Source organism: Equus przewalskii, chromosome 21 (assembly GCF_037783145.1).
Source record: "Equus przewalskii isolate Varuska chromosome 21, EquPr2, whole genome shotgun sequence".
NCBI lineage: Eukaryota > Metazoa > Chordata > Mammalia > Perissodactyla > Equidae > Equus > Equus przewalskii.
Window position 1 is genome coordinate 41,574,614 of NC_091851.1, and position 288,358 is coordinate 41,862,971.

The 288,358-nt window shown below is 40.5% G+C and overlaps 1 protein-coding gene across 5 annotated transcripts; it reads left to right on the forward strand.

Moving 5' to 3' along the window:
- Positions 1-28,140: 28,140 nt before the first annotated feature.
- DOK5 (docking protein 5) lies at positions 28,141-180,394 on the forward strand. Of its 5 annotated transcripts, none has more exons than XM_070589600.1 (8): positions 28,141-28,898; positions 94,719-94,826; positions 125,051-125,165; positions 125,251-125,370; positions 128,142-128,331; positions 143,952-144,087; positions 171,366-171,486; positions 179,634-180,394. In XM_070589600.1, exons 1-8 carry the CDS (start codon positions 28,833-28,835, stop codon positions 179,696-179,698), a joined length of 921 nt encoding a protein of 306 aa, XP_070445701.1. In that variant the 5' UTR covers positions 28,141-28,832; the 3' UTR covers positions 179,699-180,394. The 5 variants fall into 5 exon arrangements, with proteins under 5 accessions (XP_070445701.1, XP_070445703.1, XP_008529054.1 ...); XM_070589602.1 differs by having other exon boundaries at positions 28,882-29,071; XM_008530832.2 differs by lacking the exon at positions 28,141-28,898 and adding an exon at positions 62,758-62,810.
- Positions 180,395-288,358: the final 107,964 nt, after the last annotated feature.

The following is a 288,358-nucleotide window of genomic DNA, read 5'->3' on the forward strand; positions in this document are numbered from 1 at the left end:
AATATCCTTCCATGCTCAATACCAATATCCATGACAGTAGTCCCCTAGCTGGCAGAAGGTTGATTTTTGGATGTTATAAACATCTGAGAATGAGCAGAAAAGGGACCGAATCTACTTATTGGTTGTTGTAAACAATAAAAGAGGCTTCTACTCTTCACCAATTTCAGTCCCAGAACAAGATTTTCCATACATTCTGTCTTTCATGGTGTGTGTGGGTTTTGATGGACACACTAACAAAGGACCTGGCTCATCTACAGGCTTCCCACTGTCCCAGCAGCAGAGATATGCCAAGGAGTAGCGGCAGGCTTTAGGTGAGGGTGAACAAGATGGATATGAAGCCAACGGTAGGAGCCCTGCATTGTAAGGAGGCTTCAGATCTTCTGAGTCCTGCTTGACCTCCCTTTCCTCATCCCTCCTGAGATATAATACGGTATAATGTGAGAATTAAGAGCCAAACTCTAGAGTTAGACTTCAAATTCTTCAAAATCAAGTGCCATTGGGCTGTTACTCTCTTCCTTCATCTATAAAATGAGGTTAAAAAATATTTAGCTGTTTTACAAGACAGATGTGAATCCACAACAAGATGAAACGTGTGAATTGTTTAGAAGAGGGCTCGGCACCTATCTGGCTCCAATTCTTATGTTAGCTACCGTCTCCACCACCACCAATCCCATCATCATCATCATCGTTATCCCTCCCACCATCAGCAGTAGCATCCTGTCGATGACGGCAAGTGATAGTGCTGGCTTTCAAAATGGACTCTTCTGAATGATTTTCATTGTGTGATGTGTTTCAAAAAATCATATTTAAGCTTATCAGATGTTTCACAATCTCTGATAATCTAGTAGCATCTGCTGTATCATAATACCTTTAGTATTCCGCATTTAGCATTCAGTGCCATCATTGATCAGTAGTTAAAATGATAATATTTTTATTTGACCTACTGTATTGTTCCATTTCCATCTTTTTAGATAAAAGTCCTGAATTTAGGTGTTTAATTTTTCAGAGAATTTGAAAATAGATCCATCAGAATATATGGATTGAAAGTCATAAATGAGTCCCTATCAAGAATTTTAACTTCCATCTCTGAACCTGTAGAATCTTCTATGTCTGTCCTCCAAAATTAAGGGAAATTGATGCTTATAATACTTTATTAAGGCAAAAGTTGCCTACCCAATAACTCTTCAACCTTTCTTCCTTACTAAGATGAGCCATGATTTTGATGGTGAAAACAATGTGGCCAGCTAAAAGTCTATATTTCCCATTATCCCTGAAGATAGGGCTTGCTATATGACAAATTCAGGCCAGTAAAGATGTAAATGGAAGTTACTTGTGGGAGTTCCTAGGAAGCACCTAAAAAGCTCAAATTATAGGTCCTCTTTTTCCCTTTCTCCTTTTTCCTGGATGGAATGTGGACTCAATGGCTGCAACAGCAGCAGCTATATGGCTATCACGAGGCCAACTTAAGAACAAAGCCACACCCTAGGAATAGCAAAACCCAAAATAGAGGGAGGCCGAGACATTGGAGTCACCACACTAGCCCTAGACTGTGATAGGTCATATTAACATTTTCTTTTCATAACAAAATTCTTTTCTGCATTCTTCTAACCAATAAATTAATGTTTGTGTTAATAAACACACTATCTGCCAAAAACTGTGATAAACATTGTGAAAAATGCAATGGTTCTTCCTGATTGCTTATGAACTGGTAAGACATTTACAATCTAGTGTGTGTTTCATTGTATTAATATGTCAGCAGCCAAAGCCTGAATATTGCAGAGAAATTATAAAGGACCTAGCCAGACTTCCCCTGGAATATTATGGCCATGTATTATCTGCACTTAATATTTGATACGAATCAAGCCTAAAATATACTTCTACAGGACATCATGATTTCTCTCACACAAAAAATTGCTATTTTCAAATGATAAGGAAAATGTACTTTGGATGGTTGTCCCCAAATGAGTCATTTCCTATGGAATACATTGCTATACATAGGAAATGTCATTTGAACCATAAATATCTAAGAAAAGCCCATATTCTTCAAAAAAGTTATTTAATCAAAAGTCAACAACATCGCTTGTTTTTCTACATATCTTCTCGGCTTTTCTGAGCCCACCATGATGCTCTTCAACCCCTGTAATGTTTTTAACTTCCACAGCGAGCTGAGTCCTTGTGGGCATACTTGTCAAGGGAATGTTTGTGATCAAAAACAACCCATCTTCAGGGAATTCTCTGTAGGATTCACAAGGGTTGCCTTTAAAGGTGAAAGAAGCCCCTCAATACTGTATTTATTTAGTTCAAACATTGCAAGAAAAGTTGATATAATGTTTTTCACAAACCACTGACTTTCCACGAATAAATGTGGGTTTGGGAAAGGACTAAGTATTGTTATTATTTATTTATTTGAATTAATTAATTAGTTCATTTATTTATTTTTGCTGAGGAAGATTCACCCTGAGCTGACATCTGTGGCCATTCTTCCTCTTTTTGTGTGTGAGCTGCTGCCACAGCATGGCCACTGACAGACAAGAGTTGTAGGTTCACACCCCAGAACTGAACCCAGGCCACCAAAGCAGTGTGCCAAACTTAACCACCAGGCCCCTGAGGCTGGACCAGGATTGTTTCTTTTTGTTGCACTGTCCTGCCTTGAGACATTCACTGGCTTTGGACTTTCACTCCTTTAATATTCTGATGATATAAGCATAACACTCATTCATTCATTCAACAGTATAGCTGGATTCCAGGCACCCTTCTTGGTGCAAAAGTTATAGCAACTAACAGGATAGAACTCACATCCTAATGGAAGGAAAAAAGTAAAAATAAAATTCCTACATAAACAAAAAAATACTAACTTCAGATAGTTCCATGAAATCAAACGGAATAAAGGAATAGAGTAATTGGTAGAGACAAATCTTGATAAAGTGATAAGAGAGAGTCTTTCCAAAGGAGTACATTTGAGTGCAGATCTGAATGATGAGCAGTGGTGAGCTATGCAAAGATCCATAGAGAGAGCATTCCTTGTAACAATAATAGCAGATTCAAATGCCCAAAGGTTGGAATAAATTGTTCAAGGAGAGCAGTGAAAAATGGAGAGATTGATGAACTGAGCTAGAAGGGTACACGGGGATCCAAAGATGTAGGGTCTTATCAGCCCTAATTACGACTTGGCATGTGAGTCTGTCCTGTTGGAGGGTTAGAGGCAAGAAGACATGATGCGATTTCTAAAATATTCTGGCTGCTGTGTGGAAAGTGAATCAAAACAGGCCAAGAGTGTAAGGAGGGAAAGTGGTTAAGGGACCATTTTCATCATCTGGGAAAGAGCTTGTTGTGGTTTGGATTGGGGGGAAGCTATTAAGATTGTTGGCTTACAATGTATTAGGCGTTGCATCTATGCTTCAAGAATGTTAAAACTAACAACAGCATTTTGGAAAGGCACTATTATTCTTATTTTTAAGGTGAGAAAGTTGGAGCTCCGAAGGCTAAAAATGTTGCACGCAGTCATAGTAAATGGCAGACAACACTGAATAGGTCAGATTTCAAAGACTATGCTCTTAAGTGCTATAGTATCATGACTTCAGGGAAAGAGTTGCTGTGGATTTTCATGGGAGGAATGATGGAAGTGACAGCCATAGTCTCAGGATGTGGGAGTATCTGACTCTCATCTATGGGGACATTTTCCTCCATGGGCCTGTTGAGAACTGTGAGAGATCTGAGATTTTGTCTTATTTGCAAGTGAACAGTTTCATCCATGCTGGCAGAAGACGCAAGGTTCTTAGGTCAGAGACAAAAGGCTTTATTATGCACAGCAAGTAACATGAGCTTCATGTTTGGCTCGGCTCCCATTGCCCTTCAAGTCATGGAGGCTTGGCTTGACTCCCATTGCCCTCCATGGGAGGTGGGAAAGGGAGAGTTGCCAGCACAGAGGGGCCTAAATGGGTTTGCATTACAAGTGAGGAACATTGAGCTTGGGGAATCCACCTCTGTTGCAGTGAGCTGTCTGGGGGAGATGTTACCTCATCCCTCAAAGTTCCCTGCTGTAACGAGAACCCTGAAAAGCGACCTGGGTAAAGAGCACTCAAGGCCTTGCGTTCCTGGCACACTCAGCAGGAATGTGCAGAAATGCTCAGTCAGGGCCCACGGCAACTGCTTTTTCCCTCCGTCAGGGCCACATTCCCCCAGTGGGAACAGAGCCATCTTTGTAAAAGCCGGTTCCTCAGGACTGATCCAGAAAGTTGTCCCAAACTTAACTCTCACACTGTTTTAGAAAGGTACAGGGAGATACATAAGAAATCAGAGTACTGGCATAAGAATTTTGAATGCCTTTGGCTGCAAGTAAGGGACTATTCACTCTTCAGGATCATAAAGGAGTGTTTCATTTTCTCACATAAAATGAAGTTCTGGCGAAAGGTGTTTTCTAGTGATGGTTCCGTGACTCAACAATATCAAGACTCCATGTTCACGTCAACATCCCTGCAAGTCTGCAAACCTTGCACTTACAGTTACAAGATGGATGGGACTCTTCTAAGAATGGTGTCCTAACCATAATTTCCAAAGCAAGGGGGAGTGATGCATAGCATTTCTTTTCCAATGCTATCCTCCTGTCAGGGATGAAAACTCACTTTCCTAGGGGCCCACAGGGGATTTCTATTTATATCTCATCTGTCACATCTGCGTCATATGACCACCTGGGTCACATGGCCAACCTAGATTGAGGTGTGCCCTCTCTTTCCTGTGGGACTTCCCCAGACATTTGAATAAAATTGAGGTTGTGTGACTGAGGAGAAAAGGAGTTGTTGGCTTTTGGGTTGGCACACTTCTCTCCCAGTCGCTTTCTGGCATTTAGACATGGGCACTGAGCAAGAGGGATGAATTGGAATTCCATAGTCACTAAAACAAGTCGTGGCTTTATAGTTGGTTTCCCAGGGGCAACAATGAGGAGGGATTGTGTAGTTCACGCCAGCCTGGTTTGGCGCTGGGTACAGAGCCTGCCAATTAATTTGGCAAAGAACTCCAATTCAGTGAACTTTAAATAAAGAGCACAAAAGAGGACAAATGGGAATTATTTTGTAATCTGACTCAAGCCTTGCGTGTTCCTGAGTCACTGAATAGAGCGAGGAGAAGGTCTTGGCATACGCTGTCAACGGGCCGAAAGCAGAAGGGAGTGGAGAGAAAGCTGTTTGTATGCCTGGAACCTGTCTCAAAAATCCCAAACAAGCAAAACGAAGGCTCCGTCTCTCAGCGGGTGACACAGCCCAGGATTCAGCACAGTCTGCTGGCAGGTTTAGTTAGCGTTATTTTCCTCTTTTAATAATATTCACCATATTGACAGTAATTTGCAGGTTTTTAAGTTCTGCATATGTTCCTACTGAAATCATCCTTCTTTTTGCTTCCCTGAGATCGTGTTCAAGAAACACCTGAGCTAAGCAAAAAAATAAATAAATAAATAAAAATTGTGCATTAATCAGGAAACGTCTTTGGAAGTTTCTCCTGGCTTTTGCAATCAAGTACTGCACCTATCAACGTGACAGCAGTGACATTAGGGGAGTTATTGTTGTGAACTGGAATCATAATCATGGAATATTTTTCCCTGAGAATTATTTTACACTATTACGTCTGAAATATGAAATATATTTTTTTAAGGTTCAAAAAAATAACTTTTGGTTTTTTTTTCACTTGACAAACACAGCACATTTATCACACACAGAGTCTATTATTGTAATTTATTAGAGGTCCTACATGTACCTGGAACTATGAATGTGTTTTTATATGGGCAGCTATGTGTGTATGAGAGTTTTTGCGTATAGGAAATCTTAAAGGGACATCAAGGATAGATCCTATAGGCAAGTGATTCCAATATTGGCCCAAATAATAACATATTTTCAACCAGATAATTATCATTGTAGATCTGGTGGAACCTTGTGGTTCAGAGTATGGCTCTGAGGTCAGACTCTGGGGTTCTGATTCTCACCATCATTTGACCTTGGGAAAATTACGTAATTTTTCTGAGCCTCAGTTTCCTCATCTATTGATTGAGTTAATAATAGCAAATATATGACTAATATTAATAGCAATAATGATAATGATAATGATCATGATGATGATGATACTAGCGAATAGTCATTGAGTGAGAGGCATTGTCCTATGCACTTCTCATGTATTCACTTATTATTAATATTAATAATATTCACATATTAATGTTATATTTACATTATATGACTATATGTTTTATAATTAATATTAATAATTATAGGAGTTTGTGAGGATAAGATGTTATGTGCCTAACACCATACTTTATACATTGTAAATATTTTAAAACAGGTATTAGCCAAAATAACATTAATTGAATGAATGGATTGGGCAAGTAAGTCAAAATGGAACAGAGCAATTATGTATCTAGACCCTGCCAAAGAGCTCCAGGCTATATTAGTTATTTAATTTTCGAGGCAATGCCAAGGTGTTTTGGGCAAAGGATTTTCAAAGTGTATCCTACCCTGCCAGAATTCACAAAAAACATTAGCAGCAAAAGATCCTCTGTCTAGATTCTTTTAAACTAGGCCCTGAAAGATATTCACATGTTTGCATGTGGATCTGGATATTTCTAGCTAGAACCTCAAGAGTTTAATTAAATATTTGCACAACAGACTTTTTCCAGAACGTTTGGGGAGGACAATTATACCACCTGCTGCCGTTCCAGATTGGCTCATCACCCAGTTGGCGTTTTCCTTTTCCGGGTCTGGCACACAGCACCACTGAGCACCGTCCAAGGACACGCAGCACTCACCACATGAAAGGTTCCGATGGGCTTTCTGTGCCTCCTGGTTTCGGCAGAGTTCTTAAGCCCTCCCCGTTGACTTTTTAATAATGAACACAGAAAACTGGCTGCCACCATTCACTCGCTCATTCATTCATTCCTTCCTTTACTCATCCATTCTCCAAAGAGCACCCAGGGAGATCTATGAAGAAAACGCATCAGATCACAAACATTCTTGACTGTTGAAAAGCTTAGCAGTTTCTCACGCATTTGGATGAAAAGCTTGTCCTCTTACCTTAGCCCAGGAGACCCCGCACCATTCCCACCTCGCCTGGCTCTGTTCTCATTTTGCATCACTCTCCCTGTCTCTCTCCTCCAGCCACACTTGTCCTACTGCTCTCTTTGAACAAGTCAAACTCACCCAGCTTCACGGCCTTTACTCTGCCCAGCACGCTCCTCTCTACCTTTACTATGACTGGCTCAGCTCAAATACCTCCACCCCACAGATGCCTTTCTTATGACCCTTCTTAAAGTAACTCTCCCTTCTCCAGTGCGTGGCACAGTGCCAAACACACAAAAGGAGCTAATTAATTTAAATCACGTGAATTATGCTTCTACTATGTCCAATTTGTTCTTTTTAAAGAAAACATTTAGGTTTATAATTAAACCCAAGGAGGACTCATGAGATTTTAGGTGATCTCTTGGAAGGAGAGTAATAGTAATGGCTAATATTTAGAATGGTGCGCTCCAGTTTAAAGGGCTTTAGGCGCCGAGCAGGTAAACAGTTTGAAGTCACACTGATTTTAAAGAAAGGAGAAAGGGTGAGAGCTGTGGCGCGACTAGAGAGTCACGGTCATGCGCCACCTAAAATAATTCAAATTCAAGTTAAAAAGAGAAAGAAAAACTGGAGCCTTTGCCACTGATTCAGCGGGCTGGTTCCTGATCCTCGATGCAATGCCTACTCTGCCGAATGCTTCCCTACGTGCTGGACGTGTGTTCTTTCATTTAACATTCACAGTCGCGCTGGGAAGGAGGTACTGTTACTGACATCGTTTATATATGCAGTACTTGAGATTTACAGAAGACTTTGCCTGTAAGGGGCCAGATAGGCTTGGTGGGCTATGTGGTCTCTGTTGCAACAACTCAGCCCTGTTACCGTAGCTCAAAAGCAGACACCAACGTTACATAAATAAATGAGTGGGGCTGTGTTCTAATAAAACTTTGTTTACAAAAACAGGCAGCAGGCTAGATTTAGCTGGCTATAGTTGTGGACCTCTCTTACAGAGGGTAGGCAATTTGCCTATGTTTAAATAGCTAAGTGGCAGCTAGGGTTTGAACCCAGGTTGTCCTGATTCCTGGATGCCAGATTTTGAAGCAGGAAGGAGAGGCATTTCTGTACTGCCTCTCTTTCCTGGTGGTCCATCCAGTAGGTCAAGTTTTTAATAAGTATAATGAACACTTACTGACTGCTTACCACACACCAGGCACTGTCTAAGGGATCTATTATATATTCAATGATTTAATCCTTATGATGTTGAAGGAAGAAGCCACTATTCAACATCAAATAAAAGCTGAATTTCTTGCTTGCCAAGAAGGGAGAACTGTTCCGGTAAAGTCTCCTTCTGAACAAGCAGAGAGAGCTGATCACATTACAGTTTGGAGATGCGTGGAAGTCAAGGATTGGGGGCTTTCAGAAGCAGAGATGGCTTCCCTTTCATTCTCAAGGTCTGGTTAGTTTCCTGAGCTGCTGGGGATACCCTGTCAGAAGGGTAGTGCTGGGTGAGTTGTCATGGATAGTTTGGGATGGATTTAAAGCCATTTCTGGTGATTCCTCGTTTCTGGCATGGATTAGGGTCAAAGTACCATCAGCATTTTTCTCTCTTGAATGTGAATCCTAAGAACTTTTTACGCTTACAACAATCCTGTAAGGGAGATACTCTTATGACCCCCCTTGATGTATGAGGAAACAGAGGCGCATAGAGGTACGTGACTTGCCCAGGATCTTAAGACTGGTAAAAGGTAGAGCCAAGGTTTTAAAACTGGAAGTCTGAATCCATATTCAGTGCTGCTCACAATGACCCTCTTCTGCCGCCAAAGTCATGTGTTTGCTTTCCGTGGGAATCGCAAGTTGGTCACTTACAGGCACTTGTATTAATTCCTAGTTTGAATCTATACATTTTTTTCATTTTAGCTCATCATTTGTTCTCATCTCCATTCCCTCTTTTAGGTAACAAATGGCCAATTAAAAAAGAATGTCCACAAGGGCGAATTCCTTGATGTGAAACGCAATGCCATTTAAGGTCATTGTTCCTAATATTTTAGCTTCTAGCTAAAAAGTCAGGCTTGCTTTTGCTGAAAGGTTAATAAGCAGAAATCTTGACTTCACAGTGCATCAGGACAGATAAATGGCTACATGAAAGATAATGCAAAATTATAGCCTAGTTTAACCCTATTGGGTTTGTTCTTGACTCTTAGACCAATCTTGTGAAAGGTTAAAAGGAAAATTAAGAGAAAGACAAGCTTACCTCTTTGCAAATTCATGTTCTACCTTTTACCACTTATAGAACTCAACAGTCATGGCCAACATTCATGGCAGAACTAGACGAATTATAACTACAGAGTTGTAATTGTCTCCTACTTGGCCACAGACTGACTCAAAAGACAGATGACTGGGACTTAGTCCTATTTTCACCAATAGTCAGATGCAAAATCCTGGGAAATGGGTTCAATCTATCCATGTGGATTAGTTTCCTAGGGCTGCTGTAACAAAGTACCATAAGCAGGGTGGCTTAAAACAATAGAAATTTATTGTCTCATAGTTCTGGAAGCCAGAAATCTGCAATCCAGGTGTTGGGAGGGCCGTGCTCTCTCTGAAGACTCTAGGGGAGAATCCCTTCATGCCTTGCCTAGCTTCTGGTGTTTGCTGGCAATCTTTAGCATTCCTTGGCTTATAGACACATCACTCCAGTCTCTGCCTCTGTAGTCACATAGCTTTATCCCCCATGTGTCTCTGTGTCTCTTCTCCTCATCTTATAAAGCCACCAGTCATATTGATTTAGAATCCACCCTACTTTACTTTGACGTTATCATAACTAATTCTAACTACAATGACCTTATTTCCAAATAAAGTCAAATTCTGAGGTTTCTGGGGGTTAAGACTTCGACATATCTTTTTGTAGAACACTATTCAACCCCTAACACCAGGATTCTATGTTCTCATTTGTTTTATGATGACAAGATTGCTTCTTCATAGGGGTGCTACAGGGAGGATAATGAGATTCAAGTCCTCAAGTTCAAGAAAAAGTACTCTGTAGTTGTTAAACATGTCACTACCAGATTAATCTGAAAGATGAGGACATATTCACGGGACAGGCTTTATGAAATCTAGAATTTTTTTTATTACAGACTCAACCAACTTCCTTTTCACAAGAGCTGAGCTTCCCAGGGTGTATTTTTGCCAGAATAATAAGTAACTTCAAAATAAGTGAGATATACACAAAAGGATGATAATTTTTGACCTAGATGTCATTCTGCAGCAAGTTTCAGAAATTGCTTCCTTTATTTATAGACTGGACGCTTCTTAAGAGAAAACTGGTTTTTCCTCAGAGATACAAAGGAGCGTTTCTTGTTTGTTCTAGAAGAAAAGGAGATTTTCATTAGCACACACCATCCATATTTGGCTTTTTGACTGAACTTGTAGAAAGAATGCCAATTCAGACAGTAAATTTATGGAGGATGCAGGAAGTGCTCTCAGGCCTCTCAAGAAGTGAAGTTTGCATGAAATGGAAAAAAGCTCCCATAAATTTTTGTTTTGTTTTGTTTTTCCTCATTTACTTATTTATTCAATAAATATAGAGCCCGCTACTTGTCATGAGAGACACTATAGGTGCAAAGATGTATCAGATGTGGTCCCTGCCCCCAGAGAACCCATAGGTGAGTGGAGAAAATATGTAAAGAAATAGCCATAATATGATCATTTCCATTGAAGAGATGTTTCCAAAATGCTGTGGATACAACTGAAGCCATTGAAAGAAATCAAGGAAGGTTTTCTTGAGGCAGAAACAACAAAAGCAGGAAATGTGATTGTGCAAAAGCCGAGGGGCATCGATTCCATCTTATTTTCTCTGTGTGGCTGGAGTGTGGACGGTGACGTGTGTGAGCAGCAAGTGGGACAATGAGAGGTGAAGGCTGAGAGGTTGGCCGGGGCTGGATCATAAATATCGTTTGCATAGGTCATGCCAAAGCATTCGAACTCTGTCATGGGAGAGTAATAATATTTTTTTCATTTCTTTGATACTATTTTTTCTTAATTTAAGTTAATCTCAGCTTGTTACATAAAGCTTAAAGAGTAGAAAAGTATAAACACGAAAATTAAAATCACCTAATTTCAACACCCAAAGGTAAAGTTTTTAGTGCTCTGTGTATAACCTTCAGTCTTTTTATAATTAAGTAAATTCAGTATAATGTATTTATTATGATTTTAGTTTATTATAATGTTAAGATGCAGATAGTTTTGTCTCTCTCTCATTCTCTTTTTTCATTTAACATTATACTGTGGACTTTGTCCTGAAAGAATTTTTTCTAGATAGTGTTGTGATATACCTACATTTTAAAAAGAAGTTTAATTCTAGTAGCAAGGAGAGGTTCTACAGTCTAGGATAACATCAAAGTAGCTTGTGCCAAAGACTTGGAACTCCTCCCATTCCTAGGTGTAGAGTTAATTCAGTCGGCGTATTTCAACTTATCATGTGATCTGTGGAAATAAAATGTATGGCTCCTTTTCTATGAAGGGGAATTTTAAGTGATAAATGAAACAGAAAATGTCTTGAAAAAGAAAACGTAGATGAGGAAAAACGGCAGGTTTTAAGCAGTGCATTCATTTTCTAAAAATAAGCATTCCTCTTTATCTAAACTTACAGTCTGAGCATGCTAAATATGTGATACTTTAAGCCTAAGACTTCCATAAACTGCATCATTGCGAGACACATAAGCTTTGTTGACAATGTTACAACAATCTCAAATTATCTGTCTGGAGAACAAATCTGAGACCAAAATAACATCATAGTACACATCAGATTTTTTAAATTTTCCTTGAAATGTAAGATAATAATAATAATACCACTGGAATGGATTAAAATAGTCTTGATGGGCATGGAATAAAATAACTGTGCTGGAAGCTGGGCGTGTACAATGTCTCTCAGGCTTTGTCTAAATATAAGATGGTTTAATGCTTGTAATGTGAAAAATCAGTAGTTTGTTGAAGTTTAAACAATACTTAATAACACCCACAAATTCCAGAAAGTTCAAAAATAGTTAAGATAATCAGAATGATTTTTTATTTTGTCTTAGAGGTTGTTGACTATATTTTGTAACTCACCATCTCACAACAAACTAATAACCTTGATCTGTGGTGACGTAGTATATCTTAAGGATAAAGAAAAATACTAAGTGTCTAGAGGGAAAATCAAGTGATCTAGACGGAAACTAAAGTCAGTCTAGGTCCAACTTTTCTTCTGGGAGAGAGGGAATTAAACAGACCTGATCATTATTGAAAGATAATTTTCAGCAAGAGGTAAAATCTTGACTTCCACAAAGATATTAAAATGAACGTGTGTTAAAGATTGTATTTTACTCATATGTGGGGTCCAAGCTGATGTTATAACTGGTTCAAAGGGAAAGTCGAAACAGCACAAATTTATCTGGAGTAAAGGAATGTTTAGATGAATTGCAAGTAAAGACAAAAACTGTTTTTTCCACAGAGTAGGAGTGAAGACAGTTTCGATCTCTACCAGATAAGACATGCTTTGCATATCTATCGGTTATCTACAGTTTACAGAGTTGTAACACAGCTCAGTGTCAAGGAACAGAGCTAGCTTCCGATAACGCAGAGGGTGTGCTGTTGACATGTACGGTCTTCCACGGAAGCACAGTTTCTTCACGCCGTGACGGCAATTCACCTCGTCATTGCCCTGTTGTCTTCTGTTTCCCCTTATGCCAGTCTTCTGTGATACTAAAACTCAGAATTAACTGAAATGAGGTGTACAGATTTAGAAAGAAAAAAAGATTTAAAAAAGCAAGAATCTAGGTCCAATCACTATTACTGTTCACGGGCAACGGACAGACACTTTCTCTCTGCAGTGTGAGTTCCATGAGACCAGGAACTTCAGCTCTTTGTTCCAGAACTACTGATAGATCTGGGTCTTTCAGGCCTGAGGCTTTTTACAATTATTAGAGCCCTCTTTAAAAAGAAAATGTATACAAATTATGAATGCAGAATTAGGTGCAGGACAAGTATTTACTTAGAATGAGAAAATAAATCATGAAATAAATAATAAACCACTAAAGTTATAAATTACAAATTATTTTAAAGGTGAAAAAAGCCACATATGCCACAAAGTCCAGAAAAGTAGCATACTATGTAGTTTTTGTTAACTGATTCACACCTCGATGCTACATTTTTCCCTACATTTTTTGTTGACATACTTTTTGATTGTTCTTTCATGTGACAACGATCTTGTAATGTTATTTTGTAGAGGGAGAATTGGAAGATGATTCAGTCTTTCTCCTACTCTGGTTGCTTATTTTTATTTTGAGATCAGTTTTGTGTGCTGTTTTGTCTGGATCCACAAGACCCAGATGTGGATCTGACAAGGTGTGTCAGATGAGCTGAGACGTGATTTAATATGCTGCTACTCAATTTTTATGTCTTGTACATTATGAATGTAAGGATTCTGAAATTCTATTTCTCATCGTTCCCATCAAAAGAGGAATGAAAATGTATGGTGCATTTATTGTTACTTATGCTATATTATCAAGTAGATTCCCAAGGATAGAGACGTTTGGTGTCAGAACTCTCCATAGACTGTCACCTGCCTCTGAACATCCCAAGCCTTGTTTCTCCTCCACGGCTCACACACTTGTGAGGTCAGGAGCAGGTCTTGATTTTGATACCACTTCTGTCCTTGCATCTTGTGTCATTATGCCGGGAGAATCAACCCAGTAGACACTGAGAATCTCCCAGGAAGCAATTCCTATACCAGAACAGTTAGCAAAAACGCCACTGAACACACCAGTGACTGGGAATCACATACACACATCCCACTAAACCCAATCAGTATATCTTAAATTCGTCTTTCTCTTAGCCAGATCCCAAAAAATCGTCCACAACTACTCTAATACCACTGATAAAAGGGCAGCGTAACACGCAGAAAGTTAGTGGGGAAGAAAGCAGCATTCTAACTTAATTGTGCTTAAATGTCTGGCTCTTACAAAATTTACAAAAATACAAAAATATGTGTTCATGTGAACATATTGCTAGTAATACCCCCTCATTTCTCACTGTATCCCAAGTGTCTTGCCCATTACATGATTAAAATAGGCATGAAATAAATCTCTGTTTAATGATTAAATAAATGCTTGATGAAGCCATACGAAAGGAAGAATATATTTATGTGAGGTTTTTTTGGTGCCCTCGAGGGAGGTTTGTACATAGAGAAAATACTATTCAGAAGGCTTTTTGAAAAAATTAGTATTCAATTTATTACAGTTACAATTATAAAAGAAAGGCTAGCTGTTTCTTGGGTTTTAAGTTTAGTTCATAAATATATTATCCTATTTTTAAATCCAACAGATATTAGCAATCACTTTTAAGTGATCTTTGACAAATATCTGGTGCCTTTTACAAGCATAAACACCTCAAACATCTTAAACAGCTTTTATAAATTTAATATATTTGCTTTTTTTAAGTACTCCAAGAGACTGAATTAATAAAAACAACCTCCCTGAATACTGAAGTCTTTTTCATTTACTAATGTCTAAACTTATAAAATTTGAAGTTTTTATTTTCTTGAATTATTTCAAATACATAAATATGAAGAGTGTACAAATTCATTATTTATAGCAAAATATTAATAACATAGCTTTATTACTCTCAAATGTTTTATACATAATTTTAAAGTTTAAAGAATGTGTTCCCATTTAAGGTAACACAGTTTTATTACTCTCAAATTTTTTGTACATAATTTTAAAGTTTAAAGAATGTGTTCCCATTTAAGGAATATCGTTATCATTCCAATTAACTGGATTCATTCATGACCAGAAGTGTTATCCAGGAAACTGCCTGGACTTTTAGGCACGTATTCTAGGCACGTACCCTGCTGGGACTCATTGAGCTCTATTTTACAGTTTCCTTGTCACATCTCCGTAAATCCAGGATGTGATCGATTAGCCTATTTCCCCAAATTCAAGTTCTACACATTTACTAATTTATATGTCTATTCACAGATTCTGTAACTCTCACCCAAGTTGGTCACTTGATTTGATTTTGCTTTTGCTGTTTCCCCCACATCTTAAGCACATTATATTAATCCTTGGTAACTTGGACTTATAAATTTGATGGAATTTTAAAGACATATAGATATACTTTCTACCCAAGGATAAAGACTTGTCAGTTTGATGAGCCTATGTATGCAGCCTGTGTACATACATACACAACTGATGGAGATGTTCCTAATGACATCCAGGTGAATTCTGTATGCCTCACATGGCCTTTGTCTGATTTGCATTTAAACTCATGAGGTCATTCTACTGGCAGGAAAATATAGGTACTTTTCCTAATAATAAAATCAGAGACACTCTCCTCCTATTCATTAAAATGTATCAAAGAATTTCAGAGGAGGACGACGACAGTGTAAAAAACTGGCAGTGATCAGGAGAGGTGCTATTTAATAGTAGGGTTTCGTTAAATGTGACAGTAACAGTGACACAAATCCACAAATACTTCTTGAATAAGAAGGAACAGAAAAAAAATGAAAAATAGATCTCAAATTACATAGATAGTATATAATAGATACCAGAAGAGGTAGGATGGACTGGTATAAAATAAAGTGTGCTAAATTTTCCATTGTAGTTATTTATATATTTATAAAACCTAATACAAATGTCAAAACTAATTATTGAAAGAGCAAATATGTTGTAAAGTCATCATCATCTTTAACATTATAATCCTATATCATATCAAGAAAAGTTAGGAAAGGGGGTAGGGTCTAGGAAAAATAAAAATTGCTTAATTTTTTATCATCTACAAAACGTTAGACTTTTAAAATTTTTGACATAAACATGAAAAATAGATTTAAATATATCCATAAAATTATAAAATTAACTGCCGGGGGAATAAAAATAGGATAGTGTTGAATCCTGACTCCCCACAGAGACCATCAAACTAACCTGCAGATCAAGCAAAGTCAAGGTGACTGTTGACTGCATTAGGGGAAGGCAGAGTCCCGGGGGCATCTTGAAGGGAAGAGCCACAAGTGGGAAATCTATGTGGGTTTTGTGGTCTAGTTCAAGGTGGGTCTTTCAAGGCAGGGAGCTGGCTGAGATTTGGCAAAGTTTGTGATATAATAGTTGAGGATTGATGGATATAGAGAGGTGAAGATTTTGATGTGAGCCTTTGAAAAATAAACAATAATTTGATGACTCCACTTGCGTAATCTTTTAATAGGAAGAAGGGACTATTGTTCCTTGTGCTGAAGAGAACAAGGTGAATAGTCTATTGTTCAGATAAATGAATTTTAAGTAAATTCCTGAAAAAAACAATAAGGTTATTTGCAACTTCATTTTTCTGGGCAGGAAGTTCCTGGCATAATCAAATTATGCTAATGTAGACAGTAAGTTGTGTTGATGTAGATGGTATCAGGTGACAACAACATTTTTTAAACAACGTTATTAAAAATTGCAAAGAAAACATAGCTTGTATAGAAAAAAAGGGAAAGATGAAACATAAAAAGAACATGAAGTCAGAAAACAAAATTTAAGAGGGCAGGAGGAAGGCCAAACACATCAATAAATGTTAAAAATGAAAAGTGATTGAACTGTCCAGTGAAAAGATGCATTCAATTTTATACTAATTGAGGATGAACATGCTTTAAAATGATACCTATAGATTAAAGATAAAAGATGGGCAGTGATGTCTAAGACCATCACAAAAACATTAAGAGGGAGTATTATAAGACATCAGAATTCAAAGCACAAATTATTCATATTGCAAAGGAAGTTCATTTTATTTTGGTGTTACACACTCAGTGAAAAAAATACAGTCATATATCTTTATGCACAAAATAAAAAAGCATCAAAATATGTAAATCGAAAACTGTTGAGGAGAGGAGGAAGAGGAATTAAGGATGAATGTGTGGTTTGGAGTTGTGGCACTAAGAGATGTTACTTATTGAGAGAGTCAGCAAGGTGGGACGTGCAGAAGGACCAGGGAGGTTTGGAGGGGAAAAATAAAGGTGTTTGGAGGAGGCTGTGAAAATGTCAGGAGAGTGGCCTCCAAGTCAAAAGTGAGCGAGCCAAGTTCAAATTCATGTCATTTTGAAGATCACTAAGAGTTGTGCGGTCCGAGGAGAGAAAGAACATGGAAGAATTCAGGATTCCTGACAAATGCATTGTTATTTAGACCTAGATGAAAAACATTTACAGATCTCAAGATTGGAATTTGCAGAGAAATGCAAATTTCAATCAGGAGTGTAAGATGACTGGGGGTGCGAATTTCTGGGAGTAGACAGAGGAATTAGGATCTTGAAAGTAATTTGAATACAGAGTTGTGGCATACTTGACATATGTGACCTGGCAGACTGCCTTTTCTTATTTTCTGTGGTCCATGACATGGCAACTCTAAAGTACGGCTCATGATGGCCAAGAGTATTGCTGAGAAGAATCAGTCCGCACCCCAGGCATTAGGAATTTTAAGCATGCAGAACAGGTAACCTCCCCAAATTAATTTTAATTTAATTTTTTTCCCCCAAGCATGCACTGGATTATCGACTAAATCTCACGTGCCAAACTCGTATGCCGGGCAGGAAACTCTCCAGGGGCGTGGCAGGTGAACACTGAGAGTTCCTGGTGGAATGAGTTACGAGCACACAGTAGGCAGGCTTACGAGGGAGGCCAGCCTTGAAGGAGTCCTACATGGGTCTTCTGGAGAAAGCAGGTAACCGCCCCCACCAAAAAAAGACCACCATAATCAAATGGCACAAACAATTAAGAGACCCGTTGAGGCCCCTTATGGCAAGAGAGCTCTGTTTCTGTTTTAGTTGCTGGTGACAGGACTCTCAGGGCACTGAGCCTCAGAACCTCCATAGTTTGAGCTGATATTCAGCTCAGCTTCATAAATTCTGTGCCTCTTGGAAGCCAGGAAGATTGACAATTGTGTATAGACAGGTCGAACAAGAGCAAAAACGTGGTATTAACATTTTGTGACATATTTAGTTTTTTAGAAAATCTACTTATAAACTTGAAAAGAATTTGGTTTATTCGAGTGAAAGTTTTCTAACTCCATCAAAAATAAAAGAGTAAATGAAAAATTGCTATGGCTTATGACTAAATTGAAATTTTACTAAGCATTGAGATAGTGAGAAAATTTTAGGCTCACAGTATTTACGCATTTAAAATTCATATAAATTATTTGTATTGGGGAGATTCTATATGCCAAGGTAGACAGTTGCAGTGCTTAAGAAGGAAATCAAATATATTAAATTTATAAATACAGTTTAAAGTATTTAAAGGTATTTAAGTTTGAAAACGAGCCAAACATCATTCATAAACTCCTTAGAAGTGAAAATCAAACTTTGCAAAACCAATAAATACAATACTAATTTTTCTTTACAGTTAAAAGGAACAACCAGATTTTTAAAACTTTTATTTTGAAATACTTAGAGATTTTCAGAAAGTTTCAAAGCTAGTACAGAGAGGTCTCTTGTACCCTTCACCCAGTTTCTCTCATTCTTTTTAGCAATTAAGTTTTTAAATTTGTAAATTTCGTAAATCGAATATTAACACAATAAATAAAAAGCAAACATGTGAATAATTTTTTCCTATAAGCATGTATGTGCATGCATGTGCATGCACACACACACACACACACACACACACACGATCCCTCTTAGAACACTGAAAAGCTCTCGTCAACAGTAGTTCAGACTGGGACACACTGAGTTGGAGACATGCTGGGGACATCTGGGCGAAGCTGTCCGGTAAGCAGTGGACTTAGCGGTGGATTGCGTGCGCCACCCTGTCGATGGTGTTCACAGCCTTCCTTCCCCGCTCACTGGCTCTGAGACCTGCAGAAGTTTCTTAACCTCTGTGCCACAGCTCTCTCACTGGTGACTGTGGATGATGACAACAGTACCTGCCACACTTGGTTGCTGAGTGGCCTTGGCGAACCAATGCACCGTGAGCTCCCGGATTGCATCTGGCACACAGTATATCCACAGCATGTGTAGGCTACTGTTATTGTACATATGGTTGTGGAACTTGGCAGAGAGGTCACAGTCCAGATACATATTTGGGAAGCACATTCTTATGGATGGCAGTGGAATCCTAAAGAATGTGTGCAGAATGGGAAGATAAGAGAGGACTCCACTGAACTCCAAAGAATACCAGCATTTAAGGCATAGCAAAAGGAGAGCAGACTGAAAACAAATACACGAGAAGGAGCAGCCGTAGATGAAAGAGGAATATTAATATAAAGCTATTTCACTAAGGGAGTGGGGCACTGGGAAGGCATAATGCTGGATATCCAGAAACGGACCCACGGAGGGAAACTGGATCTGCGACAGATGAGGCATCGTGGAGCGAGGTCGACAGAAGGCTTCCACAGGCGGTCCCACATGGAAACAGAAGAATTAGATCCCAATCTTCGGTGACACCTCTCTCTCCTCCTGGGACAGTCATTCACGAGGAATTAAAGACTTAAATGTGAAAAGCAAAATTTTCAAGTTTGTGGGAAAAAATAGCAGAATGTTCTATGACCTTAGGATACTGAAGGAATTCTTTAACAAGATACAAAACTTACTAACAGTGAAAGAAAGGATTGATGAGTTTGACTCCAATAAAAATTAAAACTTCTGTTTCTTAAAAGACACCATAAAGACAAACAAAAGGCAATTTAGGCCAGATTTTTGTAACATTTACAAGTGACAAAAAATTATCTAGAATACATTAACAAAAACTCCTATAAATAACAAAAAAAAAGAAAAATACATTTAAAAAATGGACAAAAAACATAAATAAACATCTCCAGGATATAAAACAGGAATAGAAAGTAAACATGACAATGCTCAACCCCATCGTAATCAGAGAAATGAACATTAAGATCCCACGTTGATATCCAGGGAGAAGAACATTCTAGCCAGAGGAAGTCCTAGTTCCCTGAGGCAGGATCCTGCTTGGCTTGTCAAGAAATAGCAAGAAGGTCACTGTGCTGTGTTTAATAAGCCAGAGAAAGGGAAGTAGACGATGATAACAAAGACAAGTAAAGGTCCTGTAATTCAAACTTTGACTTAAGAGGCCAGCAAGATGATTAATAAGAAAATAATAAGAAACTTGACCACATAGGGAAGAGAACTGATATGAGCAGTCACATTAATTTCGAGAGAGAGGGACAAAATGAGAGCAAAGTATAAGATATTTTAGACTATTCAACATTTAATTTAATTAATTCAGGACACATTTGTTAAGTGCCAGGCCCTCTACTAGGAACTGAAGATTCAAAGATGAAGGAGAAACCTGTGCCATAGAAGGAGCCACATGCCTTAATAAATAACTAATAAAGAGAAATAAGTAATAAACAATAAAATATGTGATGCTCGTAAGAAACATAATGCTTCCTTGTAGAGTTCTCATGCTCAAGACTCAGTTCTTGGTGCCTTAAACATAGTTTTTTACTAATCTCCACAGTAATCTGGTTGATATTATTTGTTCCCAATGTACAGATGAGAAAACTGAGTACAGGAGAGAGTAAACCTTTTGTTTGGAGCAGGGTTTCCGAACCTCGGTACTGCTGGCATTTGCAGCTGGATAACTCTTTGTTATGGGCTGTCCTGGGCGTTGTGGGGTGTTTGGTAGCATCCCTGGCCTCTACCCACCAGATGCAAGTAGCTCCCTTCCCCCTACAGCTATGACAACCAGAGTGTCTCCAGACCAATATCTCCTGGATGACAAGATCACCCTGGCAGAGCACCAGAATAAGCAGTGGGGCGGGAATTCAAACCAAATCTGTTTGACTCCAAAGGCCGTAGTTGTTGGTTGTTTTTGCTTGTGTGTTTGGACTTTTCCTAGCGTACAATACTCTTATGAACAGGTCTATCTTGAGCACTATTCACTGATGTTTAACTGCATTCCTTTAAAGAAATGCACTGAGGAGATGTGTTAATCTACAAGCAGCTCACTCCGGAAGAAGGTATACGTGAGATGGTGACGCAGACATTATTTTAGGTTTCTACTATTCGTTCAGCATCACAGGATGCACGTATTATCAAATAATAGCTTGCAGGCACTGAGTTGCTTTCATTTCATCCATTCATTCCTTCAGTAATGCCAGGCATTGTCCTAGGCACTGGGGGCTCGGAGTGGATGGGTCAGAAGCGCTCCCATTCAGGCTCAGTCTAACAAGGGTGTGGGAAACAGATAGGCGACGTGCTAACATATCATTCAACAGGATAATTTCAATTTGTGATAAGTTTTTTAAAAAAAATAAAACAGAGTTGTATGAGGGCAAGTGACTTGTTTGGAAGGAGGGTGCTAATTTGGATTTAGAGGTCAAGGAGGGCTTCTCAGAGGAGGTGACACAAGTTGAGACCTAAACGACAAGAAGGAGTCAGTCAGATGAAAAGTTGAAGGAAGAGTGTGTGACAGAGAGGAACGACCAAACGCTGAGATGCGAGGTGGGGGTGAGTTTGGTGTATTTCATGAACAGCAAGGAGGCCTTTGTGGACAGTGGGGGGTGTGCAGGGGCAAGAGGTAAATGGTGACAGAGAGGTGGGTGAGGTTCCAGGCGTGTCTGACTTTGTAGGCCAAAGGAGGGACATGGCTTATATTCTGTAGGCAAACAGAACGTGATCTTGTTGAAGTGACTTCGGAAGGAAGACCAAATGTTATCTTTCTTTGAGCTAAAATACTAAAGCAGCGTCCTACATGTCCTTGCTTCTATCAGTCACAGTTCTATGTTGGCGGTTATTTAAATAGACTGATGGGAGAGTTAAAGGTTGAAGCTTACAAGGGAAATCAAAGAAATATTTAAAATATATTAGTTTAGTTTTTATTCTGCCTGCAGAGTTCCTGTAAAACCGACTTTTTTTATTGCACTGGCTTCTTAGAAGGTCTATTGAGTATTTGATTTGATTTTAAAAAGCCCACAAGCAGCTGTATTCTTGAATTCTGATATCAAGTGGCAATGACTGTCAGTGATTTTAGGTGTTTTTTTAGAAAGATGTTACAGTGATGATCTTATTTCATATTTTAGGCCTAACAATTTAGTGTCTGTTGCTTGTAATGGGATAAAATGGAAATAATTTAAATGACCATCAATACAGAAAGGAGAAATAAAATGTGTTATTGTCATATGATGGAATATGATTCAGCAGTTTAATGAATGAGATCTACGAAAATGTACAGGTTGTACAAGTCTCCACAAAGGAGGAGGGGGGAAAGGTAAGTTGTAGTCAAATAGGCAGAGAAAAATACAATTTTTTCCCAAGATGTATCGAGATAAAATTGACACATGGCATTGTGCAAGTTTAAGGTGGACAAGTGTTGATTCGATACATCTATATATCGCAAAATGATTCCTACTACAGCACGGCAGCATGAGATAGGAGGGGCATAAGAGAACTTTGGGGCTGATGGATAGGTTCGTTATCTTGATTATGTGATGATTTCACAGGGGTAAACGTATGTCAGAACTTATGAAATTTTACACTTGGTACATGTGCGGTTTGCTGTGTGTCATGTATACCTCAACAACGCTATTAAAAATTGTTGAGGTTTATCATTGACATGGAAAGTTAAGTCGGTAGTAACTTTTCTTCCTTACTAGTGTATAAAGCGGTAGTGCATCTTAAAATTAATGGCCTCTTAGATTCATAAATGACAGCAATAAAGGCCTTTGATCTGAGATTCTGGTGGCTGAGCTTTATGCTGTTTTTAGCTAAAAGCATACTAACTGACATACTAGGAAATACTGGAAGGGGGTGATGTTGGGAAGACTGTGAATTTGCTGTTAGCCAAGTCAAGATTCGGCTGTCTTGTTAGAGACTGCTCCTTGTCGCCTAGTAGATTCCAAACTGGCCACTACATCCTCAAATGTTCTCTCTGATCCATTCCCCACACGGCAATCCGTCTGCCTTTTCCATGGACTCCCACTTAGCCAGGCTCATGGCTGCCTTGAATAAAACCTTCATTTTCCCACTTTCCCATCTTTTTGTGACGTCAAGGTCATGTGACTAAACTCTGGCCAATGAGATAAAAGTGAAATTGATGTGTGCAGCTAATTATAGTCATCAGTCTAAGACAGAAGACCCTAAAATTGCAAACGGGTCTGTCTGTTACATTATATCGAAAATGTGTTCTGCTTTTTCATGGACACCAAAACTGTTTTCAGAATAAAAAGCTTCCAGACCCAATTTATTTGTGTTTTATGAGTGAAGTTAAAACACTTCTTATTCGGATGCCAATGCGGGCGGTTGCTAATCCCCATTCTGAAGTAGGCTCCTTCTGCGTCTTTGGACAAGTCATCTAGTCTTTCTGCTTCAGGTCCCTCAGCTGTGAAATGTGGATAATTTTACAGGGCTCGGGGTGCTGTGAGGATTAATTAACATTGGCAGAGCACTTTGAACGTAAGACTTTGCCCTCTTCGCACATTTTGTCCAGGGACTTCAACAGACTGAACCAGTAAGGCTGGCCCCATTTATCTCTGTTTTCCAGATCAGGTTATGAGGCAGGAGAAATTAATGGCTTTCCCAAAGTCACTCAGCAAACTAGGGGGGGAACCTTGAGGAGCCCTCTGGAATATTGACTTCTAATCTTCTTGCAACAACCCCTGGATACATGCGTCATTTTGAAAAAGGGCTCTATAGATGCCAAATGCCTTTGTCACCTAATTACTTCTCTCTGGTCTTTTTCTCATGTGATGGCCTAGATTTTCCTGGGGTGGCTTTGCATCAACCCACAGAGAGGAGGACTCTTCTCATAAGAAAAGAAGCTCCAGTATCTGGAAGAGCCTGCTGACCAGAGGACTCTTTTTGTATCCCAGTCCGGTTCACTGGAGGTGTATGTTTGCTTGTGTGTCCTTGGTTAGAAACTTATGACATGAGGCCCACTCGGGCTGAAAGAAATAGTCATTCTATTTTTAAAGTTGCATTGGGAATTTAGTTTTTAAAAAAGCCCACAGGACAAAATCAACATTTCTAATAACCTTACCAACAAATAGCAACCACTGCTAATATTTTAGCATAGATATATTCAGCCTGGGTTTATATATATATATGGATATAAAACTCATTTTTAAAAGCCAGACCATACTGCATAGATTATTTATAACATACTGATTAATGTATAAGAAATCTTTTTATCCTTTCTGGCCTCATCACCCACCACCCTCTTTTCATTCTCCAAATTCCAATCACCTTGACCTTCTCTCTGTTCTTTCTTTTTTTTTTTTGGTGAGGAAGATTGTCCCTGAACTAACATCTGTGCCAATCTTCCTCTATTTTGTATGTGGGATGCCACAACAGTATGGCTTGACGGGCAGTGTGTAAGTCCACGCTCAGGATCCGAACCCTGGATCCCTGGGCCGCAGAGGTGGAGTGCGCGAACTTAATCACTACACCACTGGGCCAGCCCCTTCTCTCTGTTCTAAATGTACCGTGTGCTCTCCTGTCTGGGATATTTGCCAATCCTGTCCTCCTTCCCACCAGCCTCTCTCTGTCCTCACGTAGGAATTAGTACCTTCCCCTTCCTATCTCAGCTCCCTAATTTCTCCGTCCCCATTCCAAAGGAGTCAGGTCCTGTCTCCGTGTCCCCTCCTCGCACAACATCAGGTAACTTTCCTTCCTTCATAATTTTATACTTATTTGAGTATTTTATTAGGGTCTTGCACTCCCAGTGGACAGTTAACTCCAGGAGGGCAGCGTTTGGTTTCTTTCTATCTGCTCGCTGACTCCTCGGTGCCTAGTGAGCCTGGCTTAAATAATGTTTGTTGAATGAACAAAGAAGAAGTGACAGTGACATCTTTTACATCTGTTTTAATGGTTATGATATGGCTTTGTAACAGAATGGTAAGTGTGACTCTTCCTGTTGACTCGATTTCAGAAGAACTCTCAAAAGTCCGGGGGAGGAGCATTTAGAAAACATTCGAATGCAGGGTGCTGGGGCTTCTGTGCAGAAACTGGGGAAATGGGATTTCCAAACCATTCCGTCTGCGTTAGTCGATGATCATGCGCCTCCAAGCGAAATAAGACATTGTGGTTAAAGAGATGAAAGAAGGAATGTTCCCGTGCGCGGAGCAGGGAGTTGGTCTTCTCCTCCCAGGGCAGAGGGAAGGGGGAGCTCACTCCTTACCTTATAGCAGGAGAATCACTCAGAAGGCTTTCTCCTACTGGGGTGTAAGCTCCATGGGGACAGGGACTTTGTTTATCTGTTTGGAGTGTGTGTGTGTGAGAGAGAGAGAGAGAGAGAGGAAGAGAGAGAGAAAGTTACTGTGGCAGTCTCTACCCATAGCAGGTGCTCCATCAATATTTATTAAATGCAGGAGGGAAGCATGGAAGCCATGAACAACGGAAGCAGACCTGTGCCCAGATTTTCTCCCGTCTGATTTCAATGTCATCTTCCAAGTCATCCTTCTTTGGGTGGGTAATGACTGGGGAAGGGAGACCTGGCCGCAGAGCAGACAGCCTCTCTCCTTAGTGTCCGGCAAAGCATTTTCCTTAGCGCTGACTCGCTTTGGAGGAAAGGCTGCTTATGTATCTGTGACACTCCCACTGAGAGCTGCGGGCCACGGGGCCAAAGCTCAAGTTATTTTTGGTAAAGATATTGGACAACTGCCATTTCAGCCTCTGCCTTGGTACTTTGTGGTACTTAGTGAAAGTACAACCTCCTTTGGCGAAGCTTGGGAGCCCACCACCTGCTCTGGAAAAGTGCAGAAGCCTCTGGATTTCTGCACACAATTTCCTGTCCTGAAGAGATAAATAATGATGATGATGATGATGATAATGATAATAATAATAATAATTGGCTGAATGGAATGCAGAGTGAACAGCACGTTCATGTTTCAAGCTAGAGTGGATTTCTGCTTTGAATATCTTGGATTGGGCAACCTTTGGATTAATTTCTTGCTTTGCAATGCTAAGGTTATAAAGTTCTATTTCAATGCATGACGTAGTTTTGTTTCCTATCAATGAGATGTCCGAATAGAAGGGTACTACTATATGTATTCCATTTTGAACTCACGCTCATTTCATTCTAATGCAATAAACTCTTAATCTGCCACTTTAGATCATGTGCCCATGTCTGAACCAATCAGTGCGTCTGAAGGAAGGCAATGTACGAGCCTGCACACCTGCCCTGGGAGCAGGGCATAAAGTATATTCAAAGTGACAATGATGCCCACTATTGGAAGAAGGGAATTTGGATGCTGAGGAAGCAAACAGAAATGGATACAACAAACAAGAAGTTTTAAGTTTTGAAAATTGCCTTAAAATCAGGGATTGAAATAGGATTTTTTTGTGTGTCTCACCTCTCCAGTGAAACTGAATTGTGTTTGACTATATGGTTGGCAGTGTATAATTGTGTAAGTTGTGCACTGTGCAACTCTATAAGCACTGCTTACGTTGTGTATCTCTGTAAATTATCTTTTGTCTTTCTGCCATGGTTGCGTACTGCACATTTTGGACTGCCCACCCAAAGTCTAACTGGCTTCCATCTTGTGAATAGTATGACACAGTCTGTGTGTTTTGCATGTATGTCAGTTTGACCTCACCAAAAACAAACAAATAACATCATATACTGGATTCAATCTTGCAATTAAAAAGAAATCACTTGTTTCTTCACATCTAGTTTGGTATTTTCTAGTTTGATTATTTATGGATGTTGATTGCACTCAACATTAACTAACAAGGGATGGATTTCTCAGTTTTTGTCAGTGATTATTTCTGTTATCTTAAGCCATTAACTTCAAGCTCCTCATGCCTAAATTCCTGCATTCTTTGTTTCTGTGATACTGTGGGCTTGGTCTACAAACGATGTGTGGGACAAATGCCTTCCATGAACACGTCCATTTCATGGCAACCACGGACAGTATTGTTTTGTTTTTTTAAGTTGTAAGCCTTCAGAAAGAACTCTCCAAACGATTTTGTCATCTCATCCTCTTTTGGTCAGAGATTTAAACTTAGAACATCATTTACATCAAATGACAACATGATGACAGAGCTAATGATTTATTATACGGCCAAAAGAGTTCTCCTTGTCAGAATTTTTGCTTTTTGATTGTCTCACTTTAGTCTCAGTTCTCCCATGACACATTCTTGGGTGATTCTCTTCTTTGACTGACACCCATCAAATCAAGGTGACTGAAAGCTAGTGCTCCCATTGAGAAAGGAAAGATTCACATAATCTTAGAGTCGAAAGGCCTTCAAATGTCATCAGGTCAGATAGCGCACTAAACAAACGAATTCTCTTCTCAATAGCTCCTGCCTGAGGTCACCCAGCCTTAGTTTGGTCACCTCTAGTGAACAAGAATTGTCAAATTTCTGATGCTGTTTTTGCCTTTGTGGTTAGTGCAAATGACTAGAAAGATTTTCCCTGGAAACCAGCTAACCTCCCTCCTCCGTGGCATCTGCTCTTTAGAAGAGGTACAGGGCCGTGCTTACCAGCAGAGCTGATGTCACACACACCTCCCCTCAATCCTAGCCCTGTGGGATCGAGGGCAAGTCTCTTAATTCGTCTGAGCTTCAGTTTCTATAAAACGTGGATGCTAGGATCTATGTTATTATTCCCTTATCAGGATTAGCACAGTGCCTAGCAGTCTGGTGCCCAATAAGTGTTAGCGGTTATGGACTGAAGCCGCTTTGGGAAGGTAGTGCAGCCAGGGGCAGGCGAGTGTAAAATCTGGTTGCCTTTGAATCTTATTCTATAGGCAGCATCCCCTAATGGTCAGGCGGTGAGCTCTATTGCCAGGCTAGGGAGGCGTAAATAAGGGCCTGGTATTTACAATAGGTACAGGGGAGTTTAAATGAATTAATCAGCAAAGGGTTTAAAGCTGTGCTTGGCACTATGGATTTATCCAGCACCTGCTCTGGGCCAGGCTTAGGGGGTTCACGTATTAACGACGCCAAGTGTTAGTCCGTGGGAACCTTACAACCGGGTGGGAAAGACAGGCTAAAACAAGGAAAACGTGCCAAACGGTATCACCGAGGGCTGGGTCCAGGATGCCAAGGAAACCCGAAGAAGCACGTAGCTTAAGCCATGGCCATATCCCTCCCCTCATATGCCAAGGTCAAGGCAAACCATGGCAACATCGCCTCCCCAGACACGCACAGCAGAGGTAAAAACGAGCCCTTCTTAGGGAAGAGATGGGGCCGAAGGCACAGGCGGGGTAGGCGCGGCGGCCGGGAAAAGTGAAATTTCCCCTCTTCCTAAAATAAGCCACCGGAGCGAGAAGCGAGGGAGCGTTATCACGGCAGGCTGTAGCCTAGGCGCGGGGGCGGGCTGGGGCTCGCTCGTGGTCCTGGGGGGATGGGATGCGGGTCGGGCAAGGTGGGCTAGAGGGGAGGGGAGGGGTGTGCGCACGTTCAAGGGTGTCTGCCTGGGGGTGGCCTCAGCCGGGCGCGGGGACCCGCGCGGCTCCTCCTCCTCGCCCTCCCGTCCTCCTCCTCCTCCTCCTCTGCTCCTGGGCCCCGGGAAGAGGCAGGGCTGGATCCCTGAGCAGCCGCCGCTCCTCCTCCTGGCAGGCTGGCTGATGAGTCAGCTGACGCCGGCGCTCCAGCCTCGCCTCGCCGCGCCGCGCCGCGCTCTCTGCGCTCCCCCAAAGTGGCTGCAAACCGGCCGCCCACTTTCAGGGTTTGGGGGACAGAGAAAGTGATGTGCGCCTTCTAAAGCCACGCTGAGCCGCAGCCGAAGCAGCTTCATCGCTCCAACTTTCTCCCCCCTTCCCGACCCCACGTCTTCTCTTGACCCTGCCCTCAACCCTCCCCAAAGCCACTTAGGGTGCGTGCGCTTGGGTGAGGGGGGTCACCGGCTGTCCGGGATGGCTTCCAATTTTAATGACATAGTGAAGCAAGGGTACGTGAGGATCCGGAGCAGACGCCTAGGGGTAAGTATCGACCCCTTTTTTTTTCCTGTTCGCCCGTTCAATTGTCTTTATCCTTAGCCAGCATCCCTGAAGGGTGGAAGGAGATTCCCCGGCAGCGCGCTGGGGAATTGCGCTGTGGCTTTCTCAGCCGAAATCCACGTCTGCTGGGGCTGCCCCTGGAAGGCCAGGTCTAGGTATGTAATGGATCTATCTTTATCTCTCGGATGACTTGGCTTTCTGATGGTGGCCGCGTGTTCGGCTTCAGTAGCCACTGGAGCCCGTCTACTGGAAATAAATATTTCTCCGTAGCCATGGGAGTTAGAGCTGAGAAACCCGGGCGGGGGTGCTGAGCCTGCCGGATGGCCCCGGTGCCCCTCTTCCCACTCCCCGCCAACTTAACTTTTCTAGGGGATGGATCGGCTGTCTGAGAAAGAGGGCAGACGCCCTCGGTGTGAACAAGGTCAGTGACCCTCTGACTCCAGGAAGAGGTTTCCGCCAAGCAAAAGGTCTCTTCGGACTCCGGATGCTGGACAGTGACCCACCTTGTCCCAGGTGTTGGCGAAGGCCGCGTGGGCTGGCCTCTGGCCAGGCCGGCTTGGGGTAGATACCAGAGTCCTTAGTCTGGCTGGTGGAGTTCTGTTGGAATACACACTGGAAACCCGCTGGGAGATTATTTAGGGTGGAACATAATACCTGGCACACAGCGAATGCTCCCTAAATATATACTGAAAGAATGAATGAATCTGAGGGTACTTGTAGGGGACGGATGTTGGCCCAGGCGTGGCCCCTCTCTTAAAACTCCCTCTCTTCTGCCCTTTTCCCCTTGGCTCTTCATTGATGGGACGTCAGGAGAACTCATTCTGCTTCTCCTTGGGCTTGAGTGATGGTAAAGGAATTCTTGAGGGAGGAGGAAGACACTGGAATGTTTTTTTTTTTTTAATTTCAAACTGTCTCATTTCTATTTGCCTTGTGTCAAGTGTTGTTGCTGTTTTTTGTGTATTGTGTGTGTTTCGGCAAGAGCGTTGGGGGAGGAAAGCTTACTTTAGTAATATCTGAAACAATAATAATTACAGTAATGATGTGGAATGGCCCCACTGGGGGTAGTGTTACAGTAATAAGTTGAATGTCTTTCTCTACAAATATATGTGATTGACACCTTTCTTTTATTTGGTCTTTAGATTTTTTTACGTGTCAGATAATTTTACTGAAAATTGAAAGAAAATTTCACAGCTAGGGAGGAAAACCTGGTGATAGAAAGATCTGTAGTTATTAAAAACTCTTGCCTGATTTGTTTTGGTCTTTGCTTTCTTTCTTTTTTTCCCTCCTGGTTACCATGTTTTAGCAATTATGTCCCATGTTATTGTGAATCTATAAATATATAATTGGGGAGAAATATAACAGAACTAACCAATCCCTATCAGCCCTGCCTAAGTTTTCTTGATTTTTCCCTTCTGCTTTGTAAATATTCTCACCAGCAGGAGCAGTTACTATTGGGGTACTTAACTGAGTGATTCTCATGCAAAGGACCAGAAATAATAGGAACTTTGTATTTTGATAATCTCAAGAGCCAGCCAAGTGTGGCGATTTTAAAGGGAGCATTAAAAGCACCATTCTAATTTTAGATTTACTCCATCATGTCATTTGAGGAAATTGATAGGAGACATCCATTCTGTTTTAGGGAACATTCCAATAGGAAGAAGGCATGTATTATTAATGCACAAAATGTGAATTATTCATAAGGATCGGAGTTTATGCCAAATTGTGACACATGGTGATTTATTTGAAAGACTAGTTGCTGTAACTTTCTAGTTTATGGTAATTGAGATTATTTTTCTGTATTATTACCACTGATACATAGTCCTGTGTGCCAACGTTTATGGATAGATATTTGAAGCCGAAGGAAAAGAAAGATAGTTTAGTTTGCATTCATTTTATATTTTACAGTATTTTGAAGGCCAGTGAGCAGTAGACTTTCTCAGGACTTATTCATTTCGTGTGTGTTAGCACTCAGATAGATTTTAGGATATTGAATGATGGTTATTGCTCCTGAAAAGAAAAGGTCAAAAATATAATCAAAGAGGGGTCTGGCCCTGTTGCTGAGTGGCTAAAGTTCTCCATGCTCTGCTTTGGTGGTCCCGATTTGTGGGTTTGGATCCCGGGTGTGGACCTACTCCACTCATTGGCCGTGCTGTGGAGGCATCCCACATACAAAGTGGAGGAAGATTGGCACCAATGTTAGCTCAGGGCGAATCTTCCTCACAAAAAAAAAGAAAAAGAAAAATATAATCAAAGAAATCTGGTCTTATTTGTTAACATTGGTTTTATCACCAGTTAATTTTTAAAAAGTGTTATTATGATATAATTTATTTATATAAACTGAGGAGGCTGATTACATAGTTGTGAGAAACAGTGTGAACCAAAGTTTTAATGGAGGCTGCAAGTAACGGTGAAGGATGCTACCAGGAAACGACAGAGGGACCCTGTGTCCAAAGTAAGAAGTGTTAGTGGTATTAATCTAGGCTGCATATAGCCTGGAACAGGATGCAAAGTGTGTCAGTCTCCAGGAGTGCTAGGACATTACATCTGCTACAGAGTGGGCACTTAGTAAGTGCACACTGAAAAACGCATTGAACTACAGTGTGAATGTGTGACTTTGCAATTCATAAGCCTCTTTAGGAATGAATATGACATAATAGTTTTATTAATGGAATCCAGACAAATGTCTATGGATTAGAACCATGTTTGGGAGGGTTTATAATTAAACAAGAAAACAGCATTTCATGGAAAGCAGCTGTTGTGCCTAGGAACGCTCCCTGAGTTTTGGAAAGAGAGAAGAAAACAAATTCTACTTCTGTTACTCATTAGCTCCATGACCCTTGATCATTCTTGGACTCAGTTTTCTAATCTGTACAATGAACACTATTTAATGATGTTGGGAGCATTAAATATGATAACACCTGTGAAAATGCAATGAACGCATACAGTATTGATTCTGACTGTATTATTTCTTTAGTGTGATCAAATGAATTAAGATTGGTAGAAGGATAAAGGGATTATTGATTTCCTTATCTTTGTATCTAGAAGTGTCCAAAGACGGAAATGTTTATGCAGCTGTAGGTGTTTTCATTGGTTGAAGCTTTTACGAGTATTTAAGTGATTTTTCAATGGGGCAGGAAACGTTCTAAGACCATCCTGGTTCAAATGGGTGGTGGATAAGTGGTCACATTTAGTTGAGATCCTAAACAGTTTAAGTCATTAAACAATCAAATAGGTATTGACTTATTTTTTTTGAACATCAAGAAGCTTCATGAAATTCAACTCATTTAACTCAAAAATCTCAGTATCTTCACATGTTCCTTCTCCAGCTTAATCTCCATTGGTACATGGAGGTCTCAAGCTGTGCTCTGGGTACAATATTTGTTCAGGAATGTCGATGTTACCATTTGAAGCGCTGTCCGGGGGCTAGGGTGGGGGGGTGGAAAGGGGAACAGCTGTCTACAATTAACTGGCTAATCCACAAAAGGCTCTAAAAACTTATTCTTAGATGAATGGTGAATCGGGCGATTTGCACATCGTTAACCTGACTGTGTGGCTTAGATGGCATCATGTAACTATCCTCACTTGGTTTCTTCCTTTGCAATGGTGAGAATGTCCCAATCAATAATTGCTATGGCTTGGCCATGATGCAAGCCTCAGAGTTTAAACTCAGACCTTTTCTCTTTATCTACACGAAATCCCTTGATTATTCGCCTTTGAGTAACGTCTCTGTGCTCTTGTCTACCGAGGGCCTCTTCAGTCTAGCCCACATCTCCACCTGGATGTCTAACAGTCTCAAACTTAATGCATCCAAACCCTTGGTTGTTTCATCCAAACCTGCTGCTCCTGGAGTCTGCATCTCAGCCGCTGGAGGTCCCAGCATTTTAGTTACCCTGATAAAAACCAATCAAACAAGCAACACACCAGGAAACCTCAGTCTCATTTCTCTCTCCTTGTCTTTTTCTCACTCCCACCACCAGTCCACTGGGAAATCTTGTGGGCTCTATCTTTGAAATATATCTAGGAAATGACTCTCTCTCACACTCTCCACCACCACTACCCTCGTCCAAGCCCCATCATCTCCTCCCTGCAATGCTGTAATAAGCTCCTAATTTGTCTTCCTGGCTGCTTCAACCACCAAGGCCTTTCAATGCAATTCAGAGTAAAAAGCCTTACAATGAGTTGACTGGGCTAACCTTTTCTCTCGCTGTTCCGTCTGCTTGGAATGCTGTTCCCTCATGTATCTGTTCCTGGCTGGCTCTCTCATATCCTTCAGGCTTTCCTCAAATGCTACCTTCTCACTGAGGTGTTCCAATACTCCATTTTACTTCTTCCTTCCCCCCCCATATCCCTTCCCTTGTTTCTCTCTAGACTTGACACTCCTCACGGTTGATCTGTATCTTTTACTTGTCTGTTGCCCGTATCCCCACAAGGGCTGGGACTTCTCTATCTTTTCATCATAGTTGAACCCCGGTGCTCAGAACAGTACTCAGCACTAAGCAGGCACTTGATGAAGATTTATTAAATGAACGAACGAATGAATGAATCCATCGCTGTATACTGGTTTAAGAGCATGGGCTCCGAGATGAGACTGTGAAAATCCCAATTCAGCGACCGGTTATGTGACTTTTAGTGATTTATTTAACATTTATAAGCCTCACTCTTCTGTAAAAACAGGGAGACTCACAATACCTACCTACTAGATGGTCCTCGTAAAGGGTTGAACACAATGCTTGGCTCAGTGGAAACCCAATTAATGTTTATTACTGTTCTCACTTCTGGCACTAGTGCTGTTAGAGGACCATGGCGACTAGATGGTTAGTATTCTTACTGTTTCTACTGAAATAGCTCTCATCCTCAGACAACTTGCTGTTTAGCTGGAAAGTGAACTTAATGTCACCGAAATAATTAATGTACAGGCACAGATGTTGCTCAGCACTGATGCTAGGTATTTGCCTTTCTAAGAGTTTTCATGATCCTTAGACAAATGACGAAGATATCAAGGACAGAAAGATCCTCTCTTTGTAACTTTGGTTTGAATGAGCTCATCAGAGAAGGAGGTATTTCTGTTAATTTGAGGGTCTTTTTCTTTGGTGACAGAGAATGGATTTGAAAAATTGGTTCGTTCCTGGCCAGATTTTGGGCAGAAACCTTTCCTCACTTTTTTGTTTCTCTGTTTCACCTGACCCAGTATACCAAAGAGGCTTCTGTGTTTCATCTGTGGGTTTAGGATTTATAGATGACCAAGATCTGTGCATTTTTTATGGTACCATGACAAATTTATGTTCATAATGTCAAAATCATAGAAATAGAATAAATTTGTCATAAACCATCAGAACATAAGTATATGTACACATGCATGCACCCCACACACGCAGACATTCAGGAAGTCCTGAATGAAGTGCCGTTTTTCTTCTCCAAGAGAAAGAAGCTTTGGGGATAACTTTGCCTGTGGTGAAATTTACGGTCGGATAGACTGAATGCGCATGCCGAAGTCAAGACTCCGGAGTATTTTGGCCCCGTCTGAACTATCTTTACCGGTTTCCATCTCAGAAGTGCTTTCTAGCTGGTATTTTCATCGTCTTCATCTGGTGGTCTGTGCGAAGGATATGATTAATAAATGCATAAAGTCAGCCTTTAATCATCGTTCCCCAAACTAATTTAAGCATAGAATGGCCTATTTAGTGCTTTGTGTGTAGACATTAAACCAAATTACTGATGTGATGATTTTTCTCACATCTGCCAATGTATTTTTTTTTATCATATTCATTAGATGACCAGAAATACTTATTTTTCAAACAGCCCTGTCAATTTTGTGGGGAATGCTTCTCTTTGGTATTTTAAGAATTTAGTTTTCGTTTGGGATTTATTTGCTTTTATTTATTTTATTACTCATCCAATATTTATTGAGATGAGAGCCTACTAGTGTTAAGCTCCAGGTAAGCCACCTTAAATAAGACAAGTATAGTCAGCATCCTCAAGAAATTGACAGTCTATTTTGGACTTGTATTAGGATTAATACAGATTAATATATTGTACATATTACTATACAGCACTATATGTTACTCTATTTATAGTATTTTTAACATTCTGTGTATTACTATCGTTGAGGGTGAATTAGTCTAAGTAACAGGTCAAATATTGAAGTGAAAAGGGATCTGCAGGTCTCTCCCTGGTCCGTTTTTGTGAAACGAGGAAGGGCAAATTTGATTTTCTTCTTACTCTAGGAATTTGACTCCAGTCCGGTGGAAATAAAACCTTTGGAGATTGTAAACCAGGAAGAGATTAATATGCTTCCCTCCTACAACTCTCTGTTTCTGTGAAATTCAAAATAAAATTGTGAGTTTAGAAATGCTACAGATGTATGTGAATGTTGAAATTAAAATAGCTTCTTTCTTGAATGCAGATGGCTAAATTTTGGGGAAGTATTTGGAAGCTGATTTTTGCCGAACAGTTGTGGGGTTGTCTTTATTTTGTAGTGTCCTAAGCCTCTGTGTGTGCCCTAGATCGCAGAGAACATCAGTGTTAGCCGTGTGGATTATGTTCTCCAGTGGAATCATTAACTGGGCTCCAGGGATAGGATGCTGGTGATTTTTCTCAGGTGATGCTTCATAGCTTTCATCAGATTCTGGCAGAGATCTGGACCTCCCTGCCCCAGGCTCTCTCACCCTCACCCTCTGCAACTTCGAAAAGATTCAGAACCGTGGTCTCATTTTTTAAATTAATTTTTTTTATTTTTTGGTAATTGTAGGTGCACATGTAGTTGTAAGAATAATACCAAGAGCTATCCCGTGGCCTTTACCCAGTTTCTTCCAATGGTAGCATCTTTCAGATCTATCGTCCAGTATAACAACCAGGATATTGACATCGGTACAGTCGAGATACAGAACATTCCCTCACCACGAGGGTCCTTTGTGTTGACCTTTTATAGCTGCCCCTCCTGCTAAAGCCCTGACAACCACTCATCTGTTTTCCATTTCTATAATTTTATCATTTCAAGAATGTTATATAAATGGAACCATATAGTATGTAATCTTTTGGGATTGGTTTTTTTTGATTCAGCATAATTCTCTGGAAATTCATCCAGATTGTCATAGATTTCAATGGTTCATTCCGTTTTATTGCTGAGCAGTATTCCATAGTATGGATGTACCGTAGTTTGTTTAGCCATTCACTTGTTGAAGGGCATCTGAGTTGTTTCCAGTTTGGGGCTGTTGTGATAAAGCTGATATACACGTTTGTGTTCATGTTTTTGCATGGACGTAAGTGTTCATACCTCTACCTGAATGCCCAGGAGTGCAATTGCTGGGTTGTATGCTAGTTGCGTGTTTAGTGTTTTAAGAAACTGCCAAACTTTTTCACAGTGGTTGTGCCACTTTACATTCACATCAGCAACGTATGAGTGATCCAGTTTCTCCGCATCCTTGCCAGCCTTTGATGTTGTCACTAGTTTTGGTGTTGTCACTATTTTTTATGTTAGTCATTCTGAGGTGTGTGTATTGACATCTCATTCTGGTTGTTTTTTTCTAAGGTTGGCACCTGAGCTAACATCTGTTGCCAATCTTTTTGTTTGCTTGTTTTTCTTTTTTTGTTTCTTCGTCACCCCATAGTCCCACCAGTACATAGTTGTATAGTCTAATTGTGGGTCCTTCTGGCTCTGCTCTGTGGGACACCGCCTCAGTATGGCCCGAGGAGCGGTGCTAGGTCTGTGCCCAGGATCTGAACTGGCAAAACCCTGGGCCACGGAAGCAGAGAATGTGAACTTAACCACTCGGCCATGGGGCTGGCCCCTCACTGTGGTTTTAATTTCATTTCCCTAATAGGGAGAGATGTTGAACATCTTTTCTTGTGCTTATTTGCCATCCTTACATACATTTGGGTAAAATGCTTGTTTCTGTCTTTTGACCATTTTCTAAATGGATTGTTTGCTTTTTAACTGTTGAGTTTTGAGAGTTCTTTATGTATTCTAGATATTAATCCTCTTCAGACGTGGTTTGCAAATATTTTCTCTCAGTATGTAGTTTATCTTTTTCATCCTCTTAACAAGGTCTTTCACAGAGCAGAAGTTTTTAATTTTGATGAAGCCCAATTCAACAAGTTTTTCCTTTTTCTATGGTTTTGATACTAACGCTTTGCTTGGCCCAAGATCCCAAATAGTTTTTCCTTTGTTTTTTCTAAATGTTTTATAGTTTCACCTTTTGCATTTAAGTTCGTGATCCATTTTGAGTTAATTTTGTATAAGGTGTGCATTTTAGGGCTTGGTTCATTTTTTGCCTATAGATATCTAATTGCTTCAGCACCGTTTGTTGAAAAGACTGTCTTTTCTCCGTTAAGCATATTTATGTGTATCTATTCCTGGGTCCTCTATTCTGTTCTATTGTTTATATACATGTATATGTGCAGCCATGGGTTTATATATGTCTCTAGGTGTAGGTGTACAGTACGTCATGAAATAGGGTAGACTGATTCCTCCCACTTTATTCTTCTTTTTCAAAATTGTTTTAGCAATTCTAGTTCCTTTGCTTTTCGATATGAATTTTAGAATAATCCTGTCTATAACTACTGCACATCTTGCTGGGACACTTTTTCTTTGTTTCTTTCCTTCTTTCCTTGCTTCCCCTGAGCTAATATCCGTGCCCATCTTCTTCTATGTTTTATGTGGTATGCCCGCCACAGCATGGCTTGACAAGCTGTGCTTAGGTCCATGCCCAGGATTCAAACCTGCACCTGGGGCCGCGAAAGTGGAGCATGCAAACTTAGCCACTATGCCACTGGGCCTGCCCCTCTTTCTCTTTTTAATGATTGAATTGATGCATTATTTTTTCTATGGTGGAAATAGCATAAATTTGAGACTCATATCTCAACTTGGCCACTTAGTGACTCAATGGCCTTGGGAAAATTGCTTACTCTTTCTGACATGTAGCTTCCTCATATAAAAAACGAAGATAATGCACTTCTCATAAAAGATAAGTATGTCAAACCCTTAATCTTTTGCCTGACTCATAGTAGGAACTTAATGAATGGTTATGATGTTGATTTTTATTTTTTATTGTTAAGAGATTGAGACAATATTTGTTGTTCGTTGTCTGTAAGAACCGTAAACTAATAGAGATGCATTCACTCCTATCTCAGCAGAAGTGTCATGGCTTAGCAATGAAAAACAGGGAGTGTTTCACTTTCCTCTAGCTGTTAACTTCAGCGATAAAGTTTTATAACATTGGGCTTATTTAGGGGCCACTAATGAAACACTATCTTAGAAAATGTACAGTTGGCTATATTAGCCATGACGGCAGACTTTTGGTTAAAAGACTGACCATAATATTTTTGCCTATTAACGCTAGTAGTGTTGCCCAAATGTGAGAGTTGTATATCTCAAGAGACCATTTTAGGGCAGTAAACAACGTTGAATCATAAATTGAGAAAAAATGCTGCTTCTTGTTCAACTTAACTCAAGAACTGTTGGCTAAGTTGGCCTTTTAATAGAGAGAGACCTGAACGTGGTACAGTCTTCATGTGACGATATCGTATTTTATTGTGTTCGTTAACTACATGTTGTATTAAATTTTACAGTTACCTTCAGGTGATACTGGTTTTCCATTTAAGATAAGAAATGTAGCTTTCTCTTTAAATAAGTTTATTTAATTTAAAAAGTGAAGTGATTTAATAGATAATTAACTGATAGTGCAAGTATTACCGACAAGTGGCAAAAACTATAGAGGTAAGAGGTGGAACTCAGATACAGCACACATCCATGTGGCGGCCTATGCATGACTGAAGTTTGGGAACTCAGGACCATTGTACTTATCTTTTTAAGTAGGTTTTGTAAAAATTTCTTTACTTATAGCTGCCATATGGCTTAATTTTATACAAATATCTTAAAAATTGGGTCCTAAGAAAAAATATCCCATCTACTCAATACCATCCTCTTAAGAAACTTGCATCTGATATCTCTATAAATATATATTTCACTTCTTAACCAAAAAAACCCCACAAACTTAACTCGAATTTACCCAAGCCTTTATCTTGTCTTCCCTCCATTTGTATATACAATAAATACTTCAGTGGTTAATGGAAAGAGAAATTAGCCTGTTTTATGAATGGACTACCTCAAATGAAATTAAAACACTAGTTTGGTTTCAAAGCTTTTACTTAATACAAGTTTCACTGTTTAGGAAAGCAATCAAAGTCTTAAAATGTGTTTTATTATGTTAACACTACACATTTTTTTAAATTTAAAAAATCTTTAAGAAATCATACCTCTTTGAATACTCTAACAAAATTGACTCTTCATTTGAAAAATTTCTTCAGGTTTCCGTATTTCCATCTACCAATATGCAGATAGTTTGGCTAATTTGCAAAAGAACCATTTTTTGAGCCTGGGTTGGATTCCACCAATCGTGGCCCAAAATCTAGATGTTATGAAAGGCGTCTAGTTTTCAACATCGTTGATTCAGATATAAAATGTGGTGTGAAGTGAGATTTGAAAGGAACCTTTCTGGGGCAGGGGCAGTTTCCCTGGAGAGGTCTTAGTCTATTTGAATCTGTCTTCTCCACTAATGGCTGGGTGTCTCTCTGATTTTCTCCTGGCTGACTCTCTCTTGGTATCTAGATTTTGGCTTTGTATTTCCGCCTCAGAGCGACCTGCCCTGACCACTGCATCTGAAGTCTTCTCCTCAGATCCCTCTAGAACATGGCCCTAATTTAAGAGTATGCATAGGATTTTTTAAAGGTTAATTTTTTTATTTTCGTGCCGATATTTTCTTCTTAATTTTTTTTATAGGTTATGTTTTCTCCCGCTAGGATATAAATTCTATGAGACCAAAGACTTTGGCTCTCTTGTTCACTGCTGTATCCTCAGCTCTTAGCCCATAGTTAATGCTTAATATTTGCTGATTGAATGAATGAACAATTTTACTTCAGGTCAGAATAATAGGATGAGATATTCAGATGTAAGAAGACAAATAGAAAATTGTGTATCTATCCCACCTTATTTTCTTGTGTATTCTATTCTTGAGTGGTAGAATATTGTAGAATTTCTCATAATTACTGTTGGATGTAATCTGCAAATTCAGTATCAGAGAGCACAGCAATTAATGCTGGAGGATTGAATTGACCTCCTTAAAATTAAATTTTATTTTATTTTATTTGGAATAGGTAATATGATGTAAACGTACAAAATTTATCCATTGAACAGTAAGATTTCCTTTCATACTTGTTCCCCAGGAATCATCTAATTCCCTTCCCCGGAAGCAACCACTGTGAATAGTTTCTTCTAGAATAGTCTATGTATAAATAGCTTTGTGTCTCTGTGTGCACGTGTGTGTAATATATAATTAACACTCTTCTGCACTATGGTTTCTTATTTAGCAATATATCATGCTCTTCAATAATTGGATAGGATTTCAGTATATGGATATATCTTATATATTTATTTGCTTATTTTTTCATTCTTCCTTCTTTCCTTCCTTTCTTTTATTTATCATTAAATATGGGCAAAAGTAGGTGTTTTTATGTCCATTTTACAGATCACAAGACTGAGCTCCTGAGATGTTAAGTTTTTGTTCAGGTCACACAGCTGGTGCATAGCAGAGCCTGAATCTGAATCCGAGCTGCATCTCTCTTGTGGACCGTTTGAGTAATTCCTTTTTTTTTCTGTTGCGAACAGTGCCACAGGTCACTCCTCATCCCACCCAGCAGTGAGCACATTGGTGAATGAATTCCCAGAAGTGGGACTCATTGTCCAAACGTATTCACGTGGAAAATTTTGTCAACAGTGCCTACTAGGATGTTCCTAGCACTCTGAAAGCGCCCGTTTCCTCTCATCTTATTGTAGTGTGCTTTGAGAGCTTGTTCAAGGTTTTCCTAATCTAATGTGAAAAATGGGCCCATTTGTATATAGATTTTCTCAAGCCTGAGACCGAATTCTTGGCAATTTTATGGTTAGAATCTTTTCAGTTTGGTAGTCTTTTTTCTTCTGCGTGATATTTAATCAACTTAAAAAGCAATTGCTAAGGACGGACTTAGAAACACATAAAGGGTTATTTGCTTTCTTAAAAAAGCACCTTCCTGGGAAATGCTACATTAGAAGTCTTTGACCTAGAAGATGTGATAAATCATATGTTAACTGTGACTACATTTGTTACTTTTATTCTAAAAATAAAATTGAAAATTTAATCAACATATTTTAGGCAAAAAGGTATGTTTGTTGAATCAATGAATACATATGGACTAATGTAGCCCAACCAATATTTTTATTAGATTGGTCAGTCTTGTAAGATGCTTCAGGTGGGTCTAGCTGGGAGGAGAGGGATGATATAAATCTTTTTTTTGGTGAGGAAGATTGGCCCTGAGCTTACATCTGTTGCCAATCTCCCTTATTTTGCTTGAGGAAGATTGTCACGGAGCTAATGTCTGTGCCAATCTTCCTCTATTGTGTATGTGAGACACCACCACAGCATGGCTTGGTGAGCCGTGTGTAGGTCTGTGCCCAGGATCTGAACCTGTGAACCCCGGTCCGCCAAAGCGGAGCACATGAACTTAACCACTACACCACCAGGCCGGCCCTATGATATGAATCTTCTTATTGACAGCTAGATACAACTTCTGAATTTGTTCCTAGATGTTAAGAACCACAAGGCCTTGCTTAATTCAGTGTCTTGAGCCTCTCTTTTCTTGTCTAAGTTCCAGCCACTCCAGCTCCTTTCCCTTCTTCACACCACAAGCTCTTTTTTCATTCACATCCTTTGCACGCGATGCCTCCATTTATCTGTAATGCTCTTCCAAGGCTGGCTCTTCAGTTATCAGCTCAAAAGTCACCTCCCCAGAGAGCTGTTGACCATCCATTTGCAGGTGGCCTCCCTCAAGTATTCTCCATCTCATCCCCTTTTTGTTTCATTCGGAATCATTCCTGACAACTGTAGTGATTTTTAAAATGATTCATTTCTTTAATGCTCATTTTTTCTACTTGACTCTGAGCGTCACTTGGGTAAGCTCTTTTTCTGTTTTGTTAATGGCTGAATTCTCAGCAGCTAGAATAGTTTCTTGGCACATAGTAGGTACTCAAAAAACATTTAAGTAAATGAATGAAACCCTGAGAAAACATTTTTCATATTAACTTATGAAATAGACAGTAACCCTAGCATATAATGTGAACACATATTCATAAATCCCAAGACATGGAATTCTACTGTGTATTTTTGTTTATAGTCCTTTTGCAATATCCCAACTATAGACTTTGGCCAAACATGTGGAGGAGAGAAACCTGCGTGGAATTAGAAGGGCCTGATTTTTGCCCCGTCCTGCTGCTGGCCATCTGCTGTGACCAGAGCTTGTCACTGAGCTTCTCACACCTCAGCTTCCATTGTAGCAAGATGGAGACAGAAATGTCTGACCTCCCTCTCTCACCACGTGTCCACCTCTGAGCCAGAGGTGCCATTGTGGGTGTGAAGAGCATGCCCAAGCACACAGAACAGTCTATTCAGTCCCAAGTTGGTCTCCCCAGCGCCCCACCATTGGCCTCCTGAGTGGAAAATAGCAGAGAAAACTTCCACACTGTGCTGCTAGGACTTGTGTCAGACCAAAAAACAAGAACAGATAACTTTTAAAAGTTATTATTTACTTGGGCTTTCAAAAGCTGGAGTTGAATTTCTGGCAAAAAAAAAAAAAAAAGACCTGCTCTACCTATAACAAAAGATGGATTTTATATATATCTTTTTTTTTGCTGAGGAAGATTTGCCCTGAGCTAACATCTGTTGCTAATCTTCCTCTTTTTATATGTGAGCTGCCACCACAGCATGGCCACTGACAGAAAAGTGGTGTAGGTCCACGCCTAGACACTGAACCTGGGCCGCCAAAGCAGAGCACGCCAAATTTAACTACACAGTAAAGAAATAAAACAATGCAAGAAAGGATAGAATGAAGAGGAAATTTCCGTCCCACCCCAAACTTTTCTCACTTCTCAGGCATAGCCATTCTAGGCAGACTCTTGTATATTTGTGTGGAGATGTTTATGCATAGGCCTGCAGAAAAATGCATGTGTTTGTGTATGTATAATTTGTTTTGCACACATGGGTTCATATTATTTAATATTGTTATATACCCTGTACCATTTTTTTAACTTATGTTGGAATACTTTTCAAAAAATTTTATGCATGCTCAGAGTTCATTTATTTGGTTGTTCCACAATTTCTTTAATGAGTTCATGTTAAAAATGGACATTTGAAGGCAATTTCTAATTTTTGCTGTTTAAACAATGAAGCAGTGAACGTCCTTGTGCATACCCTTCACGCACACATGATATTATATTTCTAAGATAAATTCTAAAAAGGAAATTGTTCTTGCAAAGTTGTGTCCATTTACAATTTTGATAAATAGAGCCAATTTTCCTTCAAAGACACTGTACCAGGTGTCCTGCCACCGAGACTGCTCGGGAGCATTTGTTTCTGCCTGTCCTAACCTGGACTCAGGAAATTATTAGTATCAACCCATGTTTCACTCTGGGAGGAAGACGCTCCAAATAAACCAAATTTATACCCATATTACTTTATCTTTTCTTGCTTGAAAGGCCTAATTGCAGTGCTTTTTCCTGAGTCCCTGTTTACACCATCATGCAGGGGGAATTCTGGTTATGCTTGTTGTAGCCAGAGGGAAGGAAAATGCTTTTGTCTATGGATTCGATTCCACTTTAGTCCTGAACAGGGCATTTGGCCACCAAGTAGCCCACTCACTCAGAGGAGACAATTTGATTTTTTCTCATAACTGTCAATTTCGTTGGGTGATTGTGAATTTCTGGGCCACATTTGTAAAATAAATGGAATTACAGAAGATATGCTGGCTGGCAGATGTTTTAAGATTGATTAAAGATTTAGAAAGAAGTACATTTCCCCAGCCTGCTGGTCTACCTTTTAATGAGATTGACAGTTTTACACATGAGACTGGAAAAGTTCTTTATCATCCAGAAATATATTTCTAAAGTTAAATCTATTTGAGAGAGATGGATATAGGGTAAAGTGTGCATGAAGGAGATTGGACATTTTACTGGTGTTTAACGTTGAAGCTTATTTTTCAGAGATAGATGAACATTTTGAAGATGAAAAAATCCTTTAGTTAGGCTAATGGCCTTAATATTAACCCAAAGAATGGGTCAGCTTTCTGCAAGTGAAGGTCATACTTTCCAGGGAATTTGTAATCGTGATTTCAGATGGACAGTAGGCATATGGAGTTAGAAATTAGCAGCTAACAAGGAGAATACAAGGGTTATTAAAAAGTATTTCTGACTATTCTCTGACCAAGAGAGCGTGCAAATGACAATCATATTAAATTTAAGGGAAAACGCATAAAAAGAACCACATTGGTTCAAGTTTTGAAACCAGAGAAAGGAGAAAAGGACCAGAATAAACAGACATTCAGAGTGCAAAGAGATCTGATATTAACTCATCTGATCCTTGTATTTTACTGGTGGCGAAAGTGAGGCCAAGAGAGATTTCATGGCTTTTCCAAGGCCCCTCAGAAATCATATTTTTAAGCTGCGAAGTCTAGAGCCTTTTGGCTAAGAACAAAAACCTTGATAAGAGGCATCAGACAGATCTTTCTATGCCACTGACTCACTGCGATTTTGGACAGGTTATTTAACCTCTCTTCATTTGTTTCCTCAATTAAATGGTGTCAATGATTACAGTTTCTGTCTCATAAGGATATTGTGAAAATTAAATAAAACAATTTATGTAGTGCATTTCATAGCCTAGTGGTTACTTTAAAAAGCAGATTCTGAAATTGGAGACCCTGGCTGATGATTCCCTGGATTCTTAACCCAAGCACACCCCCAGGAACAGAGTGGGCCCTTAATGAATCGATGGATGGGCACCACAACCCCGAATGTGGAGAAATTGCCTCTGTACTGCTGAAGCTAACATGGTTGCCAATTTAAAAAGTCTTGCATTTGAAGAACTTATCGGTTTTCACTCTTGAATATCCATCTGCAAACTCTTGTACTGAAGGTGTAAAACTGTGTAATTAAGGTGTTGATAAAGGGCATCTTTTAAAGGGAGGAGAGGATGGTTGAACGTTGGTGTGCAATCTGTTGTAAGGTGAAAAATCGCCCATTAATAACTTTGAAACCTTTGAGTTTTGCTCTTTACTCCATTGCTATAGCTTTGGAAAATTATCTTGATATATTGTGCAGTGTGAAAAAAAGCAAGTGACGGAAAAAAAGGAATTTTGGCACAAATGTGTGCGTGTGTATTTCTGCATGGGAATAGAAAAATGAAGCTGGGAACGGTTTCTGGTAGTAACTCTGGAAAGTCACTGTGCTTTCCTCTAAGAAGTGAGACTGATGGAGCTAAGGTGAGGTGGGTGGTCACTTGCTTTTTCACTTTTATGCTTTCACATCTTTCTATTTGTCTATCTATTTATTTATTTATTTTTACAGTGCACATTCATACCTTTTGCAGTACAATAAAAACAAATATCATGACCCTAATTGACCAGACACAAAGAACAGCGCTTGGGAGATGAGACTTTTTAGTGAGCTCCTTTTATTTAATATAGATTGAAAACCCATTCTCTGTATAAGGGTGTATATTTATATATTGTGTTGTCCTGAAAGACATCATCCAACAAGGTCACTAACTTTCTCTTATGTTCCTATTGGGACTTTGGAGAACAACAGATCACGTTCATTTATGTGTAAATTCCTCCATTGTTGCTTTCACTGTATCTTTTCCTTTGCAGGAGAGGTAGCTAGGCAGTGTTACTTTCTGCACCTTGGCATAATTATTATGGCTTTGTCAAAAACATTATAAGATATCCTCACAATTAGGATGAAATATATTTTCCTTTCCTGATCATTATTAATATTGTTTAAATTGAGAACACTGATAGCTCAGGGTTTCAGCAACATCTCTCTCACTGTCATAAATCAGAGGACTAAATGGTCTTTTTTTTTTTTTTTTAAAGATTTCATTTTTTCCTTTTTCTCCCCAAAGCCCTCGGTACATAGTTGTATATTCTTCGTTGTGGGTTCTTCTAGTTGTGGTATGTGGGACGCAGCCTCAGCGTGGTTTGATGAGCAGTGCCATGTCCGTGCCCAGGATTCGAACCAACGAAACACTGGGCCGCCTGCAGCGGAGCGCGCGAACTTAACCACTCGGCCACGGGGCCAGCCCCAGACTAAATGGTCTTTTTAAAAATCATATTAAGTTTATCAAGGGACCAAGAGCAGCTCCAGTTTGTTAAGAGAGAAGGATGGGATTTAGATTCACATGCTCAAATATTTACATACGGCAGTCTCGGGAGTGAGAGACGGTGGTCAGACTGAGCACAGGGGAGAAGAAAGTTGGGTCACAGTTTTAGAACAAATCAAGCTGATTTGGATTCCAGTTTACCTTGATAATTTGTTCACTTATAATTTTCTCTGTCACATTGCAAGTGTTGGTGTTCGCTCTTATGTAGCATGCTCGTTCTGCTACTTATACCAACACTGATGAGACAGAGCCAGAAGTTTCATCAGGATGTTGTCTGGACCAGACAGTGTGTTGGACCAGGCATCACCCACAGAGACCACGTAGGGATGTTCTGCTACTGCTGCAGTTACTGTACCACTGTGGAGCCGATATTAGTGGGATGATTACTGAGGGGGGGGTAACCACTTACATCATCTCTTGGGCCTGTTTAAAAGGACCTCTATGTACATTAGTAAAATTAAGATACAGAGAGATTTACCAAGGTCACACAAACAAGACACTCACATCTGTGTCTATAGTTAACCACATTACTTGACTAAGTGACAGTATGGTAGAATGGTTAAATATGGTTTTGAATTCAGTCTCAATCTCTTACCATGTACTGTCATTGTCCTTATTTTATAGATGAAGGAGTTGGAGCTTAGAGGGGATGCATAATTTACTCAAGATTGCCCAGCTAGTAACAGGGGGAGCTAGGGGTTCAGATGCTTGCCTTTCTCTGTTTAATCTCTATGTACTCATGCAGGTCCCTACATCCAATCCCTGTAATTTTAATATTAGTAACAGGACTAGCTGAATACCTTGAATTCCTACTGTAAGATTGCCTCTTTTACGTATTTTCTTGAACTACTTTGTTTACTTGATTCTCTGAAAAGAAGCAGCAGCTTCAAAGAGTTGCTAATGAGGAAAATAACTGAAAAATGGATTTGAAGGAAACCAAAGGGAATGTCATACATCTGACTTGAAAAACAATGGAAGCAGAGTGCAGCCGGGGTGTCTGAGCATTCTTCGTGAGTTTATTTATTCTTGTAAGAAAATAGACCAATAGACTAAAGCAAGCTTCCATAAATAGAATCTTCAGAAGAATTTTGATAACCAAGGTCATCTCATTCAATATAGTAAACTAAATTTGAACACTGGACACAAAGAAAATAGGAAAGACCATATTAATGTCAATAAATGTTTTCCCTCTTTTTATTGTTATTGTTTTGCTGCGTTTTCCAATATTTTCCTGTAATAAAATTATATAAACAAACCTTTTGCCCCAATAAAACATTTTCATTTTAATATTATCTCTTTACACTTCTTTCTCTACACATGTAAAATTTCACATACTTGCAAGTTTCACGTATTTACAATGTCATATCCTGTGTATGTTTTAAGGTGCATTGCACTGTAAATATTTCCCCAAATGGTTACATAATCTTTAAAACCATAATGTTTTTTTTTCTGGGAAAGATTTGCTCTGAGCTAACATCTGTTGCTAATCTTTCTCTCTCTGTCTCTCTTTCCTCCCCAAAGCTCCAGGACATAGCTGTATATTTTAATTGTGAGTTCTTCTAGTTTTTCTGTGTGAGCTGCTGCCACAGTGTGGCTACTGACAGATGAGTGGTGTGGTTCCGTGCCTGGGAACCGAACCCCAGGTTGCCTACGCAGAATGTGCTGAACTTTAACCACTAGGCCATCAGGGCTGCCTCTAAAACCATAATTTTGAAGTCTCTGATATGCCATTGAGTAGGCCCATTGATAGTTAAAACAGTTAAATTGTTCCTAATTGCAAATAACACTCAGGCTTACAACTTTGACCGTGTTTTGAATTATTCCCTTACAGTGGATGTGATTATGATGCTAGCGAGTTTGAATATTTTATGACTCTTGATACACATCGCAAATTAACTTCCCTAAGGGCCAGAACAATTTACACCATTGTCAGCAATGTCTGAGGGGACGAAGACCAATTTTTAAAATGAGAAATCTGGCAGTGTGCCCCCCGTGAAGCTGACGTTCTATTTGTTTTGCAGTCATCCATTCACTGGTTACAGGGCTTGGCTCAGGATCTCAAACTCGGTAATAAAACAAAGTCATACCTACAGTGTATGTTTTGGCCCTTAGCATGAAGATTTATACAGTGTTTTGTGACTTCCATAATTTAGACCTTCTGTAAATTCTTTAACTCATTTAGAAATTTCATTCTAACCAGAGAAAAATTAAATATGCTCTTTGCAATGGTGAGCCATGCCGTCTTCAGCACATTAATAACTGCTGCCAAATGATTTCAGTTTGGTTTCATTTGGTTTCATTTGTTCCAAAGCTGGAAAGAGGACACATGGTATCTGTTTCTGGATTTTGAGCAAATTTTAGCTCTTCAGTTAATACTCTGAATGCAATTTACTTGTTACACTTGCTAACAGTGGAGGGCGTTGAATTTGGTTTTGTGGCTTATGCCCTTTATAAATTATACTCCATCAATAAAGCTATCTACATCTATTGTGAAGCTGGGAAAGCTAACAAAGTGAGAACGTGCTCTTTTTAGTAAGTTCTGTCCTGAGTGAATGTGCACCTCTGGCTATTAGTGGTATATGCATGGTGCTGTCAGAAACCACATGAGCAACTGAGACCTATTTAACAATCATTATACTAGCGACCTAGTCATTCTTGTAGTTTAAAATATTTAATCCACTTAGATTTGTTTGTGTGTCTATGCATTCCACACATTTATTCACTTATTCAGCACCTTTTTATTGAATACTGACTATATGCAAGGCTCAGTTCTTGGTACTAAGAGAGAACTCGTGAATCAAAATAAACAGGAAAATATATTAAGGATAAATGCAGTCATTTGATCAGTAATTTTAATATTACTATAACAGTTTTATACTATTTGATTTAAGAGTTTTATGGGTATTCACATGGCTCAAAATTCAAGAATTAAAAGTTACAAGGGGTACATAGCAAAAATTCTCTCATCCCTCTTCCCGTAGCTACCCAATACTATCCAAACAGGAATCCATGATATAATTATCTTATGTATTTTTTTCAGCTATATTTCAGGCATGTATCAACATATACATATATACATATACATATATGTTTACATATATGTTATGTGTGTGCACCCCATTTTTCCCTACATATATTCTGTGTCACTTCATAAACTTTGAAAATCTCTCCTCTTCATTATTTAAAGATCAGCCTCATTCCTTTTTTTTCTGGCTGTATGGTATTCCATTGTATTGAATATTCTATTAATTTTGAATTCTTAAGTGTATTATCTCATTTTTATTTGGAGTTATAAATAGCACCGCAAAGAACATCTTTGCACATAGGTTTCATTCCTTTTGATTTTTTCCCTAGTAAGTGGAAATGTGAACTTAGAGTGGAGCACATTTTTATGGCTATTGAAATCTGTCTTTCAGATTATAACCTGGAAGAATTATAACTGCAACATGCATGGGGTAATGTATCTGGTGTATGAAGTGGGGGGTGAAGCTTTATATTTATATTTGTATGTATGTGCTGGTGTTTGCATAAGAAATTAATAAATGTAGTTGCAAATAGGTGATAGGGACAAGTTCAGGGGATATAAAACGGGGAGGTAGGAATGAGGCTAATTAATAGATACCTCTGAAATCATTTTGAATTTTGAGCCATGTGAACGTTTTACTTTAAAAAAATTCAATTTTAAATATGAAGTTAAAAATTAAACTGTCATTCTCTATTATACTGCCATTTTCAACATATGGATGCAAATGGCTTTTTTTTTTTAAAGACTGGGATATCAGGAAAGTAGTATCAAGTGACATGTGGGAAGTCACGAAGTACACCCGGGCATGGTCCTGGTTCGTTGGTGGGATCTAGTTCAGAGGTTTGCTGCTTTTATCCGTGACTCTTAAAAAGGATGAAAAAGTAGTGGAGTATTTCCCAAATATCAGGCATTCACATGTCCCCGCCATAGTCTCTGTCATAGCTGTGGACAGCTTTTACTGTTATCACTTACTATTCTTCCTTTAAAATGTGTACTATTCTTTATGTTGAAACCCTTGGTGGAAAACCAATGTCCTTTTCCTTAAACAGAAGCTGTGTTAGTTGGGGTGCCATCAGGGAAGCAGAACCACTAGGAGATATTTAAGAAGGGATTTGTTTTCAGGATTAGTTCTTTCACAATTGTGGGAGCTGGTTTACCAGCCTAGGTGTGCCTGATGTTGGAGGCTGAATCAGAATGAAGTGGAGGAAACAAAGACAGACTGGAACCTATGAGGATGGGCTGGAAGCCTCTTACTCACAAAGCCTCCAATTCACCAACGTCAACAATGGGGGCGTCTTGCAAGGAGAAGATGGGAAGATGGTGCCCATCATTAAGGAGCTGAACAGACACTCGGCCCAGGTTTCTGAGGAGTTGAAAGGGGATCTAGTAGGAGCTAAGAAGCTGCAGCTCAGATGTTACTCCATGTACACTGGGTGAACCAGGAGATCTGGGACAAAGTGCTTGAGCGGCAGTAGAGCATCCTGCACTGACCTTCCGCGGTGTGAAAACAATATGGCCACTGCTTCACTTCCTCCTCCGGATCTCGTGTTCCACACTAACTCCGACCTATGCGGGGAAGGCAATTCTTCCAAAAGTATTTCCAGCTTACTGAGCTGACAATACAAATCCACCAAAAAAGATGACTTAAAAGTAAATACAATGAAAACTAAACAATATTATTGAATTCTAACTAGACACACTACTCAGTGAAGGCACTGACTCTGAGGCTTTCTCTGTTGAAAAGGAAGAATAACAAATATTAGAGAGATTTTAAAATCATTGCTACCAACTGACCGGAACATTCTCCTTGACTCATTCAGAAGGATTGAAATGACAAAATGAGTATCTTTCTCTCTGTGAGATTCCATGTTATTTAGTGCCTCTCCCATGCAATTTCTTCGGGTGCTCCCACAATTTAAGGAATAGGTACTGGTGAATGGAGATGATGTCATGCTCTGCATGCTCCTCTCTGCATTTCTGCTTCTTAAGTGAAGGATTTGACTCGGTCAGCTGGAAGAATGAGATTACCATTTACTGAAATGGGGGAAAATGGGACATAGGGCAGGTTTTGGAGCAAAGATTAAGAATTCAGAATCGAACATGTTAATTTTGCGATGCCTATTAGACATCCATGTGGGAATGTAAATGCTTAGAACAATGCCTGAAACATAGTAAATAGTCAATAAATGTTAACTTTTATTGACATGATTGATATTATTACTGAAGACTCATTCTCTCTCTATATATATACATTTTAATACCCACTATACGTCAGCACTAGAAAAACAGCAATGAGTGTGTTCCCATCCCTGTCTTCATGGTCCTGGTGGGGAGAGAGTCAAATTCTCGGAGATTATGTGTGAAATCACTGGCCTGGAGTGGTGCAGCTTTACAGGAATCACACAGACTCTACATGGGTCCAAATCGTGATTTCTATGAATGTAGTCATTTGCAGCTTCCTTGATCTCTGTATATTCCTGTCCTCATCTGTAAGATAGAGACATCAACTTTATTTTTATAATGCATCTAAGTGCTCAATAAACATTAACTTAGTATAAAAGGTGCTATAAAATCATTCATTTGTTTCACAAATATTTGTTGAGTAATTACCATATGCCAGGAGCTTGCATGGCGTTGATGGTATAGTCTGGAAAAGACAGATGAAAACCCCGCCTTCGAGGAGATCCTAGAGGGGCTGGGGTGGGGAACAGATGGCAAATAAATGAAAATGGTAGGTTGAGCTAAGAATTAGAAGGAAAATCAAAATAAATATGTTCCAGAGCTACACTGTCCAATAGAAATTTGTGGCTCCACATATGAGCCATGTATACAATTTTAAATTTCCTAGAAGGCACATTACGTAGGTAAGATGGAACAGGTGAAATTACCTTTAGTAGTATATTTTATTTAATCCCATAAAGTATATCCAAAAGATGATCATTTTAACATACAATAAATATAAAAATTACTTATGAGACATTTTACATTCTTTTTTCTATTATGTCTTCAAAATCTGGCATTTTATTTGTTACAGCAAATTTCATTTTGGTCTAGCCACATTTCAGAGGCTCGAAAGCTACATGTGGCTGTTGGCTGCCGTATTGGACAGGGCAGGTCTAGAGTGACTGGGTGTCTGCTTTAGGTTGAGTGTCAGGGAAAGCTGAGACTTAATGACAAGAAGGACCCAACAAAGATTTGGGGGAAGCCGTTCTGTGTAGAGGATAGAACCAAGGAAAGAGCTCAGGGCAAGAATGGGCTTCCTGTGCTAATTGAGAACAGGTCTGGGCCAGAGCCGAGAGGACAAAGCAGACAGTCAAATGAGGTTGGAGAGCTACAAGGAGCCAGATCTTGTAGGAATTTAGAGTTCATAGTGAGGAGCGTGGATGAACTCCTCACTATGTGTTGAGAATCAATGGAAGGGTTTAAGTAGGAAGTGATAAGATTAAGCTATCACTGGCTGCTGCGCAGAGTGCAAAATGTGAAGAGGCAAGACTGGAAGCAGAAAACCATTGGAGATACATCTGGTCCAAATTTGGAAGGTCAAGCATGGCTTGGAGGAAGTGTGTTATAAAGAGGACTTATCCAGGCAAAGCTGAGATGGGATTGTAAGGCACAGAAGGTGTTTTAGACCCATCTTCTTCAAACTTTGTTGATTACATAATTCATTCAATTAACAAAAGCAACTCCTAATATCTTTATATTTAATTATTCATTATACATGTGCTCTTCTATCAACGCATATATTACAGTATCATATTTTAGTAGAAGTTGTTTTCTTATTTACTCCAGATCCATACCCAAGTTAATATGTTTTAATATTTTTGCCTTCACTTCACCTCACCCTGTTTTGGAAATGACTGTAATTGCACAGGCTAAGGCCTGAGGATATAGCAAAGCATGACCCACGTGAACAGCAGTAGCGCAAAACATTGGGAGGGCAGAGAGTGAATCGGGAGGTGAGAGTGTTCAGAGCTGTTTCTGGAGATCTACGCAAGGGCTAGATCCTGAGGCTCTTATAGGCCGTGGGAAGGATTTTGATATCTTTCTCTATATGATGGGAGGCCACTGCTGGGTTTTAAGCTAGAGAAAGTATCCAGTATTTTGGTGAGCACTTTCCTTTCATTTTTCTCTTCTTGTCTTTAACACGTGCAAAGCAAGAACAAATGAAAGGGTTTAAAGTAAGAACATTTATTATTGGTTAGAGTATTCTCCTTTGCTTCCTCTCTACTTTCTCTAATTAAGTTCTGTGACTTGAAAACTCCTGCTGATAAAGACCATAGCTTTGATCACAGAGAGAAATTTCATTCCGGGAAAGACTGCACACCAGCTCACCCTGACCCCTACCTCCACTGCTCCAGAAGAAAAATGCTGCCTGGGAGCTAATCCAATAAAAAGTGCCCAGTTATACTGAGACGTAGAAATGTCCATCAGAAGCTTTCGGACAGGAGTACGGACACTTTTAAAAATACCGATTCACATTTCCTTTTATTTGTATTCTTTGTTCGTTTATATAAAATTTCCTGGAAATGATGCTGCTGTAAGAAGCAAAGCTGTTCATTTTTCTTTGCTCCAGGTTCTCCTCCATTAGGCAGGCTGGCCATGGAGGGGCTGTTTCTCTACCCAGTATTTATGGTAATTTATGGTATTTATGGTAAAAATGCTCAGTAATTAACAGTCACACTTTATGCTTAATTCGAAAATATGTGTATGTGAAATAATATTTTTAAAACAGCCAATTTTAAGCTTCGTACTTATACAATTTTTAGCTTCATATTAGAATTAAAGGGAGAATAAGCTCTTTCATGTTAAATTTCTGGTCATGGTTAAAAGAGGTGTTTTTTGCTCATCTCTTTAAACCGCAGCCAGAGATGTATGGTCAGAAAGTCACTTTCTAATAAAGACTAGTTGGAAAAATGGACAATATAGTTGGAACGTTGAGAGAAATATTATGCGGGCTTGCAAAATCCCGTGTCCTGGCCTCGTTTGAGAGGAAACATTTCTTCTTCCTGGTCTGCCAGAGCCAGTTAGCCCATCCCCTGCCTGCTCTGCTCGAGCTCGCTTACGTTGCCCAGGGCTGTGCTGGATTGGAAGGCTGCCTGGCTTTGTGCACTTGCTAGGTCAGAATTACTGTCCGTGCTCAGTCATTGGAAGCACACCCCGTCTACAGATTTATCCACTTGGTTTCTCGTCTGGGCTTCTGGAGTTGAAAGAGCAGCCTGTTCGAATGGGAATGAGACAGAGGGCTCAGCGAGGCTGGTGTGATCAACACTGTCTGCCCATTGTGCTCAACATGACAATATAGAATAGCATTTGTGTCTGAGGACAGACATAGCCACCAGACTCCAGCAACAACTGCAACTACAACAGTGATAGCTACCATTTATTGGGTATTTTCTATGTGCTCAGCGCTAAGCTAAACATTTTCAAGTACTTTTTCACAAAACCTTCCCATGCCCTTGTGAGCTAAGTAGCATCACTTCGTAAAATGAGAGTGCTTGTCCTGAAGTCGCACATTTCCTGGGTGTGAACGCTGTGTTGACCACTTCCTAGCTGTGTGACCTCGTGAGAATGGCCTGACTCCTGGAGGCCCATGTTTTCCTGTCTTTAAAATGAGGGTAACAATAGTAGTGCCTATTTAGAACTGCTGTGTTAAGTAGGGTACTGTAATGCCTGGTTCATAGTACTCTGTAAGAGTTAGTTGTCGACTTTGCTTTGCTAATGAGGATGTATAGGGACAAGGAGGTGAAGTAAACTAACTTGCTCATGCTCACACAATCAATATTTCCTCTGGCCTTACCAAAAGATGAAACCACAGAAAGTAGAGTGGAAAGGGTGGCAGGTAACAGATAACGTAACAAACTGTTTTCCAGTATGCTAGTGGGTTATCCAGAGTTCCATGGGGAACTAAACAGTGATTGTCCAACACTAGGTAAAGGTTCATAGCTGGAATTTTTATCAGTTGTGGTACAAATGGGAGAAAATCCAATTAAAAGGAAGGTATCGGCTCATGAGATTCAAAGACAGAGGAGTACATCTGGCTGGAGGGATGGCTTGTTGCAGGAGGCCAGATGACATTGACAGGAACTGATTCTCTCTTCTCAGGCGGGCTCTCCTGCTTCTTGAGGTTGCAAGATGACTGAAGCTGTTCCAAAACTCATATCCTTTCAGATTCTTATCTGGTGGGAGAAAGCCAGTGTCCTCCTCTTACCTAACAGTTGGAGAAACACTCTGAGTCTGGCTCTCACTGGCCAGAATTAGGTCATATGTCCATCATTGAACCAATCATGTGGCTCAGGAGATGGGGTAGGCTAGTTGGCTTAGGCTATTCAGGTTGCTTTCTTGAAGCTGAGGATGGGTCTACCTCACACGTACCAACAGAGCAGAGACAGTTGCACAGAGGGAATTTGGAATGCTGTTTAGCAGTGGAAGTGAACGGATGCCAAGTGGCACAAAAAGTAGAAATCCACTAGACTACTGAATACGTAATGAGTAGACTCACCTATGAACCCTCAGAGAAATCTACTTCCTTACTTTTCTTCTCTGTTAAACTTTTCTTTCTGCAAAATATACTTATTCAGAGAATCAAGGAAAAAAAAGATTTATCACCCTCAAGGGGAAACAGCCAACTGTAACGCAACATTTTCTATTTTCTGCTGGTCCTCTAAATATTGTAATACATCAGTTACACTCAGACCATCATCACATTTAATGGTGATTAGCAGAAACTCAAAAGGAACCAACTGACCTGGACAATTATAGTTTGTTAAAAATATGAATTGTGAATTTCCTCATTTTGAGAATCAATTTGAGAAGCTGATTCTGCCATTTATCCACTATTTATTTAACAATGGTAACAGCAGCCAATGCGTTAAATATAGGCCCACTAAGTCTTCACCTTTGGGACAGTGAGAGTGTAAAAGTGGATTTGGTGAGTGTGGCATTTTTAGTAGTATTCTGCCATAATGAAATCCTGAACTTTGCTTTACTATTTCAAAAATACACACTCTTTTTTTCCTTTTTGACGAAATTTGCTGTGAAGGATAAACTCCATTTCAGTGATGCGTGCTAGTTTGTGGCCTCAGTCGTTGCGTGGTCTTGGAGAAGGGGGTCACAAGAGTACCTGGCAGCTGGAAGAGTAAGAACAGGGATGTAGAGGGATGAAGGAAGGAGAGAGGAGCAAAAGGGAGCATTTGTGGAGCGTGAGGTGTGTAGAGGTTGTGCACTGACTGTTTCTTCCTCATAACAAGCCCATGGTGTTGGTTTGTTTTGTGGACACTGCTGGACGTCTAACTGATACTCATTTCTCCTTATTTACCAACAGATCCCAGGTTGTTTGGGGTCTGGTATACCCAGCTAAAACAACTACATTTCCCAGCTTCTCAGCTTGGGCTCAGTCACCCGATGGGGCTTCTGGGAAACTCTTTAATAAGGGGCAGAGTCTAGTGGCAACTTGTCTCCTGCCCTTTTCTCAGAGTGTAGCAAGGAGAAGTTACCCAGCTTGGGCAGCCATTTTGGGACTACAAGCTAACAAGCCACAGTAATTGGTTTTCTTTTACATTCAGCTGAAAACAATTCCTAATGAGTAAAATGATAGTAATAGTAGTTTACTGAGCTTTAACTGAGTGTGTGCTATCTTCCAGGCACCGTGTCGAATGCTCTATGTTCATTATTTCATTTACCTTACTCTACAATCCTTCCCACAAGCATGTTGTTAACGATACAACAATATCCTGCTTTTACAAATTAGGAAACTGAAGCTTAGAGATTATGAGTAACTTGTCCCTGAGTGGTTAAGTGTGAACGTGGGTCTGTTCCATAGCAAAGCTTCTGCTCTTAAGAAGATGTAAGTTGACTTTTTATAATGAACTTGTGTTACCTTGGTAGGTAAAATTGGATGAAATAGTAAGTTAAAGAAATGAGCAAAAACTCTGCCTCCTAGGATGTGTTCAGGACTATACTCAATTTCAGAAGAAATATGGAAATTACATAGTCCATTTCACAGAGCAGAGCAGAGAAGTTAGTTCCATTCCTTTGTCCCAAATCTTAAAACGAGTCAGCATCTGTGGCCAAGAATGGCCTCCAGGGTTTGGGAAAACTAATCCCATGGACTGCTTAATTAGCTGTGGACTAATAAACTAGCAGTGGGAATTAACTCACTTACTCCTTTCCATTGTTTACCATGACTTCTCTATCACTGACAGACCTTATGAATCTGTCTCTTTCACCTCCATATCATTGACAACTTTGGTTTGAGAAACATATGTTCAAGTCTCATCTCTACCACTTTACTTTCTAATTGACGTGTCTAACCTCAGAACTTCAGTTCTATAAAGTGGGAATAACCATGATACCTAGCCAATAGGGCTGTTGTGAGAATTATGGGAATTAACGGGTAATTGACAGATAGTAGATGATCAGTAAATAGTAATTCTAGATGACCGACACATAGTAGGTCCTCAAAAATGAGCTATGATTGCTTAAGACGTTATTCCAAAGAGTCAAAAACTTAAATGCCCTTGGGGCAAGTTGCCAACATCAGTGAGTGAGGAACGCCTGGGAGGGATTGTGTAAAATAGCACCTGCCGTGTCTCACTAAGCAGTTACTTTGCATACCCTGCTTGGGGATGCAGCTTTCTCAGTTCTTCCAATTTTTAAAGAAAAATTGGATATCCAATTTTATGTGAAACTGGATTAGAAAATATTGGTTCATTTATTTTTTTAAAATGCTCTGTGGGCAAGAGAATCTCCATATCCATTTACAGGCCATCATTTTGCCACCACTAATCATTCATTCATTTCGTTTGTTCAGTCAACAAACTGGAGAGGTTGAAGGTAATTCAAAAGTGAGTCACAGAAGGGCTGGAGAATAAGATGTTCAAAGGAAGATAAAAGACACTGAGATTATTAAAATTGGAGACGAGTGAGCTGTGTGTTGGCTTATTAATAGTTTTCAAATAGCTGAAAGGATTTTAAACAGTTGATGTTGACTAGTTATCTTTTATCTCCTAGAGAACAGTACGAAAAGAAAGTGGATTCATTCTTAAGGGGAATAATGATGAATAAACATGAGGAACATGTTCTGGATACTGGAAGTTATTAAGTTTTAGATTGAACAGGAGAAAAGGCTATGGACTCATTTGGTAAAGACTTTTAAAAAACAAGACAGGTTATCAGAGGGATTTGTTTGTGTGGTTTGTATGACCTTGTAATGACCCTCTATCTGGAATTATGAGGCTGTGATTACTTATTCTGAAGGCATTCAGTAGCTGCACCTAACTTTTCGTGCTTGCTGTTCACTGCAGGGTGCAATTGAAGGGAAGAACCGAGAAGTCCTTAGTGATCTTGGGTTCTGATTTCTTGAGAGAGTCTTTTGGCCCTCGTATGCCGTGACTGCTCCAGTTAATGAACACCCACTTTGAATACATGGCTCCTTTTGGAGATGTAGAAAAAAAATTTCCCCTGGGGAAGTCACACCTTCCAGCTTGACAGATGCCAACTTGACATTTTCCTGCTCTTTCATTATTCTGAATAATTCTGCAAAACCCTCCTCATTCCAGTCCTGTACTGAGCATGAGAATTTGCCTTTTCCACTTGTCAAAAGATGTCAAGAGTTTCTAGGAGTCCAGGGTCATACGTACTTCAGTTTTCAGATGAAGAGGAATTCCAAGGATTCCAGCAATGGCAGTAGATCTCTTTCGGTACTAACATTGGTTCAGGTGTGTTTTAAAAATTCGAAGTGTAACAGGGTCTTAAATATTCTTTTTTCTTTTGCTTAAGAACTTCAAGTTATTTTAAAATATATGGAGGGTTGCCTAGTAACTGCAGCTTCACCAGCAGTGTAAGAGTAGTTTGCTTTTTTTTTTTTTGCTGCAGAAAGGCAGTCAGGGAAGAGTAATGGGAGAGAGGGTTCATCAAATAAATGAAAAACAAGGTGTATTTTGGGGGCTTGAGAGCCCATGACACTGATGTTAGAGGGAACATGTAACACTAGGTTCTGGTCTGAGGCAGGGAGGAGCAAGTTCAAGGAAATCATCTTCCACTTGACCTTTGAATATGATGAATAGTTTGAGTGAAGTGTATCGTATCGTAGGGAGTTGAATTGTGAAAATGTTCTCTCTCGCCCTTCTTCCCTCTCTTCCTTTCTTCCATCCTTCCTTTTTAAGTGTATTAGTCTGCTCGGGCTGCCATAGGAGAATACTACAGACTGGGTGTCTTAAACAACAGAAATTTATATTCTCACAGTTCTCGAGGCTGGAAGTCTGAGCTCTGGGTGCCAGAAGGGCTGCTGTCTGGCGAGGCTTCCCTTCCTCACCGGGGCACTGCTTTCTCGCTGTGTCCTCACATGGCTTCTCCTCTGTGCTCGTGGGGAGAGAGATCTCTGGTGTCTCTTCTCCTCTTATAGGGACACCAGTCCTATCAGATTAGGGATCCACCCTTATAACCTCATTTAACCTTAGTCAATTCCTCCAAATACAGTCACATTGGGGATAGGCCTTCAGCACGTGAATTTTGGGGGGGGGGGCACAATTCAGTCTGTAACAAAAGCATAGATAGTCTCAGTGTTCCATATACCTGACTTCAGGCTGTGAGATATGGATTGGTTATAACTGATTTCAGAACTAGCTTTCCTCTTTTTCTTAATTCTGCTTCTTTTAACCTAATGGGAAATAATTAACCAGTGATCAAGATGAAAGTCTAGTTGGTGCCATCACCTGTTTTTACTGAGTCAGTCGAGGTTTGTAACTAACTTGTCGAAGGGCTGAATATTGAACTTCGCCGAGTTATGTGGGGATCCTGGGAGTTTTCTGAACTTATGGTAATACTCAGTGCACTTTTCTGTAGTCAAGGACACATCATGTTTCTTCTCTCTCACTCTTTTTTAACACTCTTTGACCTGTAAAGAAGAAAACTGAGGGAAAATGCAATTTAAGTTCATGGAACCATTAGTACCATGTGATACAGGACACCTAGACTTGATTCATTTAAAAAGCATTTATTGTCATCTCCCAGCCAGGAACATGTCCTAGGGTGATATGATGAACAAGACAAGCAAGGACCATGCCCCTAGAACGTTCTTTCCCAGTTTATTAAAGCTCCATCTTCTAGAAGTAGAAGGGCACTGTACCTTGAAAGAAGTGTTTTTTAGGGAAGGGAAAATGGATTAACGGTGTACCCAGCGGGCTGGTTTGGTTCACAGTGGTCTTAGGTAGGCTGTGGGCACATGTCTTTTCAGGAACAGCAGTTACCATGTAACCTTTCGGAGAGACGATGACTTTGTTCTTTCTACTGAATGTTCTTTGGCATCTCTGTTGGGAACAAAGCCCTGCAATGGTTGAATCATTGGTCCAGCCTTTTCCATCTTTTCTTCCATATTTTTCTTGTGTTACCTTGAAGTCCCATGCCATGATCATCCATCCTTCTCCTTTCTGTGTCTAGCTGACTCTTCCTCAATTTCTACCCTATTGATGCCTCCTCGTTCTGATTTGGGAACATATACCTCTGCCATATTTTATTATTAATTTTAATTATGTGAGTAATGCATAGCGCATTCTCATTCTAGGAAGTTAAAACATTACAAATAAATGCCAAGGCCAGTGTCCCTTGGCAATATCCTCTTGCCTTTGATTCCTTACCAGGGGTAACCATTCTTATCAATTTGCCTACTATAGTTTCAGATGACTTCTAGGCATTTGAATAAATATATGTATCCCTGGAAATACAGTTATTGGGTATGTGTGTTCTTTTACATGAATGGTATCCTTTATGGAGTGTTCTGCAAGATGTTTTATTTGCTTACCTAGAGAGAAACACATGTGTATAAACAGAGATATAATAGGATGACTGTTGCATCATAGTTTGTAGTGGTGAAAAGTTAAAAACAACATATATTTCCATTAAGAGAGGAGTGGCCAAATAACTATTCATTATGCACACTGGAATTCTATACAGTTTTAAATAGAATGAAGATATAGAAGGAAGGAGATAGAGAATAAATGTATATATACTGACATGGAGAGATCCCTGCTATACTCTTCACATCATATCCGTGTTTCCATCAAATTATTTATGGCCCAATACTGAAATTGTTGATACGTGTTCCTCCTAGATTAGAGTGGGAGCATGTGGAGGGTAAGAGTTGAAATTTTTATTTCTGTATTTCTAACCTACCTTTGCTCAGAATGGGCTTTTAATAAGGACTGCTGCACAAGTAAAAAAAATATTAAATGAATGAATAAATAAATGTGTTATACTTGAACAAATAAATGAAGAATAAGTACATAAATACATTTTTAAGAATTGGAAAGAATTTTTGTTAAGTTACAATAGTTCTGGATCAGTCTTCAAAATTATGGATTCAGTTTTCAAAAACAGAAAATCATTCCAAAAATATTTGTCTGAAAGTGTGCCTTTTAAAAAAAATTAATGATACATATGTTGTTTTCCTGTTGCTGGTATAACAAATTATCACAAACTTGGTGGTTTAAAAGAACACACATTTGTTATCTTACAATTCCGGAGGCCAGAAGTCTGCATGGAGCCTCATTGGGCTAAAATCAAGGTGCCAGCAGGGCTGCGTTTCTTCTGGAAGCTTCAGGAAAAATTGCTTCATTGCATTTTCCAGATTCTAGAGGCTGCCCTCATTCCTTGGTTCTTGGCCCCTTCCTTCATCTTCCAAGTGCCAAGTCCAACCTCTGTTTCCATTGTCACATCTTTTTTTCTCACTTTGCCCTCTTGCCTGACTCTTACAAGGACACATGTGGTTACATGGTTACATTGTGTCTACCCAGATAATCCAGGGCGTTGTCTCCATACCAAAATCTTTAGCTTAATCACAGCTGCAAAGTGTCTTTTGCCATGTTAAGGCAACATCTTCACAGGTTCTGGGCATTCAGATGTGAACATTTTTGGGGAGACATTTTTTTGTCTACCATAATATATCTTGTTGCTATTGATTACTAAATTTTTCTTTGAGATCTTATAATGAGACACATCTACTAATGTCACTTCAGGTGCATATTTGTAGAGTTTTGATCTTATGTTCTCTCTTACTTATCCCATTTCAGAAAGTTAATTTATCAGGTAGACAAATCCTTTCTTATATTGGTTGCCCATGAAACGAGGCATGGTTTAACCAAAGAGAGCATACCATGATGGGTTTTGTACCTCCTCTGGAGCTGCTAGCGACCCAGAAATGTGTGCTAGTAATACAGAGAAGTCAGATTGCTGGCAATCATCCAGTTTTGTCAGATGATGGCATAAGTGTCTAGAGTATGCTTTTATGCAATTCCATGATGCTGCGGTAATTGGGTAATGCATTAGCTGACAGTAATCCCTGACACAATCCATCTCTTTCTAGCTCTAGTTACTTCTGACTCTAAAGTGGACAGGGGAAGCAAAAGGAAAGGTGTGTATAATAGTAAAGTGTTCACTTGCAGTGTGTCATGCACCCTTAGGCTAAAGATAGACAGCGTCTCAGAATCCAGCTCTCATATTCTCATTTCCTTGTATGTAATTCCTTAAGTGGGCAGAAATGGGCCTGATTATATAACCCTGCTATAGAGAGAAGAGGAGCTATATTTAAATATGCATGTGGAGAACCCATTGTCAGCTACAGATACATATTTAATTACGGTAAGAAAAAAATCCCTGAATTTGAATATGATGTGGGGGTTGATTTTATTCAAATGAGGGTTCTAATTCAGTCTAAAAAGAACTGAGCAGTGTTGTTTAAATGATTGCCTCTTAGGAGACAGTATGTGTATATGTATCTATACCCCGGCTTTATTTAGAGAGGCTTGTACAGCACTTGGAAAGACATAAGTGAGAGAAGAAAATAATTTAAATTTAACTTTGGAAATACTCTAGCTTTAGGGACATTTTATTGTCTTCCTTGGGTCTGGTAGAGTATGCTGTCACATCTGACTTGTATCTTCCTCTTCTAACATCCTGTGCTAAGAGCTTTATCCTCACAAAATCTCATGTCCCTCCAGGTGATCGAGATGGGACTCCAACTCAGATGGTTTGACCCCAGATGTGTGCTCTACACTGACCCCAAATCTAGCCTAGCCATAAGTGATGAATAAATTAACATAGGTTTTCACTCCTTCATTCATTCAATTATTTAATAGGCACTTACTACTAACTATGATCAGTCTCTGCTCACAGAACACTCCTGACACCAAATGTGTGTGGGATTTTCTCACATCAATCAATTCCCCAACTCTTTCAACACCAACTGGTGTCCTACAATCCAATTCAGTTCTGACGCTGCCTGGATTTAGTGCAGACCCCGCAGATTAAAGGCTCCCCCACAAGACTGGCCCCTACTTCAGATGCTATCTGCAAGTAGTAGGTCTCCAAGGTTACCTACATTTCTGTTGGACTGGGCTACAAATTGGGGGTTCCCATGACCCTCCCTCAGGTTTGATAATATGTTAAAACAGCTCACAGAACTCAGGGAAATACTTTACTTCTGCTACTGGTTTATTATAAAGGATATTGTAAAGGAGACAATTGAACAGCCAGATGAAGAGGTACACAGGGTGAGGTCTGAAAGGGTTCTGGGTCCAGGAGCTTTTGTCCCTGGGGAGCTGGGGTGTGCCACCCTCCAAGCATGTGGATGTGTTCACAAGCCTGGAAGCTCTCTGAACCCCATTGTTTAGTGGTTTTGTGGAGGGTCCATTGTGTAGGCATGATTGATTAAATCATTGGTCGTTGGTGATGAACTCCGTCTCCAGTGCTCTCACCTCCCTCAACCTGCTAATCATGGGGTTGGTTCCTCTGGCAACCAGCCCTCATCCTGGAGCTCTCTTGGGGCCCACCTGGAGTCACCTCAGGAGCAGAAACTCAGGTATTGTTGAAAGGGGCTTATAATGGGTACTAAAACATGCTCCTCTCGCCTCTGTCACTCAGGAAATGACCGGGGTTTTAGGAGCCCTGTTCTAGGAAGCAGGGACGAAGCCCAAATGTGTATTTCTTCTTATATGACAATATCACAGTACTAAAGGTCAAGATTTTTGCTAGACTGGGAAATAGGGAAGTTAGATTTAGTTCCTGCCCTCAAAGCATTCTCAGGCTGGGGGGGAATGCACTTCTAAGCCAGTAATTAAGTTTCTAACTTCTTTGCTTTTATCCTGTAACACTGAATTTAAAACAGGTTTTTCTCAGAAGCAATTCTGTCTTTACAGACTGTCTCCTGGGCTCAAAATGCCTCATGTTATCAAGTTTCTTGAAAGCCTTGCATTCACTTTTAGATACAACATATACCAGGATTCATGTCTTTTGTTCTATAATAATCCTTCAATTTCTTTTATTTATTTGAGAATTTGAAAATATATGTTGCCGTGTACAAAATCTCTAAAGAATTAGCAGGGCTTATTTGATTCAAATATGACTTCCTACCCTCTACGCAAGGCTAAACCACTGAGTTTAAGAGATTTGACTTCTGATACCTTCTGTGTCTCTTGTCAAGGTTTTATTAGCATTTGGTTAACTCTCTTGGACTAATCTGGCCTCAGTTTCTTCACCTGGAGTAACGGGCATAGGTCTAGATTCTTACAAGGATCGAATGTTATTGTGTAGGAATTCTCTGAAATAAAATAATGCCATAACAGGTTTAAGGTCTGAAATAAAATGAAGCATCATGATTTGGGCAACATAGGATACCAAAATAGCCTAACTTCTGTGTATGCTGGTGTCACACAACTTGCATTTGAATTATATAGTCTTTGAAGTCCATATGCCTACTATAGATGCTGGCTTTCACATTTACAAGCTGTGTGGCTTTGGGTAATTTATTTAACATCTCTGAGCTTTAGTTTCCTTATTAGGAAAATAGGAATAATAATAGGTTTTCCCTTCTAGGATCAGTGATGCCGAAGGTGCTGGTGGGGATGGTAGAGCGATGATGGTGGTGATGTTGATGAGAACACCTCACAGTTAGTAAGCTTTTACTTTTTGCCAGGTCCCACGCTGAATACTCTGCATGCATCACCTCCTAGTACTCTCAGTGACCCTCTGTGGTCGGTACTATTATAGTTCCATTTTGTTAATGGGAAGGTCGAGGTTTAGTGGAGTTAATTAACACGCCCAGGTTCACTTAGGTAGGAATTAGCACATCTAGGACTGCAGTGTAGGCTCAACTGACTTCAGTATGTACCGTGTCTCATTTAATGGTTTTCTTGTAGTCTAGTGATTTGAGCTACATTCTCTTCCATCAAGAGCTCAGAGGTATGAAGATTGAGAGATAGAATAAATGTTCAATGTTTAGCATTCATCCCATAGTAAATACTACATAAATACTAGATATTTAATTAATATTAGATATATTTCTTTTCTGCTTATAAATTATAATCTTTATTATTCCATTTCTATTGTTGTCCTTAACATTTAAAATCCAGAAAGGTTTAAATTATTTCTTCTCCTGCATAGAGACACAAATGTTTTCAGTGCCCATACATTGAAGAGGAAGGGATAGCAAGATTTCTGTAATATCCCCTGGAAGGCAGAAACAAATTCCTCATTTAGCTCAAAGTTTCAAGTTTAAATATGACTTGCACTCATCTTTTTCAGATAACTAGCTTGCATTTTAAACAAATATCATTAAGTGTATAAAATCATCCTTTTGTGATTCAGTTAAGAAAGAGAAATGAGTTGTTTAAACATGATGCTATACCAGTTCATTTGAAAGTGAATGATGCATTCAATAACTGTATTTGTGAATTTGGCTCTGTGCTATGAAATAACCAAGTTGTCTGATTTTATCTTTGAATTAATACTTGTTTTGGCTTCAAGGAGATGTGATATATTAGAAGTTGCAGATTATCTGTGGCAAATCCGACTTGTAGGCTTTTAGTAACACCCTATTTCAGATTGCGGAGAGAAAGAATTCTGTTATCTTCGCATTTCGGTCTTTGAAAATCAAGTATGTTCTGACTTCTGCAGTGCACGTCCCTCCCCGCTGATGCGCTTTGACTTACAGCTTCTGCTGAACATCTGGACTCTGGTTAGAGGCTCATGTCCTGGGATCCCTTCCCTTCCAGTTGATTGGACCAAAGGCGTCTCAGTAGAACTCCTAATCTAGCTCTGCAAAAATGCCCCTCATAAGTCCTTCCGATCTCAGTAAATGGCAACTCCAGCCTTCAAGCTGCTTGGGCTATCAACCCTCAGTCATCCTTGATTCTTCTCTTCCTCTCACATTTCATTAGTAGTCCCTTAGCGAATTCTGTTAGCTGTATGTTCAAAATACATCTAGGATATAGTTCCTAGTGGCTCTTCTCTTATCGCTCTAAGTCAAAACTGCATATATTGTCACCTGGACTATCACAGCAGCTTCCTAACTTGCTCCCTTGCTTCCAACCTTGCCCATCTTTGCTTGAGATGACTTTTGAGACTGTAAGTTAGATCATGCCACTCCTCTGCTCAAAATTCTACAAGTCTCAAAGCTTACTCAGAATAAAATCCAGAGTTCGTCCATGGCCTCTGAAGTTTCACATGATCATGCCTCTGGCTCCGTCTCTGGTTTTCCCTCCAACCACTTGTTCGTTCACTCTGTGGGCTGCTTGACTTTTTCTTAATTATGGCAGCCACACTGCCTCCGGGCCTTTGCATGTACCCTTTGCTTGGATTGCTCTTTCCCTGTATATGGCTCAGCTTGCTCCCTTACATTGTCTGGCTCTCTGGTCGAATGACACCTGTCAGAGAGACTTTTTGTGAGCAACTGCTGAAGTGCGTGTGTCTTTTCTCATTGGCCTTCACTTTCTGGCTTCATGTCCCTTATCACCAGCTGTGGTGTCTTTTTTAGGACACAGCTTCTGATAGCAAATGTGTAGTGTCTTTTCCCATATCCATTCTCCAGCACCACTGGGTGTCCCACAATTCAGTTCAATTCTGATCCTGACTCCTGGAGTTAGCACACGTCCCACAGGTGAAGGGCTCAGTTCCACAACAGTTCCCCTACTTCAGATTCGAACTACCAATAGGGTACCCAGGCTACCCACACTTCTGCCTGGCTGACTACACATTTGGGGTTTCCATGACTCCCTCTTCAGGTTCAACAGTTTGTTGGAACAACTCACAGAACTCAGGGAAACACTTTTTACTTGCACTTACCAGATTATTATAAAAGATATAACTCAGGAACAGCCCAGTGGAAGAGATGCATAAGACAAGCTATGGGGAGTAGGGCTGTGTGGCACTTCCCTGCCCTTTTGTGTCTGCGCCCCTCCCAGCACTTTGACGTGTTTACCAATCCCAAAGCTCCCCAAACCCTGTCATTTCGGGGTTTCTGTGGAGGATTTGTTCCGTAAGCATGGTTGATGAAATCATTGACCGTTGCTGATCCAACTCAATCTCCAGCCTCTCTCCCCTCCTTGAAGTGGGGGGTGGGGCTGGGGTAGAAATGAGAGCCCAACCCTCCAATCACATGGCTGGTTCCTCTGGCCCAACGAGTCACCTCATTAGCGTAAATTTAGGTATGGTTGAAAGGAGCTAGTTATGAATAATAGAAGATGCTCCTAGAACTCCATCCTTTCTGTCACTCAGGAAATTCCAAGGGTTTTAGGAGCTCTGTGCCAGGAACCAGGGACAAAAGTGAAATACGTATTTCTTGCTATCCCACACCCACCAGCCTACTTCATGTTGTACTTAGAGGTTGGTCGTCTGTCTGTACCTGCCAGAATTCAGCTCCACAGCCACAGGTTGCTTTTAATAGTTTTTTTGTTGGTCTTATTCAGCACCCAGAACAGTGCCTGAGGCACCGTAAACACTCAACCAAAATTTATTGAATGAGTTACTTAATTGAATTAAATTGAACATTAATTAATTCAAGATTAATGGAGGAGGACCACAGATAGACGCAGAGAGGAGTGAACACGTGCTCCAGGAAAGTCCAAACCTAAGAAAGAGAGAGAGAGAGAGAACAAAGTTGTTTTCTGAAGAGCTTTCTAGTTTGAGTTTTAGTCCTTTGCGCCACTCTATTTTCTTTCTTTCCCTTGGAGAGTTCCCTGAGTTTTGCTTGTCTCCTGAAAAATCAATCCCCCCTTTCATAAGCAAGGGTGAATGGGTTTTCCATTTCTTGCAAGCCAAAGTACCTTGGCTAATGCAGCCCTTATACGCCTAGAAGAGTAAAAGAAATGTGACTAGCACATAATGGATGCTCAAAAATATTTTCTAATAAATGATTGCTAAAAGGAGAAAGGCTGATATTTCCTCTTGACTAGAGGGAGAAAGCTCCCACACATTCGTTTGCTAGCTGTCGAGGTCCTAAAATCAGAAACTAGTGAGCACTCTAAAAGGAACCACCATCCTCGCCTCCTTGAGGGCACTTAACTTCAAAACTCTAATACAAATTGTTACAACTGTTAATTCAAGAACTGTATTTAAGGTCAGCATCAGGGACTGAATTTGTTCTGGTCGCAGAACTGAAACATGTAGATGCAGTCCTGTTAGGCTGCTGCACACCAGCCTTGAAAAATGGTGCTGGACTGGAGATAGCAATGGCTCACGCCACTCACCTCTCAGCCTTGCTTCTGCACCCCCCAGGCCTAACCCCATGTCAGTGTCCTCCCATTTGGAAGTGGCAGAGGCTGAGGGGAGAAAGTCGGGTGGTGGGAGAGGGGAGAAAAGATTGGGAAACGGAAGTCTAGGACCAGAGACAGGCAGTGGCATTAATCGTGGAGCAGGAAGAAGTGAAGGGCAGCTTTGCTACAGGAAACGATGCAACTTGGGGTTTTTGTCCTTTTGTCTTCATACGTCAGTGTGGTCTGCTGGCTAACGTAAGCAGCTATTTGCTGGTAAGTGTCCTCATGAGGATGCAGTGAAAACTACCAGGACTTGCCGTTTGAAACCCCTACAACTTTCAGAAACCCCAGTCTGCTTTTCTGACCACACAGTCTCCTTGAATGGTCTGATCTTAGGACTATCCATTACGTGACTAACAGTGAAACAGCCTGTTGTAGGCTGTCGGGACCTGCCCTCTCTCCTGTAACCGGGCTGGGGAGTAAGCAGGAAGGTGCTGGTTGTATTTTCTTCTTTATTCAGTGGGGGGAACTGAGATTCAGAGGAGTTGGGAATTTACCTGCCCAAGACCCCACAGTAGAAGGAGGGCGGGGTTTCGGACTCCGCTCTGTGACTCTTAAAGCAAATTTACACCACACATCATTTCTTGCAGTTTTGATATTTCCCCTCTGCTATCTTATCTTTCTTAACTAATTTTCATTAAGATAATTAGCATGCTCTTGAGCTTGTAGCTGAAATTTGTCTATATCAGGTTAAAAATCAGACTTTAGAAAGAGAATGGAGGGGCTGGCCCCGTGGTTAAGTTTGTGCGCTCCACTTCGGCGGCCCAGGGTTTGCTGGTTCGGATCCTGGGCGCGGACACGGCACCGCTTGTCAGGCCATGCTGAGGCGGCGTCCCACATAGCACAACCAAAGGCACTCACAACTAGAAGATACAACTTTGTACTGGGGGACTTTGGGGAAAAGAAGAAGGAAAAAAAAAGAAGATTGGCAACAGACGTTAGCTCAGCTGCCAATCTTTAAAAAAAAAAAAAAGAGAATGGAAAGGCTGGATGTTCGTCATTCTATAGTTTTCAATTTGTGGTACTTGGCTGCGATGTGTTTTCAGCCAGAGGATAGCCCTTTGGAGAAGAACGTTATTCGAGGATGCTCCTAAGTGGGTAATGGTCACTGTCTGGTGGGAGCACAGGCAAAGCCCTTGCTCTGCTTGTCTGTTAAATTCTGGGCGGCACTGCTCTGAGCGCCCGGGTTATTTATAGTGGGTCTAATTATGACTGTCCTTGCCCTGGAAGGAAGTGCTTTCCCCAGGGTGGGAGCCTGGCTAACAACCTCCTGAGCTCAGGCAGAAGGAGGTGGCATCCTGCTCTCCCAGCTGGTTGGAAGCCTTTATATTAGTTCCCCCATTGACTCTGGGATACCAAGAAGATTACAGGGGCAAGTGGAATTTCACCAAATGGGCCACAGTGAATTATCTTTGAGACTTGAGCATTAAAATTCTTATTTCATTCTCAAGTGTGTGTCCTTTGAATGTATTTACACAGGGAATAAGTGCTCTCAGAGAAAAATATTCATTGAAATGCCTCAAAGTGGGGAACATGTTATATTTTTGTTTGTTTTTATTATTTTATTTCCTCAGGGCTGATAATGATTGTGACACCTTTGTGAGAGGTGAGAGGGAATGTAGAAAAATCTAGATGTAGATCTGATTTCAAGATGTCAGAGCCTGTTATTTACCCCTGTGGGAGTTTCTTCATTTAGAAAATGGAAACGATGACCGTGATGCCCATGTTGACAGAGGTAAACAGGCTGCTTTATGTAGAAGCCCCAAGCTGAGGCTGTCATTAAATATTGACCATGATTATCCATTTGGGAGTAAACCACTTTAAAATTGTGCTGCCTATTTTTGCAACTTAGTAATTATTATTATAATAATTTAGGCAATAATAAAAACCTAATAATTTGGGCAATCCTTTGAATCTTTACTGATATTGTACAGAGGTCCATAAGAAGTTGTATTCAGGTCTTCTAACGCTTCCCAGTTGGTGATTCAATTTGTTTTGAAGATTCGCCCGCAGATTTGGGGCCAAACCCTAAAAACAAATCACTTTTTTTAAATGTGTGCGCTTGAGTGTGCAATCTTTCCATGCCAATTCCCAGCCACAGGCTGCTGGTTTCCTTTCTGCTCGAACCACCTTCCCTCACTAAGTTTTACTTTTTAGATTTGGCTGCTTCTCCCCGTTCAATGTTGCTCTTCTCTGATCTCTGGCCGAGGAGCCTGCGTAAAAGCCAATGGAGAATATTTTAGCCATTTTCTGCATTCCTCTCCTTTGGGTTGGCTGAGGTCACATTTCAGAATTGCCACCTGACAGTTTTCTCCTTCTTCGGTTGAGCATGTTGGATAAAGACAGACTGTTTAAAGAACACTTTGGGTCTGAGGGGTGTCCTTTCTCTGCATTGTGAAGGGCGAGGCCCCAAAGCTGGGGCACCGACAGTCTGGCGCCAGGATTCATGAAGTTCTAAATGGTGAATATTCAGGAAAGAAATGTATTTGTTCCCTTTGATTCAGAGGCGGCTGCCAGGCGTGCTGGCTGGAAAGTGAAAGAAAGTGTGTTGGCTGACAACTCGGGTATTAAGAATGTTAGAAATAATGATTGTCTCCTTAGGATTTGAACTTTCTTGCTTCAGACTTGTGGTTGGATTATAAACCCAGTGAGTATTTGGCAGAAACTAAATATGTTTGGTTAAAAAAAAATTTTTCAAAACACAAAAAAAGATGTCCAATTACTGGGTGCCTCCTAGAGCCATGTAATTAAATTAAACCGGTTTTTTTCAGAAATACCTAGAGCAACTCTATCTTCCAGTAATGGATATCTCTTCGTCCACATGGCTATGTCTGAACTCCCAGAGAAAACAGTAGGGCTGTCTCTTATCAGAAAGCAGCCTTTTTTATTTTCTTTCTGAGCACCAGTGTGAAAGGTAAGTGCAATTTCTTATTCACAGGTAGAGATGTTTTAAAATCAACTGCTTACCACAAACAGGCAATGTCTATGAAATAATGAGATTTTTATGTATCGTAGAAAATGTTTGTTAAGGTACAATTTGCCTGGTCTCTTATTTAATGAGAACTGGTTCAAAATAGTCTGGTTTCTGTGTTGGCCTGATAAGGATGCTGAAATAATTGTACTTTCAGCAGAAAGGGCAATCCAGAGAATTTCTTTCATTAATATTTCTCTCTAAAATTGAAAGCTTGAGCAACGTGCCTGAAAACACGGATTTGGTCTTTGAATGATAAATGAGGTATATTTTACCTGTACAGTTCAATTCTGGTTTCAATAGGAAAATTCAGGACCTGTGGTTCAGAATTTCCCTTCTCTCTGGGATTGGGAGCTTTAAAAGTTTTTAAATTTTATTTGTTGCCTGACAATTAACAGCTATTTTGTGGCTTGATGAATAAAGATCCATTTGAAGTGTATATTCATGTGCTTAGAATTTCATGAAGCTTCTTTACTTGCAATTCCCTGGTTGTTCCCCAGAAACATCCCTTCCCTCTCTTCCTTTCACAGAACCACATGTTGTCATGGTGTCCACGGCTAAATTCGAATCCAAGAGCAGACCTCCCATGTTGGTGTTATTAGATGGTTTATGCTCTAATATTTGCTATAAGGGGTGCTAACCCCAAAAGGGCTTTTTATTATTTCCCAAAATGGAAGCTGGAAAACCAAGTTGCTTTCCTAAGAACAATATAAAACTCAATGCCATGGGAAGGCGAAATTGAGTAGAAATAGGTTTTAGTTTTTCAGAAAGAGAGAGCATTTAAAAAAAGAATTGAACAAAGTAACAAAGGATTACAGGGGAGCAATTTGAGGCTTTCAGATACATGACAATGATACCTCTCTCCAATGGAAAGCTAAGCATCCATTAAACAGAAAGAGTTAGGCTATGCATATTGAAGTGGAAAGGTGCCTTTGATTTGTTTTCAAGTGGAAGAATAGAGGAGAAAGTTGTGAAAAATTATACTTGGTGTGATCTTCTTTATTAAAAAACAATACATGCAGGTTTATATATAAATAGAAAGGTCAAATAATACTACTATTTGATTTAGGTTTGGCTGCATATACCCAAAAACTCAGACTAATAGTGGCTTACGGAGGTAGAACTTAGTTTTCTTTCATGGAAAAGAAGTTGGTTTGGTAGTTCCATGGTCATCAGGAAACCAGGTTTCTTCTATGCGTCTGCTCCACCATTCTAGTATGTGGCTTCCCACCTAAAGATTACCTCATGGTTCAAGATGGCTGCCAGAGCTCCATGCATCATGTCTCTTACAGCCCAGAAAAAGGAGGAAAGGCAAAAAGGCAAAATAATTTTGTCACCTCCCATTTTAAGAAGCCTTCCTGGAAGGCCCACACGAAACTTCTTCTGTCTCCTTGCCCAGTATTTTCCTAGCTTCACCTAGAAGCCTAAAAATACAATCTCTCAGGTGGCACAATGCCCAGGATTTTGTTACTGTCCGATAAGAAGAGAGTGGTAATGAGAGGCAACTTGCAAGAAAGCTGCAAGTGGTAACCTCCAGCACTAGGGATGGAGAAGAGGAGGCTTCCATTTTCTTCTTTATACACTCCGTATTATTGATTGTTTTAAATGATCAGTTTTTTTACTTAAACAGTGAAAAAAAATACATTTTAAGAAATGGGTATTTCAAAGAAGAAATAAAAATAAAAGGGGAGACATGGTAACCCATCAGTCCAAGGTTAGTGGCATAACAGAAGTGACAGTTCCCTGTCTTGTTGGACCCATCCTTTGATGTTAAAGCATCTTTGCATCTTTGAACGGATCCTCTCTCATGACCCACAGCAGGGCCCCGAACAGGGTCAGACGGCAGAGTGTTTACCCAGTTTGGATTTCATGGTTTTCTTATGTGTATTAAAACTGTTCGCAGAGATAGGATTCTAATCACAAGTGCTAATTCTTAGCTGCCATTTAGCCTCCTAATAGCTACCTGCTGAAGGCCTTGGGGTGTTCAAGGCTGGAGACATAATTATAAGAAGAAGAATAAAAGAAACAATGCTTTAGTGTGAGGTAGTTTAGTCTAGTGGACAGGAATGTGGGTTCTTGAATCAGAATGGCTCTTTACTTCTACTTTTAATATTCTAAACCCCAATTTCTCACTTGTAAAATGGTAACAGCAATAGTTCCTTTCTAGATCATGGAACTGTCATAAGAATTTAAGAAGATAATGCCGCTCAGGTGACTGGCCATCAGTAAATGCTCAAGACGATGATGTTTTTGTTGCTGGCACACTGCAAGGCATTCTATAATTATTTTGAATTTTATGACCCCCTCCTTCACAAATCTATAAGGGTGATACTTATTTTTTTATAACAGCTCTATTGAAATATAATTCACATACCATAAAATTCAGTCTTTTAAAAATGTACAATTCGGTGGTTTTTGGCATATTGACAGGATTTTATAACCATCACCACAATCCATGTTTAGAATATTTTTGTCACTCCATAAAGAAATCTCCTACCCATTAGCAGTCACTCCCAATTTTCCCCTCCCTTCAAACCCTGGCAACCACGAATCTATTTTCTGTTTCTATGGATTTGTCTCTTTTGGACGTTTCATTTAGGTAGAATCATACAATATGTGATCTTTTGTGTCTGGCTTCTTCCACTTAGTATAATGTTTTCAAGGTTCATCCACGCTGTAACATGTATCAGAACTTCATTCCTTTTTATGGCCAAATAATATTCCATTGTACAAAAATACCACATTTGGTTGTCCATTATTCATCAGTTGATGGACATTTGGATTGTTTCTACCTTTTCACTATCTTGAATAATGTTGCTATGAACATTAGTGCACAAGTTTTTGTGTGGATGTCTGTTTTCATTTCTCCTGGGTATTCACTTTGCTGTCTTTCTTGGAGGACACCAGTTCATTTTGGTAGACGCAGAGTGGCCTCCGTCTTCTTAACAACTCCATAGCCTTCCGTGACATTCTCGTTTTATTTCACCAGTCCCCTCATGATGGATATTCTAGTTGTTTCCAATCTTTTGCTATTGCAAATAATGCTACATGAATAGTCTTGCACACCCATTATTTCGCACATATACGGGTATAAGCTTAAGCTAAGTTCCTACAAGTAGAATTGTTGGGTCAAAGGATGTGTCTCTTTTTGGGAAAGATCTTGCCAAATTGCCCTCCACAGAAGTTGTCCAAACTGCAGTCCCCTCAGTTACGAAGACTCTGAGGAGACATTTCGGTCTGGACCTAGTATAAAGGGTGATTGTGACTCTCCTCAGTAATTGGTTTGTTTTTATCTTATGGAGAGTGTGACTCATAATTCGTCAAGTTTTTATTGTGTTACTTGCTTAGAGCCAAATTTATGGTCCACCGTTAGTAAGTATATGAAACTGTATTATGGATTTTTACATCAGCGTCTCCATTGCCCATCTCATGGTATTGGAAAAGCATTGCGTTGAGTCTTAAAATTCCCATTTGAATGAGTCTTGAGTCAGCTTCAGTTGTAGCTGTAGGACCTCAGAGCTCCAAAGACTGGAATTGCAATAGAACGTGGCTTATAAACCAGGGAAGCTTTTAAATTTTGGATGAGTTTGAATAAAATCTACTATAGATAGGACACTTAAGGATAAATTGATAATGTAAGTGAAAGAAATCACCAGCTTTGCTGCACTTCCTAATGAACCAGAGTGAGAAGGCCATTCCAGGGTCTTAAACATTCAACAGCTTCCTACACACCTTCTTTCTGGCCTGAATACAAGGAACACGAAAGCTGAGCTTCTTACCTCCACATATGATTACCAGAGACAAAGTCTTGGGGGAGCTGGGTTCCAATTAGTTTCTAGTGGAAAAGCTCCCATTTTCTTCATACTGTTTGTAAAACCAAAGGCATTTCTAGTAAAACTTTTATAGAGACGAGTTTCCAAGAAAGCAAGAAGAAGGAATTTATATGAATGTGCTACGGGCCTTACTGACAATTTTATTTATTCTTTAAGTTAGGCATTCATTCATTCATTTCTCCATCGCATTTGGGAAATATTTTGTTGGGTGCTCGCCATGAGCCAATTACTACATTAGAGTGGTGCATAAAACAGGCACTGCCCCCCACAGAACTTATAGTCTAGAGAGAGAGAATTGAAGAATCGTCACAAAGTCTGGTTTAGGTATCAGGTGCTCTGAGTGTACATAAGAAGGACCTCTGGCAATTCATTTATTTAGTAATTATTTATTGAATCTCGGCAATATAGCAAGCATTGTGCTAGAGCTGAGGATAAAGCAATGAAGAATGTAGACAAATATCCTCCACTCATGGAGGTTGCATTCCAGTAAGAGTCTATCATTTATTAAAGGTTTATCATGTGCCAGGCATTGTTCCAAGGTGCTTGAAATGTAGTAACTCATTGGATCCTCTTGAAAGTCCAGTGAGGTAGGTGTTATTACAATTATCCCTCGAAATATGGAGAGGTTCATAACTTGCCCAAGGCCACACAGTGTGTACACTTTGAAATGAACATTTGAACTTTGGCAGGTTGGCTTTTGAGGCTGGGCTCTTGACTTCTGTTGTATATGCTTCTTTGTATTGTCTGTGTGTGTATTGACTTGGGGGTGACAGGAGAAAGGCATTAAGAAGGTTTCCTAGAGGAAGTAACATGACACATAGAAGATAAGGAGCCAGGTTGAAGGGTGTGAAATGGGAAGATTGTTCCACGCAGAGGCATGACGCCCAGGTGCAAGAGAGAAGGTGGAGATGGTTTCTGCAAAGAAAGGAGCCTGGTGGTGTGGAAGGCTGCAGGTGGGTGTGAGCCTGGCGTGGCAGAGCTTCTGAGTCACATGCAGACTTGAGGCTTCATGTGCAGGAGCCGCTGTTCTTCACAGCCTCTGTTGTGTTTCTTTTCCTGCGGTGAATCCTCACGATGCCACTTTTTCTCTTGTTTTCCATATCTTAGTTGGCAATGACCTTTCTAGCCAGGGTCAAATTTGGACCAGTTGCCAAGAGGCTCAGGGACCTGTGGTCTGAGTGGCATTTCCTGGGGCCTTGTCCAGTCCTCCTGGCCCAAACCTAATTGCTGCCACCGGACATCAAAAATTCTTTGAAGTTTTGAATATCTCGTCCTGGGACTACGGGCTTGTCTCGCCTTGTTGGGGTCTTTGTCTTCCTGACCCTAAGGTCTTCTATCAGTTAACAGAAATGTTCAGTCATCTTGATGTTTGCTTTCCGACGAGACAAATGCTTGGTTTCACTGCATTTTAAAACGCCTTCGGTGTACGTTGCTTACTCAGATAGACTTAACTTTGACCAATTAGTCCTTTTAAATCTTGGATAAAGTCTTCAAATTTAAGAAGACCCTTCTTTATCTAATGTCTTTTTTTTTTCTCAACCTTGACACTACTGACATTTTGTGCCAGATAATTCTTTGCAGTTGGGGCTTCTACTGTGTTTTTTAGAGTGTTTGGCAGCATCCCTGGCCTCTGCCCGTTAGATACGGGTAGCATCTCCTCAAGATGATATGTCTTCAGATGTTGTCCAATGTCCCCTGGGAGGCAAACTCGCCCCAGGTTGAGAAGTACTGATCTAACCATACAGGAGTATTGCTCATCATCTGCCGTCCTCTGGCATGCAGATGTACACTGGTTTTGTAATCTGGATGATATATAGTAAAAGGCCATTTAACGGCATTGTAATAATTTGAGATTTAGACATTTTTTCTAACCTATTATAATTAATATGAATAGTAGTAAGATAATGAAACATGCAATTAGAAAAAGAAGATATAAAGAATGTTGATGCAAGTAATCTATAACCAATCTGTAAATGAAAATTGGGTTGAGTTTATTCTGAGCCAAATATGAGGACCATATAGCCTGGGGCCTTCCTTCCCCGAGAAGGAAGGGCACCAAAGAAGTGGCGTATACAGAGTGGTTGTATACCCTCAAAGAGCATGTTTCACTTATGATTGAAATGTCCTTTTCACAATAGTCACGAGACTACTCTGCCAGCACAACAGTTAGTGGACACAGCAGGTAGCGGGTCCGCTGTCTCGGTGGACACAGCAGGGTGGCAAGTCTGCTGCCTGGAGCTGGGTGGTCACAGGTGAGCACAGCAATCAGTTCTTGGCCTAGGGAGAGATGCTCATCCTTAAGGAAATGCCAATGCAGGGGAAGTTGCACCTTTATCTTAAGGCCATTTGTTCTTGTCTGTGGGACACAGCAAATGCTTAAAGCAATGCATGCTCAATGGCCCCATCAGTCCCTTTTGGAAAAACAAGGTCAGGCCAAATGAGGTCTACACCAGATGGCTTCCTCATATACTCCAGTATATCCTATTGCTTCCCATTTATTTGTCAAGAATAAAATACTAACTAACATTTGTTGAGCACTTACTAAGTTTTGGACAGCTTACACACCAACCTGGGTGGTATGTACTATTTTCACCATTTAAAAGATGAAAACACTGAAGCTCAGAAGTCTAAGTTATTGGCTCAAAGTTACACTGATCATATTTTTATTAACCTTGATTTTATTCTAGGCTTCTCATTTTTAGAGCTTGTGGTGTACCTCTCAATATTAAATTTGTGATGTAACAAACAATACTTTTATTTTTTCATCACTGTTTATTATTTGATTTATTCCACAAGAGGTAAATTATTACTTTTTTCTGAAGAAATGTCACAAAAGATGAAAATTATATTTTTTTGATTGATTTTGTAATTTTCGAGAAAATATGTGCCCCAAACATTGTTTACAAGGAGCATTGTCTATGGATAGCCACCGTATTATAACCTCTTCTTTGATAATCATCTCATTTTTGACTGTTCTGCTAATGGCTTAGTAAAGTGTCACTAGATAGTCAGGAGTAAATTGAATCTCTGAAGAATGAATTTTAACAAACCTGACCAGTATGGCTGGCCCACCAATTATGAAAAATGAATGGTCCTGAAGCTTTGCTTTTGTTCAAACATTGGGGATTTAAGCTCAGAGTGTAGACTGTGCTCTGGGAGCTAGACAGACTTGATTTCAAGTGTTGACTCCATAATTTATTAGGTAATACATTAGTGTGACACATAATATATTAGCGTGACCTTGGTGGCATTGCTGAAGTCTCTGAGCCTTAGTTTTTTCGTCTGCGTTACGGGGACATTGACAGGTCCTAGCTCACACAGCTCGGGTGACACTTATATGAGAAAATGCTTGTCAAATACTTAGGCACGTGCCTGTTGTGTCGTCAGCACTCTGCGAAGGTTGATGAGGACTATGATGATGATGTGTTCATGGTGTTTAATACCACTCATCCTTAAACAAAACCAAAAAAGAAACAGCCCAAAACAAAGATGTCCAACCAACCAACCTTGCAGGTGCTGTCAATTTTGCATCTCTTCACAAGAATGCTTTTGGAAAATATGTTTCTTTGTTGTAAATTCCCCCTTGAAAATCTGCAACTGTTTCCTCTGTGGCCACCCAGGTTTCCATCTCTTGAATTCTTGGCTTAGAATTTTCTACAGCGTGACTGTTATTCTTTACCCTTCTGCCCTTTTCTGGCAACATCTGTTCCTTGTGGCTTTTTTAAAGAGTGCTTTCTCAACCATGGAATTCATTTCTCTTTTTTTCTTTGAGAGTGACATTCTAATTTCTGTACTGAGCCCTCTCACGGAATGACTTTTGCTCAGTGTTGCCCCAGTGATGGGGAGGTGTGGAGGACTGAGCCTCGCTGAAATGTTTCCTTCTGAAATCATTACAGTGACAACTTCAGAATAGATATTTTTAATGAAAACTCCCTAATTTGTGATCTTTTTTTTGCCACAGCAGATAGATGTCTGTCCAATTTGGTTAGAGCCTGTTTCTAATTATAGGATTATACTTGTTTTAGTCTGTAGGGAAATATAATCATCTTGAGGTTCTGTGGTTTTAGAACAAAACCCATTGATGTTTAAAAACATTGATGTGACAAATGGCCACCGGAGCCTTTCTCCATGATATAGAACATAGCATTTTGTGGAATGCACATTTTAAGGAAAAATGTGCTTATATAATCTTTTCTTTTAAAAGAATGCCTCTCAATATAATTTGAATATATGTGCTCTACATATCTTGGGCTTTTTTTTTTTTTTTTTTAATATGCTCTTATATAAAGATATCAAGGCTTGTTTGGAAAGGTCAGGTCCATCCTGAGGCACTTTGATATCCAAGGGCATCATTTATGAAATTCTGAAAATCTCATGAGTTCTGAGTATGGCTTTTTCCCATTCATTTATTTGCTCATTCATTTATTCCTTCAGCCAGTCATTCATAAATAAAAAAATGAGAACCTGATGCTCTCCTAGGTCCTGAGGATTCAAGGTGATTAAGATAAAATATGATTTTTTCTTTTACAATGTAGGGAGGAAGGTAAAACATAAATATGCAGACAAATCAATGAGCAAGATAATTTTCAGACGTTGATTAATTTCGGGGGGTGTTGGAGAGTATGTTAGATTTGGTGAGTGGGAAGTTATCTCTGAGGAGGTGACATCGTGGTTGATTATGAGTCCTTTCATGGCCTCACTTCCGTGATCTTTACTCTGAACCTTTATTGTCCCCATCTGCCCTGACTCTGGGCTTGTGAGGTGAAAGACCTGTGAGAGGAAATATCAGCAAACTTGACACAAGCAGAGGCTTTTAAAAGCATTTTATACAGAGGTTATGAAACATATTTACCTTCTGCTTCAGGGACGAGTGTGTAGACATACCTTTCCCTATTCCTCCTCTAAGTACAACTAAAAACCCTGGACATTATATGTAAATCGACCTCAGAAGGCTCTGAAAGGTGGTGGAGAGATGTCACACTGGCTAGGGGTCTTCGGTTCTGAGGAACAGCACACAGGGGTGATTTCCCTGGGTTTTCTTTTTGCCTCGTGTATCCCAGACTTGGAGCTAAAGAAGCCAGCAACCCGGAAATGCCAATGGGTACAGACAAACAAAACTGCTACAAGAACCCCAACAAAAACCAGTTTTCAGGCTAAAGGACCAGGAGATGAGGCAGCTGAGCAATGCAGAAAACTTTCAGAGAATAACTACTCTACGTCAGCCAAACACCTCAGAATAAACTGCGGACCCGCTCCCACCCATGCCAGCAAAAGCTGAGTAAGGAACCTAGACTTCCACCCTTGTGAAACTCTGTAGGGGAGTAAAATATCATCCTTTACCTTCTTAGGTGATGTGCCTTGACATTGTGAATTAAACTGACAAAAGACATTAACAGGAGAAAAGTCATGCAAATTTCACTGATATTTTTATGTGCATGGGGACTTCACAGAAAAGAAGTGAAAATCCAAAGAAGTGGTTAGGCTCTGATCTTACGTATCATTTTAACAAAGGTTGATAAGTGTGGAGAAGTAACTAGACAGGGAAAACGGGATCTGAGCTCCTAGAGGGGGCAAATTCTGGGAAGGTGACTAGGAAGTGTATAGCAGTTAATGGTTGTTTAATATGCTTTGTTCCACAGACTTAACTTGGTGCCGTCTCCAGTCTTCCTGGTATGAAATAGGGAAACACCTTTACAAATACAAGTTTATGTCACCTCTAAAGGGAAATTTATGCCTCACTTTTAGGCAGACAGGGAGAAGGCAGAGAGCTCTTCCTGTGTGTATTGTTTCTCAGTTGCCTTCAGCTCAAAATAATCCTTATGCTAAAGTAGTACATTTTGCGCTGGTGTATTCTGATCCCCTTTCTCTGGAACAAGGTGCTCTACCCCACAAGGTGGTGTCTGTGGAGACCAAGACTAGTCAGTAATTAGCCCTCCCCACCATGGTGTTGGGGAGACCACAAGGGGAACCTGGACTCCCACCCTCACCCAGCAGCAATGAAGGGCCCTCTCGGGTATCAGTGATTTTCTGCTTGCTGTCTCCGACTCCTGCTTGCTCCGTGAGAACAAGCCTCAGCTAACCTGCTGGAGGATCTGGGATCATGTAGTGCAGAGCTCCAGACAGGCAGACTCAAGACCTCCGTGACTTGACTGCTCACATGTGAATGCGCCCAGCCGTGAAGAACAAAGCCAGATGGGGTCAGCAGGACTGCCTCATCCGCCCTCATATTCCAGAGAAGTGACAAATGGCTATTGTTTTAAGCTGCTAAGCTTTGGGGTGATTTGTGATGCAGCAGTAGCCAGCTGATAGAGAAATTTTAACCATGTGAACAGCAAGAGGAGGAGAGTTCCAGCAAGTTCTCCCATCCCTTGTCAAAGAAGAAGATAACATTTCGGAGGCTGGTGTGTCATGAGTGAAGCGGGAAGTGGTGGGAGACGAGGTCTGACAAGTAAGCAGGGGTCAGACTATACAGGGCCATTTGTGAAATGGGAGCTGAGTCGTGGTGATTTTGGTTTGGTGATCACTCCAAGACTGCTTGCGAAGTCCTTTTGGAAGCCACAATGAGATCATTTCTTTTTTAATTTCACCAAATACTCACTGGGTCTATACTACCACATGACAGCATTCCCCAAAGGTGGTTTGCAATCATTACCACCACATGCTAGGCATTGTGCTAGGGGCTGGCAGCCCCAACTACCCATCTCTGCCCGCTAGAAAGTGAACTTTGTGGACTTTGCTTTATACGCTGCCATGTCTTCAGGGCTTGGAACAGGGCCCAGCATGTAGTAGATGCTCAGTAAATATTTGCAAAATTAATGAGTAAATGAAGGGACCAAAATATGTGTTGTCCCTGTTTGCGTGCACATCAACGCCTCGTTAGGTGGGGCGAGCCGCTAACCTCCATGGAGTGCTTCCGGAGCCATATGAGCACTTTAAATACACTAATTCATTCAGTTCTCACAACAGCCCTATAGGGGAGACAGTGTTATAAACTCATTTTAAAAGCACAATAAAATCTTGTATATACAGGCTTATATATATGACATATACATAACTGCCTATTCATTATGTTTAATAATATAAGCTTAGATGTTTAACAGGCATGACAAACCCATTATATCCATCATCAAATTCCACAGCTTCCATACAAATCCTGCTTCTCTTCCAGGCTTGCTTACTCAGTTAATGGACACTCCATCCTTCCACTTGCTTGAGCTGAAAATCTTGGAATCATCCTCGGCTCTTTCCTTACTCTCATCCTTACATCCAACCCCATTGGTGAATCTTGTTGCTTCTGCTTTCAGCATATTTCCAGATTCTGATTACTTCTCATCACCTCCCCCTTCCATCCTGGCCCAAGTCACCAGCACCCCAGACATGGTTTATTGCAGCAGCCTCCTGGCTGGTTTCCCTGCTTCTGCCTTTAGACTCCTGCAGCCTCCTTAACGTAAACTGGCTTCTGTTAGTCCCATTCAGAATGCTTCAATCTCGCTTCCCATCTCATTCAGATAAAAAGCCAAAGCCTTTACAGTCAGACCTACCCAGTCAGACCCACACTTACCACCACTACTGTCCGTGACTTCGGACTTCTGCTGGCCTCCCTGTTCTTCCTTCTGCATGTCAGGCGTGTTTCTGTCTCAAGACCCATTTGTGGTTTCTTGTGACTGGCTAGAGCCTCTTCCCTGGTATATCCACTGTTTACTCCCTTGTCTCTTTCAGGCATTTGCTCAGCTATCACCTTCTCTGTGAGAATTTCCCTGATGACCCTATTTAAAATCAAGATACCCACCGCCAGCAGTTCCTATCCACTTTCCTCAGTTTATATGCCTTCCTAGTACTTTACACCATATGACATATTATCTATGTGCTATAAGACACACACATACGTATGTATGTACGCAAATATATCTTATCTTATTGATTGTAAGTCCAATGAAGGCAGTAGACTTTCTCCATTTTGTTTACAGCTGTAGCCCTAGTAAGTAAACGGTGCCTAGCACATGGTAGGCACCCAATAAATGTTTGTTGAATGAATTAACGATCAATATCAGCTCCCAAATTTTTGTTTGAGTAGAATACTCATCCAGTAGTTAAGATTCTCTAGCGTTTCTTTAGTTTGTTTTTTCTGTAGGGCTAGTCACAAATAGAGGCTAAATAAATAAACTGCTCATGGTTTCTTTAGGCAGTTCTGTTCCTCATTCCTCCTCTTCCTCCTACTTTGTAGATCTGGAGAACAGAAAGGAACTGGAGCAAGAAGAAAAAGGATACAGAACCTCTTTTAGTATTGGCTCTCGACACCAGTCAACCGGGTCCTGACAAGGGACCAGAGCTGTTCTGTGTGGCCAGAACAGTTCGTGGCAGATACTGATTCCATGATAATTTTTCAAAATAACATATTACTCGTTCGATCATTACTAAAATATGCCTATTTGTATATTTATAAGCAAAGAACTTATAAAGGAAGAAAGCAGCAAAATAAGGCTAAAACAGTAGGGAGAGGCCAGCTCTTTCAGTTTCTGGAATGTCTCGTTAAGACTGGATTTTACCCTAAAGGCAACAGGCAGCCGCAACAAGGCTTTAAGCCTTGGATTGATGTGGTTGGATTAGTGTTTTACAGATTGCCCCAGATGTGCTGTAGAAATGGGCTGAAATGTGGCAAGAATGAAAGCAGGCAACTCGCCAAAGCTCAGGGGATGGTAGCTTAGATTAGGGTGGTGGTCCCCAGTAAAGACATAAAGATGTTCCAGGTTCAGCCAGAAGGTAAAATACAGAGAGCTCAGTGATTGCTGGATTATGTTCAAAGATAATTTTCAAAAACAGGTAAAATCATGACTCTCATACAGATGTTAAAGATTCTATTTAACTCATTAAGTGAGAGAAAAAAGCAGAACGTTGTAATTAGTTTAAAGGGTGATCCGAAAAACCCACACGTTTATATATGTGGCATCATGAAATGGATGCTTGAAAGGAGGCACAGCTAGCTTCATCGACAGCGGGGGAGGGAAGTCAGTTAAACCTCTACTGCCTGGGGGCAGAATCTGCATCTTTATGGACTCGAATTATTTTGCATGTCTATGATTTAGCTACAATTCAGAGTTGTGTAATATCTCCCACAGAATCAGAAGCTGCTAACCCTGGAAGTGTGTGTGCTAGAGAAAGCATAGTTTTCCATTAAAGCACAGATTTTCCCCTATAATTGTGTGTATGTGTGTGTGTGAATGAGGGCCAGTGGGGAAGGATCGAATAGAGCTTGCAATTTTCTTATATGAACAACTGAGCCCTGTCTACTGAATGAGTATAGAACCTGGAGTAGAAACAGATTAGAAAGAGCCAAGGATAACCTACTTTTTATACTTAGTAATTGACTAATAGCATTTTCTATGGTATGTTCTTTTACAGCATCATTTTTAATGATAGCAGTTTCCAGTTTACAGATATGCCATAATTAATGAAACCAGTCCCCTGGAACATTTAGAGTGTTCCAGTTTTTATGTGGAAGAACCACATTCCCATATGTTTGCATATTTTCTTAATTATTTCCTCAGGGGATAATTCCTGGAAGTGAAATTTCCAGGTCAAAGGGTAGGCATAATTCTGCCTCTGGAAAGGTTGTGCTAATTTACTTCACTACCAGCAAAGGATTGACATAGCTACTTTATTGCCTGTGGATGCTTTTTAAGTATTTTTAATCCTCTTTATACAAACTTTATTTTGTGATTAATTATCCCGCTTCTGCTGGTATTTTTCTTTGCAGTGAATTTAAAATGCACCTTGCTCCCCACTGTGCAACCTTCTCCAAATTAGCATTTCTTTCCTTACAAATGAAAGGTGTGTATATAAATGAGAGTCATGGAATCATGTTGTTTACTCATTAAAAATACTTTTTCCTTCATAAAATACATGGTTTTGAACCAGCTCGTTATTTTGGTAAATGGAGTTGGTAGCAGCCTACAAGTCACGATTCAGAGCTGCCACAGAACTCCTTGTTTTATACTCTTCCTCTGTCACCTTCTGAGTCCCATAATGACAGAGTCATTCGTAGGACTAGAAAGTTTTAACCATCTTGGTCACAGAGATCATCCAGGTCAAAATTCTTATGTTGTGGAAGGAGACATCTGTAGACAATGGCAGACAGGATGGAGGGGGAATTAGCCGCTTATTCCCTTCACCTGTTTCTCCTTGGTTAAAGTCCCTTCCCCTCCACTTCCAGATTGCATCATCCAGCGCTGTTTTCTGTGGCTGTTGTGCTGTCGTTGGATTGTGGTGTTTCATCAGCCCCAAAATTACACGGGAGCCCGGAACTCTGGGAGGGCATCTGGGTACTCTGGCTATGCATCATTGGCCTAAGTGGATGGCTGGGTGCTTCTAGAGAAGTGACTAGTCAGCCTCACGTAGCCGACTGCACATGCCAGCAGACAGCCAATTAGCCAGGACATTCGTGTGCTGTACCCATAACTAATTAAGAATAAGAGGCTGAAGATTAGCGAGGCGAGAAAGGCAAGAAAGACTGAGAAGTTGCATGAGATACTTCCGGGGTACTGTCATGCGTCGCTTAATGGGGGCACATTCTGAGAAATGCATCGTTAGGTGATTTTGTCACTGTGTGAATATCATCAAGTGTACTTATACAAAGCTAAATAGTCTAATCTGCTACACACCTAGGCTATATGTTACTGATCTTGTGGGGCCACTGTTGTATAGACAGTGTGTCGTTGACGGAAACATGGTCATGTGGTCCATGATTGTAGTTAGAAATACTTAGCACCTTTGGGTTTCTGGACTTCAGTCAAGGATACTGAATACTTTGTCACTTGAGAAAGAGTGTGGAATTCTTTTAAAAGCAGACACTTCTTGCAAACTGCTAGGATTCCTTGGAGTCCTGGATAGGGTCTTAAGACTCCTTTTGCAGAAATACTCCATTAAAAATGATGACTGTAGGTAGGTGAACACTTGGTGCCAGGAAGCTTCATATCATCGATGTAAATGTCACCCTGAAATAGCTGGGCGATAAAGTCGTCGTCCAGATGAAAGAGCATATGGTTACAACTAAATGTCTCTTTTTACATTATGATAAGCATGAAAATAAATTTCTTACAGATGGCTCGACCCTCAGCATAAGTTTGTGCATCTCTACGAGTCCAGTTTTTCTGGGAAAATCCTGGGATAATGGTTAAAAGCTTGTTCTCCAGACTCCGGCAAACTGAGGGTGGCCTTCTTCTGGCTTGTTTCTGCAAGCTTCAGGCCCTTGAGTAACACTTAGTGAGTAACCTCACTAAGCCTGTATTTCCTCGTAAAATGGGGATGATAATAGCACCTGCTTCATAGGATGTTGGGAGGGTTAACTGAGATGATGCACACAAAGGGCTGAGCATTCTGCTGTGCACAGAGAAAGGGTTCGGCCACTGCTTGGTGTTGATATTAACATCCTGGATGAGAAGGATATTTCATTTGTTTTGGAGAGCAGTAGAAATTGGGTTAGGCTGGGAGAAATGAGGCTAATTTAGCATTATATGGCTGAGGATCTATCTTTAGAGTTGGGGAGAATGCTCTGAGAAGAGAAAGTCGATGTGATTACAGAAAGGGGATGCTGGCAAAAGGGGAAACAGTCCTAACCTACCTTTTTTTCCCAAAGCGCCCCTTGACTTCATAGGATAGGATAACTCTAAGGAGATAACTACATCCCGAAGCTAGAGATGGGATGCTAATATCTCTGCATGTGGAGGTGCTTTTCAGGACAGCATCTGTGTTCCCTGTAGAGCAGTGACTCCCTGACAGTGGACAGGGAGCCCAGGAATGTGTTGCAGGGCATTGAAAAAGCATCAGGTCAACGTTTTCATATCACTTTATTGAAGTAAAATGTTGGCTTGTGGGAAGATGTGGAATATCTAGGGATTCTCACCCGGGGTATATTCCCTTCCCTCTTTCCCTGGGAGGGACATGTCAAACAGATTTTTATGTTCATCAAAAAGTGACTTGAGCTTAAACAGTTGAGAAATACTACGACAGACCAGAGGTTGGCAAACTGCAGCCTGTGGGCTGCATGTGGCCCACTGCCTGATTTTTTAAATATGGTGTTATTAGAAGGTAACCACGCCGTTCTTTTACATATTTTCTGTGGCTACTTTCATGCTGCAATGCAGAGGTTCAGTAGTTGCAACAAAGATCTAAGACCCTCAAAGACTAAAATATTTAATATCTGGCCTTTTACAGAAAAAGTTTGCCGACTCTGGGAGTAGACCATAAAGACCTACATGGTCACATCTAAGGCTTTCTGCTTTTCTTGAGCTCACATGGAGGCAGTTTACAATTTCCTTTTAACAGGAATTTTATGACCAAAATTTGCATTCTGTTATCTTCATGACGTCTCCATGCATCCCTCAGAAGTTTAATTTGTGGCTCTGTTGTTCAAGACACTGTGATGGGCTACTAATAAAATTAGGAACTCTAAGCAAGTTCTTAATTATTTCAGCTGCTTCTTGGCTCTGGAAATCTTGGGGAATTTACCAGACTATTCTTTGTTAGGAAAAGAAGGTAGTAAAAATGTCAGGGATTTGAAAGCAGAGCTAAGCAATTATTAAGGGTATTAGGTTTTAAAGAAAGGAAAGACAATGCAAAAAATAGTAGAAATCATAGGTGGGTTGGTGACATATAAGGGTGAAAATTAGGTGTAATAAAACCACCACCAATAACAAAATACACTCTGAAAGAGATTTTCCTGTAACTGCTAACTCTGGTGTAGATCCACCCAGCTTGTCAGAACTGTGTGATGTGCCTATCTGTTTTAGCTTCGAGTGGCTTGCATGGCAAAGTCCAAATCCAAGACTTTGAAGATATTCACAAAACCTCATATTCTTCAAATGTGCAATCTCAGATCAGCATGCGTTTATCTATAGCTGTGGTTCTGACTTTGCCCTCCAGGGGCCATTTGGAGATAGTTTGTCTATGTCTTTGTCTAATGTCTGGAGAGAGTTTTGGTTGTCAGCTGTGTGAGGGGCTATGCTACTGGCATTCAGTTGGTGGAGACCAGAGATGCTACTAAACATCCTACAATGCACAGGACAGCCCATCCTGCCCCCCTACTACAAAAAATGACATTCCTAACGTTTCAATAGTGCTGATAATTACAAAACCCTGATGTGTAGGAGGTGAGCTATTTCAACATGAAAATTATTCTGTCATCAAATTCTCTAACAGTATATTTATCATTAGGATTCCCTACTCTTCATGTCCACTGAAACTACATTTTGCTCTTATGGTTGAGATAAAAGTTTCCTCTGTTAAATAAAACAAAAATTTTAGTTAAAAAAAGTCAATTGAAAGAAAAATGTGGGGCAGGCCAGCGGCCGAGTGGTTAAGTTTGTGCACTCTGTCTTGGCAGCTCAGGGTTTGCTGTTTCGGATCTTGGGTGCGACCTACACGCCGCTCATCAAGCCATGCTGAGGCAGCGTCCCAGATAGACTAGAATGACCTACAACTACAATATACAACTATGGACTGGGGCTTTGGCGATAAAAAAAAAAAGAGGGAGATTGGCAACAGGTGTTAGCTCAGGGCCAATCTTCCTCACTGAAAAAGCATACCTCAAAAAAAAAAAAAAAGAAAAATATCAGCTAAAAAATACTATAGATGGTAAGTAGATGTGTTATATATAAAAAAATATGAATAAGATGGTCGAATGAGTTAATTTTAAGAAAAAATAACTGCCGTAAAGTATTAAGCAAATGGGATTATTCTCAAATTGTCATCCTGTTAGCAGTGTCCGTGTTACCCACCTGGTCTCCACCTGTTCCCATTGTTCAGTGAATCGTCCTGTTTCCTCTAGACAATACTGAGATATTTAGGATAAGTTGTTGCTCTTTTAGTACGAGGTGGCTCTCCTGGTGTTCTTAAGACTGAGGGGGTACGGCAGTTGAAATTGGGAGTTGACTGGAGCTCAGCAGCTTTAGTTTTCACCTTCAGTTTGTCTCTCAAACTCAGTGGCATCTCACACTGCTCTGCTGCGAAGGCCACTGTTGGCCACTTGTTGGAAACCACGCCTCTCAGAGGCCCTCCTCCTGGGGCGTGTTGGAGGACTCTTTGTTGGCAAGTCCCAAGCGGGAAGCACTGTGCTGTCTGAAAGTCTTTATGAGTATTTACGGCATTGGTTTGCAAATTACAAACAAAATACCTGGGGAACGCGTCAAAGAGCAAATTTGGCCCCACCCCAAGAGGTTCTGGTTCAATAGACCTTGACTAATCTCTAGGAATCTGCATAATTAACAATTATCTTGAGTGATGCTGGACCAGCTCTGAGAATCACTGATGTATGATATATGACAACAAAGGAACGGCCTCGATCGCACAGTTGACACTGTCTGTTTTTGTACCACGTGTTTGTATGTTACAAACATCCTGAACAGCCTTTTCATAAACCAAATTTTGGTTTTTCTGGGCCAGCCCCGTGGCCGAGTGGTTAAGTTTGCTCGCTCCGCTTTGGCAGCCCGGGGTTCGCTGGCTGGGATCCTGGGCGCGGACACGGCACTGCTCATCAAACGACGCTGAGACAGCGTCCCACACAGAGGAGCTAAAAGAGCCTACAACTAGGATATATATACAACTATGTACTGGGGGGCTTTTGGGAAGGAAAAAAAATTTTGTTTTTCTTATCTTCTGATGAACCAACATGTTTTAATCTATTCCGTGGAGACTTCCCAGCCAATAGTCATAAGCAACGTTGCATGTGAATTTTTGTGATAACATCTTTTGCAGTTTTTGTGATTATAATGTTGCACTTTGGCCCTTACTACTTCATAAAACAAAAGAAAAACAACAAATAAATAAAGACAAAAACTTCTTTAAACTTTATACAGATGGATCAAACACGGAAATCAATAGGCGTGCTGAAATTGAGGAATCTTTAGCTTGTGTTCAACAGCCTTTGGACATAAGCCAGACAATACTGGTTCGATTGTGAAGAAAAAAATAAACAAGTTAAAAAAAGAAGTTAGAGCTGTGTTCATTCAAGATTGGGTGTGAAAGTCGAGGCATAATTAGGAAATGTAAAATACTGCCTCGGTGAAAATAATTTTTCCCCACGGTGGGCATTTTTCTTGTATACCTTTAGCGTTCTCAATTTCTAACACATCTTGGGGGGCACGTACAGAAGCAAAGGGTTGCCAGTAATAGAATGGCAGTGAGAAACCCATTTCCCACCCCCTTTGTCTGAACAATCAGAGTGACAGTCACTCCTACTATAAATATAATCCTCTGTGGTGGTCAGATGTTAAGCAAGCCGGTTGTCATCTGTTATTCAGACATAAGTGAGAAGTTGATAGAACTTCTATTTGCCAATCTTAGTACTGAAAATGTTAGTTTTCATGCCTGAATCTTCATCCTGAAAAGGATTTTGTGTTTGAATTCTTACCAATGGCTCTTGTAACCTGCTTCTTAAAGTAATTTAGTCTAGTGGTGCATTAGACAATGGATTGAAAGCAAAAAACAGTAAGACTGGAGAAAAATGTAGATGACAGATTAGGTTGTAATTTTAAGATCTTGGTTAAATATCTCTACATTTTTCCATTTAAAACATTTTAAGCGTTTTGAGATAATTGTAGATTCACATTCAGTTGTGAGAAATATTGCACAGAGATCCTGTACCCTTTATCCAGTTTTGCTGGTCATAACGTCTTTGAAACTACAGTGGAATGTCATAACCAAGATATTGACATTAATACAGTCAAGACACAGAGCAATCCCATCACCGCAAGGACCCCTCATGTTACCTTTTTATAGGCACACCTGCTTCTCTTCTGCTCCCCACTCACACATCCCCAACCCCTGACAACTGCTAATCTGTTTTCCGTTTCTATAATTTTGTCATTTCAAGAATGAGATAAATGCAGTCAAACAGTGTATAACCTTTTGGGTTTGGCTTTTTTTCCCACTCAGCATAATCCTCTGAGGATTCCTTCAAATTGTTGCAGCATTAACAGTTCATTTGTTTTTATAGCTAAGTAGTATTCCACGGCATGGATGTACCAAGTTTGTTTAACCATTCACCCGTTGAAGAATATACGGGTTGTTTCCATTTTTGCACTGATACAAATCAAGCTGCTATGAGCATTCATGTTCAGATTTGTGTGTGTGTGTGGGAAGTTTGCATTTCTCTGGGATAGATTTTTAAGGGTGCAACTGCTGGTCATATGTTGCTTACTTAGTTTTTCAAGAAACTGCCAAACTGCGTTTCAGAGTGGCTGTACCATTTTGCATTCCTACCAGCAATGTATAAGTGATCCAATTTTTCTGCATCCTTGCCAGCATTTGGTAGTGTTATTATTTTTTTATTTCAGCCAATCTGATAGATGTGTAATGAGATTTTATGGTGGTTTTAATTTAGTTTTCCCTGACGGCTAATGATGCTGAATATTTTTTCACATGGTTCTCCATCATCTGTGCACCTTCTTTGGTGAAATGTCTGTGTCTTTTGTCCATTTTGTAATTGGATGGTTCGGTTCTTTACTGTTGAGATTTGAATTTTTTATATATGGTGGATACTAATCCTTTGTCCGATGCGTGGTTTGCCAATATTTTCTCCCAGCCTGTAGCTTGTCTTTTCATCCTCTTAGAGTTTTTCACATAGCACACGTTTTAAGTTTTGATGAGGTACAATTTAGCGAGTTTTTCTTTTATGGATTGTGCTTTTGGTATGAAGTCTAAAAACTCTTGGTGCAGACCATGATCCCAAACATTTTCTCCTTTTTTTTTTGCTAAGCTTTTATAGTTAAGTCCATTTTGAGTTAATTTTTGTAAAAAGTGAATATTTTAGGTTAAGATGTTTATTTGTTTTTTCCCTATGGATATTCAATTATTCCAATGCCATTTGTTTAAAAGGCTACCCTTCCTCCACTGAATTACTTTTCCACTTTTGTCTCTGTGTTTTTATATCCTTTGATAAGTCCAATGACTGCAAGGTGAAAACCAATAGAATTGATTTTAATTATGCTACTTTAGTGACACCTCTGGACATTTAAGAAGTAACAGAATTCTCTTTCATTTAATTTACAGTATTAATTTTTAGTAAGCAAAATAAAAACTAACAAGCAAAAACCCATCCTCACAACTGAGAAAAAACACTGGTAACATTTTGGTATTTTTTTTTTGTCTTCTTCCATGCATTTTTAATATAATAGGGATCATGAAATAAAGTTTATATTCTGCTTTTTCCCCTCACATAACATTTTACGAACAGTTTCCCATATTATTACAAATTCCTTTTGAAACTTGTTTCAAATGAACTACCTGTGTTATCCTGTAATATAATTTAATATATATTATGAATACTATTTGTATTACTATATTTTTAATAAAATGACTACTTAGATTATTGTATAGTTGTATAGCATCCATATTATAGGTGTGCACTATATATATTATATATTATATATTTATTATATTTATGTGTACCTATTTACTATATATCACTAAATTACTTTGTCATTCTTATTGTTGAAGATTTAGTAGTTTCCAGTTTTCATTATTATAAATAATACTGCTAAAATTATATTGTACATTCAGTGGGATCGGGCACATATCTTACCGTCTATATTCAGAGCTAAACTTCAGAGTTGAGTGGATTTCATTTTCTTTTTACCACCCAAACAAAACAGTCAAGGAATGTTCAATTTACCGAGTTTGAAGAGAAAAATTGATTCTATTCAGCACTGCAGACAAGTGGTAGCAAACCTGGATTCCTCATCCCTCTGCCAGTTACCAGTAAGGTTGTCGGAGGCATTTTAAATTGCTCGTGGTTTGAATGACCACATGTTTTATGTGGACTTGTTTTGTTTCTTCCTACTAGCTCAGGGGTTCTTAAACTTTATAGTGAGTAAAATTTATTTGTGGGTTGAATATACAACCCATGTATATGGTGCTTCGAGGATGATTTTGGGATCGAGGAGATAATCACGAGTGAATAGTACCCACCTGTGTGCATTTGACTGTGGGATTCCTCTTTCATTGTTGGCTACATTTTTGGGCCTTTTTCTTAGGACAGATTCCTATTCATTTAAGATTTTTCATATTTGTTGTCAAATGGCCCTTAGAGGTCACCAGCAGAGTAAGAGAGTGCCACTCAGATCTTTGCCATTAGTGAATATTATTAATTTAATCCCTTAATAATTTTTAGGTTAAAAAATCTCATTTGATTTTGCTTTTGGACAACATGGTTTTTCATACCTTCATTAGCTCTTGGCATTTTCTCTCTTTGGCATTATTAGTATAATTAGTGTCTAATTTAGTTTTTATTGATTATTCCAATTAGGATAGCTTTGCTTGCTAGGATCAAAACCCTATTCAGGCTAGCTCAGTTAAGAGTTGTAGTGATCTTGATGGTGGTGGGTTCCCGGGGGTAGAGATGATTTCCCAGAAAACAGAGGGAGGACTGGATCATAAAGTCAGCAACTGAAAGATGACAAAGGACTAAAACGTCTCTTCTGCTTAGAGCAGAAATTATCTAGTTCTCCATACTAGTTTCCACTGCTTAACAATTCTGCACCCTATTTCAACATGGTCACCAACCTCAGTTTATAAAACCTACCAGCTTTGCACCTCAGTCTGGCGATATTCTTTGAGTCTCTGGGCTGAATTTTCTGAGGGAGAATCTGGCTGGTATTGATCAGCTGTTTATTAGCTAGTCTGGTGTCCGTCCAAGCTCTTGACCGTTACTTACGAGGAATGTCACAGGACACATGGGGTATGTCTTTCCAAGACTGCCAATGAAGTCTTTCACACATATCGGCCCGTGATTTCCATATTTAATTGCATTTGAAATTAGAACATGTGCCATGAATGCCAGTATTATTTGTGTTTATTTGGGATTTTTTCTGATATCTTGGACTTTTTCTGAAATATTCCTACTGACATTGTTATCAAAACATGAAGAAATTTGCCTTCAAATCCTTATTTTCTTTTGATTCCAGTAATTGTCCAAACGACATAATACACCCATTGTGGAAACAATTTTGGGTTTTAAAATTTTATTTTCTCAAAGCAACATCACATTTATGGCTTATGAATATTTTACAGGTGAAAACATCAAAAAGAAAACATTTAAATGCAAATGTCAGTAATAATCTGAGTCAGTAGTGATGCTCAGCTCTGCGTTTGTGTTTCCTTCCAGATTTATCAACGATGCTGGTTAGTATTCAAGAAGGCTTCAAGCAAAGGTCCAAAAAGACTGGAGAAATTTTCCGATGAGCGTGCTGCATATTTTAGGTGTTATCATAAGGTAAGACTCAATTGTTGTAGGTTTCCAGAAATCTCTTCACAAGTAGGTAACTTGAGTTCATGAAAACTTGTTTAGATTATTTAACAAAGGTACAAATAATACTTTTTCCAAGGACAAAACATCTCTAAAATAATATGTACTTGCTTGTTGTTTAAAATTATTGCCTAACTTAAAGTCACTCTTCTGGTTTCCTACTATTTGTTATTGTTGTTGTTTTGTCAATTTTTAGTTTGCATGGTAGACTTTCCTCCCAATGCTGAAGCCCCGGAGGGTAAGGATTGGCTCTCGCTGTGTCTAGCACAGAGCCTGAGGCAGAGGTGCTTGGAGTATGGGGTGAGTAGGGAGAGGAAGAAGTTGGAAAACGGATGACTGGTCGAGAGAGAGGAAGCTCCACCCATTAGTTTATTTCTTTGAGTTTGGTGATTAAATTTAATTCAGACTTGCAGTTTTCTTAGTGGTAGTGGATTGCTTCACTTAAGCAATTGTGTGTTATTCATTCAGGAGTAGAATATTTAAGTAAATATAAGGTATACTTACCATTAGGATTCACAAATTAGGCCCATGTTTTCCTCTACGTGGCAGTATGTGTTTCAAGGTCCTTGTTACTGGCAGCCTATGTATTTTCTCTTTTCATGCAAGCATGTAAAAGCATGTGCTTAACACTTCTTTTTCCCCAAGGCTCTGGTTTTCCCATATTGAGAGTGGTATCTTCAGCTCTAAGCCCTCAGCCAAGGCCTTCTGCTGGCCTGCATGATCACGTGGTTTGACTCCCTCTCACCTGTTTAACTTCATCTCTCACCAGATCCCAGTTTTCTCTGCTGTAGCACCCTGGGCTTTCCCCTAGAGCACGCCAAACACATTCTTACCTTCAAGCTTGTTTTTCCCTTTTCTTGTAATGTTGTTCCCCTAGGTATCCACATAGCTCATTTCCTTACTTTGTTCAGGTCATTGCTCAAATTTCTCCTCTAAGTGAAGCCCTTCCTTGACCCCATTATTTAAAATGGAATCCTTTGGCATGCCCCCTCCCACACCTCCTTTTGTTTTCCTCTTTAGCACCTATTACTTCATAAATATTTACTTCATTGTTTCTTCTTATCTTCCTCACACCGCCACCACAAAATAGTCCACAAGGGCAGAGATGTTTGTGGGGGGAGGGCATGGTTCACTGTTAGTTGTCAGTGTCTAACACGTAGTGGACACTTTTTAAAGTATTGATTGAGAAGTAATGGATGTTATCAATAGGGGAAATGGAATACTTATGTCTTTGTGTCGTACTTTTATTTAGCTTACCGGAAGAAATCTGTACTTAAGACCTCTGAAACCAGGAAAAGGAATTTTGATTTAGATGATGTGGGGTAGGTGGTGATGGGAGCAGAGAAAACCAGCACTGGAAAGTTTTGGGGGGCAGGCTCAAATGTAAAACCAAGGTGGACTGCAAAGTCCTCCCCTTGAATGTGATACAAGTAAGGGGAGGTTGAGGACAAACTCGCCCTATTCAGACTTCTACCTGCTGACTTTGGAATTTAATATGTAAATCTTTGGGGAACATGGTAAACCACATTCTCTTTCATCTGTAATAATCATTAACCAAGGTTCAAAGCATTAGAACGGAAGAATTATCTACATTAAGCCTCCAAGCCCTTGATGAGTTCCCGTAGCCGAATCATCCTCCTTACTCTTTCAGATCTGATACATTTAGTATTAATCTCTTGGGGGCATATAAAAAGCCAGACTAACTCTGAGATATGCATTTTTTATCTAAATGCTGTGTAATTTATGAATCTTGATAATAAAATACTGGGGTTATGAGTAGCACACCATGACCAGATTTCAGAGTTTATTTGAATATATATAAAGCAATTTCCAAAAGAAATGAAGAACTGTGCAGTATGTTATTTGATCAATACAGAGATGGTGTGGCATATATAGACACATCCTTCATGTAGGAAATCCGTAGCACTTACATGAGAGCACAGTGCTTCTTTCATTACATTTTTAAAGATATTTTAAAGATATTATCAAGAAAAAAATGCCTGGTTTTATGTATTTGATTCTTATTAGAAGTTTTAACACACGAAATTGACTGTAGAATTTTAAAACTTGGTGCCTTCCTCGCTGAAAATGTAGCTAAGGTGCTCTCATACAGACATTGGAAAATAAATATATGAATAATGCACATACAGAACAATTCATTTTTCATTTCTTCACCTCTTCCGTGAAGCGCCCCTCAAGCATCCACAGCTGTCAGAGATAGCTGTGAATTTGATTAACTATAATTGCAACAATATTAAGACTCCAGGGACTTTAAATATAGTTCCTGACCTTCTTGTTAAAGGCAAGTTCACTGTTTTCATTCAGGAAATCAAAGTTGCTCCCACTCACTAGGAGGGGTTAAAAGTTTCAACGCATAGTTTTACTTTTTTGAGATGGATCACGACTGGGAGGAAATCTAAGTAGAGGAAGACAATCTATTGCTTTTGAGACCAGGGCAAATCATGTGGCGGGAAGTATGTTGGACTAGATTTGGGAAACCGGCTTTCTAACCCCGGCTTGGCCACTGTCTGTGTCTGGTAAGTTGCTTAACCTCTGTGTAAAGGTGACCTCTGTTAAAAGATAAACTGAGGCATATTAAAAACTTTAAGAGTCTATTTGAGCGAAAATTGATTTGAATTGGGTGGTACCAAACCGAAAGTGATTAGGAAGGCTCCATGGGCAGGAGCTGGGAGAGACTTTTATAGAGAAAAGGTGGAAGCAAAGTAAGGAAATCATTGATTGGCTACAGCTTAAAGCCCTAGTTGGCTGTTTGTGATTGGCTGTCCTCAGTGTTTTGATTTTGAAAATTTGAGGCGTTTACAGGCCTCAGAGAGTTTGGTTTGCTTCCATAGACCGCCATGCCTTTACAGCTGCCTCAGTCTACTGGCCTCCTTGTTTAATTAATTTAACACCTCAAAGGGAAGTCAGTCTTACCTTCCCCATCATCATGCATTGCTGAGCCTGCAGGATTCAGTTCACCTTGGGCCAGAAGGATGACTCCAACCAATTCTCTAATACTACAGCATTTCCCAAAATGTGTGCTAGAGTGTGGCCAGCGAGACTTCTGGGACGACCAGGGTTCTGTGGTCAAAGAAGCTTGGGACATGCAACATTTCCATCCCCACTCATGAGATTCCTAATTTCCTGTAGCCTGTCACAGGTTCTGAGAAGTTCTGCCATCGGGAAACCTGAGTAACTGAGTCAGCGTTTCCAAAACTGATGGGGCCACGGAGTTACCTTTTTTTTTAAAAAAATTACACATCCTGTGAAACAAGTTAATTTCGTTCTAAGGAACACAATTTTGATTTGCTGCTTTTGTGTGCTACCTTTATATTAAATGTCCTCTTGACCCGTCGTTATTTCAACAAGGAACGACTAGGGGTGATTGTTCCTGTTTCACTGAAAACATAGGGGTAACTTGTATGTCAAATGAACACATGTTTGTGAATGTATTTGAAAAACAGAAGCCCCTCCAACTGCGAGGAGTAATACTCATTATTATTTTTGTCATTCTTCCAAACCCCTCTAGGCTTATTTGTTCTGTCATTCCATCCTTCCTTAGAGACTGCATCACTCTCACATCTCCCAAACCCAATGTCAGACCTTGTTCTTGGTTTCTGCAAAAATAGAATTCCAGGTTCCTCACAGTGAGCTAATGTCCTAAAAATTATTTCTCTGAAATTTCTGCCAACTTATCTCTGTGTGTGTGTAGGTATCATAACTTTTTCCAATGACTCGTTCTTTTTTACGTGGCTTCTCCTTCCTCTAAAACATTTCCTCTTCTGATGTGGCTGTCTACAATACATCATTTCAAAATCTGAAAATATGTCATAGCCTCTTTTCTCAATACTTTTACTACTTTGGAGTCATCCCCTCATTGTGCCAGCAACTCCCCACTGGTCCCTGTTCTGGAAGTTGCCTTCACTTATGCCAATGAGGACATGACTCTTCGCATCTCCATAAATTAAATTATAGCTTATTGCTCTGATGCTTTTCCCAAATGGTAAATGCTCCCACGCCCACATTTCTAAGGCATAGGTAGAGTGGATAGAGAGGGTTAACCATGGTACCAGAACCACGTTTCTGATTTAAGTACTTGTACTAATCGAGCAGGTACAAGTATGCACCAGTGTGCCAAAGACCCGTGGAACATGTTCCAAATTGAATTAACTGTCTTTCCTACCCAAGCTTGGTTCCTTTTGGAGGTTCCCTATCTCAGTATATGGCATCAGTAGCCATTTTGTTATTCACGTCAGAGGCCAAGGAGTCACACTTGATTTGCCCTCTTCCTTGTCCCCTCCCTTATCCAGTCCATCACTAGGTTTGCACATGCTCTTCCCCCTGGATGGATACCCTTCCTTTCCTGGTCCATGTGGCAGATGTTATCCATCCCTCAAAATCTCTGCTTTGTCTCACCTCCCTGTGACTCTTCTTGACTCACTGGAGTTAGTCCATCTGCTGGGCCCTATCTTCATGGGTGCTCTGCTCACCCTGAAAGCAGTGGTTTGTTTTCATGTTGGTGGCAGTCTCTCCCTGGTTGGTGCTGACCCCTTAATCGTACCCTTTCTTCTTTGGTGATGGATGGCTGATTTTTAGCACAAGGCTACACAAAGTGAAGACCACTGTGCTGTGAGGTGAGGCCATGTGACTAAATCCTGGCCTAAGGAAGTGTAAGCAGAGAAGGTGCCACGTCCTTTATCTCTTTCTCTTTCCTGCTGATTAGAAAATGGACATCAGCCATCCTGGCCCACAACAGAAAAGTTGAGGATGGCCCAGCAACTGGACATGTCCCATGAGGGAAGTCTGAAGGAAGTGTCCAAAGCTTCTGTGGTGGTCTATGCTTCCTGACACCACATGTTTTAGTCCATTTAGGCTGCTGTAACAGAATACCACAGATGAGGAGGCTCATAAACAACAGAAATTTATTTCTCACAGTTCTGGAGGTTATAAGGCCAAGATCTCGGTGCCAGCATGGTCAGGTTCTGGTGAAGGCCCTCTTTGGGATTGCCAACTGCCAACTTGTTGCCGTGTCCTCTTATGGTGGAAAAGGCTATGGAGCTCTCCGGGGTCTCTTTTATAAGAGCACTAATCCCGTTCATGAGGGCTCCATCCTCATGACATAATCACCTCTGAAAGGCCCCACTTCCTACTACCATCGCATTGGGCATTAGGTTTCAATATATGAATTTTGGGGGCCACAAATATTCAGTCTATAACGCCATAGAGCTCCAGGTCAGCCCTAGACTGTCTATCTCTGTATTTCTTTTATGTGAGAGGAATAATCTTCTGTCTTGTTTAAGCCTTTATAATTCTGGATTTTCTATTGTGTACAGCAGAGCTTAATCCTAACAGAGACATAATAAATTTTGCTCATCATCCAAAGCACTCTGGGTAGGGCTTTCTATGACTTGCAACCAGGAATATCCTGATATGATATGACCACTCATTGTTGGACTATGAGTTCCTTGAAGATAGAAACTGTGCTTTACTCAGCTTTGAATCCAGGGGCCCCAGTGTAGTGTCTGGCACAAAGTAGCTGCTTGGATCCCAAGGACACTTAGGGTGCCCAGGAAATGATTTGTGGCCTAGTCATACTAGGACTGCACAGTGGGAATGTTAGGACGCCCTTTGGTATATTGAGAATAAAAAGAGCTGTGTGAATCATATGCCAAATTCTTTGTCATCTCGACTTACTACATGGTTTTGTCTTATGGAGAACACTGACTAATGAGGAAGATAGTTGTACAGATATTTAAATTTTAAAAAATCTATATAAAACTTATACACACAAAAAAAATCAACTGATATTGAAGAGCTTATAGTGAAAGTTCACTTTTGCTTACTTCACCTCTCTCCTCCTGTTGTGGGCTGAATTGTGTCTCCCAAAAAGAAATGTTCAAGTCCTAACCCTTGGGACCTCTGAAGGTGGCCTTATTTGGAAATAGGGTCTTTGCAGATGTAATCAAGGTAAGATGAAGTTACTGGATTTGGGTGGGCCCGATTCAATGGCTGGTGTCCTGATGAGAAGAGACACAGCCATATATGGAGAAGCACATGTGACGACGGAGGCAGAGATGGGAGCGATGCATCTACAAGCCAAGGGACACCGAAGATGGTAGGCAACCACCAGAAGTTAGGAGAGAAGCCTGGGACAGATTCTCTCTCAGAACCTTCAGTAGGAACCACCCCTGCTGATGCCTTGATTTTGGATTTCCAGCCTCCAGAGAGAAGAAATTTCTGTTGTGTCTTGAGCAAGGTTTGTGGTCCCTTGTTATGGCAGCCCAAGGCCTCGGAAACTCACACACCTCCCCAGGCCTTATCAGCACCTTCATTCCTTGGTTTCATTTTCCTGGTGGCTGTTTCTGTAACTAAACTATGTTTATACTGCTCTTTCTTATTTTATCAACTTTTAACCTTATTAACAGATTCCCCCACTTTAGGACATTGATGTTTTGGCTCATTTATACAATTCCTCAACTAACTCTTCTTTCCTTTTCCTTGCGAATTTTGATGATTACGTTATTTTAAAGAACTATTCTACTGATTATATGTGTAACAGTCAATACTGTCCTTAAACCCCTGTGCTTTCCCTGCTAATGTTACAAAGTGTTTCTTGACACATAACCTCCTAAGAGGAAGGTATTGTTGCCTCCGCGCAGTACTTCTCTCTTCCGCAGTACTTCTCTCTTCTGCACTTTGTCGGCTCTGCTCTCTTTTACGTTGTCCAGCTCCAGGTTGCTGTGTCTTAGAGAAATGTGAGCCTGCTGTTGTCACACATTCCGCTGTTTCAAGAGAAACTGGGAATATAAATTTTTTTAGTGAAAACGAATATTTAAGTATATTTTTTTAATACAACATAGGCCAAGTCAAACGTTTTTCCGGGTTGAATTGACCTGCAAGCTCCCTCCCCCATTTTTTTAAATCTCTGAGTTACCTCTTGAGCAAATAGTAGAAAGAGAAAGTGATAATCTTCCAGGAGTCCACGTGTCACACTGTATTCAGTAGGCCAACTGTTTTCATATGTATAAATTACAAATGAAACTGCCATAATACTTTGTGATGAAGCTAGCCTCCTATTTTCTTTCAGTTATTTGTATTAGTTGTATTAGTGCATGAATATACATGCACTGTGATGGAAAAACATCAAACACTTCAGCTATGAGAAGATTTTCATCAGAGCCGCACATATTCTTCATGAAATATTATTTTAGTCAAAAATATCATTAAAACTGTCAAAGATAAATTTGGTCTCTCTGCCACCCCTGCAAAAGCACTCTAACTGTGATTGGAAAGCTGAGTGTTTTTATACACCAGAATGACAGGTTTCAAGGAAGACGCAAAGAACCAAACCAGAAGGAAAGAATAAGTGTCTCATGCAGTATGGCCATGATTCAGGATGGAATCAGTCCATGTTGTAACATCTACCACAGCATAAGTCATGGACTTTGGATCATGTGTCACCTGTGAGTTGCAAGTACCAGATGGTTTCAAACCTGTGCCTTCAAAATAATTTTTTTTTGAGGCTTCCTATCACCTTAGAATTATCTCAAGACTCGTTGCCATTACCACAGACTAGAAAGCCATGTGTGATTCTACTCCAGCACGTCCCTCAGATCACCCTGTGCCACTTACCACCTTGCTACATTGGCCCCCTTTCACTCTTGATCCACTTCAGGACCTTTGCACTTGCTGTTCCTTTGGTCTGCAAACCTTTTCTGCATGGTTTCTTCTCTTCCTTTAGATATTAACTCAAAGGTCATTGCCTCTAAAAGGGTTTATTTGAACACTTCATGTAACTCTGAATCACATTTCTTTAGTATATTCATTGCGTTTATCACTATTGAAATTACGTCACTCATTTATTTGTACACTTGATTACTGCTAGTTGTCAGTAAGCTCTAGGAAAACATGGATCCCGTATAGTGTGTTTAGCTCTGTGCTCTCAGCATCTTTATCCTTATAGGGAATATAATAAGCATTCATTAAATGTTGGTTGAATTTGTGATGGAAGGAGAATAGTATACCACTGGTTTATGGAGAGAAAAGCCATTCACGACATTTAAATTCTCTGTGTCTTAAATTCCTAATTTAGAAAGTGAGAATAGTGCTGATAGGACTGGCCTCATAAGCCTGATGTGAAAATTGAAAAAAATAATGTAAGGCAGGCACTTTACACTTTGCTGGACCCATTCTAAGTCTTTAGTAATAAATTATTAATGGAATTTCTTTAAAATACACTCTGCTTTTGGAAAATACCATTTAAGCTAGAGATTTTCCTTTGGTCATCATAATAGTTGATATTTATTGAGGGATCACTTTGTCCCAATAGGCACTGAGCAAAGTACTTCCAATATGCTAACAATTAAACTCCATAAAAGTTCTATGAGATGGGGACTCTTATTATCACCCTTTCCCAGATGAGGAAAACCAGGATGAGTGAAGCTGAGGAACATGCCCAAGATGACACAGTTGGGAAGTGACAGAGTTGAGCCCAGCATTCTGGCTCCATAGCCCACATTCTTGATAACCGTGGAACCCTGCCTCCCTGGCACTGAGTCTTTACTTCATATGATACTTTAAACAGATGGCCCTATATTTAAATAGATAAAAGGGAGAGCTGTTCTCATTGAAACAGGGATGGAGGATGGAGAAGGGGAAGAGAGATCTAGACTTTCATTCTTACCCCAGTCTTTCCCACATTCCCAGAAGCTCATAGAAATATACCAGGGAGCACATTTGAAAACCATTCCTTTAAATTTTTTTAAATTACACTTTCTTTTGAGATAATGGTCGATTCACAAGTAGTTGTAAGAAATAACAGAGAGAGAATGTGTATCCTTTATCCAGTTTCCCTCAGTGCTAACGTCTTGCAAATCTAAAGTGCACACAATATCACAACCAGGAAATTGACATTGGTACAATCCACTGAGTTTATTCAGATATCCTCACTTTTACTTGTGTGTGTGTGTGTAGTTCTATGCAGTTTCGTCACCTGTAGGTTTTTGTACCTACCACGATAGTCAAGATACAGAACAATTCCATCTGCAAAAAGATCTCTTGTGTTACCCTTTGGTAACCACATCCCCAATCCTCTACCCCAGCAGACACTAGCATTAATATGTTTTCCATAATTTTTTATTTTCAAGAATCAAGCAGTATGTAACCTTTTCAGATTGGCTTTCTTCATTCAACATAACTCCTTGAGATTCATCCAAGTTGTTGTGAGTATCAATAGTCCATTCTTTTTTATTGCTAAGCATTTTCCATAGTATGGATTACCACAGTTTGTTTACATATACCCATTGAAGAATGTCTGGGTTGCTTTTAGTTTTTGGTTATGACAAATAAAGCTGCTATGAACATTCATGTACGTGTTCTTGTATGAATATAAAGTTTTATTATCCTGGAGTGAATTCCTAAGGGAGAAATTGTTGGGTCATATGGTAGTTGCATTTTTAGTTTTATAAGAAACTGCCAATCTGTGTTGCAGAGTGGCTGTGCCATTTTACATTCCCACCAACAATAATGAGTAATCCAGTTTCTCTGCATCTTTACCAGCATTTGTGTTGGCACTATTTTTATTTTTGTCATTTTGATATTGATATCATGTTGTGGTTTTAATTTTCATTCCCTAATGGCTAATGATGTTAAAAATATTTTCCCACACTTATTTGCCATCTGTAAATCTTTTTCTATGCAATATCTCTTTATGACATATGCCCATTTTTTTAACTGGATTTTTTTTTCACTGTTGAGTTTTCGGAAATTTTTACATATTCTAGATACTAGTCCTTTGTCAGATATGTGGTTGCAAATATTTTCTTTCATTCCATAGCTTATCTTTTCATCTTTGAACAGTGTCTTTTGCAGAACAAAATAGTTTTAATTTGGATGAGGTCCAGTGTTTGAAGTTTTACTTTTATGGATCATGCTTTTGGTGTCAAGTCTAAGAATTCTTTACCTAGCCTTAGATCTTGAACATTTTCTCTCTATTTTTTTTATTCTAAAAGTTTTCTAGTTTTAAGTGATACATTTAAGTCCATGATTCATTTTGAGTTTAATTTTTTTAAAGATTTTATTTTTTTTTCCTTTTTCTCCCCAAAGCCCCCCAGTGCATAGTAGTATATTCTTCGTTGTGGGTCCTTCTAGTTGTGGCATGTGGGATGCTGCCTCAGCGTGGTTTGATGAGCAGCGCCATGTCTGTGCCCAGGATTCAAACTAACGAAACACTGGGCCGCCTGCAGCGGAGCACGCGAACTTAACCACTCGGCCACGGGGCCAGCCCCTGAGTTTACTTTTTGTATAGGGTGTGAGATGTAGATTGAGTTTCCTTCTTTTTACCTGTGGATATCCAATTATTCCAGTACCATTTGTTGAAAAAAAGTTATTCTTTTCCCACTGAATTGCTTTTGCACCTTTGTCAAAAATCATTTGGGCATATCAGCCTGGGTCTATTCCTGGGTTCTCTGTTCTTTTCCATTGAACTATGTATCTCTCTCTCTGCTAATATACTCTCTTGATTACTGTAGATATATAATAATCTTTAATATTGGGTAGAATGGTTCCTTCCACTGTATTTTCTTTTTAAAGGTTATTTTAGCTATTCTAGTACCTGTGCCCTTCCGTAACATTTTAAATGAAATTTGTCCATGCATATTGAAAATCCATGTTAGGCTTTTATAAAGAATTATAATAAACATATTGATCAAACTGTGGGAGAACTGACATCTTTTCTATGTTGAGTCTTTCAATTCATGAACATGGTATATCGCTCCATTTATTTGAATCGTCTTTAATTTCTTTCATCAGCATTTATAATATTCCGTCTCCACATCCTGTACATGTTTTGTTAAGTTTACCTGATTATTTCATTTAATTTGGATTAAATTTAAAGCCTTTTTGAATTAAGTATTTAACTTCCGTAAAGCAGTTGTTTTTTGGCTTATAATCTGATAAAGCAATAATCCAGTTTAAATGATTTTTTTTCCCATCCCACAATTATTTGACTAGTCATTTGAAATTATTAGTTGTCTTTTCATTTTGGAGAGAACCTCAGGTTTTGGAAGGTTTATGAAAATTTAATCTGTTTAGGCTGTTGCTGGTCTATTAGTTTGTGTGACTTAGTTATATTCTTAGGAAATGCACATACTCATAGAAAAATAAGAACAAGACACAAACAAACTTAGCTACAAAGTTCATTGATTGTAAATGCTTTTTTCCCCCATTCATATGTATTTCTTACATGAATTTCTTAAAGGCTTATATTGCTAGGGCTTGGTTTTTGTGATTTCACATTTGTGTATATGTGCAAACACTTGGCTATAGTCCAGGTACCTCAGAAGCTCTCTGTAAATGATGTCGGAAGAAAAAGGGTAGATTTTCTCATGGTGGTGAACCAAGTGCTTTTTGAGTGTGGGAGAAGTCACAGGATATTGTTGGCCAAATGCGTTAAAGGAGCTGTGGATGGAGATCCACTTACCTCATTTGACAATTTTTTGCAAATTTCTTCCTCTTTTTTCTTTTCACTCTTCTTATTTGTTCTTACATCATTTATAAACGTCATACATGTTTCTTGTAACAAATTTAAACAATTCTGAAGTGTGTGGAGTAAAATGAAAGAAAATAATCCTATCTTGGACCCTAGTCTCTGTTCTCAGAAAAAAGTACTGATAGATTGATGTGTACTTTTCAGACTCTTTTCTCTACATATACGCGAATATAAACATATTGCCACACATATATAGACCGCATTTTTAAAGCAAATGGAATAATCCATTGCATACTGTACATACTCTGTTTAAGGAGACCATAAATACAGATTTCCCCAAGACACTTTGATGAGCAAATAGTCCTTGCATAACTTTCAGTAGCAATTCCTTTCACATTCGAAATATTGTAGTTTATGAAATAAAATAAATGGTCACATTACTTATACCTTCCCCTCACTTTTTGACTATAATTCTAAGTCAATATTAGTGGCTGTACTTCATTAATTTAACAACTCTAGTGTATTCTTTAATATTGACACACCGGTCTGTTTAAAGAGACCCAAATTGATGGACAGAAACATTCCAATTTTTTTACTAATACAAATTCTATTATGGTGAAAAACTTGTGCATCTATCTTTATGTTCTCATGCTAATCTTTTTGGAAGAAAAAGTCTTAGAAGTGGAACTGTCAGATAATATCCTACACCTTTAATGTTTTTGTTACTATTGCCAAATTGTCTCCAGATGGGTTATACAAAACCACACCCCCACTGACAGCTTAGCAGCGTCCTGCCCCCCACACCTCACCTTCTCTGTAAAGTTCAGATGCAAACTTTTCAGTTTAGGTGCCATTTTGGTGTGTGTGGCTTTTTTATTTTTAAAGAAGAGACAATGAACAGATTATTTGAGTCATTTCACATGAACAAATAAAGATCCACTCTTCAGGGAGACAGGCCAAATTTATAACTCAGACAGGCACAAGTCCAGTTTATTTTAAGTGACCGAGGGCATGTAGATATTTTTGGAAGGAATGAAACCATCTGTATGGGGTCTGGGATATAACTGTCTAGACTGCTTCTTTCTTTTTCTTTTAAAGGTTCTTTTCTTTTCTTTTCCTTTTTTTTTTTTTCGAGGAAGAATAGCCCTGAGGTAACTGCTGCCAATCCTCCTCTTTGTGCTGAGGAAGACTGGCCCTGAGCTAACATCCGTGCCCATCTTCCTCTACTTTATATGTGGGACGCCTACCGCAGCATGGCTTGCCATGCAGTGCCATGTCCGCGCCAGGGATCCGAACCGGCTAACCCGGGGCTGCCGAAGTGGAACATGTGAACTTACCCACTGCGCCACGGGACCGGCCCCTAGACTGGTTCTTTCTTAAGAAATCTTTTATAAAATCTTTGCTTAAATTGCTGTGTTCAAGGTCCTGAGGGCAGCCTTGTGGACAGAAATGTTTTGTGCTGACAACTTTTGCTTAGAACTGAGCACATCTCTCCTTACTTGCCTGTCCTTGCGCACAGTGTATCCTAAAACCAGTGATGCTTTTCTGCTTTTTAGGAAAGACAATATGAAAAAGTTAAAAGGTTTGAAGCGTTTTATAAGAGGGCTTTTTGAAAATTTTAATAGAAATGTTTATTAGAGTGTTTTAGAGTACTCTGAAAATTTCAACAGATAATAACAATAATAATGTAATTGATTGTTTTATTAATACTTGAGAAAACATTATGGACCCAGAAACAGATTGCTTTCATATTACTTTTATATTCACAGACAGCCTACAAAAGTTAAGGGGGCTTATGCCTCTTCATTTCCAGTAGGAAATGCTACTAAATAATTTCCAGTAGGAAATAATACTAAATAATGGCATTAATTTTGTTTTTTTTTTTTTGAGAATGAAGTAATTTGAAGCTTCTGCAGAGCTTTGCAATTTGCATATACAAAGTGAATTGCTCACTTAATTCATTCAGTCCCACAAGGGGAAAAATAATTAAGATACAGCCTACAAAAGCAAGATGGAAAATTGCCTTTTAGGTAACGGTCTTGTTTTCACTCTGGAAACATAAATAAATAATCATCTGTAAATTACCATCAGCAAAAGAGGGGGAAAAATTGGAAACCAGATTCTTGTTTTCTTAAATGGCGTTTGACTTTGCAGCATGCCAGGAACATACTTTGTATTCCCAAACGATGCTGGTAATTGTGTACTTGTGATAAGAGTATACCAATTCCTCAAGAGAATGTACTTTAAAAAATCCAGTTGTATTAATCCTCCCTTGAAACACCAGAAGACATTTCAACAGTTTCTCTGTCTAGTTACAAAATAATCCACTTAGAAAATTGAATTGTGCAATTCATAATTGTTTTCCCAGTTGTTAATGCGAAACTATATCAGTAGCAAATTAAACTTTTAAAGTATGGCCACTTTGTTAATCGCTGGCTGTTAAACATTTATTTCGATGAATACTATCATTTGTGATGAATAAGACATCTGGAGTATGGCTTTAAACAGCCAAACTAATTTGATAGGCCTTTTTTTGGAATTCCTAATTGGATGGCATACTTTAAGATTTATCAGAAATTTAGGAGAGTGTTGAATGTTTCTTTCCTTTGATGGAGTCATAGTACTTTGTGTTTTTGATACTCAGAAAACTAGAAACCAAGAACTGTATAGTAAGTAAGTAGCTCTTAAGTCTTTCCCTGTCCTTTCATTCCTCCTGTTCTAACCCAAGCTGAAGTCATAATTACTTATTGCCTGATTGCCTGCTGGCCTCTCCAGACCTCATCTCTGCCCTCACGTCATGCTCCCATCCTTCCCCTGGTTAAGGGCATCATGTTTGACCGAGCCAGTTGCACACTGCTCAACTCCAGCAGGCGCCATTCTCGTTGATTTCATGTGGACGGCACTCTGTAGTTGTGTGGTGCATCAGCCTTGTTCATTGTCTACTTTTACTATAATAGGGTTTCTCAACCTCAGCATTATTAACAATTTGGTTGTGGGGGCTGTCCTGTGCGTTGCAGGGTGTTTAGCAGCATCTCTGGCCTCCACTCACTAGATACCAGTAGGAAGTGTGCTACTTTTTTTTGACCACCAAAAATGTCCCCAGACGTTGCTAAACGTTTCCCCACAGGAAGGAGAGAGGTAGAAAATCTCCCGCAGATCGAGAACTACTGGCTTACAAAATAATCTTTCTAATACATAGATATGACCATTCCATTTATCTGGTTAAGCCTTTTAATATCTGCTCTTCAGACTTCATGATTCTCACTAAACTCCTGATGGCAGCACACCAGGCCTTTAGGATCTAGCCCGGGTTCAACTGCTCCAGCTTCGTGCTTGTCTATTTCCCATTGTTCCCTGCCTCAACTGTCACTCTTCCTCATATTTTTATCATACCAAACTGCAGTTTCGTGGTGGTGCATATGTAGTTCCATGATGGTGCATATGATGGTGCATATGTAGCCTGGAAATTCATCTTTCCTTTCTTTGCCTCATCAACCCTTGCTCATCCTTCATGACCCATGTTAGGAATAACAAGCTCTAACTCAGGAATATAATGTCGCTCTGATCTTTTTCTGTATGTTCATTTGGTGGTTTAGTAAAGGTTAGTTAGATTTTCTGTGTTTAAATTCCAGCTCTGCTATTTGCCAGCCGTGTGAACAAATTAACCTCTGTAGACCTCAGCACTCTTATATGTACAATGGTAATATAGTAGTGCCAGCTAGCTACAAAGGTTGTGAAAAAATTAAGTAACATAATCAATATGAAGTGCTTAGAACCCATAATTAAGAGTCTGTGTGCCTGGAGTCAAATCCTGCCTCTGCCACTGCTCGGGAATTGTCCAACCCTGGGCGTGTTAATGACATCACTGCTCCTCAGTCTCCTTGTCATTACAATGGAGATGATGATAATGTCCACCTTGCAGTAGAGCTTTCGCTTAACCTGTGCTTATTGAGGGTCTGGGCTGTGTGAGGCACAGTTCTTGGCACTGGAGATCCCTGCCCCCTCTCTGATGGGGAAGAGGTGGACATAAAGGAAATATATAAGTAAAATATATGGTGTGTGGGTGTGACTGGTAAATGCTAAGGAGGAATTAAAGCAGGGAAGAGGGATGGGAAGTATGGAATGAGAGTGTTGCAGTTGTAAATAGGGTAATCAGGAATGGTGTCATTGAGAAGATGTGAGTAGCTGAAGATGGGGTGGGAGTGAAGCATGGGGATGACTAGAAGAGAGTTTTGGGGCAATCAAAGCAAATGCAAGGTTTTCTTGCTTGAGGGGATTGAAAAGACCACATAAATGAAACCAACTTCAGTTAGGCTTTTAAGATAAGGAAACCAATAAGCTGCGCGCTACCTTTATTTCAGGAGAGTTGCACCTCTTCAATATCATGACCTCCAGCATCACAATAGGCTCTGTTTGCAGAGAGCTTATAGGAACACTCTGAAAGTTTCAAAGAACTGTCTGCTAGACAAACAGGCCTTGTGTGGAGACTTCAACATGCAGCTGTATTTCTTCCAGCTCTGGAAAGAAATGGATTTCTCTTAGAGGAACTCAGTGTGTGGGAGGAAAACATCGGTTGGAATATATCTTGAGAAAAGTGAATCAAAGTTTGTTCAGACTGATTTTCAGGCAGCACCATCCAACATAATCACACGCTGGAGCCAAAAAGAACACCACCAACAAGGTAGCCTTCTGTCATTTCCTGCGTTGGTCCAGGAAAGGCAAGTTGGGCTGCCTTCCCCATCTGCCTTGATGAAGGAAGGATGCCTCTGTGCAGGGGGATATTTGAAGGCCCCACTAAGATGGTATGCAAGTGCTACCAAAACGTTCGAGAAGCAAAGACTCGCCAATATCCCCTCTGAATGTGCTCTATTTGTGTAACCTAAATGGACCCCTATATTCACCTGTGCATGGTTTTCTTCAGACCCTAAATAACTAAAGCTAGAACTTACAGTTGTGATAAGAGCTAGCTGGCTGTCCCTGCTGAAATGCCTGTGAAGATGCTGATGATGGTGTCAAACCACCGATGGCATGGTTCCCTTCTCGAGTAAGCTATCCAGTTGTGTACGACAGCTCACTTATTGACATATCTAAGTTAAAAACTTAGGATGAGGATGCCCAAATGTATAAAGAGTGTGTGGTGTGCACTTCTATCAGCTAAATATACAGAGTAAGTTCTAGATACCTCCAAATGGTCAAACTGGCCCTCATTTATGGAGGGGTGTTCTGACACTCTGTGCCTTCTGATCTGATACACTGTGAAGCCCACAATGTCACTTACAAAGTATTCTTAACAAAAATGTTATCTGAATCTTAGCAAGCCTTTAGCTGTAACTTCCATTTCAGAAGTATGGGGAATAGAAAAATTAAGGGCACCATAGGAAAACAACATCTCTAGAATATGAAACATGCTACAAGAAAACTGACGTGATGTTTTCAAAATGGTGGAATCATTTCCAAAATGGAGGACTCTTCTAAATTAAAAGAAACTCAAATATAAGAAGAAATGTAATGCGTGCCTCTTCTTTGGATCCTGGATTGAGTGATGGCTGAGGGTTATGGGCACAGTTCTAATAGACATTTGGGGGGCTTTTAGGGAACTTTGAGTATGGAATGGAAATTAGATGATACAAGGAATGCTTGGCTATTTTCTTCGTCATGAAAATGGCATTGCAGCAATGTGAGAGAACTGCTTTATTTAAAGAAACATTTGCTAAAGTTCTAGGGATGGTGTGTTTGTGCCTGCAGTTTACTTTCAAATAGTGCAACAAAAACCATGTGTGTACGCAAATGTGCAAGCATGTGCACACACACACTCATATATTTGTATGTAAAGAGAGATAAAGCAAGTACAATAAAGGTGACAAAATGTTAATAATTGTTGATTCTAGGTGCTTGGTATACATTGTATTATTTCAGCTTTTCTGTGATTGGAAATCTTCAAAATAAAATTTTGGAAATGAAAATTATGAACATAGAATTTCTGGAGCAAAAAGCAGAAGGCAAGAAACAAAATTTTTGATTAAAGAAATGAAGCATAAAGGAATTAGAAAGAATAAAAGAGTACTGAAATAATTCCAAAAATGTCAATCATAAGAATTAATTTAAATTAACTGAACGCCTGTAGCAAAAGACAATGGCTTAGATTGAATAAAAATGTAGTAATGCAACTCTTTATTTCTTAAAGTCAGATAATATGTTTCTACAAGAGATATATCTAAAATGAAAGTGAACAAGAAATTTAAAAACAAAGATCGGTCATCCACCCACTAGAATACTACATAGAACCCAAACCTTCTTATATTCTGTGACAATATGGATGAATCTCACAGACATGATGTTGGGTGAAAGAATTCTGACACAGAAAAAATGTGTATGCTGTTATTCCATTTACACGAAGTTCTTGTTGCTGAGGAAGATTGGCCCTGAGCTAACATCCATGCCGATCTTCCTCTATTTTGTATGTAGGGCATCACCACAGCGTGGCTTCATGAGCGATGTGTAGGTCCACGTCTGGGGTCCAAACCTGCAAATCCCCAGCTGTCGAAGTGGAGCACATAAACCTAACCACTACACCACTGTGCTGGCCCCTATATAAAGTTTTTTATAAGACAGAACAAACCAATGGTGATGGAAGTCAGAGTAGTGGTTTTATTTGTGGGCAGTACTGACCCAGGAGGTGGTGGTATTGACTGAAAGTTTTTATATGTCAATCTGGGTGGTGACTACACAGGTGTGTACACACGTAAAGATTCACTGGACTGTAGCCTTGACATTTCTGACCTGATATTTAGATTCCTGTGCTGGGTGTCCCAAGCAGAATTTCACTAGAGCAGTAGCGTGGGACAGAAACCAGGATGCCATGTGTACCCACATAAAAGCAAGTGGCTTTGGAAAAGATAAGTTTTCTCTAAGATTTTAAGATCCCAGTAGGAAAGATGAGTTTATTTCAGACCACCTTCTTTTGAATTGACAAATATCTTCTTTTCATTTAGGAATTAAGATTTGCATTCCTTTTTTCCCCTTCTCCCAAGTGATATACTTTTTTTTATTATTATTATTGAGGTTGTGATAGTTTACAACATTGTGAAATTTCAGTTGTACGTTATTTGTCAGTCATCTTATAGATGCACCCCTTCCCCCTGGTAACTACTAATCTGTTCTCTTTGTCCATGTGTTTGTTTACCTTCCACATATGGGTGGAATCATACAGAGTTTGTCTTTCTCTATCTGGCTTATTTCACTTAACATAATACCCTCAAGGTCCATCCATGTTGTTGTGAATAGGCTGATTTTATCATTTTTTGTGGCTGAGTAATATCCCATTGTGTGCGTGCGTGTGTGTATATATATATATATATTTATCCAGCCATCAGCCAATGGGCACTCAGGTTGCTTCTGCGTCCAAGTGATGTACTTTTAAAGATATGGTTTACAACTTGCAGAAATATCTTTTGATATATTTGTTGTCAAAACAATTTGCCTCTTTAGTTTTGTTTGTTCATTTATTCAGCCAATCACTTATTTTTATTATTTTTTAAGGAGCACATGCTGTGGAGTGTAGTATTAGGAAAAACATACATATATACAAGCCAGAAGTTCTAGTTTTGAGTGTGGCTCCACCCTTCCATTCTGTCTGCGAAATTGCAATTAAGTTACTTCTCTGACTCTCAATATTCATCCTTATAATGGGTTTAATAATAGTTCCAAGGATGTTATGTCATCTGGAGAATTTAGGGTCACATTATAACCATTCAACCTTCTGTGGTTGATTGAAGTAAGTGGGCTTCCTTCTTGAAAAGAGGATTTACAACTTACTATTGACAAGAAAAATAGGGTAGGATTTATTCCCTCGTTTAATTAGACTAGCTCTATTTTGATATAATGAGACATTGTGTAAGATTTCCTTTGAAAAAAATTTTTTTAAACCCAAATGATTCAACTACTAAAATAAAACTGGTAAGCAACGTTACAGTGGATTATTACATGATTGGCCAGGACATGTGGTTTCCTTTGTACAAGAAGAAGTATTGTTATACAGTGGGATTTGAAGGAAAAACTCAAAATTCTTGGCCAAAAGGAAATCAAACAGAGAGTGTATCAACCAACTTCTGCTGTGGCAGTAATTCCAGAATCTTAGTAGCTTGCTGCAACACACTCTTATCTCCTCCCTTGGTTACATGAGGGGTCTGGGTTGGCTTGGGTGCACTGAGCACAGCTGGATTAGTATGACTCAGCTGAGATCCATCTGTTTGCACATTCAGAGATCCAGCAAGAAGGAGGGGAATGCTGTTCTCATGGTGAAAGGTTGAAGCTCAAGGAGGTAGGAACTGATCTAATTACACACGCATTTAAAGCATCCTCTTGGATGTGACATATTAGTTCACATTCTGTTGGCCAAACCAAGTTGCACGGCCAAGTCCAAACTCATCAGGAAAGAGTCATAAGGCCTAGGAGGGAATGGATAATTGTCAACAGCATCCATTTATTAAAATAATTGTATGTAAAAATAATTCAATCTAGAAAATGAAGATCGCTGTGAGGTGCAGAGTTTGCCTTTGGTCTGATTATAATTACCTCCCAATCCTAGAGAGAGAATCATTTTTGCCAAGTCTTGTCTTTTACCTAATCTTTTCCAGCCTCCACCCTCAGAAGCATACTTTATGCATCAAAGAACTTCGTATTTTGCGTTCATTATCTTTTACCAGTGGAATTTTCAAGGAGCCACTCTCTTCTGTGAATTTTGAGTTAGTCCAAGGATTGAATTGGCCCCAGAATGTACAAAATCAGATTAAGCCTGAAGCTACCCTGGGCTTTTGAAAGTAAACACCCAATTTCTAGAGAAAATCAAGCATTTCAAAGGTCCTAATATTGACATTTTCAGTAAGCCATACAAATGTTTCTGGTCTTTGATAGGTACAGGTTTTAGTTCCATTTCAAGAGGAGAAATCTCTGGAGTCTCTAAGCTTAAATATATCCTGGAAGAGGAAAAAGATCTAGGGGTCACAGATAAATCTGGAAGAGTAACCAGACAGATAGCAGCCCAGAAAATAAACAGAAGCTATTTTGATTGTCTATTGGGGTCTGTTATTGTCTTAGCATGGAAATCATATAAAAGGGTAGGTAAGAGTACTTAAACTCTGTTTATATACCATTTTTAATCACAAAATTTGACTTCTTTTTGTTTCTGCTATCAAAACCCTTCTGTTAGTGATGAATATTTGTAACTAGATCTCACTATAGATCTCTCTTTGGAACTTGTCTTTTGTCCTTTACAATCATGATTCTCAGACATATTTCAGATTTTGATGCTCGAAAAGCTTTATTGTCTTTCTCACTTAGGAAATACAATTGTGAAATATGCAAAAAAAGCGAAAGGGAAACAAATGGTTCTATTCAGATGAATGACCTTTGGGATATCAGGTGGGAACCAAATCTTTACCAAGCTTCTACTGAAATCTATCTCCGTGCCTCTGCCAAGCAAATGAGGGTTGTTCTGGGGGACTCTGTGACCTTTAGGTTAATTGGTTATCACCTGGACTGTTGACTCAGTAGAAAACTAAAGTCAGTTGCATTTCATAATAGTATTAGATTAGTTGTAGTAGATTTATGATATTTTCCTAATTTTTAGTCATTTGTCATTTATTCATTAATGTTTGTTGTTTGTTGTCACACTATCACCTCTACTCTTATTTACTTATCATTTTGCTTTAAATCAGCTCACTCCTTTGTTTAAATAAATTCGCTATAGGAGAAAACTTTCTTATTACCATCAATAGAAAACCAGTATCACTTGCCAGGAACAGGAATTAACATTTATAAGTAAGTCCAATGGAAAGAAAATAATGTTTTTAGGTGCTGGCTACTTTTTGCTGCCTGCCAGCAATATATATATATATTTTTTATGTGGTGAAAAAACACATAATGTGAAACTACCCTCTTAACAAATTTTTGAGTGTATAGAACAGCATTATTAACTAAATGTACATTGTTGTGCAGCACATCTATAAAAGTTTTTCATCTGAGACTCTATATCCATTGAATAGCAACTCCGTTTCTCCCTTTCTCCAACCCCTTGCAGCTACCATTCTAGTTTTTGCTTCTGAGTTTGACTACTTTAGATACTTCATGTAAGTGGAATCATGCAGTCTTTGACCCTCTGACTGGCTCATTTCACTTAGCATAATGTCTCCAGGTTCACCCATGTTGTCACAAATGGTAGGATGTTTTTCTTTTTTAAGGCTGAATAATAATCCATCGTATGTATATACCACATTTTTAAATCTATACTTCCATCAATGGACATTTAGGTTGTTAACATATCTTGGTTATTGTAAATAATACTGCAATGAACATGGGAGTGTAAATATCTCCTGGTGATCCTATTTTCGTTTCCTCTGGCTGTGTTCTCAGAAGTGGGATTGCTGGATCATATGGTAGTTCTATTTTTAATTTTCTGAGGAACCTCCATACTGTTTTCCACAGTGGCTGCACCATTTTACATTCCCACCAACAAAGCACAAAGCTTTTGATTTTTCTTCTTTTTTAAAAAAATAAAGGCCGTTCTAACAGGTGAGAGGTGATGTCTCACCGTGGTTTTGATTTGCATTTCCCTGATGATTATGCTGTGGAGTAACGTTTCACATACTTGGCTATTTTTATATCTTCTTTGGAGAAATATCTGTTCAATCCTTTAACTGGGCTGCTTTTTTGCTATTGAGTTGTAGGAGTCCCTTATGTATTTTGAATATTAGCCCTTTATCAGATATAAGGTTGGAAAATATTTTCTCCCATTCTGTACGTTGCCTTTTCACTCTGATGATTATTTCCTTTGCTGTTCGGAAGCTTTATGCTGTAGTCCCAGTTGTCTATTTTCGGTTTTGTTGCTTGTGCTTTTGGTACCATATCCAATAAATCATCGCCAAGGCCAATGTTACAAAGCTTCTTTTCCTGTTATGTTTTCCTCTAGGAGTTTATATTTTCAGGTCTTACATTTAAGTCTTTGATCACTTTTGAGTTGATTTTCATGTATGGTATAAGATGAGTCCAAGTGCATTCTTTTGCAACTCTATTTATTGAAGAAACTCTCCTTTCCCCATTGTGTCTTCTTGGCAAATGATCTGGAAGAGATAATTTGTTCATGTATGCGAGGGTTTATTTCTGAGCTCTCTATTTTATTCTGTTAGTCTCTATGTCTGTCTATGCCAGTACCATCCTGTCTTGGTTACTGTAGCTTTGTTATGCATTTTGAAGTCAGGAAGTGTGAGGCCTCCAGCTTTGTTCTTCCTCAAGATTATTTTGACTATTCAGGGTCCTTTGTGGGGCCATATGAATTTTAGGGTTGCTTTTTTCTATTTCTGCAAAAAATGCCATTGGGATTGTGATAGAGATTGCATTGAATCTGTAGGTCACTTTGAGTAGTATGGACATTTTAACAGCATTGAGTCTTCCAATCCTTCAACCCGGGATGTCTTTCCATTTACTGGTGGCTTCTTTAACTTCTTTCAACAGTGTGTTATAGTTTTCCACGTACAAATCTGTTCCCTCCTTGGTTAAATTTATTCCTAAATATTTTATTTTTTTAGTGTTGTTGTAAATGGGATTATTTTCTTATTTTCCTTTTTGGATTGTTCACTATTAGTGTATAGAAACACAACTGATTTTTGTGTGTTGATTTTGTATCCTGCGACTTTATTGAATTTATTTACTAGTTCTGGAAGTTTTTTTGTGGCATCTTTAGGGTTTTCTGCGTATAAGATTATGTTATCTGCAAACGGAGGTATGACTTCTTCCTTTACAATGTGGAAGCACATAGTAGGAAAGAATGCAATAATACAAAGAGACACACAGTGTAAGTTTGCCCAGACCCCTAGCGCCCCTCGCCACATATACATACAAGAACATGTATGTGTGCATGTATGCATATGTAAACATTATTTTTTTTATAGAAATGGGAAAACTATGCATACCAAGGTGATTCAGCAAAACTCTTTTTGTTTAGTATATGGAATTTTATCATTTCCTATTTCAAATTTTAATTGACCTTCAGTTGAAATAAAGTGTGCTATATGGAGTTAGCTTGTGATGCTCTGAACAGTGAGTGTGGCTCTCTTTGATTAACACAGAAATCCCTATGTATGAATGAAGCCCTCGCTCTGTAAAATATGCAAGGAGTGATTACAGGTAACTGAGTGTGGAGGTAACGTTCTGATACCAAGAGCTCAATTTCCTTGTTCATGCATTGTTTTCCTCTGACTGGATAATTTCGAGTGACTGTCTTCAAGTTTGCCGAGTCTTTCTTCCGCTTCAGCAAGTCTGTTCTTGTACCCCTCTAGTGAATTTTTCAATTCAGTATTATATTCTTTAGCTCCAAATTTTCTGTGTGACTCTTTCCCTGTACAAAGCCAGTCTGTAAGGCCTGAGAGAGGTGGCTGCTTTTTCAAGTGTGTGGATCCCAACACAAAGTTATGAGGGGCATGAAGAAACAGAAAACCTGGCCCAATTAAAGTAACAGAATAAATCTCCAGAAAGTGACCCTGAAGAAATGGAAGTATATGAATTATCTGACAAAGAATTCAAAATAGCCATCATAAAGATGCTCAGTGAGCTTAGGGAAATAAATTTTGGGCTGATCGAAGAAAAGAAATGAAAAGCCTTAGAGGTATTGATCTTAAGTCCACCAGCTTTGCATGAGCTGTACAGCCTTGTGGGGAAGGTGGGTGGAGAGATGCAGAGAGGCTGCAGAGATGGCTTAGCCTTGAGTACAGATGTCAAGGGAAGGGAGTCAAATGTGAAAACTTATAAGCAAACTTAGTCCTTGCCAAACAAATAAGTTATTACCTCAGGGCCTTTGCAGTTACCATTACCTGCGCCTGGAAACACTGGACCTAATTATCCACTTGATTCACTCTTTCAGATCTTATGAGTCTCTGCTCAAATGCTCCCTTCTCAGAAAGGGCTTCCTTGCCCCCTTATGTAAAAACAGCAAAATTCCCCTGAGCCCACACTACACTAAATCCTTTTTCATAGCTTTATTTGTCCTCATAGCAGTTCCTTATCCCTCCTGGTGAAGTGTTTGTTTACTTATTTTCTCCCTTTACTGGAACATAAGCTCCAGAGGGGCAGGGTCTTTGTCTGTCATTGGACAATCTTATCCCCAGTGAATAGAACAGTTTTTACCTGACACAGAGTAAATGCTAAAAATGAATGATAAATAACAAATAGACAATCAATTAAAAGTTTTTATGGATATAAGGAAGATTCTTGAAAAGGGAATGTGGTTCTACTACAATTGTAAGTGGTTCCCTCCTTGAATGTTGTTAAACACCTTGAAGAAATTTTTTCATTTTATCTGTGATTCTATATACAAAGACGTCATACTTCATGTAGAGTTTAAGGTGTGTCTATTCTCTTGCACTGCGAAAGAAAAATAAAATTTATAACTACAGAGACTCAGGAGGGAGTTTTCCTAAAAGAATTTGAGCTTGGCAGGAAATAACTTCTGGTTGACCTGAGATATAAAGAAAAGACAGGACATTCAAATTGAAGATGAACTCAAAGAGTTATTGCATGCACAAGGCCCTGAGTGCTCCCTCTCTCTGAGGCAATCTTGACGATCCAATGCAGTCCATTTGGATGGTCAGATGCACTTATACAGCTCCCATTTAAAATAATATTCAGGCTGTAATTAACAAGACAGGAAATAACAAATGTTGGAGAGGATGTGGAGAAGAGGGAAGCCTCATCCACTGCTGGTGGGAGTGTAAACTGGTGAAGCCACTGTGGAAAACAGGACGGAGATTTCTCAAAAAATTAAGAATAGAACTACCAAATGATCCAGCTGTTCCACTGCTGGGCGTTTATCCAAAGAACATGAAAACACAAATGTGTAAAGATACATGCAGCTCTATGTTCATTGCAGCATTATTCACAATAACCAGGAATTGGAAGCAACCTAGGTGCCCATCACGGGACGAATGGATAAAGAAAATATGGTATATATACACAATGGAATACTACTCAGCCGTAAGAAATGATGAAATCTGGCCATTTGTGACAACCTGGATGGACCTTGAAGGTGTTATGCTAAGCGAAATAAGTTAGAGGGAGAAAGTCAAATACTGTATGATCTCACTTATAAATAGAAGATAACAACAACAACAAACACACAGAGACAGAGATGGGATTGGTGGTTAACAGAGGGCAAACGAGGAGGGAGGAGGGCAAAAGGAGTGATTAGGCACGTGTCTGTGGTGATGGACTGTAATTAGTCTTTGGGTGGTGAGAATGATGTAATCTGCACTGGACTTGAAATATAATGACATACACCTGAAATTTATATAATGTTATAAACCAATGTTTCTGCAATTAAAAAAGTAAATAAATTATTTAAAAAATAAATAACTTTAAAAAGTAAACTTTTAAAAAAATAATAAAAAATAATATTCATATTAAATGAGAACCTGAGACCTTATCAAAATCTGTTTGTTTCAGAAGTGATTCTTTGGGGGAGAATGATTTCTTTGTAAAAGAAATATTAAAAAATATGTCCTGCCTCAGTTTTCTTATTTACAAAATGGAGTGATGGTGGAAATAAATGTCTTATAAAAGTTTTTATGTGACTTATAAAGATATCCACTGTTAGTTATCATAATTATCACATTAGCCTGCATTTTAAGGAAGACTCTATTATGAATTAGTATAGATTGCAGTCCTTTTGAAAGTAAGGCATGTGTGTGTGTGTGTGTGTCTGTGTGTGTGTCTGTGTGTCTGTGTCTGTGTGCGTGTGTGTCTGTGTGTGTGTGTCTGTGTCTGTGTGTGTGTCTGTGTGTGTGTCTGTGTGTCTGTATGTGTGTGTGTGTGTCTGTGTGTGTGTCTGTGTGTGTGTGTGTGTGTGTGTACACACTTGCTTTTTGGGATGTAGTTCTGAGAAGGGGACAGGTACTATTGCTTTAGAATCTGATAGTCCTTTGACACATTAAACAGAATGCACCTGCTCTGTGAACGCTCACTCACCTCCCCTGAGTGGGGGCGTTGGGTTCCTTACTATCTAAACCAGTTTCCAAAATGGGTAATTGTGTTCTGACTCATGCAATTCTCCCTACATTTCCTGACTGTTTCAGGTGACTTATTCCTTCCTCTTTGCCCTTAATGGATGTGTAATGAAATGACATATTTCAAAGTCATTGCTGTGTTTCAGGCTGGAGTGGACTACTCTTATACAATGTCTCAGTAGAGGGCCAGAATAAAGCCTGGAGCACTCATGCCCTACTTCAACCCCCCATGAGAAGAAAGAGGTTCTCAAATCAGAGATGACTTTTGAGGCTAAAGATTGTCTGTGCTGAAGGTTTTTAGAGTTAGGCATTGGCGTTTTGGATGAGTGAAAAGCACAAGCTTTGGGGTCAGTTCGCTTCATTCAAAACTCAGTTCTGTCATTTTTTAGCTGTGAACTTGGGCACACACATGACTTAAACCTTTCTCATCCAGTTTATTCATCTGGAAAATACTGATAATAATAATATCTATTTCATAGGAATTCTTTTTTGAGGGAGATTAGCCTTGAGCTAACATCCACTGGCAATCCTTCTCTTTTTTGTTGCTGAGGAAGATTGGCCCTGAGCTGATTTCCACGCTCATCCTCCTCTACTTTATATGTGGGATGCTTGCCACAGCATGGCTTGATAAGTGGTGCGTAGGTTTGCACCCAGGATCTGAACTGGCAACCCCCAGCTACTGAATTGGAGTGCATGAACTTAACCAGTGTGCCACCAGGCCAGCCCCTCATAGGATTTTTATGAAGATCAAATGAGACATTCTATATAAAAATACTGAGCAGAGTGTGTGGTGTATGGTGCGGGCTCAATAAATGTTGACTCTCAAATTGTTTTTCATTGATTCAGTCCATCAGTAAGTCATTGACAGGTGACTCATGTTTAGCTGGGAGCTGGAGAGATAAATGGATTAATTATAACAACCGATAATAGAATACAGTTTCATGCAGCAAAATGGGAGCAGAGAGAAGGGAACAATTAATTCACACTGGGGTGAGGGCAGGTTTCCCAGAGGAAGTGGGCCTAGAAGGAAAAGTGAAATTTCCCTGGAGAAAGGGGCAGGAGAGAGAGGCATTCCCCTTGGAGAAGTACCATGCAAGGAAATTTATGAGTGAGTTTAGTCTTGTTCATCAAGTCTATGTGTATTCATGGAGTTCCCGCTGTGTGACAGGCTGTATGCTGGATTCAGGGGACACAGTGGTGAGCAAAAAATATACTAGCCCTGCCCTGTGGGACTTCTCATTCTAGAGACAAGACAGATACTGAGCTGTAACCCACAGAGACATCACAGGGCCGTAGGGCACAGATATCATTGGATGGTAGAGCCTTGAGACTCTGATTAGATTAAGGGAGGTTGAGCAGTAGGGCCTCTGCAGGTATCTGAGATTTATTTATTTATTTTTTACTTGAGAAAGATTCGCCCTGAGCAAACATCTGTGCCAATCTTCCCTTCTTTTGTATGTGGGCCGCCACCACAGCATGGCCACTGACAAATATATACGCCTGCACCCAGGAACTGAGCCCATGCTGCTGAAGCAGAGTGTGCGAACTTTAACCACTAGGCTATGGGGCTGGCCTAGTATCTGAGATTTAAACTAAGACCTGTAGGGTGAGTGGGAGTGAAGTAGGGGGAGAGTGGGGAAGGCTCTGTGCCCGGAGAGTCATGGTGCCTCTGGGAACTGCATAAATGCCAGTGTGGCTGGGACTTCCCCATGGGAAGCATGCGGAAGACGTCAGAGAGGAGGTTGGTGAGGTGGCTGTGGAAAAGACCACAGAGGCCTTGGTGAGGATTTGGACTGTTGTCCCAAGTGCTGTGGGAAGTCACTGAAGTGTTCTCTTTTATGCACAGAAATGCTGGAATCAGACCTGTGTTTTGAAGAGAGCATCGAGATGCTGTGTTCATAGTGAATCAATGGGGTTAAGATGGAAGTAGAGAGACCAATAAGTAGTTGTGGCAGGATGCTAGTGGCTTGTATGGGGGCAGAGGCACCAAAAAAAAAAATAAACAAAAGATAAATTGCATCTGGTAAATTCTCAGGGACTTGCTGTAGTTGCAGAACAAGATAGGTAGTGTCAAGCCACTGAAGAAATTGGCTGGACCAGCTTTGGGGGAATGCTGGTGTCTTAGTCCATTTGCCTGCTATAACCAAAATACCCTAACCTGGGTGGCTTATAAACAACAGAAATTTATTTCTCACAATTCTGGAGGCTGGGAAGTCCAAGATCAGGTTGCCAACAGATCTGGTGTCTGGTGAGAACTTGCTTTCAGATTCATAGGAGGCGTCTTCTTGCTGTGTACTCACATAGCAGAAGGGATGAGGAAGCTCTTTGATAAGGACACTAATCCCATTCACGAGGGCTCTGCCTTTAGGACCTAATCACCTCCCAAAGGCCCCACCTCCAAATGCCATCACCTGGGGGTTTAGGATTTCAATGGATGAGTTTTAAGGGGCCACAAACATTTGGTCTATAGCTACCATTATGATATTGCATGCTAAGAAACTTGCATTTATACTATAAAAAGAGCCAACGGAGGTTAAGAAGCAGGGAAATGAAATGATCAGATTCATGTGTGTGTGTGTGGAGGATATTAATTTCTTTCCCCACCTACTTTTTGAGCCATGCATTTATTGAATTTAGAGTAAAAATGGGAGAAGTGGTATGACATTACTGGAGGTAAAGATTGATGGGAGCCATATTGTTTTGTATAACAACACAAAAGACATATACTAAGGAGAGGTTAAACTTGTCAACATGAAACAGTTATTTATCTTGTTAATACTCTACCCTGAAGCCACCTAGGCCTTTTCTCATTCAGGACCCAATTATTACACCCCTCAAATGCATCAGGGGATCTGGATATAACTGGATGTGGGACGGCCATTTGGGGAACACAATAAGCCAACGCTTTTTCTGGGAGGGGAGCAGTTTACAAAAGTGTTAAAGGGACCAAGAGGTTGTGGGAGAGAGAGAATGACTATGGGAAAGCTTTAGCTACTGATAGGATGAAGGTGATACCATGCAGTGTCCTGAGCCTTTGCAACAAGAGGCCCCATAACCACTGAGAAGCTAGAAGTAAGTCCGAGAGAGTGGGGAAATATTTCACAAACCAAATTCATATTGACTCTCTGTGTTGGAATATGTGACTTGAACCCCGAGAACATTTTTGAGGCTCCTGACACCCGGTTTCTAACTGGCAAAGAGGGAGATAATTTAGCTATGAATTGGACCACCATTTTCTCCCTTTCCTTGGGTCAATACGTGTAAGATGCTTACATGGGAAGTACTCGGAATGGATGGAGTATTCAAAAGGCTGTCCACAGTGATGGAGATAGACATGAGAACTGCTGAGAAGGTCGAGTCATTGGGGGGTAAAAAAACTCAAACAAGCTTTGTACCTCTTTGGAGTTTTGAGCCTCTGCCACTTAACATGCTTCAGAAAATTTAAAAAGGAAAGGTAATTTGTTAACTTTCCTTGCTACATATGAAGGATGACACTGAAATAGTATTCATAGCTTTTGAATACACACTTTCTGTCAAGCCGTGTTCATCTGTGCTGTGCCTTCTACTTTCTGTGCCTCCACTTGGCTTGGTGTTGTTGGTCGGAAGCATTCATTCAGGGAGTGTGATCAAACTTGCCATTATTCGTTTTTCAGGTTACAGAACTCAACAATGTGAAGAACGTAGCTCGATTGCCAAAGAGCACCAAGAAACACGCCGTAGGGATTTATTTCAATGATGATACCTCCAAGACCTTTGCTTGTGAATCAGGTTTGTCTGAGGCATGAAGGGCTTTTGCTTTTAACTTTTAAGCGGGCACTAGGTGTCCAGGTTAATCTTTTGGACGTTTCCACAGATCTTGAGGCTGATGAATGGTGCAAAGTACTCCAGATGGAGTGTGTAGGGACGCGGGTCAATGACATCAGCCTCGGAGAGCCTGACTTACTGGCTACTGGAGTTGAGAGAGAACAGAGTGGTATGTAAAGAAAATTCTCTCCTTTGGTCTCTGTTAAAACTGTTTTTGTCCCCATATGATAAAGCATAAAGCTTCTTCATTATGTAAAATTTTTGAAGTTATAAAAATGCATAAAGAAGTAAAAATAGCCTTTTATTTCACCTAAAACTTGTGTTAATATTTCAGTGTATTTCTTTTCTTAATATATTTTTGATGCATAATGTGAATATATCTACATTAATAACATCAGCTAGAAATTTGGGGGAACCTGCTTTGTGCCAGTTTCTGTGGAAGAGGCATTACATCATTTAGTTTTCCCAGCAGCCCTATGACATAGGTACAATTACTTCCCCATTTTACAGATGAGGAAACTGAAGGTTGGAAGAATTAAAGATCTGGCTCCAATTCCAATACCTAGGTTTGATTCCAGTCTGTACTCTTGGGCCTATATTTGTAATATACAGATTTTACAGTGTAATGGGTTTTGTCTTGCCTTTTTCACTTAAAAATTTTATTGAAAGCCTTTCGATGTTTTTAATAGAATCTGAACTTCATGAATATTTCGTCAAAGTTAAACCCACCTAAATTTGCGATTTTTTTTTACTGAAACACTTGAGCCAATTCTTTGAGCTCAACGCTCAAACTGGGAATAAGTCATTTTAAGTAATAATGATCAAAATATTCATGAACTCCAGCAAAAATCAATGTTAGTTTACAGTATGAGCCTGGAGGTGAGGAATCGTCTCTTTGTCTCCAAATTACTGAGCCTATGACAGGGTGGATTGGATCCCAGAGTTCTCCTTTAGCTTATTGACTTGATCTATGAGGATATATCACAGCGAAGAGGCTGTGGTCACCTGGCTTGATTACAAACATGGCAGAGGTGGAATTGTACTGACTGTTTCCATTGGAGTGCACACGCCAACTGTTAGTAAAAAATACCCTCCCTCCCAACTGGGACTATGTCTTCATGACACGTTTACAGTCTGGGACTATTTTGGATGCATCGTATCTGCCATAATCCACTTCCGCACAAGCGTCATTGATGGGGACCTAGGAGTGCTGGCGAATTCAGCAAAGCCTCTTTGTAGACTGGGGAATGGAGCTCCAGGGAGAGGTTGAGTCACTTACCAGGGCCGTACAACCAAGCACCAAGCTGCTTCCTCTATGGTTCGCTAAATCAAGGTGCTCCGGGCTGAGGGCATGCACCCGTGCTGCCTCACGGACAGGTGCATATAAAGTTAAACATAAAGAGGAAAACGTGACAGGTTTTGATTTCTTTTTAACCTAGGGTGCTCAGAGCAGCACTTATTTCCACAAACTTGTGTTTGTGAAGCTGTGTCACGATAGTGCCGCAAACTGAATTCAAAATTGGCGGTGCCTGGGAGTTACCTTCCCACACCAATTTTCTGTGCCTCAGTTTCCTCTTCTGTCAAGTAGGAATAAAAATACCCCTGGTCTATAGCTACTAAGGATTATTATGAAACTCAACTATGCCTTTGAAGGGACTTTACAGTATTAATTTGCATGCCTCCAAGTAATTGTAATCAAAGTGGTCCTCACCACTGTTGATGTCATTCTGGACCAAAGTGGTTATAGAAGAACTTGTAAGCAAATAAATTGGTAATGGTCTCTCTTAATTTTTACTTAAGGATGACAGTCCTTCTTACTTGCTCCGCAACTCTCCAGGGGAAAATTTGCTCCATTGGAATATGCTTTTAAAATAATTATTAGAAAGCCATAAATATTTCGTTATTGGGAGTTTGAAATAACTTAGAAAATTTGAATAACAGATGCATGAATACATTTCATGAACATAATCTGAACACTCGTTTACTAAATTCAACTAAAATCTATGAAAATTCTCATGACTTTCTTATTATAAAACAATTAATTTAGAATACCACTAATATTAATAGTGCCACACTATTTTGTCAGATCTAGGAAATTTATCACAATGCTGGATAGGTGAAAATGTGTTTGCTATAGCAATAACATTTTTATTCATATTTCGCTTAAAGATTTTGACTCTTTCTAAATTAATGAATTTTCTAGAAATGTAACAGAAATATCATGGCTGTATCTGTGGGGATGAAAATTTGGTTGTAGAAATAAATCAAGTAGTTTATTTAGAGTAATCTTGATTAAAACTTTAACAATCATCCAAATAAGCAAATGAATGTTTCTTTCCAGTATTTGGCTAAAGAGAACTCCTTGTTAAAACCACTTCAAATATATCCAGAGGAATTTCCCCAAACTGTTGGTCAGTTAAATACAGAGTATTAGTGTGCAGTTTTAGTTAAATAATTTGGGATACAGTTTTATTCGTTTAGTTATGAAAATTATAAGTTGATCAATATAACTTTAATGTCATTAAACCATGCAATAATTATTTTGCACCTGCTTCTTTTGTGAACACAACAGTGTGGGTGTAATTAATATGTATTTGGCAAGAAAAAATTGCTTTTAATGGTTTCATTGCTTTAGTCTTTTATTGGCATACAATTTTTTATTATGCAAATTTGAAAGTTCTAAAAATGGTCTTTGCTCATGTAAACAGCGTTTAGTGTATGTTGACAGCCAGACTGTATCATTATTGTGATTGAATATGGTCTTCATTTAAAAAATCATTTTCTGGGACTGCTAATTTATGAGAAAGGTTTATGTTCCTGAATATTCAACCAAAACCTAGAATATGAGCTTGAATTATTTTGAAATGCCTCTTTGTTCCTACAATGTCTTTGATGTTTTATTCCTGGGGATTTTAGACTAACCTTTTGTTTTTCTCCCAGAGAGATTCAATGTGTATTTGATGCCATCTCCTAACTTAGATGTACATGGCGAATGTGCCTTGCAGATTACATATGAGCACATCTGTCTTTGGGACGTCCAGAATCCCAGAGTCAAACTCATCTCTTGGCCGCTAAGCGCCCTGCGGCGGTATGGACGAGATGCTGCTTGGTTCACTTTTGAGGCAGGGAGGTGAGTTGTGTGACTGTTTTTCCATGTTCCCCCAGCCCCTATTCATATCATTTGAGGCCTGAGTTTACACGTGAGATCCAACCTGAAGCACGCTTCGGGAAATGCCTAGCTACGACTGGACAGCGCTCGGCATATTGTAAAATAGTCATACAGTCAATATGGCTTTCTTTTCCATGGACGATTCTAATGTTTCATGAATGTGCTATGAATTTTGATTACACAGTTTGATTCCATACCACGAACTGAAGTTGAACTAGGAATACTGAAAATATACCATTTCCTTGGTCAAGCTGAACAGAGACCAACTTGTTGGTTTTTGGAAAACTTCCATAGTGTTATTCTATGTATGTTTCCCCGCTGAGCTAACTATGGTAGATTATCAAAATGAGGGGCCATTCCACATTTCTGAAGTTGTGGTTTATTGGGTTCCATCTATTTTGTTCACAGTGTGAAGAATGATGCTAATACTGGAAGAGATTAATTCTACAACTTGCTCATCGTAATACCCAATAAGCACTTTTAGGGCTTTCCCTTTTTCCGGTTAGAGGTCAACTTTGGAGAGAGAAGATGGAGCCAATAATATTTGAGTAGATCATTAGCTACAAAGAGATTAGTCTAGTTGGTATCTCATTTTCCTTCTCCCTCAGGTTTCCTTCCTCAGAATTTAGGCTCTTTTTTAAAAACGTTGCAGATAAATGTTATATTTTAGAATTTTAAAGGACTAAATTTTAAGAAATACAAGCCCTTCTGTATATGGCCAGACATTAAATTAAAGTTGAAAATGATCAACTTGTGACTTAAAAAAAAACTATTTTGTTTGTAAAAGTGGACAGGAATATGATCCTTGATATACGGAGAGTGAAAACAGAAGGTGTGAACTCCTAAGACCCTAATTCACCTGATTATGTGATAGTAATACTCCGCTCAAATTAATCTGTTCATTCTATTTTAAACAAAGCTCAGAAATTTAAATTTTGCTTTTCAGAAATATGATTAATTTGATGCTCTTACAATGATCCTGGAAAGTTTAAAAATTCTTCTTTCCCATACAGCTCTTTTCTGGTCTATTTTATGTTTAAATACCTGGAAATGAAAATGCTATAAATGAGTCAGTAAATCCCCCAGAACCTGCAAAGGCCCTCATATTAGAAAATAAAACTTTAATCTTCAAAGCAATGTTCCTCTTTTGTCAGAATTACTTATTTTTATCCTTATGGGAAAATCTCTATAGAAAATTAAGTCTTTATTTGGGAAGGTGGGTATATTTCCCTGTTTATGTCTCAGAAATTATTTATGTATTAATTGTTGCCATTGAGATCTAGATATAAAAAATGTTTCATAATAGAAATAGACTTCTCTGTTGACTATACACCTTGCGTTATTCCCTGCTCGAATTTCATGTTGACCCTTGGTAGCATTCTGCATTGATCACAACGTTTTGGGCCTATTTTGCGCAATGCTCATTCAACATTAATATTTTTTAATTGTTCTTTGATTTACTATTTAGAGTAAGTAGTAATAGGAAAAGAGTATGGCTTTTTATGGTAATTTCTGAAGGCTAAAACTAGTATTATCATGACTAATTGAAAGTTCTTTAGAAATTATCTCAGTCTTCCAAGTTTTAATCCTACTGATGCCTTTCAAAAGTTTGATTTATTCATATTGAAATCTAGTAGAACTGCTCCAAATCTAGGAGATTATTTTAAAGACTTTGATATTTCTGTTAGGTGATATAGGAAACCATGGAGATTTTTAAGCAGGTGTATTTTGGTCTTTGTGTGTGTTTTATGCAATCATGCTCATATTTTGTAAGCAGTGAGATAGAGGGGGCAGATGTGGCTGTGAAGAGATGCTGAAGTAGCTCCTGTGAGAGAAATGCTGGAAGAAAAGCATGGGTATATTGGAAATCTAAATTTCGGAATTATTCCAATAATTCATAATGCCATAAAGAGCTGAGTTGGAAAATGAAAGAGTTTTAGTCTACGACTTTGGTCTCTTTATGGTCTGACCTTTTGGATATTTTGTCCAAGAACTCCAGTACTTAGGTGATTTTAATACCTACAACCCATACCACACAGTGTTGTGCCTCAAATATTGTAGGGGTTTGTATTATTCCTTGTTTTTTTTTTTTTTTTAAAGATGGGCACCTGAGCTAACAACCGTGGCCAATCTTCTATTTTTTTTCTTCTTTATCCCCCCAAACCCCACCCCCCCCCCCCCCCGCCGCCGTCGTCGTACATAGTTGTATATCTTAGTTGCAGGTCCTTCTAGTTGTGGGATGTGGGGTGCCACCTCAACGTGGCCTGACGAGCGGTGCCATGTCCGCGCCCAGGATCCGAACCCTGGGCCTCCAGAGCAGAGTGCGCGAACTTAACCGCTCGGCCATGGAGCCAGCCCCTATTCCTTGGTTTTGAATAGCATTCTTATTTCAGTGGTCATACTTTGTGGGGCTGGCGCAAACGAGATTGAATGATCAAAGGGGACGTATTGAGAATGTGTACTTAGGATCTCACTCATTTCTCAGACAGCGTTGTGTAGCGTAAGGAGCACTGATTCAGGAGTCAGAGAGACCCTAGTTTCTAATCTCTATTCTTTATTCTTTATTAGCTGTTGCCCTTGGACAAAGTGTTTAATTTCCCTTGTCAATTTATCCAAGTAAGAACTTTCTTGCAGTGTGGTTGTAGGTCAAAGGGGCAATGCAAGTGGATAATCCAGAAGGGTCCTGGGCTCCTCGTCAATGAGACTTTTGATATTTTATTATGATTACTTTTGAAGTAGGACTTGAGTTTGCAGGATACAGACAGTGTTAAACGAAAGTTAATATTACTATTTTATATTTTGCCTGAAACTGAAATAAAGATGGATTTTTACAGTTACCATCAAGATGCTCAGGATAATAAGATCGTTTGTGTTCCCCCAAGCGTGAAGTTTTCATATCTGCCTTGCTTTATTAGCAAAGACAATTTTTTCCCTGGCTATTTTTGGATGTATTCAAAACAAGGCAGTTTCGTATTATCTAATAGAATTTTCTCCCTGTCTCACGTCAATAAATGAACAGGAGTTAAGTCTATCTTGGTAAATAGTTTTCACATATCCAACATGCATCTGCAAAGATTTCACAGTATTCCCTCTAGAACACAGGTAGTCATCCCGAAGACCTTGGGCAAAGTTCTGCTCACCTTAGCCTCTGTTAGAGTTGGAACTGAGTGTTAGTCCTGCCCACTGGCCCCATTTGACCCCACCAAGACTGACCGTGGGCATGTGTAATCAAGTGGGCTTGGAATTGAGGAAGTAAAGTTAAATTACAGTTCTTCTGCATATTGGCCGTGGGATCTTGAGTGAGTGACCTGACTCCCTGAGCTTCCATTGGCCGCCTGTAAAATGGGTTTAATGTATTACGTATCTCACAAGATTGCCATGAAGATTAGCTATAAATCATAAAAACTCCTGGCATAACACCTGGCACGTTAGATCAACTCAACCTGACATAAACGGAAAAGAAATTGATTGGCTTAATAACTCAGAATCCAGGACGTAGGGGCGGCTTCAGGTGTGGTTTGATTCAGAGTGCAAATGATGACCCTAGGTTTCATCTCTGGGTCCTGTTTCTTCAAGGATGGCTTTACTCTGGTTCCACATGGTGGCTTCCAGGAGCTTTGGGATCTTCTCATACTATCAGACAACATAAAAGAGAGAAATTCCTACCATATGTTGCCCATTACATTCACCGTCACTATGTGTCAGGCACTTTATGCAAAGCACAGGGCACAAATAGAATGAAGATGGTTCTCCCAAAGCAGGAAGGGGTATTGATGCCTTCAGAAGGGGGATGGATGTGAGGTTTTTCAAAAAAATAGCGAAATGTGTCCAATACAATGTGTACAGCAAACCTCCTGTTTGCTCTTGCAGTTTGAGTGCAGGCACATACAGCCAGGGCTGTCCGTCTTCCTGGGCAGCAGTCTCATGATTGTAGGTTAGCAGTGTCTTCTGGATGCCATTTCTTCCTCTCTTCCTCAATATAAGCAAATCTGACCACAATTCTACTTTTTCCTTGAAAAAATTCAGTCGAAACATAAACTTTTTAATAAGGTGCAAAGACACAATTAACTGCCACTGATTGCCCCTGGAGATAAAGAACAATTTAGTTTATCTGAGGAACTGAGAGATATATCACTTTTTTTTTTTTTTTGAGGTTTTTCCAGTCTTTTCTTTGTTTCTTTCCACTTTGAAGCCCCAAAGCCTGAGTGAAACACGTCAGACTGGCAAGGGCTCTGATTTTTTATGGGACGATCCAACTGACATGAAGCTCTAACTGTGGCAACATCTCCCACGGACCATTCTTGAAATGTTGTTGTTTAAAGAAAGGTGGCAGGTGTCCAGTACGTTTCCCTGTTAATTCTGCAGCTGGCTGCTGAGTTAGCATGCTTCAGTGGCAGGCTCCGCCTCACTCCCTGACTGATTTAAATTAATATCCTGAGTTTAGCACCTGGAGGAGCGAGAACAGCTCAGGTGACATTTGGCAGAACCTTCTGAATAATTACCACACATGAATGCTTCTCTTTACCAGCGGAGAGAGTCTCTTGTGTGCTTTTGACATCATTTTAAGAGAAACTTCTAGCTATGCCAAGAATATGTGAAAATCAACACTGCATATACAAATTCTTTCCCTTAAATGGGGTGCATAAATTTGTGGAAAAATCTTTTTTTTTTGGATGTAAAGGCTTCTGAACGCCTCGGAAAAGAAATCATTTCTTTCTTGTGTTTATCACTCTAAAAATAAGTCTAATTGGTGAAATAACTTTTCATTGGAGAGGAAAATTGTTTCCACCACTAATTGGCGGATTGACAGGTAAAAGGACCATTTTTCTGATGTAAAACTTTGAATATTCTCTATTTGTCTTCTTGATTCTAAGCTCCTTAGTAATCTCTCATTTCTGAATATTTATGGGGCATATACTCATTCTTATTAAAGAATTGAAAGCAAATTAACAAAGAAAACGTACTCTGTTCTCCCTACCATGTTGAGTGGAGAAATTTGAATACAAATGCACTGGGTCTCACATACAGGCTTGCTCAGGAGAAGTGAAATTCTTTTCTTTTGCAAGAAAACAGAAACTACAATTGTGCCATGTATATAGCCCCTCATTCTTCATTAGCATTTATCTAAAAAATAATTTTAATTATAAAAGTAACACATAGATCTTATAAATATTCCATTAGTGGAGGCATGTGTGAAATCAGAAGGGAGAGTCCCCTTTCTGCTCGGCAGAATAACCTCTTTAAGAATCATCTTTGATGGATCCTGCATTATTGCATGCCTGGTCTCCGCCAGACACGGTGTTGGGCGTGCGGGTGTAAAGACAGACAAGGCAAGGCCACTATCATAAGAGGCTTAGCTGGATCCCCTCTACCTCTGAGCTTCTGTCAGTTTAGCACGTGAAGTCCCTGAGGAAAAGGTTGATTTTCTCATGACCTTTGGAAAAAAATTAGACGTTCATCAATGCATCCTTTCTTGTGGCCTTCTTTTTTTGGTATATTTTTTATCTTACTTATTTATTTTTTCAGCTTTATTGAGATGTAATTGACATATAACATTGTATAAGTTTAAGGTGTACAACATCATGATTTGATACGTGCATATATTGCAAAATGATGACCACAATAAGGTCCGTTAACACCTTCGTCATCTCACATAATTTTTTTTATGTGTCTTGTGAGAACATGTAAGATCTACTCTCTTAGCAAGTTTCAAGTATACAATACAGGGTTTTTTTGTTTTTGTTTGCTGAAGAAGACTGGCCCTGAGTTAACATCCGTGCCCATCTACCTCTACTTTATATGTAGGACGCCTGCCACAGCATGGCTTGCTGAGCAGTGCCATGTCCGCACCCAGGATCTGAACCAGCTAACTCCAGGCCACCAAAGTGGAACCTGCGAACTTAACGGCTGTGCCACTGGGCTGACCCCTACAGTACAGTATTTTTAAGCATAGTCACCGTACTTTATATCAGATCCCTAGAACTTAGTTATCTTCTAACTGGAAGTTTGTGCCCTCTGACCGATATCTCTACGTTTTCCCTGCCTCCCAGCCTCCGATAACCACCTTTCTACTCTCTGGTTCTATAAGTTTGGTTCTTGAGATGCCACATATCAGTGAGATCATACAGTATTTGTCTTCCTCTGTCTGATTTCTTTCACTTACTGTAATGCCCTTAAGTTCCATCTATGTTGTCACAAATGGCAAAATTTCTTTCTTTTTATGGCTGAATAATATTCCATCATATGTATATGCCACATTTTCTTTATGCATTCATCCATTGATGGACACTTTGGTTGTTTCCATGTCTTGGCTACGTAAATAATGCTGCAGTGAACATAGGGGTGCAGATATCCCTTTGAGACAGTGATTTCCTTTCCTTTGGATATATACCCAGAAGTGGAACTGCTTGATCACATAGTAGTTCCATTTTTAATTTTTTGAAAAACCTCCATACCATTTTCCATTGTGGCTGCACCAATTTACAATCTCACCAATAGTACACAAGTGTTCCCTCTTGTCCCTATCCTTGCCAACGCTTGTTATCTCTCATCTTTTTCATAACAGCCATTCTAACAGGTGTGAAGTGATATCTCATTGTGGTTTTGATTTCCCTGATGATTAGTGATGTTGGGCTTCTTTTCATGTACCTGTTGGCCGTTTGTATGGTGTGGCCATCTTACTGTAGGTGATGGACCACTAGTGGGTGTGACCGTTTTATGTGTGATGGTACCTCAGAATTCTAGAAAGGACTGGTAAAAATTCATCATTTCTTCTTCCATCAAATATTCACTGACTGCACTGTAAGAGCTTGGTGTGGTTCCAAGCACTGTGGATATGGCAGTGTAGAAAATGTACAAGAGGTCTGTCATTATGAAACTTACTCTATAGATGAGAAAGGATTCACACAATAACAAACATTAAAAAAAGTAAAGTAGATGTTAGATTGTGTAAGGCCCACAACAAAAATCAAGTTGTTTAATATAAAGTGCCAAAGGAAGCCTGCAGTTTTAAATAGGGTGAGCGGGACTGGCTTTGCTGAGTCAGTGATGTACGATCCTACAAGAGGTGAGAAAGTGAGCCATGTAGGAATTAGGGGGAAGAGCATTCTGGCCAGAAGAAGGAGCCTAGGAAAAGATGCTGAGAGAGAAGTGTACCTGGAGTGTGCCAAAAAGCCAGGAGGCTGACGTGACTGGAGCAGAATAAATGAAGGAGAAGCAATGTATGATAACGGTGGAGATACAATAGCATCAGGACATGTGGGACTTGAAGGCCGTTGTAAAGAATTTGGCTTTTAGTCTTAGTCAGATGGGAAGCCACTGGGGGCTGCATAGAGTTGGACAACTACAAAGTTTGAAGGAACAGTTCCCAAAACTTTCCTCATTTCTAATACCAGTTGCAAGTTCAAAGGTTCCCATAACCACCTGAGTTTAATAATTTGCTAAAATGACTTATGGAGCTCCCTGAAAGCTGTTAAACTCATGGTTATAAGTTGTTACAGCAAAAGGTACAGATTAAAGTCGGCCATGGGAAGAAGTGCATGGGATGGGGTCCAGAAAAGTAGAAGATGTGGAGATTCTGTTATCCTCTCCCCATGGGGTCAGGACAGTGTTAATTTCCTCATGACAATGTGTGACAATACACAGAGGCTTGCCCACTGGGGAAGCTGTCCTGAGACACAGCATTCAGAGTTTTTATTGGAGCTCCATTACATGTATGATTGATGGATTCATTGACTGCCCACGTGGTTGACCTCAGTCTCTAGGTTGACTGATACCATGTGCCCCAAAGCCCCCCTAAATCATGCTGTTACTATGTGGCTAGCCCAAGAACCCGATGCAAACAAAAATTACCTCCCAGGTAATTGCCATGGCAAAGGCCAGACCTCTTTTTGGCCAGGATTAAATTCTTTACTACACAGGGAGTGTTAAGCAAAGAAGTGACATGGTCTGAGTTTTTTTTACCAGACTCCCTCTGGCTAACACCAGTTAGCTGGGTATTGTAGTTCTTACGGTGAGGACAAGATTGGCTGCAAGCATGTTGGGAACAGTGAACACGGGCTTAAGTGTTTAGACATTGACATGTTTTGAAGCTAAAACCAAAAAGATTTACTGACTGATTGGACGCGGGTTAGGAGAGAAAGAGAGGTGTTCACGGCCCGCCGTCAGCAGCTAAAACTGTAGAGAAAGGGGCAGAGGGCTGGGCCGAAGGTGATCTGGCTTCAGTTTTGAATATGTTAACTCGAAGGCTCGGCCAGCAATTTCCCTCTCTGCTAAACTGACTTTTCATCCTGTCTGGGGTTAGTAAAGCAAGACCTCGTGTTTGGGTTTAGAAACTGTGAAAAACACTTCAATTTCCGACCACTGCATATGAAGTCCTAGAACAGGAAGTCTAAGTGAAGACACTTCTTTTACAGAAGGAGCTAGACTAGGTCATGGCATAAGATGAGAAAGGAAAAAGGAAGAAACAAGCAATCTTTATTTGACTTTATTTCCATGTTAAGTGATTAGGAACAGAGACGATTAATAAACTAGCACTGTCTCTTATACGAGCCATGTTCTATGACTTCAGATAATTTTTGTTTTCACAAACCTTGAAGTCCACATATATAACGATTAGCTTTTGTATCTAACATGTGATAACAATGGCCTCAGTACACATTTAGGAGAACTCTCTTAGGAAATCTGATGACATCGCTGGTGAAAGCTTCGGAGAAAGGACAGCGTGTGGCAATGAACGGTCTGAACTGGCACCTTTGTCTTCATGCTGCTCACTCATCTAACAAGCTTTATATCCTATAAAGTGTGGCTAACACTCCAGAACAGACACGGTGTACTTCACTGGAGCTAGAGAAACAGAACATTCAATTTTTTTTGCATCATAGTGTTTATTTAATGAAAGCTGATTCTTTTCTTAAAGGGAGACTCCTATTTCTGAGTTCGCGTTTTCATTCTCAAGGAAGAGGTTTATGTTATTCTGTTTCACACAGTCATTAGCCTCAAACATAAGCTCTCCCCCAACCACACACATTCCATTCTCCTGCATCCTAGTCTTGCCTCCCCATTGCTCTGGGAGGCAGCTGCCCACACTCCCTTCAAGGCAAAGATGTGGTTATGCCTCCCTCACAAAGTTTTCCCCGAGAACCCCCGTCCTCATTGGCCTTGACACTTACAGAGTTAAAACAACAAAACAAAAAATCCTAAGTAAATGCTGACTTGAGGTCAGATCCTTTGCTAAATACAAAACGCCATTTCCCACCACCCTGTGAGGTTCGGTTGATGCTATTACTCACATTTGAAATATGAGGTCACTGAAACTTGGAGAGGTCAAGGAACTTGCCCAAGGTCATGATTCCAGTATAGGAGCGAGCGGGATTGAGACTTCCCATCCACCACATCCCCCAGAGCAGGGCTCCAGGAACCGCACTGGGTGTCCCAAAATGTGGGATGATCTTGGGCCATTTGAGGCATAACGTTAAATAAATGTGACTCTTACCATGAGAAAGTCATTTTCTTCTCAATTGCCTTTTTGATCCTTCTGATTAAATTATAGAGAAACATTTCACTTGGGCGTTGGCATGTTTTGAAAGACGTCTTCTAACCCTTTCTAATTTACCTGTGTTACCAGCAAGTGAGCAAACTTCCAGCTCAGATCTTTGACAAGAGGACCTAGACAGAGTTTAATAACATTATTTTGGTTTGACTGTGTTTATTTTCATGCCTGCTTTCAATTTATGGCTGAGCATACTGGCTTTTGATATTGATTTGATGATGCCATTTACAATACATTTGTTTAAGGGGGAAAAAGGAGTTGATTAAAAAATATTAAATAGGCAGCACAAAGGTTTAACAAACAAAGGAAAGTTGTCTGTGAGTGACTGATGTTCCCAAGAGCTGTCCTGTGCTCGGAGGCCTGAGTGGCACAGTGGTACATCACATAGTGCCTTATGTTGATTCCAGCATCTCACCCTACTGGTCGCATAAAGGACGGGGAAACCATCATGGTAGTAGCTGGCCTAGATTGCGCTGACCTTCAGCATGCCCCACTCCCAGCACACACACACGGCACTAGGAGAGTTAATTGCCACCTTCTCTGAAGCTGAGATCACAACCAGACAGTGATGCCAAAGCTTGGGACAGGGAAGACAAGTACAGGATGCGGTCTTTACCCGACCTGGACACAGTCTGGAGTGAAGCAACAGCGCCCCGAACCCAGAAGCTGCCTTGTATATGATAAGCCTCTTTCCCATTTAAGTGTGAGTCAGATTCTCCCTCATCCTCTTGTTTCAGGCCCCCCAACAAAGAATGATCCGGCCGTGTCAATACTGCTGATGTCAATTGTGTCGATGTAGAGAACACTTGTCCTATATTATAAGCTCCTTACGGACCCCTTCTCAGATTTTTCTTCAAAATGAAGCTACTTGATCCCCTGTGCTTAAGCCTCTTGTTTGCTTCCTTTTGTGTTTCTGTGTGTGTTTTATTGTCATAGTGCCTTTGGCATCGCCATAGCCGCAGCTGGGGGAGGGGTCGTGCTCCATTTATTCCGACTGGATTTGTAGCTCGCCTCGCTCTTATAGACAAAAGAATGTCAACATTCTGTGGTTTTTTTGCTCTCAGTTTTGTGTCCCTCTCTGCAAGGTGCTTCTGATCTGTTTCTTTCAGGTTGTTGGCTTCCTAATTTTCTTCTTTACTATCTAATCCTGACCCCACCCCTCTTCCCAGCTCTTCCTTTCCTTTCTTAATTGCTCCTCTGACCAATGTGGCTCGTTCCACCAATAGATTATTCCTGGACCCGTTCACATAGGAAAGTCTTGTCTAACCAAATAAATGATAAACTCCTCAAAAAAAGCCCATGTTTTTACCTTTGTTTATACCCGTCACAGCAGCTATTATGATTTGTTAGTCTAAGTACCGTGGTCTTTCAATTATAATATGTAATCGTAAATGTAAAATTCAACATTGATTTAACAACCACGTCTGCAGGGCTAGAGAGAAGAGGAGAGTACCTCAAATAGACATGTTGAGGATAAGATACATCCTGCTTTTGGCAATGTCCAAATATTCTAAACAGATACACGTACACACACACGAACATGCACAAAATATGTCTTGCAAGTGAGAAAATATGGAACTGACTGGCTTTCTCATCTCATAAGTTTACTTACTAATACTGTCCATCTTGAGATAATTTATTTCCATCCAAAATTCAATTCTATTAGTATACATTGGTGTGAAGTGTCATTGGCAAAGAGAGGGAACAGAGTTTCTGAAGTTGGGCACTCGGTGCCTGTGCAAACTGTTGCATCAGGTGGTGACTAACCAATAGGGAGAAGCATCGTCACAGAACACGCATGCTCGGTTCACGCACTCCTGGCACCTAGACTTCCTTCCTCCCGCCCTCTTCCCAATGTGTTGGAGTCACTTGATTTTGTCCCGCCTCAAGGCATCCTATGTGCAGTTACTTGTGTTAGACTGTTCTTCCGGCTTTCTCTTCTGAACCACTCTCCTCCCCAGGGTGGCTCAATCAATCCCCAATTTGAATAAAACTTGCTCAGGGAAACCTGAGTCAGGTACGCACTTACACCTTTTCCTAGCACTTCCTGCTCTTTCACAAGCCATTCTGCAGTTATTCATGAAGCACCCAATATAGGCCACTGGTGGAAAAGCTAGGAATAACTCAGAAAAAAATCTCTGTCTACATGGAGCTTACCTTCCAGTGGAATAATGGAAGTGCACATTAAGTAAAGATTTACTTTGTGCATCTACATATCATATGTAATACTTTCAATATATCTGGGTGACAGTTACTATCATTCTATTCATTTTACAAATGGAAATGCAGCCTTAGGAGGTCACACAGCTGGTAAGGGGCGCTCCCAGTCAGGCAATGTGGAGCCCATGTCTTGACTCTTGTTTCACTCTGCCTTCATATGTATTTGTTGTGTGCGTGAATGAGTGAATTTCCCAATACTTTCTGAGCTCTTGATTTTCTTCTGGATTCTTGACCAGTTGCATAATCCATGGTTTGGAGTGACAGGCATATCATTTCGGCAAAATAATTATTGGGAGATTCAAAACTAAGTGTATCTCTATGGCCACAATGTTGTTGTATCTGAATCCTTATGTTTACAAAGGATGTAGGAAAGGTCCAACTTAAACTCATTATTTTACCTTTTCTGGGTTTCTAGCCACTGGTTTCTGTTAGTGTAAGTCCATAAGGAAAGAGTGCTGGGGCTTTTGGGACCACTTCGGATGCTGGAAAAGTGTCCAAGGCAAAAGTCAATGGGTAAGGAGAAAGAAAGGAATCGGAACCATCAAAGTAAAAATGTGTATGTGCACTTATGCTGTGGGTGAACCCATTAGAACGTCTTTGTTCTGCGTTGTGTTTTCTCCGGAGATGAGAAGCAGATGTGGCTGTATTAGGTTATGCAAGACCATTAGGCTATTTAATGTGCTTTTCTTTGTGCTTCTTCTTTCCTTTTTTCTTTTCTCCTATTTTCTCCTTACTTGCCTTGGGAAGTTTGCCCATTATATTATTTTGACAAAGGCCTGTAGTAACATTTTTAATGGGTTATAAAGCTGCTTATGAAACAGTACCAAACAAAGCCATTGGGAGAGGTGAATGAAATAAAAGAACTTGTGGGCAGAGGTCAGAAGAGACCTTATGGAGGAGCATCTGAAGGCCAATTTTTGTTTATTATCAACTTCCTCGGTCATGCCATCCTACTGAAGGACGTGTGCTTTTGAACAGCATGGACAAAAGTCCCAACAATTCAACCTGAAGGCCTAATTTCTGTTCTATTTAGAGCTCTAAAGAGTGCATTTAGTCTCTAGTGCAAACTGGTGGCCTCTTGGCCAAATCTGGTCCATAGAGATATTTTAGCCCCCTCAAATTTAGAAAAAAAAAAGGAATAAGTTGCCAGCATTAAAAGTTCAGTTTCTTTCACATCAAAATGAAGATTTCTGGCTTCTCTTAAACGATCAGAAGCTATGGCTATGTTGGGCTCCCATCCTCCATATGGATCCTGACTGGGGCTGCCTGGTGGCCGCTGTTCATTAGCCACGCTTCCTCTGCTCTTTGTTGTGGTGCGTCTGAGCCCCTTTGTCCATTAACCTTCTTTGGGAAACCTTGGTGGGATTGAAGGTTGTGACTCCTGGTCCTTTCTGTAAGTGGTAAGTGGTGTGTTTGTGAATGTGTGTGAGAGTATGTTTGAGTATGTGTGAGTACACGTGCTTTCAGATCCTCACATGGAGGCTAGGGGAGTCTGTGTACTTTGAAAAAGAATACTTAATACTATAATTGTTTTGAATTCATTTGTTTTTCATTACAATAATTATTTAGAGATTCAAATGTCATTAAAAGAAGGTTGCGGATTCATTATGTTAATCAAATGCAGACATTGGATAAAAGAGTGATTTTCAAAGAGTAGATGTTGCCAATTAGTGGGTCAGAATATAGCTTAAGCATTTCACCATCAGCATTAAAAATCAAATAGAATAGAAAATAACAACATGTTATAAATTGATGATGGATAAAAAGAAGGCTAGACATATACTGGGTCACAATCGAAACCAAATTTATTACTGGAGATTGCAGTTACAAAAACTGTAAAAGCTACTAGATTGTCAAGTTTGAGAAATGCACTTGCAGCATTTGATATTAATCCATCATCCTACAAGTGTTTCTGAGTACAGGTACCTTCATCCTTTCTGGAAACAAGGTTGACACATAAGTAAGTAAATCAACAATGATCTCCACCCTCAGGGAAACAGGCCTCTTCTTCCTCTTAAAGAATTAATTGAGGTTACTTCCTCCTCTTAATGAATTATATTCCCATATTTGATGGAAAAAAGGTGTGTGAAAAACATAAGACCTTGCAGAATTAGGTGACAAGTGGTAGAGTCAAAAATTTAGTGGTGGCCTAAATAAAAAGGGGGATAGCAGCGAGGGTTGAAGTATTTTAGGAAATCTTCAGGAAGGAAATGGGACTTGAGTGAAAATGCTTTGAATTTTAGTTTTTAGTCCTTCATTGGATTAGCATGACTTAATAATTAAAATCACGTGATCAACCTCATGAGCTAGTTCTTTATATTAGCTTATTGAAAGAGCCATTCGTTTTTTTCTTTCTTCTTTTCACGTAGCCCGTATTAGTGAAATTTATCAAGGCAGGTTTTGACTGATGACATTCGCCAGGCCACATATGCGGAAAACTGTCATATGGCCTTGGTATTGGGCCAAGTGTGAAAAATTAGATATGGATAAATCCTCCTATTTTTACTGCTTTAATTGCATAGACTGGGGTACATGAAATAATTAACAGGGTTTTGGGTTGGAAATTTGCTTGGTTTCCATGTTGTGTTAAACATTTCTGTAGATTTGAGCAAAACTCAGGCACTAAAGCCAGTATTCAATTTTTCAGCGAGAGGTTCTAAGATGGAAGGAGTGGAATTGTGTCAGAATCATTAGGTTCTTTAAAACAAAGAAACAAAAACAACCTCTTAGTTTACTGTTGATATATGTATGTATCAAAATCAGAACTTTAAAAAAATATACTTGCACATAATTTTGTCCAAGTTCTTTAAAAATATTGTCATTAAATATATTTGGTAACTATATATAATTATATATAAACTATATATATAATAAAATATGCTTAGTAATTAGAACACTTTTATTTGGTTCTTGCCTAATTGTGTGTACTAATCCCCCCTTATTAATGGAATTCTGTTCTGGTTTTTTTTTTTCTTTCTGCTGAGGAAGATTTGCCCTGAGCTAACATCTGTGCCCATCTCCCTCTATTTTGTATATGAGTCACCACCACATCATGGCCACTGACGAGTCATATTGGTCCACACCTGGGAACCAAACCCAGGCAGAGGGAGCTGAACGTGCCAAACTTAACCACTAGGACACAGAGCCAGCCCCCATTTCCGTTTTTTAACAGTCTACGGTAGAGATGATCTTCTCTTTAATCCTTAACATTAATTGTGAAACCTGTATAGCGTTCCTTGAGGAACTTCTGTTATGTTCCACACATTAATTCAGCAGTCGTACTCATTTAAAAAAAAATTCTTAGCTGAGTTTGATCCATCACAACCTGGAGTAAAATTTGATCTGTGATTTTGGAAATGAAAGAATCCTTAAAGCCATTCTCTGTAAGGAAAATTAGAGCAGAATGTGAGAGTCACAGAATCCTCCTTTCTCCTCTGAGCTGAATGGCGTCGCTTCTGATTCACAGACTATAATGAGAACGCAGTTGCACAGGTAACCTATTTGAGAGTGGTAAGGCCAAGTACAGGGATTATACTAAAAATCGAGAAATAGCTTTTTTATTAATCTTCCACTTCGCTTCTTGACAAAAACATTCAACACTGTGTTATCCTAAACTGATTGGTTCCCTGCCCATATTAATAACAGTTAATTGGAAGTGTTGATTCCAGTTAAGTTTGTTTACTACATGTGAACAAGAATCCTAACCTCATACAAAATAAACGGGCCTAGTCTCATGGACTATTCTAGGCTCTCAGTGCCTTGAGTGTCTAGGAGCTGGGTTTTCAGCAGCCTTTTGTTTTTGTTTTCACAGGATGTGTGAGACTGGTGAAGGGCTGTTTATTTTTCAAACTCGAGATGGGGAGGCCATCTACCGGAAAGTGCACTCTGCTGCCTTGGCCATAGCTGAGCAGCACGAGCGCTTGCTACAGAGCGTGAAAAATTCAATGGTACGTGTGGCATTTCTTCCTATGACCCAGTGTATACAACTATAGAATGCAACCTTGGAATCTTTCTGCTGAAAAACATGGCGAGCATTATTTGAGCAGTTGGTTTACTCCTGTAGTCAGCAATGGTTTCCTTGGATTAAACGCCATTCTCGGAAAGCCCAAAGCAGCCAGTTAGTAACACAGTAACCATACTTTCCTGTTTATCTCCTTTGTGCCTCAATCATTATAAATGTGTGTTTGTCTTAATCAGTTTGGGCTCCTGCAACAAATATAGACTGGATGGTTTATAAACAACAGAAATTTATTTACTTCTCACTAGGAAGCTGGAAAGTCCAAGATCAAGGTGCCAGCAGATTCATTGTCTGGTGGGACCCACTTCTGGATTCGTAGATGGCTGTCTTTTCTCTGTGTCTCACAAGACGGAAGGGGTGAGAGGGCTCTCTGGGGTCTCTTTTATAAGGGCGCTAATCCCATTCATGAGGGCTCTGTCCTCATGACCTAATCGCCTCCCAAAGGCCCCACCTCCTATACTGTCACCCTGGGGGTTAAGATTTCAAGATAGGAATTTAGGGGGGGAGCGTAATCATTCAGTGCATTATAGTGAGTGTGTACGTTAAAATCAATTTGGATGTGTATGGACATCTGTAGACACAGCTATGTGGATTATTTACCTGTAGAAGTATGTTTATAGCTGTATCAGAAGTTATCATTTCAAATGTCAACAGCGACCAGAAAGAAAATGTGAGAGAGAGGGCTGAAGGGAAACTGGAGTGAAGTGTGAGAAGCCCAAGACTAGACAGCTCTTGACATGAGATTATGGCCTCCATGTAGGAGATTTCTTGATTTTTTTCCAGAGAAGCAAAGGATTTGAGTCCGTATATAATATCTTCTAGTTTATAACTATTGGAAGTTAATTTCATTTAAAACCAACAACAAAACAGTAATGCTGTGGGCCAGATAAGATCTGTCTATAGACCCCATCCTGCCCGCAGCCACACATTTGCCATGTCTGGTTGATAAACCTTCATAGTCATCAATGTATAAAGACACCACAAACAAATACACATGAGCATATGTAAATGCTCTCTCCGAACACCTACTCTGTTCACTGCATTGTGCTAGGGACTGCGACCTGTACAGAGAACTAGGATTCATGTGTTTCTCCTTTAAGAAGAATACATTCATGAACTCTTGAATGGACAACAGTTAAATAATGCAAGTCATGCATTGTGGCTGCAAACAACATGCAAAGAGCTTCACATCTGGAATGAAATCTGTAAAACCAAGAGGAGCTGGGTTAGCATGGGAAGAGTAGGGTAGTTTGAAACTGCCTGATTTAAACACGTAGGATGGTTGGCTTTAAAGAGGGGGAAAAGCATGCCAGTAGTATGATCTATACCAAAGCAGCCCCAGATTATTCCCAAATGACTTATGCATGCAGTGCCCTGGAATTTTAGAGCAGGGATCAGCAAAACTTTCTGTAAAGGGCCTGGTAGTAAATACTTTAGGCTTTGTAGCCTGCGATGGTCTCTGTTGCAACAACTTAGCTCTGCTGTTGTGATGCAAAAGCAGCCACAGGTAAAGCGTAATCAAATGGGTACGGCTGTAGTCCAAAAAAGACCCGTATTAATGGACACTGAAATTCAGATTTCATGTAATTTTCACATATCATGAAATAGTCTTCTTTGCTTTTTCCCCCAACTATTTAAAAATGTTCTTTTTGAACTAATGCAGCATGGTTTCCGTAACTCCATATGCTTACCAATTCTGGATATTGCAATAGAGATAGATAAATGAGTGAATGGATAGATGAGAGGATGGGTGAAAGATAGATAGATAGATAGATAGATAGCTGTAAAGTAGAATTCAAGTCACTTCAATCCTACAAGGCAACATGTCATTGCGTTAAAGTTGTGTAGCTATCCCATTAGATGCCTTTAAACATCTGAAGAAGTTCTTCCAAGAGTACCTTATTGGTAAAACCATCAATTAGCATAAGTTGTTTTGCACTTGAAAGGCGGGTTCTGCACACACACGTTTTTCCGTTTACAACCCTCTCATAACTTTCGCTAAAATTAATCAGGAATATGATTAATTCGTTGAGATCATCCCTTTGCAAATTTAACTGGAAAATAATGTTTGCTCTTAATTTGCTGTATGCTTAATGAGTTCTACAAAATGAATGTGATTTTAAAGCCACAACATCCTGTTTTAGGTGGAAATGAGTAAGCTTCAAAATGGGATCTGGCTTTCAAAGAGGTTAAACTGGGGATGGTGAAATGCTGAAACTCAGTGCACTTGGATCAATCCCTGATTAGGGGAGGAAAGAGATACCAGGTTAAAATGAAACAAATGAAACTGGCTTACCCTCCCTGGCTTACAGTTTTGAGTTTTCTGGTGATTGGATCCACACAGATCTGGCTATATTCTCATCTAGGCATTGCCTTTATGTCACTGCTGGCTTGGTTCTCTGAGGGAGCCAATGTCACAAATGGAGAAAGATGGTGAAGCTAACCTCTGGGCTTAGCCTCGTTATTAGGAAGCCCTAACCCACTGTAAGCTGCCGCTGTTGTGAAACTTCCAAGACCACAAGTACAGACAGAATGCCTCACTGTGGGACCCACGCCACTGTGAAGTTGTAACCTTGAGTGAATTGGTTTGGATCAGACTTGTGACCCTGAATCCCAGAGGTCAAAAAGAGGAGATTTGTTGATCAGGGAATAAAATGATAATAATAATAATAATTGTGGTAGGCTAAATAATGGTTTCCCAAAGATGTCCACATCCTAGTCTCTGGAGCCTGTGAATGTTACCTTACATGGCAGAAAGGTTTCTGCAAGAGGTGATCAAGTGAAGGCTCTTGAGGTGGGAGATCATCCTGGATGATCCAGGTGGGCCCACTGTAATCACCAGGGTCCTCATAAGAAGCAAACGGGAGGCGTCTTCAGACAGAAGGTGATGTGATGATGGAAGCAAAGAACAGAGAGAGAGAGATTTGAAGATTCTAGGCTGATGCCTTTGAAGGTGGAAGAAGGAGACGTGACCATAGAATGTAGGTGGCCTCTAGAAGTTGGAAAATACAAGTAAACGCCTTTTCCCTTGGAACCTCCAAAAGGAACCAGCCCTGCTGACAACTTGACTTTAGCCCACTGGAACTGATTTTGGACTTCTGGCCTCCAGAGTTTTAAGAGAATAAATTTGTGTTATTTTAAGCCACTAAATTGTGGTAATTTATTACAAGAGCTGTAGGAAACTATACAATAATAATAAAAATGTATCATATCTCTACTCTGTAACAGGCAACATTTTAAAGAATTTCTTTATACTTTCTAATCCTCATAATGACCCTTGGATTGAAGGCCCAAGGCCACCAGCTTGGAAGTAGTGGGGCTCAAATTTGGAGGAGGCGTGCTGAGATAACCCCACTTTATGCCTTATCTCTGAATCAACCCCTAAACATGTTTTCTTTGCCCTGCATGAGATTAGCTCACTGCCATTCTAAAAACTCCAAATTAGTGGCCAACATTTAAAAATTAAGAGGTTTCACATAAAACTCAGACTTCTGTATTATCTTGAAAAGTGAAAAGATCTGGCAACACTCTTCTCGCATCCCCACATGGCAACAGTCAGATGTGTCCAGTAGTGTCTGCCCTCTTTAGATAGAATAGGGACCCTCACATCTCCACAGTCTCTGCCTCTCTCTGTTGTTACTCTCAGCCAGTGGTCCTTCTCTGGGCAGTGGCTACCCATGCTGTGGCCAATTCATGTCTTGCCTACATTACTACATGTTTTAACTTTTTGTTGCTGTATAGCAAAGTACACAAACTGTACACTATAAAACAGTACACTGATTATCTCAAAGTTACTGCGGGTCAAGAGTTTTGACATGGCTTACCTGGGCCTCCAGCTTCAGTTTCTCATGAGGCTAAGATGCTCCAGTCTCATCCCAAGGTTAGACAGGGGAAGGATCCACTCACAAACTCACCTGGTTATTGATGGAATTTAGTTCCTTGTGGCTGTAGGATTGAGGGCCTCAGTTTCTTGTTGACTGTTGGATGGAGGCCATCCTTAGCTCCCAGAGGCCACCTTCAGTCCCTCGCTGCATGGGCCTTCCCAACAAAGCTGCTTACTTCATAGAATCCAGCAAGAGAGTCTCCTTGCAGGGTGGAAGCCACAGTCCCACGTATCATAGTCATGCAAGTGACATCCCATCTCCCTGTCATACTCTGTTGATTCAAAGCAAGTCACAAATGCTTCCCACAGTCGGGAAAGGGGACAGACACACAGGGCATGAACGCTGGAGGAGGAATCCTGGGAGCCACCTTAGGGTCTGTCCCCACACTGTGCAAACTTCTGGAATAATATTTATTTGGTGCTTTGATTTTGACTTTTAAATATTTTTCCTACTTTGTGGTGTTTGCTAATGATACCATTTGGTTATTGAACATCTGCTATATGCCAGGCTCTTTAGTAATAGCAGCCACTACCATTTATCAAACCTTCTACAATATACCTGATGTTTTCCTTGCTTTTTCTCTAATCACCACAGTAACTCTGTGAGGTAAATTCATTCATTCATTCATTCTCATTCATTTGTTCGTTCGAAAATGTTTATTGAGGACCGAATATGCTCTGATAATGTGCTCTAGGATATAGTGGTGATCAGACAGGTGAGGCCCATGCTCCCTGGGGCTTACAATTCAAGACAGTATTACTGATGGCCCTTGGCCTGGAAGGAATCACTCTCCCTTTCATATAGATGAGAAAACTGACGCTCAGAGTGGTTAAGTCACTTGCCTGCAGCCATAGAGCTCATTGCCAGTGGAGCCAAGAATGTAGGATTGTTCTATCTGGTTCCTAAATCTCTGCATCTGGCTACAATACCTTTCTCCCTTGAAGAGTTTTAAGGCTTTTTGTGTCCCTCCTATGTCTCCACTAAGAATAGTCATAGCGTTTTCAGATTACCTTGAATATCAGAGTACTTTTCAGAAATATCTATCAACTTAGAGTATATCTAAAAAAATCACTGTTAAAGAAATCCCACCTTTTTGGGTAGTTTGGGCACCTGGTCGCAATCTTGTATTTCATAATTCTTCTCTCGCCTCCTTGCTTTTTACATTCAGTGTGTTATTCATCTTCACTCTAAAGGATGCTAGAACAGGGAGTGGGGTTGGGCCTGGAGTCCCGGGGAGGGACTCACTGTTGAACGAGATGGGGCGGCAAGCTTGTTTGCCATCAGCTGCCAGCTGCAGCCGGAGAAGCTGCAGGGAGACCGTGGGGACAGCTCGGGGCTCCCTTGAGCAACTAGCTATTTTTGCCACCTTGGAGATCAGTGTCTATGACAAAGTCTAATTTTGGAGCAAGGAGTGGCGGTGTGTGGGATGTTCCTCATTCCACGTCCGGGCCTGTCACTTTTAGAATTTCCTTCAAGGCAAACGCGACAAGGTGGAGAATGACTGCAATGAAGAAGGCTCTCTCGGGGGCCACAGGGTGACATCTAGGCTCCTGGGTGACTTCTCCCTCATACCCTGGAGCTCTGACTGCACACAGGTTTGAGAGTGAAATCTGAACGACACTTTTTCACTCTTTCCACTTCATCTCCTCTTGTTTTTTGTTTGTTTAATTGATAGACTTACTTTCGAACTTAGTCTTGCAAATAAAATTTGCTAGTGAATTTGTAGAATTCAAGTGCAATTCGTCCACCATTCTGGAAGCCAAAATCATTTATGTTCAACCTAATTTAGAAAGCAATATGCTATGCAATCTTTTTTTTAAATATAGAGGAAATCAAAGAAATCATAGAATCGATTTCATTACTATTCAGATGCTGAAAGAGACCGTTGCCTGCTGGCGTTTTCTATGTATAAATACTCTTTTCACAACTCAACATCCTCCACTGTCTCACACCAAAACATGTTTTTACCTCTTCTGCTTATGGGTTGATTGGGTTAACCTATAGATTTTTTTTTTAATTGGTGTACTGATAAAGCAATTATTGGCTTTGTCCCCTTCTGAATTAAACCCTTTTTATATCCTGGTCTATTAATTATCATTCAAACTTCTTTTATCAAACACCTGTCTATTGCTTGCAAAGCAATATGGCAGGTCTTATGGAGAACATAAAATAAAACATAAAAAAAATCCTTTGCATTTTTAAAGGAGCTTCAAATTTAGATAAGGAGTTATGATTTATACCCTTCACATACGCAGCAATATAGTTCTGTGAGTCCAATTGATTGTGGTCTCATTAGAGGGCAATTTGTCCGTATTTATCAAAATTAAATTCACGCATCTCTTTTCTGAGCAATAGTCTTTCTAGGAATTTACCCCGAAGATAGACTAGCAGAAACAAAGATGGTGTGGACACAAGTGTCACTGGGGGGAGTGGTTCTTTATTCTTACACTAGATGTCTAACCAACATTTGCTGAGCCCTCCTCTCCACGAGGTGCTGGGGAAATGACTCCGGAGAAGAGGTTCCCATTCTTGGGGAGCTTATTTGTAATAACAGAAATAACTGGAGATGGCTTCAGTGTCCACCCAAAGGGGATAATTAGATGAATGATGGCAAGTGATGTCACAGGAAGTATACAAAGCAGCTCAGGAGCATGAAGAGTGCACCCTCGGTAATATCAAAGGTGTGTGGAGTAAATGAGGAAGAGGCAGCACGACAGGCCCACACGCACTTTGTAAGCACAGAAAGTGAACTTCCGGTGGGATACACACCTACCTGGGAATGTTGATTACCCTTGGGGAGCAGGACTGTGGTTTGAGGGTCTGGAAGGGACTGTATGTCTTTCTCTTCCATTTAATTTCTTTTAACCATGGCTACATAATTATATTTGTAGGAACAGAAACAATAGTTGAACTTCTGGCATATGGCAAACAACTGTTGCCACTGGTGGGGGAGACGGAGGATTCCCTCACTATGAATGCATAAAAATGTGTGATAAGAGATACTGATTTAAAAAAATATATGTTGTGGAGCTTAAAAGCTTGATAGGGAAATTTCCAGGTGCTAGAAATGGGGTTTCCAGTAAGTGGCAAGGGCATCTTTCTGGAGAAGGTTATGCCTGAGCTGAGTTTTAGGATGATCAACAGTTGCTACGTGTTACTGATGGTGATGATAATGTATCTGACATTTATTAAGAACTTGCTATGTGCCAGGCACTCCTCCAGGCACCAGACATGTATTAACATTTAATCTTCAACATGACTCTATTGACTTGGGAACTAATATCCATTTTTATGGCTAGGGAGTTCGAAGTGTGGACACACAGCTAGAAATGATGGAGCCAAGATTTAAATCCAGGTGTTGCTGGCTCCTCGGTCCACACTTTAGAAACCGTGCTGTCCTTACTCAGCTAAAATTAAATTAACTGAGTTAAGCCACAAAGCACTTCTCATGAATTCATTAGAAACTAAAAGAGGCTGAGTGGGATTAACCTACATCTAGGAACAGACATTTTAAGACAGACTAAACTGTTTGTTCAGACACGATAGATACTTCTGCAACTTAGCCTTCCCCCGTAAATTTGCTGTGACTTTTGTTTCTGTATATTAGGGGGGAAAAGTCATTTTCTGAGCATGTTCTTTTCAGTCGCTTGTAACAACATCATAACTTGCACCGTGCAATGGTTCTTTCATAGTTCTTTCAGCTGATTCATAAATGCTGCTGTCAGCTCCTGTAGCCTTGCTGTGGTCATCGTTTAGCTGGTGGCTGTGCCTCTACTGGAAAAGGAGACAAACTGAATGTTGCTAACAGGTTGTAGCTTTGTTTATAAGCTATAAAACTGGTATTAATGCTTGAGATGGTGGCTCCGTAAGTAGGCTGTAAGTTGAAAGCCTGATGGTGGCAAGACAGCAGGTCGTGACATAAACTGAAGATGTTCCCATGAGGGCAGAGGGTGCATCTGGTTGACCATATGGGCCATGGGGAGTAATGTAGTTTTCCCAGTGTCAATCATGGCAGAGAGGATAAAGATAGGAATGGTGATGAGGAGTGGGAGATGAATGGAGTCAGTTCAATACAATTTCTAATCTATTTTGAGAAGTTAGGAAATAAGTGCTTTATCCATCTCCACCAAAGGTTGACATACATTTTCTGCAAGGGCCAGATGGTAAATACTTTAGGTTTTGGTTCCTGCTGCTGTTTCTCTTCCTCCTCCTCCTCCACAACCTCCTCCTCTTTCCCCTCCTCTTCTTTTTTACTTTAAAAATGTAAAAACCATTCTTAGCTCTGGACCGTACAAACACAGGCCAGCAGGATTTGGCCTGCAGGTTGTAGTTCACTGTCCCCACTCTACACCCTGGTTTTTAGGCATTAGATACAAATGCAATTATTTTACCCGTCCCTGCCCGCCAAGCCACGTGGATTCACTTTTTCTCCTAGGAGTTTGCTGAAGGCAAAGCAATAATCTCAAATACCTTTCAGTAAAATCAGAGGCCACTTATGATCTTAACCAGAATCACTCATTTTAAGAGAGACCATAGGCATCATTCAGTAGGGGTTCCAGCTTTTGGCTGCCCCAGCAGACACATGCTCTGCCTTTTGTGGCTTTTTTTTCCCCATAATATTAAAGTGTTGGACGTGACCAGAATCTGATAACCCGAATGCAGCATGGAGAGGGCATTCAGAGGTGGCGCCAGGATGGATGGTTGTCACCAACTATGAAGCTTTTAGCATTTGGGGAGATACAGTGAGTTGTTTCTGCAGAACTGGAAATTAACCACTTAGTAGGTTCCTACCCAAATACTCATTGACCTGTCCCAGCATGAAAAATGCAAATCCTCCTCCATTATGCAACTAGCAAGGGGGAGGGGTAAAGTTATCCATTGGTTCAGCTTCAGGCAGTAAGAAATCTTAGGCCGATGTCTCAAGTGGCCAGACCAGGGAGAGGGAGTTAAGATCACCAAAGATTTAGAGGGCAGGTGTTGTGGGCTCGCACATGCACTCCACTTTTTGTTTGGTCTACAAGGTATTGGCACAGATGATATTTTTAAAAAATTAAATTAGTTCCCCATGTTTAAAATGGGAGGTTTCACACAAAATATGTAGTTCTATCTTTTGAAAAAATGAGAATATCTGGTAATACCATGCCTACCTGGGTTATAATGGAATAGCGACTACCATTTTGATATGGCGAATGGTCTTCAGTTTTTCATAATTCTTGTCATTTCTTGTTGTATTGACAACCAGGAGGTTTTACTCATTTATGCTCCCTGCACAACCCATGTTGGCATTCGGTTTGCAATCCCTAGTTTAGGGGAACAACACATACCTCTTGTGCTTTATATTTTTGCCAAGATATTTATTTCCCTGACATGGCTTTTCATTGAAGATTATGGCCATTTCCCTGGTAGCAAAAGGTGGCAGTTACTGGGGAAAATGTCGGGGTAGATGTACATCTGGGAGTTTATGATAGAAAATGCAAAACGTGTGTAAGCATGAGTATACATGGGGACCAAAGCCGGCTGTACAGTCAACATGTTACAGACAAGTAAACCAGGCTTTCGTAGTTTTCATTCAATAAGGCAAAAATTGCATGGTGAACTTTTAAAGGCTCTGTTATATATCATCAGAAGGGTGACCGTAGGAACTTTTTTCCCAGGTCGGACATTTTTGAGAGTGAAAGTTTAACCCTGTTTAGAGCAAGATTGGCTATGTCATTTGCAGGCCTGGTTCAAAATGAAAATGCAGGGTCTCTTGTTCAAAGATTAAGATTTTCAAGACGGTGATAGCACAGCATCAGACCAAGTGTGAGGTCCCTCTGAGCATGGGGCCCTGTGTGACTGGCCCTGATTAAGAGTTATGTGTAGATAACAGATGTAAACCAGGCATGCTGGATTGTAGAGTCACCCTAAACCAGTGGTTCTCAACGGGTAGTGGTTTTCCTACCGGGAGACATTTGACAGTATCTGGAGTGATTTTTGGTTGTCAACACTGGGTTTGGGGCAGGGGGGGGGGAATGTGCTACTGGCATCTGGTGGGTAGACGGGTGCTGCAAAGCCTCCTACAATGCACGGGACAGAAAGAGTGAACTGGCCCAGAAGGTCAATAGCAGGAGGTGGAGAACTCCTGGCATGAAGGTAGGGCAGGCCCTGCTGGAAGGCTGGGCCAGAATGTGATGGGCTAGGCTGTCTCGGGTTGCATGTCGCTTCTGAGCCACACGGCCCAGCCTCCTTTTGCCTTGTTTATTTCATGTGTCATGCGTGGGTGATAATAGGGTGTATGACTCACGATGTTGTGTGGTCCACATGAGCAAGGACACGTTAGGCACTGAGGAGGGACATAGTAAGATTCAACAAATGTGGGCTCTTTAATGAGTCCTGTTTACTCGCACAAACTGGTGTGAGCTGGGCTGGGAGAAAGATACTCACCTTGAAGCAGTGGGGATATGAGGGATATAAATGGGCGCACCAGGCCTCTGGGGGATGGGGCTGAGCACCGTTGTTTGGTGTTTTTTAAGACACTGATGGTGTTCATGTGAGCATGACAGTGTCAGATTATGAGGTAAGGCCCCTGTCTTCTCTGTGGGCTCCGGCAGGGCCTAGCACTCAGCAGGACTCCATAAATATGCACAGTTATACCCGCTCTGCAAAGCGAAGCTCAGGAAAACGAAGTACGGCGTATCTGCGTGGCCTAGACAATCTGCCCACCAACCCGCCACTCCAGAGTGAACCTAAGACAGGAGACACAAATCGTGCCTTCACTCACTGGACTCCGTTCCAGCATACGTGTGCCATCTTGTCACTAAAGCACCTGTTTCTATTGAGTTTGAGCCATTGAGTTTAAAGGTTCAACGTGACCTTATGGGATTTTTGCCTTATGCATTAGCTTCAAAAGCTGACCTCTGAGTAAGTGGCCATTCCACTGGAGGCTCTAAGCCACCAGAGGGCAGGGACTAGGCCCCATGTGTCTATAATAAGCTCATGGCCTGGCACAGGGCTTAATAAAGGTTTGTCAAATGAACAAAATAAGGATTGAATAGATAGTTTTATGAGTGCAGAGAAAAAGAAAAATGAAGCCAGAATACCCAATCCATTCCCTCCCAAGGCCAAAACAAGGTGCAGGTTCCAATCGAGTCCGCTTTAACAGGCCTTGGCAAACAGTCTTTGAGGATATCCATTTCCATGTACAGGTGGGGAGAGGATTTCCTTAGCAAGGAGGCATAAAAAGTTATCAGAAGCAAAGGGAGCAGTGATTTTTGTTTTATGCATGTGGCTGAGAATTCAGATGGCTCTGAATAAATTGATGCAAATCACTTTCATTCCCCGTGAAAATAACCGTTTGAGTGCATCTGGTGCTCAGCATAATGCTGCACTTGGAAATTTGGCCCCAAATGGTTGATTTCACTAACAGTCTGCTCTATCAAGGCCGCAAGTGACAAAGGAGGCATTGTTTTAGCCAGAGTTCTGCTCACCAAGTCGTGTCTCCACTGCATTTTTTCCTTAGCAGGAAAGCAATCTTTTTCTCCTATTCACTTTTTCTTTACTTCTCTCTCCTTTTTTTTTCTCGTAACGTTCAAGAAGTAAGCCCCTGCTCTATTTCCTTGACAGTTCAATAATATTCTGTGATCTCTTGTAACATTTTGATGAGAGGAGTACCCATCATTTTTTTCTCCATGTGTCAGAATAAGGGAGAGGAATTGGAGAAAGGAAAGATAGCTCGTTGGATGTTTCATGCCAAACATCTGTCAGAGCTGGAATCAGGGCCAGGCAGCCCGTGAGAGCAGGTTTCATTAGGCCGCCAGGGGAGACCACGTTTGGCAGATAGTTAATTTCCACTTGAGAGAAGGCCCCTGGGACAGTGGGGTTCCAAGGGTCTGGTGGAATCACTGGTAGATTCTGTTCCTCAAGATGGCGGGGGTGGCATTCCCATATCCTTGCAGCCTAGATTTTCGACCAGTTGCCATTTCTCTAAGCTTTGGAAATAAAATTCAGGTTCATTTTATCACTATGAACAGGATATGAACCTATTCTTAAAGGTCTTCATAACATCCTCAACACTTCCTGTGAAAAATACACAGAATTTTGATGTGAACTTTAGCTCTGGAGTAGGAGGCCAGGTCTTAAATCCTGGCTGGGCATCCTTACCAGCTCAGTGTCCTTGGGTAAGTCACTTCGCCACTCTGAGCATTTGTTTCCCCCTCTATAAAGGGAGGATTATATTACTACACACCTTACTGGATGGGGTAAGGCAAGTGATTTCTTGACATAGTGCCTGTCACCTACTCAATACAAATCAATCTGAGCCATTATTATTATTGACTTATAGTAGAAGAGGATGAAATGACAAGAGGATGGAAGATTTATGGGGGTTTCTCATTCACTTAATGATTCATTCGTTCAGTCAAGTCAATCAATTTGTCCATCAGTGTTTCAGTGTCATTCACCCACTTTTTCTTAAGTGCCTACCTTGTGCCAGGAATCCTGCCAGGCACTAGGTCTATGAGCACATACAAGGAATCTCCTCCGCCTGCAGGAAGGAAAGCTCTGCTGTCTTTTGTAGAGGAAGGAGCGCCATTGTGGAGGCAGATGGTGACGCGAGCTGAGCTGAGATTTAAAGCCATTCTTTATAAAGTCCTGGGGAGCCGAGGAACTGTGTTTTATTCATTTTTAAGTTTCCAGCCCCTGGCATAGTGCATGACTTATAGATGACGCCCAGAGTATATAAATGGATGCAAGGAGTGAGTGAATGAACCAAAGAATGCAGAGGGCAGAATTCATTGGAACGGGGAAGGGAAAAGGCAGGGCCGTCAGGCAGGGAATGTGTAAGCAGAAAACCACGTTAGGAGGCGCGGTGAAATTGAGGGATAATTAGAGTTGGAACGAGCGGCTCCAGCTGGCTCTGTGCTGAGCGTCTTCGTGCTTTATTTCGTTTAATTTTCACAACTATCCTTGGAGATAAGGATTGGTTTTTGAATCCTATTTAATTTATTTTTACATAGACCCATGTATGTAACATTTAACTAACCGCAAAAATATGATCATATAGATGGTTATTGGTATATATTTTTTTCTCTTCGCTATTTGTATGCATCTCCTTCCCTCCTTTCCCTTCATTAGCAACTCCTAAATCTTGTTAAGAAGTTCACACTTATCTTTCCATGTTTTCCTCTTTACCCTTTGAATCCTATACAGAAGTCTATGTATACATATACACGTAGATAGACACACGCACATAGATGTATACACATAATCAGTATTTGGGGGTCATTGTTGGTTTTACAAAATTGTAATCACATTGCACATTTTAAAAACTACCCCCCGGTTTTCTCATTCAACAGTAAATATAAATGCCTAATGGACATAGTTAAAAGTTACATGGGATAGGTCTGAATCAGGGGTTGGCAAACAACACCCCACAAGCAAAACCCAGCCTGCACCTGTTTTTGTAAGTAAGCTTTTATTGGAACACGGCGTCACCTGCATTGAAAAAAAAAGAGTTAATTAGTTGGTGCTAGAGACTGTATGGTCTGCAAAGCCATTTGCCATCTGGCCTTCGACAGAAAAGTTAGCTGACCTTGGTCTTATTCATGCTTTTTAATGGCTGCATAATATTTCAGGGTTTTGAAGTAAGATTAATGTATTAAGCCATCTATGGAAATATCAGATGTTTTTTGGCCATTAATAAAAAATACTACACTAAACATCCTTGTCCACGTGCTCTTCTATACTGTTAACTTTAACTGAGTTTCTGAACTTAACTTTATTTAACTGAATTTTCTAAACTCATGAGTAGGATTCTGAATTAAAGTTTGTAAGTATTTTTAAATTTAAATAGGTAGTGTTGTATTGCCTTCCAACGTCCTGGAGTCCTGTGCCTTTCAGTGACAGTTTCATTAGGTCCATTTCATAGATGGGGAAACTAAGGCTGAGTGGTTCACAACTACTAAGTGAGGAATCGGGACAGAAGCACAAAGCCCGGACTTGTGCTCATTTGGGAGACTTGGTGGAGGTGGAACCGAGGCATCTGGGGCCTGACTGTGTGTGTGTTTGTGGTCTGGGCGGGGCTGCTGGGTGAGGGGGCGGGAGAGGGAGACAGTGGTTCTCTGCCTTCAGGGAGCATCAGAGTCCCCTAAAAGACATACTAAGCCACAGGTTGCTGGCCCCGCCTCCAGTGTTTCAGCTGGTCTGGGTGAGGCACTGGAATTCATATTTCTGATAAGTTCTCAGGTGATGCTGATGTGGCTGGTCCAGGCAGCACACTTTGAGAACCACTGCTCTAAAGTGACTCTGAGAGTCTGGCTCCTTGGTCCTTAGAAGAAATGGAATGGGAGTGAGACAGAGCACAGCATGGGACACATGCTTTGATGCTGTTTATACATACAAAAATTCACAGTAAAACTTGAAGCAATCGTTCAGAGATTATACCATCGTACTGAGAACAGAAGTGTCCATTCAGGCGTAATTCCCTAATTGTCTAATTATACTGGACATTAACCGGTCTTTCCACGTGTATCCGCAGTACATGTTCACCAGGTTTTGTGTATTTAGGAAAGCAAGAACAAGTTGTTAAGCTCTCTCATTGCAGAAAGCCAGATCCTTTAAGAGGTCATTCCTGCTCTTAACACAAAGGAGATCGCACCTGTCCAGCAGGTGGAGGAAGAGCGGGCGCAAGAGCCACTGTGCAGACCTCTGGACACCCTGAGAATGACTTACCTCTTCTTGTCAACAGCGTGGTTGCCCCACAGCGATTACAAAAGTTGTTTGACAGCATGTGCACCTCTGTTCCAGAGGAATTGGTTTCTACCACTTAGCGGAGCAATTAGGATTTTAAGCAGCGTGTATTGATTAAGTGAGCCTGCTTCATCAAGAGGAAGGAACCCCAAAGAATGCAGCAAATGTAGTTATCTCAGTAAATTACACCCAGGACCGAACCAAATAAGATATATTTGCTAGAACTTTACCAGGGTGTTTGAGAAACCTCAGAAATGTAGATTTGCCAGACTTGGTGAATAGATTGCATGCTCCACAAACACGTACTTGATTTTTGTCTTTTTTTTTTTTTTTAAAGTATTGTCTAAGACTACTATTCTCTTTCAAGGGAGACATTTGGTCTGAATTTTGTAGGAATAAACCTAACATTTTAAGATTCAGTTCAAAACGTTTACTATTCATGAGATATTTCGAGTACTTGTCTCTGGTTAGGGATTTGAAATTATGTTTGAGCTTCTTTGAGAATGCTTTTCTAGTCTCCTTTTAACTTCCCTCGGTTTTCATTTTCTTGTAAGTGTCATTTGGAGAAGACTGAAGGGGTTAGGGCTGGGGTGAGGGGTGGACCTAGGAAACTACTGTGTGTGAAGTGGGAGGATGTTTCTTCTCGGCGAGCCTGTTCTTGGAGGAGTGGCGTACTCACACGTATTCCTCAGCACCTTCTTCATAGTTCCAGAGTTCTGAAACCAGTGCATGGGATGGTATGCAATTGAGGGAAGAGGCTGTGATTCATTTTGAGATGCATTAATATCAAAAGAAGACTTTTGGATTAAAAGAGTTGATTTGCACATGATATAAAATGCAAATTGTGCATAAGGATGTACAATGTGAAATAAGTCTCTCCCAGGCTTTATCATCTTGGGCCATCAATTTACTTTCTCAGAAGCAAACACTTCACCAGATTTTTTGTATCCTTCCAGAATATATATCACTTAATAGATATAAAACTTATCTATTTATTAATAAGTTTATTCGTTCCACAAATATGAGTATTTACTTTGTGGCAGGCCCTGTTCTAGGAACTATGAGTACATCAGAGAACCAGAAATAGTTCTTGTCTTCAAGGAGCTTACTGCATTGTTATGGGGGGTGAGGCAGACAATCAACAATAGAAAATAGACGTATAACTCTCCATCCAGAGTTGGTGAATGCTGTGAAGACTGCAGTGTAAGAGGAAAGAGTAATGGAGGTTGGTTGCTCTGATAAGGTGACACTCTGGCAGAGAGCTGAGGGAAGTGAGGAGTGAGCCTTGAAAATTTTTAAGGGCTGATTGTTCCAGGCAGAGAGGACCTTAAGTGCAAAGGCCCTGAGGCAGCTCTGTGCTTTGTATGTTCAAGTACAAGGAGGCCATGATTTTGAAGCAGATGAAATGAGGAGAAGAGAGGTAGGAGGTGAGGTCTGTAAGTAACTAGGAGCCAGGTCCTATATGACCTTGTAGCCGTGGGAAAGACTTTGCATTTTTCTTGGAGTGAGTTGGGAAGTCACTAGAAGTTTTTGAGAAAAGGGGAGATATGCTGACTTCGCTTTTGAAAGGAACACCCTGGCAGCTGTTTGGAAAAGACTAGGGGTGGGTGGGGCAAGAGTGCAAGCCAGAAGGTGTATCGGGGGCTGTTGCGGTCACCCAGGCATCTAGGTGAGCGCTAGTGACGTGGACCAGGATGGCGGAGATGGAGGTGGTGGTGAAAAGTGGTGGATTCTCGACACATTGTGAAGATTAGAACAGCAGGAATTGCCAATGGATGAGCTTCTTGTAGGACAGAGAGTGAACAAGGTAGTCTCAAAGGTTCTTTTCTTCTCCTTCTTTAAACAAAGCATCAGGTAGGCTGGAAGAACCATCTACCTAGAAGGGGAAGTGCTCAGGGGGCAAGGAGCGTGAGAAACTGTAGTTTGGGTTTGTACACGTTGAATGAGAGATGCCTACTAGGCATCCGGGTGGAGGTGGGGAGCAGACTGTTAAATACACAAGTCTGAGGTTTCGGGGAAAGACTGGAGTTACAGATGTGCATTTGAAAATCATCAGAGTGTGGATAGATGGTATTTAAACCCATCCCAGTGATGAGCTGTCTCCATGAGCAGGCATAGATAAGTCATTGCAGCCTCTTGATTTTAGAATTATTTTATATCACTTCACAAAGATCTACCTTTTTCTTTTTAATGGCTACAGATTAGTCTGTTGGATGATGGGCGATAATGTGACGGTAAGGCTGCTTTGTTTAAGAATAAAAACAAAATCACCAACTCGTCCACTTTTCTGATGTAGTAATATTTAAAAGTAATTTTTGTCGGTCTAACTTTGACATCTAAATTAAAATTAAATTTTAAAATTTATTCAAAAAGTGGTTATTGAAATAGTTGTTGATAGAGTGGGTCCCAGAATGCAAATCGTGGTTAGCAGGAAAAAATGTTATAAAGGAGATTGAGTCAGAATTTAATTACATTATCTCATCTAGTAAATTAAAAATGGTTAGGGAAATGAACAAAGTTTGCTACAGCCAAAGGATGGGCTGTGACACGGACATTAAAATGACAGTGTAGAAGATGGCAGTACTTAGGAATGTAAGATATATTCTTAATATATTAAATGAAAAAAGAGGCTGGCATAAGAGTGTATACACTATCAAGTAGTTTGTGTTGTATTTATTATGTATGCACATTTTTAAAAAGACTGGAAGAAAATATATTAACATGTTAAAATTCTCTTTGTTTCTTTGGTTTCGTTTTTTTCTAGATGACGAGTATGGGGTTTATTTCAAGTCTGCCTTATGTTCTTTTCTGTATTTCCTGAACACAATAAAAATATATCAATACTAAGAAAGAAAGAATACAATGTGTTACAAGTTTTAAAAAATAGTTTAAAAAAATCACATAAACGTGTACCTCCCCTGCTCCCTTTTAGGTACCGGGCAAAATACTTGTTACGTGCTATCAAGTCGGCTCCGACTCCTGGCGACCCCGTGAATGAATGATATCCACAATGTCCTGCCCTCTGTGAATGAGTGACGTCCACAATGTCCTGTCCTCTGTGAATGAATGACATTTACAATGTCCTGTCCTCTGTGAATGAGTGATGTCCGCAATGTCCTGACCTCAACAGCCCTACTCAGCTTCTATAGACTCAGGCCTGTGGCTTTCTTTCTGGAGTCAGTCCATCTCATTTGATCTTCTTTTCTTGCTGCCTTCTACTTTTCCCAGCATTGTTGTCTTTTCCGAAGAATCCTGCCTTCTCATGACGTGCAAAGTTGGATAGCCTCAGTTTTATCATTTTTGCCCCTAGTTATAGTTCAGGCTTAATTTGCTCTAGGACCCACTTGTTTATCTTTCTGGCGGTCCAGGGTGTCCGTATAGCTCTCTTCCAACACCATATTTCACGTGAATCCATTTTTTTCTTGTCAGCCTTCTTCACTGTCCAGCTTTTGCACTTGTACGTAGTAATTGGGAATATGAGGGTGTGGATATCTTGGCCTTAGTCTCTAATGACACTTCCTTACACTTGATGATCTTTCCTAATTCTTTCATTGTTGCCCTTCCAAGTTTCAGTCTTCTCTTGATTTCTTGGCTGCAGTCTCCATTTAAATTGATGACTGAACCCAGGTAAACGAAATACTACCAGATCCAAAGATAGAGCTGCCTTGGAGAATGTAGACAAACTCCTTGGGAGAGGAGGGGGGGATTTTGATCCTTGGGGACCCTAGAGCTTCTTGGATTTTCTCCTGTTCCTACAATTGTTTCATGCCTGTAGGAAGAGCTCCATTCACGCTTGTTCACTGAATTCATTATATACCAACTGGGACCAGGCAATTACATATATTCTCTAAGCATATTTATTTATTCAATTCGATATGTGACTTTGTTGTTGTTGCCTGAAAACTCTTTAAGCTTCTGCCCTCAAGCCAGAAACACACTCCAATATCAAATGTTTAGGTTTAAAAAGAAAATGTGAATGTTCCTACTAGGACCTCATTCAGAAACTCTTGCTAAAGACAATATTTTGATTGATATAAGGCTAATTATAAATGTTGCTAACATTAATAGAACCCCACTAGTCATGTGTGTTCTTGGAATTAGCTGCAAAGTGGAAACGGTTTTGCTCTCGTTTTTTACTGACTAGATATTAAAGATACAGAAGGTAGATAACTAACCTAGCGTCATGCAATTATTAGTGGTAGATTCTAGACTTTAACCCAGATTTTCGGCCAAGTTTGAGCTCTTACCACAGTGGGAAACTTTTTTCCCAGAATGCTGATCCAATTGTGATAAATAACATTTGTGGTTCTCAAAGTGTAGTCCATGGACCAGTAAGATTGGAACCATCTGGAAACTCGGTAGAAATGCAAACTCCTGTGCCCCACCCGCATTGTGGGAATCTGCATTGTAATGAACCCTCCAGGTAATTCTTAGGCTTGCAAAAGTTGGAGAACCTCCGACACAGGGTCCAGAAAGCATAGGTAGATTAGATTTTCAAATATTATTTTAACAGGAGAGTTCGCAAGCATAGTTCAGGAAGCCAGATGGAGAACGGCAGTAACTTGAAGGGTAGTGTGAACGTGACAGCTGAGTTTTGAGTGGAATGAGAGAAAGACACACTGAGATGCTGTTTCTTTTGGAACCCAGTTTTACTTTTTCTCTCATGGACTGAATTGTCCCTTCTGAGTCAACTTTGCCCACATTTTGTGCTTAAAATATGCACAGAAAATAAGTTGGTTTATATATACTTTCTTAAACTGAGTCTACTATCAGAATTGCATGAGCCTTGGAAGTGTGTCAGGCTGAGCAGACATTCAGGCGTAGACGTAGCTCTGACTCACAGCTCAATCTTATTGTCAAAACTGTGTCCTCAGTCAGTCTACAGTTGCACGGGGGCCCGGGTTGAGGGAATGGGCAATTATAATATGATTTGCATTTGCAAAGTTGCTATTGGCAGAGATCCCACTTGAGTTACTTTTAAGGAGCAAGCTAGTGGAAGTTTAAGAGTCTGATGAGGATGGAATTAGGTCTTGAAGTACTAACGTTTGCCATTGTGATGATTTGTGCTTGTTTCTGAATGGATCCAGACCGATGCCACAAACACGGCATATGGTACTCATGATTGGCTGTAGAAGCAAACAATTACATCCTGTCGTGCTGTTCAATTTCGCAAAACACAATGCTCTACTGTAAAAACAGCTGGATTCCAGAGAAGGGCAATAGGCTGCAGTATAGTGGCTAAGACTCATGAGGGCCCTGCACTCCTGGTCTCAGACTTAAATAAGAGGTGCACAGGCAGCGAGTAAGCGTCAGTCAAACCAAGGGAAGAATACGGAGACCACAAATATGGCTGGCGGCGTGGAAGACATTTCTTCTTCTTTTCTCGCTGAGAAGTTATACATAGTGGTCATTAGAACTTTTTCTCTCCCAAGAGCATTGATCTGACGTGCCCAACATTATGAGGGCAGGGTCTTGGCAATCAGCACTTCCATGATTGTGAATATTGGGAGGTTTTTAAAAGAATCTGTCTGTGTTGTTGACAAGGATAATGATAGGGACCCTGCTTTGGCCAGTTGTCACTCAAGTTTAAATGTTACTTTCCTCTGCGACTGCTTGACCGAAGTAGCCACCCAGTAACTTGCTATATCATGCTTTTTTTTAATAGTCTGCACAGCACATACTACTATCTGATTTTATTGTTTTGGTGACAGCTTTATTGAGATATAACTTACGTACCATACAATGCCCCCTTTTAAACTGTATAATTCAGTTTTTAATATATTCACAGAATTGTGAAACTATCACCACAATCAACTCCAGAACATTTTCATCCCCCCGAAAAGAAACTCGTCTCCTTTAGTCACCACCTGCCTAGCATTAGGCAGCCACTGATCTGCTTTTTCTCTTTCTGCATTTGCCTGTTCCAGATATTTCATGTAAATGGAATCATGTAATTTGTGGTCTTTTGGGACTGGCTTCGGCCACTTAGCGTAATGTTTTTAGCTTCATCAATGTTGTAACATGTGTCAGGATCTCATTCCTTTTCATGCCGATCCAATTATTTTTTATTTGTTTCATTTTATTGTCGGTCTCCTTAGAAGGAAAGTTCCGTGAGAAAGGAGAATTTGAGGTTAAACAAGAGGATGGATGTGTCTCTTTTCACACAGCTCAAGAGGACAACTGAAACCTGGGTCTGTGACTCCACGGTCAGTTTATCTCCCTGAAAGCACAATACTCTTTGTGCCTTCAAAACCCGATCAGTTACATCCATTGATTGAGTATTTCAGGCCTCTGGGCAGCATCAGAACTCAGGCTGGGTTAGGAAAGGAGCTGTGTGCATTCCTGCTGTTTGGGGAAAAGTTTGAGCATTGAAGTACAGGGTGGCATTTGTTTGATTTTCACAAAGCCTGGTCTTTCTTCCCTGGTGGGATTTTGAGCTAACGCTACCTGTAGAAGGAATAAATGTGCAGAGCTGAGCCCCTGCTGTTGGACTGTCCTAGCCCACTGTGCGTATGTGTGTTAGCAGGTCCCCCACCCCCTCCAGCCCCTGCTTCTGCTCACCACTTGAATGGAGCAGAGCTTTATTGTCCTGTCCCCTGCAGCCAGTGACTGCACGTTAATCTAACCTGGACCTAAAGCTTTAGCAGGAGTTCAGCCTTGGGCAACAGTGCTTCTAATTTGCTGGGTTGATTAGGATTTATTTCTGAACACTGTTCCCTGTGACCTGGGCAAAAGCAGGGTTTATTCTTTCGTTCATCCGTCCGTCCTATATTTGTTAAGCCCCTGGAGGCCCCAGCGAGGTGCTAGGGATACAGAAATAAAAGATAAAATCCCCGTTTTCCAGGAGTTCATGGCCTAAGGTAGGAGGTGGGCTGGTTTAGCGGCTATCACAAAACAATGATCAGAGGAAGAACAGAGCGAGGAGATGTCTGGGAGGAGGTCCTGATGCCACGGAGGGAGAAGAGATGTCAGGAGAATGTCGAGAGGAGGTGATTCCTGAGCTGACTCCTGAAGGAAAAGTAGGATAACCAGGTGAGAAGTGGGGAAATTGGAGAGGGCGCGCAGACCGCACACAGCCTGTTTAGAGGCCGTATTTGGCTGGCAGCCCTTCTTTTAGATGAATGGGTTGGATTCACTCGTGTGCTGGCAAATATTTAGTAAACGGCTCTCTGAAAAAAGTGTATTCACGGGCCCGTCCCAGTGGCATAGTGGTTAAGTTCACACGTTCCACTTTGGCGGCCCAGCATTCGCTGGTTCGGATCCCGGGTATAGACCTACGCACTGCTTGTCAAGCCATGCTGTAGGAGGTGTCCAACATATAGAGTAGAGAAAGATGGGCATGGATGTTAGCCCAGGGCCAGTCTTCCTCAGCAAAAAAGAAGAGGATTGGCAGCTGATGTTAGCTCAGGGCTAATCTTCCTCAAGAAAAAAGAAAAGTGTATTCATGTGTACACAGAGTTGGAAAGAGATATACAGAAGCATACTATTATATAGTTTTCCTACCACATAGATACAATAGATATAAATAACATCAGGAGCATAGATTATAATAAAATAATCAGGAAGTGATGAGTTTTGAGCTATATATATATATATATATACAAAACACACACACACACACCATACATGTAATTATTTGAATAATATCTATGCAATTAGCTGTATTATATATACACAATTTATTTAACTGTAAGTTTATATAATTTAATTTTTAATGATGGCTGTATTTAAAAAGCAGCTCGCAGAATTCCTGATAATGTAACACTCAGCTTCTGCAGGCTGGTTTGAGACAGCTCCACTCCACCATCGGTTGGATTACTTCTTCCACTCCACAAATATTTCCTGAGTGTCTACTGTTTACCAGGCACTGTTCTGAGAGCTGAGAATACATCAGTGAACAAAACAAACAAAATTCTCTTCTGGTTCTAAAATTCTATGATTTTTAGCCACTACTCTTCTAACCAGTGTTGTGCCTACGTATTTACTTTGGTTCCTCCAATTTGTACACGTGACTCCCCACTGCTGACCACATTCTCGGGTCCCTGCACACAAGTCACATCACCTCCACATCTGTTAGCCCAGATGACATCCAATCATCTAAAGAGCCTAACATTTAGAAGTGGCAACCAAGGACACCTGATCTGACCTCAGATCAGGTCTGACCTGCGGCCCACCTGGGGACTAGAGGTATTCTGGGAGATCCACTAAGAGTGCAGAACCGCTGAAAGGTCAGTGAACAGAGGAGAAAATATTTGGGATCAGACTGTGTGAGTGGCAGCTCCTCTGAGGATTCCTCTCTGACTGCTGACTCCCCTCCTCGCTCCCACTGCTCCCATTCTGTTGCCCCTTTCCTGTCGTCCCAGGGCACCTAGACGTCGTCTGTCTTAGCCCTTACCGATACTGTCTCGCAATTGATTCTCATTATCTGTCTCCCTCAGGACAGAAGCTCCTTGAGGTTGTAGACTGCCTCAAAATCAACAAAGTCAACAAGTATTTGATGACAAGCTGAATAAATGTGCTTCCCATTTATCGATCAGTGGTCAACCCTTGTAAGTTCATCAACTCTGGAAAAATCAGACGTTAAAATGTATATCAGCAGCTGTAAAGATTGTCTCCCATTTGGCAGCCATGGTTTTAAGATGCTGTTTGAATTGAACTAAACTAAAGTAAACATGGAGAACCAAATAGGTGCCCCCCAGTAGGTGCTGAGATATGGGAGATTTGGGTTCTGGGAAGCACATGTCAGCTCGTCACCTCCTTGCTGCGTGAACTTGGATCTTAGACTTTTGACTTGTTAACTTGGGAGACTGGGCTGGATGCTCCCATTGTTCTTCCAACCCTCATGTTCCCTGATTCTATTAAGTTTTCCTGACACTTGCAGGATACAAAATGGATGATTTGGGCTATGATTTCTGTTCTCTATAGAGCTCAAGGATATGTGTTTAATGGAAATATGGGGACAAGTATGGGTCAGATATGGTATCCAGTTCTACTTTAACACCATTTGTGTATTCACATTGAGCTCAGATGATAAATTGGAGAATGGTTCATTGAAATATTGAAGTGTGTTGGTGTAAAACCCCTTTTTAGGCAAGGGAAGGCCAGAATGGCAGGAGTTGAGTTGTAACCTTTAGCAGGAAAGGAAAATGCCCTCAGTAAACAACTGCACAGACAGAGCCTCTTCCAGCTACAGTTTAAGAAGATAAGAATGGGCAGAGGCACGGAGGGCTCCCCCAGAGAGGTGCATCGCAGCCCGCACAGCGCTTGCTTGGCTCTTGTTCATGGGCTGCGCATCTACCAGCACCTACCTTTTTGGAAGAGTCCTTCCTACATCTCTATAGCCTGCACTTCTGAAGCCAGCATTTCCAACCAAATGTTCCTCTGCATATTTTGTAATCCCTAGGCAACTTCCAGCCTCCAAGCTACCTTCCAAAGTAACATGACTCTGGTTATAAATGGGCGTGCATTTTGGGTGCTCTTCCTATAACCCAATTTTCCCCAAAATTTTGCAGAATGGGAGGTTTTTCAGGAATGTCTCTACCACGTTACAGCAGAAATACCTATACTTTAAAATTTTACAGTTTGGGGTAATTTCTATTTTTGCTTCTTAATATGAAAGTACTATGTTTCTTGTAAAAGGAAAAATCAAACTGTGGTCATGCATCGCTCAGTGATGGGGCTACGGTTTGAGAAATGGGTCATTAGGCAGTTTTGACATTGTTTAAACTTCATAGAGTGTACTCACGCAAACCTAGATAGTATAGCCTACTACACACCTAGGCTGTATGGTACTCATCTTATGGGACCATTGTCATACATGCTGTCCATCTTTGACTGAAACATCATTATATAGCACATGACTGTATATGAAAGTGTATAAGGTTAAAAGAAAAAGGAGGAAGCATACAATTCTTCTCTCCAGATACTTCAGGTTATCCAATTTTAACTCCTCCAAAAATGTAGTGTTAATTTATATTTCCACCAGTGGTGTGCCTGAGCACCCATAGTTGTTAATATCAAGGATCCGAGTTACTTGTGTCAATAAAGAACGAGGATGGAAACTTTCCTGCTAGACTTTTCATCAAATGGCTTCTTGTCTTTTCACCCTTAGAGAATTCAGACATTTTTGCATTGTTAAGTAAGAAGACTTTCTCATCATTTTTCTCTAAAGACAATTAAAATGCTCCTTTCATAAAATTGGATATTCTTTAAAAGTGTTCAGGAAGAAATAGAGAGCCAAGCTTTATAATGTTCTCCATGAACCATGACATTGGTGTCATTGCATTCTTGTTCCTAAATAAGCTTTCTAAAAATACAGTCACATCATGCTGGGCTGCAGAAATACACTCACATTAATGTAGCGAATAATTGAAGTGATGGCTATTTCCCAAATGTTTTCTTTATATTAACTTTTTTCTTATCTCAGATATGATCTCTTTATATTAAGAAAATCAAATAATCAATACCTTGAAAATTCACTTCTTTTCCTCCCTTTATTTTCTTGCGTTCCATGTAAATGAGGCTAGCTATCACCAGAAGTCACCGGTAAATAGGTTTTTGTTTGTTTTGGTTTGGTTTTTGCTCTTAAACGTTGAGACTTTCATGTCTACAAAAATAGAGAAATAGCCACAGACCTTTTCTACTAGCCCTCTTCTCAGCTTTTTGCTCTTTCTGTCTAACAGGACATGTTGAGGAAAAAACGTCTGCATGAAACCTAATACTGTGTAATTCTACTCCGGGACACATTTCAGTAATTGTCCTATTGTGATAGGGACCGAGAACTCAATCGGTTAAATGTAAATACAACACATATAAATTAAATTGTGTTTGGAATAAATGGTTATAATCTCTGTTTAAAGTTCATTCTCATCAACTACCACAAGCTTCGGGCTCCAGGGTACAAAGCCTCATATTATTTTGGCTTTATTGAGTGACTGCACATACGTTCATGCCTAGACCTACCATGCTGAAGAGGTGTGGAGAGGGGAAGTTTTTGTTAAAAAAAAAAAATCTTTAAATGGACATTGCAATTTATACTAAAAATAACAATGCTAATAATATAAATGGTATCATCCACTTTTTCCTGTACCTGTTTTGTGCTAAGTAGTGTCATCTCACTGAACTCTCATACAACCCAAATGGGCAGGCATTTAATGCCACCATTTTTCGCATGAGCAGTTAAAATGGATTTCCACTGGAGACAGTGGTCTGCAGTTCACTGTTTCCTTAATGATACAATACGTACATGTTTCCTTTTTAGTTGATGGGAATCTCCCTTCCTCTGGTTTGCAGTTGCCAAGTATCCATTGCTCTAAGTGCAATTAACCAGGTCCTGAGTGATGGAGCCTTAAGTTGCCTCTAGTTTTCCATGATTGCAAACTACGTCCCAACGTACATCCTTGTACAGATCTGCTTATTTCTCAGCTCATTTTTATAAGCCTGGGTGAGTTATTTGATATTCAGGCAACTCCAGGAAATCAAACGTTGCTAATAGTCCCTTCCTGGGTCATGACGTAATAAAGCTATATCGTGATTGTGTCTAGCCCAGGGCTCAGATGAGAGGGTGGCTGGAGAGCTGCCTCAGATGGTACACCCACTCATCTTGTGTGCGTTGTCTTCTTGTACCTCTCTTTTTATCCACCTTCTGCTCAGGCTACTAGGCTGTCTTCTCTCTGAAACCGCCCTTGTAAGGTCGGTTCCCCTGATGTGGTCGGACGGGCCACTGACTACTCCCCAAGGATCTGGGGCTTTACAGTGTCTTTTGGGTGAGATATTCTTAGCTGCCTGTAGCCCAGAGCCACGACTTCTCCTTTCCTTCCTCAGGATCTGGAGCAAGAATCAGGCGCTTGTAGAGCAGACAGGGTTTTCTTCTGATGCTAGTGATAGAACACCCAACTCAAATCAGCTTCAACTGAAAGATGGGATTGACTGATGTAATTGAGGAGTCCAGGGCTAGTCTCCGGGTTCAAGTGGGATCCAGGGTCTCAACGGAGCTTGTCAAGACTCTCACTCTCCAGTTTGTAACCATTCTCCTCTCACTTGTGTCCATTGGTGGGCACATTCTCCCTTCCTTGTTCCAAGATATGCTCCAGTCCCATCTCATTTCCTCACAGCAGCCCCACAAGAAAGCTCATTCATTCAATTCAACAAAGTATTTAGAGCGTACCTACCTTGTGCCAGGAAATATTCTACACCGTGGGGAGAAAGTGATACACGAAACAGGCCTAAACCCTTGGCTTACCTCTACTGAGACTCTCTTCTGCAAAAGTTCTAATAAATATCCCCAGGGATTGTGTCTTATTGGCCTGGCTTGGGTCACCAGGCCACCCCTAGAGTCAGTGATGAGGTCAGCCCCCCCATGACTAGGTGGATTTGTGCCGAGTTGGAGGAAAGTTCCCCAAAGAAAAATCAATGCCCGGCGAAGAATGGATGCTGTGAAGAAGCCAGAATAACAGCTGTCCACCATCACGGGCAAATACTTACTGAGTTGCTGTTGCCTAGCTCCGTGGTTCTAAGACTCTCGGCTCTCAGGTACCCTCGGTCAGATCTCTTTCAGTCCTAGGGTTGCTGACACAAAACTGTCTTCCCTTTGACGCAGCTCCAGATGAAGATGAGCGAGCGGGCCGCCTCCCTGAGCACCATGGTGCCCCTGCCTCGCAGCGCCTACTGGCAGCACATCACGCGGCAGCGCAGCACAGGCCAGCTCTACCACCTGCAAGGTAAGCGCGGGGGCCTGGCGGCCCCGGGGGGGCTCAGCTCAACCCACTCCTGTCGCGTGCTGCACTGCTTAGTCCCCTTCCTCCCAGGGTCAGGGCCCCCATCAAGGCCCCGCTTCCCAGGCACTTAACTCTATCACAGTGTCCTGGGGGAAAGCGCTTAAAATGCAGTTTCTTGGGCCCTCCATCCCAGAGATTCTAGATCTTAAGCAGTAGGACGTGGCTGAGCAATCTGCACTTTTAACAAACACCTACAACAGGGTCTGGGCAGGAGGTCTAGGGTCCACGCTTCAAGAAATAATCTATTCACTGATGACGAAGAGCACCAGCATTCCTTGGGAACTTGCTAGAAATGCAGCTTTCCAGGCCCCCCTCCGGACCTCCAAAATCAGGACCTCTAAGGGTGGGGCCCAGCCATCTGTGTGTCAACAAGCCCTGCAGGTGATTCTCATGAATGCTCAAGCTTAGGAACCGTGCTCGAGTGGAAGGGGAACGCACCGAGGCGGGCAGTCCTTGGCTCTGGTTCTGCTGTGACTAAGCTGATCCTGAGATGCCCCTCTTCCAGAAAATGTTCTCTGAAGCAGGGCACACAGTGGCTCATGGGGTGACAACAGAACAACTAGAAAGTCTGTTTAACCATTTCTTATCCTTTCAAATGCACCTTTGTATGTTTTATAGTGTATAAGAATATCTTGTTCATATATAACTTATAAATAAATCAATAGGCCTATGTAGAGGATCTTTGCTGAAGACAGGGTGCAAGATCCCAGAACTTGGAGGAGCAGGCATTGCACAGCACCTAGTTCGTATGCAGAAATATGCTGAATAAATAAATGCGGGAACAAGTGAATGACCCTAGGAAACAACGGTCTCAGCCCTAAATGCTTGTTCTCTGTACACCGGTCACCCAGCCTTCCTTTCAGCCCTTCCTGCTGGTCATTTCTCCCTGAGAGAGCTTTTCCCCTTCTTTCTCCCTGGAATGGTGTGCCTTTCCCCCATCCTGGGTAATTCTGTCTCACCTCCAGTGCGCTCCCAGACTTTGTTCTAACTGGTGTGGAATCTCCGATTGTGTGTACTCATGAGACAAGGATGACGACACTCCTTTATAGCCTCAGCATAATTTTCATTTCATATTTAATTATGTGGTCAGTTAACCCATGACTAGCTCTTCCAGGAAGCAATGATACCAAGGAGGCAGGAGTGCTGTGTCTTCTTTTCTCCCCATCATTGTATCCCCCGTGCCTTGCATGGAGTAGCCATTCCATGAACGTTTGTTGAATGAATGTATAACGTTCAGAGGGCATGAAGGGTGCTTACATTCTAGTCTTTATGACTGCAGGCTGTGTTCACTAGCAGAGAGCATGGCACATTGTAAATGCTCAAAAGACGTATCCTCAGTGTCTTGTGAGTGACTGAGTCAGTAACAGTATTGATAAATAATTGATACATAAGCTTACTTTCCAAGACATACCTACAGAGAGAGCTGGGTTAGATCAGGTTGTCACAAATGCCATTTGTTCCATATCATCTTCAAAAATTTTTGCAATTTTTGAATATCATCGCAGTTTTTGGTGTGTACTATTGTCAGTTTTATTCAGTCTCTTCTACTTAAATAAATTTAGTTTTTTAAACAACCTTTATACTCTTATAACAACTGGCCATATTTTTCTAATATACGATAAGATGAATAAGTATTGTAGGTTTAAAATAAGGATGCGTGTGAGCATATAGTCACGCAAAGCGACTGAATTGCTTTGTAATTTGACTTTCTATACACACCAAGATAATCTTTACACAGAAGGTATGTCTTTTTAGATTCCATGTGTCTGGAATTCAAAAGAAAGTCGAGAACCAAAGTGAGCTAGACTTCAGAGAGGAAATTGAGAAATTGCCTTCCTTCCTGAGATGCAGTGTGGTAATTTGAGAATAGTCAGCTTGCATCAAAGCTGATGAATCACTGGATTTCTCTAGAATACCATGTTTGCAAAGATGCACTGAGAGTGAGGAACATGGACGACGTAAGACGTGCTGCTGTTTCAGATTCATTAGCAAATATCTTGGAGCTTAAAAATCTCAGCACAGTTTATTCATACAAAATACCCTATAAAGAACATAATCATCTTACCATCCTTAACTTGATAATCTAACTATCCTTAACCAAAATGAGTAGGATTTCATCAGAAATGATTTCGGGCTAACAGTCTCATCAGGGCCCTGATAATATAATAATAATATTTTTAAAAATCTTCTTCTTAAGATTAAAGAGGATGTTTTAGGTATTGTTAGCATACTGTTTGTATGCTCCTAGAGTGTATATGGCTGCCCCTGACAATATCCACATCAGGTTCCTATGAAGAAAACAACTCTATTTTCCAGCATACAGACAGTTTTTTCAACAACAACAAAAATTGCAAATATAGGTGGATGCAAAAAGCCCATATTATGGTTGGAAGGCCACACAGAGCCGACAGGTCTGGGATGATTATCAAAGGCTAATCCACTAATTCTGCAACAACAGTAGAGATAATGTTACCTCTAGAAGTGGAGCAGAGCGATACAAACATCACAGCAAAGAAAGAAATTCCCGTTCTTGGAGAAGTTTTTATGGCTGTTGTTTCTATCAAGTATAGGAAGCCATAAACCAAACAGCTCATCCGAATTAGACTGGGGTTTATCCCCTTTATATTCAGGTTTATTATTTACTATTCTTGTAATCCAATACTCAAAAGTAATGAGGCATTACTGTAAAATGAGGTTCAAGTTTAGATTTTTCAAATGAACACAGTAATACTACTTACAAAACAGCAATTTGAAGATAGTGATGACTAAGTTTCCAACAAAATAAATGCCAGTGATAACAAGAACAAAGGCCACAGAGCTTCTGCATAAATGATGGATTCTCAAGCTTTGTGATTGAGAATTTAGAAGGTTTTGAACATGATTGTGTTCTAGGTTTTGATTATAATTAAAACTTATTGTTTGCTCTTTGTTATATAGTATGATCTTCATTGAACAAAAATTTCCATTACAATTCTTATGTTTGTCCTGTTTTGGCTGCATATTAATACTCAGTGAAGTGTCCTAGTGTCTTAGAATGTTTGTGTGAATGAGAATGGCATTGTAATTGCTTCAAAATTTTTTTGCTTTATGTTCTGTACCAGTTATTTTATTTGTTTTCACTTACTTTTGTTACCTGTGTAGAAATTCATGTAAATGTGTTTTATCTTGATACTTAATTTGTACCAATATTTACTGTAATGTTCCTCACCAGGGTGTCCTGTATAGATTTGTCCACATTTATCTTATCATGTGGATTGCTTTTTAGTCACCAATGTTCACTGAGGTTCAGTACCAGTGTGTACTCTATGTGTAGTATGGCACCCAATTTACCAGTAAATTTGATAGGTTTAAAAAAAAAATTGTTTACGGCTCACCTAACATCATCTTACTTATCAGGAGTGGTCGTTTACATGACAGATAAATAGAATAAGTTCATCGGTTGTTCCACCTATACCACCTACCTATCTCTTCCCTCCCGCTCACCCCCACAAAAAAAACAAAATTGGGAACCTTAAGATCATGGCACTCTGTGTGCTACATAGTAAGGTTACACAGCTCATAATTTCTTCTTGGTTTCCTGGTATCTATGAGTTGTAATTCCCCTAGCCAGTTCCCCTACTTTGATCTCTTTCAGGCTGACTTTTCCTGACAGATCTGGAGGTTAATCTTGGAAATTATGTAGACCTTTATGAAGGGATTTAGCCAACTGGTTTGAGAAAAATTCTCATTTCCTCCTCAAAATTAGTCATAGAGCGCCACCTGCTGGTTTGTTTTGGAATTATCATTTTATTACCATTGCTTCTGGTGAGGAGCGGGAGGTGCTGATTCTGACACTTGCCACATAAACTAAGACACATTTAGTCTACCTTCACTACTTCTCCCAGCCTATTTTCCAGTTTTTATATAGAAATTTTCTTCTACGGTTAGGCATATACAGAATCAACACGTGAAGGAGGTTTATCATGAAGACAGTGGAAGAAATTTATGAAAGAAAACCATTCAACAAGTGTATGTCGAACACTGTAGCCACAGAATTCATTTAGGAAGGCATTGCAGAAAATAAACACAGAGTCACGTTTTTCAAATTGTGTTCTGTGGATTGCTAACCCTGGGAATTATTGCCCTCTCCGGAAAAAGTACTAGGGTCCAAGAAGTTTGGGAGAAATGCTGCATGTTCAATTCTCCTTTTAGAGATTCAGAGTGTAAATCAATATTTTCAAGGCTCTGAGATGTCCTGCAGTAAAGAATCTGTTTAATCTTGTTTAAACCAGAGCTTTGTAAATTTATTTGAACATGAGAACTTTTTTCTCCTTTTTTATATAAACAAACATTAACATACCACTATGAAGTGCCAGATTTGTTCCTTATGAGGGAGACAAGACATACTCGATGAGTATCTTTATAAAAGCTACCATTCTGGGCCTGCCTCATGGCCTAGTGGTTAAGTTTGCTGCGCTCTGCTTTGGCAGCACAGGTTTGGTTTCTGGATACGGACCTACACCACTTGTTGGCAGCCATGCTATGGCGGCAGCTCACATACAATATAGAGGAAGATTGGCACAGATGTTAGCTCAGGGCCAATCTTCCTCTAGCAAAAAGAAGAAGATTGGCAACAGATGTTAGCTCAGGGCAAATCTTTCTCATTAAAAAAAAAAAAAAGCTACTGTTTCTTGTAGACCTACTGTGTACCAGGCTTTGCACTAGGTTCTTAGCATACGTGATCTCATTTAGTGCTCAAACAGCCACCTGGGGGTATTTTATTCCCATCTGCAACTAAGAGACAGAATTTGAAGGGTTATTAGTGTGTCAGAGATACCTATCTAGTAAGGAGCTGAGGTTTTCACCTCTCCATTCATTCATTAACTCACTCATTCATTTATTTAGTAAATGATTATTGAGCATCTACTTTATGCCGAGCACTGTGCTAGGTGATGGAGATATTCTGGGGCTACTGGACGGGCGTGCATCTGCACCCCTAGAGCTTATAGTCTAAAGAAGAGCCACAGTCAATAATTAAACAAATATAAATATATTTCAAATTTGGTCCATGTCACATGGAAAAGAAAGTGTTTGTAATAGAGAACAGTGAAGCAGAGTTGTTGGTTTGGGGAAGATGACGACAAAGGGACTTCTTTGGAGGCGGTGGTCACAGAAAGGTGCAGCATTTACCCCAAGATCTGAAGTCAGAGAAGAGGCAGCCACAGAGAGAGCCAGGGAAAGCACTCTCCACAGAGAATTCAGCATGTGCAAAGGCCCTGAGACAGAAATGAATTGGGGCATTGAAAGGGCAGGAAGGAGGCAGTGCGGCTCGTGCATAAGGGGCATTAGGAGATAGCCGGGTGTGGTGTTCTTCTCAAACTCCCTCACCTCCTTCTTAAAGTTAACTTCTAGGTGTCTTTGCCCTTCCTCCATAGGTGATCCATTGCTCAATATCTTTAGAACCCTTCTACTTGAATTGCCTTGGAAGATAGCATCCCTGTTTCAAAACGAAAACAAGGAAAAATAGGCACATATCATTGGTCAGACTTGACTTTAGACAATTTTAGGAAATCAAAGAGTCACACCAAATCTTTGTGTCACACTCTACCAGGTATCTTCTGTGTTGCCTTGTTGGGCACTCCTGGCAACAGTTTGAGCTGGCAAGAGCAGGACTACCTTCTCCCTTTCAATAAGGGCAGAAACCAAGACCCCCGGAGGTCAAGGACTTGCTCGAGATCACCTGGCTAGTGGGTGGAGGGACTGGCATTAGACCTCCAGGGTTCTGACTCCCAGTGCAGGGCTGTTTCTTTCTTATCTGAGATGTTCTTCCCCGTGGGAGGAAATCCTGCCACCGTGGGTGTTTCAAAGGCGGGCACCGCGCGATGGAAATGGCTCCTCGAGAGGACGGTTCCAGCCCATGCAATTTACATACTTATTGTAAGGATGAGAGTTTCTTGGAGCAAGTGGCTACTTCGGAAAAGTTAGCGTTGGTTTTTCAATATTAATTCTAGCACAGTCACATACGTTGTACGTGCAGAAGTTAAGACAGAAGTAATAGACTAGGATCTGAGCAAATGTGAAAAAATGACAAAAGACCAAGGTTTCAAGCTTGTGTCTATAGGGGCCAGAGTGAAATGGGGTAGATGGGTGTGGTGAGGCCCCAGGTGAAGCCCAGGGAGAGTGCAGGCCTCAGTGGAAGAGGACGGTCTGCAGCCACCTCTAGCCGTCACGCTGTGGCAGAATATGGGGCCGGTGTCACCTTCCAGTTGTACAGTAGCACAGGGAAATCGACCCCTTTATGGGAAGTCTGCAGTTACTTAAATACGGACAAGCAATTCCCAATGTTTCAGGACCTGTGCAGGCCAGAGAACAGGCCTGGGCCCAGATGAGGTCTACTGGCCAGTACCAGCTGGTGACGTTTGTGTGAATTGAAAAAGTGTAAGAAAATCTTTCAATGCATTTCCTGGCTTTACGTTAAAATGGCATTCAAACCAAGCCAGAAAGCCAATTAGCCATAATGATAGAAGCTGTTGGTGTCTTCGTTTCGACTTGACCGCAAGTGAATACTGTCAGTCATTTTCTCAAAAACTCAGAGTCTGAGGAGCTGTGGTCGAAGGCTCAGGAAGGGCTTTAACTTGGCCGAAGGTTTGAATTTCGCACAATGGTGTTTGTGCGCTGTCTGCTGCCTGTGGCGACTTTTATCACACTATAACAAAATATACCCAGATGTTCACTCAAACCCATTAATAGAATTTCTCTATGTTATAGCACGTGTGTGTGTATATGTGTGTTGGCAAGAGAATAGAATTCGTGTTCAAAGTGGCTAGGAGGCTGGAGGAAATTATTTCCGGTGATTTGGGATATTTTAATATTCAAACTTCTCTGATAATAATCACTGCTCTTGTGTGCCAGGGATTGTATGACTAGATATATAATTTTCTTATGGTTCGGATTGGAGGCTTGCATATTTCAGAATCTGTGATTTCTGATGTCACCCAGGGACTCCACTGAGGTCTGATGGAGCTCAGAGCAGTTTGTGATAATGTGACAGAGCATAAACTTAAGGCTACCGGGCCACGTGCCACCATAAACCTTTGGGCTTGGTTCAGTGTTTAAGGACAGCGTCATTTTGAGTGAGTTCCGGCGGGGCGTGCGTGCGCCCCTGAGCTGCAGTTCTGTCTCCCTGTGTATGATGCTGGCTTGATCCGCACGTGGTTACAGGAGTGCTGTCTGTGCTCAGGCGTGCGGCTTTCGCTCTGTTGCTTCTGAGAGCTGCTCGCACAGTCTACAGTGTGCACTGCTTTGCCTGTGGGAATCCTCAGCCAGCAGATGGCAGTAAAGCCTTTTGCTTTTATAAAATCAAGGGATCTGTCTGCAGAGATTGGCAAGTATGGCCCACTGGCCGTGTCCAGCCTGCTGTCTGTTTTTGTTAAGGAAGTTTTATTGGAAATCCATGCCTGTTCGTTACGTATGGATGATAGTTGCCTTTGCGCTACAGGTGGCAGCATCGAGTAGTTGCGAAGAGACCATATGGTCTGCGAAACCTAAAGTATTGAGTATCTGCCCTTTATGGAGAGGGTTTGACAACGCCTGTCATATCACAAAGGGGGCTAACGGCGGCCTCTGTGTTCCTTCATGACTTCTTCACTTTTCTTGGTTTGGAACCTAAACCTGAAATAATAAAGACTAGTTGGAGTTTAAGAAGGCCTCCCTTATAGCAAGACTTCCTAGTTGTAAGTATAGTATTGTTTTATTTCTCGTCAGGTTTCCAAAGACTGTCCTAGAAAGAAGTTTCCACAGTCCTATGATTCCATCTCATTTCCCTTAAATACCTTGGGTATAGGAGTTGATCAAGATGAACAATTAAGAATTGAGGAGGAACATATCTACTAGTGCTTCCATCACAGCTCAGTGCAAAGGCCACATGCAAATGATATGTTAATCACGCAATCTCTCCTGACTCTTCTTTGCATATCCCTGTGAGCGGCCTCTGGAAAAAGTCCTGTGTCGTATGTTACTTATTTCTGTTATATAGAAACTTGTTCCTAGCTAATTTGATTGTGGGCTTTCTTGAAATATAACTGCCATTTTAAAACTTTTTTTTGGAAAAGATGTCACCAGCCCTCTGAAGCTTCATCGAACAGAGACTTTTCCCGCCTACCGATCTGAGCACTGACAGTAACTGCCAAGAATTGTGTGTGACGCGCTTGCGATGGGTCAGCCACAGATCCACCCCGGAGGTCACAGGATGGCAGCGAGAGAAGCCATGAAGAAAAGAAGCTTCAAGTCCTGGCTAATTGTCTCATCATTGGGAAACGCTGCAATACAAAATTTGTCTTTTTCTTTTTTTCCTTTCTTTTCTTTCTTTTTAAAAAATCTTAGCGTGATTGAAGCATACTCTATAGATATCAACTTTTGTTCCCTCTTTTACAGCTGGACAGAAAGGAGTCAATGCCACAAAATGATTTTCTATTGTAGATATCATGTCCTTGCACCTCTCTGGACCTATCCTTTTGTGGATTCTTGTGATTTTCCTTCTGAGTGTTTCAATTGTATGACAGTCAGTACTGACAGTAAAATGGCTCTTAATTATTTGTTATTTGTTTATACCATATTCCTCAGTTATTAATATTATGGTTCTAGTTAACTATTGGAAATCATATTTTATTATATGACCAGTTAGTTAAATCAGTGCTTTGATGCATTCTTACCTATTATGTTAAGAAATAACTTTTTAAAAGCCCCTTTAGTATTCTTTCCAGGGTTACCATTTCTCCCTCACAGGATCCCCCCACTTCCTTTTCTTAAAGCCTTTATTTTGTCTGGAGTACCTTCATAAAACATTTTAAAATAAAAGGTCATTCTTCACCCACATGGTCTTTGGATTCTGGCAATGTGGTTTTCTGTGTGTCTTCAGTATTTCTGAAGGTGTGTGAATATTTTCCTTACGAGCCATGAGCATGGTTTGCCATTGCATCCAATGCCAATCTAACCGTTTACGCATTTGCTTGCTCGTTCAGTAAGCTGGTCTGTACCAAGCATCTCCTGGTTCCAGGTGTTGTGCTAGATAGAGTCTGGGGTTATAGAAGTAAAAAGACACAGGCCCTGTCACAAAGGACCTTAAGTTCAGAGAGTACAACAAGGAAATAATGTTGCAATTACAATACAGAGTGACATCTGTTAAATGGGTGCCCAGTGGCGACGTGCCTCTAAAGAGATAGTCACTCTGTTCCGCAGGCTTTCCCACTGGGAACTGCGAGAGGGGAATTGAATCCTGTGGGCTTCTGAGGCTGAAGTTGCTGTAAAGCTGTGTGAGAGGGCAGGGATGGTGTTTGTCTTGGTCACGACTCTATTTCCAGTAGTGTTGCCAGATAAAATATAGGACATCCGATTAAATTTGAACTTCAGATACACATGAATTATTTTTTAGTATAAGTGTATTGCGTGGCACATAGTTATACTTAAAAATGTTCATTGTATATCTTAGACTCAAGTTCAACTGGATGGTCTGTACTTTTCTGCCCCAAATCTGGCAACACTATTTCCCAGGCCCTAGAACTGTGCCTGACACATAGCTCATGCTTGAAACATATATGTTGAATGAATGGATAGAAGAAGAAACTCCTATCTATCCTTGGATAGAATTCTTTCCACAAGCAGAGGCAAATTCACATTGATGGTGTGCTTCCTCAGTGCCTTGCATTGGGCTAGGCCCTTCCAAAATGATTATTTTCACCCTAGAAAATACTATCCTGTATTTTCTAGGAAGAAAATAAATTATGCTAAGCCCCAAGAAAGGGCCATAAAAAGGTTCATTTTCATTTGTGCTCCTTTCAAAAACTGGATAATTTCTCCAAATGGAGATGGACCAATTAGACCCAAAGGCCCTGCTGAAGTCTGAGTTCCCCGCCTAAACTCCCTCTGGGATCTAAGTGAGTTGGATTTCCAAGGACCCTGGCTAGGATGTGTTTTTCTCAGGGGTGAGGAGATATTGGGGGAAGGAGGGTTAAATTTGGCTAAGAATTAATTAGCGGATTAGGGATCTAGAAATGACTGAGTGCTAATGGCTTCGCTGGCGTGCATTTGTGTTCTGTGTCCTCTGTAGCTCTTTGCACATCATTTTAGGACATCCTACTTCTCCCAGGTGTTTTTTTTGTTGTGTTTTTTAATATTTGTCTTAAAAATTTGGTTTGCCACACACATTTTTGATAATTCTCTCCTTGTTCATTTTCCTGACTCTGTCTGGATCCTATTTTATTTTCTTTCTCTTCTAAAATTGTCTCCTAAGGGGTTCTCCCTGATTCCCAGGGCCTTGGCAGCCAACGTGGGGGATTAAATTGAAGAAGTAGATAAAGGAAACGGAATTAAAGAAATAATTATAATTTTAATGAAGTCGAAATTGCTGAAGCAAGTCTAAAGCTAATGAGGGTGGAAAGAAATATTGCTGAATGGAGTTAACTACAAGTCGGAACCTCTCAGGGCCTTTAAAAAAAGAAACATATTGACAAAAAAGAGTTGGCGTTCTATTAGGTTACCCTAGCAGCTTTTATTTACTGTTGAGCATATTCTAAGTGCTTTACTTGTACCATCTTATTTAATCCCCACGACAGCTTGATGAGGTAAGTATCATTGTTCCCATTTTATAGATGGCAAACTGAGCCTTAAGGAGTCTAAATAGTCTAAATAATATGCCCAAGATCTCTTAGCCCTGTTAAAAGGTAAACTGAGATGCAAAATTTTCAAGATTTTATTTGAGCATGCATCGATTCAAATCAGGCCACCCAAACCAAAGGTGGTTAGGAGCCCTCCACCAACAGGAATTAGGGGAAAGGTTTTCATCGGGAAGATGCAGAAACAAAGCAGTCACAGGGTCCCTTAGACAGCACGTAAACAGATAGGTGTGGCTGTGTGCCAATAAAACTTTATTTATAAAAACAAGTGGCAGGCTGGATTTGCACACACTGTAGTTACCAACCCCTGCTCTAGATCATAGGAACCTCCAACACTATCTTTTATTAGTTTCAGAGTTTTGGTGGAAACCACAAGAAATTTAAAATACTTCAACCTCTGGCCTTAGATAAGGAGAATAGTGATTTGAAATGATTTTCATTTTTCTTTTTCTACTCCCTAACCCAAGTGGTAAACATACAAGTGTGGGAAAGGGGAATTTTCAAAGCTATGGTGGATTTGTCCATAATTCAAGCTAAATTCTAAAGCACTTGTGCCAACATTGCAAATAAACTGAAATCTGGAGATTAAACCACAGAATTTTTCTTAGCCAGTTGCTGTTTCTGTTTTAATTATATAGTGAGAAAAGTGACATTTTAGGGGCAGGAGGTGGGGTAGGGGATAGGAGAGTAAATTGCATATCCCCCTGTGCGTGCTCAACCAGTGCTAAAGAGAACTTTTACCTAGTTTAAGGTGGAATAATGCAGTAGTTACTAAAATGACTTCTAGAGCGGGACTGCTTGGGAAATTCATTCATTCATTTACCAAGTGTCGATTCAGTATCATCTCTGGCTATGCCAGGCTGTGCGGTAGTTGCTGGAAATACAGTGTGAATAAAGCAAGGAAAAAACCTGCCTTCACACTGCCTGATCCGTGGGCTCACAGTACTTAAGCAGTTTTCTCAGGAAACAAAAAGCTAAAGAGAACATACATTTGTATAAAGAGACGTTTTATGATTTCTTTTTGAGACTGTCTTGACTTTGAGAGGAGGAATACTGTATCAACTATAAACAAAATCTTCTTCTCTTTAGTCTCAGAAAAAATACATCCATTTTCAGATTTCCTTTAAGGCAGCAAAATCAATATTTTCCATTCATATTGAGGTTTTAAGATCTTTGGGTTAAATATTGGAGGTAAGGCCGCCCATCTTCTAATGAAAGACAACAGTAGCTTGATTTCAAAGCAAGCTTATTGGCTCAATCTGTGGTGATTTGATTCAGCCAAGGCAGGGCCAAGTGATAATTATTTGCCTATATCTGTGCTGAGTGAGATACCGCCGCCCACATTCTATTCTCTGAGCCTGCAGTTATCAGATGTTGGCAAAAGATGCTCATTTAGTAGATCTCGGGTGGAGCCCATAAATCTACATTTTCAATCAGCATCTCTAGGTAATACCAATGCAGGTGGTATAAAATCCTGTTTTAAGAAACATTGAGGGGATAGAAATGGAGAGAGTTCCCATCAGGTGAGATTTGGCACCTGGAGGCAGTCATCAGGGTGTTCTTAACTAAGACACCTTTGGGAAGTCAACAGGAAGAGCTGGGATGCCAGGAGATGTGGGAATTCCAGCACACAGGTGCAGATGCCCTTCAGCAAGTGGATTACATACGGGAAGCAGAGATGTGTTGTGATGGCAGCTCCGAAAGTGGGCTCCAGAGTGGCGTTTTCAGTGCCTCTGCAATGTTCTCTTTGTTACTATAACAACTAATAAGGAGACTCAGTTTGACCTTCTTTGTTTCTCTGAGATGCCTGAAGTGCAAAGGCTTCCTTCACTGCTCTTTTTAGTGGGAGAAAGCCAGCCAGGAGCTGCTTGTGAAGGCAAAGCACAGACTGCGAAAGATGCAGGGTGCGAAAGATGCAGGGTGTTAATGAATCAGCGCAGAGCCACCAGCCAATGGGTCTCCAGCCCTCCCTCCTTGCCTGAGTTCTCCAATCTTTGTTATAATAGCAACTTTATTATCTTTAGTTTTTGGTAATAATACATTCCCCTCTCTACCAAAAAGCAGAGGTTGCTTGGGTAGATTTAAAGATGTTGGAGATGGGTAAGGATTAGTGTTTTTGCTCAGAATTTTGACAGACCATGACTCCACTCCTGGTGTCTGTATGTTGTGTTTACGTGTTGTGTTTATTTTCTTGTTTACATTGGAAACCCCAAGAGGCCAAGGACCAGCTTTAATTGTTTGTTTTTTTCAGGAGGTAGTTACCGTCTCCAGGCCCAACCGTTGAGGCACACGTGGAAGTCCTCTATAGCGAGGGTGTGCAAGCTGACCAAAGCCGGCCTCTCCCTGCTTTTGTAAATAAAGTTTTATTGGAACACAGCCATGCCCATTTGTTGATGTCTTATCCATGGCTGCTTTTGTGTGACAGCTGCAGATTTGAGTGGCGGTGATGGGGGCCACATGCTCACATGCCCTCTACAGGAAAGTCAGCCGAGTCCTGCTCTCTGTGATCCCCGCCCTCAAGAACCAGCCAATCATCTCGGCTCCCTGCTAGTGCAGGCATCTGCCATCAGCAGCGTTACCCGTGAAATTAGTGTTCTCCGTGACAGGGAAGGCTCCACCCTCCCCCGAGCAGGGCCTGCTCCCTCTCGCTGCAGGGGTCATTTTTTCTGCTATTCCTTTTTCCTAGAAAAATCTCATCTTCCTCCACTCTTGCACGACTGACACTTCCTTCAGACTTCACTCAAACCAGGCTCCCAGAGTTCCTTCCTGAGACTGCCCCCCACAAGACCAGACGAAGCTACCAGTCATCAGCTTCTCAAGTACTCAGAGTGGCTCGTGCATAGCACTATGTACTGTTTATAATGACATTTTCACGTGGTTACTGGATTGTCTGTCTTCTCTGTGCTTCTCAAGCTCCTGAGGGCGGGTACTACATCCATTACGCTAAGCTTTGTACCCCCAGCACCAGACAAAATGCTGGTTAATTTAGTGGGTGCTCAATAAACATTCACTTCATAAATAAAGAAATGGAAAGAGAGACAGCAACAGATGCATCATTAGGTCGTGGTTTTAGGCAATATAGGTTCTCTCTCAGATGAGTCCTGTAGAGAGGTAAGTGCCAGGGAGCCCTAACTTTTCTGGAACTCCTGTGTGTACTGGGCATAATCCTTACATCATCCGTGTGAGGATGATGACTCCAGAACCCACATTCTTAACTTCTACACTTGTGGTTCCCAAACTGTATGCCAAGGTACCCCAGGGTGCCATAGTGAACTCACAGAGGTGCTGTGGGATATATGAAATTTTTGTAGGAAACAGGGATACTCGACATCTATTGGACCCTTGAGAACTACTGGCCAGAGGCTGTTCAATTTCAACAAAGATCGCATGAAATTCATTTCTACGATGTCATTTTTGTGAAGCTGGGTTTTTGACAGTTGCTCTGATAAAAAGCAAAAGTGCTATGTGAAAATCAACGTGGACCAGGAAATGAGGACCGTGGTGGGTATCCAGTCTGATTGCCAGGTGTGAGGAGCTTCAGAGTCCAACAGACATCCCCTAGCATATACATCCTTTTAGCAAGTAGTTGTGGTTACTTGAGGATAAAATACAGGTTTTTTTTTGATTTAGGTGTATTTTTTAATGGCTCCTAATTCATTAGGAGATAATACTAATTAAATTGTTTGGACCTAACAACTTAATAAGTGGAACTGCTAAGCATCTCTTTTGGCCTGAGGGTGCTATGAAAAATTACTGAGATGCTGAGAGCACTGTGAACAGAGAAAATGTGAGAACCTCTGCTCACGTTATGTTCTCCTGTCTTGCAACAGCCCTCAGATGTCGGCTCTAGGGTGTAAGCCCCTAGCCCTGTATCTAGTACGTGCAGCAGGGCTGGTTTCCTGGCTGCAACCTGTGCAGTCACACAGGGCTCCAGGCTCACCAGGCCCCACACTCGGTTTAATGCTCTGCTGTCGCCATCTTGAAAGTTTGACTACTTCTATCTTTGAACTTGCGTTTGTAAGTATAGTCTGATGGGACAATGGAGCACGTGTGTGAGCAGAAGAGGTACCTATAGGGAGAGTGTCTACTTGCTGTTCTTTGCATGTAGTGTTCATGATGCCCCATGAACACAGAAGTCCAGAGGAGGCAAGATGCGTGCGAGATGAGTGAGACCCAAAGCGCACAAGAGAGTGTGTCACATCCACCACTGAGTAAACAGGGCCTTTCCAGCCCCAAGAGCTTTTCTCTCTGAACCAGAACTTGCTTCAAATGCAGAAAGAAGGCAGTAACGTTCTACGAAACACGAAAAACCAAGGAAGCCGATCGTGTCCTTCCTTACTCACGTGACTTCCCTGTATGACTCAGAAGGAAAAGGAAAGACAGGGCAACCCATGGCTCCTTTATCCTTTCAGCCCTTCCTTACTCATCAGTAGGGCCTAGAGAGTGTTAGAATGTGTGTGTATCAAGAAGCGAAATAAAAACAGCTGTGTTAGTTTTGTGCAGCATTTCTCCTGTTCTGGCAAGGACAAAATATATATGCATGTACGAGCTATGCATTACAAGTTGTGTGATTTTGGTGATTCAGCATGTGAATTAATGTTCTTATATTAACATTTAAAGTGGACATTGCACCATATAAAGACAACAAGTAAACTTCACGCTAATAATTAAAAATTTTAATTTTTCCTTACTTGCAATGACATTAATTGCAAATGAGAAATGCAATGACGAGAGAGAGAGACTAAGGAAGAAAGGAAAGTACTTTATGTTTTAGTTCCTTAACGGCACTTCTTTCCTGCTTTTTGAACACGGAGCCCTGCATTTTAAAGATTTTATTTTCCTTTTTCTCCCAAAGCCCCCCAGGTATATAGTTTCGTACTTTTAGTTGTGGGTCCTTCTAGTTGTGACATGTGGGATGCCCCCCAGCATGGCCCGATGAGCAGTGCCATGTCCGTGCCCAGGATCCGAACTAGTGAAACCCTGGGCCCCCCAAGCAGAGTGCGTGAACTTAACCACTCGGCCACTGGGCCAGCCCCAGAGCCCCAAATTTTCATTTTACACTGGATCTCACAATTCAGTGGCTGCACCTGTGCAGAAGAGCTCCTTAAAGAGAAGGCAAACTGAGTGGGACTGAGGATGATGTTTTAGTTGACTTTTTCTGCCTCTTTCCTGCGTCCACATGTGGCTCCCACCCAGGACGGTTGCTTGCCTTTTAAACCTTCCAGTCCAGTCATTTAATAATTGACCTCTATTGAAGACGAGCCCCACAGTTCCCATTTTAAGCAAATGCCCCAAGCCAGTCACAGTGGCTGCACAGAGCTAAATACTGTAGAATTATTTTCCTCATCACTGAATTCCTTTAAAGTCGTACCTTCAGAACAAAGAAAGAAAGAGAAGCGTTTGGTTATCAAAGGAAGCCAGCTCCCAAATTTACTTTCCTTTAGCTGTCATGCAAATTTCAAGCCAGAGGGCCTAGCAGGATGGCTTTGAAGATAAAGATCACAGTGCCATCCTAGAGAGGCTTCAATAGGGTTTCTGACGATCCTGTGATTTACTTAGAGAAGGAAGAAAAGAGCAGAGAACAATAGGAAGAACTCAGCTCCGAAGGCGTGAAAGCCCGGTGTCTAAGTCTGGTCCTCTCGTTGCCTGGAGGAAATGTCAGTTAATAGCGAAGGGGTCAGACACGGCTAGACCAGGATTTTCCCAAGCTCATTCCATGAGATGCCAATTCAGGTTCCTGAAAAACAAAAGCACAAAGTTTTGTCCTCAAGTGCGTTTTTTGGTAAATGTTGAGTCAAACCAGTTTCTTCACTTTGAGGACTTCTCGGAGCCTTACGTTTAGTAAGTGCAGTGGCCGAGGAGCAGGCTATATGATGCCGAGGTTTTATTGCCATGTGACTTAAGCCAATTTGGCTGGTGGTGGCTGTTATTGAATCAGTAGCTTCCAGTGATTAACGGTGGGTGGAGGCAGGTCTCCTCACCCTCAATCATGGCCGCCGGATGATTGTTTACAACGCAGTGGCACCAAACTTCCAGATACTTGCTGACAACATTAGGCAGCAGGTACAAAAACAGAGATGTGGCCCAAGGGGTAAGCTCCTTCTCCTTTCAGGTGTTCTGACTGTGTTGTGTGGGAAAGATTTCCTTGAGGTAGATGGGACAATATTCTAGCAGCAAGATTGAGCTAGGGTTCTACGGGGAGGTGGGGGCATCTCACAGCTGTCAACTGAAAAGAGGACCAGTTGGGAATCCCAAGCCTATGAGGGCACCATTTTGCCAGGTGAAGGTTCTTGGGCCTGCAGGAGTCTCACTCCCTAATCCTGAAAGGGACGGGAATGCCTACAGAGTTTCTAGCTGGTCCATATATTCCTGGACACCCCCTTAGTCACCAAGAAAAACCACTTCTGATATTCAGCACGCCAGTTAGCAAAGCTTCTGGTGTTGACCACATGGAAAGACAGCAGAGGCCGCTTCTGGAGGGAGGGAGTTTGATGAATGGGTTTTCTTTTTTTAGATGTTAACTCGACTCCTGGAATGTAAATTTCCAGTTGGGATATTGCAAGTATTAAATGTGTAGATTAAAACGAACATACTTATATATCATACTTTTGCTGTTGTTACTATTTGAAGGTAAATTATAGCTATTACAGTAGTTTCTGAAATTTAGGAGAACTCTTTTCCCTGGAACATCTCTCAGGACTGGGGTTCCTAGGACTCCACTTTAGGAACTGATGGGTAGGAGGAAAGAATTTTGACCTAGGAGTCTTATCTTGCTTATTGTGTGGTTGTGTTACTCTGCGCTAGTCATTTAAGCTCTCTATGCTCTGATTCTTAAAGAAGGGATAATAATAAAAATAATTTATAAAAATGCCTTATAGGCTACTATAAAAGAGAGTAAGAACTGGAAAAGTTCCAGAGATAGCTAGAATACACAGCTGATTCAATATCCTCATCTACAAACTAACAGCAACAATTCTTCTATCCTTTTGATTAAGACCAAATGAAGTAATAGGTATGAAAATTCTTTGTAAATTGTAAAAATGATTAAAATATGAGGTGCTTTTAGAGTTATTCCCAAATCAAGGGCCTCTCCCCCAAGATGGCATGAAGACTAAAATGAGTATGTATGAAATGAAAGCTACTACTGGCCTTACAAATAAAGACACCCACAGCTTCCACCTTGTAGAAGAGAGACAAAGGCAATTAATACTTACTGAGAAATTACTGGGTTCCAGAGATTTTTAATGAATTATGTTTTTTGAACCTCAGCTGCACTTGAGTGGGTATTACCTTTATTTTAGGAAGAGGAAACTGACATGCAGAGGGGGAAATAATGACTCAAATTCTCACAGCTGGTAAGTAGGAATGGCCTTGAACTGAGCCAGTCAGAATTCCAAAACAGGCACTGTTCCCCCTGCACTGAGGGATCACATTGCCTGCCTGGCCTTGGTGTGCCTTGCTGTACAATGGGACAGTGTTGGCTGCTTTCCCAGGGTGCCCAGTGAGAATAACGAGTGGGCTTTTCCTTATGTCAACTCTGGCCCATCTATTGCTAAGGCAAAACATCTAAGAATCGAACAGTCTGTCAGCAATAAGAGGAAGCATTAGTTTTTTTCTCAGAAAATGAATCATGCTCATATTTAAATTGGGTATCAAATTCAAATGCCTATGGAGGCTGGGCAGGTAACGTCAATGAGTGAGGTTGGGCCAAGTTTGGGGCGTGGGGGAGATCATGGAGACTGGGACCACCTATCCAAAGGGGCAACTAGACTGAATTCCAGCCAATTGTTGCTGCATAGAAATGTGGGCTCAAGAGTTGCTAAATCTTCAGGGTTTTTGTTTTTGTGTGTTTGGTTAATTAAAAGCGGAAACTCTGGATTAGTGAAATTTCTCAGTTTTTAAATATTGGAAACTAATTTAAACTAATGTAAAAAGAATCTGTGCTGGTTAATGCCTTGGGCCAAAGGATAGAAAAAAGGTCTGTGGGCTAACATCAGTAACAGGCCTTCCATTTAAGCCCCCAAGTTGGATTGCCATTGCTATCATTAGCTGCTGTTGTTAGCTATTACTAATATCATTCTACAACTGGGGAGAGAGACAAGGTGGTGAAATGTGCAAGGAGGTAGCACCTTCTGCTGCGTGATTCTCAGGGTAGGACGAAGGGCCCTTTCTTCCATTAATTTTGCTCTTTAATCATTTAATAATTTGGTCCGGTTTTTCCCCTGAGCCACTCTGAGACTTTAAAGCTCTGATCCCTTAATTCATCTTCTTTAGCAGTGACAGCGTGGGAAATTTTATCATAGAACTGACAGTTCAGTAAATACCTTTGTCCAGACATTATTAATGGACTGACCAGACGTGATGAAACTTGGCCACAGTTATCTGGAAAGCCTGAAAATGCTGTGACCTTGGTCTTTGCATGAAGGTCCTTTAAATTAGTTAAAATTTTGTTGTTGTTGTTATTCACCAGCTTTCTTATAGAAAAGCAAACTGATGCGATATTGCTTTCGAGCTGTAGTATTTGGTATGTAACGTCTAACGTCTGTCGAAACATGGGAAATATATTTCTTCAAGTGGCAGCAGCAGATTGGATCCAACACGTAAGCAATGACAAATAGTCCTTGAAGCCAAATGAGTCAGAGAAGCAAATAGAAAATACAGACTTTCCTCCGTGTGGGAGATCATGCCCCCAGGGTTAAAACTATGGGTGATAGAATCAGACAGCGCGATTTTCACTCACCACACTTTGACACCAAATGTGTGGGTTTTTTCTACACCAACAACCAGTTCAGTTTCCTCATCTCTGAAATTGTTGACCCCTCAGACTGTGGTTCCATCACTAAGTGAAATGGCAAAGCCCTGGTACCAGTTTTGATGGCAATGGTTATCAGTTTTGATGGCCAGCCAATAAGGGTGCATAGTTCTTAGCTTCTTAGATGGTTAATATGGGTATTCCTAAAATATGTAATTTGAATGCTAGGAAATTCCAAATCAGATGGAATAAAACATTGGCATTTTACTAACCGCATAATACTCTTCTGTTAAACAATCAGCTTCATGGAGTTCTACAAACATAATATTCACCCATTTTTATTTGTACAGTTTGGTGAATTTCAACAAAAGTACACTGTCATATAAGCACCACCACAATCAAGATTTAGAACCTTCCATCACTCCTGAATTCCCTCCTTTCCCTTTGCAATCAACCCTTCCCCTCACCTTGGGCCCTGGGAAACCACTTATCTGTTTTCTCACCCTATAGTTTTGTCTTTTATAGAATTTCATATAAATAGAATCATATGATATGTAGTGTTTTTTAAACTGTGGTTAAATTTAATGTGTTGCAACCAGTATTTTTAAAAAATGAAATAGAAAATAGAGTGAATTACATTAGTAATGGTGAGTATGTTATATAAAATTTTTGTTCTAGGGTTGTGTGTCTATGTGTGTGTGTGTTTGTATGTGTCCTAGATCATCATATAATATACATTTCTTACTATGTGCCAGAATCAACATAGCTAAAAAAACAAAACAAAAAAGATGGAAAAAAGTACTCTAGTAGTCTTAAAAATGTCACTGATAAATGGAAATAATTTCAATTTCATGTATTATCTGGGCCAGTTTTTCAGCCGGAGGACTAGAGATTGGAATAGTGAGAGCTGATATGTGATTGTGTGTTCACCGTTGTGCCAGGCACAGACCTCATGCATTATCTCATTTAATCTTCACCACGAGCCTGTACGGGGGCATAGCTGCCTTTTACAGTTGAGGACAGGGAGGCTTAGAGAAGCTAAGTTCAAGTTCTCACAACTAGCGGGAGGAGAAGCTAAGATTCAAACCATGTGAGATGAACTGGACAGGACATGTGACTAGACAGCTAATAGGAGTGGAGAAGGAAAAGAATAGGAATAAAAATATAATTTAATAAAGTCCATTTCTGGCTTTTACTAGATTATCAAACTACTAATGGACAAATACTAGATGCTAAATGTCCAGCCCTAGGCAGGAAGCTGTAAGTCAGAACAAGCAGAAACAGATGTCTTCTGCTCACAGGCGGGACGTGAAGGCCTCCAGAACTGGGTGGCTAAGAGCATGGGCTTTGGCGTCACACCAGAGTCTAGTCCTGCTCTGCTGTTTACAGGGTTTCTTGACCCTTACCAAGACCCCGAGCCTCTCTGTGGTTCTGGTTCCTACTTTGTAGAATGATTGTCATGATTCCTCCTGGACCAGACTTTACTTCACAAGATAAAACAGAGTTTCTCAGCTTCAGCACTCTGGCTCTTTTGGGCTGGACCATTCTTTGTTGTGGGGGCTCTTCTGTGTGCTGTAGGATGTTGAGCATCATCCCTGACCTCTCCCCACTGGATGCCAGTAGCACCTCCCCACCACCACAAATGTCTCCAGTCATTGCCAAATGTCCCCTGGGGCAGTTCAGAACCACTAAAATCATGGATAGAATGTTCCTGCTCACAAATTCCTCCCTCCTCCCCCAGTTATAAAATGAGGGTTCTCATGCGAATCAGTGAGGCCACAGATTGAACGTGTGGTGGATCGCCAGCCTGAGCTGAAGGGGCCTCAGCTCTCACAGCCCCCTGTCTTCAGGGGGATCCCAGGGAGGCGCTAGCGCATCCTGGGCAGTGGAGAGTCCTTGGGATTTTGAACCACACTGCCTGGACTTCAGTCTAGACTCTGCTTCTTCTGACTGTATGTCCTTGGGTCAGTTATTTAAGTCGTTTCCACCTCCATTTTCTCATTTGTAAAATGAGAATAACAATAGTCCCGTCCTCTTAGATTTCTTGTGAAAACAGAATACTAGTTGCATATTACATATTATATAGAGTGCTTATGGGAGGGCCTGGTACAGAGTTGTCACTCAATAAATGTTAGGTTTTGTTAATAATGATATTATTTCAAATTGATTCTAAGCCAATGCTGCATGGGCATTGTGCCCACATGATGAGCTCATCCTGGCCTGCCCTGGGTTAGCACAGGAAGTCCCACATCCTGGGAAGACCGAGTCCCGGGCATACACGGGCAGTTGGTCACCCTAGTCATACTTCAGCTGAACAGCTGAAGATTTTGTTGAGTCATGTTCATAGTTTGGTCCATGAACACTGATAATTGGCTTCAATTACCAAGAACCTTGCTTAGTCTCAGGCGTCCAGTGCAGCCCACCATCCAGGAAGAGAGGCCCCAATAAGCTGAGGTTGGATCTCTAGGCTAGGAGAGCATGAGAAGCATTTTTAGCCTGTTCTGGTGCCTACAGCAGTGGTTTTATTGAGAGAATAGCATTTGAGGTAAAACGTTAGCCAACAGATAAGATCTATTCAGGCAGAAGTAGATGTGAATGACATGCCTATTTTTATTGGCCTAGAAAGATAACTCCAGTGTCTTGTACTAGGAAATAAGCGATTTACAAAAATAAGTACAGCCTGGGCAAATATATGTTAGCAAATAGACAGCGTGACTGCCCGTCTTCTTCTCAGTGGGCCCAGGTGCTAACAGAGGGCAGAATGGCCTGGAATACCTTATTCTGGGGAAAACCTAAGAGCTCTCCCAGTTTTCCGTTAGGCTGAAACTTTCTTGAACTGAGTCATATTTTCAAAGATTTGGTCATGCATTGAGACTAGGGAGTCATTTTGTTTTATAGGAATTACGGCTGTTGAAGCAGACACTGCTGACTGCCTGCTCAATTTCCATTTACTTCCTTACTAACCCTGATTTTGGTTGGGGGAAGCAATGATTCTACTTAAAAATATTTGCATTTCCAGATTCTCTGGAATGTCATGGAACCCACATCTGGCCAGTGAGATGCCAGCAGGTGACCTGCAGAAGGCTTCCTTTCCCCAATGAAACAGAGCCTCTAGAGGTAAAGGCTTTCATTCTTCATCCATGGTACTTCCTGGAATGCAGATGGGATGCCTGGAGATGAAGCAGTCATCTTGCTTCCATGAGGAGCAAAGACACTTGGAAGGATGTCAGAGAGGAAGCTAGAAGGAGTATGGGTCCTTTATGACTCCCCGTGAATATCTGTACCAACCCAGGACTGCCCATGTGTGGACTTATTTCACATGAAAAATTCCTTTTTGGGTAAGTGACTATTGATGGGTCTCTAGTATGTGCAGACAAACAAAATCTTAATTAAGCTGTTAGGTATTTATTTCAATGGTGTTTGGCAAATGTTGTGAGCATCCAAACCTTGCAGACACGTGGACTGACTGTATTTTGTGTGTGTGTGCAATGCTATAGTTGATGGAGGTTTTACATGGTACCGTCAGGACCTCATTCTCCGTTAAGCAGTAGGCGTGGTACCTGGGACTCGTGGTACTTTTCGAGACCCATGAAAAGCTTTTACTTTCTTTTAAAATAAGAAGAAAAATCCAACTTGGATCATATTGGTCTTTGTACAAACTCAGTCATATAATTTTTAACACCGTTTTATGGAGGAAGAGGCCCATGAAGGCAAAAATATTGATGGCCCATGAAAGTCACTATGCAGCCCGGGACCCCTCCTCATCTCAAAAAGGAATTGCTCTCATTTCTTCTTGCTTATTTTCTATTCCAAAATCTTCTTGTATGGATAGAAGAGCACACACCTCCTTCAACAGAGGAAGCAAGGGCCACTGGAAAGGCTTCCGTGCCCAGTGGAACTGGGTGTGAACCCCAGTGTGACTTGAGGGAAGCTTCTCAATTTATCTTGGTGTCAGTTTTATAAAATTGATTGATGAATTCATACATGTATTCAACAATGATTGGAATGCCATGATATAGCAGACACTGTCTGGGTAGCGGTCTTTTGAGGACTATAGGAGTCCACACACATGAAACCCAATATCTTGCACTCAGTTCTGTTTTTAATTCCCTTCCACTTGGCCATGAGCACTGAGCCCATTGCAAAGTCCACTGTTATCTCCTCTCTGCTGGGCGGAACATTGGGATTATGAAAGTGGCTTCTTCTCAAGATGAGATCCTTCTACCTTTTGCAAAAGAGCAATGCTTTGCACTTGAATTTAATTAAGCCCGGTGCCCCTTCCCGCAATCATTACTGTGATGTCCCAGCATCTCTTCTGTAATGATTTTGTTCTGTATAACTGTTTGTAAAACCCATTCTCTAAGCACAACAATCAGACATCAGTGTAGGATCAGGTAATTCAAAGACCCATTTAACCAGCTTTCATTGGAAGAAGCTGTCAGAACTTTAGATGTGGCTTATTTTTTTTGTTGTGGGGATGTTTTTTCGTTTTGCCTTATAACTCCCTTACAGATCCATCTGTGAAAAAAGCAATTGGTTATTAGAAAAATGTGTATTTCCCCATTATAATATTCTGTGCCACATCAGAGTGCATTGAAGACTCTATAGTATGATATGAAAGTGCCAAATACAATTTGTATGCAAATATCTTATGCACAGGATTACTTTTATTTATTTTTTTCCGATTGCATGCAGAAAAACACACCAAGTGAATTTGAGACAAACACATAATAGATCCCGCTGTGATAAGAAAACATCTTAATGCAAAGTTGCCTGTAGAGAAGAAGAGGACGTTTTCCTTGTATCAACTCATTTAGATTCCATATAAGAAACAGCAGCACTCTCTTTCTCCTGAAGACAGAGACTCAAAGTTTCATTCTCTGCGATCAAATGTGCCCGTTTTCAACCCTTCTTCTCCCTGCCTGGTTCAGGAGTTCCAAAGAGGCACTGGAGAACCGTGTGCCGATGTACCACACCCTGGGGCAGGAGCAATCACACTGAAGCCTTGTTGACATGGAGCAAAGAACCAGACAATTGCTGAATCTTCTCCACTCTCCTGGAGAGGCAGTGGCAGTGGTCTGGGATATGTCCTCAAAGGACCATCCTGGTGACTGGGTGTCCCTTTCTTTATTTGGCCCATGACTGGATGATGCCTATGATGTGCCCAGCAGTGCACAGGGCACTTGCTTTAAGAAATCTGATAGTTTGAAGTTCCAAACATATTCAACACATTATTTAACTATGTTCGCAAATAACTTGGGGAAGCTAAGATGCCCCCATCCCCCAGACATGCTCCCTGTCGTGTGTTCCATTTCATCTTTTCAACATGGTCTTTTGTTTAAAACCAAACTTTCCTAGGGGAGCAGGGAATAATAGTTTATTGGGTGATTATATTATATTCTCTCAGTCAGAAAAAACCTATATTAACACATATATGTATGTTCATTCATTCATTTATTTATTCGTTCCTCAAATATGACTAACAACGTTGACATGGGCCAAGCATCACGTTAGATTCCAGGGTGCATGAAGAACTATTTCTCGAAGTGATTTTTCTCAAGCCGGTTGATACCATGTGGGAGAGCTTCATGGGACAGAGATGCAAGTTCAGCGTGTGATAGGGCTGTGATGACAGGTGAGTCCCGGGTGTTTGGAAGCCCAGAGGAGAGGGACCTAATCCTAACTGAAATAGCCATGGAGGGCTTCCTGGTGGAGGTGATGCCTGAAGAAGCGTGTTGAAACCTAAACAGGCGTTACCCACTGAGCAGATAGTCTTAGTGGAGAGAGAAGGAACAATCTATTGGAAGACAGGGGTTACCCTAGAGCATTTTGAAGCCTTGGAGGAGGGCAAGGCCATGGAAGAGAAGGAAGATGTCATGAAAATGATGGAAAAGAAAAGGAGGTAATAAAGACAATTTGGTAGATTTAGCTGTTTTGCCTTAGGGTAGGAGAGCCCAGGGTGGTAGAGAAGATTGGTGTCTTGTTCCTGATTGCCTCCTCTCCGGAGTGGCATGCTAGAAGCTCGCTCATCTCATCTCCTTGCACAGAAGTCCCCTTTGCCCCCATTTCAAGGAACTATTCAACAGGCCTCTATAATTTCCTGCTAGAGAGCAGATGCTGTGATGGGGCATGAAAGAGGCAACATTGTGCAAAGTGTGGCTCCTTACAGCCATTTATTCATTCACTCATTCGGCCATTCAACAAACGCTTACTGAGCGCCTATGATGTACTTTGGACATTGGAGATACAGTGGTGAATAAAACAGACAAAATTCTCTGCCCTCACAGTTCTTATATTCTGTGGAGGGAAGTAAAGAATAGGCAATATTTGCGTTATGCCAGCTGTTGATAGATGCTGTTGAGAAAACCAAGCAGGGATGAGTGTGGGGCGTTCTGGGTGGGGTGTTGTCATTTTAAGTAGAGTGATCAATGGGAAGGTGATTTTGAGCCAAGACTTAAAGCAAGTCATCCTCGTAGAGTCTGGGGAAGAGCATTCCAAGAAGGGGAGCAGTGAGGGTGAAAGCCCTGGAACAGGGATGCTGAGAAACAACAAGTGGGGTCAGGGTCCCTGGAGAAAAGTGAGTTTGTTGGGGGAAGAGCGAGAGGGCAGGTCAGGGCACAAAGGGCCATCGAGCTTTGGGGAACGGCACAGGCGAAGACTTAGGGAGGAAAGTATAGATGGCATCTTGTTTGTCCTTGACCGGGCCCAAAACTGTGCAGCTGGCAGCAGTGGAAGATGTCGATTTCCAGCCCCTAACTGCTGAAGGATTTCTACTCACTAGTAAAGTCTTTGTGCCACTCAGCTCGTCTCCAACGCTTGTCTTGTATCCGGAGGAACCTTCCCGCCCTTGTCCTTGTGTGTGTTCAGGCATGCATGAGTGCACCTCTTCCATCACTGCCTGAAAATGGCTGAATCTACTTTTTTACAGGTATGTTAAAATTTTATTTTATTGAGGTCACATTGATTTATAACACTGTGTAAATTTCATGAGTACATCATTGTATTTCAGCTTCTGTATGGACTCCATCATGCTCACCACCAAAAGCCTAGTTTCTGTTACTGGTGTGTTTGAAACAAGTGATGGAATAACCACTGTTCCCATCACAGATGTGAAATATCGAGGGCCTATTGCGTAACTCATCCACCATCTTTTCCTTTCCATAAATTAGTCGGCTGACAAGGATTGTCTGACGATGTACCCAAGGATGCCACCTTCATGTTGGCAATGACAAATACACACAATTGCCTTTACTTCTGTATCCACGGCAGCTATTACCCATCAGTCACAATATCCCTTCCTGCCAAGCTTAGAGAAAGGCCAGAGTCCTTACAATGGCCTTAAAAAAGTCCTACACGGTCTGCCCACCTCAATGTCCCCCACTCCTACCAGTTTTCTTACTTCCTTGCCTCCTCCTCTCCCCCTTGGTGGCTCAGCTCCCTCCACCTTGGCCCCCTGCTCTTCCTGAACCCTCCAGCTATGCTTGTACCCAGGGCCTTTGCACTGTCTGTCCCTCTGCTTAACTGCTCTTCCACCAGCAATTCCCATCCCCGATTGGCTTACTTTTGTCAAGATCTTTGCTCAAACAAATCCTTCGCAACATCTCATTAAAATGCTCTCCTTAAAAATGACTGCCCCCTGCCCCCTGCCCACACCTCTGATCCTTGACTCTCTACTCTGTGCCTCTTTTCTCCTAGGGCACTTATTCCGGTCTAACATGGTAAAACTTAATTCCTTGTTTATAGTTTTTGTTTATGATGTTTTCCCTCCCTAGAACATACGTTCCATGAGGGTAAAGATCTTTGTTTTGTCCGCTGATCTCGCCTCAGCACCTGGGAGAGATTCTGGCCCATGGTAGGTGCCCGGTACATATTTGCTGAATGAATGACATGTTCCTAAGTGAGAAAGGTAGAGGACAGTGCACATCAATATCACCATCTCTGTGATAAGTTGTGGATTTACATACGTGCATATATTTACAGGGGTATATGTGTATGTGTGTGAATGGTGAAGGTTATGCATGCATGTGTGTGTAATGAGTCTATGTGTACACACACACACAACTCAAAGAGGGTATAAGCATCCCAGACAGCCTAAATATTAAGTGTTAATATTTGGGTTGCAGGATTTGGGGTAAATTTAAATGTATTTCTTGTGAATGACAATATGTTGTCTGATTTATGTAGGGAATAAATAACACTTTTATAGTCTGGCAAAAACCTGTAGAATCTATAAAACCTAGGTTCTTGTTTTTTTCTGAGGTGTTTACTGTGACCTTGATTTTATCAAACAGGATGGTTGAAAGTGAAAGTGTCATTGGCTTTCTTGAGACAGTTAGCTGCACGCGTCACGTTGCGTGTCTCCGTGATGGAGTCGTGTAGGTCAGGTCTGCAGGGCTAAGCAGAGCCCCTGGTCCAGGGCACCTTCAGACAATGAGGACACAGCTGTTCTTTCAAGCAGCGACGTTACAGAATTTGGCAGCTCCCAGGAAACCCCTGTGAATGCCAGGCTAGATCATTGTTAGTTTGTTCCTAACTCCATTCCAGCTGAAAACCCCACAATTCAACTTCCCTGGAATTATTAAGTTCTATTTTTGTGTTGTTGTTTATATAAACTTCTTTTATGTTTATTGATTTAAAAATTCAAGCAAGTGCATCATTGAAAATACAGAAATGAGTAAAGAAGAAAATAAAATAAACTATCGTCTCACCTACTGCCTAGGACCACTTTTAACATTTTGGTGTTTCCTTTGTCATTTCTGTGCATATACATACAGTTCATTTTTATTTTAAAAATTGTACCTTGTAAAGAATTGCTTTTTTCACTCAAAATGATATTATAAGATTTTTTAGATTATAAAAGAAACTTAAAACACATGCTTTTTTGTTGGTTTCATTATATTCTGAGATAAGAATTTTTCATAAATTGATTATTGCCCTACGCTTGAACATTTAAGTTGTTTTCAAAAAGTTTCCTGTTCTCAGTGACGTTGCAATGAGCGTCCATGACTAGTCACCTTCAGCTGTGAGTCCTAGAAGGGGAAACACTGAGTCAAGAGCCCAAATTACCCTGGTCATTTTCAAAAGATAGTTGAACAAATTTACAGTCTTTCAATTGTTTTTGGCTATGCCTATTTGACTGTCTCCTTGCTCTGACTAAATATTATCATTAAGTAAAAGAAAACTTTTTGGCTAAAGAGGTTAATCATGGCACACCCACTTGGAGGTGGTGGAACAGAGCAGAAGACACCACGCAGTGTCCACCATGGAATCTCCTCTAACGCTGCCCTCGGATAGGAAGAATTCTTAGCCTATTAAGGAATTGCTTTGCGGTGGTAAAGAGCATTTGTGGGCAATGGAGACCCAAGTGCTTTCTTCTTCTGCAAGGGACGTATTTGGCCTTGGGCTAACTTGCTACCTCTGTTGCTCTGGAAACCTGATAAAGATGACATGCCAGCTGTGTTACCAGGTTAAAAATGACCACCGAGTAGAATACCGCCTGGGCCTGGAAGTGACCACAAGTCGGCCATGGGAAGCCACAGCTTTGAGTTCTCCTGGGGGTGACGACTCTTGTCACCAGGCATGTCCCTTGCATGGAACCTCTGCTCCGACTGAAGAGAGATGCCTTCTGCTGCCCTCCTGGCTTGTTCTCTTTCCTGGCCCACCTCCTGCTGAGGGCTAGGTGTGATTGACGATAATCCTAGGCATCTGAATACTCAGTTTAGCCTAAACTGATGACTCCTTAGAGCCTTAGGTCACAGCCTTAGAGTCATGCAGAAATGGATCCCAAACCTGTGTTACCTCCATCAATTCACTTAACTGAATTCAACCCCTTGAGACCTGGTTTCCTTGTTTGTAAAACAGAGACGGTAATAGTGCACGCCCACTAGGTGTTATAAGGATACATTGAAATAACGACACACAGCAGCATCTGGCCCCAAATTAGGAGGTCAGTAAATAGTAGTAGTAGGTGTTGTAATCATTTTATAAAAATTACCGTTAGTGTTATTCACCTGCTATCCCAGTCAGGGATGGCTCCATGGATGTCTGACCGGGGCAGTTGCCCGGGGCCCCATGCTTAGAAGGACCCCAGGCTTGGTTTAATGCTCTGCTGTTGCCATTCCAAAATTCTTCATAATTTTTGAACTAGGGGTCTGTGTTTTGATTTTGCGCTGGGCACCACCAGTTAGGCAGCTGGTTCTGATTCCGATATAAGATGTACTCCATATATTAAGCATATTTTACAGACAGCCCAGATGCTCGGTGCTTTAGAAGCTCAGAAGGTGAGGAGGAGGAGAAAAAGGAGGAGGAGGAAGAATTGGCAGTCATTCACACGTGCACAAAGCGCCTGATTTGTTCCTTACTGCAGCCCACTGGCGGAGGTAACGCTCTTCTATCCAGCTTATTGATTAGAAACTTGAGGGACACAGAATTGACATGTTCCCCCATTGCTGGGCTGGTAAGACTGCTGTAGACGGCTCTCCCAGTGGGTCGTTCAGGGGAGCCCAGTGCCCTGGGGCTGTTGCAGGTTTACACCTAACCAGGCTTCTCAGTGGGACCTCTCTGCTTGTGCCCTGAGGAAGAGAGTCCTTGGGGCAGAGCCTTTTCTGGGCCGGAGAGTCCATCAGGCAGGTGGTAAGCCCTTCACGTCTGGGCTCTGGAGACTTCATATAGATAAAAGCCCTGTGCTCCTATGGAATGGCAGTGGCCTCCGCTTCTGCCGAGCTCTAGACAGCATATGACAATGTGACTGCTCCAGGCTCTCAGAGCTCGGGCTCCCCGTGATAGTTTCATGTCCTCATTAAGTTTCACAAAGACACATTGATCTTTTGTGGACCCGAGCATTTCCACGGGCGCGGCTCTTGTTGCCCTATTTGGTGTCTTGACTTTTGTCAAACTTCGGCGTCTGGGAAACTGGTTGTTGCCGTCTCTCAGAGCAAGGAGGGTTTGCTCTTGAGAGTGTGGGGATCGTCTGCCCAGTTGGGTGGTTCTGGGCATGCCCGACGCCTTGCATGCTCTTCCACTGTTCTTGGAAGGAATCTGCTAGGTCTTTGTTTCTTAACCTTTTTGGTCTCCAACTTCACCTGACCTAATCCAAATCATTCTTCGTGTTTTCCCTCAAGAGTCACTTCCTTGGCGCCTAAGACTGGGTTTAGGGTCCTTGCCATGGCCCCCTGTACGTCTCATTCAGTGACCCGTCTATTGTCTCCATTAGACTTGAACCTTCATAAGGGCAGGGCCTGGGTCTGCCTTGTTCATCCCTGAATCCCCTGCACTTCCAATAATATCTGAGGAACAGTTAGCAAACATTTCTAGGATTCTGTTTTTGTAAACATCTAGCCACGCGCGTGAAACTTTGAGATAATCTACAAGGTCTCAGACTCCCTGAGGTTATTCATACAGATGTCTGTGTATCCCAGGATGTAAAACCTCCTCTCAGGGCTCTAGTATATCAGATAGCTTAATGTCCACTGCAAATCTCTGCCAACAGTAGTTCAGGCTTCATTTGGATGTCTCCAGTGATGGTGAGCTCACTACCTCACTGAATATTCCATTGAAGAAACAAAGTATTGGAAGGTGGGTGGGCGGGTGACTGGATGGCTGGGTGGCTTCACTCAGGGAACAGCATCTGTTGGGGCCATCTCTGTGTCAGACCATTTTCCAGAGAAACAACAGTAGACGAAATCAAGCCCCTGCTCTCCCAGAGCTGTATTCTAAGGGAGAGGGCAGACAGCATTCCAATAAACAAACAGTTAACAGGTGTGCTTCTCGCTATGAAAGCCGTAAAGCAGGGACGGCAGAGAGTGTGGCAGGGCTGGGAAGGAAAGGCTGTTTTAAGTAGACTAGGCAAGAAAGACCTTCCTGAGATCTGAATAAGGTGAGGAAGAGAGCGATGGGAAGTTTTGAGGGGAGAGGCTTTTCAGGCAGAAGGAACAGCAAGAGCAAAGGCCCTGGGGCAGGAAGGTTGGGGCAGCTGCAGAGGAGATCATGCCAGGGCTTAGCGGCCTTAGGCCTTGAAGGTCACCATAAGGATATAATTTTTCTCCAGGTTTGATGTGAACTCCCTGGAGGGCTTACGGGGAGCAAAGTGGTCCCATTTTAGAAGGATCCCTGTTTTGAGGAGAGGAAACCATAAGAAACAAGGGTGGTGGTGTGGAGATCAGCCAGGAGGTGACTCCAGTCTTCCGGCTGAGAGGTGGCGGGTGCTTGGGCACATTTGTCTTCCAGTCAACCCAGCATCACAGCTCTGCCCTCTAGGACAGGAAGCCCCTGGGCCCGGGACTCTGCTTTCTGCTGGCCTGCCCGAGGAGTGCCTCACCTGGGTTGTACAAAGGTCCTGGGGTCTTTTGCTGATGCACTCAAAAGAGCCTGCTGGTGATCTCTGAACTACACTCTGCTTCACCTCATTGTCATCTGAGGTCCAGCAGTTCTCCTGATTCTGTGCTACATTTGGGGAATAGAAAAATTTGGCAGGGCTGGAAGTCCTTGTTTGAGACAGATGATGTGGAGGTGGCACTCATTAAAAAGGGGATGTAGTTTAAGTCAAATGAATTAATCTCTAACTGTGGAATTTTGTTCACTTTTATTCAACCAGCATTCTACTATTCCTTTTCAAAAAGACAACATATAAATAAGTACATACATTTGTCTTCCTTAAACACTGAGCTCATGGTTCTCTAGAGCCCAGTGTGATGATGAAGACATTGATCTCTACTCCAGCCGCTCACGCTTTGGGAAAGAAGGCGGTCGTAAGAAGCAGAACTCTAATGCAGGATCAATGGGCAACACCATGTGGGCAGCGACTGTACTTTGAACAAGGAGATTTCTTTTATTGCTGGAAGCATAGCAAACCAGGACTGTCAGGGTCACACGGGGCTCGGGTTGTTAAGTGCTCTGTGTGAATTACACGGAAACGAGCCTAGCGCTGGGGTTGCTGAGATTGTCCCCTCCCTCAGGGCTGGTCCTTTCTTCCTGCCCTCCATCCGGTTCTGTTTCTCCTACTTGTACATTTAGAATCTGCCCCTCCTCTCACCGGAATGTCTTCCTCAGAGTGAAATAATAACAAAAGTGATGGAGGCGCTGACTGACCTTTGTTAAAGGCCCGTCCTGTCCTCGCGGAGTCACACTCTCGGAAGTGAGACGGCTGATAAACAAACAAATAGAAACATCAGATAGAAACAGGTTCTATGAAAAAGTCACGGTAAATTGGTGGAGAACGGAGAAGAGGGTTTTCCCTGTGTGTTGGGAGGAGGAAAATCCTATGAAATCTTGAAGAACGTTCCAGGTAGCAACAACGCAGACGTCTGAAGTAGTGGCATGCTCAGAATTTTAACAGTAACTAGTCCTCCTTGAGAGTTAATTTGTTGAATACACAGATAAGTAAATAAAATGAAAATGGTTGCAGCAGAGTCACATGTTATGGTCGCTTCCAGGTACTTCCACTGACACCCGCATTTGAGAAACATGCTCTGGAATTTGGGCTCTGTCATGCAAACACTGTGGCGGGAGCTGGCACTGCCACCTGGAGCCTGGGCTGGGAGTTGCCTTTTAGGATGACAGAACGACAAGTTAGAAGGCGCCGGGGTCCCTGATGCAGTGGGAGTCCCGTATCGGCTGGGACGGGCTTCTGCTGGGATCTGTACAGGAGCCAGAAGCAGCCGATTTCCATCTCATTGCAGCCAGCGCCCTCACCTGCTGGTCTTCATGGTCCTTCTTTAGCTCCACTACCTGAATCATGGGACTCTGCTGATGACGCTGGAGATACAGGAGTCCCTGCCCTCGGAATCTGGCGCTTTCAGCCTAGCAAGGAAGACGAGATTTGAAGTGAAGAGTTATTTAATTGAGAATGTACCACAGGGAAGGCTAGCAGAGGCTGCAGGAAGTGATGTCAAAAGGAGGGTCGAATGATGGATAGATATCCTACCGCAGGGATTAGCAGCCGGTTGTCTGTTTGTGTAAATAAAGTTTTATTGGCACACGACCATGCCCATTTGTTTCCATATTGTCTATGGCTGCTTTTGTGCTATAGCAGCAGAGTTGAGTGGTCATGACAGAGACCGTATGGTCCACAAGACCAAAAATGTTTCATAGCTATCCTTTCAAAGAAAAAGATTTCCCAGCCTCTATTCTAGAGGCAAAGGGAGAGATGGGCATAGGCAGGACTGGGTGGGGAGAGCACTTTAAATTGAACAAAAACCTGGAGGAACGTCTAGAGCTTCTGACAGCAAACCAGAGCTTGCAGACTCAAGTCTCATAAAGGCCAGACAAGTAACAGAAGTAAATGAAGTGGATTGTATGGTTATTACATGGTTAAGATCCTCCAAAATTTGCTTTCTGCCATTTGTTTTTTGAATATATGCTCTGCTTGGGCTATTACTTATTTCCTCACTTTTAATAGAGACATAGATAGAAAATATATTTCTCAAATGTAAGAAAAACTCAGAGGAAGCATAATGATAAACGGCAACTGAAATTCAGACCTGGCACTAATGGTACAATAGGGTGTGGGGGGGACTGTGGAAAAATAGGAACATGCCTGTTCCATGTGGACCCAGCTCTGGAAGATAGTAAGATTATTTTAGAAATTCTATAAATCCAAATTTTAATGTGAAATCTCCCAGTGTTCAAACAATGGCTTTTGTTTTGTTTTCACAATGTGTGTCCCCAAACCCAACCTATCTCCTGGCTGGATTGCCTCTGTGGCTTCCAGCTGGAGACCTTGGCACAGATGTTTAAGAGATCCAGGGGCTCAGACCTTAGTTGAGAAGAAAGTTCCAGCAGCTCAGGAGCAATGAGCAGGTTATTTTATCAAGTCATGTATCTTGCAGCACATGAGCTGCATTGCGAGGCCAGAGGAGGGAGCAATCCAAAGTGGATAGAATGGTTTCCATGCATTCTCCAAGAATGTGGCTAGTGTGCTAGGCATTAAATGATGGATAGAATCTGAGCAAGTAGCAGCAAAGGGAATTGCAAGACCTGGAAACCCATAATCAGGGAAGACAAACATTTACAAGAACAAAGAAGCAATCGGGGGAGATCTGGTCCCCTGGGAACAAGTCATATATAAGGGACTCTAAAAGGTCAGCAAGTAATTTGAAATCTGTGCTCCGTCTATTATCTACAGTTCCTTCTTTCTGCCAACCGCTGACCTCCACGATCGGGTTTGGGTTTAAATTCTGTCTCCGAGTTGTTTCCTAAATTGTTGGTGGCGATTCAGAAATTTACCACCAGGTGGCGATATTCTCATTTGGGAAAAATGGAAAAGCGAGTGAAAGAGGGAGCAACGTTTTTGTTGAATGATGTCTGCTGGGTTCTCTGATCCCTGCTTAAGCCTGGGTTTACAGCTAATAAAGAAAAAACAGCTTACACACTTTTCCTTTTTTATTTATCTTATGTCACTTTCCATAGATCCTGCCACGCCAAGCCCATAATATTTATTTCTGCGGCAATTGCTATGCAAACTGTATACAAGGGGCACATCTGTATTATTCTAGGCATCATCTCAGAAACAGAGCTGCAGAAGAGAAAGAGCAGAACAGAAGCACGTATGAATGAGGAGTTGGAGAACTGTCTCGAGGGTGAGGGGAGAAAAAAACCAGCTGTGCCTTCTATTCCAGCTTTCCAAGACAATTGAATTTAGACAGAAGATCGGCTGCCCAAAGACCTGTTTTAAGAAATAGCATATGAAACTGTTTTTCAAAGATCTTTCTTCAGCTTGTCTATCTGGAGGGGCAGCACCCAACCAGAGGCGAATGGCCGCTTCTGAATGACAGTCAGCGAGGGACAAATTCCAGAGCATGGAGGATTGGGGAAGGTGGGAGGTGAGGGAGGGGGCAACCAACAGGCTGGGTTTAAAATTTCCATTTATTTCTCTGACTGCATAGATGGTGCCCCCGTGTAGATTTCCTCAACCTCCAAATGACAGTGTTGAATCACACAGGACAGTTCATTGGGAGGAGTTCATTGTCAGCTCTCGCTGCAAGAAACAGTGACAGTGGTCCCTGTGGTGAGGAGAACGATGGGAGCCGGTTCAGGAGCCGGTGGGGGCGGAGATACGGGAAGTGCCTGTCTGAGGCCAGCGCACACGAGTGTTAGCAATTTCTCCTTTGAGCTCAAGAAGGCAAGTTAACACGATTTAGTCTTCATTCCCTTTAGTCTTTATTCCCTTCAGACTCGCCTCACTCCTCTTCTGCTCTAAGTGCTGGGGTTACTGAGATCTCAGTGCCGGTTCTTTCTTCCCTCCCTTCGTCCAACTCTGTTTCTCATACTTGTACATTCAGAATCGGCGTCTCTTCCTCTAATAGAAACAAACACTTCCTTCCTCTTTTTTCTTGGTGCATTTCCTTCCTTGCCCATTGGCCCCTTCCTGACTGGCCGCCATCTCGCCATCTCTCCATCTCTCCATCTCTCCTCCTCCTCCAATTCATGGAAAGGGGCTGCTGTGCATTTGTTTCCTGTGAACCTGCTGCATCTGCCGCTATGAAAAATGGGGTAAAGCCTCTTCCTTTTCTCACTAAAGAATGTCTCTCCGAGGTGGCCTGGCCCCTGGCTGGGCGGGGGTGGGGTAGAAAAATGGGGGAGAGAGCAGATTTAGAGACTGGGAGGCCTGCTTTTAGCACCGGGCCCAACAGAAGCAGCACGCGTGGCCTGCCTGCTCTTCCTCTTCCCAAGAGGTCCTGAGGGGCAGTCACACTTAGGGCTGCCCTGCGAGCTTCAGCTGTGGCTGCTGGACTGTTTCGCTTTGCCACAGGCTTGGTCTGCAAGACTCTATCTGATCTGCACGGAGCTGGCTGAAGCTGATTTCTAGGCCCTGGGCTTTTTATTAGTGGGTCTAGCTTCTGGAGGATTCAGCCCACATGCCCAGAGATGCCAAGCCTGAAATAAGTTCGGGGATGAGTTGCCCATTACGAAGGAGCATGCAGCCACCTAGGCCTGCTTGCTTCTCCTTGCTGGGTGCTGCACCCTCAGCCCACAGCTCTGGGAACCTCACTAACCTGCTTGGTAAGGGTCTGGCATCTGAACCCTCCCCCACAGGATGTGCTGAGCGGGCCCTTTGCCAGTGGCTGGCTCTCTGAGCTGCCCGTCCTGGACTGCGATGTTTCTCATGACTTTGACTTCAGGGCACCGGTTCACCTGCATGGTCTTGACTTCTTGGCAGGGAGGATGGATGAGTTGCCATTTTCGAATCCCTCCCAGCTCTAAGTTTTGTGATTGGCAGCAGTCTAGTCCAATGGGATCAGACCAGCCGCATTCATTCAACAAATGTTCCAGAGCCTCCCCACATTATTCTGGGCATGGGAGCTGTAAGAGGACTAAGACAAAGTTCCTGCTGTCGGGGAGAATTCATTAGAATGGGGTAGATACAGGCAGTAAATGATACATAAATAATGTGCCAGGTGGCAATAAGGAGAGGAGGGAAAATTAAGGGAGAGAGAAGGGATGGTTGGGGAAACCTGTGTGATAGAAATGATATTTGTCAGGGAGCTGAGGGAATGAGCCAAGCCATTCTCTGGGGAAAGAACATTCCAGGCAGAGGGAACAGCACATGCCAAGGCCCTGAGGTAGGAGTAGTCGGAATGTGTTGGAGAAACAGCAAGGAATCCAGTGTGGTTCTAATGAAGTGAGCAAGGAGAAAGTGGTAGAAAAGGAGGGTGGGGAGGTAAGGGTGGGGTCATGAAGATTATAGAGGCCTTCATAGACCTTGGCTTTTGAGTTTCATTCTGAGTGAAATGTGAGGTTTCTGGAGGGTTTTGAGCAGAGGTGTTATTTAATATGACTTCAACACATTAAAAGGCTCACTTTTCTAAAGGGGAATATGGTTTGTGTATTTGTGTGTACAAAGTTACATGTAATATATATGTGTCTCTATACACATATATACATAGAGTTATGTATGTACATTATGCATATAATTTGAAAATAATTGGAGTCTATATTTATAAACCCTTTTTCCACTAAATCTCCGGAGCATACAGGTCCCTGTTCCTCAATTCATTTATCTCTGAAAGTAGGAAACTCATTGTGGAGGAGAAAACGGGAGCCCAGCAGCCCCTTTGGGGTTCTGACACAGTCCATATGCTCCTTGGGGGCATCTTAGCAGAGTGGTGACCCACACCCTCCCTTTCCTCAGAGGCAGCTAGAAGTGGAGATGTTTGAGATAGTGGGGAAGGTGGGAGAAGGAACACGAAACGCGAGCAGAGAAAAGGAGTTCTAAGACGTCCCCTCTGGTCGTCTGGCTCCCTAAGAATGCGCTGGGAAAAGCTGCTGTTTTGTCAGGCGCGGAGTGCTTGCTCCTTCGCAAATGTAGGATAGCTTAGAGAGAGCCTTCTGGTGTTAATGAAGGACTGTGCGTATTTTTAGAAGAATGTAGGAGAATAAAAGACGTGATTCACAACGAGACCGCAGGATGTTTCAGATAGAATGTGTGTGTGTGTGTGCACGTGCACGTGAGCACGTGTGTGATGTTTTTAAAACGGAGATTTCTTCAAAAATAGCTCTCATTGAAAACAGATTTTCAGATTCTCCTACAACTAAAGTAATCTGGTTTTGTCTCTGAGTCAGAATCTGTGGAGCATATTTGTCTAAATCCTGGATCTGCCCAAGTGTCTTTGGCCAAAAGTTCTGAGCCTTGGCTGCAAACCTAGCTGCTCCGCCATCATTATCCTCTTAGTGGACCACCCACTGAAACTTGACAGTAACTTACTGGTCATACTGGATTCATCTGAAAGTATTTTTATAGGCGTGGGGAAATTTTAGGAGCCTTTCTTTGAAATCTTTCAATTAGCGGATGAACCGAGGGTTCTCCATCAGATTCACCTGGATTCAAATGCGTTCTACATCAGATTTGCATAGCAGGACGCTTTGCTGATTTCTTCCTCCTGTGATTTGAATCAGCAATGTACAGGACATTGGTCAAACGAAGTCTCTGTGGGGATACTGTGCAAAAACCCATCCCTTTGGCTAACTAGGGGAGAAAGCCAGGCAGTCCAAAAGCCGGCTTTGAGGACACCTTCCTCAAAAGCCTCACAGTGACTCTTGCCCAACTGGGGCTCCAATCCCGTCCTGCGCTCCGCGGCCACTGGTGGCGGTCCTGACGGGCTTAAATGACGAAGTTCTTAGAAGGCCCTTTGAGTTTGTGACCCATGCCCTCCTTCAGCCTCACGTTGAGCATCTCTCCTCCGCAAAGTCTATGTTCCAGCCGCATGGATGCCCCTCTTCCTCTCTCATTTCCTCCCACAGCCGTCGCTGCTGGGATCATTCTCATCCCTGAGTCCCTCACATGCTGTGTCTTCTGCCCTTGATTACCCCCTCCCCTGCCCCATCTGAACTCAGTTTAAACAGCCCTTTCTCAGACATGCTCTTTCTGCGCACCTCTCCCCAGACTGCAGGATGCGGGAGGTAATCAGGACCTTGGACTTTCCCTGCATAGAACTCAACACGCTGGAATCAAATAAGTAATTGAGTAATGAGTTGTTTAAGGTCTGTTCCTCTGCAGGATATTTTGATTTAAAACAGCTCTGTGGAGATAATTTATATATTATAAATTCACTCATTTTAGTAAATTTGTAGAGTTGTGCAAACATCACCATAATCCATTTTCAGAACATTTCATTTTCCCATAAAAGATCCCTTGTGCCATTTGCAGTCCAACCCCATTCCCACCCCCAACCCCAGGGAGCCACTAGTCTACCTTCTGTGTCTCTGGATTGCCTATTCTGGGCATTGGCACAGAGGGAATCAGACAGTAGGTGGTGGTCTGTGCCTGGCTCCCTTCATGCGGCATCCTGCTTTCGAGGCGCTTCCACGCTGTGGCGTGTATCAGTATTTTGTCCACCACCTCACTGAGGCCAGGGAGCTGGCATGTTCATCCGATTCACAGATATTTATGGTGTAGCACATGTACAATGTGCCCCATGTGAAGATATGTCTATGAATAAGCAATACCCATCCTCTGTGAGTTATATATTCCTGTTGGGGAGACAGACAAACTTTACAATAATTGCAAGTTGTGGTCAGTGTTATAATAAAAACAAGGGGAGGAGTGTGGAGTGGCAGTTGTGGGTTCACCTGAGCTGGGAGGGGACTGTGTCTGTTAGGGTCTCAACAAATGTTTATTTAAATGAATGTTGAATAAATGAATGATGATGGAAGGTCCCAGAAGGTACCAGAAGGAATCTAAAGTTACCATGTTTATTTTCACTGATGGTATTACTGTCCTTAGTTGCTCTTGGTGCTGAGGCCTGGTGAGTAGAGGTCCCTCAAGGGGCCTGGCACGATGAGTCTGAGCCAGAGAGAATGTATGGTTCAAGGCTGAAGAGGGGAGACAGGCAGGCAATCAGATAATCAGAGTACAGCCTGGAAGGTATGCAAAATGGCATAGGCATGTGGTGGAAATCCTCAATTCAGCTCTGCTGGTAACTCATGCTGTGCCTTGGGCAAAACCACTTAACCTAGCAATAATTACAATAGATAAAATGTATTGAAGGTTTCTAGATGATTTTACTAAGTATTTTACATAAATTAGTCATTTGGTCTTCAGATTAACCCCCCGATGTGATGGTTATGTATATTATTGTTACTAAATAATAACCATAACAACAACGATTATTGTTGTAACATTTTATTATTATAACAACTGTATGATTATAATCATTATATTATCATTATTGTTACATGGTACACAGTGCTCAATGCGCTCTATTAATAATATTCCTCAGTTAATTTTCACAGCAGCCCTGGCAAGTAAGTACTACTATATCCATTAGATTGTAAGCTCTGTGAAGCCCCACACACAGGAGCTCATTTGCTTATTCTTCAGTGAACCTCCTACACCAGCACAGTGTTTAATGAATATTTGTTGATTTGAATTAAATTGATGACCCTCCCCCCTTTTTATATATGAGGCGGTTAAGCCACGGAGCAGTACCTACTAATTCGCCCAAAGTCATGCAGGCAGAAGGAGACCTCGGATGTGAACCCTGGAATTCCACACCCAGTGGGCATGCACTTAACCTTTATATTGGTTCGCTTACTGTGTTTTTGTTTTCCTCTTTTGTAGAATGCGACTTTTGCCTGTGGTGGTCTCTGAGGTCCTTTCTTACTCTAGATCTCTATATCAAAACTATGCCACAGGTCTGTGTACCTGAATTATATGCCTACATTTTCGAGGTGAATCAGGAAAAGACAAATATAGGGATGAAGGGCTCACGAATGTAGGTTCAGGAAAGGTGTTTGTGAGGAAACATCCCCAGCAGTCTGAGTCCTTCCCAGCACGTAAAAAGAGGTGGTAAATAAAAGACAAACAGCTGTACCATCCACGCAGCCAACAAACTGGCTGTGAGTCAGTCATCCAACCTCTTACACACGAAAACCCAAATGAGAGCAAGGATGAGAGGTGTGTGGCGGTCCTGGCAAGCTCTGTGGACAAGGAAATGATCTAGTTAAAAATTCCCAGCGTTGGCATTTCTTCCCATTCCTGTATGTTTTTTTAATTCAAAAATACTACTCCAAAATTATACAAATAAACACATTTAGCACAAATAGTGACATAATACAAAGAACTCCTTCAGATAAGTGTCACCAGAATCAAAGAAATATGTGTCTCTGCCAATAAATGCACAGGCAATGTTTGACCAGAACGAAATTTTGCTTTTAATTCTGGGGTGTGTGTTTATAACTTTGGCGGCCCTAAATTGTGTTCTAAGGGTTGACAACAAATAAACTCAAAAACGTGAAGAAGAGTAAATCTCTGTTTAGCATCAGAAAGTGCCTTGAAAGGGTCCTGAGAGAGAATAATAGGAATTCAGTGAGATGGGTGAGACCTCTCAGTCTAGAGTGCATCTTCTTTATTACCCTGGTTTTTTTTCCTCTATAGCAACTATTCTTGCCTGATATGATCTCATGTATTCATTTGTTTATTCAATGGTCTGGCTCCTCCTACAGCAACGTTAACTAAAGTTACCTCCAATGCACAGAACAATACCCGTCATGGATGCTCAGTAAGTTTCAGTTATAATGAATGAGTGACACACGAGAAATCCATTTCCATATTCTGCTTCCTCCCGCCATCTGCTGCCTCCCTCTACCCCGACAGATAACCAATATTAACAGCACAGTGTATCCTTTCAAATATTTCTCTATGTTCAATATAAACAAACAAATATATTAACTTTCTCTTAGTAATAACAATACAAATGGTATTTAAATCCCTGTTTAAAACTAATTCATCGTGAACATTTCTCCAGGTCAATAGCTAATTATAACTTGTTGATTTTTATTCTATACGATAATCCACCATGTGAGTAAACCACAAGTTAATCAACTGTTATAATATCAATGCGTATTCATTCATATTATTGCCATTTTTTCCGTTATAAATAATGCTGCCACAAACATCTTTGAACAAATATCATGTGCTTCCACTTCATTTCTCTAGACTAGAGGCCCCAAAGAGAATTTGTATTAGTTTTCTGTCACTGCCTAACAAATGACCACAGATGTAGAAGCTTAAAACAACGTACATTTATCATCTCACAGTTTCTGTGGGGCAGGCACGGCTTAGCTGGGTCTTCTGCTTGGGGTCTCATAAGGCTGCAGTTAAGGTATCTGCTGGGCTGTGTTCTCATCTGCAGACTTGACTAGGGCAAGATCCCTCTCCGAGCTCACTCAGATTGTTGGCAGAATCTATTTCCTTGCAGCTGTAGAAGTGAGGTCCCCATGTTCTTGTTGGCTATTCGTCCCAGCCCTCTCTCAGCTCTTAGAGGTCCTCACAGTTCCCTGCTGTGTGGTCCTCTTCACAGAGAGTTCACAACTAGGCTGCCTGCTTCTTCGAGGGGAGCAGGAGAATCTCTCTCCCTCCAGGCTATTAAGGGAGAGTCTTGTATAACGAAATCTAATCATGGGTTTGATATCCCATCACTATTTCCATATTCTATTGATTAGAAACAAGTCATGTGATCTGCCTACACAAAAGAGGAGAAAATTATGTAAGAGCATGACTCACTGGGGGTCACCTTATGATACGTCCACCACAGGGTTTCTAGGTTAAATGATAGGTATAATTAAATGTTACTAGATGTCACCAAATTACATAGCACAAAGGCTATAGATTTCCTCTTCCTACCAGCAGTGTGTGAGACTACCTGCTCCCGACTTCCTTGTTACTATTTTTCTGATTTATCCGTCTCACTAGTTTAGAGAGATTTAAGTTTCGATTGTTGGGTTTTACTTGTTTTATACAGAATTGTGTGTTTGCTTAAAATCCACAAGTGAATGGATTACAGCATAGGCTAGTGCTTGAGAGGTCAAGAGTCAGACCTGTTTTGATCCAAGCTCTACAGCTGATAGGCTATGTGACTGTGGGGGAATTCTCAACCTCTCTAAATCTCAGTTTTCTTCTCTGTAAAGGGGATAAATGTAACACCTATCTTATTTAGTACTTGTGACTATTTAATGAAACAATGCCTGTAAATTACTTAACCTAGTGCTGGCAAATAGCTGTAAATTTACTGACCGGTTACTGTGATTGTTGGCCCATCATTAGCAGCAGCAGCAGCATCTTCTGCATCATTACGAACCTGTAAGTAACACCTTGACCAACATTACGTGTCATAGTTCTGATTCTCTCAGGCCTCAAATATCTAATGATGGGTTCTGTGAACTGAGAGGTACCACCGTTCAGGTGATTACATCTCTCTTAGATGCAGACTGTGTTGAGGAAGGCTTCCGTGGTATTTTTAAGACTGGCTTTGAAATACTTTTGTATTCAGTGATACTGAGAAGTCCTTTTTTCCATCAAAAGCTCTTGAATTTCTCAAGACATGTTGAGCATAATTTCTCTATTTCTATTTTTTTAAAGTCAATTTCCCCTCTCTATCAGAATAATCCCTCAGAGTCCCAAAATGGATCAGTCAGTGAGTATATGGAACCATCTTGCTTGTTAATCATCTGAAACCAGTGCTCTGGACTGAATCTGAGGAGAAACAGGGCTAACGTAGTTGAGGTGGCCCCTTTTAGTCTTCTGACAATTTATGATTCACTGATCTGGGTTTTATAAGGGCAGGTGGTAAAGATGGCAAAATAAGAAATCTATATTTCTTCCTCTCTATATCTGTCTGTTTGTCTATCAATCAATCAGAGAGAGAGATTGAGAAGACCGCAAGTTGAACATAGAATTTGGATCTCTAGCCTTTTGAAATCTTGCTTCTTGATTGTTTTACAACTGTATTTATTAAAAGCATAATATGCAGAGCAGTGGTAGGCCTGGTTTAAGGGGAGAAGGCCTTTGTCTAGCTTGTAGTTTAGAACATCGGCTAGAGACTGAGACCCTGATTCAGATGGACTCAAATTTGGATCCTAGGTCTGTCAATAAGCCCTACTACCTTTGATAAGTTGCTATATATCTTTGAACCACAGATCATAATTCATTAGAAGAGTTGACAAATACTCAATGAATAAAATAGGTCCATGACTTTAACGACTTTAGATGTCACTGGCAGAGAGAGACAATAAAGAAATAACAAGAACTCATGTACCATGGTGCCCGTTAGTGATAAGTGGGGAAGGACAGTGTGATGGGAGTAGAGTATTTTAGAGAGGAGAGTTAGAGGAGGCCTCTTTGAGGAGGTAAACGTCACAGGCAGAACCTGCTTTGTAAGGTTGTTATGAGGATTAATTTACCATACAAAGCTCTTAGTATAGAGCTTGACATACATGCTTAGAATGATTTCTCCTCTTTTTTCGTGTCCTTTCATAATTAATGATACAAATCTGTTCACATAGGCTTTCAATGTTATTTATTTATTTATTTGAGGAAGATTAGCCCTGAGCTAACATCCACTGCCAATCCTCCTCTTCTTGCTGAGGAAGACTGGCCCTGAGCTAACATCCGTGCCCATCTTCCTCTACTTTATATGTGGGACGCCTACCACAGCATGGCTTGCCAAGCAGTGCCATGTCCGCACCCAGGATCTGAACGGGTGAACCCCGGCCACTGAAGCAGAATGTGTGCACTTAACCACTGCACCCCGGGGCCAGCCCTAGTCTTTCAATTTTAGAGCGAGGAGAAGCCCACTTAGGGACAGGGAGATGTGAACGTATGAGCCAAAATGTAGAGGTCAGGGATGGGAAACTAGATTTCCCTAAGTGAGCAGCATGATTCCAAGCAAATCACAGCATCTTCCCATCCTCTGTGAGACCAAAGGGAAAGGATGTGTGTGTCCATGTGTGTATGCGTGTGCACGCGTACACACGTGCACGTGCATGTGTTCATGCATTGGCAGAGGGAAAAATTTGCCATAGCCCTAAGTATCTACTTTGAAATACTCTTTCCTTTACCATTAATTTCTTGAGAAACTGAGATCCTGTCCTCAGGGCCAACCACCTCAACCCTTCCTCGACTGAGACTGTTTTCCTCTGCTATACTCTGTCCTTTAGTTTTGGAAGTGATCTTAAGCAGCCACAGGCAATGCAAATTTCATTTACACTGGGTTTGGGGCGGGGCAGGCCAGTTACTTCTGCCATTTGCCTCTCAAATGGATTATTTCATTTACTTGTTTACACAGCGAAGCAAAATCAATCCAAAGTTGTTTTTTCCCCAGGACACGTGACTGTCCAATCCCAGCAGAAGAGCACTTCAATTGCAGATCCACTGCTTAAAGGGGGGCAGAGCATTTAATTACAGTTTAATTATCTTTGCAGATGTGGTGTTCAGCGGTGGTTTGGTTCGTCGGTGGGCAGCTGCAGCATCTGAATTTCCTGCTGCCTTCTTTGAGAGCGAACTTGTTTGTAACACAATCAGATTTGCCGGTTATAGCTTCCCGGGCCCTATCAACTGAGAATTTCATTGCTTTTAAATTGCAAGGCTTTTGTTATCTCTACAACTGTGAACCAGACAGCCAGAATCAAAGCAAAAAGAAATGCCACCAGATGAGGAGGATTGAGTCATAGCTTTGGTCTAGCCTGAGTTAGAGAGAATGCAAGTTCCAGAAGCTTATTTGCAACCTCAGTTCCTTATCCATGATGTCATGTTACTTTTTGTTTGCAACTTTCAGATTATTATCCTTGATGGAGGTTTAATTGTGGCCTCTTTGCGTTTTTGCTGCAGGGGTGTCTGAAATTGTTATTATATATTTTTTACCCTCACGCAAAGAAAAGGAGTAAACACTGTTTTCATAAAAAGAAGATACAAGAATATAAGCATTGTGTAGATGACTTTGGAGTCTGTCTGCATCTGGCTAATAGGATAACAAAAACAGTTATCAGAGAGAAGAGCCAAAGAATAAAATGTCATTTTGCAGAACCTGGGCTGCATTTCTGTTTGTAGTTTTAGCTTGGTATGCATTTAAACACAATGGAGCCATCAGGAGAGAATAAACTTCGTGGTAAGAAAGTTTCCGTTGCTATTTGTCAGCTGTCACGGGATGTGATGGTGCGGTAGCTGGAGCTGAGCTTGTCACTTAAACTTCTGCTACTAGGGTGCCATAAATTGGAGGCAGGGACAGAAAGCAATGAAATCTAAATGAATCCTCAAGATTCAGGAAAGACTTTTTAGGACCAGAGGGTCCAGGAAGATGTTGCAGCATGCTACAATAGGATAACTGCTGGCAAAATGGTTTCTTTTTCTAGCTTCAGCTTCCAGCCTCGGCTATTGTGTTCCCAAGTAAGCTGCCTGGGGTCCGCCTGCCGAGTTATGTGTGAGTCTTTGCACATATTTTAATGCTCAGCTGGCAGTTTTTATGTGGCGTTAGTGTGCTCTTGTGTCTAATAAAATGTTAATTTCCCATGATTTCATTTGCACAAATCTATCTCCAACTTATCTGTATTGATACCTGATTTAGGGCTGCTCAAATAAAAGATAAAAAGGTAGAGTCCATCGAAGCAGTTCTAATAAACGAGACAAATTCAGGAACGTCTGTCGTCTCCCCTCGCATTCCTTGCACTTTTACCAGAAACCCAGTTGAAGAGAAAAAAGAAATGGAGCTTGGAGGGGCAGGACAGCTCTTTTTAACCGAGCACCAACTATGACAGTAAGGTAGGGGAATGAACTTCTGTCTCATGCCTACCTTGTAATATTTCCTCTTCACCACTATCCTGTGAAGGGAGAAGATCTCCCCCATTTAACAGAGGGAAAAATGGAGATGAGAGAAACTACGGAGCTTGTATAGCTAAAACACACAAGCAGATGTATTAGTTTCCCATTGTTGCTCTAACAGGTCACCACACACTTAGTGACTTAACAGATTTGTTGTCTTAAGCTCTGGAAGCCAGAAGTCCTAAAGTCAGCGTGTCAGCAGGACTGTGCTCCTTCTGGAGTCTCTCAGAGAGAATCTATTTCCTTGCCTTTTCCAGTTTCTAGAGGCCACCTGCATTCCTAGGCTTATAGCCACTTCCTCCATCTTCAAAGCCAACAGCCTAGAATCTTCCAATCTCTATCTCTGCCTTCTGCTTCTGTCGCACATCTCTATCCCTGACCCTCCACTGGACCCACCTAGACAATCCAAGATTATCTTCCCGTCTCAAGCTCATTAACTTAATCACATCTGCAGAGTCCCTTTTGCCACATAAAGAAACAAATTCAGAGCCAGCCCTGATGGCCTAGTGGTTAAAGTTGGGCACACTCCACTTCTGTGGCCTGGGTTCAATTCCTGGGCGCAGACCTACACCACTCGTCTGTCAGTGGTCATGCTGTGGTGGCAGCTCACACAGAAGAACTAGAATATATAAATGCGTACTGGGGCTTTGGGGAGGAAAACAAAGAGAGAGAAACAAATTTCCAGGTTCTGGGGATTGGAATGTTACTTCTTTGAGGGGGGCCGTAATTCAGCTGACCATACCAGGGCTACAGCAATTAGTGTTCTAAGAAGAGGACCAACCCTATTCCTGTGGTTATCTCTGGACGGAACAGTACATGGGCCACAAACTTTGTGGAACTTTCTAGAACTGTGCAGGATGCTTCTGAAACTAAGAACAAGTCTCAGTCATAAGATTGCTTTTTCTCTATTGCATAATCTATAGATTTCAGTTTCCAGTTTTCAAGCCTTTCAACTAAATCAACTTTTAGAAAGTTGACTAAATTAGAAACAAGTATCTAAAGACATTAAATACAAAAGCCTGGATCATCGGAACCTCCAGTTTGTGTAGATGCAGCCTTTGCTTATAAGCACTATCTCTGGTCCACTTTTTCTTTTATGTCTTAAAATGCAGAGATAACACCACTGCCTTTTTTGAGTTCTTTTATTCTATTTCCTGGCTATATCTGGCTTGAGAGGCCATGAATGGCCTCATTCTTTCTGCAGCCTCTTGTTACTCCAGTGTTTACATCTCCAGGAGGCCCCGTGCTGAAGCTGGAGAATGTGTTCCTGAAAAGAACAGAGATGCTTAAGACCATGAATTCCGGAGTTAGACTGCTGGGGTTTAGTCCGGGCTTCAAGCTCTAGCAGTGGTGTGACTTCTGGCAAGTGTCTAAACTGTACCCATACTTAATTTTCTCACCTTTAAGTAATGATGATAATGATGACCCCACAGTGTTCTTGCCAAGTAAGGTTTACGAATTGAATGAGATGGTTCCACCACCCACAGGATGCTCAGTGAATGTTGACTCTTACTGGTGTCACTGACATGCCCTGGCCATATTTAACAGAGGCTCCACATAGCAGAGAAATCTTTATCAAGGCACACTTCATGTCTTTTTTTTTTTTTTCTTTTTTAACCCAGCCTAAAAAGTAAAAAAAAAAAGAAAAAATTCTTCTTGTTTCTGTTAAGCTACCTTTTATGGTCATTCGGTTTTAGATAATCCTTTTTACCTCATTATTTCTCTCCTAGCAGCCTCCTCTCCTTGATTCAGATGGGTGACTTCAGTCTCCATGAGGCCCATCTCCCTCCCTCTTGGAGTGAGTGATTACCACATGCCTGTCCCTTAAGCCTTTCCCACCTGATCACAATCCCCCTGCATTTCCTTTCATAGCAGGGATCAGATCCCTTACGCATTTTTTTAAGGAAGATAATTCTAGAAGAAAAGTAGAAGTGATGCATTTCCCTCTAGTTTTATATGCGTTTTGAAGTTGGCAGAATTTTGGCCCCTGTGCTCTGCATACCCTAGTTTCATGTCTGTGAATATGTTATGTTACATGGTTAAGGGGACTTTGCAGATTAATTAAGTTGACTTTAACAGAGGGAGATTTTCTTGGATTATCAGAGTGGGCCCAATGTAATCATATTAGTCTTTAAAGCAGAGCTTTCCCCTGCCTGAGGGCAGAAGAAGAATTCAGAGCTATTGGAAGCAAGAGAAAGACTGGACTCACTCTTGCTGATTTGGAAGATATGATGATGGAGGAGGCTACGGGTCAAGGAATGCGGAAAGACTCTAGAAGCTGAGACTTATTCCTGGCCAACAGCCAGCAAGGAAACAGGGGCCTCAGTCATACAACCACATGGCTCTGAATGACTCTGGAGGTGGGCTGTCCCCAGAGTTTCCAGATGAGATCCCAGACTGGTGGGAACTTGCCTCTAGCCTGCGCAGACCCCGAGCAGTGACCCCAGTTGAGGTTGCCCAACTTCTGACCTACGAAACTGTGGGATGATAAATGTGTGCTGCTCTAAGCCATTACGTTTGTGTCATTGGTTACAGCAGCGATGCAAAACTCGTCCAGGGGATTCCTGAGGGTGGATAAATAAAGTGATCCCGAACATGCCATTAGTGATGCCCCTGCTTTCACTTATGGCTCTTGAGTAAGCCTAATATTCGTACGTTTTCCTCATGTCTTTCCAATTGAAGATCGCATTCCCACAACTTACTGGTTGCTTACATCTTTAATTAAGCCAGCGGTGCCTAAAAGGCATGGCGTAAAAGTGACAGCACCAGTATCTATCTTGATTGGCCCAAGCTGCTGCTTCTTTCTGGTCCTTTTTTGACTCTTAAAGGGAACTTTTTTTTTTTTTTACTATTTTCCAAATAAAAGCCATAGTCAAATTTATGCAAATTCCTGTAAATGAGGAAAGCGAATATGGAGATGACAGGAATGGAAAATACAGAGAGGAGAGCTGGTTCTACAGCCCCATGGAAAGGAAGGACAGCAGAGTTTGAGCCCGACTGACCTGGTTTAAGCCCATTTCCTCCACTTGCTGTCTGTAGGATGTTAGGCAAACAATCTTGTTCCTCTGCCTGTTTCTTCTTCTGTAAAATGTGTAGTTAAATGTTTTCCATATTTCTTTAAGCTGATTTGTGTAAGTTCCTTTTATGAAATGAATTGCATCCCCCCAAAACTCATAGGTTGAAACTCTGCCCCTCAGTGGGACTGTATTTGGAGACAGGGCCTTGAAAGAAGTGATTAGAGCTAAATGAGATCATATGGTGAACCTTGAGTCCAATAGGACTGGTGTCCTCATGAGAGAGGGAATAGACACCAGGAGTGCGTGCACACAGAGGAAAGACCATGTGAGGCCGGGGCATCTGCAAGCCAAGGAAAGGGGCCTCATCGGAAACCAAGCCTTCTGGCACCTTGATCCTGGACTTCCAGCTTCCTCAACTGTGAGAAAGGCCACTTCTGCTGTTTACCCGCCCAGTGCGTGATATTTTGTTATTGCAGCCCTCGCTGACTAATACCAGGCCCTAATGAGTTCATTTGTATGTTTTAACTCATTTGATCTTCTCAGTGTCCTTGAAGAGGGTTCTGTTATTACTGCCACTTTAGAGACAGGTTAGCTGAGGCTTAAAGAGATAAAACAACACATAATTAGTGCAGTGAGGAGTTGAGAAGCACACATGGGTCCCTACGAAATCAGCAGTCATGTGCTTACTGCTGCGTGTTGAGCTAATGGTCCAGCACATGAAAGAAACATGCCTGGTTCCCCAAGCCCAAGGCATCTTACACCCAGGTTCCATTTGTAGTATCTGGATAAATTGAGGTTTTGTGGTTATCTGTGGAAAAGTTCTCATCTTAATCATGATGTCTTTAGGATTTCTGGAAATTTTAGACTAGGTTCCCTGAATCGACAGAGGTAAAGTTGTTCTTGTGGATGCACTTGCAGGAGAGGGCCGTTTTCTGTGACTGTTCACATAGGCTGTGTTTTCTTTCCCATCATATCCTCAAAAGAACTCTGTGTGGTAGAGATTTGTACCCTCCATTTGCAGGAAAGTAATGAAAACTCAAGTTAGTATATATGTGTTAATATCTATATTTCTGGGTTTTTCTGATTAGCTTGGTTCAGCATGCACATTTCATCAGAAGCTCCAGTATCCCTCCTGGCCTCTCTGCATATCTAGAAAAGAGACAGACTATGCATTTTACAATAGTCCCGTGAAAAGTCTTAGGATTCAGTCTTGTGGGAGTGGAATTCCAATTCTTAAACCAAGGTCAGAGAGATGCAATATGCTGACGTGGCAGATGGCATTTTCCAAAAATGGCTGCAACAATAATTGGGTCTGGTATGTTCTTCCAGAACCTTGCAACTCCTCATTGAAAGGTAGTCTATTCCTCTTCTAGAAATGAGGTGGGGTTTTGTGATCACCTTAGTGAAGAAAATATGGTTGAAGTGATGCTGCAAGACAGCCATGGCTAGGTCATAAAAAGTGAGTGCTTTCACCTGGGTCCCTGTCTCTTAAGATGCTCATCTTTGTGACCCCCACCATGCTGTGAGGAAGCCCAGGCCACATGGAGGGGATCCATGTAGGTATTCTGGGCAACAAAGTTAAGGTGTCAGCCAACAGCAGGCATCAACTATTAGACACATGAGTAAGACTTCAGATGATTCCAGCCTCTACGTTCCAGCCTCTCCAGCTGACATTGAGCGGAGCAGAGATGAACTATCCTTGCTGCACTCTGCCCACGTTGCGTATTTGTGGGCAAAAGGGATATTGTTATTGTCATAAACCACTAAATTTGGGGGAGATTTGTTATGCAACCATGGTAACAGGAGCATGATCATATCTGAGTTGTGTGACCATCCATGGAACTGGAATTGGGAAAGTGTAAGCGGTGAATGGAACTGGACCATCTGCAGGGGCAGAGAGTAAAGGAGAGGTTGTTAATAACATAAAAACTGGGGTGATGTAGCTGGAAGAAGGATGAGGAGGGTTAGCTGATGGAAAAACAGATGCCCTTTACAGTGGTAAAGGAGGGCTTTAAATATTGTATTCAAAACTCATGTTCTTTTTGCTTCATGAGGATTTTATTCCCTTACCCTGGTCTTCCCATAGTCTAGTTTGGGACAGAATGTAAAAATATAAATTACAATATAACACGAAAGGTGATTATTCTTTCCACTAGAGCAGATAATGGAAGATTGACTGTGTTAGACAGCATGCATTCTGTTTCCACATCACAGCCTGCGATGGTACAGTCCAGCAGGGCTGGGGTGGCCCTTGAGGTACAGTTCCTTGCTCTAGTGTCTACATGGGGACTTAGAGCTCCAAGTCATATTTTCGGTTTTCATTGCTTACTTATGTAAGTTTTCATATCAAAAAAAGCAATCTTGGTTCAGAGACAAATGGAAAATATTAATTGAGTTATTTTGAACTTATTTTCTGAATTGTTTTACATTTTCATGTTGTGTTTCTTCCCTGGTGTTGGTCTCTAAGCATCAGTGGTAGAGTAAACACATGTTGCTCTAGAAATTTTGCCGGAGCTTGGGGAAGAAGTGGCTACCATAGCATGCTGACACATTAAAAATTTACTGTGAGCCTCCAAATGGGACTATGCTTCAGAAATGCCTTCTGATGGCTGCACAATGGCAGAATAATTTATAAATATAATCAATCATTCAATATTCCATTTCCTGATGGCAAGGCACATCAACACATTTAAGGGAAATAAAAATTCTTCCCAAGTTCTAAGTGGTTATCAGTTGTCTTGCCAGTGTTCAAGTGAGAAAATATATCTGGGGAATAATTTTACATACTAAATGGAATTGTTGGTTTCCTATTCTAACCATTCCATGCAAATTTGCTGATTCATCTTCCCCATTTCCAATTATCTTTGTACAAAACAAACTGTACTGTGTCACCTGCTTATAACACCAAACAAACAACAAAAGTAAACAAAACATTGCTTCTCTGTTGCATAAGCTTCTTTGAGGACTTATACAGCCTTTTGTGTCTTTGTCCCATCCTACCTACGACCTTGTCTCCTTTCTGACTTCTTTACGGCTTTTCAAACTCCTTGCTCCATAAACACAGACTGTCTCAAGTATCTGTCAAGTATTGTCCCTGCTAATTCCTCTTTCAGAATTACCTTCTGTCCATTATCCCCATCCTATATGCCACTCAGTCTCCTAGACACACTTTGACATTTCTCTTACTTCCTCTATATTCCAAAAACACAATATGTATAAATTTATCTGTATATATATATTTGTATTTTAATTATTTTGTCCATGTTTAAAGCACCAGTTAAACTGAGAACTCTTTGACAATTAGATCCTAATTCCTCTTTGTGTATCAGTTCATGAATTATAATAAATGATGAATGGATGGACAGATAAAAGACTCATTGACCTAGTAAATCAGAATCAAGTAGAGGTCTGTTTGTCTATCCTTTTGCCAATACAGCACTGTCTTGAGTACTCTAGCTTTATAGTAAGCCCTGAAGTCAGGTAATATAAGTTCTCTTTGTTATTTTTCAAGATTTCTCTAGCTATTCTAAGTCTTTTGACTTTCCATATAAATTTTAGAATCAGCTTCTCAATTTCCGCACACACACACACACACAAAACTTAATAGGATTATGATTGGGGTAGTTGTAATACTATAGAGTCTTTCAACCCATAATAGTGATATATCTACGCATTTGTCTAGATCTTTGATTTCTTCCAGTAATCTTTTGTAGTTTTTAACGTAAAGGCCTTACATTATAGTAACCTCCTTTACTTCAGCTCCTTTGATGTTATGATTCATCTAGCCCTTTCTTTCTTTTCCTCCTCTCTTCATACCTTCCTTTCTTTCTCCCTCTAGTGCTCTCTCTCTCTCTCTATCCATCTTCCATCTAGCAAATATGTTGAAGTTGTGTAGCTCAGCATGCGCATGACGTGGCTTTATGTTAGCGGGGTTTTTCCAGTATCTCCTCCTACTATATCCCAAGCAATAGCCTCTTTCACAGAAGGGGAAATGTTTTCTAAGGCTCCTGTCGTCCACTCCGTGTACTCTCTGGGTGTTTGGATGACAACCTCCTTCATTTCCAACTCTGAAGCTGCCTTTGGGTTCCTTGGCTATTTCTTTGGAGATCTTGGAGAATGATTGGTGCTTGTCATTAGGACACAGCCTTACCTGAATGCCTGTTATCACTTTTTTGGGGCATATTTTAAAGAACTTAAACAGGGCCCCCAAATAATACTAAATCTTTGTAATTTTTAAAAATCGTTGTATGGAATAATTAAACTGACAGAGTCAAGGGGTCTGTTTAACACTAATGAGTGAAGATGGGATTTCAAAAAAACCTTGGTAGCAAGCAGGGCTTCTAAAGTTATTCTTTGGTTAAAAAAATCTATTTCAGGGCCAGCTCTGATAGCCTAGTGGTTAAAGTTTGGTGCGCTCCACGTCAGCGGCCTGAGTTCAGTTCCCGGTCTCGGAACCACACCACTCATTTGTTAGTAGCCCTGTTGCAGCAGTGGCTCACCTACGAAAAGAGGAAGACTGTCAACAGATGTTAGCTCAGGGTAAATCTTCCCCAGCAAAAACAAACAAACAAAATTTCAGTATTGCTGTCATGTACCTTTTAATGACTGTGTTATGCATCTACTTACAGTAGACATTTAAAAAAAGGAAAAAGGACACTTTCTGATTAATTCTTTCTGGAATGTTGTACTAGACAGATAATACACATCTCAGATGGGCAGCTAGGTGACTCCTTTTCTCAGGAATGATTTGAGAATCGGGATCAATTCCTCCTCAAATGTCTTCTTTCTTCTTCACCAGAAAATAGGTTTGCAATCTGGAAGAAGTCTCTTATCAGAACGCATTTTCTCATGTTCTCACATTGAGAGATACAGTTAATATTTCTAACAAATTACAGTTTGACTTTCAAAATTTCCGCTATGTAGGAAATCCTGAGCAGGCATTTTTCCTATATTTTTTCTCTCTTGAGGATATGGAACTTTAGTGAACCAGATGTGTAATTTAGAAACTTTGCAACTTTCAATAAATACTATCAGTCCCTTCACAGAAGGAAATGGCTGGATTTCAGCTTTGAATGAGGGATTTCTGCTTCTCAGACTCTAAAGCTAACGCAGGCGTGGTTCCCGACTCTGATTGGCCTTTTAATCTCCGACTCGAACAGAGGTCTGGGTCCCATGGGGGCCGGGGCTGGGTGAACGGCACATTCGTCTTTTAGCAACGTCTGCAACGGATGAAGCATTACAGAGTGGACACCTGGTGTCACATAAGTTCTATCACCACACTTGCCTTTACAAAAACAGATTTAAAAAGACTAGAAATAGTAAAATGACTTGAAAAGAGATTCTAAAAACATACGGGCACTAAAATAAGGTGATTAATTATTTAAGCTTAATATGTGATTATCTGGGTTCTGGGAGGTAGATTTCTGATGTGTTCATGAACATGAGCAGAGGATGGAGTTAAAAGAACATAACCAAGACCAAATACTAAAGAAAAAATGTCGCAGACCTGTAGGAAGATTTTCAGGAAGGCTAAAGGTCACGATGCATTAAAACTTGTGGAAATATTATCTCAAGGGAAAAATGCTTTATAGTGATATGTCAGACAAGATAAACTGGAAGGAAATGGCACGTCTGCTTGGGGCGTAGTAAGAAGTTAAATGATGGCACAGCCATTCAATCCTCATTTTGTCTCAATCTTCTTTACCAAGAAATCTGATCTTCAATCTGAAAGTGTCAAGCGAGCATCGTTAAGGGGAGAATTAAAGACATATTACAACAGTAAAATAAGTCAGGTATTGGCAGAGTTTTTCTGTACAGGCCTAGAGCATAAATACTTGGCTTCGGGAGCCTTCTGGTCTCTGGGGCAACTACTCAGCTCTGCTGTTGTTCCACAAAGGCAGCCACATAGGCAGAAATGAAGGAGTGGGGCTGTGTTCTAATAGAACTGAATTCATGGACACTGAAATTTGAATTTCCTGTAATTTTCACACCATGTGATGTTATTCTACTTTTAATTTTTTTAATCATTTAAAAGTATTTTTTTAAAAACCCATGTTTAATTTTTGAGCCCTATAAAAATATGCGTTGGGCCAGAGTTGGCTTGTGGGCCATAGATGCTGGTCGTGAAATAAGAGATCCCTTAGTCAGTTTCAATGGGAGATGACATTCTCTATTGTTAAATGAAGTATACGAGCATAGCAAAAACCTGGAGATATGACTAAGGAACCGCTGCCATCAATCCATAACAGATGGTATTGGCTGAGTAAAGTATCAAATTTGGAGACAGACGTGTACTAATATTCTAAAATGTGGTGAATTGTTACTTCTGGGAACCATAGACCAGAATATTTGAGCTCAATTACTGGACTATATTGGCATACATTATTAAACAAGCAGATGCACCAACAATTGATTACTCCCTGGTGTGAGTTAACAAAAATAAATATCAAACTTTAAAAAAATGGTACATCAAATTATTAAAACAGATGAATGGTATAGATAAAAGATATAGTGAGAGTGCAGAAAAATATTTGGCAAAAATCTTTCAACATATACTACCGGGCAGAAGGAAGAAATAGGATATATAATAGCACAATTATATAGGATTGTGATTATTTTCACAATGGCCAATATGTATTAATTGATTAGTCCATATTGGTTTGACTGTATATGATAAATCCTGTTATCTTACGTTGCTAAATGCTAAATTGGATACCTAAATGACAGCGCAGCATTCCAAATTGCCTTTTGCCTGAATGTCAACTTGAATACAAAAACCACGCTCCTCAAATTTTCAAATGACCCAAGTTTAGCAAGGGCTTCCAATGGAATCACATTGAAAAATACCTGAGGGGCCAGCCTGGTGGCACAGTGGTTAGGTGTGCACATTCTGCTTTAGCAGTCCGGGGTTCGCCCGTTTGGATCTGGAGTGGGGACGTGGCACCGCTTGGCAAGCCATGCTGTGGTAGGCATCCCACATATAAAGTAGAGGAAGATGAGCACGGATGTTAGCTCAGGGCCAGTCTTCCTCAGCAAAAAGAGGAGGGTTGGCAGTAGTTAGCTCAGGGCTAATCCTCCTCAAGAAAAAGAAAAAGAAACAAAAATACCTGAGATTATGAAATGATAGACCCAAACCCAAAAGACAATATGGGACAGGCGTAAAAGCAAAGTTTAATTATGTTAAAACAAACCCCTTTATTAACAAGTCTAGATAGCAAAGTGCTGAGCATAACTGTGTGTGTTTGCCCTTTGGGTGTGTGCACGTGTGTGTTTTATTTTTCAAAAAAAAGATGAGAAGGGCTGGCCCTGTGGCCGAGTGGTTAAGTTCGCGCGCTGCGCTGCAGACGGCCCGGTGTTTCATTGGTTCAAATCCTGGGCGCGGACATGGCACTACTCATCAAACCACGCTGAGGGAGCATCCCACATGCCACAACTAGAAGGACCCACAACGAAGAATGTACAACTATGTTCTGGGGAGCTTTGGGGAGAAAAAGGAAAAAAAAATAAAATCTTTAGGAAAAAAATAAGATGAGGAGGTTTTGGTTAATCACAAACACAATCAGCCAAGAGTTTGACATTTCTGCATAAAGATGAGTCGTGTGTCTCCTTTTCTTTTTTCAACACCTGTAATTTAGGAAGCTGTAAAGTAAAGGCAGAATTGGATTCATTTGTGGTTTGGGAATTTTCCTCATTAAGAAGATAACTTGAAAACATTCTTGGAAAGCATTTTGTCTAGGGAGATCATATTTGAACAGTTTGGTTGGGTCAAATTTTCATAACTTACTAGGTTGCTCCTAATGGGCCATCTGCAGTCTTAAGCGTTCAGTTGATTTCATTTTTGATCCAACCGTATATTAAATGTACTGGCCCTTCAGTGCGGGAGGCAGCATGACTTGGCAAAATGTGCTATACAGATGATGGTAAGAATATTAAGAAATTTAGGATCTTGTAATGGAGTTTCTAGTAATTCTCTTTGTAGCATTGTGCAAATTGTTTAAACTCTCTGAAGATAAGCCCTTCAGTTTCTTTATCTTTAACAGAAATATGTGAATAATTGGGGACCGAGGTAGAGGTGTCACCTTCCCTGTATTCATGACTGTATTCTTTCCTCCTGAGCCTCTGTGAAATTATAAGGAATACACATATTGATCTCTGCCCCGGTTTCCTGACGTAGGGCTCCTAAAGCTTTTGTAATCTCCTGAGGAATAGAGGTGCTAGTAGCATCTTTTGTTCTAAATTTGGTCTTTGACCATGGTTCCTGATGCAGAGCTCCTCAAACCCTTGTAATTTCCTGAGTGTTGGGGATGATAGGAGCGTCTTACACAGAGCTCCTAAGTCTCTTGGAATTTTCTGGGTGATAGGAGTGTCTTTTGTTTTACTGAGGTGACTCCTGGATAGCTTCAGGATGGGATTATTCACCAGAAAGACCAATCGTGATTAGAAGCTTGGAATTCTCAGCCCCACTCCCCATCCTTTGGGGAGAGGAACGGGCCTGGAGATTGAGCTTATAATCAATTATGCCTACATGATGAAACCTCCGTAAAAATCCCTAAAGTGCAGGTTCAGAGAGCTTCCAGGTTGGTGAACACATCCATGTGCCAGGAGGATGATGCCCCCCAGCTCCACAGGGACAGAAGCTTCTGTGCTTGGGACCCTTCTTGACTTTGCCCTATGTACCTCTTTATCTGGCTGCTCCCCTCTATCCTTTATAATATCCCTTCTTATGTGATAAACTGGTAAATGTAAGTAAGGGTTTCCCTAAATTTTGTGAGCTGTTATAGCAAATTGTTGAACCTGAGGAGGGGGTCATGGGAACTGTTGATTTATAGCTGGTCTGTCAGATGCAATTAACATCTGAAGTGGGGCCAGTCTTTTGGGATTGAGCCCTTAAGTTGTGGGATCTGATGTTAACTCCAGGTAGAGATGTCAGAATTGAATCGAATTGTAGGATATCCAGCTGGTGCTGGAGAATTGGTCAGTGTAGAGAAAAAATCCACACATTTGGCATCAAGTGGTGTGAGTAAAGAAAAAACATTTTTCTTTAGCTTCAGAATCCTTCTCAACACAGATAATGACTCTGAATCAGATAGATTTGACGAGGAATTTGAGGAATATTTGTCATGCCTTGGTGAGGTGGTTTGTAGAGTTCCTTCCCACCTGAGTCCGTAGATGATTTCCAAATTTAAAGGTTTGAATAGTTTATTATTGCTATTTTGTTTTTTGACATCTCCCTATGTGTCACTCTTTTACCAAATATTATATAGTAAATCTTTAGTTTATCAATGTTTTAATGTTATTATTACTTAAAAAAATACTTCTGGACTTGCTAGGATAGACTTTGGGAGTTTTGAAAAAATTAGACCCTCCAAATCTCCTCTTGTAATGGTCATTCTAAAAATCTGAAGGCTGATATCTAGAAAGTTGTTGTAATCAACGTTATATGAAAATCTATAATGCAGAATTCCTCCTCCCAAAAGATGTTAAGGTCGATCAATATATCGAGGGGATGAGGGTAGTTCTGTTATCTTAGAATGATAAATTGGAACATTAATTACCCGCTCTGAATTCAAACTAACCTTCTGTCCAATATTCAATATCTCTGCAATTCAATATGGCACTCGTTCATTAATTTCAACTCAATAGAGTGTGGGTTTCTAATTTGGAGACATGCCAAACAGCACTTAAAAAGCCTACTGACAACCTTGCCATTTTGCACCCATATCTTTTTCTCAGCACTTCCATTCTCCCTGTATTTCCTTTTCACCTTGTTCCTTTGTGTTCCTTTTCTTCCTGCCCACACTCTTTGGGTTCCTTTTGTTTCGCATTCACCTAAGCTACTTTGTAGCATATATCATTTTGGTGCACTCATGGAAGTAAAGACATATGCTGTGGCTGTCTGCCCAGATGTATGCAGATGTCTATGTGTATAATATATGAGAGACATTTAGCAATATTTCGAAATTATATAGTAGCTTTGATTTTTGGTTCTTGGTCTTATTCCAAAGGGTTTCCCTCTGCTATATATCGGGCTACTGAAAACCCTTCTTTCCTCCCCAGCAGGCCTCTTTCTCTTGCAACATACTAGTGATATGGGGTGCATGCCTTGTCTCCGCGTGTGCCCATGAAATTGTGCTGGGGAGCAGGTCCAATGTCATTCTTCATTGTTATCTGTTTAAGCCTTTCCCAAATAAAATGCCACTAACCAGTGATAATGAAACCAATGCTCTAGGCCCAAGGAGGTGCCTAAATGAAGTGGAAAGATGGGGTAATCATACACACAGTCCAGTCAGGGGGAAAGATCACAAAAAAATGACGTATTCAGTTGTGATGCTTATGTGGATCAAGTTATTCTTCTGAATTCTCTACCCTTCTGTTTTGCCTAGTACAAATTCCACAACCTCCCTGGTCCCTCTTCAGATATAAAAATTCCTCAAAATTCAGTCAGGTTTCAATTGTGGGGAACAAACTGTATTATACACGTCCTCCTCTGCTAATCAGATTATCTATATATTATATTTACTGACTGCTTGGAATTTCTTCCTTGGGAAGAAGTTATTCATTGGAAGAAGTCTGCGTGAGGCTGAAACTCATCTTTTACAATTCAGGCACGCAGTGGAAAGATTTACAATGTATTTTCTTTGTGACTCCTTCCAGCTGCCTGGAGCAAACATTCATCTTCTGCTTCCTTTAATAGGATCTGACTTGTGACATCATGCTCTGAAAGGCTGCAGTTTAATGGGTGCATTTTCTCTCTAACACATATATACTATGAAGGGGCTCTAGGACTTCACTTTTGTTTTATTTTATTTTTGTTAAGTCTGTGGAAGCCAACTGCCTTGGAGTCTCCTTCTCCTAGAGACTCTGACAACGCCAAGACAGCGTTCTGACCGCGGTGAAGTACATCGTAAATAAACATCCTCCCATAACGTACACTCAGGGCTTGGCTTGTACAAGAATGACTTGTCTTGCCAGTTGAGTGCAAACTGAGATGCCAATGACATTTATCTTCATTAAGTTTCCAAAGCAACGGGCTAGAGATGTGTGCACAATATTGCATATTCATTTTTCAGGGAAGTACCATTGATTCTGAGGTTTCTGGAAAGGTGGTTCCAGTGTGTCTAAAGTCCCTTGACCAAAACGTTGACTTTGGATGAGAGAATAACATGATGCTGTGCTCTGTAGAGACTTGTAGCTTATTGTGAACACTCTAGGGAGAATTATAGTAACACTGACCATTTTAGGGGGCAAAAATGGTCCTCAGATTTTCTTAATATCATGAGGCATAGATGTCTTAATGTTTGGAGAGTGGGATGCTTGCTACTTACTAGAAAGATGGGGGATCTTGATCTTACATGTTCAAAAATGTCAAGGTGACTTTTACAGTGAAATTTGAGCAGTGCTTCTAACGCCTAAACTCGTGCTATAACGTGGACATGTCATCCACTCTTTTTTTCTCTTGTTTCTAGGAAAGGAAATGTCAGTGCAACAGTTGAGGAAGTTCACATCTCCCTACATGTCCAAAATGTAGGGTATCTATTAGATTGGTTGCGACTTTTTTCAGCTCCAAGAGAAAGAAACCAACCCAAATTCACTTTAGAAAACACAGCTGAAAAATCTGAGAGTTATGCTCATTTCAGACATGGGGCTGGATTCGGGATTCACATGATGTCAATAGAACTTTCTTTCTCTCCAACTCTTGTGGCTTCCTCCAGTAGGATTGATGCAATGGCTAGGGTCCATGTGGTGTACCAGGCCTTCCACCACCCCATTCCAAGCTCTCCCCCAGTGATGGCAAGTTTGCTGAAGTAAAACCTCATGGATTAAAGTCTAGCCAGAAACAGAGCCCCCATTCCACTCATTCCTACAGAATTCCTGAGATCCACTCTGATTGGAGTAGCTCCTGAACCTACTATTGTAGCCTGCAGAATGCAATGTGCTGAAGCCAGCAGTGGACCTCTCCTCAATTCAGTAGACCCAGAGTGGGAGAAAGTAGACTCAGAACAAGAACCATTCTTTTGCTGAAGAATGGGGGGCCAATAATATATGTTTAGTGCTTATATCATACCTGTCTATTATGGGCTGAATTGTGTCTCTCCAAAAGTTTGTAAATTGAAGCCCTAAACCCCAGTATCTCAGATTGTGACCCTATATGACGTAGGGATTAAGTTAAAATGAGATCATTAGGGTGGGCCCTAATCCAGTCTGACTGGTGTCCTTATAAGAAGAGAAACTTTGGATGCACAAAGAGAAATATAAATACGCAAGTCTTTAAGTCATTGCTATTTTGGGTGTTTTTTCCCCAAGAACTTGAATAATATCCCAAACAGCGCAACAATTGTCTGCTCCTTAAGCATCCTGCCTTTTGTATTAAGATTTTGTCATCTTCTTTAATTTCCCCCTCAAAGATATTATTAGCTTGAGTTCTTCAAAGGCTATGCAATTAACAGAGAAAAGGGTTGAATGTCAAAGTCAAAAAAAAAGATGGTTGAAAGTCAGTTTTTCCAACTCTTTGTATTTGGTTTCTGTTCATTCGAACTGAGATCATGCAAATGTACCACAGAGTGCAATCTTTAGGTGAGAATCTGAAATCTAGACACCATAATCAGACTTCTCTGTTCCTCACATCTTTGATTCTGTGACAGACTGTTTCTGTTGTGGGACTTGTCGTTTTATCAGCAGTAGGAAGAAAATGTTTTTAGCTGACACAATAAAAAATACACCATTTAAAAAATAAATAATGCATAGTGTTTGCAATACTGCTTTCAAGAAACATAAAAATACCCTGTTTCAATTATTTTAGCAGCTCTTTTAGCTGCTGAATACTTGCTTCCAAGACTTGTCTATTCTCTCCACTCTCAGAAATTTGTCTGGTTGTGAAATTCATTCTTGGTGTACATGCACACTGCTATTGTGTTCTATTAAATGTAGGATATCATTATAGCATGTGTCAGTCATAAGAAAAAAATAAACTCCAAGCCTCTATATATGTGTACGCCAGCTTAATAAATTCTCAACAACAGATGTAGCTGACAGTTCCTCCTTCTGCCACTTTTCCCAGTTCAATAAAAAGGTACAGATGGTTCCGTTCACCCTGGTATCTTGAATTTTGGCATGAAGGTGCTGACTTTGCTGCTCTTTCTCTGGGAACTTCCTTTGACTCATAGGACTATGGCAAGCTAAGTGTTGAATGAAACTGCTTTGCACAGATCTGGCCCATTTGGAATCCTGGAGCCCTTAACAGTTGAAAAGCAAGTTGGAGTACCTTTCAGCATTCTGCATGGAGAGAATGTCGAGTTACATCTTCTGCTCTGCTTTTGATTTCTTACATGCTCAGCCTGTAGAAGCCCAGGGCTAGGAGAAAGGTCAGCAGGATCTCAGCTCTGCCTTAGGAGGAGCCAGAGCTAATCTATCAGAAAGGCAGGAGAATCCAGGCATGGTTTATAATTTTCCAGCTTAACCAAGAGAAACTGAGGCAACCTGTTTTTGGTGTTAACAAAAAAAGTTTAAGGGATTAAAAAAAATAAAAAATTTTCAAGTATGGGTCCTATGGGATAAATGCAGTTTTGTTTCTTCTCTGTGGAAAACACTTGTTCTTTGAGGATTAGTGCTAGTGATTTGTACTACTCACAGAGAGGAGTCTGTGATGTGGGGAGAGTCTTGTTGTGCTCACCTGGTCCTCATCCACAGAACAGCCAGCGGGCTTCCTGGGTCATAGCCAGCCAGACTTTGAGCCGTTGGATCACGACACCCAGCCACCTCAATTTGGAGTGGAGGCTGTTGTCTGATCCAAAAGAAAATATCTATAAAACAGGTATAGGTAGGATACCCAAATAACTTATGGTCAAAACCAGGACAGTATTGAGAGGGAACGGGGCTCTGTTAATACTCTGCTGGGTCAAACAGTATGACCTGGGACAAACCTGGGCAATCTGGGCCCAGATATAGAACAACAGTGTTCTATACCACCTGGACACTCTTCTAAATACCACCCGTATGTCATCTCATTCAGCGAAATATGCTCTGATAACCTCCTCTTTTCCACACAGGAAACTGAGACACATAGAGCTTAAGTTCCTAAATTCACATAAACCCGGAAGTGGCCAAGTCGGGAGAGAGGCCAGTAGCCTTAGGGAGGGCCTGGCTAGAGAGCTCCGGCTGAGAAGGCTGTTGAGTGTTGGGGAGGTAGTGATGGGTCCATCAGATTCTTTCTCTCAGAAGGTTGGCATGACAGAGAGGGACACAGAATAAAAGCAGAGCAGTATAAAAATTGAGGCACCCAGCAAGAAGGTGTGAGAAACTAGATTGGGAGAAGAGTAGAGAGTATCGGCAACTGATAGGCGTTAGAAGATGACCCCATTACCCAAGACTGAATAACTAAGATGGGAGAGTGCTCTCTGGCCGCCAGAGCATCTTAGGGATTCTGAGTAGCAATGGTCGTGGTGTCATGAACTCTGCTTATCTGCTAAGAGAGTGGCTGCCTTCCTTCTCTCCCTCAGAACATCTGCCCTATCTGAGGCAACCCGATGTTAGTTGCCAATGGTGGGAGCTCCAAGAGTGAAATCTGACATGGGCCCCCTCGCTGGAGGGTAAGGAGAGACCAAAAAAGATGGCTTCAGGTTGGTAGGGTGCGGTTTTAACCAGCAAGAGATCTTACATACCACGCTTGTCTTGAGTCCTACAAGATGAGTAGATCTCTCATCCACCCACCAGAATCTTCAAAGTTTATGGAGAGGCCTTAGTCACGTGTACAGTCCAGATGGTCTCAGCAATGCCTTGCTCTTTCAGGGCTGTATCCTTGGAAGTGGTTGCAGTTGTGGGAATGGGGTGTGGAAGGTACATTCCAATGACAGAGGATGGGGGAGGGACCTCTGAGTGCCTGGGAACAGGTTGCAGGTCAACCAGGGGTCACGTCCTCTTGAGCACACCACTTTCCTTTGAGACTTGAAAGAGTCTAATGGGTGCAGCAATGGCCTTGATGTGCACCATGGTCTGCTCTCTGAAGCTGGAATTTGAAGACTGAGGACTGTGAGCCTGGGGTGCAGACGCAAGTGACCGAGCCCAGCTGCCTGCTGAGCACGTGCGTGTTAGCGGGGCTTTGCTGGTCTCTGTTTCTCACCCTTCATAAAGCAGCCCGAGTACTCTGCAGATTTTTCTTTCTGGAAAATGGCCAAACTCTGTTCAAACTGAGGGTTCACTCCTATGCACCAATTGTTTTTGCCTTATGGGGGAGTATTTTATGCTAACTGGTGTTCTTGAAAACGGAATTTACAAACGTCTCGGGATTTATACTTCCCAGATAGCAAAGATTCCTGTGATGAGTTGTAATGTTTTCTGTGGATCCCTAGAGTTCTTCAGAGTTGCTTACGGGGTGCTGCGAAAACTTGCTATATTTCATTTTTAAAACTTATGTAAGATAGTTTGAGAACACTGACGAAAGCAAGTACACTCAAGTGTGTTTTAGATAAATCTTCCTCACTGGAGAATACTAGGATATCATCTTTTGCTGCCAGATTAACTCTGTAGTTCAGAACACAGCCTTTGGAGCCAGAGGGCCTGGTTCCAATGCTGCCTTCAGCACTTCCTAGCTGCGTGACTTGGCAAGTTGCCTGCATTCTTTGTGATATACTTCCTCATCTGTGAAACGGGTACAATTATAATGCCTACCTCCTGTAGCTGTGTAGGAAGTGAATGAACTTGAATGGGTAAAGCACTTGGAACAGTCTGCTGCACAGAAAGCACAAAACAAATGGCAGTCCTAATTTATTAATGTTGCTGGTGCTGTGCAGACCTCAGCATTAACTTTTTCTTGTCATGTTATCCATCTATACAAACTTTCTGTGAATGCATCATTAATTTGGAAAGTTTGAAGCTCTGCCCTAGCAGCACATATATGATCATATATGTATTATTAGCTACTATGCAAGGACAAGCAATAATGAGGAAATGTGTAACATAATATCGGGATGCTAGCATACCATTTCGGGAGTATTTCCAATTGTTTCTCATTTGATTATAACATATAGTTGTACTATATTCTGTAATTTTATTTTTGAAGTATATATAAATTTATAGAATACATATTATATATTTTATGTATCTTTTATATGCCAAATACCTTTCATAAATATCTATACTTTATATATACATATATCTTCTCCATATGTGAACATCTATAATATATTGGTTTTATAATGCATGCATTTATAAGTATATTTAGAGATACATGTATTTTATGTGTCTATATTATATAAAATATCATTTTTGCATCACTTGAGATATAAAATATCTCAAAAATAGAGAAAAGTACAGATAATAGCATGATTAGCACCTATGTATCTATTACTCAGATATAATAGGTATCAACTTTTAAAATGTTAATTAATTTTTTAAAGAAATAAAACACTACAGACACAATTTCCCCCTACTCTGTTCCTTTTCCTTTCTATCTGCCTCCTCTTTGCACCTCCAGTTAATGCTATTCTGAAGCTGCTGTGTATCTTACACAGCCATGATTTTAATATTTTAACACAAATGGATGTTCCAAAGGCCAATACTTAAAATACAATATAGCATTTTTGTTGTTAAACATCAATGTAAATAATACTTTACTAAGCATATCTGTCTGCAACTTCCTCTATTCATTCAAGCTCTTTTTGGAGATTTATTCATGCTGACAGGTCATCCCTATTTCATTTATTTGATTGCTGTGCAGTAATACTATTGTAAGAATACATCACGATGGATTTATTCATCTCTCAATTACTGTATATAAAAGTTGTTTGCAATCTTTCATTCTTACAAAGAATGGTGCAGTGTACATGGTTGTGCAAACCACATCCGTATGCAAATGTGTGAGAGCTTCTCAAGGGCAAACATGTAAGAATGGAATGGCTATAATTCCTTGTCTCACTTTTTTATTTATTTTAAAACATCGGGCATTCATTAGATGTTCTTAATTTTCAACTTTGAAACAATGTAGTTGTTTTTTTTCTCAGGATTGCTTTGGTTATTTGGAGTCTTTTGTTGTTCCATATAAATTTTAGGGTTCTTTGCTTTTTTTCTGTGAAGAACGTCATCGAGATTCTGATTGGGATTGCATTGAATCTGTAGATTGCTTTAGGTAATATTGACATTTTGCCTATGTTTATTCTTCCAATCCGTGAGCATGAAATATCTTTCCATTTCTTTATGTCTTCTTCAATTACTTTCAATAGTGTCCTATGGTTTCCTGTGTATAAGTCTTTCACCTCTTTGGTTAAATTTATTCTTAGATATTTTATTCTTTTTGTTGCGTTTTGTTGTAAACGGGATTGTATTCTTGAGTTCTCTTTCTGCTAGTTCATTATTAGTGTATAGAAATGCAACTGAGTTTTGTAAGTTGATTTTGTACCCTGCAACCTTACTGTAGTTGTTGATTATTTCTAATAGTTTTCTGATGGATTCTTTAGGGTTTTCTATGTATAGAATCATGTCATCTGCAAACAGCAAGAGTTTAACTTTTTCTTTTCCAATTTGGATCCCTTTTATTTCTCTTTCTTGCCGAATCGCTCTGGCTAAAACCTCTAGAACTATGTTGAATAAGAGTGGCGAGAGTGGACACCCTTGTCTTGTTCCTGTTCTCAGAAGGATGGCTTTCAGTTTTTCACTGTTAAGTATGATGTTTGCCAAAGCTGGAGGCATCACAATCCCTGACTTCAAAATACACTACAAAGCTATAGTAATCAAAACAGCATGAGGATTGGCACAAAAATAGACATACAGATCAATGGATAAAAATTGAGAGCCTGGAAATAAGACCCCACATCTATGGACAGCTAATCTTCCACAAAGGAGCCAAGAACATACAAAGGAGAAAGGAAAGTCTCTTCAATAAATGGTGTTGGGAAAACTGGACAGCCACATGGAAAAGAATGAAAGTAGACCATTCTCTTACACCATACACAAAAATTAACTCAAAATGGGTTAAAGATTTGAATATAAGACCTGAAACCATAAAACTCGTAGAAGAAAATATACCCAGTAGACTCTTTGACATGAGTCTTAACAGCATCCTCTGGAATATCATGTCTACTCAGGCAAGAGAAACAAAAGAAAAATTAAACAAATGGGACTACATTAGATTAAAAACCTTCTGCAAGGCAAGGGAAACCATGAACAAAATGAAAAGACAACCCACCAACTGGGAGAAAATATTTGCAATCTGACAAGGGGTTAATTTCCAAAATATGTAAAGAACTCATACAACTCAACAACAAAAACAAACAGCCCAATCAAAAAATGAGCAGAGGATATGAACAAACATTTTTCCAAAAAGATATACAGATGGCCAATAGGCACATCAAAAAATGTTCAACATTACTAATTATTAGGGAAATGCAGATCAAAACTACAATGAGATATCACCTTACACCTGTCAGAATGGCTATAATTACCAAGACAAAACGTAACAAATGTTGGACAGGATGTGGAGAAAAGGGAACCCTCATACACTGCTGGTGGGAATGCAAACTGGTGCAGCCACTATGGAAAACTGTATGGAGATTTCTCAAAAAATTAAAAATCAAAATACCTTACAACCCAGCTATCCCACTACTGGATATTTATCCAAAGAAGTTGAAATCAACAATTCAAAGAGACTTATGCACCCCTACGTTCACTGCAGCATTATTCACAATAGCCAAGATGTGGAAGCAACCCAAGTGTCCTTCAACTGATGAATGGATAAAGATGTGGTATGGGGCTGGCCCCGTGGCCGAGTGGTTAAGTTTGCACGCTCCATTGCAGGTGGCTCAGTGTTTTGTTGGTTGTCGAATCCTGAGCATGGACATGGCACTCCTCATCAAACCATGCTGGGGCGGCATCCCACGTGCCACAACTAGAAGGACCCACAGCGAAGAATATACAACTATGTACTGGGGGGCTTTGGGGACAAAAAGGAAAAAAATAAAAAAAAAAGAAAAAGAAGATGTGGTATATATACAATGGAATACTACTCAGCCATAAAAAGAGACAAAATCGTCCAATTTGCAACAACATGGATGGACCTCAAGGGTATGATGTTAAGCGAAATAAACAAGACAGAGAAAGACAAACACTGTATGATTTCACTCATATGTGGAAGATAAACAAATGCATGGATAAGGAGAACAGATTAGTGATTACCAGAGGGGAAGGGTATTGAGGAATGCGCAAAAGGCGTAAAGGGGCACATATGTATGGTGATGGATAAAAATTAGATTATTGGAAGTAAGCACGATGCAGTTTATACAGAAACTGATAAACAATAATGTACCCTTGAAATTACACAATGTTGTAAATCATTATGACTTCAATAAAAATAAATTAAAATAAACTAAAAATGAAAAAAATGAAAAATATAATTGCTACCTCACTCTCATGATTTTGAATGAGTTAATTGAATACTTAAGTTTGCAACAAAGACTGAAAATTGGTTAGCATTTGGATCTGCTTATCTGTATGACCCAGGATTTACTTGATACTTTAGGGCATGCAATGCAAAAAACAGAAATAAATTGGATGATGAGGATCATAGGAGACTGGAGCTACCATTTCTAACCACCAACGTGAATATGATGTGCTCTTCTAAACTATTGCATTGCATATAAAATACTTAACCCTTTATTTTAAATGTGTCCAAATCAGACTATTATTTTGATAACACATAATATTTGGAAAGTATATAAAGGAAGAATTGAAAGACTCTTGAATCTCCTCCACTCAATTTTAATTTACGACAACCACTTCTAATGGTTTGGTATATGTAATCTTCCAGATTATTTCCAAAGTATTTACCAATGTGTGTGTGTGTGTGTGTGTGTGTGTGGTGTGCGTGTGTACTTCCTAACAAATAGCATTTTAGTATATATTCAATTCTGTAATTTAATCATTTGAATCTTCGTTTCACTTTGAGTTTATATGTGAAATAATACAGCTAATTAAAGTATAGTAATTATATTTACACTACTAAACACTGCGCCATTGTTTTGCATATTGAGGCATTAATTAAATTAAGTGAGCATAAAAACTAAGCTTTTACTCAGTATTGAGCTTGCCTTATTAATTCCAGCATACAGATGATCACCAAGTGTAGGCAAAGCAGGGTGCAGCCAGAGACTGCCAATACAGCTCCTCTGGTTCTTCCTTGGTGTCCTTGGTCAGGCTCCAGCCAAATCTAACATGCAGGGTGTCTAAGAAATGTATGCAGCTGCATAACTTATTCAAACGTCTTCATTTTATGCTCTGATGTTTACATAACTTACGTAGCATCTTCCAGGGAGCTGTGTCTCATAGATCCATAGAGTCCAGATTAGTTTACCCCTACAATCCCAGACAGACCAGGTACATCCTACTGAAAGCATTTCATAGACAAGGATTCTCCTGCTAATGAATGCATTTTGTGAGTTTTCCAGTTGGTCTGTCATTAGCATATTTTCAATGAGATTTGGCTGGACTGCTTTACTTTCTTTTCTGAGACGTCCACAATAAAGGGGAGAAAAGATTGCAAGCATGATATGCTCCAAATACTTTCCTTTCCATACACTATGAAAGGATTCATTGTGATTAAAAATAACCACGAAATAATCAGGGATCCATGGCTAAAGCCACTTGAAAAATCTTAGCCTAGAGGTTCAATAGCAGCAACTATAAAACTAGGGGTGATTTCTTTGGTACATACGTTCATATGCTTCATGTCTGAGATACATTTCTACTCCTCTTTAACATTTCCAGGCAAGATTTAGTCCTAACTTCCAGCTCCCATTCTTCTTTGAGCTTGTCATCAACCCTAAATTATGACCTTCGGGGAATCCTGTCTCTAAATAGCACCTTGGACTCATTCTGTTTAATCAGATGGGACACCAAACCTACTCTTATTTATCAAAGATGTGCTTTAGCAAGGGTTACAGCAAGGTCTGTTCTAGTTACTGGATGTAACTCTGCTGGTTGTTTCTTTTTCTGCATAAGCACAAACTGCTTCTGAAGGGAAGTAGAACTTAGTTATTTATATCCTAATGGAAGTGGGAGAGAGGGATGTGGTAAGTTAAGACGTTCGGTCATTTGTTTTTCGGAAGTGGAATTATTCCACTGGCGCTCTACCCTATTCTTGATTTGGTCCATTTGCTCCCCTGTATAATTTCCACCTTTCAGAAGGCACCTGTGCTTAAACAATTGCGGGCAGATGAATGCTGAATGGTGGGAAATACAGGGAAACGGTATTAATATCCATGTAGCTTCTGAGCAGTGGCGCTTTCGCGTTGAGGATACATATTCAACTGTGCCAACCCGAGAGATGAGCTCTGTTTTGAAACAATCTGGGGAGAAAAAGCAAATAGTTTATTTGAAAGAGATAAATCAATGCGCTTCAGAATAGACCTCTGAAAGGATTATCCGTGGTTAGGTTCAGAAAATAGCCTCTCACGTACCAGACATTTCATATTAATTAGGGAACATGCTGGAGAGTAAAGCAGCAGAATGTCACTGTGTAACTGCCACACAAACTCACACCTGGTTTTCAGAATAGCAACTGAAACTACGTAAGTATTAACCACAGGATATGAATGAATCTCACAGGGAAATGCTGGGGAGTTATTTTGTAACGGGAAGTGTGAACATGGTCAACAACATCTATGGGTCACAGTCTTTAAAATTGTGTGTTTTCTCTGCTTTGGGAGTTCCTGCCCTAAGGTCAGCTGCGTAGGTCCCCAGGGCAGCCTGCACCAGTCTTCATATTGGTCTTTCATACACTGCTGTCATGTCTTGACCCTTATAGCTTATAAAGTCAGTGTGTTTACCTGATCAGACGCCATTTGCTGAAGAGATCAACTGTGGCCCATCAGCTCATTTAATGGCAAGAGACGGTCTCAGAAGGAGACGCAACAAGAAAGCCTGGTTACTTCCACATCAGTCCTCTAAGATTTCTTGATCTTGTGAGGCTCAAATTGCTAGGAATCTAGGATTTGAGGGGGTAGAAGATAGGATCTCTATGAAAAGGGAACTAAAAAAAGAGAGACTGGTTTTAAATGTTTGGATTGAGAAAAGACATGGTTATAACTATTAAATAAATTATAAACAATACAAATGAGTGGATACAAAGGGAGTAACAGCAGGAGGGGATTAGCTTTTATTACCTGGATCTGACAAGTTACAATGACAAGTGGTGGGACTTCCTAACAGGGCAGATGGTGATGATGACGCACGTTTATCGAGTGCTTACTCTGGGCTCGGGGCTTCTCTAGGAACTTTCAAAGCATCATCTCCTTTCATCCTTACAACTACCTTATGAAGAGGCACTGTCTTTAAGCATATGCTATAGCCCTGAGACTGAGGCTCAGAGTAGTTCAGCAATGTGCTGAGGTTCACGCAGCTACTAAGCGGCAGGATTATCAGTATCCCATCCATCTGGCTCCAGAGAACTACACTCTTACCCACTAAACAATTGTGGGCTTTACCTTGCCTTTTATTAACACATTGCCTGATATGGAAGTAAACGGTCAAGGTCTGAACCATTTAACAGCAGAAAGAGCAACAGAAGGCTCCTAAGAGAAATTTACCTTTTTAGCTAGGGAAACCATCTGTCTCTTCTGAGATGCCCCTTGGTGACCTGTGAGTAACACCCTAGGAACGAGACACGTACAGGGTCACCTGGGGCATTGGGCCATAGGACTCTTATGGCTGACTTGCATCCCCGATTTCAGACTTCTGACTTTTATTAGATCTTGGCCCTATGAATTTTACAGCTCTTACATGGTCTGCAAGACCAGGTGTCATCTCCTAGTCCTAATCTGTGACTGTGAAGCCACCCCAAGGCCTCTGCCTTGGTGCACGCAAAGCATAAGAATTTGTCTATTTTATGGAATAAGGGTCAGTAGGATGTGTGGTCAATCTAGGCACCAAAGTAAACTACAGGGTATCTGATTTTTTTATGTGTTATCTTTGTTGACTGAATTGACAGTACAGGAAGGTTACCGTTTTATCCGTGATGAGTAGACTCAACTGAGTAATTAGCTTTGTTGCCATTTTTGTTATAATAGTTTTGATCCTTGTTTTCAGTAATTTTTGATTCCAGTAACAGAAATGTTGTGCAACTTGATTAAGTTCTAGTGAAATATGTATGTATGCGTGTGTGTGTCCATAGCCACGTTAGGAGGATCAAGATGTCTTAAGAACTCAGGGAGAGGAAATATACACGGGTTTGAGGGACTGGAACTGGAAACCATAAACTTAAAAACTAAAGTTATTCTCTTTGTCTCTCAAGGGTTGAATGAGATCTCATTTCTGCATGTTTCTTCTTGTTTGTTCTTCTCTGTCGCTGTAGCTAGGCCACCCCAACCTACCAGTAAATTCCTTTTCAAGTTCAGAGCCCAAGTGAATCTCTTAAACCCAGCTCCATAATCTCTGGGGTAGAGAATCTGAGGGGCTTAACTCGGATCCTTGGTGATCCTGGGCCAATGAGGTCAGGCGGGCTTCTGCCTACTCATCGGGCCCGTGGGAAATAAACCTAAGAGGATGGGGAGGGTTCTCCACACGGCAGGAGCGAGGAAGGGGGGACAGTGATTAGCGCGGGAGGTTATGGCAGCCTCGAGTCCACCTGTCTAGATGTGACCTTGTGTGAATTTGGTTTTTAGGTCATCTAATGTCTACCAGGGCTCACCTTCCTAGAAGCTAGAAGCAAGTGAGGTATCAAGTCTTATGCTTTTTATCATCTTCATTTATTTTTATTCTTTTAACATCGTGGCTTGGCCCCATGATATTGAAGTCCTCAGTCAGTTCAAATCATTCACTGAAAAACAACTTTGTGTATGTTTTGTTTTTAAATAAGTACTTAAAAATTCTTTTTGACCACTAACAGAAATAAACTTTGAATTATTTCTGTGAAATCAAATAATAGGCAAAAGCCCCTCCAGATGTCCTCTTTCTTGGTAGAATTCAATTCAAGTATCAAGTTTTGTTTTTTTAAAATCTGATAAAAACAAGCATGTGAACACCTAAAATATGTTTTTGCACATTTGGCTTCAACGATGTTGAGAAGATAAGCTTTGATAACAGAATATATTTAATTTTGTGCTGGGTAAATCTTTGCTTAAAATACATCTAAGCAATTGCTTACTTTTTTGAATTAATCAGTATTATTATACTGTTGTTATATGGCTAAAATATTATAGTGGCATTTACTAAAAGTCAGTCTTTATGAAAGAGAAGAAACTGAGGACACAGCTTATACCATCACCCATTACACCAGAAGTTTTTAAAGAACACAGTGTTAAAGATAATCTTTAAGAAAACAGGCATTGTGGCTTCTTCATGATTGTATCCCAAATACCTAGCATATTGCCTTGCACACGATAGGTCCTAAACAAATATGTACGGTGTTGAATTGAATGGAATTGGAACTTAGATCTTCTAAACATTGAACATTAAATTTAGACACAGATAGAATGACAAATTAGATGAGTTATATTTTAGTCAGGAAAGATTGTACTGTTTGAAATTTTGTTTTTATGGATTTGGAGATTTATTCTGTTGGGTTATTGACAAAAAGTTTAGAACATTCTTTAAGCTTTCTCATTTTTTTTTACTGGGCAATATTTGCGAGAGAGAATCATCTCACACTGGGCATGTGGAAGAGAAATGATTATGGCTCCTGTTAGAATGAGTCCAAAAACGAGACCAAACATTTCCTCCTTTTGCTACCAGATGAAGAAAACTTTTCTTAAGGGCTTACTATGTGCTCAGCAATTTACTTACTTATGACGCCAAATACTTTTCATGCATCATCTCGTTTATTCATCCCTAAGGCCTCAGTAAGATGTTCCTCTGAGGCAGGTGCTCTCAGATCCACGCCCACACGTCTTGGCCCTTTTGGTGTGTTCTACCAGTCTCTGTGCCTGAGGATTCTTCAGCCTTCTTCAAACCCCACATCCAACTGCAGAAACTCTTGCTGCCCCCATGAGCAAACAACAGCCCAGATGTGGCTGCGATTTGACAGCCCTGAACAGCTGCTCTCACCTATTGCCTCTCAAGAGTTGGTATACAGTATCCCAGCTCCCTTGCCCCATTCGGGGGTGATTCTGATGCCTGTGTTTTGCACGGGGCCCGCTTCTTCTCTGGGAGAAGAAACTCCTGCTTTCCACTGTGGTGACAGGTTTAACAGTACACCCTCTGCCGGCCCCCTGCCCTTCCCTGCACCACATTTCCACGTCTCCGTTGGAGCTCCTGACTCTTTCCCTGTAAAATACCCTCAAAGATGTGTCTTAAGGTTTGCTTCTGGGGGAACATAAAGGAAGATATTATTATTATCGCAACTTTGCTGTTGAGGACCTTGAAGCTCCAAGGAGTTCATGAAGTTGGGCATGGTCAAATAGTGAGAGAGTGGTGGAACCAGGAACCAAATCCAGGTTTGTCTGACTCCAAAGGCGAAATTAAGAATTAACGGGAATTCTACAATGTCCATATAAATCAGATACATTTTATGTGGAGAAAGATAGCAGATCCCTTGATGAGTGTCATTAGTTTGCTACATGAACTTATTCACTAATCACTTTTTTTGTCTTCGGAATACTTGAGCTGACACAGCCTAAAATACAAAAGGTTTAATCTCTGATGCTATTAATCATTAGAAAACACTCAATTAATATTGTAGTACTTCAGATTACTCAGAATTGGGGGAAAAGGTTAACAATGATAATCATAAACGTAACAGCAACAGAAACAACAGAAGCAAACACACACTGGCTCTTTCTACTTGCCAGCTGCTAAGCTTATACCTTTACCTGAATTCTCTTTTCGTCCTTATTACAAGGCACTGGTAGTGTCCCCTTTACAGAAGAGAGATCTCAGGCCAGGTGAGCCTAAGTCCTTTGCCTGAGACCTCACTTTGGTGAGCGTCCGCTCTGGAATTTGAATCCACAGTTTGGTCTCGGAATTCACCCCCGCCTTCACCTCCTCCTTTGCCTTCTTCACCGACTAATTTTCTATCATTTCTGTCATATATTGGTCTCTGCTAAGGGTCCCTTTAAAATTTATTAACTAAGATCTGACGTATTCTAGAGTAGTGGCCTTTGAAGACCATAAAAACATAAGGCTGATTGGAAATAGGAGCCAGATTCCTAACAGATTTTCAAGCACAAGATTTTGTTCTTCTTTGATTTATAATTCCTTCCTTAGTCTCCCTAAACCTCACTTAAGTAGCACTTGTTCTTGGACTGACATGTCCATCTTTTTCTTGGCTAAGGCATGGCATAATTTCTCTATGGGCAGCCTCTCCCTGACAGCCTGGGGGAAATAAATATTAGTGGTGTGTGTGCATGTGAGAGAGAGGGGCATCTATAGAATACATATCTGTGTGTGTGTGTGTGTATGTATATATATACATAATTGCTTTTAGAAAACTTAGAGCTTCGAAGGCTTTGAATGGATTTGGGAATGTGGGCTTTGAATTACTGATCTTGCTGTGGTTTCCTGATATTGAAAGTTTCTTTCAGACAATTAGGATACATGCTTTTCCTCCAGGAAAATTAGTTAGCTGTGAATCCCAAGTTTATGCTACCATTTTGGGTAACAAATGACACGAAATACAAGATAGTATACAAATAGATGACTTTTTAAAATGTGATGGTGAGATAGAGAAAAAAATGCTAAGGAAGAATTAGAAGCTAATAAAGGCTTATCATTGAACGACTAATATAGTGGTTTTCAGGCACTTTGATTGTAATTCACAAGGAGAAATACATTTTGCATCACAACTTATTGTACCCATACATGTGTGTATAGATGTGCATGTACATATGTGTATATATGTATGTGTGTATAAACATACACAGAGATATATATTCTATATAAACCACTAGTATATGAAATAACATCCAGCTTACTATACATTCTGATACTTTGCTACATTTTATTTATATTTTATTTCATATGACATTGTTATAACTTATAGTTGAACATTGATATTAGAAGACAATTGAAAAGAAATTACAGTATGTATAAATACAAAATTTACACATATATACCAATATCTCATTACCATTAAAATCAAATGCTAAAGAGTTATTGGAATCTCTGGGTCAAAAATATGAAAACATCTAACATGGTTTTTCGTTCTAAGGGCAAGTTATTTCACTTCCGTAGACATTCCCATTTATTTCACTTTGAAGAAATTTGTTGAATACTTACTATATGTTGGTACCATTAGCTTGTTACAAAATAAACACATCCTTGGACCTCATAGCTTAAAGACTAGTGGGAAAACAAACATTTAAAGAAAAAGTATACTTTAACTATATAATTAAAGATTATGGGAAATGTTGTAATGACTATATAGAGTGTTAAATTAACATTTAAATGAGAGATCTTAATTGTTTTAGTAATGCCAAAGAAAATTTCTAAGTAAATTTAATGTAATTGGAGATCGAGGGAGAAGTTAGAATTACCCAAGTGAGAAGTGACTAAAGAGAATTCAAGACAGACACAGCAACGTAAACAGGCCTGAGTCTGGAAGAAACTTGGCGTGGTAGAAAATGAGAAAAACTAAAGAGTAGGGCAGTAGGGGCTGTCTAGACAGATGAAGAGAACAGGTTGGCATAAATCAGAATATGTATGATCTAATAGACCAGGTTAAGGATTTTTTATTCTATCCTAAGTATGGTGAAAAAGTGTTGGACATTTTTCAATAAGAGCGTCTCATCACTTTATTTTATGGTATGTTATGTTGAGTTATTTAAGACATCTCTGCTGATGAATGAAAAATGGAGTGCAGGGAGCAAAATTAGAATGAAGATATTGAGCTAGATGGTCCCTAAGGCCATTGAGGCTTGGACAGTCTATGACTCTGTAGCCTTTATATGACCTAACATCTGTATGATCACTTCAGACAGCTGGTTTCTTCTTTTTTTCTGGCTAATCACTGGCTTTCAATCGTTGGCTTGACTGACTAGAAGGAAACCAATCACACATCATTCTCTAGGACCTCAGGTGATTAGCTGGTGTAGTGTCTTCTTCCAATTTCTTTTTCCCAAGCTAGATAACGACACTAGCCACTCTAGCTTTTAGGAAATTGAGTCATGGAAGGAAGCACATTGCTTAGAGGACAAATCAAGTTAGATGTAAGCTAGCTTTGCCAGACTAGAAGATAGACTTTCAAGACCTATTAACAAAATTGCCTCTGTCCCTACCAATCAGGAGAGTCATTTATCGATTACATATGTGTGTGTATGAACATTTTATACTCTAATTTTTACAGAAATTGGAAAATGACTAGAAATAAATGGATGTCAGCTGTTTATTTCAAAATCCCTTACTTCCAGGGTGGCTTCAGAGCCAAAAATATTAAAGCAAATCTCCTCCTTCTCCTCCAGCTGTGAGACTGAGGACTGAAATCCTGCATGAGACCCTGACTTGGCAAGGAAAGCATATGATACCTGTACTTATTATGGAAGGAAAGAACTCTTCATTTGAGAAATGTTTTTGAAAAGGATAAAAGATAAAATTATTCTTGGAGTTATTAATCAGAATTCTTCTGCTTACGAGTGAACAGAATCTCTCCTTAACCTAGCCCACGAAGAAAAAAAGAAAAACAAAAGGAAAATTCATTATCTCTTATAACTTAACATGCCCAGGGATAGACACAACTTCAGCTGAATCTATGGGCTCAAATAACATCGTAGAAATTTTTCTACTTCTCTTTACTCTGCTGTGTGTGTGTGTCTGTGTGTGTTTGTGTGTGTATGTTGGACTTTTCTTTCTCAGGCATTCTCTTTCCGTGTGGTGGCAAGATGGCTACCAGCTGCTCCAGGATTACATTCTACCATCCTATCAAGCAGTCACTTTTCCAAAATTCCAGAAAAAGTCATAAAATTGAGTCTCATTTGCTTCACCTGGGTCATATGCCCATCTTGGAACCCATTAGTATGTCTAATGGAAGGGACAGTGCTGATTGGCCAGACCTGGGTCATGTGCTTCATCCTTCTTCAGCCACTGGGCAGCTAGAGTTGGGTCAAATTTACACATGGTCTGAGAGGAGCAGAGCAGCGATTCCTCAAAGGAGAAGCAGTTTTCAGTAACCAGAAGAACGAGCAAAGGGGATTGAATATACGCAAAAAGAGATGCCCTCTAGAATGCAATCACCATGTGAGCAGAAACCTTCTCTCTCTGGTTATTGTTATATAGCACCTGGGAATACTTTGGCACCCTTTTAAAATGAATTTAATACACTGCATTCCTCTTACATGAAATACAATTTCCTGCTTTCCCAATGCATTTTATTTCATTGAAACCTGATTAAAGCAGACATTGGATGGGACTTGGTGTTGAGTCTTTGAGTCCTTGAGCCTAACACAAGTAATTTGTCTGATGAATCACAATATTAAACAAATACTGGAGTAATTAGTGAAAGAGCAAGAAGCAGTGAGCCAAATACAGTCCCAGCTCCAGTGTGGTCAGAGCTTTGACTCATTGCCCTTGACCTTCTCAGGCTTTAGTCAATTCAGTTGGAAATTCTGATAAAAATCAGTATATCACCACCAAGAAGACATTGAGTTTGAAATGACCTTTTTTGATTAAATAAATTAGAAAAGACACCAAAATTAAGCATCAACCTTGAAACAGCTAACACGGAAATCTGCAAGGAGGGTTATATGACCTTCAGGATTCTGGCCTTTATTTCTTTGTCCTCCAGCCACCAGATAATTTCCAGCTTCTGTTTCTCTGCTTTGTGAGGACTCCAAGCTTAAATCACATTTGAGGACGTGAACTTGAGTTTAACTGTTGCTGATCTTAGTGAATGTTTCTGGCTTGCGATGACTTAGTGTTATTGTGTCCATGGATCTGGACACAGGGAAGGAGAAACGAAAGTCAAGTCACTAAGAACCTAGGTCTTGGAGTCAGGCATACAAGAGTTCAAGTCATGCCTCTGCCACTTTCTCACTATGTCTTTGGACGGGCCCTTAACATTTTTGAATCTGTTTTTTCATAACTAAAATGAGGGTATATTCAGTTCCTATCTTATAGTGTTATTGTAAGTGTTATGTAACACTCTTCATTTTTCCAATGCTTAGCAAAGTGTCTGGCACATAGTAAATACTCAGACAGTACTCAGAAAATGAAAGTTGCTATAATTAGAGTACTATGCGCTCTTCCAATTAAGGGCATCATCAACTTGTCCTCAATTAGAATCACTAGATGGACAAGCCAGCTACTGATTAAGCTATGAGCCATAAACTCCCATCATCACAGTGGGATGTGTCCTCTTTTGCTTTTATTTCCCCTGGGAAAGAGGTGACAGAGAATGGAAGTCAGGAATGGTATGATTTTCCTAATTAGATGATAAAGAAAGACAAGAATGGCAAATCAAGTTTACCAACATCACGGACAGAGACAGTCCTCCGGATATACGGTTACTTTTTAAACTATCTTCTTTTTACATGAATAGTAGTGTGGGAAGGGCAGATGTGAGAGTCGAGTGATTTATTCATCCATTTTCATATAGACTCAAATATAGAATGAAGATAAAATGTAGTGTTCATTTCTCTGTGCCAATGGATGGCAGCCCAGAAGCTTACGTCATCTACTATAATTGATCTTGGTCTCGGAATGCACTATTTAGTTTGACTGTTTCAGCAGACTCACCTAATTGTGGCTTGCTGAGGTGCAGGCTGAAACAACTGTGGATTTCCTAAGTATATCCCAACCAGCAGTGGGGAAAATTGGCCTAGAAAACTCTGCTTGGCGGAAGGCTAATGGCACATTGGGATAACGAACACATCAAAAATTATTTGCATATGGATAACGGAGTCTTGGCTGTAAGCAAGAGTCATTTATGTTCTTTTGCTGGAATACTCAAATAGTTAGTCATTTTACCAAACAAAAAACAGATCAGTAAAACCTCTGGGGCAACAACCCACCCCTCAAAAAGAACAAAATTACTGCTCGATGAGGTATATAGATGGCAGCTGGTTTTTGGATTGTTCTCTTTTCACCCAGAAAATCTTAGGGCATTACTTGAAATTTTTAAGACAACTATGTGACTTATTTTAAAGTCTTCTGAAATGAAAATAAATTTATACGTTTTCATATATAGGTATGCATGTTGATTAGCACTTAAATTTGCATGTTTATAAGTTCGGAATTCAGTTGCTATTTTGTCTGCCTTTTAGCACTAACCAAGACCATTTTAATTGTTTTTCTTATGATTCTGGCACTAGATTAGTGTTCCGATGTGCCTTTTTTCTCAGAAATATGTACTTTTAGTGATATCTGGTCTGAAGTTCCATGGTTTGGTCCCAAACTTTTACTTAACTTCATTTTGTTATTTCAATACTAAATTGCACGTCTGGTATGTATCAGCCTCTCTTTTCTTCTTCCCCCTAAAGATCGGCACCTGAGCTAAGATTGTTGCTAATCTTCCTCTTTTTTTTTCCCCCACACCCCCCAGTACATAGTTGTATATTCTAGTTGTAGGTCCTTCTGGTTGTGCTATGTGGGACACTGCCTCAACGTGGCCTGACAAGCAGTGCCATGTCTGCGCTCAGGATCTGAACCAGCAAAACCCCAGGCCGCTGAAGCAGAGCATGCAATCTTAAGCACTCGGCCACAGGGCCAGCCCCTGTCTCTTTTTAAATATGTCTGTCTTTCTATATATTTTTATCAATCTGTCTATATCTATACATATAATCTGTATATATGTATATATTGACATAAATAGAATGATAGATATAGATATAAATGTACATTTAGATGCCCCTCCCTGTTCCTCTCTCTCTGTATATGTGTGTCTCTATAGACACAAATATTTATATGTTCATACGTATGATAAAATGTTATATATATAAGACAGAAAGAGAGAGAGCTTTTTCAGGAAAGTTTAACACACAGAATTGTTAGTCAGTTTATTGTAGAGCTGTAATTTGAATCCAAGCTTTCCTATGTCTGTAGTTTGATTTTGCCAAAGTGTGCCACTTATATCTTTGATAAATATGAGCTGCATTTTTGTGGAACTCAGACATAACATTAAACAGCATTCAATGATGAGACACTGGTTTTCTTTTCTTCTGGTTCCTTCTCTGACGGTGTGTCAAGAAGAAACACCTAGTTTGTTTCCAGTGGTATTAAACCCTCCCTAACTCTTATTAATCTCCATTTTTAACATCAATAGGCGAACTCAAGCAACCAAGAAGGCCTTGGGAGAATTTAACCACATTGCTTTATTTTCAGTTAAATTTTATGGCTACTTTCTATTCGTGTCAAATGATACTGAGTTTTTTACTTGTTTGCAATATTTTTTAAGTAAAATGTAAAGAGTGGTTAAGAAAAAATGAATCAACTTAACAAAAAATAAGTCAATGAAAGTGAGTTGATTTGCAAACTTCATACAGTGGTAGGGGGGTGACTGGATAATGAGAGAGACAACCGTAGGACGTGCCTTCCCTTTCTGGCTTTCCTCGAGTGCTGCTGTCCAGACAAATGCTTACCCTTCTCCAGAGGAACAGCACGCTTCCCTATTAGATGCATCAGCTTCCTGTTTCCTCTCTCTTGCCCCAATGTCATCTTAACTAATTCTAAACAGTCAAAACCATCAGCTTCACACGCTGTGTCCATAATGTTTTCCTTTATCTCATAGCTAAAACTATTCCCATGCTGTTTTCCTAGATAATTTTCTATCATTGACGTCATCATCTACTTTTTACATTTCCTTGTAAATATATGTTTATTTTTTCCTTCTATTACATTTTACTTCCTGAGGGCAGAATCTGTGTAGCACACTTGTCTGTATAGATCAGCACCTGGCATAGTGCTTTGGGCGTAGGAGGTATGAGATAGACATTGGTGGAATCAGTAAATTCCTATATGAATGAATAAAGTCGGTTGAATAGCTACTGGATTCATCAGACCACTTTATCATTTTGCAATGACTCAGTCTCACCTTAGGAACATTCAAAGTTTCGTTTCTAGAACAACAAATAAGCCAGATGTTCCATGTAATCCCCAAGGTATTAGAAATAATATGGGACCTGAGACATGAATTAAAAACAAACAAAAAGCAAGCATATCATTTTTTGGTTATCATTTGGTAGAGTGATACATAATTTATAAAAAGAAGAGAAACCAGCTCAATTCACTTGAGTTTTCTGGTACTAATTTTTCTCTACCATTAACTAGAAGCATTTTCTTTTCTTTTTTTTTTCTGCTTTATCTCCCCAAATCCCCCCGGTACATAGTTGTATATCTTAGTTGCAGGTCCTTCTAGTTGTAGCATGTGGGACGCCACCTCAATATGGCCTGACGAGGGGTGCCATGTCCGCGCCCAGGATCCAAACCAGCGAAACCCTGGGCCGCCGCAGAGGAGCACGCAAACTTAACCATTTGGCCACGGGGCCGGCCCCCTAAAAGCATTTTCTTAAAATGAATATGAATCAAGCCATCTTGAGTGTGATGGTTTACTGCTCTCTGCAAGGAGATGGAGCTGATGGAAGAGAATGAAAGGAGATGCAGTTCAACTTTTTGGAATTGTAACTGTTTCTCTGGTTGATTAGCATTCCGGATGCTAAAGGCCATACAGCAGAATCTAAGTGAGTCCTGTTTAATAAGCCCTGAGTGGATGTGGCTGCTGACTGGGGATGAAATTCTATTCCTTACCAGTCGACTGCTCTCTCTTGTAGCCTTTCCTTTGTTTCATCACTGCTAACATTTCTCTGCTACTTTATCTCCTTTCTTCCCTGTCAGTAAGATGATTCCCAAAATACCTTGGGGTGTAGTCGCACTTCTGGATGTTCATTATCTCTAGATGCCCTCAGCTGCAGATATTTATTTTCTGCAGACCTCAGTCTGCAAACAAAACAATAAACTCTGCTGCTTGTTATGGCAGCAGAGCAATCTAAACTGTTTTTCTCTTTCTAAGGCAGTTCAGAGACCTTCGCGTCTGTATTTTTTCCCTCTAGGTTTTCTGTTTCTCAAAAGTGAAATTATACACCAGTGACCATTTTTCATGCCACCTCTCCCCCCAAATAATCTGGATCTTTGGATTTTCTGATCTTCCTTCCTTGATTATGCTGCAAAAGCACTTATGAATGATGATTGCATTTCTGGAAATGGCTGGTTTTGAGCCAAAGATGCTTGAAAAGTAATGAGTGGGTTTTCAGAAAACTGAGAATATACCTGAATCTGTTATTTTTTGAAAACTTCACACTCCTTTTCATGAAGAATGAATTTAAGTACTAGGTAAGTTCTTTGGTTTCAGATCAGATTATATCTGATATTTAGGCTGTACAATCTGCATTCTATTCCATGGATATTTCAGAATACTAATTTCTACCATCTCCATTTTTGTTTCTAGGGTCACCATTGTTCCAAATAACTGAGCAATAGCAAAGTTCAAAATGCAGCTGTTATTTCTGTAGTGGTCATTTGATGAAATGTAATGGGTGGGAAAATAACCAGACGAAGGAAGAGTTCTAGAAACAACAGCGAAAGCAATTTCTGAGTAATTTCTTTTGCATGATATTACCTAAAATATAAACCTCGTGCATTATTCAATAAAATTTTGTAAGTGATAATATTTACTATAAATACTTAACAGTTATAGTGAGATGTTCACCGAGAATGAGGAAATAATGTCAATATTTCCCTTTTAAAATTAGTCTGCTACTTATGATTGTCTTCAGGTACATGAGACATAAACTCTACTATAGTGGATTAACCTAATGAGCATTTATTTATCTCACATAGTGAGTGGGCTGAAGAAGAAATCTAAGCGTAACATGGTAGCTCCATGAAGCTGGCATAGATCCAGGTTGCATCTATAGTTCTGCTTTGCTTTCCCCAGCCGTGAAACGTCCACCCATGGTCTCAGCATGGCTGCAGGAGCTATTGCCATCATATGTGCATTCCAGGCAGAGAGTGGCATAAGGGCAAAGGCCACAAGGAAAGTGAAGCCAGGTCTATCACCTTTTTCAGGAAAATAATAGCATTCCATGTGGTAGATTCCCACCTACCTTTTATAGATGAGAACTCAGTCACAGGTCCACCTCTGCTGCAAGGAAGTTTGGCAAGGCAAACCTTTTATCTGAGTATATTGCTACTTAGAACAAATTCAGTGAAAAGATACTTGTATGCAACTCATAATGCCTGCTTAACATATAAAATCAATATGCTGTTGGTCGGGGCAGAAAAATGCCAGCTCATTGCAGAATAGGTCCCTGATTTATATTATTTAATAAAGAAAATGTCAACAAGCAGAGGAAGCATAGTAAAAGCATGATCATGAGAAATGTTGGCAGTTCCCATCCCAAGTACTGCCCAGGAGAGAAAATCTGAGTTAAAGAGCTTTGTGCGTTTATATGAAGATGATGCAATGTGTGTGTGCGTGTTGGGGGAAGGGGCAAAGAGAACATACAGCTCTATTTTTAAAGCAGCACAGACGTAGATAGGAGGCTCCGCTATCTACTGGCTGTATGATGTTAAGTTAGTTCCTTAACCACGTTTTGCCTTGGTTTCTCCGTCTGTAAAGAGGAGATTCTAGTAATACCTCTGACGGAGATTATCTCCTGGACCAAACAGTAGTCAGGCTTCTCTGAGCCCTCTGCCCAACTTGATCCAACCTTGAGCTTCAGTCCCCATCCTTGTAGAGTCCAGTTTTGGCAAGAATCCTGCTAAGTCCGTTTTGCCAGAATGTCTCACCCTCGATATATGATCTCCCTCAATATCTGACCAAATTCCTCATCCCCCAGGTCGTATCTTAATATCTTATCACTCTGGCCTGCCTTGCCTTCTTAGGTTACTTGGCTAGAATTACCCTAACCACTTAGTAATTTTCCATCCACGAACCACTCCCCCTCCTCTGGTACTTGGCTATAAATCCCTATTTTCCTTGTTGTCTTCAAATTGAACCCAATCTCTCTCCCCACTGCAAAGCCCCATTGTAGCCACCTCCTGAATAAAGTCTGCCTTACTGTTTTAACAAGTATCATGAATAATTTTTCTTTAACATACCTCATAGGATGGTTGTGATAAACAAGTTAATATTTGATAAGCATTTAGTACAGTGTCTTTTACATACATGCTTATGAAATAAGTAGTACAATCCATATTGTGGAAGGAATTCATCAAGTTATGTCTTTGTCAGATGCCAGGTTAAATCTTTATCAAATTTGGTACGTCCTATTCACTATTCTGGCCCTGGTCTCTGGCATATTGTTGGAGTTCAATCCATGCTTATTGAATTAATCAATGACTATTAGCTGATGCTAAGGCCTTTTTGATTCAGCTAGCTCTACTTGTTTGTTGCATATTTATCACCAATATTATGATTTCGATGCAATCTGTTGAAGGACTCAAGAAACGGATTTTGAGTAATTCTAGTCTACACGAGAGCAGTTTTTCATGACGCATTCATCAAATGTTTTCTGGTTATGACTTGATTTTGCAAGAAGCTTGATTTTGCATGACAACAAAGGAAACATACTCTTGTCTTGCCAACCCAAGTATTCGTCATTCAACAATTAGATTTTTCTCTGAAATTAATAAATTGGCATTCTGCTCTCTACCTTGTTTTTGGTGGGAATTTTAACAGTGTTCAGTCTGTCTCACGGCCTGAAGCAGACCTCTGGGGAACTGCAGTGGGAATGTCTGGACAGTCCTCTTAAATTATACTAAACTCATTTTAATATTCTGTCTTCAACTCTTCGCAGCTGATTTACAAATTAAATAAATAATTTACATGGAATCATTCTGTTTGGAATCTAATGCAAGCTCCACAATTTATTATCTATGTAATTTGAACAAGTTATTTAAGCTCTCTGTGTCTGTAACTGAGTTACACAGTAGGTTAAATGAAATAATCCTCTGTAACATTAGAATAGTTCCTGGCATACAATAATTGGTCAGGAAAAAAAGAAATAGTCTCCACATTTTCCAGGTAATTCATCATTTGTGACAATTGTTTCTATTGTGCAACTTCCACAGAGATGAACAAATGGTCAGTTCAGTGAGAGAAATGACCAATCACTCTAAGTTTTTTGTTGTTTGAGGTCAAAGATGGAGCTTTGACTGAATTTTTCCATCAGGTGTCATGAAACTATAAACAGAGAGACTGCATTTTAGGTTAGGGCAAAGGGACTGTCACTGAGGAGATTTATTTTGTTCAAGATGTCAGTTTAGCTGCACTATAGTAGTCTACAGCTACTGTACTATACTGTACGCTGTATTGCATGTGCTATAGCTACACCATCTACTCTATACACTATCGGTGGTATCCTCTAGCTGCACTCTGGTTTATTCAGCGCGTGGCTATCACTTACTAGGTGTGAGGCAGATCATAGATACTGAGCTCCACATTAATTTGGAATTCATTCTTTTGAAAATTGCCATGTTTCAGGCTTTCCGTGGTAAAATACATCTTGGCACAATTTTTAAAAAGGGGTTTGTAAATGAAATTAGTAATGAAATGAGGTAAATAAATAACTTAAAAGTAAATTTTAATCAATTTTCCAATGCAATAGCTTTCACATGGCTGGAATGTACTAAAACTTTTACAAGGCTCACTTAACATGTTTAGCTTTTTTTTTTTTTTTTACCTCATTTCCTTATTAGTATTAGTAGAAACAGTTGAAAGTTATACAATTGTAAAAATCTTTCTAAGTTGTAAGAAACATATAAACTTAAAGTAATTCATATTTGTCTTTACTTCCCTCCCAGTTTAAGTAATTTGGTGAAATTTTAGTATATCCATTTTAAAATGCTATTTTCATTTTTTACTATATATTTTCTTAATAAAATTTACTTCTGGTTTTCTGCTAGGCTGTGCACATCAGAGGAGACTAGGCATGGACGCTAGGCTCTGGACACTAGGAGATCAGACACTTCTTATTGTATCCCAAGCATCAAGTATTCATTCATCCATTCATTCAGTGAGCAACAAAGTAACACAGAATCAGTGCTCGTAAAATGTTTATTGAGTAAATGAGTGAAAATGTGTACAGACAACTGAAAAAGAAAGTTTACATAGGAAGGTAAAACAAGAAATCATCATTAACACCCAGCAAACATTTTAGTACACTTTTTTTTTTTTTGCTTAGTATATTTTTAGCCTTAGATGAGATCAATTTCTATATAAAAGCATAAGTGGCTTTCTTTACTTCTAGGCAGCTGTTTTTAAAAATAATTTTTGGGGCCTGGCCCCATGGCCTAGTAGTTAAGTTCAGTGTACTCTGCTTCGGCAGCCTGGGTTTGGTTCCTGGGGGCCCACCTGCACGACTCATCGGTGGCCATGCTGTGGCGGCAACCCACATACAGAGTGGAGGCAGACTGGCACGGATGTTAGCTCAGGGGGAATCTTCCTCAAGCAAAAAGAGGAAGATTGGCACAGGTTTTGGCTCAGGGTGAATCTCTCTCAGCAAAATAAGTAAATAAATAAGTTTTGAAGCCTTTCCTTAAAAAAAAAATTATGTGATAATGAGATTTTTTTTCACTGCATTCATGTTACTGCAGGTGCTTCGAATCCAAGGGTATTAGACGAGGGCTATCTCAAGGGGCTGTGGAAACTCAGAATCTGCAGCAACCTCTCTGGAGAGGGCTGTGCTTTGCAGGAGAGTCAACTGGGACGGTCAGAAGGGATCAGACAACGTGTCTCTGCTTCTATGAACTCTATGCAGCACTGAGTTGGCACTAGCTCTGACTTGAAAAACAGATCCACAAATCCTTTATTTGCAATTCTCACGTACAGAAAGTTCTGAACATCAAACTTTTTTGTTTTTGGTAAAATTATATCCCAAATTAGTGTGGTGGTAAAACATAACCGAAACTAAGCTGAGGCGGGCAGTAGCCCTCACCCATGCATTTCACTGCGGAAACAGTAAGATGATTGATTACCGGGGCAACTGTACTACCTTTCTAGAATTGAAAAGTTCTCAAAGCAGAATCAAATTCTACCCCTTGGGTTTCAGATTAAGAATTGAAGACTTGTATTTGCTTGGAAAACACTTAAATTTTTAATAAGGAGACAGGATGGCATGGTTGTTAAGAATTGGGCTCTAAAGATAAAAAGCTTACTTGTCCATTTGCCTAGGTATGACTCCTCGAGAAAGCTACTAATTCTCTTTATGCTGCAAATTCCTCCTCTGTAAAATGAAATTAATAACAGTACCTAATTTTTATTCACGCAGGGCTATTGTGTAAAAATATACCTACTGCTTAGCATGATACATTAGTAAGTTTTCCACGATACCAGCAACACGCACACTTGCAGGCATGTAGTGTTTTACAAATTTGTTGAATACGTGAATGAAAAGGGGGCAATCCAGACTAATGTTTAACATGGAATTTGTTCATCAAATAGTCAATAATGTTTGATGGGGATAGGCTTCATCTCAAAATATAGATGTTTAAAAGGCATACCCTAGGACAATAACACTTTGCTTTTCTGAACAAATATTGAATCTCCAGGTCAGCAAATATCCGAGGATTATCCCAGAATAATTACCTGGTAATTGGGACTTTATAAACTAATGTTCAGTTTAACCAAGTATAATAATTTATTAATAACTATTTGAAGAGGACAAAGCAAGGCAATGTAGAATAACATTTTATACCATATCCAAATATGCTCGTTCCTTATTAAATATGCAACACCAAATGTTCTTTGCTAAAATATTTCATTCAACATCTTAGTGTATAAATTATCGATGGAATAATTTTAACGGTTTCCTAGTGGAATTCTAGTCTGATTTTTATTTTTAAGCAGAGTATCCTTCTTCCAGATGAAACTGTCTCCAGGTAGTCAATTTCTCTTCTGTTGGCTTTTTCTCTCTCTTACATAGAACTAACATTGGCTTACTTCTGTATTTCCTAACTACCAAGAAAAGAATGGCAGAAATATTTCTTTATTGATGATTCAAGATGATTCTTCAGAGGAAAAAAAATTTTTTAAAGGCTAATTTTCTAAATGTGTTTTTTAACACCCACTTTCCATTATTTTCAATGTTCAAATTTCTAAATATATTCTTTCCTGGAAATAAATAAAGTATTTGAAACATCAGTTTGTTACTCATTTAAAAACTAAATAACACTGTCTCTCTAGAGACTTTCATAAATTGGACTCGAAATATTTTTTTTATTAGCTAAGTATTCATTTGTGATAGGTGTTTTTCCATGTTACGATAAATTTTCAAGTAACCTAGAGCAGCAATAGCTAAAAACCTTGGATGAATTAATTTAAATATCTTGATAGGAGAAATATGTTTTTTTTCACTTCATACAAAGCTTTTTCAAAAGATGTCCTAACGAATACTAAAAGGATCCCTGGTGTGATAAAGTTCAGGTTTTAATAAGAAAGCCTCGGTGGACTTCATCTGTCTTCTCTTTGCCAGTATAGTAATATCCCAAGTAGCCATCATTACTGCCACTTCTTATGGGCAATTTAAGGCTGACCATTTTTCTTCTTTTTTTTTGGTGAGGAACACTCGTCCCGAGCTAACATCCACGCCAACCTTCTTCTACTTTTTAGTATGTGGGCTGCCAGCACAGCATGACTGCTAACAGGGCAGTGTAGATCCACGTCTGGGAACCAAATCTAGGCCTGAAGTGGAGTGTGCTGAACTTAACCACTAGGCCACTGAGGCTGGCCCACGTAATTCATATTTTTTATTCTTCTATAATGTAGGTGTTTATTCTTTCTTTGACTTCTTTCAAGATTTTCTCTTTGTCTTTGATTTTCTGCAATTTGAATGTGATATGATTAGATGCATTTTTTTTTTGGTATTTTTCCTGTTGGTGTTCTCTGAACTTCTTTGATCTGTGGTTTGGTGCCTATCATTAGTTTTGGAAGGTTCTCAGCCATTATTATCTTAAGTATTTCTTTTCCATTCTTGCTTTCTTTTTCTTGTGATATTCCAATTATGCATATGACACTCACTGTGAAATTGTCCCAGAGTTCTTAAACATTCTGTTCTTTCTTTGCTTTTCTATTTACACTCTAGTCTGGGAAGTTTTTATTTACCTATTTTTCAGTTCACTGATTCTTTCCTCGTCCTTATCCAGTTTGCTTATGATTCCATCAAAGGCATTCTTCATTTCTGTGACAGTGTTTTTTATTTCTAGCATTATTAAAAACCTTTCTTAGGTATCACATCTCTCTATTTACATCACCCGTCTGTTCTTGCCTGTTGAATACTTTTTTCCGTTAGAGCTCTTAACCTTTTAATCATAGTTATTTTAAATTCTTTGTCTGATAATTTCAGCAAGTGTGCCATATTTGAGTCTGGTTCAAGTGCTTGTTTTATCTCTTAAGACAGTATTTTTTCTTGCCTTTTAGCATGTCTTCTAATATTTGTAAAAAGCCAAATATGTTGTATTTGGTAATAGGAACTGCTGTAAATAGGCTGTTAATGTGAGATTATATGTTATCCTTTCCATAAGTTGGGCTGTATTTAATGTTTCCTGTAGCAGTTAAGAATATGGAAAGATAAGTGGGAGAAAATATTTGCAAACCACATATTCATGAAAGGAATAGTATTAAAAATATATAAAAAGCACTCAAAACTCAACAGTAAAAAAGGAAACTATCAATTAGAACATAGGGAAAAGACTTGAAGAGACATTTCAGTGAAGAAGATATATAGAATATATAGATGGCAAATAAGCGTATGAAAAGATGTTCAGCATTAGCCCTTAGGCAAATGCAAATTAAAACCACAATGAGATTCTACTAAACACCTATTTGAATAGCTGAAATAACAGAGTAGTGGCAATACCAAATGCTAGCTAGGATTGGGGAGATTCTGTAGGTATAGATCACTCATACATTGCTGAGGGGAATGTCAAATGGCACAGCCACTCTGGGAAACAGTTTGACAGTTTCTTATAAAACTAAACATGTAGCTACCATATGTCACAGCAATTACACTCCTGAGCATTTAGCTCAGGGTCATGAAGACCTACGTAAAATAAAACATCTGTACATTTATGTTTATAGCAGCTTTATTTATGACAGTCTCAAACTGGAAACAACCAAATGTTTTCCAATAGTTAAACAAACTGGTACATCCATGCCATGGAATATTACTCAGCAGTAGAAAGGAACAAACTGTTGATAACTGCTACAACCCAGATTAATCTTCAGAGGATTATGCTATGTGGAAAAAGCCCATCCTAGGAGCTTACAAACTGTGTTATCCCATTTATATAAGATTCTTGAAATGAGCACATTATAGCTGTGGAGAACAGATTAGCAATCTATGGGGATTAGAAAGGGACTGTGAGTGGGAAGTGGGTGTGGCCATAAAAGGTCAGTGAAGAATCCTTGTGGTGATGGAAAAATTCTGTATCTTGAATGCATCAATGCCAATATCCAGTTGTGATGACTTCGTACTGTTGTGCTATGATTTTGCACTAATATGTGTGTATGTAAATATACATATATTTATTTGTATTTATATTTTTATTTTCTCATGAGCTTGAAGAGTAAGGTGCAGAGATGATGCCACTTCACTTATAAATATTTCAGTGTGTATTTTCTAAAAAAAAAAACAAGGATATTCTCTTACACACTCAGAGTACAAATTACAAAACCAAGAAATTAACAATAGCAATACCATTACCTAATCAACATACCTTTCAGATTCTTCCAGTTGTCCCACTAATGTCCTTTCTTGGTCTGGGATTCAATCTGGAATTCTTATTGCATTTGTTTGTCATGTCTATTTAATCTCATTTAATCGGGAAGACGTCTCCAGTCTTTGTCTTTCGTGACCTTGCTATCTTGAAGCGCACTGACTGTATGCAGAATGTCTCCCCATGTGGGTTTGATGGTGTTTCCTCGTCGTTAGCTTCAGGTTAGGCATTTGTGGCAGGAACACCACAGAAACAATGTTGTGACCTCTTCAGTGCATCCTCTCAGGAGGATTTGGCCTGTTGATTAAGGACGTGTCTGCCAGTTCCTGTACTATAGAGTTACTATATTTCCCTTTTTGATAAGTATGTATTTTGTGGGGAGATACTTTGAGACCATGTAAATATCCAGGAAGTCCCATTTGAAAGATGGGCAGTGATTAGTTTGTTATGAGAATTCTGTTGAGAGGTGTTTCAGAAGGAGGGAAACAGCCTGCGGGAAGTCCCTGAGGCTGGGAATCTTGAGTTCTTTGAGAAGGAGAGAAAGTCCCAATCTAATATGCAACTGGGAAAGAGAGATAGAGGACAAGATGAACTGGAGTGGCGGGCGGGTATCGTACCAGGCAGGACCTCCAGGCTGTGCTGAGCATTCTTAACATTTAAAACTTCAATACCAATGCAGCGGGAAAGCCTTAAAAGTTTTTAAATAGAGGAGCAATATGATCAAAAGTGTGCTGTAGAAAGATCACTCTGGCTGTATCAGGAATAGATTGGAAGGAGGACAAGAGACTTATATTTTATACCCAACCCTTGTATCTATCTGCAATTTGATTTTGGTACGTGGTGTGATGTAGGTATCCAATTCATTTACTTTACAGATGACTAATTTTCTCCGCATCATTTAATTTTCAAAATTAGCCTCTTTTGTTTTGAATTATATCATATAATAAAAGAATAAACATTTATTCCCTCAAAAATACATATTAAGTGGCTAACATCTCAAACACCACTCTAGAGACTGTGACACAGCAGTGAATAAAACAGGCAAAAATCCATGACCTTGTGGAGTTACATCCTATAATACTTACTTAAGAATAATTAGACAATACAGATAAGTATTTTGAATTTTCTTCCAGGGTTTAATCTATGTATGCAATTGCAGATATTTATGTATATATTTACATAGGTTTAAAAAATCTGTGATATGGGGCCAGCCCGGTGGTGCAGTGGTTAGATGCACATGCTCCGCTTCTCGGCAGCCTGAGGTTCGCTGGTTCAGATCCCGGGTGCGGACATGGCACCGCTTGGCACGCCATGCTGTGGTAGGCATCCCACATATAAAGCAGAGGAAGATGGGCACAGATGTTAGCTCAGGGCCAGGCTTCCTCAGCAAAAAAGAGGAAGACTGGCAGTAGTTAGCTCAGGGCTAATCTTCCTCAAAAAAAAAATCTGTGATTATATTATCATAAACATAAATGCAACTTAAAGTTTTCCTTTAAGTAGCGTAATATATTTTATCCTTTTATAACCTCCATATATTTATTCACTCAATATATTTTAAATATTTTACCAGATTCTTAACTGTTCTTGAGCAATATAGTTTTGATTTGCTCTATAGTATTCTATTGTATTACTATACCACAAATTATTTAACCAATCCCAGAGTCTAATCTAAAATAGAGCGATTGAGTGAAGGAGGTCAGTTGTTCCGCATCATGAAGGAACTGAATATGTTCTCTGCTGGTGGCCCTAGAGTACGAAGTATGGGCTAGTTCACTGAAAGCCAATTCACTGAATGGTCTACTCACCACAGGTGGGGGGGCTCTATAGATGTGACTATAAGAAGAAAAGAGAGGCGTGACTTGATGTGGAAGAAGCTCATTCTAGAAATATGGTAGCATGGTGTCCAAGAAGAGAGATGGCCAGTAGGGGTCTGCAGTGGGGAACAGCAATAGATTTTAACAGATATGGTAACTGATGTCTAATTTGAAGCTGTTGCCTCAAAAATTCTCCAAACTATTGAGTGGAAAATGACAATTTTGCAAAGGATTGTTGACCAAAGACTCAAGTTATATAATTTTAGCAAAAAAGTAAAGGACAAGGCAAGAATGTTAAGCAAATAAAACATACACTTTGACTAAATTTTGGAGCACACAGTTATTTCTTCCAGGAAAATTAGAAAAGGCACTGCACAATAAAAAAAAATGCATTGCATTGTCTGTTTAGAGACAATATACCATAGCGGTCAGGAACATGAGTCTGGAATCAGAAATGGTTGTGTTAGAATTTTGATTCCACTGCTCGCTTGCTGGGTAATTCGGCATATGCCTCTTTCTAAGAATGCTTCCTTACACATAAGCCTGGAGTTAATATGAATATCTAGCACATTAGGCTGTGATGAAAATTAAATGAAACCGTGCATATTAAGTATTTGGCACAGTGCCAGGCATATTGAGTTAAAAGGTATTGAGTTTATATGATGATGATGATGATGATGGAGATGATGATAAAGTACATGCTCAAAGCTTTTGATGCATATTGCCTAATTACCCTCTGCAAGGCTTGTATCAAATTATATTTCCACCATGGCACATGAGAGGTCATTTTCCCCCATTCATTCTGGAAATTATAGTTTGTAAATCATCAATAATTTAAAATCAAGGGGTCTATTCAGTGACTATTTGTTGAACACCTACTCTGTGCTTGTCATTTGGTTCAGCACCAAGGATATACAGTGAACTAGACAGACTCAGGCTCTATTCTCACGGACCTTATATTCTGGGAACATTCTTTTTGCTCACTGATGCATAAGAATGCCAAGCCCTTTTCTGCAAACACATAACTACATCTTGAGAGAAACCGTTATCTGTGCTTATAGAATTTATACTGTACAGAATTCTTAGAGTTCATATCGTTTTCTGCCTGTTGCAATAATTAGTCCCTAACAGAAGTCTTGCAGTCTTGCCTTTCCACTCACTGAGGCTGCCTTCACTGGAGGAAAACTGGCATCTACCACATGAGTGTTTCTCGTCACCAAGTTGTTTAAAGATAGCTTCTCAGTCCATAAAAAGTACACACAGGGGTGGGAAGCAATACATTTGTGCTCTTCACGTTAGGCTCAGATTTATTTGTTAAGTGTCATGCTGAACACTGGGGATCCAATCATGATTATATTTTCTATTAGTCCATAAAACCCCCAAATTTCTTAAACCACCTGTCCCCGCAGACCATTGTATCAAAATCTATCACCGAATTTGGTCATTCTCCTAACCAACCTCTTCTTCAGAGACATCATTAATTGCTTCATTCTCCTGTGTGCTGCAACAGTACACTGCATTTGGCTTTCCCCTATTGCATGTGTCACAAGTGTATAGCTGTGAGTTCCTCCAGGATAGGATTTATGTGAAAATTCATCTTTGTATCACCAGCATTTAAAATAGCTCTTAGGTGAGAATCACAATATATTTATCGAAATATATTACCGTGTTGCTTTTACGTTAATTTGGTTTTGTATCTCCCACTAGAGTGGAAACAACTACATGATAAGGATTATATAGTATCAATTTTTATCTCCACCCTCTATCAGAGTGTCCATCACACAAATAGCTGCTAATAGATGTTTGTAATAGAGAATGATCAATGAAGGGCTATGCCGACTAAGCTCCTTAACTGGAAACGTCTCTTTTTGGATCATATATCTAAGTAGGCCCTTTAAAGGTTAACCATTTAAGCAGAATTATTTCTTGTATTCTGGTAGTTTTCCTCTGTCACAGCTGTTCTGTGAACCTATTTCAGGTCTCTCAGACTCCCGTATTGTTGACATGTTAATCTGTGTTAGGGCATGTTCTTTATTTTTAGACAAATGGAAACATATAAATATATATATATATATATATATATATATATATAATATATCCATATTCTTTTTTTCTATCTATCTATCTATCTATCTATCTATCTATCTACCTATCTATCTATAATATATCCGTACTATATCTATCCATCTATATCTATACATAAAATGCAAGTAGGGTCAATGCATTGATTATAACCAACCATTTTCACATGCCTGTGAATCAGTTCCTAAGTGTCTTTCTAAGTTTAGCTTGTTTGGGACAGGATGGGGAGAAGCAAGGAAGCAATTCCAGTTTGCTTCTTTTGGCTGTAAATTTAGGCTAGGACACCACGGGAAGCTAAGTGGCAGTGGGTGCCTGGCAAGGAAGAGGAGATATTAGAGAGGGAAATAAATTTTTAAAAATTTAAAAGTTGATATCTGTGATTGATATACATATTCATGTCAATTTATGAAATTTATTATCAATAAGACAACTCTCAGGTGAATGAGATTTTAGGACTGACATTTTATTCATTTACATTAAGAGCATCCCAGACTCTGTTCTATGACTTCTCATAAATTATCCCATTATAGCCTTTTAATACCCCTAGGAGGAATGTGCTAGTATTATGGATGGAGAGACTGGAGCACAGGGAGGTGAGAGAGCTTGCCAGTTTCATGCAGCTGGTGGGTAGTGAAGCAGGATTTGAATCCAGCCAGTCTGGCAGCATAGGCTGAGCTCTTAGTTCATGCTCTATGTGGGTGGTCATATGTATCAGATGGATGACACCATCAGAACTTAGGAAAGGGAGATGCTCAAAGGAAGTGCTTCCAGTCATGCCTATCAGATGCGTGGTGGGGCCTCTCTTTGTCTTAATCAAAATGAACAAGGTAATTATTCCTATTCATTTAAGGACTGTCAGGGACTATATCTTTTAGTTTCTTCTTTGGTGGCAGGTGTCAAAACATCTATTCCAATTTGTCCTAAACAGAAAAAAATAAATTTACTTGCTCACACAATTGAACAGAACAGAGCAGATCAGGCTGGAAGCAAAGACTGAAACTGTCAAAAGTTATTTGCTTCTGTTTCTCCATCATTCAACTCTGTATCTTCTCTGTTGATTCCATTCGCAGACCACCTTTCCTTTTGGATTTGCACCACGGCTGTCAGGACAATCTGAGGCTAAATCCTTCCAAGGTCAAATCGAGTGAAGAGTGAGGCTCTTTTTCCCAATATTTCTAACAAAAGCCTCACTGTTCACTTTAATCAGTCCAGCTTAGATATTATGCCCATCCCTGAACGTGCTCAGGGCAAGTTATGTGGCTAATTGATTCTGTTCTAGGATTGAGAATGGAGCTCTTCTCTGATAACGTATGCTGAGAATGGAAAATGGGAAGATGCCCTTAAAAAATCGTGGATGTCAGGGGCAGGCCCCGTGGTTGAGTGGTTAAGTTCGCGCGCTCCGCTGCAGGCAGCCCACTGTTTCGTTGGTTCGAATCCTGGGCGCGGACATGGCACTGCTGCGTCAAACCACGCTGAGGCAGCGTCCCCCATGCCACAACTAGAAGGACCCACAACGAAGAATATACAGCTATGTACCTGGGGGCTTTGGGGAGAAAAAGGAAAAAAATAAAATAAAAAAAAAATCGTGGATGGCTGGAACAACGGGAAACGGATGCTGAAGAGGCAGCTGCAAATATTCATTGCAAATACTAAATTTAATTTCTATGAGAAAATAATCCAGCTCCCTTTTAAACTATTCCATCCTGTATGATCAGTGGAATTTAATACCTGAATGTACTCCCTTTAATGAGAAACATCTAGGTTTACAAAATTAATAAACCACTGGCTTGGTTTGAGGGCAGGTTGGATAGATAATTTAATGAATTTCTTCAATGTAACACCTGTAGATTGTTTTTCTCATCCTCCTACAGCAGAAAATACTTCACAGAACTGAGACTGTGATTACGTGTCCAACCAGAGACAGGCAGTGCTGCGTCAATTAAGATCGCCAGCGGATTATGGAGGACAGACGTAATGTGCCTTGGCGGAGCAGGTGAATCAATTTTCCACTTCGGTGGGCCAGAGCAGGAGAAGGAATTATTTCTGATATGTATGAAACTCATGACTAATATATATTTATCTGGACCAAAGTCTCTTTCCACTCCCATTCATGATCATTGTATTTTAGTCTTTCTGACTTCAGTGGTTTGCATTTTTTGTTCCTCAAAGTTCACTTAGGGGTAATCTGTTTGTTCAAATGTGAATTTGGATGGGTAAAATTCACAGCATTCCTCCTTGTACTCTGCAGTGGTGAATTAGAGTGATGGTAGTGAGTGGAGAAAGAGGAGGGGAGTCTGCTTAAGGAAGTTACTTGTCGTGAGGAAAGGTGACAGCCTCTCCACTGGAGTGCCCAATGACTGGTAACTTATATTTTGATATTTTTTAACTTCTGATTTGAATTGATTCTCAGATGAGATGATTAGTGACTAGAATTGAGAATAAGCCCAAACTGTCTCCCTTTAAAAATAAAAGGAATTAGAAAGAAAAAGCCAAGGGGACTGAAGTGTTGCTCACAGCAAAGCATAATCTCAAAAGACAATCTAAGACATGTCTTACTTGACATAACCTGATAACACACGGCACTTAATGTTAGCAGATAGGTCCGTCCTTCCAAAAAAAAAAAAAACGTGCAGAGAAATCAAATTTTTGCTGAAGAGCAGTCGTCAACAGTGGGCGGTGGAGATGAGAGGGGAGCATGGTGAAGTCAGCTCTGGTATTGCACAGCTTCCTTTTTTTTTTTTGAGGAAGCTCAGCCCTGAGCTAACTGCTGCCAATCCTTCTCTTTTTGCTGAAGAAGCCTGGCCCTGAGCTAACATCCGTGCCCATCTTCCTCTACTTTATATGTGGAACCCCTGCCACAGCATGACTTGATGAGTGGTGCCATGTCCACACCCGGGATCCCAACCGGCAGAGCCCGGGCCGCCAAAGTGGAACGTGCGCACTTAACCGCTGCGCCACCGGGCCAGCCCGCACTGCTTCCTTTTGAATCACTTGTGATCTTTGGAATGGTGGGCAAGTTACCTGCTCTCTCTGGGGATTAGTGTTTCCATCTGTAAAGGGGTATAAGAGAACTACACGTTGGTAGTAAAAGTTCAATGCACTAACATAAGTGAGATTTTGGTTCAGTGTCTAACTAAATAATTAATGTTTGTTAAATGTTTTCTATCACTCGTTTATTTATTGACTGCATATTCTGTGCCTAGTACTGTGCTAAGAACTTTACTGGCATTGTTTCATTAAAGCATCCCTGTGGTAGGTATTATGACTCTCTCCATTTTTCAGATAAGGGACGTGAGCCGAGGAGAAAATCACTTTCCTAAGTTATGTACCTTGTGAGTTACAGAGCAGCCAGAATTAAAACCAAGTTTCTCTGACTGCAGATCTTCTGAAATTTTTATGTTAAAAAAAGGAAAACCTTGGAAGTCCTGACTGCTGGGGCTTGCATCCTGATCGCTGTTGAATTCTTTCCTTGAACACCGGTTTTTATCATGAGCAAGAAATAAAGTTAGGTACCTTCTTAGGCTGTCTATATGAGTGGGTTGTGAAAATGGATATAGACGAAACCCAGGAATTACTGGTATTTTAAAGAAAATTGTGATTTTTATAAAATGTAATTAGTTCAACTCTACAAAGCACTAAATGTTCTTAATTTTATGTTTAACACTTTATAGAGGGAAAAAAACAGCTTAATTGAATGGAATAAGGCAAGCAAAGATATGACTCAGTTCTGTCAAATCCTCCTCCTAAACTCTACAGCTGAAAAGAATATGTTATCTCAAGGCCAGAACTAGGATGGGGCAAGCAAGGTGCCTAGAGTGCAAAAAACTTAAGGAGGAGCTTACTCTTAAAGTTATGCAAGTACCAAAATTTGTGTTGGTTTTCTATTGCTGCACGAAAAATGGCAAGAGTAGTGGTTTAAAATAACACATATTGATTTTCCCGCAATTTTTGTGTGTCAGGAGTCCCAGCACAACTTAGCTGGGTCCTCTGTTGGGCTGCATTTAAGGTGCCAGCCAGGGCTGAGGACTCATCTGGAAGCCCAACTGTGGAAGAACGTACTTGCAAACTTACGCTGTTGGCAGAATTCATTTTCTTGCAGCTGTAGTACTGAGGGCTTCTTATTGGCTATCTGCTGGAGGTCACCCTGAGCTTCCAGAGACCTCTCAAAATTCCTCGTCCGTGGAGGTTCCACAATATGGTTGCTTGTTTCCTCAAAGCCGTTGTGGGAATAAAAGAACCCAGTAAGATGGGTGCTGCAATCTTATGTAATACAATCACGTAATCATGTGTTAGCTTGAGTTGTTGTGTTCTTTTATTTTCATAGGAAAAAGCTGATTTTAGTGACCAACAAGCCATTGTGGCCTCGAGGACAGGAAAAGTCAAAAGTGAGGAGAAGATGGCAGAGAACGTAAATCAATGGGTATTTGGTTTACTGGAATCCTCACAAATGTGCAGTGAAATACTGGGGTACCTTTAAAAGTATCTGATTGCAAGTCTCACAAGACCCAAGTCAGAGTTCTTGCAGCAGGGAAGCGTGTGTGTGTGCATGTGCGTGTGCATGTGCGTGTGCATATGTGGGCGTGTGTATGTGGGTGTGTGTGGAAGGTGATGGTTAGAATTAGCAGACAATGGTCTTGCACTATACATTTAATGTGGGAATCGTTCTCCTCCTCCAGAAAGGATCTTGGAGTCAGAGCCTTAGGTTAAATCATGACTCAAGCATACACTAGCGAACTGACAAGTACTTTAACCTGCCTGAAACCTGTAACATAGAGATACTAATAGACCCACCCTTGCAGATTTTTGTGAGAGTTAAATATAAGGTATTTAGCCCCGTGTCTGCCACATATTAAGCACCCAGTAAGTGATGTTATATGAAGATGGGGCAATGAGTATTGTCATTATTATCCTCCATGTTCAGTTTTTCAACAGCACTACACACCTGTGGGGTCGTTTTGACTTTGCCCCAACGGAGTGAGTACAAGAATGAGTTGAGATTCTTAGCAGCTTTCTCAGGGTCCCCCAGTGTACAAGAACCTCCTTTAATGCAAAAAGCACATCTGCAGAAATGACTTCTTGGACACCGTGGCATTTCTTCTCCATTTAAAGCTTTCGTAGAGCTTTTCCAGATCTCAAATATAAGTTCAACGCCGCCACCCTTGCATCACATCAAGGTCGTTTTTTACTTTTATGTGTACTATTTCTCCCCTGACAGTCTCATCTCCCAAATCGAGTGCCATGGGCGATTGTGTGTTTACAGCACCTCACATCTCCCTCTCTCTCACTCTGCTTTCCCGGGAAAGATCATAAAATATTTGACAGTTGTGGCTGGTTAAAGTTCTCTAAGAAGTAGTTCATGAAGTTTAATTAAAGGTATTGGGAAACTTTTATCTGGTTGATATTTATCCAGGATAATGAAGAGATTACATATGAATGACAACTGAGCATTAAAAAAAAATGAATAAGAGAAAGCCAAATACTTGCATCAGCCAGAAAGCAAGCATTCAGCAGAGGCTGAAAATAGCGTCCTTTTAGTGAACGAACCGTTTCAGCAAGTGAAAATGGGGTAAGGGTGGTTAAGGAAGGGTGGATGGTGAGGTTGGGTGAGAAGGCCAGCAGGAGCTCTACGGGAATGCACCCTGCTGTTTAGTCAGAACTTTTTCAGTGAAAGGGACAAAAACCCATCTCAAAGAGGATTAAACAAAGAAAATGCCGTGGCTGTGTCTAGATGGTTGGAGCAAGGGTCCCTTCCCTCTCTGTCTCTTTCTTGGCTCTTCTTTTCTCATGCTGGTTTCAGTCCCAGGCAGGCTTTCCTGGAGGTGGTGACAATCAGATTCCAGGCCTTCATCGGGTCTTCTCAGTGGCCCTGGTGGGGGTGGGGTCGGGGCCGGGGTGGGGGTGTCCTTTCTCTTATTCAGTTTGAGCTGCTTCAACAGAATACCACAGAGGGGGGAGCTTAAACATTTATTTCTCACAGTCCTGAAGGCTGAGAAGCACATTCCATGTTTGGTGAGAACCTGTTTCCTGATTTGCGGATAGCCACCTTCTGGCTCTGTGCTCACAAGGAGGAGAGAAAGACAACTCTAATCTCTTCCTCTTATAAAGGCACTAATCCTGTCCTGCAGCCTCACCCTCATGACTTCATCTAAATATAATTATCTCCCAAAGACCCCATCTCCAAGTACTAGTACATTAGGCGTTGAGACTTCAACATATGAATTTGGAAGGGACACAAACATGCTGTCAGTAACATTCTCTCACTCAGATAGTTCCGCAAAAATCTGAGGACTGGGTTTCTGGCTCTGATGCTGTGGCCACAGTGAGCATAAGGAGAGAAGAAGTAGAAGATGATATAGTCTCAGGTCCTTGGCTGGGTTCAGCACTGAGGTCTGGGCCCTGTGGAAGAAAGAGATGAGAGTTAAAGTGGCCAGGGATGTTTTCCCCAGGAGTCTGGCTGCTTGTTGACATAGACAGTAGCGCTTGGGAAAGCTCAAGGCAGAAGTTCCCAGTTTTAAATCAAGCTGATTTAACTGGTTAGGCCAGTCGCATAGCATCAGGGAAGAAATTGGTCCCAGGTATGGCTTTAAATAGCAGGTCACAAAGCCCGCTGGCCTTGTTTTGCCAAAAGTCACATCCAGACATCCAGGTGCCTAGAGAAAAGGGACAGAACTTTCCCAGGCTAGTTGTAAATCAATTCTACCTTTCACAGCTCAGTTTCCTCGTCAGTAATATGAGAATAATAACAGTATCCATCTCATAGATTAAACATTTGTAAAGTACCTACATGATTGTTACCCCATAGAAGTGCCATAAATTTGTTTTTTAATAATATACTTGGGATCTTATTTATTTCTAAATGCCAGTGAAGCCTGGAAAGATTCATGTTATATAGACAACCAGATTCTTCTCTTGCAAGCCATTTTCTTGGAGCAAAAAACTTATATTCCTGTTGGTCTACTCCATAATTTGGTGGAGAAAGGGGTCAAGTTCACCTGTGATGGAGCAGGCTTAGTGGAACACCAGTTAAGTGACATCTAGTATAAAGGGTTTCTAGGAAGCACAAAATTTGCTGAGTCAAAAGCAATAATTTCATCCCGAGTCCTATTTGTTGATTTTCTTTGACAGGTGGCATGTTTTCAAGTAGGTTTGTTCTTTATATGTTATCAAACCCATTATAGGTATTTAGGTCTGAGGAACATATTCTGTCCTCAGTTATTTCCAGAACCTTAACCACCAGCTGCCCCCATTTCCTCCCCAACTTGTTTTGTTAATTAGTCACTTCATCCTGCAATGTTCATAAATCTAATTCTGGGTGGAATAGTTTGCTAACACTTATATAAAAGAGAGTACTTCAAACTTAGTCACACTGTCACCGAGAAAATGTTTGGGTTTAACTAGTTGTTTTAAACTTAGCTTTCATCAGTTTATGGGCCTTCAGCCAGGTACTGAAATGATGGATCAATTAAAGAAGTGTAGAAGGGAAAGGGTGGAGAGAAGAGTCTATACAAAAAAATAAAGAAACAGAGATGAGTGTCAGCATTCTCAAGGTGTGAAGTGCTTTTGACACACACACATTAGAAATGTACAAATTGGACGAGTTTCCACACACTCTTTTATGTAGAATGTGATGGAAAGAAGACATTAATTATCGCTGGTCTTTTTAAAAGGCCTCTTGAGAAGCTGTCTGTAGAATGTACTCAGGGATTTACCATTTTTCAATAAAGGAGATCTGGACCATGCATTGAATCAGCAGAATTAAGGCTATATGGTAATATAAATGGTATCTCTGTCACTCATTTTTCCTTTAAATTAATTTTTCTATATCAATTTTTCTAATTAATTTTTTTCTCTCAATAAATTTTTCCTTTTGCTTTTAAGACACGCTGTATCCCGGCCTCTGAGCTGGGGTGATCAAATGGTTACTAAAAGAATGAATTGGAACATTCTGTCATGTCAAGATGCACCAGCTGGGTGTCAGATACAGAGCTAATAAGACAAGAAGGGATAAGTGGACGGAAACACCACATCTGGGGTTTTTTTGGATGTTGTGAGAGATTCAATTGGACAGCGTGATTTGGAAAACAGCAAAAGCAGAGGAAGACTAGCTTATGATAAAACCGCATTTCATCAACTCTAAGATGCCACTTATTAAAGTACACAGCCTTATTTTATATGCCACTAAGAGAGAAAAAATGACGTCAAATGAATTTTATCTTGTTGGGTGCTGCATATTTTTTCATTTCTGTATATATTCTTGAGCTCTGTTCTGGGATTAAGTTAAATTACTTGGAAATAGTTTGATCCTTTCAAGTCTTGTTTCTAAGATTTGTAAGGTTGGAGCAGAGTAGCTTTTTGCCTCGGGCTAACAATTCACGACTCCTGAATCAAGAGCCTTCTGAGTACTCCAGCAGGGGCCCCATGAATAAGGAGGTTTTTCAATCTGGTTCGTGAGAATGGGCACGCTTTCTGTCCCTGTGTGAGCACTGTTTACTGTTCCCTCTGCTTCTTTCAGAGGATTCTTCCCATTGCCTTCAGTAGTTTCCTCACGACCTTGCATGCATCAGTACTCTGAGGAACACCCCCGGCGAGACCGTCTGCAGGTCTCTGGAATTCTCTCGATGTTCTTCTCTCCTCTCTGGGTATTCTGTCTTGTGAACTCTGGCCTCCTTCATCTCCTTGACTCTCAGCTCTGTTTCCTCACCTCAAGGAGTCCACTGGGCTCTGCCAAGTCACCACACCCTTTTCCAAGGCTGGAAAACTCTCAATTTAGTAGACTTGGGAAATCACGAGGCTTACCTCATTTGTTCCCCATATTTCAGGGAATCACTGTCCTTTGTTGCCTAAGTCCAGTGCCTTGCAAACTGTTGTTTCATACATTTTATCTGTTTTATTTTTGTCGTTGTGGTAGTGAGTCTAGGTGAGATAGTCGCTCTGGTCCCTGTTACCCCATCTTAGCTAGAAGAGGAAGACCTTCCTTGCCGTTTGACTTTGGATAAGTTCCTCGACCTCTTGGAGTTGGAGTAGACGTCAGGGTTTTTTTTTGGCTATGCATTTTCTTTTTCCTTTGCATCCCTGCCCCTTGCTCACCCGATGGAACTGACAATCACATCCCTGTGTTTCTCATGACAAAAGTGATCATGTGACTCAAGCTGGCTGGTCAGTATATCTCACGTCTACAGCGGTGGTATAAATATGGTTATAGATTACAAACTACACAAATCCTAGTCATTCCGAAAAAAATCTTGCTAAAATTTTGTTAAGAAAACCACTAGTCTTATCTCTGGTATAACCACAAGGACAAATTGTCATGGAGTTACTGGGATTAACTTTGCTACCATAAGGGAAAAGGGTGCCTAAGCACCATGCAAGTACAGAGATGAAAAGCAAAAAAGACACAGCCCTTCTGGACTCAGTTGTGGTAGGAGACAGAACGAACTTTCAACTTTTCAATTGTGTAAACCAATACCTACTTCTCTCCTGTTACTTTTTGGTTTTTTCCTCCTCTTGTTTTGAATGAAGATTCCAGCCCTTGAAACCAAAGGAATGCTAACACATTCTCTCTAAGCTTCATTTTCACATTTTAAAAACAGGATAAATCTCTCTTTGTATATATAACATATCTATAATGTACCTACATCTGTATCTCCTGGTGTTGTGATGATCAATTGGAATTGCAGTCTGCTCTAGAAATTATTTCCTCTGCGGATAACAGTTCCTTCTTTTACTTTCCGTCACTCAGTTGATTTAGAATGGCTACCCTCACTCCCATCTGCTAATAGTCACAAGTTGATCACGTGACCCAGGTCCATTAGCACATTCTATCCTCCAGACAAATTGATTGGTTCAAGGATGAACATATGATCCATTCTAGTCCAATGAGAACCAATGCCCAGGAATTTTGCTGTAAGTATTGGGAATTCCTCTGGGAGTGCTGATTGTAAACATATGGAGCGCCTACAAGACTCCATGTGGAGAGAGTCTGCCTAGGGGAGATACCAACACCAGGAAGTAAGACAAAGAAACAGAGTAAGAACAGTAGGAGGAGAGAAATCAAAACAGCACCTTACTCATCAAAGCTCCTCAATCCACTTATGCATTTTAAATGATATAAGCCAATAAATTATTCCTTTTCTTTCCTTAAGCCAATTTGAGTTGGCTTTTATCACATAACGTCTATGGCTGGTGGTGATGATGATATGATGATTGATGTTATTTCTGTTATTATAGTAATTGTTATTATGTAATTACTGGACATGCTGGCACCACATTTTGGAAACTAGATTTCTTTCCTGCACCCTGCTTCTCTCAGCCCTGCACAATGGGCAGGCAGTTTCTTATATCAGCATGCCTCCAGCAATGTGATTTCAGACCTCTGTGTGTACAGTTGGCAAAAGAAATTTTGCACGCTTCCATTGAAAAAGTGCCTCTTTACTTCACGCTAAATCCATCTCTTGCCAATACAACCCCACAATTTTAGGTTTAACTAATTACTACAGCAGTCAGTGGCAGAGCTCTTTGGAGAAGGTGCTAGAGTCCCAGCTGCCTTAAAGAAGAATTGTTAATGAAGCCTTGAGATGAATAAAATATCATGTCTTCCATCACCTCTTTATAGGATGTCGGGGATTACTTGTACTTTGAAAGTGGTCATCATTCTTTAATGACAACTTGCTAACATTTAGATTATCATTTTGTGTTCTAGCAAGTAACCATGCTGGCAAGCTACAAAGGGAACATTGATATTAAAGATATGGAGCAGTCCTCCTGCCTGGAATGAGTAACCTGTTTTCGTTTGGTTTATATAAAACACCTACCCAAGCAAAAAATCTCCACCTGCGTCTCAGAAGTCCAGGATGCCCCTGTTGTACAAAGTGGGTTTGGTCCCCAAACTCGTGGAGTATGTTGTTTCTAGGTTTACAGAGCACTCAAACTGGGGCCAACATGTATACTGAAAATAAATATTAAAACAAGTGATACATAACCTTGCTACTCGAAGAGTGTTGCCCAGACCGGCAGCATCAGCACCAGCTGGTTAGAATTGTGGAATCTCAGGCCTGAGCCCAGGTTTCCTGAACTAGAAGCTGCATTTTCATAAGATGGACAGGTCCCTTGTAGGCATTTTAAGGGTCAACAAGGAGCATTTGTTCCTAAACTGAGCTGAGTGTTACAATTACCTAAGGAGCTCATTTAAAAAACACATATTCCCAAAGCTTGCTAAAAATTACAGCTACGTGGGCCCTAACCCTGATGGTAGTTTTTAAGTGCATTAGGGAGAGTTTCAGGTATTTGAATTATTAACAAGCCCCTCCAGTAATTTAGATGCATGTGGTTGAGAACCACTGCAGAACAAGGGATCTGCTTGCCATGGAACGTGCAGAAAAGTTTAGCAAAAGAAACAGAAATGGAAATTGAAATGATTTCTATTCCTGGGTTAAGACCACTAATGTATGTGTGTTTGTGTGTGTGTGTCTGCATATCTGCATGTGTGAACTTATACATGTACATATAATTAGAATTGTGTCCTATGCACACACAAATGCATAGTCTGTTTTGATTCATGCACGTGTGTCTGGCATATTGAAGTGACAAATATAAAGAACCTAAGTTAGGCTTATAACAACGCCATGGGGTCTGAATGGGTACCACTTCTAAATTGTTCCTCTTCTTCCTTCCTTAGTTTGATCATCAGCATCGCTTTTAACCCCACTGAGGACATTCAGCCTGCTTCCATTGATTCATAGGCTGAGTATTGGCTAAGGGCCTAGACACTGTAGCCCGACTGTTCATGGCTGAGTCCTGGCACTTTCACTTTCCAGCTGTGTGGCCTTGGGCAATTTGCTTACCTCCGCAGCCTCAGCTGACTAATTTGTAAAATGAGAACCGTCATGTCATTCCTAATTGTCATGTCATTCCTAATTGTCATTAACTTAACTAAGTTAGTAAAAAGATTAAAATTGTTCTTGGCCCGCAGTAGAGTCCCAATAAGTTTAGCTATTACTGCTACTGTGTTGTTATTCGTAAGAACTAATGACTAAATAGAAATATAAGACGTAGTTAAATGTTCATATATATGTGTATAATATATAGGTGTATATGATATACGTATATATATGTATGTATGTGTATATATATGTGCATATATATATTATATCCATATATACTTACATTAGACTCAAGTGAAATTTTTAAAGTGATTTTCCTCTATGCTAGCATTAGCAGTCCATTTCTAATTTTTATTTCTGACCCTAAAGAAGTGAATTTTAGTTATCTCTGTAAATCTGATGAATGTCATGGACCTTTACACATGAAAAATATGCATCTGTTCATACACACACATATAATGCAAAATACAATGTATGTGATGACAGGACAAGTCGCCAGTGGCGGAGGGAGCCAGTCCCTCGGTCCCAGGTTAAGAACCCTTGCACTGATCTCTGAGCTCCTTAAAGGCAGGAACTGTCCTTATCGACATTTGTACCTCTGGTCCCCGAGACAGTATCTAGCACAGTGGAGGTGCCCCATAACTGGAAATTTCGGTCATATAACTTTTTGATAATCAGCAATAAATCCTTGATTTCCACTTCTGTTGGAAGAAAGAAAATGTCAATAAATCACAAGAATTACTGCAGGACTTGGATATATACTGTAAAACATGTCCTGGAGCTGTGCTTGACAAACTTTAATGTGCACAAGGATCACCTGGACTTCTTGTAAAATGCGGATTCTGATTCTGTAGTTCTGGAGAGGGGTGGTTCTGAGAGTCTGTATTTCTAATAAGCTCCTAGGGAATGCTGAAGATGCTGGTCCAAGAACCACTACACCTTGAGATGCACCACTACAGAAGACACGGCATGGCATGATGGAAAGAGGAGAGGGACGTGGGTTTACATCTCAGCCCCGACATTGCTAACTTTATAACCTCTGGCAAGTTCATTCCTTCAATGCATATTTATTGAGCACTTACTATTTACAATGCAGTTTTCTAGACACTGGGGGCAGAGTACTGGACAAGATCGACACTGTTCTATTCCTGTTAAATCTAGTTATCTAATAACCTACATCTTAATTATAATACTAGAATCTTTTCCCAAAGGCTTTTTGAGGATGAAACAAGCTTATGGAAATAAACCAGCCAGCACAAAGCCTGGCATATGGTAGGTGTTAAATATATTGTTCTTTTTGAGGACATGAGCTCAGACACCCTCATACTCTTTCTGTAGGCAGGCTCTTTATGGTAGTCTTGATGTTGGCAATATGATAACCAGATGGAAATTGGAATCAATGATGGAGAGTAAATCAAGGCTCTCATGAATCATTCATTAGGTTAATATTGTGAGGTATAATGGGGAGCTGACTATATGTAATTTAAAGAGATTGAGTGACTTTTTGGAGTAAATTCTTGATCATGAATCAAAAGTCGTGATCTCTAATCTTCGGTTTTGCACTGAAGCTTTTTGAAATTCTAGACAGATCCCCATAACTTACATTTCACTTCCTGTAAAATAAGGTAGTGTAGAATTAATTCATGTGGGAATTGACTGTTAAATCACTTAATAATTCAATTCAACAAATATTTATTGAGCATCTACAAGGCACTATTCCCTTTTGGGGACATAAGTCATAAGTCTCTATTCAAAGAAATTTGAAATATGCGGAAAGCAAGAGTTACATTCTGTTCACTTGTTGCATTCATTCATTCACTCATTCACTTGACACATACTTGTCAGGTGCATTTTAGAGAGAACGAAGAAGATGAATATGATATAATCCTTCACCTCCTCGAGGAAGGGATAAATGTCGATGCAAATTACACAAAACTGTTATGGGGTGAAATGGAAATGCATAGGGGAAGTGGCAAAATAAGTAACAGAAATTGCCTGGGTAGGCAATTTGAAGACTCCTAACCTTCTTTCTGGGATTGTGTCTAAAACTTGGATTATAAAATGCCAAGGCCTTGGAGGGAGGGATGGACATCTTGTTCTTTTCTTTAAAACTTCTTTTTTCTTAAAGATTGGCACCTGAGCCAACATCTGTTGTCAATCTTATTTTTATTTTATTTTATTGTTTTCTTCTTCTCCCGAAAGCCCCCAGTACATAGTTGTAGGTCTTTCTGGTTGAGCCATGCGGGACGCTGCCTCAGCATGGCTTGATGAGCGATGCTAGGTCTGTGTCCAGGATCCGCACCAGCGAAACCCTGGACCGCCAAAGCGGAGCACATGAACTTAACCACTCTGCCACAAGGCTGGCCCCAGGACATGTTGTTCTTAGTGTCTCCTGAGACATTCCCTGCCTGGGTTATCTAGTTTTCAATCACCTGTCTACACAGGTAACCATGGAGATGCCCTAGTTCCTTCCAAAGCTGGGGATCCTCTGCTATCTCAGTACCTCTTGAGCTGATGGAATCTCTCCATTATTTCTACTCCATGCTGTTTGTGTGGAATACTTCGACGAAGTTGTTTAAATCTCCTGTCTAGAGATGTATGCTGCTGTTCTGCTGCTTTTATTGTTATTTTCCTCTGAAGTCATCCCATCTCCCTGGGATCTCACCTAAGAAATAAGGCCCAGGGACACCTTTGCTCTTGGATCCTTTAACTCTGTTGGCCAATCTTCAGCCTTCACGAATACAGTCCAAAGCTCTTTTGTTCTGAGCTACGTCTATACTCAAATATCTGCACATTTGATATCTGTACACAAATGTCTATACTGTAGATATCTGTACTCAAATGATTTAATCTCCAATTGTCACCCATCTGTCTGTACTGGGAAATTTTTCTACTAGTGAGAGGTGGACAACTTATGCTCCCAATTTTTTTGAAAAAGGAAAAGCCAGTGGATGTTCCTTTCATTCTTGCTGTCTGCCATTACAACCCTTCTCAGAGGCAATTAGCAGACAGAGGTATAGTAGTGCACAGAGATTAAGGATAAAGGCGAAAAGAGAACTAGTAGGGAAAAGTAAATGGTTATATTTTAAAAATGTTATCTTAAACACCCAGAGAGACAGCAGCAAGAATATTTTATCCTATTTTATGTACTTTCTAAATTTTACCCTCCTTCCTTTTATTTCCTCTAATTTCTGTAGGTGTCAACCTAGGATGCACATTAGAATCACTTGGGAGAGCTTTAAAGATATACTAATGCCTGGATCCCACCTCAGACTAATCAAATCAGAATACTTGGGAAGTGCGGGTCCAGATATTGATAGCATTTTAAAGCCTCCTCGGTTATCCCAGGTGGGCTAAACGGAGTGGGAACAGTGGTGCTGTGGATTTTTATTGGTTATAAACGCTGTGATGCCAGTGCTAGATACAGCAGCTAGCCAGAAAAGACTCACTCCTCACCTGGTCAACTCCAAGAATGATTATACCCCGTGCAGAATTTCAGCATCTTTCACGTCAACTCCCAGAATGCTTCCGAATGAAGTCGCATCTGAGCTCGAGTGTTTCCAAGGAGCAATTTTACTTCAAGCTATATTCCTTGACCTGAATATGTTATTTACCAGCTTTGCAACCATTTAATGGTGTGATAGTAATTAAAGATAAAAGATGTTTTAAAGAGGAAACAAATTTAAATTGTTTTAGATTATATTACTAAACATAAGGTGTTTCTAGGCCAGGTAATTTACCATGTTCTTTACTTTGCATTTGATTCTTACCATGGAATGGTTTTTTGTTTTAAAGGATACCCTAATGATTATATATAATGCAGTGATTAAAGCCATAAGCTTTGAGACTGACAAATCCAGGCTCAAATCTGCCAACTGTGGCCAGAGTCTTAAATCTTTCCATGCCTTGGTTGTTTGCCCATCTACCAAATAGAGATAGAAATTCCTACCTCACAGGTTTGTTGAAAGGAATAATTGTGATCAAATAAGTTGATGGAGCATTTGGCACACAGTGAATGGTCAATAAATAGCTGTTATTTGTATTCAATTTTCCCACTGTAATACACATAGACATCATTTAACGGAGAAGTGCTTTTTATGAGGAAGCAGGGCAAGGGGGACTGAATTCTTCTGTGTGAATGTCTGATCTTTCAATTGGAAACACTAGCATGCATCTTTTAAGAAAAGAACATATGTATGTCATGTATGTGTGCAAAGAACTGACACCCATGAATTTCTTATTTGGACTATAATCTGCAAATAACAATCTGTTTCTGGGACTCCAGATTGTGTCCAACATTGATCGATAATTATCACATTTCAGAGTTGGGTGTCGAGCTGCTAAAATCTGACAGTCATATTTCATCCTAGGCTCATTTGTCACCTCTGATAAGTAAAGGTACTGAGTTTCCACGGCGCAGTCAGCACCGCTGCTGCCGTGCAAGATCCCCTCACTCTGACGCTCGCTCCAAGATTGATTTTCCAACCCGAGTGCTCTCTGAGGCAGCCACAAGCCTGAGTCCCTTCTCATTAATATTTGGTGGCATGTATGGTGACAGCCTCCTAGTGAATAAGTGGCAATGATTATTCTGGGTCATGTGTGGGCTTTATCAGTTGTGGCATCTAAATGGGAAGGGCTGTGATTGGGGATGAAATATACTCATTGGGTAAAAATGAGATTATACGGTAATAAATGCTGCATTAATTTCAAGAATCATAAGCATATCCAGTATAATCTGAGATCAAGTGAAAACAAGCTGAAACTCTACCCCAGGTGTGTCACATGGTTTTAAAAATATTAAATCAAAGTGCCCAGATGTGTCGTTTTTATCTGCTATCAGTTTCAAAAAAGAGAGAGTCAAAATGGAAAGGAAAGGGATCTCCGGCTAGAATTTTATTTCACTTGTCAGATATTAATGAAGTGCTTACTTTAATGCTGGACTTGGTGTGCCAATACAATGGTGAGGAAATGAATAATGATGACATTAACAACTTTACTACCAGTACTACTAGAAAAACAATAATGGCTAATAATTATTGAGTGTTTAATATGTGCTAGACTCTGTCTAAATATGCTTTATCTTGTATAATTAGCAAGGGCCCCTGCTCCCGTGAAGACTTCCATCTAGTGAGACAATTACATAAGGAATAATATTAAGTATGGAAATTTTGTGCAAGGAAAAATACAGCCCTGTGGGTATCCAGCAAGGTCAACATCCAAACCAAAAAGTTACCTCAAATATAACCATGTGCATTGGCTGAATTTGCAAGCCTGAGCAATGCAGCGATCTACATACATTTTGAGAATTCAGGTCCTCTTCTCTCTGTTTGTAGTGTCTGGTTTTTGTTAAGTGAGGTCTGAAATTACGTGAATTTAAGACAAGAAAGGCAACACCAAGCTCCCCAAAACATCCTTTCTTGCCACGCGATCTCCTGCCCTCAGAGCCAGGGGAGGATGTGAAGGAAGAAGCTTCCTCAGGGTTCGGAAGGGACTGCGCAATGTTAGTCTGCCTTCTGGCCCACATCCAAATTGATGATTTCTTTCTGTCTTGTCTTGTTTTCACACAATATTTATAAAGTTAAGGGTCAGCTCTGTCCAAACATTGTGCTAGAGCTGAATTTCTCTGGCTTTTGTTTTGTTTTGTTCTCCCAAGGAACATTTTTAGTAGTTTTTCCCTAGGTGTCTTCTTGCCCCCCACGAAATTTTAATACCACAAATATACGGTATATCTGTTTTTGTACTATATGTAGATCTGTGCTTTATGCACAAAAGGAATAGATTGCTTTCATCTCCCCAGAGGACCAACTTTGCCGCCTGGGGGTGAAGGGCTTCCATTGAGAATGCACGTGCTGGACACTGTGCTGCCCAGTGCACAGACCCATCTCTACCCTCGAAGGACGGAACATGTGAGCAAATAACTCTAATATGATTGCAAAAGTCACGGTGAAGGGAAGTGGATGCCGGAGAGGGTACACCAGGGAGACCTGCTCTACCAGTGGGACCCGGAAGACCTCTTGGAGAAAGGAGCATTTAAGCTGAGCTAGAAGAATAAGTGGAGTTTGTAAGCATAGGGGAGAGGGGGGGTGGTGCGTGTTGTAAGCAGAGACACATCACGTGCACAGGCCCTGGGGACTGGGGAGGAGCTACCTGCTTTTAGAGATCAGTTTTATAACCGAATTGCTGCAAGGAAGTGGGCATGGGGATTGCAAGAGACCCTGCTGACCCACGTAGCCACATTAACAGTTTTAGATTTTTAAGACCCATGGGAAGCCACTGAGGGGTTTGAAATAAGGGAATGCTAAGATCAGGTATGCTGGTCCTCTTGACATGGATGATTCAGATGGATTTCAACTCTATAGCTTCAGCACCCATGCTGATGACTGTTCCCTTATACTGGCCACAGTGTTCCTCAACATCCTCCTCTCCAGCGGGCTCCATGTCATTCCAAGCCACTCATTGCAATGACCACTCATTCCATTACAGAATCGAATGGAAACTGCCCCACTTTGGAATTTCTAAACTAAGAGTGCTCCTCTGATGATAGTCATAATTCTCAGGCTGCCTCCCCCACTTCTGAGTTGGCTACCCATTCTTGTGTGCCATATCTGTGAGTTCTACTCTCCTTCTAGCCCTTTCTGCATGCTGGCTTAACTGTTGTATAGTGAAGCATGAGAGCATTGTGTTTGCTCCCAGTGGAGCCTGGCCTGGAACAGAAAAGTCTGGAGGTGGTGGAATCGATCCAACTTGTAGAAGTGTATTGCCGGTTTCAATTATGCTAGTCCAAGGTGCCTGGGATGGAATTGATCCCCTGAAATAGAACTATCTTACTCTCCTTTTCTTTCCTTTTTCCTTTTTTTCTTTACCAAACATTACTAAACAGTTGTTTATCAGGTTCTGCAAGATGCACGTATGCAAAAATGAATTAAATATTGCTCTTGTCTCAAGGAGCTGGAAATATTTTATGGAGAGGGGGTTAGGGAAGAGATATCTGCAAATCTACCCATGGTACCACGTGGAAAGTGTTAAATTCTCTTCACTCTGGGGATGCAGTGTACAGCATGGTGACTATAGTTAACAATACTGTATTGTATATTTGAAAGCTTCTAAAAGAGCAGATCTTAAAAGTTCTCATCACATGAAAAAAAATTGTGACTGTGAGTGGTGATGGGTGCTAACTAGACTTATTGTAGTCATTATTTTGCAATATAGAGTCATCTCTTCGTGTCCACAGGAGATTGGTTCCAGGACCCTCACAAATACCAAAATCTGAGGATGCTCAAGTCCCTTAGTTGGCCCTATTTTAGTACATAGTTATGTACTAAGTTTATGATCCACAGTTTGTTGAATCTGGGGATGCAGAACCCATGGAAACAGATGGGCCAACTGTATATGTATATCAAATCATTGTGTGACCACCTTGCACTAATACAATGTCACATGTCAATTATATCTCAATAAAACTGGAAAAAACATATAGGGTGCATTGCTAGCGGGCTTTTTGAATTCTTACATATCTAATATCTTCTTTCCTTTGCCGTCACTCCTGATTGGTGATTTAATTGGTTATAAAATTCCATTATCAATTTGCGTGATTTTAGAATTCTGAGTTCAGCATCTTTTCCCTCAGAACTCTGAGATATTGAACTCTATTGTCTTCCAGCATCTAAGTTCCTGAGTGAATTTTGATACTTTGTCAGGTACCAAAATTTTGTTTTGGTTCCTCAATAAGCAGAATGTCTTTTTTGTGTTTTCTTTTCCCTTTCCCATAAATACTTTCGAATCTTCCTCATCATTAGCACTCTGAATGCGTTATATTTCTTTCTACTTTGTACTTTAAAATGTCCTTTTTGTCTGATGACTTGTGTTTTTCTTCAGCTAGGGACATTTTATTCTGTCATTCTTTGATTATTTTCTCTCCTGTATTATTTCTGTTCTCTACTTTTCCTAACTCCTATTAGTTGAATTCTGGGCCTCTTGGATCTTTTAATTCATGTCTTAAATTTTCCTCTTTAATTTCAATCTTTTTTCCCCCTTAGTTAGCTCATGTAGAAAACGTGATCAACTCTATCTAGCTTTTTCAAGCACATTAATGTGACTCTGAGCTCTGCCTTTTTTATTTCTTAGTCTCTCCATTGAATTGTTTATTTCTGCATCATATTTTCAATTTCCAAACTCTCTTTTAAAAAATGTTCTGATACTAGCCTATTCTTTTTTTATGGATGCAATATTTCTCCTGAGATAAACGAATGAATTTCACTAAGGGCAGAGCTTGCTTCTTAGGTTTTTTTTCCTCCACACCTGGCCCCAGAGCCTAGATACCACCTCTCTCTCAGGCTCCAACACACTCATGAGGAGCCTTCCCCTGGGAAGATTGCCACTTTTCTTGGAAAGGAGTTCTACTAAGACCAAAAGCTTCTGCTATAAACCTTCTGTCTGTGGGTGGGAGCCCTATCAGCTCTAGATGCTCTGGATGCTGTTCAGTGAACTACCTGTTGATCACTTATTCCTGTTGCCATAGGGCTAAATAATACGGTGCTTTAATTTAATCTGAGGGTTGTAGGTCAAGTAAGGCTTCCTGGAGGAATGATATTGAGACTGAGGTTGGAAGGATCTGAGAGATTTAGAAATTAGTTTTCAAGATCTACATATTCTCGCTCTAGCCTTTCATGTCTGCAATCACATTCCACTCCTTTGTGTGGCAGACACTGCTAATCACCTTTCTAATGCCCGTGACCATTTCTTTATTAGTAGAATCCTGATTTTGTTCAGAGGAACAAGTGTGCCAGCCAGTAATTTGCTTGGGTGCCTCGTCAACCATCTTTGGAGTTGGAGAGAGAAAGTCCTGTGACATGTTTGGTTATCGAGATGTCTATATAAATCCCTGGGAAAGACAGTCCTTCCAAACAAAAATAAGCCTCT

Coding starts and splice junctions, on each gene's coding strand:
- DOK5 (XM_070589600.1), top strand. CDS start 28,833: ATGGCTTCCAATTTTAATGACATAGTGAAGCAAGGGTACGTGAGGATC. Junction 28,899..94,718: donor TCCGGAGCAGACGCCTAGGG/GTAAGTATCGAC, acceptor GTTTCCTTCCAG/ATTTATCAACGATGCTGGTT. Junction 144,088..171,365: donor AGAGCGTGAAAAATTCAATG/GTACGTGTGGCA, acceptor CCTTTGACGCAG/CTCCAGATGAAGATGAGCGA.